Consider the following 276,100-nt stretch of genomic DNA (forward strand, 5'->3'; position numbering starts at 1 on the left):
AAGAGCTGATCCAGGTTTTACTTTGAGTGCAGCTAACGTAGTAGTCCTCCTTTTATGAGACAGCCTCCTGCACGGGAACCCAAAGGGATATATGGTTAAACTGTGTGTGTGTGTGTGTGTTTGCGTGTGGCTGACACCAATTTGACCTGAAAACAAAACAGTTGAAAGATGACTCGGTTATGAAATGTATCAGTCGTAAGCAAAGTTTACACGAGCAGATCAGTGGCTCCATTGTTCGCATGAACATGTTTGCATTCTGTGAATGCTCTGCTGCTTTGCATGTCAGCTGCCGGGTTCAGACAATGTGCCCTTTGTTTGTTGTTGAGCAACAGCTTTTTCACGCCACTTCAAAGGTGGATTCTGTCGGCTGTTCCTGAATGTAAGAGGAAAGCAAACACTGGAGTCCATCTTTATTCACACGCTTCATTTCTACATCGCTGTCACCTTTTTAAATGACCTTTTCTTGGGTGTTCTATTGAGCACATTTCACATGAAATGATTTGATTATAATGTGTCGTTAAGATCAAGCAAAGGATTTATACTATAATCAAGACCTTCAGGGACATATTTCCCTTAAGTATTGGGTTTCCCCTTTCATTTCGTTAAAGAAATATTGTTTGTGTGAATTATCCCTTTAATGTCACTGTATCCTTTACACCTAATTGTTTAGCGCTCTTTTTATACAGCACGCCAATGAAGTTTTTATGTGAGATGAATCACATAAGGAAGCTCTGCTTTTCTCTAATCTGATCAATGATCACAAAGTGAAGAGGAAAAAAAGCCAAATAGAGAAAGGGAGAGCTGTAGGAACGGGCATGGTAAATAAAACCATAATTGCTCTGTCTGGAGGCCTTTTTTTTCCTTTCGACTGTAGTCGCTCCAAAACCAGGCAGCTGTTAAAAGGCAATCAAAGACGCAGGAGGAAGAAAAGTCAAAAGCCTTATTGTTACAGGGTTTTATCACTGTTTCAAGCAGTTTGAAAATGTCAGAAAACTCCAAACAAAACAAACAGTCTGGTGTTTATCCTCCCAACCGTTGTTCAGGTACATGGCTGAAAGCAATGGAATAACGCTGCATGTGCCAATGGTGATTCACATGGGGAGGGAATTAACTTACACACATGCTTATAGGCATGTTGAGAAGAAGAAACTGAACCGAGCTCAACGCACAACCGTGGAAACTCGCTCACTTCTCTGAGTATAAAAAAATCACAGAATACATTTTAAAGAGGTTATGATTCACATTGATATGAGATGATTTTAAAGTGCATTGATTGATGTAGAAGCCTGCACGTCGGCCACGATAACGATCCACAACCTTTGTGCAAATAGCCCTTAAAACTTGAGCTCTGTCAAGGCTTCTCAATTCTTCATCTACAATGACAGCCTTTGATGAGGAACCAGGACTTTTATCCAAGTTTTATCTCCCTCTGTCTGTTCCCAGTCTAAACTATCCTGTCAGATTTTTTTTTTTTTCGCATCCCATATGTATGTCATTCGTTTAAGTGGGATGTTAGAGGGAGTGGGAGAAAGAGGATGAGGGAGAGATATACCTTGTAAAGAGGCTGAATCCTGAGAGCCAGGCTGCAGAAAAAAGAAATGGTGATAATTAGGCACGGCAAGTGGGATCAAAGAAAGCTGCCATCAATGAGCTATGCAAATGCCGGCTCATCCTGTCAGCCAGAGAAGTCTGTGAGGAGTCAAATGGCAGACAAATTGACAGGAAGAGCAATAAAGCCGCACTCCACATTCATCAAGGCATGGTAGTGAAACTGGGACACTATGATATAGTAGCATTTTCACACAAAAATAAGATGTTCTTCCAGCAGCACAGAGAATACATGTGTCTCATGTTCCTCCAGGCTGAGCTTCTTTGTTTAGGTAATAAAGGTTCAGTGATTTCTCGTATGACAGCAGCACTTTGGAGCAGTGAGTGAGTGAGTGACACCGAGCGTATAATAACAGTTTATGCCTTGATAACATGCAAAGATCAAAGCAACTCCTCATTTTGAATATAATCTGCACAGCACAGGAGTGGAATATTTACAAAACACTAACACAACATTCTTGTTTTCACACTGAGCTAAAAGGTGAATATTCATAACTCTTGGCATGTGTCCTGCGGGCCGGGCCCTGTTTTAACTCCCTGCCAAAGGAAACAAACTGTAAAACTGCTGAGGAGCTTTTGATGTCTGCTTGGGTTGGAGTACAGCATGTTCTTCCTGCTTTTTCTTTTATAAACTACAGTTTATCTTTAGCATCTGTTGTGCACACTGCTAAAACAAATAATGGCAATTATAATAGGCAGCTTATCAGTGTGTGGTAAGCACACAGACAAGTAGAATAATAATTTACTAAGTAATAAAAGGCTATTATTGCACCTTTTGTGTGTTTATCTCTACAAACCAGAAAAACCTCATTCTTTAACAAACCAAAATCTCATTTGGGTTGAAGCATAAATGATGTTACTGTACTTCTGGTTTGGATCACAGGCCTATGTGGAGACACATTTAATGAACTGCTTTTATATCTAATATCAGTACACATATACCTGGTTTGATTAAGAGGAACTTGTGATGTGGCTAATAAAATAATGAAATTAATGAACAAAATAAATACAAATCTACTTTGATACCCATGAATGGAGCAAATCACACCAACAGAGGACGCGGTTTCACATTCAACGACACACGAGCTGCCAAACAGTGCGTCAAGTTCAACAAAACCGGAAATCAATTAAGGTGCTTTTCAAAATAATAGTACATTGGGTAAAACTAGAAATTAAAAACACAATTTGGTGTACAGGAACAAATAATGATTAACATAGTCTACTCAAATGTTCCACTTCATTTAGTTAAAGTGAAATACATACTGTCTATAAAGAAATTAAACAATTAGTTGGTCAACACAAAATGTATTGATTACAAATCAAATGAACATTTAATAGCTAACCAGCATGCTGATTATAGCTTATCAAATGTGAGGATTTGCTTGTTTGTTTATTTATGTATTTATTTATTTATTTATATTACTGTTTTCAGACAAAGTTTTCCACACATCTTCCAGTAATGTGCAGCTGAATGAGGCACCTCTCAGATGAAGGACAACAAACTTTAGAGGGAACAAATGCTGGAGCAATCTGATTTTCAATCTTTAATTCATCATATTTAATCATATTTGTACTATAATTTAACAAAAAAAAACATGTGCACTATTAAAGGCTGCAAATCAATGAGTCCACTCCAGTCTTTCCCCCTCTGAAATGTGATATTAAGGCTTAACTTGCGCTTATCTGCAAAACTGATAGGTATTTGTTATGATTTTAGACAACGTTTAAAGACTATTTTTTTAAACATATATCGATTGATTTTATACATTTAACAAATTGTACATACAACACAGAACCATCCCCCAAATTGAACATATGGTTGTGTATAAAATAATAATTATATACCTATATATATAAATAAATAAAATAAAAAATATGGTCACAAACATAAAACAAAGCACAGCACACATTCCTCTCAATAGATTAGTCATTTTTACTCCAACTTCACACTTCTAATGCCTCTTCAATGTCATTAACAAATTCAAAAAACATTTCTCAGATATATACATGTATATACTTGTATGTATTTCATTGTTTTTATTGGATTGTTTTCCACTGTTTGGTTAGGTTTTTCTGCACATTTTGTGTACTTATTGTTGTTGTTTAACTTTTGTTGTATTTTTAAAATGATGTTAGTTTACATCTTTATTCCTTTTTTTGTTATTGTTTTTTCTCCTGGTGTTGGGGGGAGGTCCTTTGTATAAGCCTGTAAGTCTTCTTAACCTTTCCTGACACATTTCTTGTTTTGTTTTTTTCATTGACTGGATTTTGTGCAGTTTTATATATGTGCAAATTAAAAAAATCTTTAATTATGGTTAAATAGATTTATTTGTTGACTGCTTGTGTCAAGCTATTTCATTTGGAACCGCATGGTTTTTCTATCCCATAAATATTTGACACATTTCTCCCTATATTTTCATGTTGTATTACTTGATATTCACTGGCTGCACACATTTTTCATCAATGCTCATATTTTATTTTGTAAAAAGCACTAACCGGATGTGCATTACCTGCTCTGTGTGTCTTGACACTCTGCTGTGATCTCTGCTGTGTTCAAAGCGCTTCCACATTCAGTCGCACTGACCTGGAGCCTGCAGACAGACAGAGTCTCGTCTCCACACACACTGATCTCTGTTCCTGCTCACAGACAGCTGATGATGCTTCAATGAACCGGCGGCTCAGTCACCTGCCTCTGGATGAAGTTGGACTTTTCTTGTTGCAGAACAAACACAATGTGACCATGTTGAAGCAGTGACTGTGTTACCAGGAGTATACCTTTATTGATCCCAGGGAAGAGGGGACTTAAGGATGGGGAAACTTCAGTCAAAACATGGTAAGAAATGTTGACGTTTTTTTTTTTTATCACTGTATAACAAAATGTTTAAATATTTTTTTTATTATATTCTTACAAAAAACTAACAATTGTGTGTTTTTGCTGCCCTGTTTCTGATGATCTGAAGCGTGCAAACGCAGAGAAAACCCTGAAGGTGAGGATAAACAAACATTATTTTGCATAATGTTTTATAAATTATGATAATTATAATGCTAATAGGTGTATTTTTCCTCCATGTCTCAGGAGACAGTTTTGTTGTGAATGCCTTCCTCCGGAGAGGGATGGAGGAATGTGAGAGGTACAGCACGACAGACCACAAGCTGAAGAACATGCAGGTATCAGGCATTTATTTACTCTTTTTTCTAATTGAAATTAAATTAAAAGGCTATTAATGACTAGTAAGACTGTGTGGGAACACGTTTTAATACTGACTATACAGAGCATTTCCAAGAGTAAAACAAGAAGCATCCAATACAAATACAAAAAAGCTGTCATTCTTTAATCCTGTTCTGTCTAAATAGTCTTAGAAATAATCATTGCATACCCTCTTGTAAATGATGCATGTGCAATATTCATGTTTTGCTTGAACAAAATTCATTATGGGGAAAAAAAAGGTGTGCCAGGTGTGTGTGCGTGTGTGTGTGTGTGTGTGCTGATGGGATGGGCCTGTCAAACACTTCAAAGTTTGTCTGGTTGAAGCTGTTACATTCTCTCTTCTTGAAAGATGAGCTGAGGACTTTCTTGACTTGAGGGGGAAAGCAAACTGTATTCATGTGTGAAGACACGCCGATGTCTTTGCAGAGTTGTCGGTTGTTGTTCTTTCTGTCATGTCTGGCTCCGGCACCAACACTGCAGCGGTTATTCCCCTGCCAGCATCACTGGATGGGGTTATGACAGCCATGAGCCATGTGTGTGAAGCGGCTTGGCAAAGCAGCACACACACAGACTGGGTGGAAAGGTAGTCGTTTCTCAGACTGAGGGATATAAGGTTTGCTCTTGTGGCTGCTGGCATCATGACTCAGGGCTGTGTCTTTTTTCCTCAATGCCTCCCATTCTAGTGCGGCTCCCAGTGGGCAGCCCTCTGTGGCTTTACATGACATCACTTCAATTAGTGTGTCGTTTTCTTTTTTTTTGAGGGGTACAAGAGTCCCGAGCCCTCAGACAGAAAACTGCCAGGAGTTCACACAGAGGTACTGACAATCTGTGAGGTGGGTGGCTGTAATAGTGGAAGAGTTATGGATTATATCAGGGCTATAAACCGCCCACTCATGGCAAATTAAATGAGAACTTTACTCTGCTTTAGAGGAGGCTGAGTTCACACTCCCCTCAAGGAAAACCACCAAAGGCATAAGCTTGGCACTTATTAGTAGGTGGGTCCCACCCTCACTTCTATCAAAGTCAGGCCTCTGATTTATTTCGTGTCATTAGTTGGTTACATTAGAGGCTCGTTCAAAGACCAGAACTGGATAACATTTACAGCATTTAGCTAACCAGCCTATTACTTCTCCTGCTTTCTCTGAGACTAATTTAGGATTGGTTGAGAGGTGGACAAACCAAAACGCAGTCACATCTGTTACGGCTTACTGTATGTATACTGGTCCTGATATGGTGAAATATTGCTAAGTAAATAGACAGTAATGCTTTTTTTTTAGGCTGAAAATAATAGGTCTGTCCCACTCTTAATCAAATAGTCGACTGATCGGTCGTTTTGGTTTCAGATTTCTTTAGTCAATTAGTCGTTTTTTATGCTTTTTTCATGCTGAATGAGTTAGTTCTAAGAAACTTATGAGCACATCTCTGCTAAATACAAGATTTAAAGTGGTGATTTTGTGTGATTCTTTGTGGAGAAACTCACAAATGTTTCACAGATCTGTCAATTAAATCAACTAATTGATTAGTCGACAAAATCGTACATCGACTAAGAATCTCTTTGGTCGCTGACAGCTCTAGAAAGTCACATAAAATTTTACTTGCATTTCAATTTTCTCCTGTAACGCTCTTTTGCCATGTCATTCAGGCTATATATTCTCCTACAGAGATTCATTTTTCTATTTCTTTAAAGATGTGAGACATCACCAGTAAATGTATTATACAGTATTGCTTTTTGTATTAGAGGAACAAATGTAAGTGTAAGATGTTACTTTTAACTGAAGTAACCACTTTTTATCAAAGTTTTAAGCAGTGATGATGTGCTGAGTGGAACACAACTCAAAGCATGATGCAAAGTAGAGCTGAAACAATTAGTCGATTAATTGAATAGTACACTGACAGAAAACTAATCGACAAATACCTAGAGATGCAATGATCAATTGATTACTTGTCAACTATTGAATTAATTGCCAACTTTTCTGATAATTGATTTATTGGTTTGAGTAATTTTTTAAGAAAAAAAGTCCAAATTCTCTGATTCTGCTTCTTAAATGTGAATATTTTCTAGTTTGTTTACTCCTCTATGACAGTAAACTGAATATCTTTGAGTTGTGGACAAAACAAGACATTTGATGAGGTCATCTTGGGCTTTGGGAAACACTGATCGACATTTTTCCCCATTTTCTGACATCTTATAGACCAAACAACTGATCGATTAATCGACAATGAAAATAACAATTAGTTGCAGCCCTACTTTGCTAATTAATTGATACATCATTCAAGTCATTTTTCAAGCAAAAATGGCAAACATTCTGTACTTCAGCTTCTCAATTGTGAGGATTTGATGCTTTTCCTTGCCTAATGTGACATATCTTTGGGTTTTGGACTGTTGGTTTGACAAAACAAGCTATTTGAAGACGTCACTGGCCTTTGGGAAATTGTAATGGGCATTTTCCACTATTTTTTGACATTTTATAGAACAAACGATGATCGATTAATGTGAAATAATTTGCAGATTAATCGACAATGAAAATCTTTTTTAGTTGCAGCCAAATTACTCCACTATCATGAATGAAACTGATACTATGACGATACGTATCACAGAGGCATAATGTGTGACTGTCTGCTCGTATACAGAGACAGCTCTATTCCTGCTGTTAGAGATGAGCCTATAATGTAAAGATAAATTATGTCCCCGGGGATGTTTCTCATGCTGTATAGTTTCCCATCTCACAGACTGACTAGAATTTATCTCTGCTGTAAGACGGTAACTCCATTTCCTCTTTTGATCCCACACGCAGTTAATTAATTCTTATACCAAGATCGGATTACATTGTCACATTTCCAGATAATTATTGGATTATGAGTTGTTAGATGTCTGGCTTTAGACCATGATTAAACAAGTCCAAGCCAGATAGATAATAGCAATAATTATGTCATTTTAGATGGATTTCAGCCACATTTTCTCCCCCCTGAGTGTTTGACCATACAGCTCTCACCAGATAGTAGTTTCACCACTTAATGCTGGATGATGAGCAGCAGGGACCATTCAAATTGCTTATGATTTTGTACAGGAGGCGATTGGCCAAACGCACAGTTTAGCTCTGACCATCCCCCTCCTCATTGTCAAATGGGGGAGTAGGATTCCTGAGCTGTCTGGCTGCGACTTCAAAGCGCAGAGCTGGGAGTTATAAAAGGGCTCTGATATCAGTGGAGCCTCCAAACCCTCACCCCTCTATCCCCCTGCCCTGTCCTGGGGGATGGGCTGAGGGATGGAGTACAACCAGGGAGAAGAAAAAAAACAAGCGCTAACATAGCCCGTGCCTAACAACATCAGTTTGCGTAAACCTGTGAAACTCCTCAGTCATTTCTTTTCAACAAAATTGTGAATGCTTTGCCGCGCTTTAGCAAGAAATAACAAAAGATCAAAGGATGCAAAGACTTTGTTTAAATATTGATATTGTGGCAAACTATGATTCAAGATTGCAGCTGGCAGGTTGCCATCACTGTGAAACACTATAGGCTCCTAAAAGAGTGGTATTAGTGGACAAAGAGAGCGTGATTCAGCAGGATGACTTGGCTCATCCTGGCTACAGTCATCAAGGTTTTGACACCTCTTTGCAGGTGCAAGATAAGTCTTATTACCTGTTCAAGCACCTGGTGTAACGGAGGAATATTACAGGTGAGATCAAAGTGGCAGTAACAGGTATAATCGCCCACCACACCTTCCAAAAGAAACAAGCCTAGTCTGTAGTTATTGAATATGTAATATGCGGAAAAAAACACCTAACTCTGTACTCATCCAAACCTGCGTTCATTAGTGGAAGAGCTCTGTGAAGGTTCACTGTGTTTCACCTCTGGAAACATCAACACATCAACAGTCCAGACCCTCACACACACAACCACAGTGCTTCAAACAGACATGCTTGGATGCCCAAATAATGACAGGCTAATTCAGCCTTTCAGCACCATCTTTTGTCTCAAAACTTCCCACAGACTTGGCCCGTGAAGAGGGAGTGTGTCAACATTTTAAATTCCACAACAAAGACCTTTTATTATTCCACTTTGAAAGGTTAATAATATCACACTTGAAGTTAAAAAGGCTCGGTTATGGATTCAGTTGGATGTAATGGATGTGCCAAAAGCTCCGAGACGCAAATTTATTTTGACTTGCTGAGAGTTACATAGCACTCACCCCTCAATAATAAATTTGGTTTAAGACCAGAGTTCCCAAAGCAGCTCACTCGACTAATTGTAAGCTAATGTTTTTTTTAACATTCATTTGGAATCTGTGAATAAGACTTTCCCCTTATATAAAAATCCTCATTTGGCGATCCCGCTCGAAATGGATGTTATGTTTGGACAATTTTGCCGCTGGGCATTTGGGTATATCTTCTAGTCGCCACATTCATTTTGAGTGAGCTGTATTTGATTTGGATGTGAGGCCGGGATATCTGTGTAATCTTAAGGCTGTGGCCCCGAATGACATTAAGTTTAAAACTGAGGTCAGCTCTTTTTTTAGTTTTGAGTTGTGTGCGCTGGATGCAATCGTCTTTGAGTTGAAGAATGTTGTTCTTGTCAGCAACATCTCATGACTTTTCTCTTCCGCCTCTCTCTTACGAACACAAACGACCAAAAGAAAAAAAAAGCCTGTCCCTGATGCGCCATGCAGGCACTACCACGGAGCAGTACATGGTGGAGAGGAGACAAAAAGGTGTGCTCATATATGTACTGCTTTTGAAGGGACTTGAAGGCATTTGGAGAGTTTGTTTTTTTCCACCCCTTCTTTTTTTGGGGGAAATTGGCTTCACAAGAAGGCGAGCTGTGAGCCTTCATCTCTGAATGAAAAGCATGTGGCTGGCATCCAGAACAGCGGGGTCTTTCAGCACGGCCCCGGCAGACATCTGTTCCTGGTTTGTACAGCAAAATCCTGGAGCAGGGAGAGGGGCTGTGGTGGGAAGGGGGTGGAAGGGAGAGGGTGGCGGGGAAGAGGAAAAGAGGAGGGAGGAGGAGGAGGAGTTGGGGGGTTTAAGGGTGGCTTTTTTTCATGGGGGAGATATTTGAGGGGTTTTAAAGGTAGTGGGGGAAGGGGAGTAATGGAGAGCCTCATCCACCTCGTCCACTGCATTGTTTTGGGGGGGCTGAAGCTGACCTTTGATCTCACCTTACCTAATCACACCGCTCTCTTGGGCCTCTTTTTTCTACGTTGGTTGCCATTTGTCCAGAACAAACACTCACCTCTCTGTCAGCGTAAAAATCATCACCTGGTTGGCTCCGACACTCGTCACAAGTGCGAGATGCTTGTTTTAGCCATTCTTTCGTGTTGGAGTGTTTAAGTGCGTATCACCACATGGCTTCGCCTGTGAGTCAGAGGTCGAGTCTCTCTCTCTCTCTCTTTCTGTCTGTGTGTGTTTTGAGTGAATGACTGAGTGAGAGGCAAAGAGTGGTTTGTGTGGCCTGTGCCTAATGGAGAAAGACATTAGAAACACTGCAGGCAGATTAAATGTTTATTTTTCTAGGGATATTTATACGGTCTGAGGTACTTTGAAGCAGTTTGCTCACTTTCACCCTAATTCCCCTGTGACCTGCACTCATGAGGGGAGCGAGGCCTCTCTCTGGCCATCAGGAGGAATCAAAGAGTCATCACGTTTCTTCACAATCCTTCAGCACGAACCAGGGCCGGATTCTACCTGGGAGCATCTGGGAAAAAATGAGCCGTGGGTCCCTATTAACCCTGCCACCCATTTGATTTTTGCGTCCAAACTAATTTTTTACACATGGCCCAAGATGAGGTTAATCCTGGAGTCATCTTACCTTAGTAAGTACATTAATATTTTGGTTTAAATTGTGCAGTAGTGGTGCATTTTACTAAACAAATCTTTAATTACAATAATCAAATTAAAGTTACAAGCAGCAATGAATGCCCTTGCACCTTCCCATGCGTCGGGGGTACTAGCAGGACGCCGGTTGACGCGGCCGTGCACTTCCATGACCATCGAACGCTGCGCACATGAGTTAGATGTTATCTCCTGTGTGGAGTGCGTGGCGCTGGAGATGGTGTATTGCAAATTTTGCACCACTTCGTGTGTCCACTATGTGGCGTTAGAGAACACACACTAAACATGCATTATGTTGCACCATCTCAAGTGTTGACCACACAATGTAAATTTTATGTAAATTGGATGATATTTGTCACATAACGAGGACTTCCTGTTGCCAGTAGGCTAGTGGCGCTATGACTATGAGTCAATATTGTCATGTAGATGTCCTCACACCTGGACTGCTATGAAGTAGGTTAAGTTTGGGGCAGATTACAGACGGAGTACAGTCGAGTTACAACAGCTAGTTGTTTAACGGTGAATCATGTAAATTGTCCGCCACGCCGCTGCAACGCCGTTTCATGAAAGTACAAACTTTTAATAACTTTTTATCATAAAAGTCTTTAGATTGTACTGACCAAATTTGATGTCGATCGGGTAAAATCTGTAGGAGTTAGTTGAATTACAAAGCCTGGAAATGGCCAAAAATACACGAAAACTTCACACAAAATTGGAAAATTGGCTGACTTCCTGTTGGGTTTAGAGCATAGCCTTAAGAGCCTTTTTTAAGTCTATATAAAATACATGTGCCTACCAAATTCCATACATGTAGGTGATACACCTGGACTGGTAAATTGGACTTCCTGGATTGAATTTCATGTCTCACCAGTACCTGAAACAACAGGTACAGTAAGCTAACCATCTCCTGGCTGTAGCTTCATATTGACTGTATGAGAGCGGTATCAGTCAACAATATAAGCATGTAATGTAGCATACTTACTTAATGCCTATATTTTTGCCAATGTTATCATAAAAATAGCTACAGTATATCAAAATAGATATAACACAGCCGCATTTCATCAACATATTGATGGCACATATATGATGGCATAAAGAATCATTAAAATGTTCTCCTACAGCTCAAAGTGTAGAGTAGTATATATTTAGACAAGAGAAATGACAGTTGCTTCCTTCATTATTGGAGCTGTTATCTGCAGACATATGGAATGAAGCTCTGTCGCCTTTGGAGCTATCTCGGTCCCATCAGCGCCGCTTTGAAGTCACTTCTTGTCACTGCTTTTCATGATATTTATGAGATATCTGATTGAGTACTTCAGAGAGATCAGTGCGGCTTTACAGGACCGGATTGCGGGAATGCATCGAGCATGCGATTGTACGTGAATATCTCAACTTCCTGAATGGAGCCAATCCCCAGTTTTCAGTGGCACTACATGACCTAGACGTGCGTGGTCAGCGATGACAGCAGGGAGACCTCACTTCCCCTCCATGGTTAGAGTGCTGGTGGCTGTTTGGGGCAGCCCCGCCTAGGGTTAACACTGCTCTGTGTCTTTGCTCTCGATCGGTCGCTGCCAGGGGAAAGAAAATACCTGAAGCTGGAGCCCAGTGCTTAGCGCTGACATTTTTGGCAAAGGCTGCTGGATCCAAGTCTGTGTTTGATCTTGTGCTTCTCCCAGCCAAGTAAAACACCGGGAGACTCAAAGGTTATTACATTTTAGTGTGTAAGGTATGTTTCCACATAAACCCCTGTTCCCCCTTAGAAAGCTTTAGCTCTTTTCCAAGTGGACTTCATTTCGCAAGCCTTAGAGCAGCCAGGGGAATATCATATTTTTTCAGTTATGGTTGTTGGTGGTGTTATTGTATGCTGTCATTATAGCCGTTGGTAATTGATTACATTGTTTAAACTGCATCTTCAGTGAGCGTAGGGCATGTGCGGAGCTCAGGGAGGACATCAATAAACATAATCAGAGGCGTTGCAGATCTATGTTTGTTCAATATTTTGACGCTTTAAATATTTGCAGATTGAAAGGGAGACTGCTTGTTTGTTTAAAGAGGACAAGGGATTCCTCTTTTGGACGCAAGTTTGTTATCCTATGAAATTCAGACAGTGGAAACTTGAGATTGTCTCCACAAAGGTCAGATGCTGACCTGACATACAGTATATTCCACAATACAAGCAGAGGGGGGACTAAATAGCAGCGCACCACACAATACACTAATAGATATGAATGACTTAGAACATAAATCTTCGGCATGAATACCTCTACTTTTGTTTGTCCGCGTGAGAAATTAACAAACACATAAGGAAAGAACGTAACAAGGACTGCCAGATGAAATATAATCCCCAAAATGTATGTAAAATTTAGGTGGACCTTTGTGTTTTTGAGCTCCTCATCATGTTGTGACGCCCTGTGCATCCCTTTTTGGCCTTTTTGGTGGATATGCATTCACCTTCTGTGTTGTTCTTGTACAAAAAGCTTTCAGAGTCACCCCTGAATGCTTCGAAACCTCATTCTTGCTCCACATTCCTGAACCTGACGCCCTGCTAGGTTTGAGACTGGAGAGTGAGACACCACACACCACAAACCCTGGCTTCCTGTATGCTTTAAAAAAAAAAAAGAAAAAGCCCAGCGGAGGGCACTCGGAGCTGCTGGCATTGTTGCTCATTGTTGTGATGCTGTGCGGTTCTTTATAGATCAAGGATTCAGGAAGGGTGTTATGCTTATAGTAGACACTCTAGGTGTCCCTCGTGAGATTTAGGAGCATTGCCATGATTTTGAGTGTTTATTTCATACCGGGAGACATTTGATGTTCAAGGACCTTGAAAAAAAAAGTGGAATTTATAGCAGAACTGTGTTCGTAGGTGAACACACTTTACACAACATCCATCTTCCTGTCTCCCAATTTCATATACAGAATGCCACAGCACAAGATTTATCAAACACACCCAAACCCAGCCCCCCCCGAGGAGTTAGGCATCTTTCTCTCTGCTCAGAGCTCAGCCTCCCCCTCTCTGGGACCCCGAGCCTGCACATGTGTAGGTATCGCTATTACTCAGCTCATAAAACGCCACAGTCCCATCTGAAAGTGGTTAGCTGTTGAAACACACCAGCAGCTTCAAAGCTTTGGATCCAGGCTCTGCAGACAGCACAGGCCTGGCCTTCCCTTCTGCACATCACATTCCTCCCCGATGGGGAATGGCTGAAAAATTTGCTTTTGTTACACAAACCTGTTCCCGTCATCAAAACCCTCAATGGGTCTCCATTAAAGGGAAGTGGTTTATTTTTGTCACGGGTGGTAATTTTCAGGGGAATTTAATTCGGGAAACTGCAGAATGATTTGATTCTGGAGAAAATCAGCGGTTCTCACATTCAGCGCTGTTTTATTTATATACCGAAACACCTTTTGTGCTTTTTCTATATGTGACAAAAAGGGAGGGAGAGGATGAAACGGCGCTGAAAGAGGCCACTGTTCTCATTTCCTCTGAAGGCAGCCTTCTTTTCTTCCCCCACCCATTTCTTTCCTGAGCTGTGTCCACTTCAAAAGGCTGACCTGGCCCTGTGTGTGCCATGTAACTTGTTTACCTAAAGGCTCATTTCAAATAAACAGCAGTTCTCCTTGAGATGCCTGCCTGCCCCCCTCACTGAGAGCCTTTCAGAGACACCATCTGCTTGTAGGAGGTGCTTCACTGAGAAAACGCACTCTTCTAAATCTGGATTTTATTTCATGATATTGCTGCGAAGAGAATTTTGTAGCATGTGGCTTTACAAAAAAGCTTACAAAATGTGTTGAAACTAAGAAAAGAAACACCTTTAGCTCATAGAAAACCTGCTTTTGTGGTACAAACGGTTAACAGTGGAGACTTCAGGAAGTAGATTTGCGTATAAATGAATACAGGAAAGTTCTGCAAGATCTTTCTCAATAACCAGCACCCACTTCTTGGCGTTGATAGGGGCTGACTGATCCTATCACGTAAAGAATGCCAGTGTATCAGAATATCTGAACTTTTACCCCCAGTGTCATGTGCTCAGCTTCTCTATCCTGGCAGCACCTGATTATCTGGTAGCTTTTAAGGTGTTATTGCACATCAGCCCCGTCGGCTTTTTGAAGCATAAGTCGTCTTTCAAGAACTTTTATCTAACATCAAGTGTCACACTTAGTGCTTTCAAGTGGACTGCCTCCAGACGTGCTGCGTGATAGAGAGCAAGACTCCATCCGACTTGTAGCTTTATACCTGAGATTAGATAAGAATATACAAGCAGCGGAGCTAAGCTAACTCAGCTCGTGTTTAAGTGCTCTTTCATATTGCCTCACGGCCCCGGTTTCCAGTAATTATGGCTGTGAAAGCAGCAGCTCTCTGTGCGCTCTGCTGAGCTGCCCTCTGCACCATAGCCTTTTGATCTCTGCTTGTGCCATGGATGAATTACGTTCCAGAATTTCACACTGGGGAACAGTGTTTCAGACGCACACAGCTAGTCTGTCAGGTCACTAAAGTGCACACATGGCAGTCCAAAAAGGAAGAAGCACAGATGTTGCAGTCTCGCCGACTGCGGCCTCAAAATCTCCACTTGGCGTATTTCTGTGATGTGTCACAAATAAAAAAAAAATTATAATTCATGGTTTGCACCACGAGGCTTTAAAATTCTTGTCTTGTAGCTACGTTTTCAAAAGTAATTCATCATACCCTCTCATATCCTTTTTATTTTTTCGACCAGTAATTTTCTTTGAGAATAATTCAACAGAAATATGAATGAGCTTTTTGCATGATTTTGGTGCATCAGTAATTGGCCCATGTGCTACTTTATTTTTTTTTCTCATCTGTTCATCTTCAGCTTTCAACTTTGTCCCCTTTTTTATGGGAAGTTGCATCTCATATGCATTACAGCCAGTGGCCCTTTGGCAACGGTCCATTTTTACATGTCCAGGCTTCCTTCATCACATCGTCTGAATATCGTGGAGTCTCCTCTGCTTCCTGCGCCCAGCAGGTGTGTATTTTTAGGAATCCTCAGGAAAACACTTGGTGTTAACCCCGGGATGACCCCCTGTCCAGTTCCAGGACTGTGAGGAACTTCACAGCTTGGACTTAAGCCTGTTCTTGCAGTGTCAAGAATTCTCGTGGTCTTTGAGACTGGCAACCCCGACCGGCTGGAGGAGACAGTCAGAGAGAGTTACACAACAACACAGAGAGAGAGAGAGACGGGAGATAAAAGAGGAACTTTGAATATGCAGCAGCTCTTTTTTTCTTTATATGTCAGACTCAAGATATTTAGTGTAAAAAACTGTGCAGCAGTCTGCAATGCCGAGACATTTTTCACCCAAAGCCTTAAATATTTCATAGTAAGAATGAACAGTACCAATTATGCAAACAAGCGGCGTCTCCTGGGACTTGAGGTTTGGCAAGTGTCATTGAGAATAATTGGGCTATAGCAGATGACTTATTAGGGGCTGTGCCTGTCTACCTTGGTTATTTGTTGCATCCTACTGCACTGAAGTCTGTATTTTGGCAGTCTGTGACCGGCGAGCCTAACTCTCCCTGAGGGCTGAATGCAGTAATAGTACAGTACAACAGCCGCCCGTCTCTGTTTGCCCAGTATGCCTCACAGATGGATGTGTGGAGAGTTCATGCTACATTACCAGCTGATTGGTCACGGCTGCAAAAGCTCCTCTTATCGTGGTCAGTCATATGGATCGGTACTTCTCTGTGTTAGTCACCCATAGGGAGCAGTAACTAGTGGACGGTAGAGCTGTGGTCTTGACCCTGAACTTGTTCTCATCCTGCTGGAGGACATGTTCAGGAAACCAGCAGGCAGCTCATCCACCAGCCCTCAAGCCCTGAACAGCAGGAGCGCCTCAGATTTAAGTGAGCAGCCAAAAAGTCATTGTGGATGATATAGACATCATCATTCAAGTATGTACTCGAGTGATTCCCAACCATGGGTACTTGTACCCCAGAGCGTATTTCTAAGGGTTACATGGAAAGCAGATTGCAGCCAAACAGTGTTGGCCGCGGTCGGAAGACGCGGAGGAGACCATAGCTTTGGTCTCCAGGACCGAAGTCTCTGCTGTACTCTGCTCCTCTGCCTGCTTGTCTTCACTCACACACCACGTTCTCGCTCTTTCGCTCCACGCTCACGTGCATGCGCGCAAACTACACACTGCAGAAGAGTTAGTTTAGCTCTGAGAATATCTAGTGAACGTGTGGACATTTGTGCAGAAATAAATGCTGCAGCTCCTCCAGACTAACAGAGGTTTCCCGTGTCTTGTGAAGTGACGGGGCTCCGCAGCGAGAAACGTTACCGTCTCCGACCAAAACTCCGATGTCTCCTCTGTTCCCTCCGGCCGCGGTCTGGAGGCTGAAGCAGGAAAAGCTAACACTAGGATCAGCAGTGATTCATGGAGAGACCTTCGTCTGGACATTACTGCCAAGCAGCTGAAATATAGAGTGATATTGTGGTTTTAGCTGACGTGTGTCGCCTCACTGTTTTGAGCGATGCTCGTTCATGTCTATGTAGAGCAAGCGCGAGCGCGTGCTACAGGACACTGACTTTCGTTGACTTAACGGCTACAGGTGTCGCAGTTAACAAGCAATTTCTGATTCTTACAAACAGTCCCTTTAAGGAGGAAAACAAACAGCCAACTAGGATTATAAATGGGTGTGGCTCTGATCTTCAGTATATTTCATATTTAAGCTGCCCATCTGGACAAAATAAATAAAGAAATTAACTTAGACATAGTGTCGATTGTTTGCTAAATGTATGAATAAACTAAAATATTTTGCTAAAACTAATGGATACACAGTTGAGATAGTTTGCTAACTGTCTGGATAAACAGTTTTACGTAATGGATAAATAGTTGAACTGTCAAAGCCCTGCCACTAGCAGTACAAATGCAAACTTTACCAAAGCAACCTACACACCAGAGGTGGGACCAAGTCATTGTTTTGCAAGTCACAAATAAGTTCCAAGTCTTTGCACTCAAGTCTCAAGTCAAGACAGGCAATCCCAAGTCCTAAACTTTGAGTTTCAAGTCCTAAACAAGTCATAATGCCGTCTTCACCAAATGTAATGCCATTTTAACAACAGAGTAATATATTCAATTTACAAAAATCATGAATGCTTTTCAAAATAAGTATTTATTTGATAAAATACATTTGTTAAACAAGTATGACTGAACTTATAAAAAAATTAATTAGAGTAGATGTGGGGACTTGGATGTTATTGTCAATTTTATGAAGAAAAAATGGTAACAAAATAGACTTAACATCCCGTTTATAATCCATTCCTAAGAAAATATTTGGAAGATGATGGGTGGTGTTGATGAAGAGCTACTTGAGCTCATTTGATAGGGCTGAAGTGGTACATCAGACATAAAAGGTTGTGAACAACTCTCCATGTACAGCTTGGCCAATGTTGCTGCTCTTCCACGCTGGCGCGCAGCTGTCCTTCCCCAACATGGTTTGTTTACATTTCTCAGTCACCCACAGGAGCACTGTAACGCCTGTAGTTCCACCAGCCTCCAACCACAGAGCCTCGCCCCTATGAACTGCCGGGCCTGGTTTTCAAAGCTGCGACTCAAATCCCTTGTAGCTTAACAAAACGAGCAGTGAAAACAGTGGTGTTGGTGGTTATCTCACAGGTGAGAGCCATTATAACTGACATCTCAATTCTAGACAGACAGCTGGCAACCTGACACCGACTACACAAAAAGAGCCCTCTAAAGGTGAGAGTGATTGTGTTGAAATGGTTTTCACCCAGCAGAAGTAGACAAGGTGCTAACAAAGCCTTGTTGACTGTAACTGACAGTTTGAAGATCTATACGAAACCGCTGGCTACATGAGGTCATTGCAGCTGATCGGTTTCAAACGTTGCTCAGCTGGACACATGTGGAGAGTGCCTACAGTAGATGTGAGAGGTGGAGTTGCAGTAATGGGATTGGCGTTGCATGCACCTCACCCAACAACCTGGCGTTCTCCGATCCGCTGTGTTGTTTAAAGGGCCTGAGGAATGTGGAACAAATCCCCTCAGCTTTATCGGCCTGGGCGCGCTCCCCATTGGCCGGGCTTAAGAGCCAGGGGCCTGCGCGGGAGCTTACAGAATTTCACATGGAGGCCAGAAACAGAGGAACATCCTGTTTGAGTCAAACCGCCTGTCCCACACTGGCTTTGATATGCCGTCCTCCTGCGCACTCACTTCTTTCTTGTTTGTCAGGGTGTGTGTGTGTGTTGAAAATGTCCTGTCTAGTTTCTGCGTCCTGTCTTTTTTTTTTTTTTTTTACATCTGGTGCTGCAGTCTATACTTAATTTTAAAGCTGAAATGATTAATAATTTGATAAATAAGTTGTTTGGAATAATTAAATAATTATTAAATGATTTATTTAGCTTATTTGCCAAAACATTTGCTGGGTTTTGGACCGTTGGTTAGAAAGAAAAAGTTATTTAAACACATCACTTTGTCATTTTTATTGGTTTCCTGATTTTATAGACGTTTAATAGATCAATTGAAAAAAACATTGATAGATTTGATAATGAATATAATCTTTAGTGCCAGTTTATTTGCAATAATTTAAAATAGTGTGTTAAAATAGTTTTAATTCTTTATACATAACTAGTATGCCTCATCATAAGACATGTAGACTTGAGTAGAACTGCAACAATTAATCGATTAATCAATTAGTTTCAAATATTAAATGGATTGCCAACTATTTTGATAATCGTTTAATCGGTTTGAGCAACTTTTAAGAAAACAAAAGTCAAAATTCTCTGTGAATATTTGACGTTGTCTTTACTCCTCTATGACCATAAACTGAATATCTTTGAGTTGTGGACAAAACAAGACATTTGAGGACGTCATCTCGTCATTTTTCTTCATTTTCTGACATTTTATAGACCAAACAACTAATCGATTAATCGAGAAAATAATCAATAGATTAATCAACAATGAAAACAATCGTTAGTAGCAGCCCTGGACTTGAGACATGGACTTGACCACTGTAAGTCTGACTTGAAACTTTTAAGCAAAAACATTCAAGTCTCGAATTTTTACCTTTTAAAATCCCAGAACAAAATAAAGTATAAACTTCGGACTGTTAAAACAACCCATTTCACTGAACTTTTGTACGAGCAGATCGTTAAATGTTTGAGTGCATATAACACATGGCATTGGTCATATATAAGTCCACGCAGAGACTATTGCGTTACACCACCAAGCCCTGTTACCTCAGAATTAAAGCAACATGCTCTCTGTGGTGCAGTCGTAATGTGTGTGGCACCACATTTTAAACTTCAGATTTTTGTGTTTCGTAATATAGTGAACCACGACAGCCACTTTGTGTTTTTCTCTTTCCAGTAACTGCTCAAATAGTATTATGATCTGCTGCTTGTATAATTCAATACATTTGCCTAACCCAGATTCATGAGTGTGATTCCAGTCACTGGTATGAAGCACATGGTTTTGCAAGTCCCTACAGTAGCTGCCTGTGTGACAGCTGAGAGGGGGGCACTCCATTACATCAGACTCCTATCAAAGCCCACTTTAATGAAGGCAAGCTGATTACAGCACCGGTGACAGATGCAGGGTGGTCAGCCAGTGATGCTAATCTTTGTTTATGCCATCCAGCAGGTCATAATCAAAGTGAGCGAAAGATCAGTGAGAGGGTAAGGAGGGGCGTGCAGAGTTTAGGAGATAGTCTCCCCTGATTGAAGGGTGACTTTCAGTGGTTTACGTGCTGCTCTTACATAGACAGGCAAGCATGCTCATCTCCCCCCACAGCTGTTGTTATACTAGGACCGAAGAGGCTTCGCCCCGGTGATTCATGTCCTGCCAAGGGAGAGGTTTTGCCTCCTGTTTGACCTCAGAGAGAGTCCTGCTACCCTGAGAGGGCCATATCTGGGCCATCTTGGCCACATGGGTTCAGTCCAGATGACAGGATGGCATTCTGCTCTGATCTCATTTCCATTCATAGAAGGATAGTCATGTCAGGGTACATACATAGATAATTAGTTGACAAAGGCACATTTTAGCTGTCCAGTACTGGCAAGGATTAAAAAGGTAAAGTTGAGGCTGCTCCAAACCCTTATTGAGGGTCCTTGGCTCACTCATGATAACACCGAAACTGAATCATAAAAACATGCTTTCAGCTTGTGTTTATGTTGTGATCAACATTATTAGGCAGGCTAACTCAAACCCAGCAGTAACATGCAGAGCTGTAAGTTTTAATTTTGCTACTCAATACTAGCTGAGGCCAATGTGCTCTGTTGACTCTGAGCACCATAATTATCCTGACTTGGACTGAAAGCTGACGCCTGATGAACCACAGTGAGAAGGGGGCTCTCTGTTCAGCCGTTAAGACACCGACATATTGTTCTTTTACTATCTCGCAAGAGAAGAGATAGAAGTTGTGCAACTCGCCATATTTTCAGCCCCTTCCCCCTCTCTCTCTCTCTCTCTCTCTCTCCACCCCTCTCTTTTACTCTGCCTCTCCTCAGTGTAACCGCTCACATCTGGTTTTGAGTCAAGGCCAGGTTGGTTTCTACTGGAATGGAGGGCTTTTATTTCTCAATGGCCCCACTCCCTCTCCAGTTTCATTCTGCGGTGACGAGTATGCAGTTTGTTTACGAATTGGTGTTCCTTTCTTTATATTGATTCTACTCAATCCTCATCTTCATTACTGGGGAACCCCACAATCATCCCCAATTAATGGCGAGTGGAAGCGGGAATGCTGGTCGGCTGGTGGTCATCAAGGCCTTCCTGTGGCGCCCTCATAAGTGTCAGTTCCAGGTGACTTTGTATTTCTAGAAACTGTGTACATCCTGTTAGCCGCCAAGTATTTGTCTCCCAAGACGCTCTCTGGCATCAAATTAAGGAAATAACTGAGATTGTTGGTCTGGTTTGGACAAGGAACTGCACAGATACAAACACAGAATTAAATATACAGTTGTAGCACCCACTGTACTGTAAAAGTTGTTTTTAAACTAATTACACTTTTATAGAAAAGAGTAAACTATCTGAAGTATTTCCGAAAACCACATAGATTTAAATTCTGCGAGGAAGCATCCAGGCAGTATCCTGTGTTTGTATTTTCTCCAGCATATGTTTGTGCTTGGATACGCATCCAGACATCTGATCATGTTGCCATATTTCATACCCCGAGGCCAGAGGAACTGTGTAAACAATCTTCGTGTTAGCCCCCTCTGTTTTTGAAGTTGTGATTTTCAAAATCAGTTGTGCATCATATGGTTTGAAGAATGGACTAAAAGAAGTGTGTGTACTTATATTTAGGGGGTGAGCTGGAAGAGGGGGGATGTGAGAACAAAGATGTGCAGTGTTTTCCAGCGGGAGGATGGGTGGTAGGCAGGCAGAGAGAGAGAGAGAGAGACTCCTGGGGGATGTCTGATGTCACCTGGTAGGGAGCTATGAAAGCTTCCCCTGGTTACCCTATCCCACATAAAAGTCTGGCAGTAGGCTGAGGCTTTAGGGAAGCTTGGCAGAACTGCTGCATTAAACAGGAACAAACATCACACGCCTCTCTGTCTGTCTCTTATGTCAAGGCGTCTGGGACACAGAACCTGTTTACATGGAACACTGTCAGTGCATATTTTCAATGCACTTTTTTTTTAAGACAACGGAGATCTAATACCGTATCATCTTCTTGTCATTCTTCGTCCGTCCCACACATGCGGTTTTCCATCTGTCTCCCCCCCGCCCATACCTAATATCACACACCATGTAGATGCTTCAGGTGTATGCCACTGGTGGAAAACAAGGAACACTTTGCTCCAAAATGCGAACACATTTGCGTCGCCTACAGAGCCGTTTGTGATCTGATAGTGAAAGAATGAGAGCGGCTAGATGCCAGAAAGCAGTTAATTACACATGTGGTGGGCAGATTTGAGCCCGACACCGTGGGCGATGTGGATGGAGATGCCATGTGTTTAGACGTTAAACTGCAGACTGCGGTCAGACCCAGCCTGCTCTCTCATTAGCTCCCCCGATGGATGTAATGAGCATGGAGGTGGTGGAGGTGGTGGTGAGGGGGAGCCATGTGTTCAACACAAGCCCTGCTGGTCCCCTCCTTGTGCACGCAGCAAGACGTCTCCTGATATCACAATTCTAATTAGAGACAAGCTTCAAATTTGGCAGTCGGCGGATTGATTTGTTTCATTATATTTAATGCTGAATCCTGTCTTTCATTTAGAGGTGCTCATACCTTGCTCTGCACCCTCACGGGAAGAGGATGAGGAGAATCAATGGTTGTCTTTGATGTTCCTCTGAGCTGCAGAATAGTGCGTCTGTGTGAACTCCCTCTTCCTTACATACTGCCCTTCATTAGGGGACCGCGCGCTACAAAGAGAGGAGATAAAAGCATCCAGCGTAGAAAGGAAACAACAACTTGGCTGCAGAAACCACAAATGATGGAAACTGGGTGTTTTTCGTGTAGGGATGCACTCGTCTGGTTTCTAGCGTGTACATTTGGTGATTAAAGACTGCAGCTTGTTTGGGGCCCAGGGAAGCGGTACCAGTTGTCTCCACCTTTCCCAGAAGCCTTCCAGAGTCTGTAAAAATCCACCTCCACCTCTCCCACTGAGCTCATGGGGACTGGAGTAAGCAATAGATAGGCCATATCTCCCCTTCAACAAACCACATCCTCCTCTGCTTCTGCTCTTATCTGCTTCTCTCCTCTCCCATCTTTGTTCCTCTTATCTTTCCTTCCCTCCTTTTCCCCTTTGTGCCCTCTTTCCTTTATTCCTCCCACTTATTTCCTGCCTCTCTCCTGTTTCCCTCTCCTCCTCTCCCCAAAGGCTCGACTCCCTGTCTTTTCACTGTTTTCTCTCAATGTCTCCGGCGGCCAATTTGCAGGGGGTGTCCGAGCCTTGACCCCGAGACTCAAGCGGCTCCCCCCCTCAGCAGTGAAGGTCAGGGCCAGATTACAGGCTGGAGGTATCATCCTCTGAAGTGAGGAATAATCACGGGCTCTGAGATTGTTAAATAGAACCACAGGCCCTGGCGCTGTCATTACTCTGAGAAAGAGGGGAAGGGGAAGGGAAAAGGGGGGGCTCGTTCACCTAAACGTATGCAGATGTTCCGACTCTCGCTTGAGCCTCGGCTCTGTTGAAGGTACATGGAGTTCTTTTGTTTTCTAGCATCTATCTGTTTTTTATTTGTCTCGTTTCACTGGGCCCCCTTGATTCAATCTGGTGGGATTTTATTTCAAAGTGTGTGTGGAGCAGTTTAGAGGACCGGGATGACGTAAATAAGATGAATCATTTGTTGTTTAAATACTTGTGGTTTAGGGGCTGTGCTGCACTTAATTTTCATTGTTTCCACAATCCAGTTGTAATTAAAGAATGGCCGCGTGTGTGCGCGCGCATGAAAAAGACGCTGTTGCCTTTGCCTCAGTGTGCCTCTGCATCAGCACATGTGTGGGATGGTTGTGAATACACTGTGGTTCTGTTTTATGCAGGATATAGATTATGCACATATGACAGTAGAGCTTTTTTTTTCCATTCCACCCCTTTTGTGCTGCTTTTGTTTTATGGCTATGTGTATTTAATCAGTCCCATCCTATCTGTATGGAAATTTCCATCTGGCAATTATACTCCATTCAAAATAAATACACATGTTGCTGGGAGCTCATTGTGAGGTTTGTCTAACATAAACCAAACTTCTCAGAATCAAGTTCTAAATGAGAAACACAACAAAACTTTCCCCTAAACTTCTTCCATCAAACTCTCCTCGCCGGGTTTCCATGTCAAGCCGGATGAGAATAAACAGGTTGGCTGAGAGAGAGAGAGCTGAGACGATGAAATGCATTATGGGTTTTTTGATGGATGCGAGGGGTCCGTTTGAAGGGCTTGGAGGAATCTTGAAAGCTTGGTTTTGGCCGCACTCGCCGTGTCCCAGACAGTGAAACACAATAAGCGTGCAGATGTTCAAAGTGTTTGGCCGCGCTGGAGCCTCCAGCCCTCTGCTCTCATCTGAGTAGGAAATGCTTTAGCTGGAACTGTTTGTTTTCTCTGTGTCTGTGGTCTGAACTGTAGATTCACTTACATCTCTGACCCCCTCCTCCTCCCTCTCTCTCTCTCTCTCTCTCTCTCTCTTTCTCTCTCCTCATTTCTTTCCTTGTCCCAGGGGTTTCCAAATGGTGAACTGAAGCAAAGACAATTCACAGATCAACACTGTCCCCTAGAGGGTAGGTTGAGAAGGATGTCATCTCTTCACTGATATGCAGAAACAATGCTTGAATATTTTATGCTGCAGAAAACAGATCTCACGTTGCATGGTATACCAGCATGTATGTGCAACTAGTATGTATGGTTCCTTTTAATAAAACAATCCCACAGCTGACGTATACAGATCTGTATGATATCACGGTGTTATTTATTTATTTCTAATTGGCAAAAGTCCATTATCAAGATATTTTGATTTAATTTTTGTGGAGCCAGACAACAACAGTAATGCATGTTATTGGCACAAACGTACAAAATGGGATGTGTGCGTTTGGTGAGCAGTTTTCATTGGAATGAATGGGTTGTTGTGCTTCAATACCTCATTTCTAATCACAGGCAAAAATCAACATCTAATAAAGTGAAATGATCTTGTGAGGGTTTGAGATTTACTTTGGAAGTAGGGCTGGGCCATATGGAGAAACTCAAATATCACAATATTTTGGACCAAATACCTTGATATCGATATTCCGACGATATTGTAGGGTTGACCATTTGTGCTTTTCACAAAATATTTACACAATGATAGTTTTGATGAATAATCATCAGTAATGTGGATGTGTAGAACAGTTTGGTAAGTTCAGAAAATTACATCACTTTACTGTAATGCATTCTTTAAAACCAGGAAAAGACAAAGCCATATTACGATATCCAAAATCTAAGATGATATCTAGCCTCATATCACAATATCGATATAATAATGATATATTGCCCAGCCCTAGTAGCTACTGAACCACAACTAAATGTTGCCCTATTTCTGCGTGTTTTTATGTGTCTAACTTAAATGTGTTCTCCTGTGTTGACAGTGGTTCTTCCTCCAGAGAAGGCCGAGGGCTGTGAAAGCTACCTGCGGTACCTACACTCAGAGGACGGAGCGCGGGAGATACTGAGAGATTCGACCAAAGCTCCCGGGAAGAAACGCATCAGTCTGGATGTAAGCAGTTATATGGCAACATTGCAATGCTGTAATGTGGTTTAGTTAAGTCACACGTTTATAACATGAATATGCAACAAACGGGTGGCACAGGGACTCATCTTGTAGCAAATGTTAGCAAAGTTATTCCAAAAACATACAGCTCAGGTGGATTGGGACTCTAAACTGCTGCTAATTATTATTCAGAGTTGAGTGGTTGTCTAAATCTGTGTTAGCCCCGTGGTGGTCTGAGGGCCTGGGTCAGAAAAAGGTCAAGAGAGCTGAGTGTTGAAATTGTTTTGTGTTCCAGCGAGTGAAAATGATTTAGATTAGAAAATAAACACATGGTGGGTAACCTCTATCCTAGCCACAGCTGTATGCCTTCACCCCGTGCACAGCACATCTGTCTGTATGTTGACACTGCTCCAGACCATATCCTGATTGAATTTAGGGACCAATAAATAGAATAAATAGATTGTAATGTTTAGACTTGCATGTTTTAAAGAACGGCTCAGATCTGCCCTTTGGTGATCACTCCTGGTTATGTGAGCTGAGGAGATATTATAGAACCATAAAGGGCTGCTTCTCTCCCAGGGGTCTCCTCCCTTGTAAATGCACACCGCCTTTCACACAGTGTCAGCTCTCCACCATGCTTGCTGCAGGGCCTATATTCCAGATGTTTATTTTTCCAATTATGGCCATGTTACTAGATACATCGGAATCAAAGTTGCTGCCAAAAAGTTGTAACTGAGAATAGTGGTTGTGCTCATTTTTCCTGGATGAAAGTACAAAGACAAGGTCATAGTGGTAGGGCCCACCACGCGGACTTATTTCTCTGTGCTCCCCCACACAAAGACAACAGAGAAGTGATCTGCTTACATGTTGAAAACCAGAATTTCAGTTGGCTTCAGTCCTTTTTTTTTGCACGGGAAGTTAGTTTTTAAATGTACTTGCTGATAAAGTACTTGCTGATGCATGTAAGATTTGATTGTGATCAGTGTCATGAATCGGTCTTGTTAACAGTAAATTCCCATGCAGAATGAGACTTGAAATAATGTTTATGAATCACACTGAAGACAGCAGCTGTGGCGATTAAATTGGATGTACTTTGCCGCCCCCTGTTGTCATAAACGCTGTCTTTGACATAGTGTAGACGTACTAATGCTTTGTTCATTATTTACAGAAAGATGTAGATGGAAACCTTCCAGCTGTTTATGTGTATTAAATGTGATCATGTTTATAATCCACAGGACTTGGAATGTGACGTTTCCGTGGAGGATGACAATCGTCAGGAGTGGATCTTCACGCTTTATGACTTTGACAACAGCGGGAAAGTTACAAAAGATGTGCGTGTTTGTTCGCTTCCATGCCTTTTCTATCTGTGTTCCTTGATGTGCCATGTCTTCTTAATATTGATAGTCTGTGTTTCTTGGTCAAAGGTAGGACTACAAGCTGTTCTAACAGTGTTATATCTGCCACTATAGGACATGTCCAGTCTGATGCACACCATCTATGATGTGGTGGATGCCTCTGTGAATCACTCCTGCCATAATAAGAGCAAGACTCTGCGTGTCAAACTGACCGTCACTCCAGAGCCCAGGTGCCACAGAAGAGAAACAGGAACAGGTAAAGCATTTCCTGCATATTTGTAGATTGTACATGCTGTGATGTTTTTACAGAGCACAGAGTCAATCAACCAGTGTAGCCAGTACTTTTTTTCTTCTGTGAATTTTCAGATGTTTCCTCTTCACACTACCTGGTTCATAGTCTACCAATATGTCTTGATATGTTATTTAAATTATGAATGCCATAACTTTTTTGCACCTAAAAGGATATTTCCTCTGAAGGCATGCGTTGTAGAAAACAGCAAAAGTATAGCTAACCATAATGGTGCAAGTAGATTGAATGTAAAAACAAAATAAACAGCCTCCTAGAGTTTCAGTCTGTAAGTATGGATGTCGCTGAACACTTTTCCCTGGTCTTGATTTCTTATATTTTACCTCTTCAGATCGCTGTCACCAAGAAGAGGGGCGTACAGCTGACAAGCGGTTGTCCTCCTACGTTAGGTCAGTACTTTGCTTAGAGGCTGGACAGTGTGTGATGTAATTATTCATTGTGTAGACAATAGACAGTCCTCTAATCATGAGGGTTTTTTCTCATTTTTAGCAGCAAAGGGCAGAGCAATGAGGCCCCAGCCACCGATGGTCAGCATTACTGTGTGGATGAGAACACAGAGAGGAGGAATCACTACCTGGACCTGGCTGGTATAGAAAACTACACCTCCAGATTTGAAGGTAACAGCCTGCTTGTTGTTGTAGGCTCAAATTCTCATTATTATATGACAATGACAGGTTGAAAGTGGACTTTGTGGAAGCTGAGGGGAAACAGCAGTTTAAAGTACAGTGTCATAAATCATATTTTGTAGAAAGCACTGACCTTGTGTCTCTCGTCTCTCCTTCAGGAACCACCCCTCCCTACCCTCCCCAGGAGGCTCATGTTCGCAGCTCCCAGAGCCAGAGCCGCTCACGCTCCCAGGAACCAGAAACCCAAGTTATTCACCAGCGCCGCTCACAGGTCATCAGCGATAGCTACAACCCTACGGAGTCTCGAAGCAAGGGCACGCAGTTCGTCAAATCTCCCAAAGGAACCTACAAGGGAGGCGGAGGGAATAACGGAGGCAGCGGAGGTGGCAAATCCACTAAATGTCACGGCCACCACCCGCCTCCGCAGAGCATGCTGCACAGTGGCAGTGCAGCAGGACACGGGGGTCAGGATGTGTACCACTTGCCGCACCAAGCCCCATCCTCCGGCCACCACCAGCACCCTTTGCAATACAGCCACAGCAAACGCCTTAGGGCGAAAGCCCGGGAGGCCAATTCCCCATCCAAAACTCCACTGTCCCCTCAGTCCCACCCCCAGCAGCAGCCCTCTGTACTGGAAAGAGAGCAGGCGTCCGGTCAACCTGGGAGCCCCGGATTTGTGGTCCCTGTGGTCCAGCGTCACGAGCACCACCATCACCACGAACACCACCACCACCACCACTACCACCATTACCATCAGACATGACCGCGTTCAGGGTGCAGTGACTGAAACTGTACAGGACCAACCACAACCAACCACACCAGTCTGAAGGACTAAACGTCATCCCACGGGAGCGTCTCACGCTCTGTGCAGGATCTTTTTACTCTCCTCTCGCAAGCTATACAGATATATCCTGAGATTAGATGTACTGTCTGGGGGAATCTTGTAGTGTGATGGCTGATGATATTGGACCGGAAGGATGTTTTTCTGAAGTTATTGTGTAATAACAAAAGATGTGTGGCACAGTTTTGAAGTTTTTGTAGATTTTCTGCTGGGACTGCTGCGATCGTTACCCGTGTTCAGTAAAGGGTACAGAAGCCAGAAAGGAACAGATCAGAGGACTTTTGATGCGTCATCCTTTCCCTCCTGATGCTGTTTGGTTGAAGTCCCTGGAAGCTATATGTCAGAGTAGGTGTGTTGTTCTGTGTGAGACCTTTCCAAAACACGGATCTCAGGTGTAAAGGTGCTGCTGCTCTCGAGCTTTTCACAGAGGCTTGTTCCTCTGGGAAGCCTGATGTGGACTGAGGGGTTTCCTGTTGGGGTGGGTGGGGGGGGGAGTATGAAATCACCACTGCCAGTTTTAATGCAAAAATATCTTGCTATATGTATAAAAAATCTATATATGTAAACACATTTTACTGTATAATTATTATACTGTATATGCATATTTCATCGTGGATATAATTATGCATATATGTATTTTGTCTTTTATATATTTTAATAAACATTATATAGTTCATTTATATTATTGCGGTGACAGTTTGATTATTTCTGCTTATAACATACTTGATTATGGTGTCTGCTGTGGATAGAAATAGAAAAACACCACAAAAAACTCAGTATGATTTATTTTTATTTTTTTAGATTTAACATTAAATGATATTATTATAAATAAAACATAACTTTGGTTTTAGAGTAGATATGAAACAGGTAATTTCTGGTCATTTTAAATTACTGGGAACAATTTGGAATCATGGCTGATGTTTTTCAGATAATTGATTAAATTAGAACAATGTTTTTTTTATGTGATTTGTGGTTTTAAGTTATTTAATCAGGTTGATTAACCATCATGTGATGATAATTATCACAAGGAGATGAAGAACCAGCATTCAAGTGATTTTAAAGGTTAGAGACAGATGACCTAGTTCTAAATTACTATCAGCTATATAAATATACTGTCTACCAGTAATACAGATTTAGTGCCTTTACAGTTACCTGATGGTGTATGATAACAGAAAAGCCTTATTTTTGAAAGCAGAAGTGTGTCATAGTGTGTCTTTCTGTTTGCACTTCCCTCTCATTCTCTGAGAAAACAGAGCACTGGCTGTTTTGGTAGATCCTATCTGCTCCAACGTGTGAACAATCAGTCAGTGTAAGGTCATAACACAACCTCGGTTGACTTGAAGAGAGCTTTAATTACATGACTGTGCTTAATTTCCCTACAGGGTTCATACTGAAGCCTAATAACATCCCCCGTGGTGGTTCTGCATGCCAAGTACAGGGACACCTATGGGAATAGTCTTATGCCACATGGTAGTGCCGACAATCTGCAGCATCTGGCCCTTTGTGTGTCAATTAACTGTGGTAATTTCATTAAAGACAAATTAATTTAGCAATGCAAACTGAAATAAGAAAAATAGATTTTGACACAGCAGAGACTCAAGATGATGTAATAATGTAGGACCAGCCTCTGAATATTTCATTTGATATTGTGCTTCAATTGTACATATTACTGATAACATGACAGTGTGACAGTGAACCATCATGCACAATACCAGGATGCTGAAATGGAGTTCAAATATCTTTAAAAATCTTGTCTTTACCTCTGTGCTTGTTCTGGAAAAAGGCCCACAAACCACCATGAACCTGGGGCACTGATACTGGTCAGCCACTAGGTGGTATTAAATAGCCATCAATGGTACATACAATTATTTTTATTCAATTCAAAGGGGCTTTGTTGGCATGGGAAACATACGTTTACATTGCCAAAAATAGCGTGAAATAAAACAAAATATATACGTACAAGTAAAGAACTACTATAATATGCAAGCATTAGTATATATGTTACTGGGTCAGAGGAAATAAAGATGGAATACAGCATAACTGGAACTGGACTGTACCTATTATTAACTTTTAGTTTAAATATCCCCTTTATAACGATACCAGCAAAACATATCATAACATCTGAACATTACCTGTGCACAGATTGATGCTAATAAAGTGAAGCAGAGCAACTTTTGAGAGGTTTTAGTAGAGGCATGTTTAGGCCTAATCTTCAAATTGGCCATTTGGGTACATTTGGGTGCCGTCTGTGCCACTTGAAATTTTCTCCGGTAGCTGTAAAACTCATTTAGTTTAATTTACATATCATAATAGGTATTAGTTCCATCAAAATACAACTGTTTTTTGGCTTTGTTTTGAAAATCAATCAGGCCTCCATACATTAATGCACCAGGTTTGAGGACTAATGCCTTTAGTGAAGTACCATGACTCCCCACCAGATGGAGACACAGCAGTATTTATCATTAGCAGCGTTGACAATATGTCCTTGAAAACAACTTTTAATCACAACATGGCAAAATTAAGACATCATTTTTTTAATTATTTCTGTATAAAGTGTATTTTATGATTTGAAGTTTTTCTTTTCGGTTGCTGGTTCAGTTGGTTTTGTGCTCATTTAGTTGCTTGGTGTTGGACTTGAGTTTCAATTTTGGTAAAAAATAAATAAATATGGTTATCATGAGCTTTTAGCTTCTTTAACCCTTTGAGTGCCTCAAAGTTCCTGCAGCTATTTCCGGTATATACCTATCAGGTGGTCAAGTTGAGCTGTCACCTGCTTCTTCTTCTTCTTCTTCTTTGGTGTTTATTGGCGATTGGCAAATCAGTTTATAGGTGTATTACCACCACCTACTGGACAAGAATGTGGAGCAGTAGATTGGCAGGAACAAATACAAAATAATAAAATAAATAAAATAAATAAAATAAATAAAATAAATAAAATAAAATAAATAATAATAGTAATTAATAATAATAATAATAATAATAATAATAACTCACTAACTAAAATAAAATAATAATAATAATAATGATAATAATTAAATTCTCTCCATTATTCCTGTTGCTCTTAAGTAATTAATTAGAAGATTGTGTACTTTCTTAGATGTCTTTCCCAGCAGATTCCCCATTGTAATATTTCCATTCTCTACTCCAATTCCCTTCTTTCTTTGTCATATTTGTTGCACTCCATGAGAACATGCTTGCATGCATAGTCTAGTTGGGTGCTTACCTGAGCTGTCACCTTGCTGATGCTGAACATGCCTGTTTTACATGACCATAGATGCACCATAGCTGCTAACAGTCTGCACCTGTCATTCATGTAAAACATAGGAAAAAAGAAAAAAAGCACTAGGCCTACTGCAGCAAAGGGTGAACTAATTCTCATCTCTACGTGGCCAGATTATTTAATGTATTCTAATTTAAAAACTGTTGGCATAATAGTTTCTTTGTGTGGCTTCATATCAACGCGCTTTTGTTAATTGGCAGCCCAGCTCAGCTTCAGCTTCAGCTCAGCTCAGAGAGAGAGAGAGAGAGAGAGAGCAGCATTCCCTGCTCCGGTCGTCAGGGATTTAGAGAAGGACTGAATCCAGAGCCCACACTGAGACAAACAATGGCAGCTATGAAAGGCTGAGGCGAGGGGAGGGTCGGCCTAATGCAAATATCCAACACTTTGTGCGCCTTGGAGAACCTGCACTAAACACTGACAACTACCAACTTCCACTCCAAAGTGAGTTTCCTTTCCTATTACAGACGCTGACTGCAAAAACAGCTTAGTTTTTTTGTGGTATTTGTGGCTGTGTTTTGCACACATTTGCGGACCAAGTTCTTCTCACACGGAGGTTTTCTTTGCTTTCAGCAACAAGTGGGACAGTTTGGAGTGGAGACAAGGACGCTGCAGCATCTCTGAAATGTGCCAAAATGTGCACCTGCTGAAGGAAGAAACAGAGAGGTAGGAAATGCATGGTGTCCAAAATACAAGTGTTGCATGATGTAGTTTTACTGTCAAAGTACTTCCTAAACTCTCTCCTTCACGTCGTTGCAACATTAAAGAGTAACTTTCCTCCGTTTCCTCCACACTAGCTACTTTTCTGTTTTCAAAACTTTCAGTGGAAAACTTTTTTGGAACTTTTTTTCTCCCAATATATAACAGTTTTGTTCTTTTTTTTTTTTTTTTTCCTGTGCAGCTTATTTAGTGCAGATAAGCCTTGTCTCAGGAAAACGTGATTATCCTCAGACCATCGATACGCTGGCTTTCATTCAAGACATGCATGAGAAAGGCTTTGCAACATAATAGATCAGTGGGAGCCTGTCTGCTTGTATAGACGTGGTGGGGCGAATGGAGGGGACTTGAATGTTGATGGTTTTTTGGGTGTAAAACAGACATTTTTTGAGAAATATTGAATGCAATATGTGAAATTGACCCTCTGGTGTTTAAATGTGGGCTAGAAAACATTTGGTAAAAAAAAAAAAAAAGTCAAATCTGAGCTCCATTTTTGCATCATCTCTGCTGCCTGCACTTTTTTTTGCCAGCGGTGAGCAAAAAGAAATGCAGTGAAATGCTACTGTAAAATCCCAGCATATCCCCCAGGAGAAACATCAAAGTGGACTCAACATGAGGCCTTTATGTGAACAATTGCTCCATTCTCCCTTACACCCTGCACCCAGACCCCCCCACACTACCCCCTATTCCCAATTTCCACTTGATTAAGCCCTAAACTGAGCAGAGTTGAATCTGGAGGGAAAATGGTTCACTAATTCTGACTCTCAAGTTCTGACACAAAAGAAGGAAGATTTGTTCTCTCTGGTCTAATTTGAGTCTGATTCAAGAAGTTGACAAGACTTTTCTCTGCTGGGTTGAAAAACCATATTGTTAAACAAATATAGACAGACGAAGAAGAAGAAGAAGAAGTGACAGACGACTGAAAGCAAAACTGAATTTTTTCTTCTTCATATTTTCAGTTTAACTATTCAGCTCCTGCTTGAATATTCATAGCCCCAGGATGCACAAATTTATAGAGTGCTCCAGGGATGACGTATTTTTGTTGGGCAGCCTGGAAGTTATCATCGCCCTGGTTCCCTCGACAAAAAGCCAATGGGATTTTTCATTGGGTTTTGGATTATTGCTAAAAAATAAGCTCTGTGGTAAACACACATTTATGAAACTAACTTACACATTTTGTTCAGCAAGGTGAACCCCATAAATGAACACCACTTTTATGATTTTTGAAGCGTGATATGCAATCGCCAGAAGTAAAAAGCTAACATTAGGCTAAAAATTAACTACACCCGCCTTTTTTAAGACAGATAAAGGCTTCAAAATTTACCAGTGGGGTATTTACTGACATGTTTTATGTCGTAGAACAAAACATTCAAATCTCTTAAGCTTGTGTTAACCGCAGACCTTATTTCAGGCATCTAACTAAAAACCCATTCAAAAAAACCATTGACTTCCAGACGAGGGAACCGGAAGTGCTAAAATACTAACTAATTTCCGGGTTTTAGAACTCATTCCTGTAGCGCTCTATTGCTGCATACATTATTAATTATAACGTGAATACATCAGTTGTGCACTGAAACCAATGCACCTGATTGCAAGTTTTAAACTACTGAATAATGATGGCATCATCAGCATGAAAGTATAATGCTATTTTGGCTGTTTTACACCAAAATCAGAATATTAGCAACCAAACCAGATGTTTATTATCCAGCATACCATATCATGCATGTGTGTAAATCCGTGGACAATAGTTAAAAAAGCCTGTTTATTTACATGTAGACACTAGTTTTCAGGGATCGGTGTGAATGCCACCAATGCAGTTTATGACAACTCTTTACAATTCAGGAAAAAGCTCTGACAGCTCCTCCTTTGAGTGGCTCTTTATTGCTGTTTTAAAAAAAGTCTCCCTCTGCTACTGCACTGCAAGCTCAGATGTCTTTCAAATCTTAACAGCGCAGTTGAAATCCATTCTCGCCATTGATTTTTTCAGTATTTGCAAGCAATTATCTCTAATGGTGAGAGTACGCAGAAGCAGCCTGCAGACTACTGTACACATTCTCTGTCTGGTGGTGAGGTTGCCAGGCGATGAGAGCGGCTGCTCAGATGGGTCTTTTTCTCCCCCGGCTGCTCTCTCCATCTCTTTCTGTCTCACAACCCCCCCCCCCACCTCTCCTCTCAGCTTGCCTCTCCTCTTCAGCATACTAATAGATGGACAAAAAGCTGATTACAAACCAGGGCTGTCAAACTGATTATTAATATTCTTCGCTTTGTGGTCGGTTTACAGGGAAAGAAAGTTTATGGGAACTTCCTCCATTGTTATTTGCTGTATTTATGGTTGCTGTGAAATACAGTAGACAGAAAGTCTACCAGTCTGCAGTTACTGTCAGTAGCATGTGTTTTAGTCTTGTTGTACTCGGCAGGAAAGTTTGTATATCTTTATGTTGTCCACCAGAGGAGGGCAGTGTTTAAGTCCTGTTGAGAAGCAGTAAACCCTGTATTAGAGCTACTCTTAGCAGTTTTTGCTGTGATGTGCTCTGATAAATGTTAGTGAAATATCTTTGGGAGCTACAAACAGTTTGCCACAGACTCGCCAATCTTTCAAAAGAGACTATCTCCTCTGCATCTTTAAACAGGAAGTAATCATTACTCTGACAACAACTCACAAACAGATGGAGTGAGTGTTTAGTTTATATAAAAACAGGCGCTCTCAATTGCAAAGGGAGACCTATACACTAACAGTTGTGTATGTTAATACCACATCAGTGTAATGAGCATGGGAAGTTTCTGTTTGTTTTCAGTAGTTTATTATTTTGTCTTTTTTTTTTTAAATGAGGGTTAAAGCAGCTCGCTGGTATTTCACAGACCTGTTGGACTCAGAAACGGCTTAATTTTTTCACAAAGTAAATCATTTCCCAAAATGAATTTGCACAAAGTTTTAAATCGTAAAATAATTATATTTTTGCACATGTGAAGTTCACACTTTAAATGATATGTAAAGCTCAGTAGGGATTTCCCTATAGGCTCTTTGTGTTTTCCATGTTATGTTCATTTGTGTAATTCTTTATCTAAACCAGATATGTAAACATAGATATAGGAAAGTATAGAAACTCAGCATTTTGTCATTGAGGAGTTCCTCAATGACAAAATTCCTCTTCCTGATAGGCCCTATCCTCAAGAGACAGGTATAATTAGAGATATGAAAACAGGAAACACCTCGCCCTCCCTATCGTTTTCTCCCTCCTCTCTCTACCCCCTTTTTCTCTCTCTCTGTCTCTCTTCTCAGATGTGCATTTATTTGTACAAATTATCAGGTGCAGAGACGTAGAGTAAGGCCTATAATGAGTCCTGTGATGGTTATCGGTGTGTCTTACATCCTTGGGTTTACTGGAAATGAGGACATGGCGTGAGCCTGATTTTTTTTAATTTATTTTTTTACTTCCAGAAAGCAATTAACAAGCTGCATATTCAGTTTGGATAATTTAGCGAATTGGACCTTTTTGCTCTCATCTATATGCCTGTTAGAAAACTCACAGTTCATTTAATTATAGATTAAATAGTAGATTTCGTTTAGTTATTTATTTTTGTAAACAAATCCCATTTAAACTACCTACCACGAAGCACAGAGGCATTCAATTTACAGTGATATGAAACAGAAAAACAAACAAATGTCAAATTTTAGAAGCTTTTACTACCAGTTCATGTTATTGTGACTTGATAAAACACTTTAAATGTTGGTCAACCAATCGATTAATTGACTAGACCTTTGAGCATTAGTTGTCATGCTGTGACAAATATAAAAAATGCAAGAGAAGTTAACAGACATGTTTATTTTTATTAATTTTCAGAGTCTTCATGTTGTGTTGTTGTTGTGATGTCATTCATTAATGGTAGGATTTATAGTGATGCTCAAATACATTTTGTTGTTATATTTGTTGAAATTCTATTTACATCATGACACCAATCAATAAATCAATTGCTCTGACAAAAAAAAGAAAAATAAATCCCGTGGCTGTCGCAGGACTGTAATAAACTTGTCCAATCGTTTCATTCGGCCTGAATGAAATGATTGGATAGCCTGCCTGCCCGTGCACTCATTGCGCGTCACCGCGATCTTCCACAAGCTGCTAGCTCGACATCAGTGAGTACTAACAATAACCATGTTCGTTTTGTTACGTTCATTATGATATGTTTATGTTTGTAATGATATTGTTGGGGGAGTGGCTTTCGAGGGAGGCCTAAAGGGACGGACTGTCGGTGAGGCCGACTTAGTGACTTTCTCGCTTGATTTAGAGACTTTTGGAGCTAGTGCTGCTAACTACTGTCATTGGAAAAGAGTCGGAAAAACTGTGATCGGTTTTTCGGTTGGATCATTTTAAAATCTAGTGTACTCTTGCTAAAGTTTCTCAGCATTACCGACCCTACCTTTTAATATAACATTTACTACAATTTCACGCTATCTAAACCTTAATCCTCCCACACTCTTCAGCTTGACTTGCATCACAGTGCTTTGGCTTTGACTGCCAGTGATTCATTTGTGGTGGCTATTTACACGCCCTTAGTAGTTTCACCCGATGCGAGGGATGTACTCCAGAGGGCCCTCTAATTTCTGTTCCTTCCTCCGAAGATTAAAGACCTTGCGGAGACCAGGTGTACAGTTAACACTAGCCATCGCACTTCCCTTCATCTTAGACCACCTAAACGCCCCGCTCGCGCACCGTACTCTGCCTCTGTGAAGGTGCACAGAGGCCATTTTTTAGAGCAGGGAAGCCTCTCTTCACTGTCCATGTAAAGGGGAGCACCAGCTCTTAACCCAATTCCAAAAGTCTCTCCTTCTGCTCAGGCACGCAGAGTTCAAGAGAGAGAAAAGTCAGCGCTTTTTATTGATTCAGAGGCGCGGCTCCCACCTTTCCTTTTCCTGGTGTGGAATGCACACCTGGAGGTGTTTGCTGAGTGGCTCTAGTAATCCATATAACAATGCAGGCTGACATCTGGTGCCATCAGGAGGACTCGAGGCAGTTTGCTCTGACAGGCAACGTATTGTCTCTAGAGATCAGTGTGGCTGTGATGCTGTTGACCTCTTTATTGTGCCATTTATCTTTAATCCTGTATTTTTATCACTGACAGCACAATCCACACAAAGCACAGTCCACATTTAAGACGATAAGTCTTTTAAATTAGCAGAAAATGGGATGAAATTATGGAACTGTTTGTTAAAAATAATACAACCCTCAATCAAAACTTTTGTACACATTAAAGACGCAATTAATCGGACAGAAAGCACAGGTAGTTGTCTAGACTTTGTTGACATGGCAGGCCAGTTGAGTAGCACTGCTCTCGGTTCCCCTCGCAGTGTACACACAGGAGGGAGATGGGTGCAGATAAAACGACTGGGTTACGCCCCGCCGAGGAATTGGGATGCCTGGGGGGCTGGGAAACTTTCTGCCTGGCTAGCCTTAATATTGTGATTCTCCTCAGTCAACAAAGCAGCGCGTTTGATGGAACATGTCAGGTTCCTCCAGGATTTGGGGGCCGGTCTTCTCCTCTGGTTAGACAGCTGTCAGCCCGTCAGAGCCCAGAGAACCAGCGGCTCCTCCATGTGTTGTTGGAGACTTCAAAGTAGGAGAGCAGAGCGAGGTGAGGGCTGATTTTTCAAAAACAATTGAATAGCTTTAGCTGGGATTAATTTGGATTCTGTGTGGGGTTGTTGAGTCAAGTTGTGCTCAGTGATCTTTGGGGCATTGTTCTGTCTCGGGTTGTGTGTTATTTGTTCTCAGAATTAAACCTGCTTTCTTTAAAGGAGAAGTTGAGCAGCAGCCATTGTTAATTGCGCTTAATCTAAGCGCAAAGCCTTTGCAGTAGTTTACAGTAAGCACTATTACTGCTCCACGGTATTTCCTGTAGAGGATGGCATTCACTGTTGACAGTTTATAGTGTTGAAATTCAAAGGGAATTTTGAATCTATTAAATTAGAAGTTACGCTTAACTACAAAAGAGGGTATTACTGGCCTTTCTGGTTAGTTTGATAACCTGTCACATGACCAGATTAATTATTAGAAATGTAATAGTACAAACATCTAATGACCTGCTTATGCCGTTTACACTACTCTTTTGACTGGAAGAGTTTCTGTTGTCTTAATAAAGATAATACTTATAATTAAAAGAAAAATATAGTTGATGCAATACAGTAGAGCTGCAATGATAAATCGATTAGTTGTCCACTATTAAAGTAATCGTCAACTATTTAGATAGTCGACTTATCAGTTTGAGTAATTTTTTAAGAAAGAAAATTCAAAATTCTCTGATTCCAGCTTCTTAAAAGTGAATATTTTCTGATTTCTTTACTCCTCTATGACAGTAATTTGAATATCTTTGAGTTGTGAACAAAACAAGACATTTGAGGACGTCATCTTGGGCTTTGGGAAACACTGATCGACATTTTTCACCATTTTAAAAGCCAAACAACCACTTGATTAATCGAGAAAATAATCAACAGATTAATCGACAGTGAAAATAATTGTTAGTTGCATCTTTACAATACAGCCAAAATACATGATTTATATGACATAGTAAGCCAGTCTACAGTATTAAGTGGATATATGTTTTAAATGCTTGTTGAAACAGATTTACAGGTACGTGGGTGCTCATGCAAGTCTCTGCAAGGATAGTAAAATCAATGTGCTTAATACAGGAAAGACTTTTCGCATGACTTACCTGCCTTACAGCACAGATTAGATTTGATTCCATGCGATTAGACATTATAAAGGGGAGGAAAGCTTGATTATTATAGTTTTACAACTGGGATTACTTATGAAAACATATACAACTTGTGCTTTATATAATGAAGTTTAGTCTTACTTGGTTGTCCTGTATGTCCATAGTACATACTGCAGTGTATTGGTCAGCCTGAGCTTGTCCTCTCCTTGACTCCTTGATGATTTCAACCGGGGGAGCCGCTGCTGTAACTCGACCTTGCCTCCTCCAGCCACCTGTGCTCGCGCGCTCAGAGAAAACAGTGGCTTTTGTGTTGGAGTGAGACGTCCACACAGCAGGGGGGCTAAGGTACATTAGGCAGCTATGACAGGTGGCATACTCTTCCTGTGCTTCCCAACAGTAAAGAGCATGAATATGGTCGGGCTGTTGGTGGGACAGCTGCACCACACCGCCATGGAGGTGCGGGGGGGGGGGAATGTCGTTCCTGACAAAGACATCAGAGATTTAAAAAAAGACATTTAATTTAAGACACATTTCTTCTTAAACGCGTCAGTGCAATGTATTCATGTATCTAGACAGATCTGGGTCTCAGTCTTTGCATGGCAGTGGGAGGCCTGGGGGGTTGGGTTGCTATATGGGTGTTTGTGTAGCTGTGTGCATTTGTGTAGTGGAGGTAATCAATCTGAATCCTGGAGCCTAAAGTGTGCAACAGCACCACTGTGTCCGTCTGTGAGAGGAGGAACGGTTCAGTCGGAGCCTGCTGGGACTGCTTGAGAAGGGGGCAGAGGGGGCAGTAGCTTAGCCTGGGTGAACCTGGATAGTGATGGGATGTGAGTTCCCATGGCTGTGTGAGGCGGTCAGCGGGAGAGTGATGACTCGTTCACTCTGTCCTCTGTATGGACTCAGCTCTTTTTGCAGTCTGACCTGTAAGTATAAAACTTCTTACAAAATGCGGTTCATTTTGTTTGCGGGTGCACACAGTTCCTCTGTGTTCTTTACAGGTTAAACAGTGACTTTCTGCTTTATCCTTTTAGAAGATTTGGATATAGGAATTGTGTAATTTGCAACTTATTTGATGATCGATTAGTTAAGTCATTTTACGGGCAAAAATTACACAATTTGATGGTTTCAGGTTATCAAATGTGAGGATTTGCTGCTTTTCTTGATCTTGCATCATAGTAAATTGAATATAGTTGGGTATTAGACTGCTGGTCAGACAAAACAAAAGTCTTGCAGTCACTTTGTTTGGCATTTTTATTGTTTTTGAGAAACCGATTGATCAGCAATGAAAATAATTGTTAGCTGTAGGGCTGCAAATAACGATTATTTTTGTTGTTTATTAATCTGTTGATTATTTTCTTGATTAATCGATTGGTTGTTTGCTCTATAAAATGTCAGAAAATGGTGAAAAATGTCAGATGACGTCCTCAAATGTCTTGTTTTGTCAACAACTCAAATATATTCAGTTTACTGTCATAGAGGAGTAAAGAAACCAGAAATAATCTGCAATCACTGAATTTTGATTTTTTTTTTTAATTACTCAAACCGATTAATCAATTATCAAAATAGTTGGTGATAATTTAATAGTTGACAACTAATCAATTAATCGTTGCAGCTCTAGTTAGTTGCAACCCTATTTGTTGTGGATTTCCTGAGCTTTTGCAAAGGATGTTCAATTTAGATGGAGACAGACATTTTGCTGCTGTTAATTTAAATGACTCTACAATGCTGTGATTATTGACAACATATTGCCACAACTGCCACAGTTTAAAATATCATGCTTGAGTTTAAGAGGAAGAAAAGGGGTGAAGTTTTCATAACAACTGCTGTTGGGTGGCCTGTGTGGCACTGTGAGGTTGGTACGAAGTGAGGTAGGACCAAGGTGTCACATTCCACAGTTTGGTGTGTGTGTGTCATCACAAATGACCACCCATCTATTTACAACCGAGCATGTACTTGATCTAATCTTGCTTAAATTTAAAATGAATCCCTCCATATTCTGGGTAAAGTTTGGTTGAACGTGTGTGTGTGTGTGTGTGTGTGTGCATCTGAAATGGACTGCAAAAATCTTTCCATCTTAATCCAAACAACAACAGTGTCCATCCTCCCCCCTTAAATCTGTCTTGTATTTTTATCAGTAACATTACCGTCAGATATGACGATGAAAAATGATGAAACTGCAGCTCTCATGTCGTCTGACTAATTTGTTCCCCTGATTGCTTTATCAGATGGCGAATCACCCCTGGGACTGCCCTATCTGCTTTTTCAGATCACATAAATATTGTTTACCAGAAGTCTGCGTAAACAAGGCTATTTTAAAGCTTATGGAAAAACAGCAGGAAAGGTTTAATTCTTGTAGTTGTACAAACATATTAGTTTAAATGGAGCTGATGTTTTGCTGTCCAAAACTTTACTGCTGTCTTGATTTGAATCAGAACATACTGTAGATAAGAACGTATGAAGCCCTATTTTTGTCTTTAGCACAGGGACATCAGCACTGTGGACTCAAGCACCACAAATTTAAACACAAGTTACGGCTACAGGGTTACATGTCATTTAGTGTCTGTCCCAGTGCAGCAGGGTACATGTCATTTAGTGTCTGTCCCAGTGCAGCAGGGTACATGTCATTTAGTGTCTGTCCCAGTGCAGCAGGGTACATGTCATTTAGTGTCTGTCCCAGTGCAGCAGGGTACATGTCATTTAGTGTCTGTCCCAGTGCAGCAGGGTTACATGTCATTTAGTGTCTGTCCCAGTGCAGCAGGGTTACATGTCATTTAGTGTCTGTCCCAGTGCAGCAGGGTACATGTCATTTAGTGTCTGTCCCAGTGCAGCAGGGCTTGATCCCAGGAATAAAAACACACAGTGATGCTTCCTCTAGTGGCCACAGAGGAACCACATGTCTACATCCTGAAACAGGACATGTTATTATACTCAAAACGACTAATAATAAATATCTATCCATCTACTGTATATCTATCTACAGTATATAATGAGGGGAAATATAGATAAATAAATATATAGATGGAAGGAGTTGGTGGCAGTCACATAACCAAAAATCATTTGAGTGAGACGCTTTGAATTTGTATACCTCTGTTACAGGATGACCAAAATTTCAAGTTTCTTAGGAGCCTTAAATATTTTAATTTCTTTCAATCCTTCAGTTAATGTTACATCTTATATTAACTGATATTGAAGTTTACATTTAGATTGTGATATAATCAAAAAAAAATTGTTGGGAGCCTTTTCTGCCTTTTATCTGTAGCTTTTCTTAGTATAAAGTTTTATTCGCATATTGGAATGGCTGACTATGCCAATTTTCTTTAAATAAATTAAATTGTGTCAGTAGTGAAAAACTTCCTTTTAAGTAACAAACACATAGTGAACACTACAGCTACAATGATTAATCTATTAGTAGTCAACTATTAAATTAATCACCAATTATTTTGATAATCGATTAATCAGTTTGAGAAAAAAAAGTCCAAATTCTCTGATTCCAGCTTTTTAAATGTGAATATTTCTGGTTTCTTTACTCCTCTATGACAGTAAACTGAATATCTTTGAGTTGTGGACAAAACAAGACATTTGAAGACGTCATCTCGGGCTTTGTTTCCCAACTGATCAACATTTTTTCACCATTTTCTGACATTTTATAGACCAAACAACTAATTAATGAATCGAGAAAATAATCAACAGGTTAATCGACATGAAAACTATCATAAAATTTGAGATTACTTTGGAGCATAGTTTAGGTCAAAATCAGGGTGCGCTGGTGGCCTCGGGGTTAAGGCGCCGGCCTTGGAACACAACGTTCCCACGAGAAACCTCTGGGGACCTCTGCTACATGTCATTCCCCCTCACTTCCTGCCATCTCTCTTCTGTCAGCCTCATTTACTTCACTTCAAAATCTTGAAAACGTAACTACTCACCGTGCGACCATGGCAGACAGGGCCGCAGCCTCACTTCCTCGGCCAAAATTACACAGGGCTGACTAAAAAGCTGCCTCTGTGGGCATCCTGCTTGGCTGACGCGCCTGCATCTTGGACGTGTGCCGACCCGAGACGTTTGTTGACTTCAACTCGAACCGTTTTGTTGCTCATGCGCTGTAATTTCAACCCAATGAGATAAGTAAGAATTAAAAAGAAGGAAAAGGAGAAAAAAGGGGGGGGAATGGAGGAGACATAAAAGAAGAAAATCTGCCCTCACCGACAGTGAAACCAACCCAGTGGAAAAGGCCAGGGCAGCAGAAATTACAGGGTCAGACATGGCACCAACATTATATGACTTGGAGGAAGAGGAGTGTATATTTGCATAGTGCACATGCGAGGTATGTGAGTGTCTGTTTATCTAGCAGAATTATACAGTAGATATATACCTAAGACTAAATGTAGATCTACTGTGTATATACAACAATACATTCTGTTACTATGTTATGATCTTACCTCTTAGTTTACAGTAGCGTCTCTTCTTTCTTGTGACAAGTGTGACTGAGAGTAACTACAGTGTGTTTGTGTGAGCACACGTGTGCTGTGTGACTACAGCCAGCGACATTGGTCTTCTTGTCTCCGTCGGGTCATTGTGAATCAAGAATCTAGTGCCTCTCTCTAAATATAAACCAACCCAATTACCTATCATCACTACCGCCTCTGTTTACACGGACAGGCTTAATATGATCTTCACATTTTCACACAATGTGTGCATTCTCACCGAGCGTGTTTTCCCCCGAACAAGGATGTCCTGTGTTCAGGAGGAGATGGGAAGGAGCTAACTAAACTGTCACTTTTCCTGCATTCCAGCGGTAAAAACATGCTCACCTCTCTTGTGTCTTGTGAGGGTTTTCTTGTGATGCCTGTCAGATGTCATCATCGAGGAATGTTAGCTAATGATATAATTGAGTTTATTGTTCCATGTCTGAAACGCAAAGACACCCTGCCCTTGAATAGCTCTTTAAAGAAGAACAGTTCACATATTGTTTTAGAGTCAACCTGTTTTTGAAGATGTCATATCTGTCTTATATAACAGGAGGATGTCCCGCAAATGTCAGGGGTTTGTAAGGGCCGGTTAAGGATTGGGTATTCCCCCTGATAATATTTAAGGGGGATGTCATTGTAGTGAGTGACCTGAGCCACCAATCCTATGCTGATGTCTTCCTTTCTTTTTCCTTTTGAAAAGCAGCAGAATAAGCTGAAACCCTAGTCCATTTGTATTGTCGGGACAAAGAGAGACCATTGTGGCAGGAGGGGTGGAGGGGAGCTGCCGGTGGAGGTAGGGGTGCAAGGGGTCACGGGGGCCAGAGAGGAGTTAGTCAGAGTCCGACCCCTGCTGGGAGGAGTGTTGGGGGGGCCTCGGGGGCGGTGGGGGTGTGTAGGTCAGGTAGTGTGTTTTCTCTCGCTCTGAATGATGAGCCTGAAGTTGCAGCAGTGTGCATTTATCCAGCTGGAAGAGGCTTCAGTAGCAGAGCAGCAGGGCGGGGGAGGTTATGTTGAAGGGAGGGAGTGGAGGGAGGGAGGGCGGGTGAGTGACGGGGAAGCCAGCGCACTGCCTCTCTCACGCTCCAACAGGAGTTTATTCTGCTCCAGCTGGCTCCACCACGGCACACAGACAGACAGAGAGTAAACGGCTCGGGACCTGTTGATATCACAGCAATGACTTACAGCACTTACAGAGTGGATTGTACACTGGATTTTAGCGCTTGGAGTTGATGACACTTATTTATTTATTGAAGTCTGGTATATTGTCTGGTGCCTAAATGCTGTCACTGGGCAAAATGCACTCCAGAGCAAAGTCCCGGAGTGTTGACAACTACCTGAGTATTAAGGTACGAGCTTGAAATACGTCTTCATTACAGTTTTACTGAAACTTTTTGGAAGTTGCTGTTTCTTTCTGTGTTTTTGCATGTGTTCTGTATCACGAGAAAACCTGGCTTCTTGGGATCCTGCAGTTGTTGTTGTGTTTGTGTTATTGTGTACCTTCAGGGGATGGATATTTTTTAATGTCTCAACTTGTACATAGCTGATATTTTGACTTCTTGCTCTGTAGCCAAAACATAGCAGGCAACTTGTTAGACATGCAGTGAGGGAGAATGTTTGTGCTCATCCAGCATTATATTATTACCTGGTGTATATTCATATCTCTTTTAATTTGAATTTGCTTTCAGTTATTTCATGCCTGTATTTTCTCGTTTGATTCAGTAAGGGAACTTCATATGTCACAGTGTGAGGAAATATTTGCATTTTTAAGCAACATTGTCTGCTGCTCTCAGATTCTTGCCTGTTTGTTGTACTTTGTGTTCACTTTGAAGGGCATTGGGAGTGTAATTCCTCATTTCATCTATTGAATGTGGTGAATCTCTACGTGATTAAAGACAAATTAGGTGTGCAGTCTTGACAGAGAGCTAAACACTGGAATTGGAGACCAAAACTCATAAATACCATTTATGCAAATCTTTCATTTTTTTCTTGAGCAGATACAGACATCAATGTATTTCAGCTGCGTGCCATCATCATCAGTGATTGGCTTTTATCTGCAAAAAAAAGGAAAGAAAACAAGATTTGATGAATGTGTGTTATTCATCAATTCTAAAGTCAGTGAAGTACAAAAGTTTGTATCCTCTCTGATAAGTCAGTTTCCTTTATCATCCTCCCACTTGTTTTGGTATGCAACCCCATGCTATATTTACTCTGCAGAGGTATCAACAGACTTTTGTTAGTGTCCTTTGTCTCTCCTGTCACTGCTCATCACTGCTCTAATTGGTTGAAGGACCTCCGTTCACTTTTAGTCTTCTTGTTGTTGGGTTTTCTTTTATTGAAAGGTCTAATCAAATGTGTGAATGTGTGTTGTATGTATACAGTACAACATCTATCTATAGGGTCTGTCAGTGCTGCTCGGGGACAATATCCTGTCAGTGTTGTTTACATCCTGTAGGAAAAAGAAACGTAAGTTGACTACATAAATCAAGTTTTTCCGATAACCAACGTGGGAATCTGTAAAATCGTTCCCACTAGTCCGTTTGGGAACAGTTTCCTTTTTGTCTTATATAAAAAGTAACATTTCCAGCTGTCTCTCGGTCTCTTAACACGCGTCTTTTGTTTCGTGCAGTGCTTTTTAATGACCCAGCCTGAGAAGATGTCTGATAGTCTGATGATTAGCAGAAATGTTTCTCTTACATTACAGTCAAGCCCTAGGAAATGTAAATGTAAATTAAAGGAAAATTTAAAAATAGGAACTGCTGCTGAAGTGGGTGGGCCAGTTTATCACCTCCAGACTTCCATTATTGTTGATCTTCACTGTCACCTCACGGGCCCGGCTGTGTTTGGCACACAATCAGTGTGGGCCTCTCGGGGTTAAAGTTTATCTGCTGAGATAACATTATAACATTTACTAGAGTGTCTTTTTCCAATTGCCATTCTAATATTATGCTGCTCTCCACTGAAGAGCATGCTCTGTAGCGCTCATACACAGAGAGAGAGACGGAGTTTCTTTGTGTCTTATGTATCTGTATATGTGTATTTTCAAAAACGATGCAATTTTACTTTGATACTAAGATATGTAAGTATATGTCTTTAGCGAATACGCTTTTTAAGAGGCGATTGTTTGAAAGCAGAAGTCAGATAAAAGATCTTCAAACTGCACTGATAGCTCCCAATATATCCAATTTAATAGAACAATATTTTGATTTAAGATCTTTGTTTTAATTTTTAAGTAATGTTACATTTAATTAAATTTACCAGGAGTTATTAATGCAATGTTCAGATCTTTATCTGACTTTATATCCCAGCCTCTCCTCCTCTCATAAGCTAGGATTTCTATTGCAACGGATCAAAAGCTGAATCAAACTGTAGGTTCAATGGTAAGGTCTCACTAGGCTCTTTTGTTGGCGTCCTGGCACCTGGCGGCGGGGCAGGTCTGAGCAACCTGTGGCCTTTGTCAGCCCGCTGCCTTTGAGGCTGTTCGCAGGTTGGTTAGTGAGCAGTCTGTATGGGGGCTCCAGGGCTCTCCTGTTACACTCCCCTGGTGGCTTCATGCTCCACTGGAGGCCTGGTAGGCAGCGCCTTTTGTGTCCCTGACCCACTAAATGTGTCAGTGACCACCTCTCGCTCTCTCTCTCAGTCTCTGTAGGTCTCTCACTCTTTCTTTCTCTGGGATTCTCTCTCTCTCTCTCTCTCTCTCTCTCTATCCCTCTGACTTTGATTCCTTTGCACTTTACGGTCTGACACTTGCTTTAAAAGGTGCTGTACTTTTAGGCTTAACAACTAATGAAACATTTACCCATGAGGCAACGATATATTTAATCAGTCTCTCATATAATTTACTTGGAAGTGGCTCACAAACCTTTATTTACATTGCAATATTTGTTCCCACCACAACTAAATATTGGTGTGGATATCATTCATAGACCAAAAACTCCCTTCGTTTGGCTCACTTACCTCACCCTGCACCTTCTGAACAGCTGGTTTACAGACGGTGCAGACAAAAGTGTCCCACCTGGAGCTTGAAGCCATTAATTACCACCTCAGTCCTCCATCACACAGGCGGCCGCTTACAAAGACCTAGCATCAGAGAGGGGTGGGACTTCCCAATCTGTTCCTGTCCTGGCTGAGGGTCTGAGGCTAGACATACACAACCATACACACTGCATTCCTCTGTGGCTCAGAGCGGATGGGAAAGCTCAGCTCTGGTGGCTAAGCTCAGCCGTTCTGCTGAGACATGCAGATATGTCTCCCACTATAGCCAGGTGACACTTTTTGAAAAGCTTCAAATGCTTCCTGACAATGGAAAGCAATATAAATATGCACCTTATGTAAGATATTATCTACAGGGTGATGATGTAATGTAAACATTGCAGCTATTGTTCAGATAAGTGCAGTTTTTATGTCCCTATTGTAACATTAGATTACATGGACAGCCACTCCTGTGAAACAGGTTGAATAGCATTTGATTGATCATTGAGTCATAAGTCTCTGCTATGTTGAATAATCGTTCTTAAAAAAACACCACCTCTGTCACTACCACTGTTTTTTTTCTGCCTTGGGAACCTCAAGAGAAACTTGCTGCTGTGTCCTAACTATGTAGCGAGGGCTTTCCTCCCATTGTTAGCTTTCCTCCAATAAAACACCATGTTATTCTTCTCCTCCCGGGTGCAACAGTGACTAATGCCCAGAGACATTTTTTGTCTCACTAAAAAGCAGGCTGACTGCTAATGGAGGTGGGCGTTTTTGTTTCAGGGCACCAAACACTATACAGCACATACCACTTAGAGAGGCGGAGTGCACAATGAGCGCCTTGTAGTAGAGTCGTGGCATGTGTACCAATGCACTGAACTGTACTCGCTCTCCTCTAATTGATGGTGCTGAGCTGCTTAGATCAACAGGACAGGTCCTACAAAGGGTGAAACATGGGCTGTCTGACGGGCTAAATTCGCCAGAGCACAGGGGATCTCTTGATTCCTAGGCATCCTTTTTTTTACACACTTTTATTGTCATGTAAATACAGTGTAGACATTCAACTGAAAAGCTGCATCCACGTTCTTAAGTATGGCACACGGTTGTCATAGTGTGGGACTTTCCCTGGCATTGCTATCTATCTGTGTGGTTATCATTGGCAGCAGATGTCTCTATTCCACTGTTGTGTTCCATTCGGGAAGGACAGATAGCCGAGGGATGTTTGGCCTTGGCGCCAACTGCTGAGAGGAAGGTCGTAGTCTGAACCGTGAACTACAAGAGTAGGTCAACCTCATACAGGACTGCTGTAATCCCAAATGTCCCGTCTCATCCTCCAGACAAGTTGTAACTCACCGTGTCGGACATGTCATCTGTTCCGGTGGGGACAGGTGGTGGTGGACCAGGTCATGTAGGGGTCAGATAAAAGTCAGCGACGACCTGGTTGTTATTAGTGGGTAGCATTGCACCGTTCCGGGCCACAACTGGAGTCCAGTCTGTACTTTCCAGTTCTGCTGTTTGTGTCCGCTGACAGTGACGTCACTCCCACCAGGTGTTTCCCTTCTCTCTGATGGAAAGACCATCATGGCTGACATTTCCTGTCATGTTCAAACTTCCTGACTGTCTGGATAAGTGGGTTCATGCTCAGTAACTCGTGTGCATATGCAACTGTATGTTTATCTGGTTGAATTCATCAACCATAAATGCATCAACCAATCACGTTGCGCGGAACGGGTTGAATTGCACCTATATTTATGAAACAACAACATGGAGGCTTTGTAGTCCGAACCAAGACGGCAAACTTTATTACTCCTTTCAACCCTGATAAAGGCAGCGCAGAACAGATCCACTCCGTTCAGATCTGTTCGTACCTTTCACAATAAAAGCCCTAGCTAGACATAATAGTCGCAGACGAGTATTACGCATTTTTGTGTCGTTTATTCGTCACGCCCACGGTGTGCAACAGCCTTTAGTCTTGTTTAAATGTAACCTCTTTGCATTTCAAGCACTCTTGAGAATCGGTTGCCAACCTGGGGGCCGGGACCCCCCAAAAGGGTCCAAAGAAAAATCGGAGGGGTCACAGTATGCCTATTTTTTCTGACTTTTCTTTATTGATTTTTTTGTTGTTTTCTGGTGAAATGCTGAATAATTTCACTCCTCCACGCTCCTGAAAAGTCTTATAATGAAACACTGAGAGTGAAAATCATTCTTTGATCAGCCTGCTCACAGCCCATGTTCATACCAAGGCCACAACCTGTAATGAGGAAGACATTGCTTTATTTTAAGGGATCACAAGCCAAAAAAGGTTGGGAACCTTTGGTCTAGACTCCATGTCTATATAGCATATGTTTTAGCGTTTTGCTATATCTTAGGGAAAAACGGCCTTTGATGTGACTTTGAGCGTTCTTGTTACCATGACATATTTAGCACAAGCTTCACCTGATGAAGGATATCCAACCTAATCCAGCTCTTTTTGTCCCCCTTCAGGACACTGAATCTTTGGACAGCTGTATCCAGAGCACCTTGTCGGCCCTGTACCGCCCCTTCAGTGCCACCGCTGCCACCATCCTGTGGCAGCTCTTCAGCGTGGTGGAAAGGCAGTACCGAAGCGACGGCCTCCGCTGCCTCATTGACTTCTTGCTTCCTGCCAAGAGGATCCTGCAGGTCATCCAACAAGAAACCTGTGTGAGTTGTTGATAGATGTGGCACTTGAGGTTAAATCGATGTAACATTCTCTGATTTATTTCAGAATTCATTTTGAGTTACAACATAGTCCGATATTCACCTGGTACTAACCTTAATGATTTCCTGCAGGATTGCTGGAAATGATTTGTTGAGAGAGGGGAAGTGAGGACTCAACAAGGGAAAATAAAAGCAAAACTAAAACATGTAACTGTTTGTCAGGACATGTTAAGTCACGTTCTTCTCTCTAAACAATTCAACACAATAAACATCTTGAAAGATAAGCAGCTGAAGTGATAAGACAACATGTTTGTGACAAAAGAATGTGAGAACAGTGCTGCTGAGTGTGAATATCTCTGCTGAGTGGGAAGGGGGAGCATCAGACTGAGACAGAGTTGATTATTGTTCCGGAAAAACAAGCTGAAAAGCAGCCATCTTTCTCTGAATAGGGAAACTGTGGTCTGTTTGAGAGGCTGCCATGGACTCTTGGGCCCAAAGTGAAATTCAATATTCTCTCTCACAAGCTTTGATTGCTGCGGGTTAGGTCTCTACAACCAAAGCACTGAAACTTTATTCCTCTGTATTCATCTCGGCGGTGATTACACTGTGACGATAGCCATAGAGCAATAGTTTCACCTAAGCCTAGCCCCTGAGAACAGCCTGCCGTGCATGAGAGTCTTTGTATCGCAGGCAATATGAGAGCCTTCAGAGGGAAGATCACATCCTCCGTCTTTACCTTGACATTCATAAGAGATGAAAAAAGCCAACCCTTGAGCATAGTGTCTTTGCTCTTAAGGCCTGTTTTTTATTCTGTCACGGTGAAGATTTGTTTTGTGGTTGCTGTGAAACTAGGCCTGATCAGACAGGTTTTCTTCTTTAGTCGAGTGATCGCTGACTCATCCAGTGCGTCCCATGAAAACATTTTGCAACTCCATTAAAGTTAAACATGTGTTTGAACACAGCTTTGCAGATGTCGGTCGTACCACAGCCGAGCAATGACACACGGATGATGATCTTTTATAAGAGTGGGTATTGACTGATATCTCTGTTTTCTCTCAGGTGAGGTTCAGAGGATTGCTGTTCTATCATGAGGGGTGGCCTCTCTGCATCCACGAGAAAGTGGTCCTGCAGCTTGCCCCTCTGCACAAAGTGCGACTAAAGCAAGGAGACTTCTACCTACAGATTGTTCCTTTAGGCCGCAAGACTGCCAAGCTAGTGATAAAATGTCTGTCGGTCAGCGGGCAGGCCATTACAGAGGTCCCCATCGCAGAGAGCATGTATGGCGACGTCTTCACAGCTGAGTTCTTGCAGAATGTAACACGTGACCGAAACCTGCACCCACTACAGAACTGTCTGCTTACCACTGGTACGGCCGTGTACAGGACGCCGTGGAAGAACGTGGTCAACCCACTGTTTGTCAGCAGCACGGCGGACGCCATCATGCAAGCACGCTGCAGCAGAGGTGGCTTCCGCGGCCATCTCAGCACCTGCAGCACCAGCGGATCCACGGGGACTCTCGACAGCCACCGCAGCTCCAGGGAGTCCCTGCACTCTCAGGGAGCTGACTCCATCTTCTCTGAGCCCACCTCACCAAACAGACACCACACGGACCCCAGCGGTGAGAACCACAGTGCCGTTGCACCGGACACTTCCACGCCCATCATTAAAATCGATAGACCCACTGAAGAGTGTGGGGTAGGGAGTGAGGATAGTGGTGGGAGAGAGAGAGGGCCAGGGTCCAAGATGCTGTCTTTCAGTACGGACCTCAGTAACCCAGGCCCTCGACGCCGCCTCCCAAGGGACTCTGTTTCATTTGAGAGCAGGAGACTTTTCAGGAAATCTTACATGGAGGCCCTGCAGAACCCCATGAGCCTCGGGTCCAGCTCTGAATCCATTCTGGAGGAAAGCCCAGAGCACAGTGCTGGCCTAAGGGAGAGCACAGTGACACCAGGGAGCAGCCCCGACACTCGGACCTCCTCCAGAGAACTCTTATCTCGGAGGTTGGGTAGCCGGAGCTGGCTCATTGGGGATGACTCAAGGCCCAGCACACCTTTACTTTACTTACAGAGGGGGTTGAGGAGCGCAGAGAGACGGGCAGAAAGACGTTCAAAGTCACTGGAGAGGACTAACAAGGCAGGCCAAGTCAAAGGCCACCGGGAACGATCCTCCTCGGGAGGCTCAGTTAGCACCTCGCCCAAAAAGCTGATGAATGGCTACGCTCTTCGTTTTGGAAAGCTGGATCTGGAGGCGGCTTTTCCTGGTTCTGAGAGGAGAAGCAGCAAAGAGGAGTCAGGTATGTGATGCTGCACTGATGTTCAACTGACGTACTTTTTAATCCAAATTTATTTTACAGTTATAGTTATTTTACAGATTAAGATTCTACATTAAAAACATAAGACCAATTTATAAAATATGAGGCATCGTTATAGTTTTAACAACCAACTGAGTGTGAAGTAGATCAAATCAGTCTCCACCGCAACCAGCTATATTATAATGTTGCTTTCACATACGTTCATCCCTCATAATAATCCTAGATAACAATATGTATATTATTCAATACAGTATTAAAACGACCTGTAAGGTAACATTTTTTATAATAACTTTAAGTGTATTTTGCCGATAATGCTAAGTACATTTATCAAAGTAAGTTCTGAAGGCAGGATTGGGCTGCAACTAACAATTATTTTCCTTGTCGATTAATCTGTCAATTATTTTGGAGATTAATTGTTTGGTCAATAAAATGTCAGAAAATGGTGAAAAAAAATTACTGAAAAATTAATTAGTGTTTCCCAAAACCCAAAGATGACATCCAACTCAATGATATTCAGTTTATTGTCCTAGATGAGTAAAGAAACCAGAAAATATTCACATTTAAGAAGCTGGAATCAGAAAAGTTAGATGTTTTTTTCTTAAAAATGTAGTTAAATTGATTAATCGATTATTAAAATAGTTGGTGATTAATTTAATAGTAGACAACTAATCAATTAATTGTTGCAGCTCTATGCAGGACTTTTACTCATAATGTAATAGTACAATATGGTATTGCTACTTTTACTTAAAAGATAAGGCTGGCAATATCTTTATTTTTTTGTTATTGTGAGAATAACAACAAAAACCAACAATAACAAGTATTGCCTATATAACCAAAGCGTGACATAGCTTATTCCTCTGTGCCATAGACCTTCATTTTTGTCCAAAAAACTCTGAAAAACGCATCAATGAGCAACACTGATGTACGTGGTGACATGTTCCTTCATCACAATGAACATGGGCACTAGGGTTCATTTTGAGTCAATCCCACATACACCATGCTGCTGCCATAAATACTCACTAGGGCACCAAAATGTGTATTAATCCACATTCTCCTGTTTGAGCAATGTTTTCTAAAAACTATAGTTCAGCTATTTTTTGAGAAAAGAAAAAGAAACTATACATTCGTGACTTTTTTTTTTTTTTTTAAGATTTACATCCTCAGTCGAAATGAGTGTCAAATATATCAAAGCAATATAGATTTTGTTGTAGTAATATGCTCTTAGACTTGGGTTTTCTCCAACAGTGGTTGAATCATAATGACAGTCCATGACTCATCATTTCTCGCTTATCAAATAATATAACCGGAGGGTGTGAGAATCGTAATAGCCAGATACTGGTGGTTTCTCACCGGGGTGTGTAATCATACCCTGCAGCAAGTGATAACAGCAGTTCATCAGGTCGCTGCAGTTGGAGTCTGAGTTGAGACAGCTCATAACTCTGAAGCATTAATGCTGTCATTGGTGACAGATTGCTTTTCAAAGCCCACCCTGTGTATTCTTTGGCACGTTCAGATTGCAGGTGTGGCCCTACCCTGGAAACACAGCTTTACACACAACCCTGTGTTTTCCTTACCACTGTCAGTCTGTTTTTTGTGTTGGTTCATATACAGGGTAGCTCAGGAAAGCGGTGATGTGAGAGTACCACCTTGGGAATCATGCTGTTTTTAGAAAACACAGATTCTTCCGGGTATTGAAATGTGAGGTGAAAACCGACTACATTTATTTAAATCTCTGAATCCTAACCCTAACAATGCAATGCCAAAGCTAAGGCTGTTAGTACTGATATTATAGATACAAGTGATTATATACTGTATATGTTAATTTAAATGTGTTAAATACACACCATGCAGCAAAAATACGGTAGTTAAATCACATCACCGTTGCGTTCCTGAGATTACCTCAGTGGGGATTGTATTTCAGCTGTTGCAAAGCAGGTTTCCCACAACGACATTTCAAAGGCAACAAAGGATCCTGTAAACCCTGTAAACCAACCACAGGGACCCCAGCATCCCACAATGAGATGACCCTACAGTGTTATTGGGGCTGGGGGCTGCACTGATCCCAGATGGGTTGCCTCATTTACAAAAGTTTCCTTTGTGAATCAATCAGCCACTGGGGATCCACGAAAAAAAAAAAAAAGCCTTTCAAACTATGCCTGTGTCTTTGGAGAGTCCATTCAGTCCAGAAACACAAGACCTTACGTGCACTGACTCACACCACTCTGATCAAATACTCCAGAAGGGTTGGATTACTCATGAGCCAGCAAACTCTGCAATATCAAAACACACCCTCCGTCATTTATGTGATCAGTAACTCAAAGCTCCAGCAACCAGAGCAGATTTAGCCTCTTTGACGGCGTGCAAATGTGTCCCGCAGACTACACAAAAAACAGACTTTCACATAGGACAATACTCAGGAGGCTTTACTCTACATTTGTCACTTCCTCTGAAAACAAAGCAATTTAGGAAACATGCAGCAAACACAAGCCTGGCCACACAGTCGCACAGGAAATGCACTGACGGTTTGTAGACAATAGAGGCTGAGCTGGGAGGGTTTACTGTCACAGAACAGAGCGGGACAATACAAGAGGCCTCAAACTGTTTAAAAAGACAACACTCAACAGGTGTCCGTCAGACACAGATCCATAACAACACATCTATCGGCAGATCTATCAAGGTTTTACGTTTATTTTCAGGCCTATTAATTCTTGGATGCCTGCTGTTTTGAAAGGACCTATAGTTTATAACTGTGTGTGACTCCAGGAATGGGAATGTCGGTCTGCCGGTCAGCTGGTCAGTCCGCCGCTTTAATCTCAACAACTATTGGATGGATTGACATGCAACAGACGTCCATGGTCCATAAAGAATGAATCCTTATACCTTTTGATGATCCCACCACCATCAGGTCAAATTTTCACTTTGTCCAGTAATTGGTTTATGACCAAATACCTGCAAAGCTATTAATATTACCATCAGCCTCGGCTGTACTTTGTGTTAGTGCTAACATGCTGAACTAGGGTGGTGAACCCTGTAAACATTACACCAGCTCAACATCAGCATGTTAGCATGTTGGTATTTAGCTCAAAGCATCACTGTGCCTAATTATAGCCTAACATAGCCGAGAGCATGGCTGTAAACGGTCTCATTATATGGTATTTTAAATGTTCTCGTAAAATATGAGTATTACAGTCCTGTTCTTAGACTGTAACAAGGATGGAGTAAAGATAAGAGTACAGTATACCTGATAGAAAAATCTATGTATTTACTACAAATTAGTCAAAATGAATGTGTAGGTTGATTCTGTGATATCAGTAGAGTAGAAAGTAGATGAGCTGCATGGGGTTTTGTCCTGCCACAACAAGTAAGTAAGTAAAGTTTATTTAGTGTATCACCTTTCACAGAAAAAAGGTCACAAAGTGTTTCACAGGAATAAAAATGGTTAAAAATAAGAGCATAAAACAGTAAAAAGAAACAAACAAAAAAGGGAAACCCAACAAAAAAGCCACAGCTCAGGGCTGTGTGGGTTGTAGAGGAGACCTGGCTGTTATAATCCGGCTTTATAAACATGGGGCACCCCAGCTGTGTACCATGCCACTGTCGGAGCTGCCTTCAGGTCAAACCCCTGCAAACAGAAAAACAGCAAGCAGCAACTAAAAGAGACGCGCTGTCTCACTTTTTACTACAAATCAAATACCTGGAGCTGTCTTTTTCTGTCTTTTAACTAGGGCTGCAACTAATGTTTATCTTTTTTAAAATTATTTATCAAATAATCTGCCAATTATTTCCAGTTATTTTAATCGATTAATCCTTTTTTCTAAAACAGGGTTTTCAAAGTCTGAGACTGTGGCCCCCCCTCAGAGAAAGCTTGGGAAAAGGCGTCCCCTTACTTCTCCTTAGTTTACTTTCTTAGTTTCGCTCAATTCCTGGATACCGAAGGGATCATGATTATGTTATTTGATCCTACAGACACTCAACCAAATACATAAAAAATGTCTGTCCTAAGACATTAATTAGTTTCTGAAAAAACAGTAAGATTCCCCAAATTGCTGCATCTCTTTAACCAAATCACACACATTTAAGATTTTCTGTGATCTTCTTTTGATAATTAATGCAATATCTAATTTTCACTTCCATTCACTGAGCCTTCCCTGAAACTCTTTGGATCCCCATGGAGAGGCCAACCTCACACTTTGAAAACCTCTTTTCTAAAACATTTCAGAAAATAGTGGAAAATGCAATTTACAATTTAGTCTAGTCTAAAGTGACTAATTTAGATGTCTTGCTTTTGACACTAAAACCAGAGATTTATCGGCATTTTAGCTTGTTTAATGATTGAAATGATAAACTGATTATCAAATTTGTTGCCGATTTTAATGTTCTGTCAATCAACTAATTGATTCATTAGAAAGTTGTTGCAGCTCTACTGTGTACTATTCATACTGTGCTATCCATTTTGACATTCTTACAGTACTTAGCCAAAGCACAGTGAGGTATCCAGTTGGGTGTACAGAGAGTGGGTTTCGCTGCCTCAGGAATAGGATCAAGTCTATAAATTGTGTCAGGAGCAATCCGATAAACAGAGCCTCGAGGTTTGGAGGTCCAAAGAGGAGGATGTGAAGATATGACATGATATGTCTATTAGGGCCATGAGTTACGCATGACTCAGGCTGACTACACACCTGGTTTCCTTGATGAGTCAGGGTGAACTCACTACTAGAGCACACTTACCTCACCACTAGTAAACACCTGTTCCATGAGGTATTACGGTTAGTACCGAGGTGAAAGGAAGCTTCTAATTTCCGTTAATTGTTCTGTATTTTTGTACAGTTGTGGCTCAGTAAGTATCACTTAGACAATATGTGCTCACTATTTATACTTATTTCTACAGGACAGCGTGATGACACCATCAGCAGTGAGAGCAGGCGGCACAGGCATAGTGGAGAGGAGTCACACAGTCCTAAAGCTGCCAATGGGACGGCCATCAGACCGGCTTCAGCATCAGGCTCTTCCTATGAGACTGACTCATCCCTCCCCAAACTGGTGTCAGAGGTCAATCAAGAGCTGCTCACATCGGGTGCTGTGATGCTGCCAGGTAGGGGACGAGTGATTTGAACACAGCTGATTATAGCTGCGTAATGCATTTCAGTTCATTCACTTTACAATGAAATAATATGCATTGCTTATTAAACTTTGTAAAAGTTCCTTTTTAAATCATGATATACCACATAGGACGTGTCTTCTCTACTGCTGGAAATTTGCGACAGGCCACCACAGAGAATACAGTTTCATTATCCTCAAATTAATTCATGATCTTTTGTGTGAATTTTGAATTTTTATAATATGAGTTTGTTTATTTTTGGATAATATTGTACTGTGTTTGGTGTGTGACAAATGGCTGAAACGCAAAACTGGGTATTCCTTTATAAGGCCATTGTTTTTTTGCCCCCTCATTTTTAATTTAACAGATATTTTAGAAACTTTCAAGTACTTTTTTTGCTCTAAGTAACATTTGTATCTGATCCCACATAGAGGATAACATTGGTGTGATGATATTGCGCTGCTTAAACATTCCTGACCAAGAAAATGATAGTTGACATGTGAGTGGGAAGTGTTGACCCCCTGCTGGCATTCCTTCTTACAGGAAACAGAGATCGCAGTGGGAGGGCAGTGCTGCAGGTGTGCTCGAGAGCTCAGGTGTGGGCAGGTGAGAGTTGCACGGTCAGTGACCTCACCTGTTTACTGGGCTACTACTACTCCACACTGAGGTGAGTCACGCATACTTTGGGTTTATTTTGTCTGTGTTAAGAATAACTCCAGTAACTTTCACACCTGTCCCTTTACCCCTGAGGTGAATGCGACTGCTTTATTCACACATTTAGCATTTTTTCAATGTTCTTAACACTGCAGCTGTTATTTAGAGTTTATAGACGAAAGAAAAAAAACAGTATTCTTTAGGGCTGTCAATTGATTCAAATATTTAATCACAATCAATCGCATGATTGTCCATAGTTAATCGCGATAAATCTTGAATTAATTCCCTTTTTTATCTGTTCGAAATTTACCTTAAAGGGAGATTTGTCAAGTATTTAATATTTGTAAACAGTGACAAATGTTGTCCAGAAACCCTCACAGGTACTGCACTTTAGACCCATTTTCATTCACATATCTTGAGGTCAGAGGTCAAGCGACCCCTTTGAAAATAGCTATGCCAGTTTTTCCTCGCCCAAAATTTAGTTAAGTTTGGAGCGTTATTTAGCCTCCTTCGCAACAAGTAGTATTAGTATGACATGGTTGGTATTGTAAATGTATATAATAATGTTAATATATGTAATGTATTCATTGAGTTTTCTAGTTTCATATGATACCAGTATCTTCACTCTAGCTTTAAAACTCAGCCCGATACAACCTTAAATATCACAAGTTATGTTAATGCATTAAAGAAATTAGTGGCTTTAAAATGAATTTGCGTTAACACATTATTATTGTGTTAACTTTGACAGCCCTTGTATTTTTATATAGGGCATTTACAGTAAACTAGAGAATCTCACGGGGTCTCTGTAGAAGCTGTGTTAGATATTTCCGTGTCTTTCAAGTGTAATTGGAATTATTAGACTTAAAAATGTCTCAAACCCATCTACAAATGTCATATAATAATCATATACTTCTGTGTTTAGGTTTTCATCATTTATAAGACAGTATCAGTTTCTGAGCTGTCATAATATGGTATTGCATGCAGTCAGGTGTTTGACAAAGACAATTCAATAACTTTAATACTTTGTTTTCAGGAAAGAAAGGCGTGATCAAGGCCTAACTGTAGTAATAGACAGCAGGAGGCAACAGCCTGTTCCTGCTCTGTTGTCATCTCTGTCTGAATTGCAGGTGAGCCCGCAGTGGAAAATATGTAATTACCCTCCAAACACACGCCCCAAAGAGTCTTCAGGCCCAGCTACAGTAAATCTCAGTTGTCCTCTGAGCTGTAATGCTACGTCTCAGAGCTATCACATTATGGCATTCCTTACACATTTCTTATTGTTCTACTTCTCAGTCTTTGACGCAGTTTGGTGTTTTTAAAAAGAGGTGCACCTTTTTAAAGTTGTAGTTACTGCAGTGCCAAGACATTTTTCTGAAAAAAGGCTGTCCTCAGGGCTTTCGAGGAGAAGCCTGTGCTTACTTGTCTGTTTTTAACCGCACACTGGGAGCGGGCTGGCTGCAGCCAACTTACGAGAGACGTATCATCATGTTATGATGATGAGTTTTCTTACTGATGTCAGGAGGATCATTCTGTTAACCACAACACATGCAATATAAGTCAGTGTAGCTGTAAAAAAATGTATTATGATCTATTTTCTTCATTTTAAGTGATATAATTGCATGTTTTTCTCAGGCGTTGGCACCAAATGCACTTTACACTGTTCTCTTCCTGGTGGACAAGGAGACAGCAGCCAAACCTGAAAGAGACATGGATGTACAGGTAAATAAAGACTCTGATAAGGGATTTGTAATAGTTCAGGTTACTGGATTGAGATTTGATGAATTCCCGTCAAATGTCATCGCTGTAGGCCATGATGACGCAGAGTGTTTGTTTTTCTTGCCACAGACTGAAACGCTGTCGTCTCTGAAAGCCCTGCTGAAACACATCGACCAAACCCAGCTCACAAGAGACCTGGAGGGCACCTTCCACTACGACCACAACCACTGGATCCACTTCAGACAGGTGGGTGTGTGACGGAGGCGGCTTGGCATTATAAACACATTTGTAAACTTACTCAAGAACTTGGCGAGGGTGGAGATTTCTTGCGAAAAGAGTTTTTTTCAGTTTACATTGCTGGGTGTTTGTTGTTCTTCAGGAGAAAAAGAAAATTAGATTACTCATTGTTTTGCCGAAGTTACGTAGAGTTACCAGAAATGACTTCTCTGGGCCAGTTGAAACATGGCCTGTTTGTGATATGGAAATATTGCTACTCTTGAATCAATCCTCTGCATTTCAGGCAGGAACAGGGGCCAATTGTTTTTCACTTTTCTCCAGAACTGGGTGCAGATTTTTAAGAACGGTGCCAGGCTCCAGTAATTTGTGCTGTTTTGACACTGCTAGTGTTAATAATCTCCCTGCGTCTCTTTCTCTCCATCTCTCTCACAGAAAATTGACCCATTTGCCAGCAGTTGTAGCGCAGCCATCTCCTCCCTTCAGGACTCTATCAGCACACTGAGCAACAGCGGCAACCTGAAGACCTCTGAGGTCAGTCCCCACCCCCCTGCAGGCAGTCTGGCCTTCTAATTTATGTGTCTCCACTGACACAATAGCTCTCTGCTGGCCTCTTTCCTCGTAACTGGAGTAAACAGCTCAGGAGTTTGTTGTATGGTTACCATGATGTTTTTTGCTGTTGAGCTCCATAATAAGATCTTGTTTTGAGTTTGAAATGCAGATATTTCACTTCATATTTGTGTGCTTCCTTTCATCATTTGATTTTATTTACCGTTGTGCATGTTTGATTCAGGAGGTGTCTGAGGTGATGGCACAGCAGAGGCATCTCATGAAGCGTGTACTCGATGACACCCGTCTAAATAGGCTGCGTCTAGAAGGAGGAACTGTCCTCGCCCGCATCAGGAAGGAAGAGGCCTGTGAGAATGAAAACTACAGGTACTGAAGGAAGAACGGGTAAAACCTGTGGTGATATATAGTAGATAAAATATATGAATAAACTTTCCATAACCTGTTTTGCCCTGTTATTTTCTTTGTTCATGCAGAGATGCTGTAGACATGTTGAATGCACTGTACAACCAAGTAGATGAAGAAGTCCATAAGCTTGTGATCCTCTCCAACAAGTCTCAGAAACAGTTAGAGAGCCTGCTGGATGTGCGCAAGTTTGAGGAGCAAACACAACAGGTGAGCTTCAACTATTGCACTCTTGATGTTATCATCTGTGCTGCAGATTTACTGCTGCTTTTCTTCTCTCTCAATAAAATGGGATACTCGATCGACAAACAATTTTGTTGTCTTTCCAGATCAAACTGTGGTTCAGTGTAGAGGGAGAGAAGCAGCTCCCCCCTTTAGAGTCGCTGACTCTCTCTGGGTCCAAAGTTAAAGAGATGCGAGAGAACTTGGACCAGTTTATGGAAGAGTCGGTGGTAAATATGGCCAACATTTTTAAACACAATCCTTGTGGACCATGTCCTATTTTTGAGAAGACAATCGGTGCTAAATTGATCAGTTTTGTCCTCATCCTGACAGCAACAGCAGAGGCATGGCCTGCAGCTGGTGAAAGAGTCTCCGGAGTCCCTTCCAGGTTCGGCTCTCCTTGACTTTAAGCAACATCTGGGCTCCACCTTAAGCAGAGTGGAGAGGAGGAAGGCCCAGCTAGACATCCTAACCAACCTGTATGAGTTCTATGACTCAGTAAGTATTCAAAACTAATGTGTTACATTTTAGGATTAAGTTTAGTTTAACTGTTAATTGTCTTTTTTACTTTCATGGTACATAATCAGCAGCTCATTTGTGATTTTTGCAAATTTTTCTCTTCACTTTTTATTACTGAAACTATGTTGCTGTCAATGTTATACAAGTAATTGGTGTCGTCTTACAGCTGAAAACACAACAACTTTTTGATGAGTGAGGATATTGAATATAGGTGAAAAAAACTGTTTAAATCCCCCCCAAATGGAAGAAAATAAGGCAAGACACTACAGGCAAAAACATTGTTTTTCATGCACTGATCAATTTGTAAATTTTGAGCTATTTTGCTTCCATAATTTCTTCAGACTAGTCATTTTATTACACTTTTTTCTATTTGTTTAGATTAAGCATATACTTTCAACCAGAGTGCTTTACAATGGGTATCAAAATACCTACAGGACTCCTTTACAATTGAAACATATTGTCAGGATTAACCATACTGTGTCTCTAACTTTCAAATCTGTAGGCGAACCAGTGGATGGAGCACTGCCAGGATTATTTCCGTCACCTGAGTGTGGACAGCACAGGTGCCGAATTTTCGCCATCTGTGGTGCAGATCCTGCAGGATTACTACACCGAGGCATCCAAGTTCTCCATGGACAACTTCAGCACCCTGAACGACATGGTGCTCTCCCTGGAGAGTCCTCAGCAGCTGCAGCAGTGGAACACAGTGTGGGACAAATGTCAGCAGACCAAACAGCAGTTGGAAGAGACTTTGGCCCGTGCCATGACAGCAGCTCCGAACTCTACGGCTGTTGACACGACGGCTTCTTCTTCAGAAAGACAGGTTGCCACTACAGAACAGCATGCAGCGAAAGCATGTGTTCTTTTACCTGTTACACCATTAACTTTTGAGGACAACAAGCCTCACTCTGCCGGGCCGTTCTCTAAGAGCCCGACCAGTTCAGTCTCCTCCTCCTCTCACTTCACATTCTCCCCCGACTGTGACAGCAAACTGAGGCAGAGTCCGTCCATGTTTGACGACACGGACAGCGACTGCACCATCGACTCGACCATCTCCTGCCACTCGGAGCCCATCTACTCCGGGACCGCCCGCCTCCGCAAGCAGCCGATGAAGAAGATTATGAAGAAGACCATGAGCTTTGAGCTGACCCCGAGGGACAGCGGGCACTCCGACATCAGCCACATTCATGGCTACACGGGTGTGTATATCAAGGGTTTGGAGGTGGCTAACAACGTGTCTGCAGAGAAGAAGCTGCAGAGACCTGACGTGACGAGTCCTGCGTTAGGACGCAGCCGCAGCATGTCGACGCCCTCCAGGGTCCACAACAGACACAGTGACGGAGATGGCAAGAAGAGCAGGTGAGGAAGTGAACCACTGATACTAAACATAAACTGGGATATTACTTTACATGTATGTTGTATTAAAAAAAACTGTTATTTGTATAGAGCATGATCAAAATACCAGAAACACAAAACACTATGAATAGACTCTTTAGTAAAACTTCAGTTGTGTAACTGTTTTAAATCTGTCACATACTGTTTCGATATTATTTTTATTTTACTTCTCATCCCCTGTGAAGATTCCTTGACAAATATGGTTCGATTGTGGTTCAATAAATCCTAAAATATTCACTGTATAATAACATAATGTTAATAAAATAAGCAAATCCTTATGTGAGTTTCTGAAATTAGCAAGTATTTGCTATTTTTGCTTTATAAATGATGCAAAACAATTGCTCGCAAAACAATACAGTTGCTCTTATATAAAAGCATAAAGAAATATAAGAAAAATAGAAATAAAGGAGTATGTAACATGCTATATATGTTGTATGCTACACTATATAACACAACATGTAGATGAATTTAAATAAATAATAAGAAATATGTACAAATATGTGCATCAGACACATACAATATTCTGTATAACCACGATGTAAATAAGTAAATAAAAAATGATTCTATTGATTTATTACATGCAAGAATAGTATAAATAAGAATTAAATAAGAATATTTCTTGAAATGTAAAGTATAAAGGCAGTATTAATGACAAGAGTATTGCACAGTTGAATTATTGTACAGTTTAATTAAAGATTACATCAAAATTGTTAATTTGTTGTTGATTACCTAAAGTTGTTTGGTATTATATTAATAATTATACCAATGCACTGTAAATATCTCTCTTACACCTTATCATGTTTTTTTGTTCATCAGTAAAGTGCAGCACATCATGGATGAGATGATCTCCACAGAGAGGGAGTACGTTCGCTCTCTCAACTACATCATTGAGCACTATTTCCCCGAGATGGAGCGCCCGGACTTGCCCCAGGACCTGCGGGGGAAGCGCAGCATCATTTTCGGGAATGTGGAGAAACTGTGGGACTTCCACAGTCAGTACTTCCTGAAGGAGCTGGAGTCATGCGCCCACTCCCCGCTTTCCATCAGTAGCTGTTACCTCAGACACGTGAGTCCAGACAGTCAGAGTGCCCTGAGGCGGCACGCTGACAGCTTAAAAACAGCACTCAGGTCTAGTGGCTCCCAATGACAGCGACTGTAATGATGTGTTGACCTATTTTTACTGACGTTTTTCAAAACAACATAACACAATGTAGTGTCAGGTAGTGCTGTTAATGTATGTATACCCATGTAGTCCCTCGTCAGCAGCATAGTGAACCCATGAAGTTACATTTACAGTCTCTTGAGAGCTGAAGCATTCATACTGAAATGCATACCTCTTACTGTATTCAGTGTTGTAACTTGTTAATCTTTGTGTGCAGGAGGATCAGTTTGGAATGTATGCTCTGTACAGCAAGAATAAGCCCCAGTCCGATGCTCTGCTCAGCAGCCATGGGAACGAATTCTTTAAGGTGCGTCTAGAAACTCTGGTTGCATTCCTCACATAGTGGCAGGTCACATGATGTTTTGGTTGTATACTACATAAATGGATCACAAACAATATAAACATATTAGGTTCCGAGCAATACTTCGACATGGCCAATATTGATGGACGATTTTAGATAATCACAGATAGGTATCGGATTATGTTACTGCAATAAATGATAAGAAATGTACAGAAATGGGGCGCCCCGGTAGCTCACCTGGTACAGCGGGCCTTTACATACCGGGGGCGTGACAAATAAAAAACACGAAAATTGTGAAAGGTAAGAACAGAAGGAGTGGATCTGGTCTGCGCTGCCTTGGTAAACGTTGAAAGGAGTAATAAAGTTTGCCGTCTTGAATCGGACTAAGGAGCCTCCGTGTTGTTGTTTCATAAATGTAGGCAAAACTCAACCCGTTCCAGACAACATGATTTGTTGGTGCCTTTATTTGCGGTGCGAAAGCTCCGAAAAATCAACCATGTTAATATTGGTGTTCTGTGTGAAAGTATTCAGGACAAAAACTGTTTGAAAAAATATATTAATGTGCAAATTAATCACACGTATAAAAATCCCCTCGAAGGTTGAATCCTTACCGCAGCGGCCCGGATTCAAATTCGACCCTCGGCCCTTTGCTGCATATCTTCCTCTCTCTCTCCCCCCCCTTTCCTGTCTATCTTCAGCTGTCTCTAATAAAGGCAAAAAAGCCCGAACAATAATCTTAAGAAATGCCCAAAAATATGTTTGAGTTTGACAAAAAAAAGTCTCAACACATAGTCCAACTTACTTGTTGTTTTCAAATCTTTCATCCACATCTTGTGGTCTTCCTCAGCGGATGGAGCTGCTCAGTTGTCATGGAGATGGTAGAAGTGATCATAACCCCTGTTGTTGTTGTTATTTATTTTAACGGGGATGTTGGAGATCATTTAGAAACAGTTCACTATTGCGTACTGTAGTTCGTCCACCAGAGAGCACAAAGAAGTTAATTTTTCAAATGTAAAATGTGCCAAAGTTCATATCTTTGTCACAATTATTTAATAAGCATGTTTAAGAGATCTTTATACAAAATGTTTTTTGTTTTTTTTATGTGTTTGTGTTCAAAAATGAATATCGGCTGATATGATGTTGGATTTTTTAAAACTCTTTAATAGCAATATTGATATTGGCCTAAAAAATGTGTTATCGTTAGCTCACCTGGTAGAGAGGGCGTCTTATGAACTAAGGCTGAGTCTTTAGCAACACTGCATATCGTCCCCTCTCTCCCCCTTTCCTCCTTTCCTGTCTATCTTTGGCTGTACTATCTAATAAAGGCAAAAAATATCTTTTAAAAACAAAAAAAGTAGTTTAGGTCAGGCTTTAATGCACATCAACGCAGGTGCTAAACAGCATACCAGAAAACATAATTGACCCACAGTTTGCACGACCCATCACATCTTTGACTTTTGCATAAGTAGACCCATATTCAAAATTGATTTGTAGAAAAAACAATAATACCATGATAATAATCCTCTCTGTGTGTCTCTCCCCCAGAATAAGCAGCTGGAGCTCGGGGACAAGATGGACTTGGCGTCCTACTTGCTGAAGCCCATCCAGAGGATGAGTAAATATGCGCTGTTGCTGAAAGACCTGATCAAGGAGTGCAGTCATTCCCAGGAGCAGGAGCTGAGCGACCTCCGCACTGCAGAGGAGATGGTCAAGTTTCAGCTTCGCCATGGCAACGACCTGCTGGCTATGGATGCCATTCGGGGCTGTGATGTAAGTAGAAATACACAGAGCCATGTGGTCGCTATGATGAATGTTTTGAAGTCATCTTAAAAGCCAAATACTACTTAACATTATTTCAAGACAGTCTAGCATGACATTAAAACTATTTTTGAATTGGAGGTCATCTTGTTATGTACACAGCAGAGTGAGGTCAGAGTCCCGCCAGGAATTGTATTGTTCTCTCTGACGCATGTGAACGGCCGTGTTTCCTCTCCAGGTGAACCTAAAAGAACAGGGTCAACTCCGCTGCCAGGATGAGTTCATAGTCTGGTGTGGACGCAGGAAATACCTCCGCCACGTCTTCTTGTTTGAAGACCTCATCCTCTTCAGCAAGACCAAGAAGATAGAAGGAGGATATGACTTTTACATCTATAAACAGTCCTTCAAAGTAAGAGTTTATTGTTTGGAGGATTATTTTTGGGCAGTTTCTTCTGCGTTTATAATGATAATAAATGTTTTGGGGTTTTTTTCTGTTCTGTTTAGACAGCAGAGATAGGTATGACTGAAAATGTTGGCGACAGCGGCCTACGCTTTGAGATCTGGTTCCGTAGGAGGAAGTCACAGGACACGTTTATACTCCAAGCCAGCTCCGCAGAGGTCAAGGCTGTGTGGACCGCCATCATAGGGAAGATTCTGTGGAGGCAGGCGCTCAGAAACAGAGGTGTTTGTAATTGTAATTTGGATTTGAATATCTATGTGACATTCAGGCCCCTTTATTCCATTTACGACAAAGGTTTTGTAACTAAAGATTTTCATTTCTGGATTGCAGAGTTGCGCATGCAGGAGATGGTGTCCATGGGGATTGGTAGCAAGCCTTTTATGGACATCAAACCAAGTGATGCAGCTATCAGTGACCGAGCCATTGACTATATCATGAAGGGGTCAGGTGAGCTGTTCTTTTGCACTTTATGTATTGTAGACTCAGTATACTTTTATTATATTTCCCCCTCCTTCTCCTCCTCTCTACGGTTTGTTGCATCTTCATGACTCACCTTGTAATTATGCAGATACACAAGATATGTCTTTGCTGAAACCACAAAAACTTGGCTCTGGCTTACAGGTGTTTTAATGCAAATGCTAATATGAGAGTTTTGTCACCAGATGTAATCTAAGCCATACTGATTTGATGTCATTACAACCACCTCTCCTCTTTCATGGCTTACCAGAGATGCTGTAAAAAAAAGATTCATGCCTTAATTATCATCATTATCAACCACAGGAATTTTCATACGTTCTTCTCACTTTTCATCTCTCCCATGATCTCACTGCTCTCTGTGTTTGTCTCTACCGACAGAGTCCAGGACCAGGGCGTCCATCGCGGTGTCTTCGTTTGACCACGTCACTTCGTTCAAGAGACCCCACTCCACCATCTCCAACAGCAGCACCTCCTCCTCCAGCAGCCAGTCGTCCTCCTCCCTGCTGGGCTCGCTCAATCTTCATCTTTACTCCTCTCCCTCTCACCCGCACACACATCCATACCTAGTGACCAGCGTTCCCTCCTTTGCCCAGTGGCCCTACGACTGCATAGAGGAAGATGAGCTGGAGCAGGACACCTGCAGCCAGCCCTCCATGAGTGAGTGGCTATTGTTACTGCTGTAGAACCCATAAGGCCATTTATTAGTAAAGAAAAACGTCAGGGAATGAGTCTGTTGTTTGACTATTAAAAAACTTTAAATAAGATTTTAAAAATACCATTTTCAGCATAAACACTGTTGTTTAACTGTTGATTGTCTTTTTTAATTTCTTGGCACATAATCAGCAACTAATTTTTTGCTTTCTCCTTATTTTTCTCTTCACTTTTTATTACTGAAAGTATTTTCTGAGCTGTCAATCTTATACAAGAACCTAATTTGATTTAAACTGCTGTAATCTGTTTACTTACAGCCAAAAACACAACTTTTTGATGAGTGGGGACATAAAATATGTGAGAAAAACACCGTTTAAACAAATTTAAATATGAAAAAAAAAGAAACAATTATAATAATAATATGATGATAATAATAATAATAATAATAATAATAATAGCTTAGTTAATACTAATAATAAGCACAATAATAATATATTTTTTAGCACTTTTCAAAACACAGTGTTATAAAAAAGTATTCACCCCCCTTGGAAGTTTTTAGGCTTAATTTGGCTTTTTTGACACATATCAACAGAAAGAGACCCTCATTATGTCAAAATGAATACAGCTCTCTTCAAAGTGATCTAAATTAATTACAAATATGAAATACAAAATACTTGTTTCCATAAGTGTTCACCCACTCCAGCAAAGGTAAACACATTAAAATATTGAAGCGCTTCAAGATAAGAAAAACAAGCTATATACAATAAAATAATGAAACAAATAATATATAGGGTAAAATATAAATAGTTAGATCTATAATAAAATATATATAGTTAGCCTTAAAGCTTCTATGTGTAACATTTTTACAGGGGTAGATTACTATCTGCCACAGTGTCTTCTTTGCTGCTACCACTAGGGGCTGCCAAAGTCTGAACATTGTAAATAAGAACTCTTGTCTGAATAGGAAATTAATGGAGTTCTGTGTTTCTTTATCCAGTATTACAATATTAATGTATCTTTCTCTCTATGTTGTGTGACAGTCACTGAGAGCTCAGAGACATCCTCCCAGTGTAACTCCAGTGACAGTGTAACAGGGCTGAGCACCCTCACTACACCCGGGCACCCCAGCATCGTCATGGACTCCTCGTACAACAACAACGAGAACCCCTCTTTCCTGTGCTCCTCCACGCCGCCCTCCTCCATCGCGTCTCCTTCGATATTCCAGGAGGAGGAAGACCTGCAACCCCTTGGCACCAAGTTCATCACAGCAGTGAGTGTTAGATCATCTTCCTTGTTATCTTCTTATACTAAGATGACCTGATGTTGTACTACTGCTAACATCAAGTTGTTTCATGAGAGCATATTCTGAGAAGTATTAGATAAACTATAGCTGCAGTGACACCCATTTAAGTCGAGTCAATTTATACCTCCGCCAACTGTAGATTCAGTGTTTTTTTCACATTTAACTCGATGAAATTACAGTTGATTGTTGGAAAGAGTAACGACGACGGTTTAGGTGAGTTTTATTTTGTTTCTGTACAGTTTGAATGAAGTGTTTTACGCTGCTCTGCTACGTACAGCTGATCTCAGCATAAACAAAAATACACGTGGATGATGGTGCAAGCTGAACGGAGAGGGGGGGCAATCGTACTCGGGCACCTTGGCGGAGGTCTGCGCTCTCCGAGTGCCATTCTAGTTATTTATTTAAGTCCTGTGTTTTAGATTAAGTCTATCTTTATATAGAGGTATGAACACTTCACCCCAGAATATGTTCATGTATTTTTTAGGTGCAGTTAGGACAGTTAATCACATGAAGTACTTCAATGTTTTACCCTATTCATATCTTTTTTTTGTTTTTCTGATTCAATTATATCTTTTTATAATTATTATTGAAAGAGAAGTAATCTACTTGATTGTGCTTTTAAAGGAACAGTGTGAAGCATTTAGGAGGATCTATTGGCAGAAATGGAATATAATATTAATAAGTATGTTTTCTTTAGTGTATAATCACCTGAAATTAAGAATCGTTGAGTTTTTGTTACTTTAGAGTGAGTTGTTTATATCTACATAGGGAGCGGGTCCTCTTCACAGAGCCGGCCGCCATGTTTCTACAGAAGCTCAAAACAGACAAACCAAACACTAGCTCTAGAGAGGGCCATTCGCATTCTCACGTTGGTCACCGTAGTTCTCCTACGCGCTTAGCACACGGGAGAAGTTTCAGTTGGTTGCAATGCTGCCAAATCCTACACACTAGACCTTTAACTCTTTCTCGAATTTACTGCATAATATAATATACTATATTTCTTCCTATTGATCTTGTAAATATCCTTAAGCCCAACCTTCATCTACTAGTATGGTAAATTCAGCCCAAAATGTACTGTATTGCCACTGGTACAGGGTAAAAGGCATTCAAGTATGGGGCGTATGGAATATTTTGTTTTTGTTTACATACATACATTTTATGTACAGCATTGTTATTCATCGTACTTCTTTATTCTCTTTGGATAATTTTGTACATTTGAATGCCCTGGATGCAATAAAGCTATAGTGCTACTCTTTTACGCTCTGAAGAAGACACGTTGCCAAATCGTCAGTTTATGGAGTCAAGTCGACGCTGCATAGCCTCATGTCATTCTGAAGCGCTCCTGCTTTCTGATGTGGTTTTTACTTTTACTCAACAAAAGCAATAGAGGTTAGAAAGCGTAGTGATTAGAGACATTTTAGCACCATGTTGATTATTTGTCTAAAGAACACTAAAGCCAGCAACATATGTGATTTTAAAGCCTGATTATAACCCTGATTTTGGCTATGATGATTGATTTTAATAATCATGTAATTGGTCATATGAAGAGGTTTAGGATGAAAATGTCTTCTGCGTGATCTTTATACCACTCAAAGCTGTTGCAATTATATTGACAATGTTTGATTTTTCCACCTGTAAAATGTATAAATATTCTACTTCAAGTAGAGAAAACTGTCATCTGCAAAAGTCCTTAGATGACAACATTTTCTTCTGTTCATTCACACATTAATCTGAATGTGGAGCTTTTATTCTCATGTGTATACTGTCTTCTCATAACTACATACGTTACTTACAATAGCTACGTATAATAAAATCAAACAAACTACGCACATTGTAACCAGTGTGGTAAAACTAATTATTTAAATGATGGGGTATATTTTCATTTCGGACTCTTCAGAGTGGTAGAGAGTATTTGAAGCTTCCGTTTCACTCACCACCTTTTTGCTGTTTTGTTTTTACCAGAGCAAGAACTCTCATATGGCAGTAGGCCTCTCTACTGTGGTCTGACTCAGAGCTGAGGGGTTTTAGCTCAGTAAGTAACCAGTGTCACCTGAGCGGACATCTGTGTTGTTCCCTTCACAGCCTCACTAACAACTGTGAGGAACCCGACTGACTACTAATCCGTGTGAAAATGTGCTTTTGCTGCATGTGTTGTTGTCGTTGTGTCCTGCATGGCGGTGTGTCCTGGTGGGTTAGAGGGCTCTCCTCCTGACTCGTCGTTTGTTTTCGTTTTTAACTTCTGGCTCGGCTTCGTTCACGTTTTCCTCATCCTCTCATTTTCCTCTGTGCATCTGTTTGACACAAGGGTGAAATTTGTGTCATGAAATCTATGTTAAGAGTTTCATGTATGTTTGAACACACGCATGCTCTGTTACAACCTTTGTTTTTGGGGCTTTGGATGCATTTATGCTGGGTTTTTTTTGTTGATGCCTGAGTTTTGTGTTATTTAACAAACTGTTTAACTTGATGTTTTTATTTGTTTCTAATGTTCAAATGCTTTTATTGTTGAAAAAACTGAATTGCATAACCACAATACAATAAAAAAGATTAAATTCATAAAATATTACAATGCAAAATAGCAACTTTAAATTGGATGAGCTGGAGTTTGTAGTAGGAAATAGACTGAGCAGAATGAGAACAGTGTCACTGTAATTACATTCAAGTAAATTGAATTCATGTGGAATAAATAAGAAGTTCAGTGTTGCTCTTTGTTACAGGACCTAAATGACAATTAAACACTCACAGTCCATAGTTTTTTTATTATTCCCCATGTTTAGATGTTTAACCAGTAGGACCCCAAAAGTACTGAGAATACTTACGTATGTGTTTGTTAAAAATGTTGTCATCAAATAGAGTACAGAAACAAACGTATTTGGCTCCTTTTAAATATTTTGATAAAGGTTAAAGTATATTTTTTAATGCATTTAAATACGTTTCCCTAAAATCTCCCCCGTTGCTTATTTCAGTGTTACTTCCTTCTTTGTTCATTCTTCAAGCTCCAGTCAGTGTTAAAGTTATTTTCAGTGTCTTTTCATTTGTAAATTGCACAGTAATCTAGTCATTAACATTTAGTATTAAGTAATAGCAATGTTATGGACAATAACATTGCTTTAGCACTTCAAAAAATACATTGTGTGTTCCCCTTTAATTTGTTTGTGCAGCCAGAGTAAAGCATATAAAAACATCACCTGAAAACCACTGGTTTAAGATAGTAATGTTGAAAATCGCTTAAAAAAATACATGAAATTGGATAGGCTAGTTCTTGTTAAACCTTCCACAACTCATTTTATCTCAAAAAAACCAAACCGTTTGAGTTACATTTTGCTCAACCCCTTGGTGTTGTAAACAACACTGATGCCCAGTCGTTACTGAAAGTTTTACAAATTTAGGGTAACCGAATTATTGATCTGACAAAATCTATAGTTTTTAAAATATATTTTATAATGCCATTTTTAGAACTAAAAGGTGTTTAAATGCGCCCTTTAGTTGACTTCTTAATAATGCATGCTGACTCGAGTAAAATAATGTTGCATAATGTGGAGAAAAGATGTTTTTCTAAATCTCCTTTCTTGTGTTTTCCTTCTTTCTTCACAGCTGTGAAGTCCTCAAGCTGAATGATGACGGTAGTTTGAACATCAGGACAAGGAGATGAAAATAAGAGGAGTCCAGCTTCGCAGCACTAAGAACTTTAATGGATGAAGCTCAATTATTAAATGACATTTCATTATGATACTGTAAATTGAAAATTGACACATAATATACACTGCCATGATGGTACGTCAGTGGTCTGTACATTTGTTTTAATGAGCTAGGTATGAATCAGTGTTTATATTGTAGATGAGTTTTTTTAAGTATTTTACAAAACAAACAAAAAATAGCAGGCAGATCTATCAAGTCTTTTCTTTCGTTGGCAGTCCTCTGTTATGACAAGGTTGTACAGATGATTAAAATGTTTAAAACATGTTGTATTCATTTCTTTGCCACAATTAATTATTTCCGCCTATAACACAATTTCTTCACAGCTCAGTAAAGCTTTCAGTATGTGAGGTGTGAGTGCAGCTGAAAACACATTGCAGATATTTCCACAGATAACTAAGCACGAGTGTCAAACCACACCGACAGAGCAGCACTATGAGGCCCACTACTACCGTTTCACAGAGATGCAGAGGTTGAGGAGCATGAAGAGTGGTTTTTCCTTCACATGAGAGAAGCTGACATCTATTTACCACAAGTCTTGTGTTCTCAGTCCGAGTCAAACATTAGACGCAGACCACAAACGTGAACAGGGCTGTTCAGCAGGGTTTTAGCTCCAATATAGGCAATCGAGATAGAAAAGAAAGCCACATTAAATGTTTGCTAATACCGTCTAACTTCTAGCTACGCCTAACTTCTTTTAAGCATTAATATACAGCCTCAAATGTCTTCTTCCTCTTCAGCCTTTTCATATTGATTTGGCACGTTTCTCTCTAGAGAACCAGAAGCAGAGGATTGCAGAGAGAAAAACCTCGAGCCCCAACAAGCAAAGTTCCAGAAACTCCATCTGTTAGAAACACAAAGATCATCAAGTACACATTAGTTTTATGTTATTGGCAAATATATGAAAATATTTGTCATATCCTTCACATTGTCTTACCCTCCAAAGCTGATCATCGGCTGGAGGCCAGAAAGCCAGGCCAACGCCAGCCAGGTCAACGCCTATCAGACAAGCTGAAACTACGGCTACAATAATACAGCCACAGTTAACCGCGAGGGACACCTGGAACATAAGACATAACTTTGTTATTTATTTTATTAATAATTATCTAACTGTTGAAAGCTGTTTGATGGGCTTGTATTGAGTTGTACTTGCAGGTAGTAAAGCTGGATATTTGAACAAAAGGTTGGAAACAACTCCAGCAATGATGAACTGCAGAGGACAAGTTGTAATATTAACATTTGTTTTAACTTGTTTTAGCTCACAGTACAGTTTTATCTGCTTTATTTAGTGCATTATTTTTTATAATGTAGGCAATTTGTGCAGAGACTCACGAGTAGTCCAGTCATGTGGGAAACTCTGAACAGATTCAAAAGTGAATGATTAATCTCCTGAGTTGCTGCAAAGAGAATTCCCACTCCAACACTGAGGAGACCGCTCATCATCTGCAGAGACTGAGACAATGAATTCATGACAATGCATGTGTCCTTACTGGAAATCGTTACCAAATAAACACCCTAAAATAAAATTAATAACAAGAAGACATATAATATTCTGTAGGCTACATAAAATATCAGTATGTTGCGTGAATCATGTAATTAATTAATGTTTGCAACAGTTATACAGAAAAAATAAATGATGTTCCTAAAACGAGATATATTTTCATCCAAACGGTAATAATAAACTGTGTGAACTAGCAAATAACTCAACATCGTGCACATATTCACAGTATTATATGTGAGCTTTTACACTTCAGAGGTAGACGAATACCACAAAACCCTCAACCAAGCATTTCCTGTTGCTGCTGTCCAAATCTGCAAGATGGGTACAAGTTATTTTGGACATCCGCTTTTTCTGTGCATCTAATCTGTTTGTGACATCTTGCATAAACTGTGTTGTACATATTTTTAGACATAATAAATAGAATAAGTAAAAGATTGTGATCAGTAATGCGTCTAAAGTCTTTGCAAAGTAAAATATTGTATATAATACAAAGTGGTAATGTATGAGAAACTGCACTGTGTTAGTTCCTTTTTCTGACTTCACACAATATTGCTGCAACTTACAAACTATGAAGCAATACTTACACACATTAAAAGGCATCTGTAAAGACCTGATTACAATCATATTACACATGAGGCTTATACAGTTCAATTATGTTTGAATTATTTGAGAAAGCAGTGTGTAATGTTATCTTTTAATTGCATTTTTGTGAAGAAATGAATGCAGACTGACAGTAGCTCAGGTAGACCGTGTTGTCCGGTAATGGCAGGGTTAGTAATTCAATCCCTGTCTCTGTAGGGGTGAATGTGAGTTCTTGTAAAGTGCTTTGCATTTTTCTCAGGACAAAGGTACTATAGGAGTTTTTTATGACTGATGTTTGTTTAATGATACAGTCATTTGCAATGTATCATCATTTCTATTTAATGTTTTCGGAGTCCTCTCCATTCAAACGTAGAACATTTTACATTTTCTACTGGGGTCATATACATTTTGAGACTTAAAAAATGGGGGTAACAAACCCCAATTTAATGCAGTGATTAAAATACTCTGATTTTCTTATTATAAAATGGATTTTAGAGAATACAATTAGCGTACAACACCAGAAATACACCATGAAGTTGAGTCAACACCTCTGTAATAGTAATATGACCTTCTCAAAGGGTTTGTTTATTGGCATGATCTATCCTGAGCAGCAGTTTTGTCACTCACCCCCAACACGGCCGGTTGTTTCTGCAGCAGGTCATGCAGCGGCCCTATGTTGTCTGGCATGAGCTCTAAAGCCTGGTAATGTCGCATTATAGGCGGATGTCTCCGCCCGGGTAGTCGTGGCGCCTCATCACCTCCATGGATGTCCATGTCAACATCGGCACAGGCCATGGTGCTTCTCTGACCTGCAGGGATGATGGTTTCTTGTTTATAACATGTTTGTACTGTGAATCCTGACTCCTTTAGTCTTAACATTGGACAAACAGTGCAGTAGCTTTAAAAAGGTACTCAGAGTGAACAGAAAGGTTGAAACCCTTGTACATTATAATGCAATGCCATACAACAGTACTGTAACAAATTGTGAAAATTAAGATTTTGAATTGTTGCTGACACTGTGAGGTGACGATTCAGTAATATTTTTGCTGTTACTGACTGTAGTGTTGTTGGATTACATTATATTTGAAGGTATCGTATTTTTCTTCATTTATAAATGAAATAAGGCAGACAAGGTATTTCAGATTTCTTTCACTATAATGCAATCTATTACATGATCACCACAAAGTACAGCTTTGAAAAGAACCACAGAACAAAGTAAACACCCAAACAATTAAAGGAGTAGTATCATAAAAATCTAAACATATTAAATGTTGTATTTATTGCAGTGCTTTTGCAGCTCCCAATAGTCTAATTATCATATACTTAGCAGAATTATTGTTTCTTAGATGACACATTTAACATTCACAAGAACGTTCGATCCACTGAGATGCTCACAAATTCATATTCTCTATTGCAAAACAGCAAACAGCAAAGCTTTTTTTTCAATGCAATTCAATGAAGATCTTACCCGGTTTGGCTTGAGAAGTATCTATTTCACACTCTGTATCTGTCTCAAACAAGTGCCTCACTCTTTAGGCATGGTTTTCACTTCCCCGCAAATACTTTGAAAGATGAGGTCACCATCACACCTTAACTTCCTCACTCTGCCACCACTGGTCTCTACTGGTCTCTATATCATCATGTTCAACACAGTGATAAAAGGTGTATGTTATGGTACAGTATTTCTCATTCAATATATACACTTTTCTTTACATTTATGAACAAAAGTTCAAAAATTTGGGCAGTTTTCAATGTTTTCCAAATCAGTCTGCACGCAAACATTTTGTGGGTTTGTGTGTGTGTGTGTGTGTGTGCGTGTGTGTGTGTGTGTGTGTGTGTGTGTGTGTGTGTGTGTGTGTGTGTGTGTGTGCGTGTGTGTGGTTGTGTGTGTGTGTGTGTGTGTGTGTGAGAGAGAGAGAGAGAGGGGTGGGAGGGTGTGTGTGTGGCAAACAAAGACAATTGGCGTGCAGATCATTTCCTTGTCAAGTTCATTTGACAAAGCAGAGAATTTCAGGTCTGAATCAAGAGAAGAGAAGAAAAGAAGGTATGTAACTGAAAACCTTAACAGCAGATCACCACAATTATATTAAAAAAAAAATGCTTTAACGGTCTTTGATTCGATCGTGTTCACAGAGAGAGAATGAAGAAGAAGAAGACATTTGTATGTGATGAATCAATGATCATCACCATTCCCATTGGGAGTCTGAGGGACGCTGGAGATGGACAACTGATGCCGGAGAACTTTCAGTGTGTGTACAAAGATTCCTACAAAGTCTTTGCGATCAGAGGGAAACCTAAACCTCTCGGAGTAAGTTGAATTGTCTTTGTGTTCTGCATGATCACAGACTATTTCATGGCTTTATACTTATATTTTTAACTTACACACAAAACCTGCAGCAATATAATGCAATATGTTTCTGTTTTTGTTTATTAGGCAGCCCAAGCCATCGCTGGTGTGTTCATTCTCACGCTCAGTCTGATTTTTACTCAGACAGATGTCGTCATTAAGATCTACACTCTACCCAGTTTCCTGGTAAATAAAATTGCAAAACTACAAATTTAATTAACTCCCATAAGTAAGTAGATAACTATTTGTGAAAATACAATTAGAAACCAATTCTTTAGACATTTCCATTGCTATTTTCTTATTGTTAAATAGGGAACAATATATCTGTGCATCTGTTCTTGTACTTCCTTTTGCTTCTGTGACATTTCAATTTCCCCATTCCACAGTATTCACTGTTATATTTCTGTGTATAATAATTGACATGTTTTATCAATATCTTAGTTTGTGGTGTGTGGTGTGCTGTCCTATGCAGCTGGACAATATCCAAACATCCATGTGGTAAGTTAAAAATGAAGTCTTTGTTCACAAGTGAAAAATCATTTACAATAGGTGAATTAGAGGTGATTTAAATTTAAATAATGGCATGTACTGACTGAATACTATTATTCTGGATAGTGTAATATTTGTATTGTTTTTAATAGTTGTTTTATTTTAGGATGTTATTTTTCTGACCAGATTTCTTCTTTAAACTTATTTACTCTTTTGAACCTAACAGGATTCATTTCAGTTTGATTGAGATTTAGATAATCCAAACCCACATTTTTATTTCCTACTGTAAATATGAAATATGGCGTGGGAGAATTCCTTCAAAAACATGGATTGTATGTAGTAAAAATGATGGGATTTGCAGAATAACTAAAACATAGTGACATAGTATAACATGTTATTTAAAGTTAACGTGTTACTTAACATCAGCAGTAGAAGTGGATGAGAAATTAAAAGGACTTGAAGTGAGTAGTGAAGTTTCAATTATGTTTGCCATCCAGTTAGACTTTGAACTGTTGTTTTTTAAGTTATTGTTCTTTGTTAAATTGCACCAATAAATGAATGATTGTAATTAACAAATTAGAATTCTAAGAACTTTCTACTTTTTTTTTTTTTCTTCTTTGGTTCCTAATTATTATTCATGTCTGTTTCACCTTCTAGACAAAGCTGTCATTCTCTCTGAACATCATCAGCCTCTTCTGGTCAATTGCGGCAGTTTGTCTCTGCGTGCTCGATATTCATTTTTCACCAGAATATCACAGGTCACAGGTCCATGAAGGAATCAAGGGACTGATTATGACTCTGCTGATTGTTGAAAAGTTAATCGCCCTTTCCTTGATCTACTGGTTGAGTAAAGCTGTATGCAGGCAACATTTCAACACTTTGGTATGTGAATTTCTTTTCACACGGGAACTGCATATAAGAGGAAGTACTGTAGATTATGTGTAACTATAGTGGTTCTTTTTCTCCGCAGCCCATCATACTGCTGAAACAGGGAGACTGAGACTTGATGGAGCTCAACAAGCCAATGACCCACCGGCTATTTACATGGTACCTATAATTTCCTTATTGTATGCAGAGTGTATAACACCCTATCAGTGTCATATACCCCTCAATATACAACTATTCATTTCAGAAGTAGTACAGTATTTTGTTTGTGTACATCTACCTGTTTATTGCTGTTTAATCATTTTATAACAGTATAGACCATTAATAAAAAAAGAAGTATTGGTGTTACCTTTGGTTTCTAAGTCCCGGAGAACATTGTATTGTCTCAACTCCTGGAAGTTTAGATCATATTTGAAAACTTCTCGTATTGTGATCATTGTTTGCTTTTATTCTGTTCTCTGTGAATCACTTTGTATCTTTGTTTTGGGCAAATAAATATGATTATTTTATTTGTTAATGCTTCATTTGTCTTCTTGTGGACCTACAACACATTTCCCTACTTTGGACAATACCAGATAACAGTTAAAAAATATAATTAACTGGTTTTAAGATCAGCAACATATGCAAATCATCCCCAAGATAGTAAATCTACATTTGGTATCAGTTAGAAAAATAATGTAACACATTTTTTTATCATAAATTTGCTTCAAATTAAATAATCATAAGATACAATAATCAAGTGGAAGTATTTCCAGAGAGACAAATCACTTTCTACGTGGTGGGCTACTACAATGAAAAAATCAATAATTGCCATACAAACTTAAAGTTATTAGGCAATTTTGTAAATACTTTTCCAAAACGGTTCTGCAGCTAATTTAAAGAAGTGGATCCTCTAGTACAAAAAATGCTTTATGCAACCTTATTATAATTATCTTTGTGTAAATTCCCCTGTATAGCTAGACAAAGCCGGATGAAAGGAATGCCGTCCCGTTAATCATTCACGTCCACTCCAGGTTTCTCAAATGCTTTGCTTGATGTATTAGATAGCCTTTACTCATCTGAATTTACATGTCTTATGTATTCTGACGCCTTGTGAAGTCTCACTTTTATAACATAGATAAAAGTTTTCAATGTGAATTAAATACAGTAAAGTTATCTTTCATTGAGCTCACAATAAAATAAATCTTGAATTTACATAATAAAGCATAAAGGCCAAGAAAACGTGTGATTTCCTCCTTTAAGGATATATTTTACATTTCAGTTTAAAATAAAGTGCTATTGTATTACTGCCAGTAGTGGAATGTAACTAACTACATTTACTCAAGTACTGTATTTTAGTACAATTTTGAGGTACTTTGAGTATTTCCATTCTCTGTTACTTTATACTTCTACTCCATTACATCCCAGAGGTAAATATTGCACTTTTTACTGCACTACATTTATCTGACAGCTTTGGTTATAGGCTACTTTACAGATTTATATTTTGTATCAATAATCTGAATCAACTAATACAATTTATATTTATATTTTTGTAGATTAAATTGCCCAGCAGTTATGAATTACAATTTGCCACACCATAACGAGCTGCAATATTAATGTGATGTATTGTAATGTCAATAATTATAATCCAATTATATATATATATATATATATATATATATATATATATATATATATATAATTCTGACATGGGCCTTTTTACATAATAATAATTACTTTTGATAATAATTACTTTTGATACTTTAAGTATATTTTGATTGTAATACTTTTGTACTTGTACTAAAGTAAGATTTTGAATGCAGGACTTGTAACAGAGTATTTTGACACTGTAGTATTATTATATGTGTCAAAAATATATATATATATATATATTAATAATAATATAATAATAATAATAATAATATAAAATAAAAAATAACTTTTCAAATCTCTTTGCACTTCTTTCCTAAAATACCAGCAATAACATTAACAGTAAATCTTTAGAAAATTGGTGCCCATGTTAGTTCTTGCTGCTCTGAATGAAACATGATGGGGACCCCTGCTGGGAGCTCAGGATGTTTTCTGGTTTCAGTGACATGTGAAGCCATGAGAGGCCGCATGGGGGAGATAAACACACACACAATCAAGTGAAGTAAATTCACCTTTCAGTGAAGGATGTACTCACAGGAAACACATTCATTTGACATTCAAATAACTGCACTGTGTTTAGCCTGATATGTTCAAGTTCTCCAAACCTGTAGGGCTTACATATATATATTTAGAATATTAATTCAGGGGTTGTTTTTACACAGTGTCCCTGTAAAACGTCAACACTCAGTACTTCCCCACTACATGAGACATGCAGACAGAGTAGATAGTAACTTTCTACTGATGCACAGAGAGACATCACTACATGCAATGTAATTTTCCGTTACAGTACTTAAAGAAGTCATGCTTTTATGTCCTTGCATGGAGGTCACGCTAAAAACAATCATAGCAGCATGGAGCACATGATGTGAACTCTTCCGCTTTGGGACACTCCCTACTAGTGTCAACACCAATCACAATCAAAAGAGAACAGTTTTATGTTATGTTATGTTATGTTATGTTATGTTATGTTATGTTATGTTATCTTATGTTATGTTATGTTATGTTATCTTATGTTATGTTATGTTATGTTATGTTATGTTATCTTATGTTATGTTATGTTATGTTATCTTATGTTATGTTATGTTATGTTATGTTATGTTATCTTATCTTATGTTATGTGATGTGATGTTATGTTATGTTATCTTATCTTATGTTATGTTATGTTATGTTATGTTATGTTATGTTATCTTATGTTATGTTATGTTATGTTATGTTATGTTATGTTATGTTATGTTATCTTATGTTATGTTATGTTATGTTATGTTATCTTATGTTATGTTATGTTATGTTATCTTATGTTATGTTATGTTATGTTATGTTATCTTATGTTATGTTATGTTATGTTATCTTATCTTATCTTATGTTATGTTATGTTATGTTATGTTATGTTATCTTATGTTATGTTATGTTATGTTATGTTATGTTATGTTATGTTATCTTATGTTATGTTATGTTATGTTATGTTATGTTATGTTATGTTATCTTATCTTATCTCGTATTGTTGCGATATTCCACAGTATTCATTATTATATCACTAATATACTATTATTCTGGATAGTATAATATTTGTATTGTTTCTAATATTTTTTTTTTTTTTAGGATGTTATGTTTCTGACCAGATTTCTACTTTAAACTTATTTACTCTTTTTAACCTAAGTAACAGAATTAATTTCAGTTTCATTGAGATTTAGATAATCCAAACCCAAATTTTGATCTCCTACTGTAAATATGAAATATGGCGTGGGAGAAATCCTTCAAAAACATGGATTGTATGTAGTAAAAATGATGGGATTTGCAGAATAACTAAAACATAGTGTGACATAGTATAAGATTTTATTTAAAGTTTACGTGTTACTTAACATCAGCAGTAGAAGTGGATGAGAAATTAAAAGGTGTGTGTAGCCTGATATATGTTCAAGTTCTCCAAACCGGTTGGCTTACATATTTTTAGAATATTAAGATAAGATAAGAGATAAGATATTCCTTTATTAGTCCCGCAGTGGGGAAATGTGCAGTGTACAGCAGCAAAGGGGATAGTGCAAAAAACAAGATGCATCAGCTAACACAGTAAAAAAAGAGCTAAACAAAGTGTAACAAAATATGAACCATTTAAATAGAATAAAGTATATAAAAAAGGAGCAGTATATACAGTATTGACAATAAACAGACTATTAAAGGGACTGTTTGTAACTTTTTACAGGTACAAATCTGCCGGCTCGGGATCCCATGCACGCTCGCTCCCATGCTTGCCTTTACTCACACACACCGCGCGCATTCTCGCTGTCTCGCTCCACCTCTACACGTGCATGCGCGCTCACTACACACTGCAGAAGAGTTAGTAGCTCTGAGAATATCTAGTGAACGTTTGCGCAGAAATAACTGCTGCAGCTCCTCCAGACCAACAGAGGTTTCCCGTGTCTTGTGAAGTGACGGGGCTCCGCAGCGATAAAACGTTATCATCTCCGACCGGGTCGGGAGGCAATAACGTTTCGTTTCCTGCTTCAGCCCCGCAGGCTGAAGCAGGAAAAGCCAACACTAGGATCAGCAGTGATTCATGGAGAGACCTTCGTCTGGTCAGCTAACATTACTGCCAAGCAGGTGAAATATAGAGTGATATTGTACTTTTAGCTGACGTGTATCGCCTCACTGTTTTCAGCGATGCTCGTTCATGTCCATTTAGAGCGAGCACAAGCGCGAGCCCGACGGTGACTTTCGTTGACTACAGGTGTCGCTGTTAACAAGCATTTCTGAAAGTTACAAATAGTCCCTTTAACAAAATTGCACAAGTGGAAAAAATGATATTGCACAGTGAGAATGAAAGAAATATCAGGTTATTGTCAATTCACAGTTTAAGATTGTTAATTGATTTAGTAGTTAAAGAAGTGTCATGCTTTTTAAGTCCTCGCGTGGAGGTCATGCTATAAACACTCACAGCAGCAGGAGCGCATGATGAGGGCGGGAGGGCATCATGAGGATGGTGAACTCTTCCTGCTTTGGGGACACTCCCTACTAACATGAACACCAATCACAATCAAAAGTGAACAAGTTATCTCTAAAACTGTCTTTCTTTTTAACCCTCTGTTGCTCAATCTGCTCAGCTGTTACATCTACTATCTTGCTATGTAACCCTATATATATTAATTTTATAGTGTGTAGTAGCAGTAAGTAGTGGTTGCTTGCTGCTGGTGGAGGAGGAGGAGGAGGAGGAGGAGGATCACTTTCTCCTGCTGCTGTGAGGACCTGCTGCTGCTGCGCTGCTGGTCTCTTCATGCTATGGCGTCCGTGTACAGCGGATCCCACACCTTAGACAAGGATGATGTGAACTACAGGATGCATTTCCGAATGATAAACGAGCAGCAGGTTGAAGATATCACCATCGAGTTCTTCTACCGGCCGCACACCATCACGCTGCTGACATGCACGGTGCTCAGTCTGATGTATTTCGCCTTCACAAGGTAAGACGACCGCAGCTAGCTGGGTTAGCTTAGCATAACTAGCTAACGGTGATGCTCTTGACTGCAGCAGCTAGCCTTTAGCTACTCCTCTTTTAATGACTGAAATAAACATTTACATCCACATGAATGCACTGGAATAACTTCCTCAGTGACTATATGTTGCTATCATTAATAAAGAGATAATAATAATAAAGAAATGTGTTACATAATAGTGCAGTGATGCATGTTTCCTGATATTAGCTACAACAATGTTACATTTACTGTGATTATCTGCTTTAATAACCACATTTTACCTTTTAAATCTATTATATATCACACCTTAATGTGTTGTGTGAATATATGTGATGCACATACAGTTGTTGAAGGGCATATAAAGCTTATTCTACTTATAATAGGGGTTGTTTATTAACATTATACCACAGTATATATCACTGGTGGTGGTATTAACCTGACATGTGTGTGTTTACTCTAACCCTGCAGAGATGATGGGAACCCAGACAGTAATCTCTGGGTGGGGCTCATCCTGGTCATTTCCTTCTTCCTTGTCATCAGTGTTTTGGCATTTCCTAACGGTGAGCACAAAAAAATGATTATTATCTTCATTTAGCTAAAGTGTGTCTGCATATATAGACATTAATTACCTGAAAGAGCTCCATAAACATTATTATTTAACATTAGACTGACTGCTTTTACAGGAAGAACCTCATTGTGATACTGTGAAAACGAAACCAGGAAGCAAAAGTGTCTATGCTTATGGGCAGTATACTGTATGTGGAACTAGGGCTGCACGATTATTAGGGGTGTAAGAAAATATAGAAAATAAAAGGATTTTTATTTATTTATTTTATTTATTTTATTTATTTTATTTATTTTATTTTAATTTATTTTATTTATTTATTTATTTTATTTTTATTTATTTATTTATTTGCACATATATAAAACTGCACAAAATCCAGTCAATTAAAAAAAACAAGAAATGTGTCAGGAGAGGTCAAGAAGCCACTTATACAAAGGATCTCCCCCCAACCCCAGGAGAAAAAAAAACAATAACAAAAAAGGAAGAAAGATCTAAACTAACATCATTTTAATACAACAAAGGTTAAACAACAACAAAAAGTACACAAAATGTGCAGAAAAATCTAACCAAACAGTTGAAAATAATCCAATACAAACAAATGAAATACATAAAAAAAACAGCACAGAAGAAAAGAAAAAATATCTAAACATATCAAAAGATAATTAAACATCATGAATTAAATGTGATGATAATTTCCTTTTAAAATGCTCTAAGGATAACGAGCTCTTGATAACATGTATTTTGGTGTTCCATATTTGCACACCACGATATCTGAGGGAGTACTGGCCATGTTTTGTTTTGTAAAATGTCAGGTGAAGATGATTAACCTGTCTAGTATTATGTGAATGAATTAGATTTAAAGAAGTTCTTAAACGATGATGGTAAAGAAGAAGGCAAGAACATATATTTATATATAAACACACATATCTGGTGAATATTTATGTCATAAACTGAAAGCTCGCAGCAGCTCCCCAAAAGTGAAGGTGCTGGCTGGCTGTTAGTTTAGGAGGTGCTTGATTTGATAGTTTTCTATGAGCGGAGCACACATTTTAAACGTCAAGATCACAGTCGATCATGTTCATTTAAGTGTGGGAAGTCAAAGTTGTGATCACGATTAATATTCGATTAACTGTGCAGCCTTAAGTGAAACAACAACACAAAGAAAAACGGATTTAATTGTTTCGGTGTCACTTGTTGTAGATGATGTATTTGACATAGTATCTTTATGTGCCTCACTTTAGGTCCTTTCACCAGACCACATCCTGCAATATGGCGAATAGTTTTTGGTGAGTATTGCTCTCAGATGGTGAAAACTGTTTTTGTTTGGAGCTTAGATTTCCCTTCCTAATGTCCCGTCTCTCTCTGCTGTAAAGGTCTGAGTGTCCTCTACTTCCTGTTCCTGGTTTTAATCATCTTCCTCAACTGGCGGCAGGTGAAGCAGCTAATGTATTGGTTGGACTCAAACCTGCGTTATGCCAAAAGAGAGGCGGACGTAATGGTGAGTGATGCAGGCTTGCACGGAAAATAATTTTCATATCGATTCACATGCACCAGTTGCGTTCACTAGCAGGGGATTATCAATCACTTTAATGAGACAATCTGTGCTGCTCTCTGCAGGACTATGCAGTGAACTGCCATGTCATCACCTGGGAGAGGATCGTGAGCCATTTTGACATCTTTGCATTCAGCCATTTCTGGGGATGGGGTATGAAGGCACTGCTCATTCGAAGCTACAGCCTCTGCTGGACCATCAGTATTACCTGGGAGCTTACTGAGGTAAGGAAGCACAAACCAGATGAGGTTATCACACACTAAACATCCCGTAGCATCCTGTGGCCTATCACTTCCTCTCTGGCGGCCTGTCTCTCACTCCGTCTTTATTATGGAGAAATTGTAAATTGTAAAATTGTAAAGTGTTTTATCTGGTGTGAAGTTGATGGGTTTTGGCCATTCTCAATAAGTTTATATAACCCATATTAGATATTACTGTAGGCTGAAAAACAGTGTTTTCAGATATGATGTAGACTCACAGCCTCCTAATCTCCTCTTCAGCTATTCTTCATGCATCTGCTGCCTAACTTTGCTGAGTGCTGGTGGGACCAGGTGATTCTGGACATTCTGCTGTGTAACGGAGGAGGCATCTGGCTCGGCATGACTGTCTGCCGCTTTTTGGAGATGAGGACCTACCACTGGGCCAGTATTAAGTATGAACTTGCAATCTGGAAATTAACTACAAGTAACGGTATCCAGTTTTGTGTTCATCTTTAGTCTGCTGGATTTGTTAAGTTAGTTATAGGTTGTGCTAAGGGAAGTGGGGTTTATATGGTAAGCCTGGTGCATGCATTTCATGTTATCAGCCCTGATTGAATAATAATACATCTAATATATTAGCAGTAACCAGAGGTGGAAGAAGTACTCAGATCCTTTACTTAAGTAAAAGTACTAATACCACACTGTGAAAATACTTGCATGTAAAAGTCCTGCACTAAAGTTATTAGTAAAAGTATGTAAGTATAATCAAGAAAATGTCCCCGGTGACTGTTATACTATCATATATTATATCATCAGATTATTATTATTATTACACATTTGTGGAGCTAATTGTATTTTACATAGGGCAGCAACTAATGATTATTGTCATTATGATTAATCTGCTGATCCTGCTTCAGAAAATGGTGACAATTCAAAATTAATAAAAAGTAAATAAGAATAATTCAAAGGCAAAAAACAGAAAATCCTCATATTTGTAAAGCTGGAACCATGAAATGTTTTTGCATTATAAAGGATTTAAATGATTATCAAAATAGATACCAATTAGTTTTCTATCAGTTAATTAATCAACTAATCATTTAAGCTGTACTCATCAATGTCTTAAAATCTTACTAATAATAAGTACTTATTAATTAGTAACTTAAGCTGTCAGATAAATGTAGTGAAGTAAAAAGTACAATATTTTCCTCTGATATGTAATGGACTAGAAGTATAAAGTAGCATGAAAAGACTAAAGTAAAAGTACTTCAAATTTGAACTTAAATACAGTACTTGAGTAAATGTAGTTAGTTACATTCCACTACTGACAGTAATACATTATCACTTTAATTTAAACTGAAATGTAAAATATATCCTTAAAGGATGAAATCACAAGCAAAAGAATGTTTATATAGTTATGTAGTTAGCCCAATGAAAGATAGTTTTACCGTATTTAATTGACATTGATAATGATGTAATATTTAAGAAAATCTGAATACGTAAGATATGTAAATTCAGATGAGTAAGGGCTATCTAGTACATCAAGTAATGCATTTGAGAAACCACCTTAAGATGCATTAATAGTTGTTTTGAAATATGATCCCCCAAGTTCATCAAGGCGGAGTGGACGTGAATTATTAATGTGATGGCATTACTTTCATCCGGCTTTGTCTACTGTACTAACATAAGATTTATTGTAAATCTATCTGCATGTCTTTGTAATCCTTCTCCTGCGCTTCCCTTCAAGAGACATCCACTCCACCACAGGGAAGATCAAGCGAGCCGCGTTACAGTTCACCCCTGCGAGCTGGACCTACGTACGCTGGCTCGACCCGAAGTCCTCCCTGCAGCGAGTGATGGGCGTCTATCTGTTCATGATCATCTGGCAGGTGGGTCACTGAGAAATCCTCTCTCGCCATCTCCCCGTGACTAAGTGCTGACTAGTCGGAGATCATCCGGTGTGCTCTGCGTGCAAAGTCCAGGCTAATCTAATTATCTCCACTCTTGTTGAAATCTAAAACCCGTCTCACACAGATCCATATAATGCACGAGTGTCCTGCTGTCTACACGTTAACAGCTAATCCCATACGGATGAAAGACACACTAGATTACCTGGGAGCAATTTATAGTAATGAGTAAACCGCGGATGGAGAACTTGAGTAAGCTCCATTGCGTTCCACTGGAGAGTCAACTGTGGCTGCCAAATTTCTACCCACTGGAAACCATGGCGATGAAAGCTGCTGTTTCTCTCATTTTTTTTGTGTGGTGATGAAACAACATTGTTCTCCCCTCTCTGTCACTCAGGCAACTCTCTTGAGGCTTTAAATAGCAATTACCAGTCTTTGAGAATTAGTTGAAGAGATGGGGGACGTCTCCGCTCTACTCAGCGCGGTGACAGTTTAGCTGCTCTTCACTGGATTCAACCAAACAAGCTCCAGGCCAAATGAGTGAATAACACGGCAGCAGGCCTCCCTCATTATCTTCCAGTGCGGATGAGAGGGACATGGACAGAGTGTCCCCCTAAATGAACTGCTAGTATTGTTACCAACTTCTTTATCCAAGTGTGAGTTGTAGGAGAATCTTTGTTTGTCAGTGTCCTGGCTGAACTGGTTGACCTTTCTGGTGCACCTGCCTATCATAAAGCACAAATTGAGTTCCATTGTGCCAATAGATCTTAACTCACAGCACACATTTTGACTTGTTGAACAAAGGTGTAACTAGAGATGCGATGTTTAAGTCAAGCCTGATGTGTACACATAAAAGAGTGATCCCAGCCACTTAATCACTGTGAAGCATACAGCTTATTAATTAAACACTGGTATAGGATCAGTATTCGGTATAGGCTGATAGCCAAAGCTCAGGTATCGGTATCGGGACTGAAAAAATTTAATTGGTGCATCCCCAGGTGTGACTAAAACATTAATAATTGCTTAATTTCTTATAGTCGGGACAGTTCCAGGGCCTTGTTTTTGTGCATGCAGTCTCACTGGCATGGCTTATTGGCACCTGTTAATGGAGCAGAGCTGTCATTACATGGCATTTGCTACACTTGTGCTACAACTATATCAAAACATCTGATGTGACAGAACACAGAAACTGGGAAAATAGGATCTGGGTTGAAAAATACCCTTTAATGTTATAAGTAACACATGCTTTTCCTAATATGACTAAGTCAAAATGTCTGCTGTGAAATTTTTTGTATTGAAATTAAAAGTATAACGCAGTCCATAAGTAGTAGAACAGTGACACCGTTTGTATTGTGTTGGCTCTGTACTCTAGCACACTGGATTTGATGCTGACTTACAGCTGTAAGAGTGGTGAAGGGCTTTCACATCCATACTGTGTGAACATAGTAGGAACTGTTGCCCTTTTCATACATACAGTCGTTTTACAACAGTACAGCAGGACACAGCCAAAGCAACCAGTAGGTTTTTTAGGGTCAAACAGTGCAACGTTCTTGACTGGCTAAGTCGGTCACCTGACCATAATCCAACTTGTGCTACGTGTTACTGTGCTAAAAAACACTGAAGACGAAACCCCCCCCTGAAACAAACAACGTCACCATGGATATTAATACTTGCACAATATTTGGAATCAAACATTAAATATGAATACTTTACTTCTCCTTAAATACTTTATGTAAGATTATTTATATTGCGGTCTATGTATAAAAAGTGCCAACGTTCCTACACTAATCATTTCAAACTCGATGAGAGCTAGAACAGAAATGTGTCTCTGTCCAACTTCTCTGTCATATACAACATGAAAATCTTATTCTCTTTTACCCGTTTCCCTCTTTGTCCATAGCTAACAGAGTTGAACACATTCTTCCTCAAGCACATTTTCATCTTTCCTGCAAGCCATGCTCTTAGCTGGTGTCGGATCCTGTTCGTTGGTATCATCACGGCTCCAACAGTGAGGTAAAAACACATAAGACAGTTTTATTAGTAGGCAAATGATCCCTAGAAACTGACTTTGACGAGCAGATTAACGGTAGGGCAAATAACTGACTGTTTGCATTGCATTTGTTCTTTGCTTTAGGCAGTATTATGCGTACCTTACAGACACACAGTGCAAGAGAGTTGGGACCCAGTGCTGGGTGTTTGGGTAAGTGAAACCTAAATTAAACTACTACTAAAGTTGATCTTTTTTTCTCTCGGGTAAAAGCCACATAAGGGGCTTACTTGTTTTGAGCTTTCTTCAGTTAAAAGTTGAATGCAGGTCAGAGGCTTTAGTTGTTAATGTTTGTTTTTCTCCCATCATTCACAGGGCAATCGCCTTCCTGGAGGCCTTGGCGTGTATTAAGTTTGGACAGGACCTGTTCTCAAAAACACAGATCCTCTATGTGATCCTCTGGCTGCTGTGTTTGGTAAGATCAGGATCACAGTAACGTTGCATTTCTGTGTCAAGATGAATTACTACGGTCTTCTGCAGTTAGTTGTAGGCTCGTCATGCTTTGAAATGCATGAAATCTTGTGACTTAACTTTGCCGCCAACACACCATAAATTTTCACACACATCTTTCTGTTTAAACATTTAAAAAAAAAATTGAACATCACAAACGTCCAGTGCTGTAAGTTATTGATTATGTATTTTCCATAAATCTTTATACAGTTTCTGTTTTTGTTTGATCTGTTTTTAGGCCTTCACTACATTCCTGTGCCTGTTTGGAATGGTGTGGTACGCTGAAAATTATGGTCCAAGACAAAAGGTATGTCTATTGCTTTAAATTGTAGAAGTGTTGTTAAGTTTGTCATATAGTTCATAACAAAAACTAAGTAATGTTGGTCTCCGTTTAAAGCTCTCTTTAATCTTATCAGGGATGCATGGAAACTCCCATTTGTTTGGGTAACCGGTTAGTTTATTATGCGTTTGTTAAAAGGCAATGATGGCTTATGCACCTGCACAAGTGTTAAAACAAAAGCCCCTTTTGGACCTTTGTTGTTATGTAAATCTGGTATCAGTTTGTCATGTTGTCAGAATAAGCACCACTTTTACATAAAACTCCAGCGGTCTTAGTAGGTTGACCTAGTATCACGCTCATGATGGTCATTACCTACGGCAAAATAAGTTTTGAACTTTGGTATTTTTCAACCTGGACCCTATTTTCCCATGTTTTTGTGTCTAACTGACTAATGGCGACAACAATTTCTCAAATTGGTCCAGTATTGAGGCAGAGCGTTGTAGACGGCAGCTGCTCACGGCAGCTGCTCACGGGAGCCGCAATATAAACCTATTGGGGCAACCTGGCACCGTCATTTACGTCCACTAAAAGTGCTTGTTTTTGCCATGACAGGCTCCGGTTGTTATTATAAGTGTCTTGACAACATTATGGAAAGAGTCTCGCTCAAGGAGAAGTCTCGTTCTCAAATTTTGCGAGGTGACGCGTTGCCGAAGACAACGGTGGAAATGTGAGTGCCAGCCGGGCCGAGTTCGTTGTGTTGGAGTACAGAAAGCGTAGTTTAGTGCTATCTAAAAGATTTTCAATGTCATGGCTGAATATTTAGATGATTTCGACAATGTGGACGAGGTCTTTGAATTCGATGGCCGCCCGTATTTACTTGAGCCATAGTATATGGATATTCAGGTTTCACAACAAGACTTCTACTTGAGCGGGACTTGGACACAATAACAAACAGACCAGATCAAGCGAAAGGTAATAAAAACGTTTTATTTCTCTGTTGGGTCTTTTCCATAATGTTGTCAGACACTTATTATAATAACAATCTGAGCCTGTCAGTGACAAAAACAAAACCTTTCAACTCCTTGCTGTTCTCAGAAGCCAGGTGTTAAATATTGCACAAGGTTAGTGAGCTGCAACAATCCTTGACACCTATGTCTCAGTGACGACAAGCCATTGCTTCAACAGATAGGCGAAGCCAGCAGTGTTGCGTTTTCCATATCTAAAGAATCAGCTGACACAGGGTCAGTTAGCTGCTATATGTTCCGTGTCCAGTTAATGGTATGTGTGTCATGCGTCTGAACTTCTTCTCCTCTCACAGAGCCTCTCAGAGTGCGAAGACAGTTATTACGCTGAATATGCCGACAATGAAGAAGTATTTAAAGGTACAGTGACTTTACTGTAAATCATCAACCACATAAAAAAAGGCTCATAAAAGTAATCAGCTGTAATCTAGAGAAGGGCCGACCTCTAGTGGTTGGAATGGTGTTTTACTCATACTGCAAAGTTCAGTTGCATCTTTTTATAAACTCATTCCCAAGTGTTTGACCCTCATGTTCCAGAGGAGACAGACGAAGACGACGACGACAGCCCTACGCCCAGACATAGAGGGAAGGGCTCCGGAAACACCAAAACCATCAACGGCCTGGACAGCCAGTAGGAGTTGGAGCCAGAAGCTGGTGTGCGACTCCTGAACTCACTCCAAGGGAGCCAGGTGTGAAGGATCACAGGTTGAGAAGGGGGGTAAAGATGCAACCACTTCCCGGTGTAATTAAAGTCTAGAAAGCCCCCACCTACAGTAGAGGGAGTGGAGACAGGAGAGGCTAAGTGGATCAACAGGCCCATGCAGTGTTATTAGGAGTGCACAGAGGCTTGGACTACAGAGGTGCACACTTAACTGTGCTGTAGTCATAAAAAAACACTCCTAAACCACTGATCACAGGTTTCTGTGAAAGAAAGACAGCTTAGTATTTTGTGTGTGAGAGAAAGAAAGAAGTGGCGATAAAAACTGCCGATTGTAGATGTGACTGCATGATCATTGTAGCTGATAAACTATAATTTACAAACATTTATTCTACGATACAGTATATCATTGATGGTCAATGTGCATTTGACTGGTTTTACACCAGCCTTAACTCCAGTATGTTGGTTCAAACACATTTAAATGTTAAAAAGCCATTATGTAGAATTTATCACAGCCTCTATGTTTATAGCACAGAAAGGCTAATGTCCTTTTATTAGTCATCTATTGTCTATTTACATCCTAGATGTTCACACCTGTTTCGTGTTTATAACTTGAATGTGGGCAGGATTTCAATGCAAGACGGCTTTAGCTTGGTTAGGATCATTGACTGAGGATTGTGTTTGACCCTGGAACAAAGCAAAGCACACAGTTTAAGCACTTTTCAGAATGTTTTTCTTGCAACTACTGTACATTTTGTAATGCTTGAGTATTTTTGTGAATCTTCGTGACCTTGAGTGATTTTACTCTCCCTATCCATCTGTGGCTGCTATCATTTTTTTTTTTTTTACTTTACTGATATCGGAGGGCATTCCTGCATGTATTGTCAGGCTCTACCTGTCTGAGTGCAGGCGTGGCTTTGTTTCACTGTCGACCTTCTTGTTATGGCATATATTGCATCTGCATGGCTGTGTCAAATCAAGTGTTTCAGTAGGAAAATGTTACAAGAGTAGTCAACGGATCTTTGTATAACACCACACGCCAGAGCGCCAGTATTGTTATTTTTATGTCTTTCACTGTCATCGTATTATTTGAATTCACCCCTTGTGCCTGTTTGCATGCTCTCTTTTTTTTTATTCCCAACTTTTCTCAGTTTGTATTACGACAAAATTTGGGCTTTTCGTGTTTTTGATTCTTCTGCTCTCGAGTGCTTTCTTGAATGTTTATTTTCATTCGCTCTATCGGCATCATCTCAGTACAGATATATCCCCTCATAATCCTCGACAATCCAGACGTCTACCTCTGTGGAATGGACCAGGCTCCTGTGCTGCAGTAGACACTATAAATGGTACATTGTCTCTGGATTTAGATGTGATTTGCCAAAAACAATTCCGATGAAAATGGCTGTTCTTTTTCACTGTGAAGTAATGAAACATAATAAAATGTTTTGCATTTCCTCTTAAACTCCTTGTAAGTTATTATTGGAGGTATTTGCCCTTTTTATGCCTCTGTGCCGGCGACAGCTGTGGGCAGAGGCATTATGTTTTCGGGTTGTCCGTATGTACGTCCTCGTCTGTCTTGTGTGTGTGTGTGTGCGATATCTCAGGAATGCCGGGAGGGAATTTCTTTCTTTCAAATTTGGGAAAAATGTCCATCTGGATTCAAGGACGAACTGATTCAATTTTGGTGGTAAAAGGTCACTGTGACCTTGAGGCCGTTCCATTCTGGTGAACGTTATATCTCAGGAACACCCTGAGCTAATTATTTTCAAATTTGGCACAAACTTCAATTGGATTCAAAGATGAGCTGATTAGAATTTGGTGGTTAATGGTCAAGGTCACTGATACGTTTTTGTCCATAACTCAAGAATTCATATGCTAACTATGACAACTTCACACAAATGTCTAATAGGATAAAATGATGAAGAGATGACATTTTGGACAGACATGGATGTAAACTGCAACTTCACTGGTTGGTGGAGGCATACAACCACAAGACAGCATATGTAGTTTGTTTTTGCAGCAGCACTACTTTCAACAATGAATGCCTTTATTACTCATTAAAAAAAATATTTGTTTTACTCTATTATATTCATAGAAGTACGACGCCGTCTGAGTACTTAATAGGAAACCATTAATGACCTTGCTCGACCCCTGGAGAGCGTCCTGCTGCAGCAAAGGAGTGCCGGATTGGCTGACTCAAGCGCTGCCCGTCTCGGATCAGATTTCACTCTGTCTGCAAACCATGAAACTCAGAGACTGAAATAGCTGCCTCGTGCTGACCTATAACAACATGTTTTTGAAGGTACGGTTGATGTTCCCTTTGAAATGAACAGCAAAGAATGTTGTATAGTCCAACAGTAGTAAGCGTCTTGAGATATCTTCTCGTGATTTGATGCCATACAAAAATAAATTGAATTGAATTGAATAGAATAGTAAAGGAAGTATATCTAGAAATTGCAATTGCTGAAAGAAAAAGCCTCAAGTTATCAGAAGCTGTCACCCCACAGTGAGTATTCAGGCACACTGTAAACCCATGTAACATCTTTTGGAGATCCTTGCTTTTTAATATACATATGGAAAATAAGGAGTTTTTTCTGCTTGCTGTGCTCAAAACAACAGGGGCTGTAAACACTTTACCATCTCCAACCTGTGTGTAAGCTGGTTTCCAAAGGAGGGCAGCAGAGAGCCTCAGTGTTGTGCTAAATGTCACGTGATCCGTTGGGCCTAAAGCACAGGACATGAGTGTGTTGACAAAAATGTGGCAGTGCTCTCTGCCTTCATATCCCTCTCTTCATCATTCTCTCCATCTCATTTAGTCTTTCTTTTTCAGAATCCTGAAACTGCTGCAGCCTGCATCAGCTGACTGTTCTGTCTCAGCGGGTTTAAAGAGAACATCAGGATATTTCAGTCATGGCCTCCCCGTGGTGTGGCAGCCTGAGTCCAGAGGGGATTCTGAGAGAGATCCAGATCAACTTGCTGGAGTGTAAAGTCTGCTTCGAGAAGTTCAGCACTCAGCAGAGACCACAAAACCTTTCCTGTGGACATGTACTCTGTCTGGAATGCATCAGGGCTCTGTCCCACCCTCTCCTGAGGAAGCTGGAGTGCCCGTTCTGTCGACAGCTGTGCAGCGTTGACAGCACCTCCCACTGCCAGGCTCTTAGTGACCTGCAGGAGCTGCTGTTGTCTTGGAGTCCCACATCCACTGCTCCTCCTCAGAGGGCCAAGGCGGGCCTTGGCTTGGCCGCAAATGCTCTGCACCTCTGCACAGCTTTTGGAGGATGGGGGACTCTCATCAATCCCACTGGGATAGCGGTTTTGGGGTCTTCAGGGACAATAGTGGTGGTGCATGATGGAGAGAAGAGGGTGGTGGTGTTCAATCCGCAGGGCAGGAAGCTGCACAGTTTCGGGCAAAGAGGACGAGGCAGTCGGAAGATCTGTTACCCAGTGGATGTGGCGGTGACTCCCTGTGGTCATGTGGTGGTGACGGATGCAGGGGATAAAGCTGTGAAGGTTTTCACCTCCAGGGGGAACCACGTGTTGACGGTCAAAGATCCCCTCCAGATGCCCTGGGGTGTGGACACAGACAGCTGCGGGCACATCCTGGTCTCAGACGTCCAAGCCGGCACGCTGTCCCAGGTCAAAGTGGACTATACTCACGGTCTCACTCTAGAGCATCTAACAGCAATTTCAGACCTGCAGCATCCAAAAGCGGTGGCCTGCTGCCGGGTGACTGGGAACACTGCAGTGATGGAGCATTTACCTGATGACACATGTCCACCAGGGAGGCAACAACGCTCGAGGCTGAGAGTGTTTACAAAAGACTTCCACCTCCTTTATCAGACTGACAGTTTCAGCCTGACCCTGCAGTCCACAGTGAGGCTGAACATGTCAGGTGTGGCCTTTGACAGAGATGGAGGTGTGATTGTGATTGACTCCGATCAGGGGATGATTTGGAGTTTGGGGAAGCTCCCGAATAGCCCAGTCCTGACCCCACTTATAGGAGACCTCATCCGCCCAGTTGGACTGGTGTCACTGAACAACGCGCTCGTCATTCTGGACAGTGGAGACCACACAGTGAAGATCTATTCTGCTAAATCTGATGCTGGGCCCATCATATAGCTCACTTATGAACAGGCCAGTTAGAGGATGTGAAATGTAGCTTATTATATTATGAAATTATGATGTGACCTGGTAATGCTATTTAAGTAAATATTAAGTCAGGTTTTACATCGAAAATGATAAATGTGATATAATAAAAATTAATGCTATTAACTACTGTATGATTTGTTTTGCTGTTTCCTTGTGAGATACCGCATATACGTTCACTTGGATACTTGTAGCCACAAAAATCCTTCAGATGAAACCATCTCAAGTAAAAGAAAGAGGCCATAAACCTGTGATGAGGGGTTGAACAAATAGATATTACTTCATTTTAATTGGGTCACAAGTCAAAAGATAGGAAACTACTGCTATACAGAGCTGTAGCTACACAATGGATAGTGAGGTCATGTCTTCCGGTCGTGTCTAGAAGGTAACCCATAAGTGGCAAGACTCTCATGTGATGGTTGAGGTTAGGTATTGACCTTGAATAGTTAAGGTTAGGTATTGACCTTGAATGGTCAAGGTTAGGATTGGTCGTCGGGCAGCAAGTCTCATGAGAGTTTTTCACATTTTCGCAACTTGTGGGTAACCATCTCAACAGGACCTGGTCTTCCATATTATTATTTTTTTTCCCACTTTTTTAAAGATCCTCAAAGATCTTTAATTAGGTTTTTTTGTTTTTTTTGGGGGGGGGGGGGGGGGGGGGGGGTTGGTGGGGGGAGGGGGTATGTGTGATAAACAGATAAACATAAAGGCTACAGTAGATAGAAGATATACAAAAAAATTGGAAATTATCTGATACATTTTTGGTAAAAAATAGGAACACTACATGACTATTAATTATTTTATTTTTTTTGCTTTTGTGATTTTACACTTTCACTTGGACACCCTTGCCCTCAGTGTTTTCTAAAAACCTGGTTACGGCCCTACTGCTATAAAAGCTTAAACGTAAAAAAAAGTGTTTTATATGACTTTTTATTTATATAAAATAATTAATAATAATAATCCCGTAGGCTATTTATTTAAAATTTAAAATTTTAAATTGATTTAGAATCTAAGTTCTCGTCCACTTGTTTCCCCCCCTGATCAACGGCGCGGTACGTAAATTATCTATCTGATACATTTTTGGTCAAAGAAAAAAAATAGGAACCCTACATGACTATTAATTATATGTTTTTTTGCTTTTGTGATATTACTTTCACACTTTCACTTTAGGACTCCTGCCCTCAGTGTTTCTAAAAAACCCAGTTACGGCCCTGCTGCTATAATAGCCTACATAAAAAAAGTGTTAAAAAAAATAAATTAATAAGAATAATCTCGTAGGCTATTTTTTATTTAAATAATAAAAAAAAAATTATAATAATAATAAATAAATAAATTTAATATAATGATAAAATAATTAAATTAGTGTGTGTGTCAGAGAGGGCGAGAAAGACATGTTTAATGTGATATTTATTCCCTTTATAATAAACCTTCTGCTCTTCCTTCTTACATGTCTCGTCCACTTGTTTCTTGAATCTTGGTGCGTAAATCCGTTCCCCCTGTTTGGCACAGCCTGTCCAGTCTGCCAGAGGAGAGCAGTCGTGCTCCCAGTGGAAGATGGCGGTGGGAATGCTGTCTGGAGCTGGAGCAGAGTGCTGGATTTGCACAAAAAGCCAACCCGGATGGATATAAAGGACAAAATGAACATATTGCCATCTCATCTCCTCGAGGTCCGGACTCTTTTGAGGGTTGTTTAACAACTAGAATCTGCTGCCTTTTCTTTTTCTCTGGCAGAAACCATCCGGCTTCTTCTTGTCGGAGGATTCACAGACTGCATACATTGTGATAGCTCGGCGCATAAAACAGGGTGGGAGTGAAAAGTGGACATAAAAATGTCGGATTCAAAGGTAAAAGTTGCAGTGAGAGTCCGGCCCATGAACCGCAGGGGTAAGTGTTAAAAACGACCATTTCTCTTTTGCAAACTCTGCATGTCTTGTCTGCTCGGATTCATGCCACATTATCATGAAGTTTTCTTCGCCATTGCTGCTTCCAGCTCGAGTTATGAGCCTGAAGAAGTCAGACCTGAAAACACGGTCAAAGTAGAGCTCTGATTTTGTACCTTTTCACACCCACACATTTACTTTCCCCTCAACAAACCTTCTCTCTCCACAGAAATTGAACTGAATACAAAATGTGTGGTGGAAATGGAGGACAACCAGACAGTCCTGCACCCACCACCCTCAAATGGAAAAGGAGACAGCAGGTAAACAAAGCTGACAAACACTGACAAATGTTTTGTATTTGTAAATAAATATAGGTATAATGTATTATAGTGGAGTGAGCTATTTGTAGATGAGGCATCTTTTGCATTAGTTTGAGTGCAATAGAGTATAAAAAGTGTTTGTGCAGCACACATCTGGGTGTTTGTAAGTGAAAGAGCAGAAACATGCACTCTCACTGTAATAACCTCATCCCACCTTGGTTGTAATACAGTAACAATATCATCCAAGGTTAGCATATATAACTATCCAAGTGAGCTACTGGACCACAAGTCTATAGCTTCAGATGTCTGAAAATATACATCAGAACATTAGACAACAGATAAACAAAGCTGAAACACTGACAAATGTTTGTATTTGCAAATAAATATAGGGTATAATGCATTGTGGCAAGCAATATATAGTGCTGTGAGCTTGTTGTAGATAAGGCATCTTTTGCATTAGTTTGAGTGCAATAGAGTATAAAAAGTGTTTGCAGCACACATATGGGGCTCTGGGTGTTTGTATGTGAAAGAGCAGAAACATGCACTCTCACTGTAATAACCTCATCCCACCCTGGTTGTAATACAGTAACAATATCATCCAAGGTTAGCATATATAACTATCTATCCAAGTGAGCTACTGGACCACAAGTCTAGCTTCAGATGTCTGAAAATATACATCAGAACATTAGACAACACTCACATGATTCTGATGCACAGTCATGAGGATTAAACTTGCAAACTTTTGATCTTCAATTCATTTCTTTCCATAAATGCCAGTAAATAAATGCAGTAGACAAACAGGAATGCTGCACTCCCTTTTTTTGAGGACATGATGTTTGTCACCCACTTGCTCGCAACATGATATATTAGTCTGTGTTATGCAATCAATGTGAACTTTCCAATACTAATCAACCCAGTGTTATATTATTACCCTCATACTGTTTGCCGATGTTGTGTTTCAAGCCCAGGGGAGGTGGTTGAGCCTGTTTGACACATGAAGATGTTCTGTTAGACTGAAAAGATTAATGTGTATGAGCCTCAGGGTGTCACCAGAGTCAGAACTAATTTAACTTATGTAGCGTTCAAAGTGGTGTTAGACCACACTGTGCCTTTTTAGAAATGGCATGATGCTGCATGTTTTTGTCAGCTGTTTTTATGGTAAAAAAAAGTGGAGAAAAGCATCAAAAGGAAAAGCTAGAATCATCTAATGTTTCACACTCTGCGCAGTGAAGGTCAGTAATAAAAAAAAGCTGCAGTTTCTAATGGCTTGTGGTCGGACATGCTGTCAGATTGTAACGAGGAGATCGCACAACTTGTAGGCTAATGATGGCTGTATGCTTGGGGAGTCATTGAAATGTCACGACCGTTAACTGTCAGATGTGTATATATATATATATTTTACCCATTGTAGTTGTTTTCTATAATTTTTTGCGCTTGGTTCGTTTGCTCTTCTCTGCTGTTGTTGTCACACATGATTAAACAGCTGACCTGATTATCCACAGGCGTATATAAGTCTAATAGGACGCTCAATTAGAGAAAAAAGACTATTTGTTTTTTCCTTTGCTTTATCAGTAGTGGCTACAGGGAAAGTCCACAGCGTGGATAAATGAAGTCATAGGAGGTGAATACACGCCACAGTCAAGACTTTTCCCATGGCCCACATCCAGTCTTGTTAAAGTGTAACTCTTTATCTGCTGTTCCATGTAACCAGCAGTCAGCATTAAATGGTAATGAGCTCGCTCCCCCAGCAGCTCGGGTCCACACATTAACCTGTATTTAAGGCAATTATCAGAACAGAAATTGCCACACAATGGCGGCGTTCCAGGCAATTAAACAAATCACGCTCAAAGCTAACATATGTTGGAACGGGATGCACAACAACAGAACACAAAGCTGTTGTGGGTGAGAGGTCGGAGGAATGACAATGAGCGTACAGAGATTTAGAGCGACAACATCTGCAATAGTTTCTCAGTTAAGTGATTAGTATTTTGGATCTGATGCCGGATCTTTCCATGGCGGTTCTGGTTGTGATTGTGTTCAAGCTTTGGAAACTACTTGCATAGCACCGATTTCTAAATAGTGTATTTCACAATGCTAAGAGGATTTGTATATCTGTTAATGATATTATAAGTAATGCGGTACTTGGTTGCAAGCATAGACTGTATAAGAAGTGGACGTAGTCACCGTGACGTCACCCATTGGTTTGTTGACTGCTGTTTTGAAGACTCAAGTTCGGCATTTTTGCCATCTGGGTGTTTGGTCCCAGACTGGACAATGCCGTGGTCGCGACCCGTCAATCACAAGGTAGCCACGCCCTATAGCATACCCTGCTTTATGGTCTATCTGACTCTAAATGGGACCATCATTTACTAAATGAACATCATGCTGTATTGAAGAAGACTTCAAACTAGCTATTAAGACCATAAACTCATGTTTACAATGTTTACTGAGGTAATAAATCAAGATAGAAGTAGGCTCATTTTCTCGTAGACTTCTATACAATCAGACTTCCTTTTGCAACCAGAGGAGTCGCCCCCTGCTGGCTGTTAGAAAGAATGCAAGTTTAAGGCACTTCAGCATTGGCTTCACGTCTCAGACCCGGAGGTTGCAAGCTGGCGTCGCCACGGTTTTGCATCGGCGGCTTCTACTAACCAGTCAAGCCAGTAACTGATCCAGTGGGTTGCTGGCCTCGGTGTGCTAGTTTCTAGCCTCGGATGCTAATGACCAGCTAGGCCATTAATTGATCCAGTGGGTTGCTTGGTTAGACGCACGAGTTACCACCTTGGGTCGAATGGTTAGTCAGCTTCTCATTTCCCACCGCCGGCCTCTCATTTACCAGTGTCGACTCATCATCGGCCAGATCGGTAAGCTGGCTTTGGCAAGGATATCCTCCAGCGACTTCTCCGTAGTCTTAACTTTGTCCGTGTGCCCATATTCTACTGCTACCTGTTGCTATGTTTTTGTGTGAGACACAAACACATTTCCCATTCAGGGGAAGTTTCCATATCTGATTTAGATGTCGTATCAGTCTGAATTGTTTTCAACTGCTGCTGGATTCAGTTTCACTCCAACTGGTTTTTAACCAAGGTCATTTTTTAATCTGCCAAAGCTATTTTTCAAAATTAAGCAATTTTATCAATTTGTAATTCTTAAGGTAGTACAGTACATTCTGTAGCTGTAGAGGGACTTCAGTTCAGTTTGGTCTTATTATGTCTCATTTCTTTTCTATAGTGTAGTCCAGGCATATAATTACTTGTTAACATTGCAGTGCTATGTGTGTGTGTGTGTGTGTGTTTTGGGTCTCTGTGTTTAGGCTGCCATGGTTTTCTTAAACCATATAATTTTCCTCTCGGCTTGTGGAGCCGCAGAAGGGGATACCCTGATCACGAAGTTTGCCTTGTTTAAGACACCTGTTCCTGTGTGTCAGATTTAGTGGGTATTAACACACCAAATATGGCTGCAGGGCCAAGATCATGGGAACTTTTTCTCTCTCATGGGAATGCGCAGGCACAGCCTCAAAGAGGAGACGGCAGTAATAGATGTTTTTATGTTATTTCTTAGGCTGTAGATTTTGAAAGACAAGATTGAACAATGGAAAAAAATACATGACATTGTTAGGATTTCTTTAGTTTTTGTCCCAATAGTTTTGCTCAATACCTAAAAACACTAACCTCAGTCTAATGAGATGCAGAAATTAAGTCTCTCGTGGATGAACGTGGATCCACTTTCATGTTGGATAATCAGTTAGACATTGAAAACGTTCCAAATTGTGTCTGAATTTTAATCAGGTTTTTGCAGAGACCACACAGCGCCACGAAAATATGCAAGTCGCCTAAAGAATTTGAAGAAATATAAGGGATTTCCTTTGATGGTTAAGCCTCATTCTTTGCACCGCCCGAGCATTATAGCAACACTCGTGACCCGCAGCCCCCTCTCCTATTTCCCTGAGAAATGAACAATAATCCCAGTGGTGGGCGAATGAAACATGGATTGTGACTCCAGGGCGACAGGTTAAGTTTCCCTAGTTTAATCTTTCATCTGCCTGTTGAGTTGGCACGAATGTCATATTTGAAATGGGAGTCTGGGAGAGTAGTTTTGTTTTCACGCGCCAGTCTGCTCTCTTTGGGCTTTAGACACAATGAAGGTGGGGGTGGAGAGGCAGAGAAATACCTGAGGCTGCTGTCTGCAGAGGGATTGAGTGGTGGAGCATCATGACAAGAAAATACCCTTCGCCTCACACAATGGGGCCGTATTACATCTATCATGCCCCAGCATGTCCATCAACATGCAACAATTGAATAGAAGGCCATCAAGTCTTGGAAAGGCCTCTTTATGTAAACCCACCCTTTTTCCACATATTTCAGTCTAAATACACAGAGTTGTGTTAAAAGCCAAAAGCTAACCACAACTAACTTTTTAGAGAGACAGACGGGAGTCTGGTTTACGTCAGAGAGAGGTCTTTCATTTTCCTTTCATTGTAGCTAACTAAAACATTTTAAAACTATGTGGATGTCTCTTTGTTGGGATCAAAATGTGTTTTCTTGTCTGCCATGCTACTGTAGCTCTGCATTCCAGCATTTCAAGATGATCAGTGGAAGTATGTCTTTATCTGATAATGTCCGTAACCAAGCTTGTAATTTCTGCTCTAATCTCTTCCTTATCACTAATATTTACAAGAGCGCAATTGGGTTGGTTTCCACTTGACTGAGCTGTCTCGCTTACTAGGATAGTGTAATCTGAATAGGATGTTGCTACTTGTACTGTGCTTCCTGAACTTTAAATTATCTTGTGCTAATATTTTTTGTATGTTCAGTGTGGTTAGATCCTCAATTTCTTTTTTTTATCACAGGCTTAAAGGTAAAACAAAAAGTTAGTTAAAATGCTGCTGTTTAAAGGGACAGTGTGTAGGATTTAGTGGTGTCTAGTGGTGTGGTTGCAGATTGCAAACACACCAGTAGAGTACACCTACGCTCATTCCTCCGTTTCCAAAGCTGTAGTAACGTGAGCCGCCAAGTCCAAAACGGTGGTAACGCAGTGGTATCTTTCAGGACCTTCACCTCGCCGCAATGGAAGTCAGACGGCGGCTGACGGTACAACGGTTTTACACTCTGCGGCTCACGTTAGTGCAGTTTCACAAGCGTGTAGCCCTTTAAAAGCAACCTTTTAAATGACATAGTTTGACATTTTGGGAAATGCGCTCATTTGCTTTTTTTCCAGACAATTAGATGAGAAGATACATATCGTTCTCATGCTTAGGATCCATTTCAATCTTCTCTTGTAACTTGCCAGAAACAAAATAAGCCTATTTGCCAAAATGTTATTACTCTTCCTATAAATTTGCTTGTTCTCTGCTCTACAGTCTGTCAATGGTTACTGCCAGAGACCAACTCAATGTGGTCAACATGTGTTTTGTTAAGGCCTTTACAGATAGCCTCTAATGCTGTCCGCCTGTTTGCTAACCCTGATGATACACAGATGTCACATCTGTTAAATAAAGGTGTTGAGTAGACATGACAAGTTTTGGAGGTTGGTCACATTTCCTATCAGGTCACATTTGACCAAGTGTCATCATGCTTTCCAAAACAAGCCTTTACTGAGTGACAATGCTGCCTTGTCTAATGGCTTGCCCTCGGGAATGTTCCCTTTTGTCTTTCCATTTTGCTCCGTATGTGCCAATAATCAACCTTTCCATTCAGTAAGAGGATGTCCTCAGAGTTAGTTGGCCTAAAATCATCCCAACTCTTCTATGTAAGGCTTTATTCATGCGTGCTATTAGGAGAAAGTGTTGTGTGGCGCAGATAAAACGATCGTATTCCTCCGAGGACCTTCCCCTGTTTGTTTAGAGGGTGGAACATTGTTTACATCTTGATCAGGGATTGAGAAAAGATGGCGCCCTCCCTCTTTGTCAAGTCTGTGTCTCATTAATCTCAGATGTGGCCGCTCGTTCTGAGGGCATGCCTATGTGAAAATTCACTCTCCGACATTTCTTCCATAACAATTCTGGTTTTCCGGCTTCTTGCATGATTGTCTCAGATGAGGCCTTTTTGAAGTTTCGTAGCCGGCTTGTTGCGTGTTTACATGGTGGGATAGGTTTATTGTGGACTCACTTTCAGTCTCAGTCAGGGGAAGTGGAGCCAGACAACATTAACAAAAGAGTTTTTAACTCTCTCGCTTTGTCTGGACAGAAATACTCAACTCATTAAACTTCATTATGTTCAAGCACTCTAAACATCTATTTGGCATATTTCTCTTTGTAATTTTGTGATATGTTTTCCACTTCATGAGCATGCGTACTCTCGCTTTTGTTGTCTGTTGTCCTCATGGCACATGCATTCAGATAAGTGACATCTATAGCAAGCAGACCGCGTCAAAGGAGGTGTGTCCTGGTAGTAAATATGTCACTTTATTTCCTCCGAGGAGGAAGCCTTTCCATATTGAACAAATTGATGAACTTCACTTCTTTCTGGCTTGTTTGTTGCCTTTGAAACTAACCAGATTTAAGGCTTTAGAGCAAAATGTGCTCAGTATCCCTCTCTGTGTTTTAGCATACAGCCGCGTGCTGCTGACCCAGCTTGTCACAGTGGTGTCAGAAATGCCGGAGGAGACTAAATTAGATCCTGCCTCTGCATCATTTGTCGTGTTGTTAACATTTGTTATGGAAACTTCGAAAGTCCCACACAGAAGTATGAGCATCATGTGCGCCGCTGATGACGGCGCTGTTCATTAAGGCTGTTTTTGAGATCCTGAGCTTGGCTTTCATGTTGGAACTTTGACTCATGAGGCTGGTAGGCTGTCTCGCCTCCATGTTTACCACTGTTGCTCAGCGACAGCAGTTGCCAAGTTACAGAAACGTTGTGGAGTTATGCTGATGACCTAATGAGTGATATCCCCCAGCCACCCCAAATATTTTCATAGGAAGCTAATTTTAGCATTTAGAACAATGAACCATGGACACGTTTGTTTCATAAATGCTCAACTAGCCAGGAACAGTGGTGGAATGTAACAAAGTACGTTTACTCAGGTACTCTACTGATGTATCATTTTGAGGTACTTGTATTTTATGTGGGTATTTCCATTTTTTTCTACCGTATACTTCTACTCCACTGCATTTGTCTGACAGGTGTAGTTATTTAAGCTTTTAGAATACAACACATGCTTTGAAGCCTCTCAAGCTGGGACCCCTTACGGTACAAAAAGCTGTGTCTACTTTGTTGTCACATTTCGGGTGTTAACTGAGTTGTTATCTGTTCCAGCGAAGAGACTTTTCCCCTCTAAACTTCTCACATGGTTTCATTTAAATACCTCTTCAAATGATCCATTAATTCTCCGAAAAGCAAAATGAAAAGTTCAAAAAACGAAAACAGATTTGTGAGATTTGTTTTTTTCTTCTTTCATCTCCAATAATCATCTCACAACCCATCAGATGTATCTTGTGAGCCTTTGCATGAAACTATCAAACTGTATATAAAGTAGTTAAAACTAGCTCCAGCTACAAAATAAAATAAAATAAAATAAAATCATGCTTCAGTATTAATATGTAATTCATTATGACATAAAAGTCACAAAGGCCTATTTTCTGCAAAACACTTTTATTTTAAATTAGATTAGATTGATTTATTTCGAACTTGTAAGAAAACTCAACAAGAATAACCAATAAAATGAACAGTAAACATATACAGAAAATTCTAAATGTTATGTTATAGCAAACCTATCGAGGAGTCAGAGGTCTTTAGTGGCAGAGTTAAGAACAGGAATCCTTCCTCTGGCCCTTAAAGTCGGTATATTTAAAAACATCCAGGAGGACAACAGGTTGTTTTAATGCTTATAAGTTGGCTACTTTTGTTTCTTAAGCTTAGAAAAAACTGTTTCTGCCTTTGTCTTTTCTTTATTTTCTAAATAATGGTGTCTTGGAAGCCCGTTTGGGCCGGGCACATTATTTATGCATTACATAATAATAATCAAATCAATTGAAATCTAAATAATCTAAATAAATTTGTTCGCAAAGGAGTAGGCAGAAGTAAACAATTATAAGGTCCTACCCCTTTCTATAACTTAGATAACTTAAATAATGAACTGAATGTTTATCACATAAGTATGCACCTAAATAGTCATCAAAATGAAATGATAATAATAAAAAACAACATCAACAACGAGCGTCACAGTCCTGAGAGAGACAAGGCCTCTTCTTCAAAAATACCTCTTAAAAACATTTTTCTTTTAAATATATTTTCTTAAATTGATTCATATTTGTACTTTGATTAATTTCTTCATCTAAACCATTCCATAAATTTACCTCACACATTGATATACACTTGCTCTTCCTAGTAGTATAAACACAATGTTTGATTTTAAATGCAGGACTTTTACTTGTAATGGAGTATTTTTACATTGTGGTATTGTTACTTTTACTTAAGTAAAGGATTTGAATACTTCTTTCGGCACTGGCCAACACGTTGCATACTAACAGTGAATGGATTATGTTACATGATAAATCTGAAGAAGCTCCAGAAAATGTTTTATGTGGCGGAAGTCAGAGTTAGCTGTCTCAGTAGCTTGGATCAATCCTGCAGGTCTGTTTCTGTCATCAACCATCCAACTTCCTTTAGTGCTGTTTTTTTAATACTGCTGAATGTCCTGTATGCAAACCTCTGACTTCAACCACTTGTCATGTTTGCTTTTGGATCACTCATGATAATAAAATTGATCTTACATTAGGCCGTATGCTTCCTTGGAATCAACTCGAGTGTAATTGGTCAGACAAGAGACCCACCCTCTCTTACTGTAACTAACTGCTTGGCATTTTCCTGTCTGTCTGTGCAGGAGGGTGACCTCTGCTTTGAGTGGGTGGGAACCGGCGTGTTCAGTTCTAAACATACCGGAGGACCATCTGAAATGTTAGACTGACGCCTGTGAGAGCACAGTGCGCTGTAACCCAACACTTTCACACACACACACACACACACACACACACACACACACACACACACACACACACACACACACACACACACACACACACACACACACACACACACACACACAGAGAGAGCTCTGAACGTTGTGTTTGGCTCTGGAGATTGTGTGTGGAAAGCCAAACAGGGGAAACTCATATGTGCGGTTAAATGGAGGTTAAAAGGGCTGGGGGAGCCATAGCTTCAGCAACAGACAGATCGAGAAGAGGAATTTGAATCTGTGGGGGGGTATGCCAGCAAAAAGCTATGTTTGTGTGTGTGCGTGCACAGGGCAGATGAGTGTTGTGAATGTCATCTCAATGGGGGGTGAACCTCATCCATGTGACTTACATATTCCATTTGTGCAGACGGATTATATCATCAGAAACTCTTGCAAAGCCTGCTCAATCACGCTGATGAATCTGACAGTAATATCCTAATGGGGGGGCTACAACATGTGCGTTTCTAGATTTTGATTTTGATTTTTTCTATATGATTTGAGACTCATTTTCTTGGCAGTCAAACCCGGATTTCAGAAGATAACATCACTTACATTTATTTATTTATTTGACAGTGCAACCGATGCAAGGTATAGAGGACTTCTAGTCGTAGCTAATTTGCAGACCTTGTCCCTGGTTAGGCTTGAGAAAAAAATAAAAAATACATACAATCGCATTATACAACATCATACATTACAATCAATTCACATATGTATGTTCCCAATCAATAATCAGTGATCACAAGTTTAGTTTAGTTTCACCTTTTCACGTTTTTATTTTAAAAAATGACTGACCGAAGGTTGTTTTGCGCTGTGCCACTCTGCAGTTACCATTTGTTGATCCCCTTGTGGCTATTCTATTGGTATTCATTTTTGTGACATACGGACAAAGTGCAGCTGGAGCGAGATTGTTCGCACATTTAAAAATCAATTTGATAAAAGAAAACGTAACTATCAAAACTGAGCATCTTTTCTGGTGGCTCATTTGAACCAGTCTGCTCTAGATCTGTCAGTTGGAGGGGTATTAAGGGATGTCAGATTAAATTTAATGATACATTAAAAATGTGAAATATCTATTTGTCTGATACCTCTGTGAGCGTGGGCATGTCATTAGTTTTTAAGGGTAGCTGCTTCAGTAGGTGGATGATACAGTAGAGTAATCTGGTGTGTTGCCTACTGGGCTAGAAGAGCGCAGTTTTCGGTGGCATAATAACCCAGTGGCCTTAATCCTGCTCCATAACCATGGGGGGGATTTCCACTGCTGCTCTCCTACTCTCCAAAATGTCCTTTTGGGTACCAGCATACATGTGTCTGAGCTGCAAGGCACAGAAAGATGCCATGTTTTCACCAGTCATGTGTGATCTGAGTGAATCTGACCCCCAGCAGTGAATTTAAAAGCAATCACAGTCTGAGTCTGAGGAGGTATCTCTTACTAAAAGTGATAAGACATAAGGATTTTGTAAAGAAGATTCAATTCAATTCAATTCAATTTATTTTATTATTATTCATTTTATATAGCGTCAAATCATAACAGACGTTATCTCGAGACGCTTTTTATATAGAGCAGGTCTAGACCGTACCCCAGTAATAGCACAGCAGCTGTAATAACTAATACAAATAGGACTAATAACAAAAATCAACTGCAGTGGATGTAAAAGAGTGATAATATACTATCGGAATTAATATCATTGGGTTGTCCTCAGATGGGCTTTCCAGCGGCAAAATCAAAATGTGCTCCTTTAATCTGTCTGTAGGAGGATCAGTGCAGAGTGTTGAGAATCATAGTAGCGTAAGAGGCCAATGCCCACCCTCCGCCAAGTTAAAATCATTCATGGGTGCCTTGGCATCAGGTAGCTGGAGGCGTGGGAGCCTGAGCGTGCTCTTGATGACACACATGCAGAACCAGCCCCGAATGGGACTTTTAGACTTCGGCCATACCCCGCTGGGTCTGCAGTGTCTGCCTGCATCTGCCTCTGAGGGGGGACGAATCTGATGTTATCTGGCACTTCTGTGCCATACAGCACACACAGTGTGTGTGTCACACACTTGGCCAACCACAATACAGCCTTTAATAAGCCCTCGAGTCATGACTTGGCATGCATGCTGATTATTAAGCAAATGGCCCGCGGGCTTCATGCATGAATCACTCGGAGCTGCGCTGTACAGCATTTGTGACCGAGGTGCTGCTGGTAGCATTTCTAAACTGGTGTATTAAGATATTGTAATTAGGAATCAATTAATCATGTGTAATCATTGTGTATTGCATTGCAAATTTGTTCTCAATCAATTTGTTTCAGTCATTTGTCTGTGGTTCCAGTGTTTTAACTGCGCAGATTTGTGGCTTTTCTTTGTCATATATCATAATAACTGAATATCTCTGGGTTTTAGAGAGCTGCTTGGACAAAATCAAGCACTTTGAATACATCACCTTCGGCTCTGGGAAATTATGGCAGCAGTTTTTCCACTATTTTTGTGATTTTTTTATAGAAAACAGTTATTAATTGAGAAGTTAATTGACAGATTAATCGATTATGAAAATAATTGTTAGTTGCAGTGCTAAATGATTTCAATCCAAATTAATATTAGAGTATTGCCACATTGCCGGTATTGAATCATTTTATTTCACATGCAACACCCACTGCATTCAACATAGTTATGGTATTGATAGAAAGGCAGTTTTCAAATGAGCACACAGTCTCAATTAATAATCTCGACCATAATACCTACCTTTTTTCGACCAAATGTAGGACATAGCTTTCATGTTTTTTACAAGCAAGGTACAAAATATCTAAAAAGGACACGGATTTCTGAGATTAAAGAGATTATGTCCAGAGCAGAGTGGGAGAACTGGAGCCTCGTGTACTTTAACTTATTGAGGGGGAGGTCTTAATGTCGTGATAGGTGGGGGGGGGGGAGGTAAAGACAGGCACTATAACATGAAAACAAGAATGACATGAAGTCAATTTTTGGAATTAAATGCATTTCCTATGAGACTTTGTGAGGAAATAGTAGCTCTATGAAATCCTAAATATAGCCAGATCGAAACAGTCCCCCCCATTGTGTTGTTCAGCATACCCGGCATACCATAATACTACACATACAGTATATGACACAATGAGCAAGAGCAGGCAAACCACTGCAGCAGCTCTGCTTCAGTAGAGATAGTTTCCTCTGCTAAAGAGTCTAGACTGAACACATTCCATAACTGCATGTCTTTTGTCTCCATATTTAATGTGTGTGTGTCTCTCTTTCCGGTCTTGTGTCTGTTGTCCTTTTGTCCTCCGTAGGGATTCATCTGTTCTCTGTCTTTGTCCATTTGCTGCTGTCTCTTTATTTGTTGTCATAACTCTCTCACGTGTTTCTTTCATCTTTGACGTCTTCACTTTGTAGCACTGCCATGTGAAGATTTTTGTTTTTACCTTCTAAGTTAGCGTGCATGTGGACCTGGTCAGTGGTCCTTGATCACACCTCCTAGTCTGCCCATAGGAAGTCTTAGATGTGTGCTCCCTGCTGTCTCATGCTGACGTCCCCTCTCTGCTCTGCAGTGTGGAGGGCCCGACTAGAGGACGGGGCCCTGCTGCAGTCGTCTGCTCTGATTGAAACCCAGTCACAGTGGTTGTCAGTGGCCCAGATTCAGATTGAGGTTATGAACCCAAACGAGGCCCTCTTCCTTTCACTCCTCTTCCCACTCTCTCTCTTTCTGTCCCTCATCACAATAACCACATTTAACGGCTTGGGTATAGTATTTTCTAGGGCTGGGGCGATACACCTATCTCCTGATTGGATACTATCACGATACTTGGGTGACGATTCGATATGTGTTGCGATTTTTAAGTATTGCGATTCGATATTACGATTTCTTGCGATTTTTGTTAACTGTACTAGACCATGGGGAAGACAATAAAGACATTCCCCTCAAAAAATTAGTGGTATTTTCTATTTAATTTACAAAGGACATGTAACATTTTATGCTGAATATAATCCAATCAATCTTATTTCCATATTTTGTCTATACATTTCTCTTTGTTAACACCTTATTTTGAAAACTGGACGTAGTCACACGTGTATACTTCCGCTAACCTTGCCGTCAGCTCCGTTCTCTTTATACATCCATTGTCAGCTCCATCGGGGCGGTAACTTCCCTCTGCCTCCACATAGACTCAAATGAAGCAAATATATCGATTCTGGCATTAAAAAATTGATTTCAAAATCGTAAAAAAAAAAAAAAATCACGATACATTGGTGAATCAATTTTTTTTCCTACCCCTAGTATTTTCTATTTGTTCACAATTCATACCTTTTTAATACTTAACATGGAAATAAAAGTGCAGAACAGTATTTTCCGTGGGCCTTCGTTGTGCAGCTCTCCAGGCCTGCTATTGTTAGTGACTCAGCTCTGTTTGTGTGGTGCAGTGTTTCAGTCTTGCTCTGTATTAGTTGCTGTGTGAAGGTGATGCCCACCTCTGTCTCTGTGCCAGGAGACGCCTGCAGGAGGGATCTGCTGACTCCTGAAGGACAGGACTGTGGCAGATGTAGAAGCACTGGGGTGGTGTATATGTTGCACTGCATTATACTGCAACATGCATGTGCAAAACATAACAATTTCCCAGCCATATATTATAATGGCTGTAACATTTGTTTGGAGCTGTTATAGTTTTCCAGCTTTGGGGAATTCCCTCTCCAGTTAAGAGAATAATCCTACATAACTGAGTGCCATATATATTACTCTTTTGTCCTTGGTTCCGGCAGCTGCTTATGCTGAGTGCAGCTTCCCCAACCTGGCCTCTCTGTTAAGTCCACAGGCATAAGAGCTATTTACTCAACAGAGTCAGTGGGACATTGAATCCTAAATCTCTTCCCTTCCTCACGCTCCACTGGCCCAATTATGAGCCCAATCACAGCAGCACCTACCACCAGGAAACTGCCACTGTGTGCAAGTGAATGAATGAGTAAATAAATGAGGGAAAGAGTGAATGAAGAAGTCACACCAGGAATTTGAGAAATGTATAAAGTTAGAAAGGAGTCTGAGGTTTCATAAAAAAAAGTTGTTTTGGTTTCAATGCGCATATTTCAGTTCAGAAAAAGCTGTTTGTGTCAACACAATTGGAGGTTTCCTACTGTGAGAAGAGCAGCTGCATCTTTCTGAGCGTGAACATGTTCTGACTGTTAAATTTGATCAATGCTAACATATTATTTCTTCTCTCTGTGTCTTTTCTTTTCTGGTTCACCCGTGGGTTTCTACTCTTTATGCTGGATGGCCCCTCTCATTCAACAGGAAACAATCTAAGGTATGTAAGTTTCATCTGTTTATGTTGCTACAAAAAGAAAAACTGGCCAGCATGAACAGAGCTGACGTGCAGTGTCAGCAGGAACAGTCATCTGTAGTGACTTCTCACTGACTGAAATCATCCAGAAGCAGGATGCTGCGCAGGCAACACTTTTCCCCTGAGGGGATGAGAAGCATCCTGCACAGGTCGATCTACAGTTGTAGCGTTGGTTTCTCTGGACGTGATTGGGAGTGTTTTAGTAGTTTGGTAGGTCAGCAGGAGCCGGATAGATGTCCGTGTGAATGTGTCAGCGCTCTAAGATCTCGTGAACACCCACAAAGGCTCTACAATGAGAGAGGGATGAGCGCGGACACTGGGGCAGTGTGTGTGCGCATTCAAAGCTGCATTGTTGGAGTGCACCCCCACTTCCCCCCTTGACAACACGCTGGTGACTAGCTCAGAGATGTTTCACACACCAGGGACGGGCTTTGTGCTCAGTGCACTCGGCCGCTGACTGGACCGGGGGAGCGTTAGCGCGGGCCAGAGGCGTGCACGGTCTCTGGGGCCCGTGAACCTGAGTTACCCTGTAATACCCTTCAGCTAGACGAGCACGTGGCTGTCTGCTTAGTTATAGCGGCACTCAAATTAGTCTCTCTGCATTCTAAAAGGGTGAACCGAGGTTGCAGTCCAATCACGTTCGACCAGTTTTCATCCCAGAAATGACAAACGGGGCATTGTGCTTCTCAGCTTCATCATTATTTGTGCTGCTGATTAATAGTAATTGTCCAGTCATGAACAATTTGTTGCACAGACACACCCTCAGGCCGAACGGAGACAGACCAGAGCAGATTGAAGCCCTATTTACCAAACCAGCCCTAATTGAGAATGATGGCACTTTTGTTCCTTTGAATGGCACCCACTCACTTGTCTGAAGTCACAAGAGGAGGTCTTGCTTTCAAAGCATTCAGTGATCTCAGTGCTTCCCATGCTGACTGTGCAACCAGTGGTTCCCTGGCCAATAGTCCTTATTATGATTAGAAGGGAGTTCAATTATTTGGGGTATTTGTGTAGGGGAAAGCGCTTTGGCAGAGCCGCAGCAGTGCACTGAAAGCCAGGAGTAGTATCAGGCAGCAGTGTTGTGCTGGTACTGCAGGATGATGACAGTGTTTCTGCATCTCGGAAAGGAATCTTTATAAAACGAAGTGGCTGAGCTGGGATCAAATTAGAGCTGTCAATCAATTCAAATATTCAATCGTGATCAATTGCAAATTAATCTCACATTTTTTATCTGTTCAAAATGTATCTTAAAGGGAGATTTGTCAAGTATTTAATACTCTTATCAACATGGGAGTGGGCAAATATGGTGCTTTACGCAAATGTATGTATATATTTATTATTGGAAATCACTTAATAACACACAACAATGACAAATATTGTCCAGAAACCCTCACAGGTACTGCATTTAACATAAAAAATATGCTCAAATCATAACATGGCAAACTGCAGCCCAACAGGCAACAACAGCTGTCAGTGTGTCAGTGTGCTGACTTGACTATGACTTGCCCCAAACTGCATGTGATTATCATAAAGTGGGCATGTCTGTAAAGGGGATACTCGTGGGTACCCATAGAACCCATTTACATTCACATATCTTGAGGTCAGAGGTCAAGGGACCCCTTTGAAAATGGCCATGCCAGTTTTTCCTCGCCAAAATTTTGCGCAAGTTTGGAGGTTTATTTAGCCTCCGTCTCGACAAGCTAATATGACATGAATGGTACCAATGGATTCATTAGGTTTTCTAGTTTCATATGATGCCATACCTTCACTCTAGCTTTAAAACTGAGCCACCTACAACCTAAAAATCGCAAGTTGCTTTAAAGAAATTAGTGGCGTTAAAACGAATTTGCGTTAACACATTATTATCACGTTAACTTTGACAGCCTTGATAAAAATATTAGTTCTATTTTTCATTTGGCTTTAATTTAACCGGTGAGAGTGAGAAATATCTTTATCAAGAGTGTCCTGGCCAAGTTAGGCAGCAATAACAGTGAATTGCAGAAAAGCAACATGAGAAAGATAACACAAAATGTGCCACAAAATCAGAATTGAATAGAAGTGTGATTATAAAATCATCAATAAACCTTCTACAATCTACAATCATGTAAAAGATTTCATCCTAGAAACAACCTAAATGGCACCTTAAAACAGCCCAAGAGTGGCCTAAAACCATAAATCAAAAAAGAGAAAGCACACAGCAATAATTTTAAATCACAAAGAGACACCACAGACACGTAATTTTAGATTTAATTGCAGAAGGTTCAAGGCAAAGGGAGGGAGCAGAAAACATTAAAGCTCTATTACCTAGTGTGGACTTTGGGAAAGTTATATATCTTCTATCAACAAGAGCTGAGTGTTTTGAACAAAATATATATGAGACATTTCTATACTAACATTGAAACTACTCAGTGGAGAAGTTTAGGATGCGTGGGGGATTTGCAGCATATACAGTAACAGGAGCTGTTCTGTGTGTGAGGAGTTAGTAGGGGTCCTTGGCAAATGAGGCCACTGCTCTTTCCCAGAGAGCATCCTCTCTGTGTGTTCTCCACCCAGAGCTCATGCAGGTGCCTGGGGGACACAACGGGGGTCTCTGCTGCTGAAGCCTGTGTTGTGAGACCCAGCGCTGAGGGCTGAGAGCCAGCCTGCACCACCGGGAACCGCTACGGCCCCGTTTCCTTGGAGACGGGGGTCACCGGGTGCTGGAATTTCTTCTGGGGAGCGCTGACCCTGATTTATGAATTCATTTAACTCCAGCCACTATGACAAAACTCGGTTCAGCTCACAGTGGATTTGTGCAGACAGTCATGGCACGGTCTTAACGAGCATTACCTCGAACAATGCTCGGTTAGACTTCACCTTACTCACTCAGACAAGCTCAGTTGTGCTGATTTACTGCAGGGTGGCATGGTACAGCACAATAAGGCTGTTTTTCTGGTACCACAGAAGACCACTACTTAAGAAAGCTCAGGTTGTGTTGTACTGTACATGCTCGGACAAGTGTGAGAAGTGTGTGTTTACGCTCTTCTGTGCTGACTCTTCTGCAGGTGTTCGCTTTTGACCACTGTTTCTGGTCCATGGATGAGTCCAACGTTCCCAAATATGCCGGTGAGTCATAAATGCTGAAACTGATCCTTCACTCATCCCCAAAGAACTCAAATCACGCCCCATGTAAAGACCTGCTGAGCTTTGTGCAGCAATAGCGCAGGGAAACTCCCTACTTGATGGAAAGCTGCTTTTGCATCATGCAAAGCAAAGCACGGTGTGGGTATATACGGTAATTTGCATTTAGGGAGAACAAGTTTGAGTCTCTGTATTGTCTCAAAACTATCATGGGGTTTTATACAATACATACTAATATACTGGACACTTTGTATTTGAAACATGTGCATTAAATTAACATTTCCTATTGTGCTTATGTAATCATCTACCATTCATTTCTCTAATGAGCACTGCACAGAAAAGGTTACAGCCACAGTTTTTGTAACATCTATATAAAAGAGGTTATTAATGCCAGTCCGAGGCAAATTTACATAATCATTGTACATATTTTCATTGTCATATCACTCCCATTTTGTGATGGAAATGTAATTCTTACATCTGCTTTGTGCTAAACCGACAAGGCAATCTGTTCGGTGAAGGGCTGCCTCAAGGGCCCGAGCCAAGGCTTTATTTAGCTTGTTAAACAGCTGTCCCATTCAGCAGGAGCACGACAGCGAGCAACACAAGAGATTTCTCTACACGGCATGGCACTTTCCACACCACCAGACAGGAATCTGCCATCTTTCATGAATTCTTCTTCTTCTTTGTTCCTTGTTGATATATTTCTCTGTGTTAATGTTACTGCACTAATTTAAGGATGCGAGCCAGACAACCAGTAGTACTTATTTATCTGAATGGTTTATCTGTTTACCTAAATCTCCATGGTGATTCTTTGTCTGAAAGGTCAAGAGGTGGTGTTCAAGTGCCTTGGAGAGGGAATACTTGAAAATGCATTCCAGGGATATAATGCCTGCATATTTGCCTATGGACAAACAGGTAACTGAAAATCCAGATGAAATCTACATTTTGTAACATTTATAAATAATGAATTGCCTCTATCAAGTTTTTAAGTATATTTGCAGATTGAGTTGTCTCCAGATGTGCATAGAAAGTTTAAAGAACAGGAAGACTTGTATTTCTAATCACACTGGTGAATCACTTAACTCATATCCTTCCTTCACCCTGGATCAAATTAGCTCCTTCATCCTACTTCCTGTCTTAGAGTAAAGAGACACAGCTACTAAAAAGTTTGGAGAGAAGAGCACAAATATTTCAGTGGCCCTCCAATCACCTGATGTATGAGAAAAAAAAGTTTTCTGCATGCTGAGAGCAGCACATTAGTCATGATGGGAACTAGAGAGGCACATGGCGTTTGATATGCCCTTTCATAGCAGTCTTAGTCTAAACAAGAACCCTTACCCGGTGTAGCTCTAGGGATGGCAATGCTGGTTGCTCAGTCTGCCATTTTGGTCCAAATATCTCAACATCTACTGCATGGATTGCCTAAAAATTATAATTTTTCATTTGTCATTCATGGTTCTCAGAGGATGGATCTCTAATGACTTTGGTCATCATCTGACTCTTACTTTGGCGCCACCATGAAGTTGACATTTTTGCTTCTAAATGAATGTCTCAACAACTATTGGACGGATTGCCATGAATTTGTGTACAGGCATTCATGGTCCCCTGAGGATGAATTATAATAACTTTGGTGATCCTTTAACTTTTTATCTAGCACCATCATCAGGTCAAAACTTTTAATTGTCCAATACTTTGCTTTGTGTCCAGATACCTGCAAAACTAATGACATTCCCATCAGCCTCAGATGAACTTTGTGTTTAGGGAAAATTAGTAAATGTTAACATGCTAAACTAAGACTGTGACCATGATAAGCATTATACCTGCTTCACATCTGCATACAGGGTTCATTTTTACTTTCCCAGTCGGGCAAGTGGGTCAGAAATCTACTTCCCCTAAGTCAAATTTTTACTTGCCCCTATGCATATTGTTTTGTTTATTAGCCGTAACAACAATGTCAAAAGTTAATTGTCATGTTTAATCTTTAAGTAAATTAATCTGGAGTTTTGCCCACATCGTCTAACGGTACTCAACTAAACTAAACTGTTTCCAGGATAGTTGAAATGCGCTTCAGCTCATAAACTTTGTCTTTACCCGCCATCATTTTCTCGTGATTGCCTGATCGGTACAGCACATATACAACTCTCAACAGAGATGAGGAGGAAGAGAGATGGCTCACTCCTTAGCTACTTCCATCATCAGCCCCGGGGGGAAAAAAACATGTTTAATTATTTTTAACCTCTTGCCCAATCAGGCAAGTGAGTTGCTAGATTTGCTAGCGTGGCATTTTATTTGCCCCGGGCAAGCGGGCAACCCTTATTATTGAGCTCTGTCATTTTAGTATTGTCATTGTGAGTTCATTAGCATGCTGAATTTAGTATTTAGCTCAAAGCGCTGCTGTATAAGTACAGCTTCACAGAACGGCTAGCATGGCAATAGACTTTTTGTATTGTTTACAACATGTAGAGAAGATCCAAACCAAATCCAATCCAAATGTATTTATAAAACACATTTAAAAACAACACAAGTTGACCAATGTGCTGTACAATTAAACATAAAAACAACACAATAAAACAGTAAGACCAGTTTAAAACCAACAGGACATTGAAATAATAAAAGTGTTAAGACCAATAGGAAAGGAAAAAGGATTTAAAAAGGCAACTCTTATGCCGAGCCAAAAGAGAGAGAGTTATGATATGATCAGGATGCCCATTTTTCTGCGGATGGGCTCAAAAATGAATTAAAAACATTTTGGAAATCGAACAGTTTGTGTGGTCATAGTAGAGTACAAATTAAGTTTCTTTAATTGAAGAGCTCTCTCTGTAGGGATACAATCATATGTGACTCTGCAATGTCCATCCAGGTTCAGGCAAGTCCTTTTCCATGATGGGGAACGGGGAGCTGCCGGGTTTAATCCCTCGACTCTGCTGCACGCTGTTTGAGAGGGTCCACAGAGAGGAGAACGAGGCCCACACTTTTAAGGTGGAGGTGTCCTACATGGAGATCTACAATGAGAAGGTCCGTGACCTGCTCGATCCCAAAGGGTGAGTCACTGATGTGTGGACTATTTCTTCAGAAAAAGCTCATGTGACCTGCATAACCTCGCTGAATTTAATGAGCTAATGCTTTGGTAATGCGTTTGACCTGTGGGTGACACAGATACCGCTGGTTAAACAGACTGTGGTGAAAGTTTCTCATAATCCTGATTCACTCCAACTCCAGCACGAGCAGTGACTTCTCCGTCAGCTCCCGCTTTGTGTTGGTTTGCATCTCTGTTTATAGCCCTGTTGTGTCTAGTAGCCTGAATGTGGGACGGCGACAGAATGATGTGAGTAGGAAGCTCAACCCAGTCATTTCCTGCAGAACAGTGGCCAGCATCGTCCTCTGACACTGCTGCATTCTTCTCCTGCGCGGTCTGATGTGGGTTGGCAGACAGACTGCAGGGGAGAGCGAGCTGTGAAAGAGTGGGTTATAGGGACATCTGTTAGTGAAGCTGGGAGCAGGAGAGCGGTCAGAGCAGCCTGTGAGCCGAGCCCCAGAGAGGGACGACAGTGGAGCGCTCTGTGTGCTGCAGATGTCTGAAGATGCAGCCAGAGCCATTTCGATGGCAACTTCCTCTCGCTTATATAACAAGCCTCACACTCTCTTGATCTTCCCGTCAATCCCGTGGTTGCATCCTCTTGTTTGTTGCAGTGGGTGGTAGATTACTAGAGTGGAAGAAGGAAACCTGGCTTCTGCTAAACTCAGTGCATCTGTAGCCACGGAGAGGGATTCAGTGACTCTTACTGATCTATAGGATTTCTCCTGAACACCTGGCAGGCAGCCAGGTGAAGATGAGTTTCAGTTTACCCACCTGCACCATCTAGTATAACACCTACCTGCCCTCAGCTTAAGTTTGTGACATTGCACAATATTTTATTCGGATCGGAAAAGTCTGTCCTAACAGAAATCGTGCATTGTCTTAAAACAGTGATTCTCAAAGACTGGGTTGGGACCCACAGATGGGCTGCAGGAGTTTATTAGGGTCACCAAATAAATTTGCGGAATTTCTTCCCTAGTCTTTTAACATTTATATTTGCATCACACCTTTGAGCCATATGAGGAAGCCTGAATGTTCGTATTGTGCTGATAATTGTAGCCTATTTATAACATTGAATCTAATATGAAAGGCTAGCGTTCATTCTGTGTTTTACTGATGAGAGGAAAAAAACGAGAGCCTGTCAACTCCATCTGAATTCATTTATTTGGTCTCATTTATAAAGTATTTAACATGTGTTTATGTTTTCAATAACATGCTTAAAAGGAAGTTGTGATTTATCAAACGTTTAAAATGGCAGTAAAAATGGTCAGGAATGTTCATTTACGCACACATTCGCTCTTCTCGTGATTTATAGAAAAGGCCTGTTATGAATTGGGTTGTGATGGTTTGTCATTTTTAAAAAGTGGGTCCCCAGAAAAATAGTTTGGGAAACATTGTCTTAAAAGATAAGTCAGGTAATATTATATATATTTTTAATGTCAACAAATACCACACCAAGACCAAACCAACAAAAAAGTACTTATAAGTATTGTCTGTGTAGTCAAAGCCTGATTTAGCTTATCCCTCCGTCCCATAGGCCTCCAACAGTGAGCCACACTGGTGTACTGGGTGACTTGTTCCTTCATTACAATGACCATGGGCACTGTAGATTATTTTTAGGGCTGCAACTAACAACTGTTTTCATTGTCGATTAATCTATTATTTTATCGATTAATCGATTAGTTGTTTGGTCTATAAAATGTCAGAAAATGGTGAAAAATGTTGATCAGCTCAAGATGACGTCCTCAAATGTCTTGTTTTGTCCACAACTCAAAGATATTCAGTTTACTGTCATAGAGGAGTAAAGAAACCAGAAAATATTCACATTTAAGAAACTGGAATCAGAGAATTTAGTCTTTTTTTTTCTTAATCGATTAATCAATTATCAAAATAGTTGGCATTTAATTTCATATTTGACAACTAATCGATTAATCGTTGCAGCTCTAATTATTTAGGGTTAGGGTTGGACTTAATCCCACACACACTGTCCTATTGCCCTGAATATACATTAGAGTGACCAAATCCACAGCTGCAAATAGTTTCCAACAAATACACTATTTACTCCTCTAACCATTTTTTAAATGAAATGTTGTGAATGAAGCATTTGTGAATGTTTTTAAAATATGTAGATCTTCTGTAGGAATCAGTGATTTTGGGACAGAGAGCGGCAGGAAGGCTGGGGAAGTGGGAGAGTATTTAGAAATGGAGTAACAGATTATTATTGTTGGTCTTTAATACGATTTGTTGACAATTAAGAATAGCCAGCCTCCTCCTTTAAGAAATTCAGAAACTTTTTACATGAATGATTTTTTTCCTGTGTCAACTTGGCATCAAATGTCTGTTAACATTTTATTGCTGTTGTAGTGCATGTTGTATAGTTAATTATTTCCATATTGCAGTAAAATGCAAACCATTCCATTTCCACAAGTAGAAAGTAACAACAAATGCAACTTTTTATAAATCCTGCCAGAGATATTTATGCTATTGAAGTTATTCTGAAATGCCATTGTTACGAATCGGAGGCTGTTTCTTATTTCCCAGAAATGAATTTTAAATGACTCTTCCAAGGGGAGGGTCAATAGGTCATGTGAGCTTCTCAAAACCCTGAAACATTAATTAAATTTTCATTAATTCTGATCAAGGACAGAAGGTCAGAGGAGAGGCTTTTAGCTTCTCTAAAGAAATAAATTGTTGAACTGCCTTAAGTGCTGAGAAGTGTTACATGAAAAGGACGTCATGAAGAGAGGAATGTCAAATCAGATGTGTATTAGAAAACCCCGTTGAAATGTTTCTTCATTCTTTATTTTCGCACATATGTCTCTAATTGGAAATAGTAATTATTCCTCCCCATTTTTCTTCTCTTTCTTTTACTCATTGTGTTGCTTTCTTTATTTTTGAAGGAGCCGACAGTCTCTGAAAGTTCGGGAACACAAAGTCCTGGGTCCTTACGTGGACGGTCTGTCTCAGCTGGCTGTGACCAACTTTGAGGTGCGTGTTTCACCTTTCTGTCATCTCGCTGCGACCAAAGGCGAAGCTGAATCCTCCCTGCATCACCAACCACAGGCCTCATATTTCACATACGCACAGACATGATTTATATCATATCCGTAGTTGTGAAGCCGCTGATTTACGTTCGGAATAACCGTTTAGTTTCACATCCTCCCAAGTGCAGAAACTATAATGATACATATTCTTGATGTGGGATGTAGTCATGGGGTTTTCTGTAGTTTATATGCCAAGCCTTGGCAGGGCCTTCCTTAATTAAGTTTAAACATCTCCACCCTGTTCCTCTGTGCTCTGCTCTGCCTGATATTAGTGAAGTGGTTTTCCCACAGCATTGACCCACTGTCTGCTGTGACCCAGCTAAATCACACACAGCCATGGGTGAATACGTCTGACTTTACTGTCATCGTAATGATCCATGTGCAAGCTTTACCTAAATCCAGTGAAATCCATTCGAAATTGTGTGCTTCTTTCAAACTTTCTTCAAATGTGTTTTCTTTTATGACCTCACTCTGTATCTTTTTAGGACATTGAGGTGTTAATGTCAGAGGGGAACAAATCTCGCACAGTTGCAGCCACCAACATGAACGAGGAGAGCAGTCGGTCACACGGCGTCTTCAGTATCATCGTCACACAAACGCTTTACGATCTACAGTCTGGGGTCAGTGTTTTCTCGCTTTTCACCCACATTCACAATGAATTGTTCCTTGACTTTTCTGAAACTAATTTGTGTTTATCCTATTTTGTCTTATCATGGGTCTGTTTGTTCATGTTGTGATGGTGAACAGAATTCAGGGGAGAAAGTGAGCAAGATGAGTCTGGTTGACCTGGCAGGAAGTGAGCGAGTGTCCAAGACTGGAGCTGCTGGAGAGAGACTCAAAGAGGGCAGCAATATTAACAAGTCGGTATATTTCTTCATATGAAAGGCCAATTAATCATTTGACAGGTTAACACTGATTGATTGATTGACTTTCTGTGTGGTTGTAGGTCTCTCACCACGTTAGGCTGTGTGATTTCTGCTCTGGCTGACCAGTCTGCAGGGAAGGGGAAGGCCAAGTTTGTGCCATACAGAGACTCAGTCCTCACCTGGCTGCTGAAGGTTCGACCCACAAATTACACATATTTATAACTGCCTTCTGTTTTAGTTGTAATAATGATATTTGGTTGTTCTAGGTGTGCTGAAATGTGACTGAAAGGTAGTCGAGGAAGATTATTCAAAGCATTTACTTAAGTAAAAGTAGTAATAACATACTATAAAAATATTAAAAATCCTGCATTCAAAATAGTAAAAACATATTATCAGCTAAATGTACTTAAAGTACCAAAAGTAAAAGTAGTCATTGTGCAAAAAAAAGGCCTATTTGATGGTGTTTTATTTGATATATTATATATGATTGAGTCCTGCTAGTGAAAAAAATCTTTTGTTACAGTGATGATATTTTTTTGTTTTCAATTTAAATCAACTTGTTTAAAAAAAAACTCTAGAAAGGAATTTGTATAGCTTGAAACAAGAAATAGGGCAGTTTGCTATACTAGAACTATGAAAGATTAAATTTTAGAAAATACTTGATTTTTACACTTTTTTAAGACAACAATGACTGAAAGGACGAAAATTACTCAATAAGCAGATTAAGTGAACTGAAATATGTGTCATATTTTACAAACTGTTCATACGGTTTGAATGTAAAGTCTTAATAAACAATAAAACAAACAAACAAACTAATACATTTGATTCACAAGAAAATTAATTAAAAGCAGTGGTAAACAGTAAAGTATAAGTAAAGTACAAGTACCTTAAATTGTAGCCGACTTAAATACTTGACTAAATGCACTTAGTTCCTTTCCGCCACTGCTGAAAGGTGACCAAATATTAGCACTTTGTTGCACATTTGTCCTTTGTCGTTGCACTCTTGGCATTTCTGCTTCCTCGCAACATGTTTTCTTGTCTTCAGGACAACCTTGGTGGCAACAGCAAGACATGCATGATAGCCACAGTGAGTCCATCGGCTGATAACTACGAGGAGACTCTGTCCACGCTGCGCTACGCCGACAGAGCCAAGAGAATCGTCAACCACGCCGTGGTGAACGAAGACCCCAACGCTCGGATCATCAGAGAGCTCAGGGAAGAGGTGGAGAAGCTCAAAGTTCAACTCTCTCAGGCCGAGGTGAGTGAGGCTCACAAATTATATGAATGAATTCATGCCGGATTGAACTGATTGATTTTTTTCCCCATTATTCCCATCAGTCATTGAAGGCTCCTGAGCTGAAGGACAAACTGCAGGAGTCTGAGAAACTCATTCAGGAGATGACTGTCACCTGGGAGGAGAAACTAAGAAAGACAGAGGAGATCGCCACTGTATGCACATCGGCCTTAAAAAGACTCCAAAACCTCACTTCTAACTCATATTTAGACGCACAGTAACTCTGTTATTATCTACTGCATGTTTACAGGAACGTCAGAAACAGCTGGAGAGCATGGGCATCTCTCTGGAAACATCAGGGATTAAAGTGGGTGACGACAAGTGTTTCCTGGTCAACCTCAATGCTGATCCTGCCCTGAACGAGCTACTGGTCTACTACCTGAAGGTAATTCAGTTTTTACTATGTGATAATGCAATACTGGCAAGATAACTACCATCGTCACGCTGCTGCCTGAAGTTTTGCCATTAGTACGTCAGGGTTTATACTTATTCATAGGATTACAAAGTCCTAGGTGGAAAAATGTTCTGTTCCCCTTTAGTTTCTACTTAAAGAGCTCTAAAAGAAGATTAATATACAACCCAAAGATGCAGACCCATTTCTTTAATGGCACCATTACTGGCACTATGCACTACTGTGTAGATTTGTAGACAATTGCATAGGTGAAGGCCATGAATCTTGTGACATGTCACCATGTTGTTCATGGCAAATGCTGTAGCTTTTTGTCTATAATAGCTGGAAGAATCACAAACACCTCGTAATGGCTGAAGTTTGTACAGAAGCCAGAAAGTTCTCTTAATACCGTCACAATTTTGGGATTAGTCGCTGCCAAAAAGCCGGTTAGTCACTTACTCATTCACTCACTGGTATTACAGCATATTGTTAACAACACAGACCAATTACCTTGGCAATATGTACCGTAGACTGAGGCCCTGGATCGCAGCACACATGGTGCAGCGATCCAGATGACGCTGTGAGAGCGGAGATGAGTCCAGGCAGAGCAGGTCTGGACTTTGCAAAAAGCACTGAAGTGGAACAAACCATCCAGCTAGTTGGACCTGTAAGAGCAGAGGCATGTGAGGAAGCAGCAGCCTGTGCGGCGTACAGAACAACAGGCCTTTGTCTGGGTTCTGCAGGCCAGCCTGGCATATCAGTGTGGAATGACTATGGTAATGTGAAATGGGTTAGTTCACCACGGGGTAGGACATCCTCTAGAAGACGGGATGTTTGTTTAACAACGCCCTCTCTGCAACGAGAGAGACACAAGTTTTTTCACACAGGCCTGATTTTACTTCGGTTTTATTCTTGAACTTGATGTTTGAAATTATTTGTTGCAAATGACTTACTGCTTGTGCAAATCAGTTCATGACCTGAAAGTTGGAACAAGATGTTGGAGTAATTATTTTCAGATCTGTCATTATAGTTTCCTTAATCTGTCCTCCACCTGTGTGTAGGAACACACGCGTGTGGGCGCAGACACGTCTCAGGACATCCAGCTCTTTGGGATCGGTATCCAGCCGGAGCACTGCGTCCTGGAGCTCTGCCCAGATGGTGATGTCACCCTGATGCCCATAGTGAACTCCAGGTGAGCTACTAAACAACTACCTCTAACATACTATACTATCTGTCTCTGTGTATCTCTCTGCTGTCTCTCTCTCCTTCATGGATGACTGGACCTCAGTGTTTCACATGACCTCACTGTACAGGAATCTATGATCTGAGCTGCTCGCTTTGATATCAGAGCCACGTCTCCCTCCCACTATAAAAGGATTGTTCCTTCTCAATTAGTTCTCCCTGTTTAAAGATGAAGATTATAATGCCATCTGACGTCTCCATTATATGAATTTCATTTCTCTACAGGACCTGTGTGAACGGAACAATGATTGATTCCTTGGTGCACCTGTGGCACGGAGATCGTATCTTATGGGGCAACAATCACTTCTTCAGGTATGAGACGTGTCGTAGTGTGGCCACATTCAAATGCTTGATGAAATTGAAGCGGTACCATTATGCTTTGTGCTTTTTCCCTTTCCTTTAGTGTGTTATGTAGTTTTTTGTGCATGTAAAAGGTTTGCAAAGTTACAAAGCCCAAAGTCCACACCAAAGGGAGTTACTCAGTGATGTCACCAAGTAACACATTTCCATAATACCTGCCTAGCGGCTAGTTTGGCACGCCCTCAAGTTAGTTAGAGTGGAGCTGGAGCGGAGTCCAAAGAGTTTGGTTCAGTTAATCAATCACAACAGAGTGGGCCAGCCGACCGATCAGAGCAGACTGGGCTTTTTGGGAGGGTGGGAGGGTGCAGGTGCTCAAACAGAGTGTTTCAGACAGAGGGTAGAAAGAGGTGCTGCAGCACTGCCGGTATGAGGAAAATACAGCATTTTTTTTAACATTAAAGCATGTAAACATGTTCTAATAGAAACCCAAAATACAAGTATGCACCTGAAAATAAGCATTAAAGGTGTTCTTTAAAACGTCACTGATTGGAAGTCCTGTCGCTCTGCAGGATTAATCTACCTAATCGAAAGCGGCGGGACCGTTTAAAGGAGCTGGAGAGAGCTTCCCCCAGAGAGAGCTTCATCGAGGCAGATGTGGAGACCGCCAGCGAGGCCTCTTCTGAGCAGGACTACAGCTATGAGTTTGCCCAGATGGAGGTCATAATGAAGACTCTGGGGAACAATGGTATGATTAGGATGATCTGCCTCCTGCAATCTACATGATCCTATCAGGCCACAGCTATATACAGTATATATTAGGTTTCTGAACCATCAGCTTGTTCCAGTACTCTGACCAAATAATAACATCTTTACTGTAAAATAATACTCTGCTCTGTTTATCTCCTTATTTTGAATATAAAAAAGCACAATTCTAGCACTAATCAGCTATATTTTCTAAGTTGATTGTTGCTACAAAATCCAAATTTTTGTACTCAGATGTAACCTTGGTGGAGCTGAACGGAGACGAACAAAAGAAAACTACCACAGCTGAGAAAAAAGTGGACATAACAATTTCCTGGTGCCCAAGTTGAAATCTTTATATTACTTTTTTTTTGTAATCAGGAGTCAAAAACTCACAGATATTAGATTTACAATGATGATCTGCAACAATACAAAACAGAGAGAAGCAGCAAACTTCAATATTTGAGGAGATGGAGTCACCAAATATTTGGCATTTGTGCTGAATTGAAATAATATTACAACAATATATATTTTTTTATTTAATATATTTTTTATTTTCTGTTATAGATTGTAGTCAATGATTGGTAATTGTTGTGGGTTAATTATTTAATTTAATAAATTCCTTATTTTTGGCTTATACTTCAGTTTTCCCTTGATTCTTTTTCCCTGGTTTCATTTTATTGTTACTCTCATCCCCTGCTCTAATTGGGGAATGTAACACACACAACAACACACATAAGGAAATAATTTATTATCCACACACTAACTTCATGTGGAACAAGATTATTCATCTGGGGTTTTTTAGAGAGAATTTGTGGATTATCCAGTTAACCTTAACAAAGCTAGAGTCCATGAGATAAACTGCATATTAAGGCACTTATCAATGATCATTTTATTTAATAACTTTATTTGTCATCAGCTGTGGTGGTTGCTGTTTGGTTAGTTTTCTGAAGAAGCTTTGTCCAGTGCTGCTCCTGTTATAATCACGACGTGTGTATTGGATTGTGAAACGTGTTGTTTCTCATGTGTGTAGACCCCATGCAGAATGTGGTCCAGGTGCTGGAGAAGCAGTACCTGGAGGAGAAGCGGACGGCTCTGGAGGAGCAGAGGGAGATGTATGAACGAGAGCTGGAGTCGCTACGGCAACAGCTTTCTCCCGAGAAAACGCCGCAACACCACCGCAGCAGCAGCGAGCGCCTTACGTTCCCGACGCACACACCGCACGGCAAGCTGCGACTGTGGACAGAGGAGCGGTTAGTGGAATGCACTCACACACCCTCTCTGAACACCGCGGGGAGGCCGAGATATGCAGTCGTTTCCCTTGTTTTGTTTTTCTTCACTTTATGCAGTTGCATGAAATGTTCACAGTATTCACCTCTTAGATATACCTGCTTATATGAACATGTAGGAGTGTTGGAGACATTTAAAGCTGCAGTCGGTAACTTTGAGCACTTATGAGCCTCAAATGTTTTCAGAAACATCTTGAAGTGTACTCTTTTGCTGTAAAATGAGGGGAAAGTTTGCTCCGGACGGCTCGCCTGTTTTCAGTGGGGTCACAAACTTTCTCATTTTACAGCTAAACCGTACACTAAAATATGTTTCTGAAAACATTTGAGGAGACATCTCAGCTCTGATTGGTTGTTTTCATACGGGCGTGGTGAAATCTTTAGGAGCACCAGAGGACACAGGAACAAGATTTTTTAGAGATTATCTGTCTCTTGCATTACTGTCAGGATATAGTGACAGTTTTATAGAAATAACTTTTTATCATATTTGCTCAAAATTACCGACTGCATCTTTAATTGTTGGAATGTTTGACGTTGACTCAGTCTGAGTCAGACAGTTGCTGCAGCTTTATCAGTGAGTCATGATGCTACAAAGTTCCTCCTCACCTTATTAAAGATGTTATCTGAAATGAAAAAAGTTACTAGTCATCTTTCTGTAAAATCCTGAAATGTATTCCACTCATTCCTGATGAAAATTTTATTTGAAAAATGGCACAGTGAGGGAATGCAGAATTGTGTCCTAAGGGACTTAAAATTTGCCAAGAGATCTTACAACACCACTACAACACTGACATATTGACAGCATATGAGCATGCACTATGTGTACTGTGTCCTTTACTGAGAGGAACCAAGCCCTTCTGCACATCAGTGCAGCAGTGAGCTGATATTTTATGATTGATAGCTAGTTAGCTTTAGTCTTTATCCTCTGACCTGACTGAGATTTTACTAGTGGGCTAACGTCGGGTCTGAAAAGTGAAGCTAATGCGAAAGTGCCTTAAACTTTCATTCTTTCTAACAGCCAGCAGGGGGCGACTCCTCTGGTTGCAAAAAGAAGTCTGATTGTATAGAAGTCTATGAGAAAATGAGCCTACTTCTCACTTGATTTATTACCTCAGTAAACATTGTAAACATGAGTTTATGGTCTCAATCGCTAGTTTCAAGTCTTCTTCAATACAGCATGATGTTCATTTAGTAAATTAGGGTCCCATTTAGAGTCATATATACCATATAGCAGGGCATGCTTTAGGGCGTGGCTACCTTGGGATTGACAGGTCGCTACCACGACGTTGTCCGGTCTGGGAGTTGTCCGTGTTTTCATCTTACAACTTTAACCCTTTCGCAGTTTGTTTTCAGTTCATGAAAGTTAATCTTCATCTTCATCTTCATGAATGATCTCTGTGTTCTGTTGTCTCTGTCTGTGTCAGGGATGAGCTTTTTCGTCAGAGTCTTTCTCGACTCAGGGAGCAGGTCGTGAAAGCCAACACCTTGGTGCGAGAATCCAACTTCTTGGCAGAGGAGATGAACAAACTGACTGACTATCAGGTCACCCTTCAGATTCCTGCGGCCAACCTCAGCGCCAACCGCAAGGTCAGACCTCTGAACCCCCTGCAATCACACACACCATCACACCACCTCACTAGAGGATATGGTATCTCATTGGTACAGAATTTATTAATTCAAGGTGTGAATATCTGCTGAAATATGAGAAGTCTATTGTTTTTATGCAGCGTGGAGCAATAGTGAGCGAGCCGGCCATTCAGGTGCGGAGAAAAGGGAAGGGGACCCAGGTGTGGACCATTGAGAAGCTGGAAAACAAACTGGTGGACATGAGAGACCACTACAGGGACTGGAAGGAAGGCACAGAGGAGGTGGTGAGAAACAGAGGATCAGAAACAGGAAACGATAAGCAGAAAAGTTAAAAATATATATATGAACTGGATGTTTTTTTTGTTTTTTTCAGTATAACAAAGCAAACAGTAAGCACTGTGACCCGTTCTATGAGGCGCAAGAGAACCACAACCTGATAGGAGTGGCCAACATTTTTCTGGAGTGCCTTTTCCATGATGTCAAACTGCAGTATGCGGTCCCCATCATCAGCCAACAGGGAGAGGTAAGGCTGCACCAACATAAACAGATTAATACACACATAAATTATTCATGGTGCAGCTTTCCAATATTCTTATTACGTCATGTCCATATAAAAGGATAATGCATATGTTTAAAGGTTAGACATTTGGGGGAAATATTTTTGAATCGGGGATATGATTTGGGCTTTTCCATTTGCACTTTTGGCCACGCTGAGTCACACCATGCTGCGCTGATTTACGTTTCCATTACCAGTTTTAGCACGCAGGGTAGTGCCGTGCCGCACCCGAGAAGGACCATCTCTGGAAACGGGCCAAAGTGCCCCCGACCTGCCTTTAAGTAGGTTGCGGTGACGTCAGGAGACCAGAGATGTTTTTAAAAGTCTCTGTGTGTTCAGCGCTCAGTACTGTTGTAGCTTCTAACTGAATCTCTGTGGTTTGAAGTTTAGTTTCTCTGCGTTCCTGTTTGTACTTTCAGATATCTGCTTTTACTGTTACAGGTACTGCTGAAAACCCAACATTTCCTGATTTTGCTGTTTCATAATAAAAGCTTTTAAATAACAAAATAACGGGGACGTTTTATTTTGAAGAATTTATAGGGAACAAAGTGTTTATCTCCAAATTAATAAGTCTACTGTAGAGATGAAGAGAACAAGCAGCAAAAATAACGGGGGACTTTTATTGTAAAAAATATAGGAAATGAAATGTGTGTTTACAGCCGCTCCTTTGACCACTACACACACACACACACCTTAAAGCGGGTAGCCCTGTTGTAATGCAGAAGCAAATCCCTGCCGTGCTTGGCTGACGTCCCGAGTCAAACCGAGTTGCTAAGCCAGCACATGTGTGTGGAAAAACCTTAGATGTCTCCCTCTCTGTGTGTACAGGTAGCAGGCAGGTTGCACATTGAGCTGATGCGAGTGAGTGGAGTCGTACCAGAGCGCCTGTCTGGGGGAGATGACTCGTCGGAGAACTCCAGTGAGAGCAGCTGCTATGAGGTGATGGACACCAACGGAGAGATCGTCCACATGGCCAAGAGGCTCACCTGCAGAGTAAGAGCCACTTGTCACTGGATTTTAACAAGGATGGATATTTTGCAATTGTACGTGGATTGTTTAGTACAACAGTACAATGCTTCATTCTGTCTACTTTTCTCTTTGCTGCAGGTGCGGATCAAGGAGGCCACAGGTCTGCCGCTCAACCTGTCCAACTTTGTCTTCTGTCAGTACACCTTCTGGGAGCACGGCGAGCCCACTGTGGCTCCTCCCATGGTCAGCCCAGACAGGCCTTCACCTCGAAGCCCAGATGCCCAGTTTACTGTCCAGTTTGATCAATGCAAGGTAGGTGAAAAGGAGCTGCTGGTTGTCTCAACTTAAGGCCTTACCTTGAAGCATTAGAATTTAAAATTGCTGCCTCTCAGCATACTGTGATTTTATAAAACAAGGTCAGACAAGGACAAATTCAGTTTACAGAATCAAGACCATTCATATACTTACAGATTAGAGATTGTATTGGCAAACATTTCAAATAAATTTGATGGTAGAAAATGAACTACTTTAAATATTTGTATATTAATATTTGCAACTTCAAAAATTATATATGAGCCTTCAGCAACTTAAGGAGAGGATGAGAGAAGGGTGCATTTATTGAGAACTGGACAAAATGGAAAGTGTACATCTCAAACTTTAGACCTGATTTAATTTCATCCTCATTAGTTATTTTTATAATAATAATAATAATACATTTTATTTATATAGCGCTTTTCTAAAACCTCAAACACACTTTTCATAGATAAAAAGATCATAAAACGTTTTCTTATTATTATTATTTTTTATCATTATTATTACTATTATTTTATTTTTATTATTTTTATTTTTATTAATACTAGTATTATTATCATTTTCATGCTCAAAAGGTCTTTGTGTTCATGTGGTGTAAATTTTGTTCATGTAGTTTCTGTTAATTTTGCATCTCTAAAAATCAATAAAAAGAGAATTACAAAAAAAGAATTTAAGATTACTACTAACTAACTATTTTTATTTTCAAATCAACTCCACTACAAACCTCTTGTCTTTGTGCAGGACTACGTTGTGCATGTGACCGATGAGTTTCTGGAGTTTATATCCGATGGAGCGTTGGCCATAGAAGTGTGGGGTCACCGCTGTGCTGGTAACGGACGTTCGCTCTGGGAGTTAGACGCTCTGGAGGCCCAGACCCAGACGCTCCGAGACAGGTACATGTATCGCATGCTGCTCTCTATTTTTTTGCGCACACACACTGACATTTCACACCTAACTAATCTTGTCTCTCCGTGTTCTAGGTGGAGTGAGGTGTCTCGCAGGATCGAGCTGGTGATCTTCATCCAAGAGCTGAACGAGCAGGGAGAGTACTCACCGGTGGAGCTGCAACCTGGAAAAGACATCAGCACGGGAGGAGTCTTCCAACTCCGACAGGTCAGAGAAAAACTATAGATTGGCTGCCCTACATCAAACACACACTTAGGAGGATCATAACTAGCGCTGGCAGCAGCATACTGATGTTGAATTATGGGTATTTGTCTGAGCAGGGTCACTCCAGGAGGCTGCAGGTGTGCGTGAAGCCGATCCAGAACTCGGGCACTCTGCCTCTGCTGGTGGAGGCTGTGCTGTCCGTCTCTATCGGCTGTGTGTCAGCTCGCTGCACCAAACTACAGAGACCACTGGACAGCTACCAGGTCTGTGAAACACAAATACACATTTCTGAATATTCTCACACGCAACTTAGACTACGAACCTATTGTGTTAACAAAAATATGATGATTGATTCATCGTTTTGGGAGCAGCGTGTTTGTTTCATGCCAGCGATATACAATATTATGCTGATTTAGCCAAATTAGTCAATCTCTGGTTTTGTGCCATCACTGGTTCATCTGGGTAGCTGGCAGTGAGTCTAAAGAAGGCCAAGGAATGTGCAAACTCATTAGTGCCCTGATTGCTCTGTTAACATGCACTGATGTGCCCTGATGTAGAAAGGAAGCAAGAATTTGACAACTCCTTTCTTTTATTTTCCACATTCAGAATCATTAAATTCTAGTTATACTTTTTAAAGGCATTTATTACTCAAAAGTATGCAAACATGGACGTAATTAGTTTTTTTCACATCACTGAGATTTCAGAAAGTTACATGAGCTATGAGCTGTCATGTCAGGGCCTTTTTTCTAGTTCCCCACATTTGACTGAGTGTGTTCTCTCCTGCCAGAGAGAGGAGGAAGACGATATGGATAGTTATCAGGTACCCTCTCAGTCTCCCCCTGCTGCTGCTACTCCCCCTGTAGCTCACTCTGCAGCATGAAGGAAACCAACCTCATCGTGTGTTTGCGACTAGGCCTGTTGCTGAGGGCATGTGAGGCAGGAGGCAGAGGGCCGTGCCAGCTAAATGAGAGCTTTATTAAAAAGCAGCTGCACATGTGGATAATTCCTGATGCTGTAATTATCAATCACACCAACCAACCATTCTTTGGCAGCCCTCTATGCAAAATACAGTTCCACCCATGGCTGAGCTGCCAGCCAGCAGTCTGTCTGCCAGGGATCCTGTCCCGCTCTCTCTTGCCTTCCCCCCTCAGGTTGCTGCACACTAATGCTGCTGTTTGCTTGTCACACTACCGAAGAGCTGCAGGAATAATAAACCTCACTGAGTCACATGGGCATTGCATGGCTGCATGATTTACAGTACTTTGCATGATGGAAGTGTGCTGACGTCAGAGGCGTAATAAGGTTGGCTTTGAGGTCTGTTGGTTACTGTGTGGACATTGTGGTTCCCTCTCAGAGTGATCTGCTGTAAATCCAGGTAGGACTTTGGGTGGCTGTGGCTGCATGTGAGGAAGGACATGTTGGTGTGTGCACGTGTGAGTTTGAATGCATGTGTGTGAGTTGCAAAGGGGTTAAAAGGAGGTTTCATGCGTGTGTGTTTTGAGAATTTGACCATAATCGTTTTTCAGCAAAAAAATGCCCATTGGGAACTTGGAACTTGAATTAGCTTTCACTTGGCTAGGCTAGTCGGTATATTAAGGAGCAGTTGATACTCAAATCAGCCCTGTGCACCCTCAGGCCCTGATCAGATAAAACCATGGATGTATAAAGAGAACAGAGCATTTTTTTGCAGTTTGCTGCGTCTTTTTTTTAATTGTTGCTAGGCAGCCACAAAATGAATCCTAATGGTACCCCTGTTTTTTTTCTGTAGGCCTATCGTTTAATAATATAATCATATGGCGCTAGCTTGGCAAATTCTATGATGCAATTCCTACCTGTGACCACTGGAGGGCATTAACACTCCTAGTTTTAAATAAACAGGTCAGGTTAGCAACATGCCATTTCTATAAACAATATGGGAAATACAAAAGATAACACTATTGCGATGTTGTGCTTCTTTTCCTTTACGTGTACAAAATAATCCCTAAAAAATACTCTGTATAACATTCAATAATGACACTAAATATCATATATTTGTCATGTTATTATTGCTTATGGCCAATCATTGACATGACTATACACTGTCCTCCCGCGGTGACCACAAGCAACTACGCCTCTGTATGTTGTGTGAGTGTGAGTATGCTATAATGTCTGCATTGACGCCACTTTTACTGATTTATCAGTTCCTTGCTGTCACCACTGGAGGGCAGCAAACACTTGTGATTTTAAATACACAGATAAACATCTCCGAGCATCAACATAGAGGTAGACTCAGGAACTGATAATGCTTTCATTTCAAAATAAAACTTTCAGCATACACAGAGGTGTAGTAACTCGTGGTCACCGCAGGAGGACAATGTATAGTCATGACAATGATTTGCCAAAAACAATAATAACATGACAAATACACATTATTTAGTGTAATTATTAAATGTTATACAGAGTATTTTTTATGGATTATTTTGTACACATAAAGGAAAAGAAGCACAACATCCCAATAGTGTTTTCCTTTGTATTACCGTATTGTGTTGACAAGAAGATGCAAGAATTAACAATAAGTCACTGCTGTTAAATCAAAGGTTAAAGGCAAAACAAAATGTTCGCCGGTTGTACAAAGCAAAGAGATGACGTGTGCGTTTAAAATCACGAGTGTTCACTGCCCCCTAGTGGTCACTGTGAAGAACTGCAATATTAAATTTGTCAAGTTAGCATTGAGGCAGCTATGTTACAGTCGGGGAAGTACTTGAAAATTACCTGTAGAAAATTAGCTGATTATTATTAGTAGAAAATTAGTAATAGTACTAAAGTAATGAAAACAATTTCACCAAAATCTCAAGTACCACACTAATTTGCCTCCTGCTGATTTCTATGATAACTACGGTTGGTAAACTCATATAGCTCTGTTTATCCAGCAAAAGTCACCACAATGACAAAAAACGCTAATGACATCTGCAATGCAAAAGTTGTGCGCAAAACGCTTCACTCTCATTTAAAAACTAGCACAAAAAGCCTCCCCAGGCTGCTAAAACAAGCTCTGTCTGACTCTGATCATGGCCTGACCTTGCCCTGTTAACGATACACTGAGCCCTGCAGCAGATCCTCTGCCTCACTGAGCCAGCTGGCACTGATTCTGGTCTCTGCCTGTTTGCAGGAGGAAGATCTCAACTGTGTTCGAGAGCGCTGGTCAGAGGCTCTGATCAAACGTCGGGAGTACCTTGATGAACAAATCAAGAAAATCATCAACAAACAGGGTGAGTGTTACAGCTACCACATGCTAAAGAACCTGAAGCGTGGCTGCTGTGTGTTGTCTGTATTTTTAGTGTTTTTATACCCTGATGAAACCACTCTCCTCATTTCTGCATCCAGAGAAGTCAGAGGAGGATATTGAGCGTGAGGCTCGGCTGGTGGAGCAGTGGGTCGGCCTGACTGAAGAGAGAAACGCAGTGCTGGTACCTGCACCTGGTAGTGGCATCCCTGGAGCTCCTGCAGACTGGTAAAAACACACTTCCATGCTCATGTCAGACTCACTTCATTTGCAGCCCTTTTGTTTTTTTCACCATTAATCAGATTCAATTCCTTGTAGGTCCCCACCTGCAGGAGTGGAAGCTCACATCCCTGTACTCTTCCTGGATTTAAATGGTAAAAGCAGACACATCCTTTATATCAACTGATATTTCACAGGTTCCTATCCGGCTGTACAAACACTAACTGTCTTTCATGCCACCAGCGGATAATCTGACGGTAAATGAGCAGCTGACCGGCCCACACGCTGCCGGTGTCAACTCTATCCTGCCCAAGGAGCATGGAAGCCAGTTCTTCTATCTGCCCATCATCAGGCACAGTGATGAGGAGGTAAGGGTTTCATTTTACTGCCCTCCTGTGGCCGCAAAGGGAACTCTGGGAAGCATACTCAAGTACAAATGCAGCTGTAGTCCCAGAGGTTTGCCTTATAAAGCTGAGTAAAGCTAAAGTATTAGCGTTTCCATTGCTTCTTCATCTACTAGTTATATGTTGCGTATTTTTATAAAAAATGCTTGTCATGTTTTGGCATAATTCACAAAGGCTCTTTGTAGAATTTCGCTGATTTTACTACTTAAATTGTTGCTAGAGGTTATTTTTTCTTTGATAATCACACACAGACAAGAGGGCAACACATTTTTTTCCTACAATTATGTGCATAATTGAGCAATTACACAGTCATGTAATTGCACAGCATCATGCAGTCATCTTAATTTCTTATTTTTGTCTTTGATGTTGAGCAGCAGTGCTAACCATATAGTAATCACCACCCTCTTTGCTGTGCTTAAGTGTCATGAGATGGTGATTTTTTCTGCTCATTAGCCAACTACTAAAAACCCACAGCCCACCTACATGGCTGTAATCCATGTATCTGTGTGTGCAGTCACAGCTGACTGGCACAGATTCTCTCTCTGTTGACGATTGTGGAGCTACATTAATAAAACACAACTCCTCCAATTCACCAGGTGTCGGCAGTGTGCTCCTGGGACTCATCCATCCACGATTCTGTGCACCTCAACCGCATCACGTCTCCTAACGAACGCATTTACCTGATCATCAAAGCCACGGTGCAGCTCAGCCACCCGGCCTCCATGGAGCTGGTGCTCCGCAAGAGGGTCGCTGTCAACATCTACAACAAGCAGGTTACTACAAGAGGGATCAGATTTAATCAGAAGGGGGTCAGCCCCCACTAGAGGTGGGCGTTTGTAGCAATGGATTGTGTTTTGATGATCGACATAGTTTTGTTTCCTACAGAGTTTCACTCAGAGTCTCAAGAGAAGAATGTCCTTAAAGAACGCGCTTTATTCCTGTGGTGTGACTTATGAGATCGTTTCCAACGTACCAAAGGTACAACTTGTTCATTCTACCTCTGCGCCTAACAATGGCTGCTTTCCGGATGTGTGACAAATAACCAGCTCGGTGTTCGGTTCTTCTCTTTCCGTTCCAGGCCTCAGAGGAGCCGGAGGAAAGGGAAACCTTGGCCCTCATGGCTGCTCGCGGGGACAGCGAGGAGACTCAGGATGGAGAAACTTACATAGAGAAGTACACAAGGGGAGTTCTGGAAGTGGAGAACATCCTCAGTCTGGAGAGGCTACGACAGGTATTTTACACGGTGGTATGCTGACACACTGAAACACAAACAATCTGATTGGGAGACATCTAAAGATGCACTTGTCTGCTTGTTTCTTTCCCCTGAAGGCTGTGACAGTGAAGGAAGCACTCACTACCAAGGGGAGACACCTAAGAAGGAGTATCAGCACACCAAATGTACAGCATGTAATGGATTCATCACTCGCTGCACTGCTCACAGAAACTATATGGAAATAATTGTTATCAGATAATATGACACTATTAACATGTTGTTTTTCTCTCTCCAGTCTTCATGTAGTAAAACAGACCTGACTGGGTGTGAGGATGAAGACTGTAAGGTAAATCAGGTGTGCCTTAAAAACATGTTAATCACGAAACTCTGATGTTAGACTACAATTAACTTGACTCGGCTGCACACTTTTTAAGTAATTTTCTCCCTCCCTTACACTAGGGGTCCTGAGCTTGTAGACGCTTAAAAGTCTTTCAGCTGAAACTTCATTTTAACCTCTCAATATATTCCAATAAAATGTGTTTATTATTGTCTAGGACCACTGTGATCACGTGGACAGCACCATCTGCAATCCCCTGGAGGGCTCGGGTTGTACCACACCCATCAAATGCAAGGAGAATCCAGGTAAACTGCAGTTAAAGTGTAGCAGCTGCATGTGTGTCCTGACTTCTTTTTCTGTGGAAATCATTGTTTTGTGTTGCTACATTATAACTGGGTTACCACTGAATGTTGTTGCCACACAGGTGTGGTTCCAGAGAGCCCTACGTTCTTCAACTCCAGCCCCTTCAAAGTCCTCTCCCCTCAGCCACCCAAGTTCCTCAAGTCCCTTCTGCCTGTCAAAGAGGAGAACAAGGCGAAGAAAGTCCTGGAGGCCCGGCCGCTGCTGGGACAAGAGGTGAGGAGGATTAATTCACTCTTTCTCTAGAGGGGAGTATTCATGTCTTTGTTTCTCCCACATATTCTTGTTATTTCAAACCCCATTTTTACATTTTATCATGTCACTTATCATATCAAATTACATTTCCACAACATGGTAGACTTATTGACTACTAATTGTCCAAAAGCTGCCTGAAGATTTTTGTGAAAATGGCTTTGCTGTTGCTGTGACTGCTCGATGTTAATGGCACCATCCTCTGTTGTTGATGTCACTGTGTTGAAATGAAAGAGCATGACTCACAGGAGCGTGACTTCAGCTCGGGAGAGCCACAACGCTAAATTAGACAGAGCTATGCTTTAAAGTCTCATGTCTGACTTTGTTTGTGATGATTGGATTCTGATACGTTTGTGGCTGTTCCAACCATTTAAACTAACTTTGCGTATGTGTTCTCATCCGTGCTTGAAGTGGACTAAAAGAGGCGTAAAGGTACAAATCAGGCCATGTCAGGGATGCTGTGGTTGGGAGGTAGAGGTCTCTAGCTGGCGGTAAAATGGTTCAGTAAGCAGCAGGATTAGAGTTTACATAAATAGCTGCAGTCTGGATAAAAGGGTCTTTTATATGACATTAAAAGATAGCAAGAGCTTAGATGTTTGCTACGGGCTATAATAGTGTGTGGATATGAGACAACGAGGGTCAAGAGACTACAAACATATCACAAGATGTGGTGGTGCAGTAAAAAGTACAGTCACTCACACTTAGAACACTTCAAGCACTGTGTTTTTGTGAATATCAAACTGCATGGCACTAACTGTGTAACTGGCCTGCCCAGCTCCATGCATGCTGTGTGTGTGTGTATGTGAAGTGTTGTTCTGACCATCCGCAGAGCATGCGCTCATGTGTGGACAGCCCTGCACTGCTCCCCCCTCCCTGCCCCTGGCGCCGGCCCAGGGCAGGCAGCGAGGGCCACTGCAAGCCTTCCACCTCCACCTCCACCTCCACCCACACCTCCACCACCACCACTCCCACCAGCAGACAGCTCAGCCACACACTGCCACACACTGCTGTAAGTGCTACACACCCAAGCACACACAGCTCTGAGGGTTACTGTAAGAGTTTCACACACATACAGTACACCCCCCCTGACGTACTGACGTGACACACAGTCACACTCCTGTAAGTATAGCACTTAGACACGTACATACTGCCACACTTTGCTTTAAGGCAGTGGTTCCCAACCTTTTTTCTTAAGGGGACCCCTTTTCTATCATTGAGTAAACTGACGACCCCTGACTAAGTGACATATTTTATGGATATTTCATATTATATTCAACAATAGCGGTAAAGAAAAACTGATAAACTGCACAATTAACCCAAATAGTGAACAAAATAACTGCAGGAAGTTTGTAAAAAACGAGCGATTTGGATGAATTTTGAGCAGATGATTTCCAGTGAATATTGCATCAGAAATTAGTTTTTCTGTTATTTTTAGGAGCTTTTAATACAATTCTTTGTCTGTATTATGTTTTTTTTATATATTTTTAACAATCATACTTACTTAATAGGCTTCTGTTTTGACAAATTCAGTTTTTTCTTCTCCCTGACGCTTGGCCATTGCTCTTTTAGCTCTTCGGTTGTTTTAACTGCGTACACATTTTTAGGATTATATCTTAAATAATAATCCAAACTCATGTAGTGTTACTTTTTGATTGTAGTTTTGTGTAGTCCTGAACACAAGATGAATTCCCTCCTGCTCCATACGCTGGACTCGCCACATTGTGTACATATACATGTATCATAGCGGAGAGAAGGGAAAACAATGTTTTTTTGCAAAATAGAAAAAGAGACAACTGAACTTTTGTTCTTCACCAATGACGACATTGTCCTAAGTATGTTAATATTTAGGTTTCAAAAAAGTGTTATCAAGATAATATTGTACAAATCAGTACGATCTGAGATAGCCCTAATAATCATTATATTTAATATGCCTAATTTACTCTGTAATTTTGGAGCACCCATATTTTGTACTTCCCTCACATTACGATTACTTCTCTCAACTCTAACATCACCAGTGCCTTGAGACTAGTAAGTTTATGTTTTGAATTTGTTGCAGTGGCTCCTGCCATGTTTCACTGTTAACAGTGGCTCAACAATCATGTGTGAACTGACACACAACTATACAGCAGCAAACACCTTAAAGCAAAGTTAAGAAAACTAAGATGTGCTACATTAATCATACACTATGTTCATGTTCCATTATCACATTTTACTCCATTTTTCATTGTCCTCATTCACTTTAAAAATGAAGTCTATATAGGTTAATACTTCATACATGCTATATCTGACATCATGTCTGGTGGGGTGTGTCTTTTGTCCTGCTACTGTTGTTTTGAATAGCAGGACTCTGAGGACGAGGAGACGGATGTGGACATGACCCTGAATCTGGATCGGGGCCCTCAGGACCACAGCAGCTTCCAGCCTTACATCCCAGAGGACTTTGCAAACTTTGAGATCTACAACGCAACTCTGGAGAACCAGGAGGGGTTTCTATCCTCCCGGTCTGACTTGAAGGGAAGCCGGTGTGGAGGTGGGAGCGGAGACAAAGGGGTGCCTCGAAGCCCCACAGCCAGCAGCTGCACTAGTGGCTACTTTTCACACAGTGCCTCCAACGCTACGCTGTCTGACATGCCTTTCAGCAGCAGTGAGAGCTCTGACCACCTTAGCTGCACCTCCAGAGAACCCCATGACCCTCTTGGAAGCCCTGCTGGAAGAGGCTGCACCCAAACCAAAAGTGTCCCTGCAGGGAGTGACACCCAGCAGCCTCCGCTCTCAGCGGGTGGGGTTCAGGACCCTGCCCCCTCGCCTGTCAGTATCCCTAATTGCAGAGACAAGCACAACTGTGTTATCAATGCCAGCCAGGAGTTCAGTGACTTTAAAGGAGCTGATGACAGTATTGGAGACAGTGATTTGGCACATTTTACAGAAGGATGGGAGCAGGAGAGTTTGGAAAAAGAAACATGTGACACTGGCAATCAACACGCCTCTGATGTCTCTGGTATTATCAACACATGTGTTCCTGGAGACTCCTCAACGGCAACATGCAAATGTCCAAATAATACAGACTCTGTTAGTGTAGCTGTGTCCTGCCCTAACACAACTGTAGTTTGCACTTCAGCCAGAGCCCCAGTATCTGTACCTGACAAAGTCCCAGCTCCATCTCCAGCATCACCATCCCCAGTCACACCTTTATCTACAGCCCCATCCCCTGCCCAGACTCCGCGAGCAGGAGGGGAACCTCCAATGGAGGAGCCGGCCCAAGGAGATCTGCCCCACGGGAGTCCATGTCCCAGCCCGAACCCCAGCAGCGCAGAGCCCTCAGGAGATTCCAGCGGAGACGAGAGCACACCTGCAGCACAGCTTCCTGACTGGATGGCTCCAGGAGAGCAAGTGTGGGTGGGGAAGAGGAGAGGAACGGTCCACTATGTCGGAGGGGTGGAGTTTGCTAAGGGGATCTGGATTGGTGTGAAGCTTGACATGGCAGTGGGTGAGTCCCTTTAAAACATTTTGCAAAACAACCCCTTTCTGTTACAAATACATATATATATATATTATGGGTAGGGCTGTCAAAGTTAATGTGATAATAACGCATTAACACAACTTGTGATTTTTAGGTGTCATGTCATACTAGCTAAATTCTGGCGAGGAAAAGCTGTCATGTCCATTTTCAAAGGAGTCCCTTGACCTCTGACCTCAAGATATGTAAATGTAAATGGGTTCTATGGGTACCCACGAGTCTCCTCTTTACAAACAGGCCCACTTTATGATATTCACATGCAGTTTGATCAAGCCATACTCAAGTCAGCACACTGTTGTTGCCTGTTGGGCTTGAGTTTGTCGTGTTATGATTTGAGCATATTTTTATTCTAAATGCAGTACCTGTGAGGGTTTCGGGACAATATGTGTCATTGTTTTGTGTTGTTAATTGATTTCCAATAATATTGGAACAATTTTAGCTTTACATATGTTGAGGTCATTTAGAAATAGTGTTGTCATCACATAGTTTGTCCACCAGAGAGCGCTTTTTAATGTTCCACTTAGAAAATATCTTGGTCAAAGTTATCTAATAACTACATTTTAGGGATCCTCGTTAAAAAGAACCCATCTCTGTGTTATGTGTCTATGTGAAAAAAGAATGGTCCAAATGTGACATAGTATGAAGGCTTGTGGCTACAAATGATCCACAATTATTCTACATATCTGTTATGATTGATCTTCCTGTAGGTAAGCACAACGGGACTGTCCAGGGCAGGGTGTACTTCCGCTGCCCCCCAGGTCACGGTGTATTTGTGAAGCCATCTCGTCTCACTAGAGGACCGCCCTCCATGGACACAGAACCCCAGACTCTGATCAGATAGGACCCAAAGAAGGACCAGCTTTTCTGAGGAAAGACAGGGACCCGAGGGTGGTCCTCAGATCCAGTGCCTATTGGTGAACCGCAGACTCTCCTTGTGATGGAGATGCTGATGTATTCTGTGGGCGTGTGTCTGCTTTTCTAAAGCATATCTGACCTGTGCATTTAATGAAGGTATATCCTAATTACTGTTCACTGAAAATTCACTATGCACATATCTGAGTTTTCTATACGGGGATATTTTTGATAGGGAACTTCACTTTTAACTGGGGAGTCCATATGGAAATATTACCCACATACATTTTCTTACATTGGTTCCCGAACATTATATATGATATTTTTGTAAGACAATGAATCCTCCCTGAGGCTCAGAGTGGAGTAATCTGGGATTTGAAGATTAAGAATGTACTACTGTTAGTAAACATTGATATTTACATCAATAAGATCTGTCAGGGGTAACCAAAGAACTACGGTTCCATATCTGCTGTTATGAGTAATATGTTATTTTTCTAATGTGCGTATGTGGATTCAAACACTATATATATATATGTATATATATATACATATATATCAATGTGTCCAAGTAAAGCTTAGTGCCATATCTCTAGGAGTAATGCCACATACCCTGAACAGAGGACAAATCTGCTAAACCTGAGTTGCTCTCAGTGTTTGACTGCAGTTATATCATGTTAAATTATCCTGTTGAAGTACTGTAACACTGTGGAGGAAATAATCCCCATCCAGCATGAGACTGTTGCTGTTTGAACGCTTGCACTGGAAAGGATTCTTGGAGAGTTCGCCGACCGTCTTCCATATTGGACTGATGAGATATTTTCTAACTGAAGTGACGTAGAAACCGTGTGTCATCACTTTAATCCGGGGAACAAAGCAGCTGGGCCTGGATGTACTGATGCCTTAAACGCCCTGTTTCCATAAAGGCAGGCACATAAACCCCCGACTACTCAATGAACTCCATACCAAGTTCACTGAGTTTTAAACTAACTGTATGGACCTGAAACCTGTGTATGTATATCATGACGCCCAGAGGCATTCAAAATGCCACGCAGCCTCGCTGACTGACCGAATACCTTTTTAACTGATTGTCCATCTGCATTTTATATGTTAACTGACTGATATATAACACTACACGTTAAAAGGTACTCAATAACGCTTTTTTTTCACATTGGATGAATGGGTGTTGGACGGTTACAGAAGATGACGCAAAAGTAGTTTAGTTATGAAGAAGAGCTGTCCTATGAACTTATATTTTTATGGAAGTGGTGAACTGTGGAACTGAACTAGAAATGGTTGTATAATCCAAGCTGTAATTTGAAGTAAATGAAACAAACCCAAGACCTTACTTTAAAGAAGAGAACAAAGCTGCTCTCCCTCATAAGGAGTTGTAAATAGAAATGTATTTGAACATAGTATTTACACTATTATAATGTACAGAATTGTATTTATAATGTATCGCAAACTGTTTTAATTGGTACAAAATGTTCTAGAATAGAACATTTACAATCAGCGCGCTGTGTTGACTCTTCATTTGGTTCATTCAAGCTCACCGTGTTTACATATTTTACTAAGTTTTTGTAGTTTGTTGTTTCCAGTACACATCTAATTACTCTTAATCGAAATGCAATAACATTTTAATAATTTTTTTACATGCTATTTATATTCAAATCTACTCTATTCTTACATTTCTTGTTCTGAGGTTGTATTCTTAGGTCCTTTCAAAGTTTGGTGTGATAGCGCAAGAGCACAGCATGCAGTTGTTTTATGCTTTTAGCTCTTGTCCTTTCTTGTGATGCAATGTATCCAAGAAAATCCAGAAAATACCCTGTGCCCTAATGGGACCTTAATAATTTGTCCATATCTAAAGTGTCCTGAAAGAGAGAATAGATCTGCAGTGGATTTTGCGGTTACGGAAATTCGATCATTTGCTTGGACATTCTCAAAAAAATTATTTTGTATATGTAGCCAAAAATATCCTTCCTTAAATTATGTTATTATAACAGCTTGCGTTTATAACCAAATGTGCAAAAGTCAGCACTGTACACAACATACACCTTCCTTGTGGATACCTCTTAGATTAGACGTCATCAGTGATGTGTGCTCCACTTTCTGGCTTCTCAATGTGGGGCAAAAATGTAACTGGCAGATTTATGGTCACTTGAAACGAACCCCATCTGTGACTGAGGTAAAGGTAAACAACACCAACATGTAAACATGTTGTCTGCTATGAATGATGCAGGCACCTGTGGACCAATCATAGACCTGCACCTAAATTGAAAGCCTGTTATTGTTTCTATAAGTAGTGCCGATCAAACACTGCCAAAATTCATGGTCCTTCCAAGCTGTCTCATAATTAGGCCAGTGGTGTCAAAGTCGTCACATTTGAGTTAACTTAATTATAGCACCCCCAAGGGGTCAACTGGTGTATTTTTTCAAAACTTGTGCTATATAACAAAAATGAATATTCATGAGTCAGCGCTGGGTGGACACAACTTGATCCATCAACATCTAGGCTACAGATACTGCTGTAAATATGCAATGTGTTGATTAATTAATGGGCAGCTGGGAGTTTGTTATGATTGTTTCTATGAGGTTTGTAAATCAACCCTGAAATCAAACAGTTTTAAGAAAAAATAGACTATAAAACAATATTATACTATAGCTACTGGCTAATATATTTAGGACAATGAGGTTCTGTCCTTGGTATTATTTTCTTATTTCTTATTTGTAGCTTTTATTAACCTGGAGAGAGTTACATAGAAAACTAACAAATGATGAGTATTTTATTGGCTGAATCAAGTATTTTTAGATTATATTTGACCACATTTAGACCAAAAACATAAATAAGGATTCAGTATTTCCCACTAGAATCTTATTCCTGGCAGTGTGGGGGCTTTGAAACAGTATTAGACCTTTAAAGAGTTGAGGAGTAAAATTGAATAATTAAAAGTTAAAGGGACTGTTTGTAATTTTTTACACATATAAATCTACCGGGTAGGGATCCCATGTGCGCTCGCTTGTGGCTACGCTGTTCAGACTGCTCCTCTGCCTGCCTTCACTCATACAGCGCGCACGTTCTCGCTGTCTCGCTCCACCTCTAGACGTGTATGCGCGCACACTCCACACTGTAGAAGAGTTAGTTTAGCTCTGAGAATATCTAGTGAATGTACGGTGGACGTTTGTGCAGAAATAAATGCTGCAGCTCCTCCAGACCAACAGAGGTTTCCAGTGTCTTGTGAAGTGACGGGGCTCCACAGCGAGTTACGTTATCGTCTCCCTGCGGGCGCAGTCGGGAGACAATAACGTTTCTCCGGGGCTGAAGCAGGAAAAGCCAACACTAGGATCAGCAGTGATTCATGGAGAGACCTTCGTCTGGTCAGCTAACATTACTGCTAAGCAGGTGAAATATAGAGTGATATTGTGGTTTTAGCTGACGTGTGTCGCTTCACTGTTTTGAGCGATGCTCGTTCATGTCTACGTAGAGCGAGCACAAGCACGAACCTAACGCTGACTTTTGTTGACTTAACGGCCACAGGTGTTGCTGTTAACAAGCATTTCTGAAAGTTACAAACAGTCCCTTTAAAGGTTGAAAAACTTTATTTTTGGCACCTGGTCAAAAATGTCAAGGGGGTCAGGAGGCTTGCACTGTGGGGGCTTATTATTTTATGTTGACTGCATGAGTTTCCACTGTGGGGAAGACACTGAATATACAAAAAAAAAAAAGTGCACACTATATCTGACAAAATGCCTTCACAATCCACCTAGTCTCAAGGCCTAACAGTCTTTCTCAACTTGCCTTGACCAACACATCTCTTTCTCTATGATTGTGACCAACTTTATTAGGAGCATTGTGGAATTTGTTCTATACTTATTTTGCAGTGTGTGTCCTTGCTCCTGTTTTAGCAGCTGTGCAGCCAGTAGGCAGCCAGAGCACAGAGGGGTGGTGGTGGTGGTGGTCTGGATCTGGGTGGAGTTAAGTATCTGTGTCACACACACTGACAACTGGGAACCTCCAGCACTAACAGGTGTCCTCCTCCTCCGCCTCCTCCTGCTGCAGACCCACAGTCACATCTCCTCGTCGCAGACTCTCTCCCTCAACTCATCTGAACGCTGCTCTTCTTTTACTTTATCTTGACATCACTATACTTCTTCCAGGAAAATCGCATTTTACGCACAGCTTCCAAATGATGCACTCGGCACAGAAAGACACCACGTTCACCAAGATCTTTGTGGGAGGTCTTCCTTATCACACTACCGACTCAAGTCTCAGGAAATACTTCGAAGTGTTTGGAGACATCGAGGAGGCTGTTGTCATCACCGATCGGCAGACGGGCAAATCCAGAGGCTATGGATTTGTAAGTATAACAACCTGTTGCTTGCTCTGAGTTGCCATTTTTCCTTTTAAAGTTGCTTGCACACGTGTGTCAATTGATCCAGTATGGACACCTGTAGGCTGAAACTGTTTCCTGTTGTTTGTGTGTGTGACAGCCTGTTAGAAATAGGTCAGCTCTTGAGTCATTCTATAATTAGGGGTATATTTCATGTCAATCAAAAAGTGAAGAAATCTGTTTTCTATTTTGGTAAATAATTTAGTTGTTACCATAATATACCCCCTAAATGTGCTAAATTCATAAATTGCCAAGCTTAGAAGCTCTAATGACTTTTTAAAATATTTTAATGAAAATATTATTTCATTATTTCGTCAACTGTGTTACAGACAAAAGTTGTGTCATATAAAACATGAACAAGGTACTACACATTTGATAACACATTTGTTTGAAAATTTGAATCTATTCACCAGAGGGTTTTAAGGTTGTCTGTGTAACTGATTTGAAAATATGAATTTTGAGCTTCATAATGGACATTGTATGGGATGCTATCAGGAAGGATGAATATTTTTTCAACATAAATCCACATTACACTGAATTTAGAGTTATTCACCACCCTCTCTAAAGATATCCCCCATCTTTTTTGTGACAGTTTAGCCAACATTTAAAAGATTTATGACACAAAAACCACACGTAACACAGTTGACAGACAAAGTAACACAGTTGATGGGATTAACACAGTAAGATTACTGTAGCAGAACCCTTTTAGTCAAATATGACCTGATTTACTATAAGATGGACCTTTAAAAACAAATAATCCAGTGGGTGCCACACTGTGATCATGAACTGTACAGTAAGAAATCTCCATAAGGTTAAATGGAAAATGTGCTGTTGTCCTCCAGGTGACCATGGCAGACCGGACCTCTGCTGACCGAGCCTGCAAGGACCCCAACCCCATAATAGATGGCAGGAAAGCCAATGTGAACCTGGCCTACCTGGGGGCCAAGCCCAGGGTCATACAGCCAGGTGAGGGACTGGACTACAGCTTTCTTTCCCAACTCCAAGATAATCAAGGTGGCAACACAAAGACAGCAGCCCAATTGCCTTTTACACACACACACATACAGGAACTGTGAAGTAATCTATGTGGATGATGCAAATTTACTGTAGATTGACCTGCACTTTATTTTTTTCTCTTGGAAATGTTAAGCAATCAACACTATTTTCACAATCATAATAATAGAAAAGTGTCAGTGCTTGAAACATATAACTTTAACAGGTGTCTGTTTTCATTCTAGGATTTGCATTTGGCATGCCTCAGATCCATCCAGCGTTCATCCAAAGACCTTACGGGTACGTTAAGCTGCAGAAATTACATTTCTTTCACAAAATCTGTCTGTTTTAAATGAAGGAAAATCTTGCTATTTTCTTTTATGATCTTATATAATGTGTTTTTTTTATTGTTGTAAAAGTGACATTTATCATTGCCTCCACCTGTTAAATCCTTGAATGAGGACATGTGAGTGTGAGTCTGCTTGGTGTTGACTGTAAAGGAAGTGAACATTTGTCCCCAGCCACTGCAGGACTTGACTTCATGTTGTCTATCTCTCTCTGATCTGACAGGGTCGGTAACGGTTAAAATAGCTGATGAAGGGACATGATGATTTGAGGAATAGCTGAGTCTGCATTGGGCAGAGCGCTAAAGTGTTACCTGTATACTCTGACATACACAAACGAACTGAAATGGTGACTAGATGCATGGAAGTCTTCTGTTTTTTTTTTTCTTCCCAGTTTTCCATAGTACATAGATTGGTGTGTGCCTTGTTTTCAGTATGATGTGGTGTTCAGCTTAACTGTGTGCTTATTTCCACTTGCAGTGGGGGAGGTGGGGGGTGCAGGAGGTTTTTTTGTGCACACTTTGTGAGTTTTGTTAGGGAGTTGTAACTCTGCAACGGGGTGTTGATTATTTTCCCTTTTTAATAATTGATTTGTGCTTTAGCCTGTGGTTTATCAGTTTCTCGTTAACATTACGTTGATCGTGTTTTGTTGTCAAAAGGGGGCTGATGATCACTCACAGTGTGTTCATTTCAAAATCGATCCCCCCGCAACAAAACAAACACTGGCTTGCATGTGGGAGTTCTTTTTCTGTTTCCTTACCCATGATGCTGTGGTTTTATTTTTTCATTAACCCATTGCTTTCATCTGTAGCTTACATCTACAGGTACTTAAAAAGTATACTTTTTCTTTTGTATTTTTCTCATCACTCCAGCAGTTGTCATTTAACAATCAAAATTAAAATGTGCAGGGGGGAATGAAAACAAATTGTGTTATCACCACAGGAAAGCACAGAAGAATATGTTTAATTGCCCCCATATTGTTATTTTATTAGCAAAGTTCATGAAGTAAGTTGATTGAAAATGTCAAAACTTCAAGTTAAAGCTGGATCACTGTCTGTACATAACAAATTGTAGATGTTAACTACCTATAGATGTGATTATGGATTCATTATTTAGCTTTGAAATAAACTCAAATGTTCACTGCACTATCGGTTGGAGACAGAGATCTTAGTCGGCCTCTTAGGCAGCAGCTGTTGGCTACAGTGATCTCCACAGCCTCTCAAATTCAGATGGAAAATAGGAGCCACTCAGCAGCGCTGTTAATAATGTATGGCACAGACAGGGCCGCTCGGCCGCGGACAACAGGTGGGCCGAGCCATGTGCCCGTGAAGCCTTTTGGTTATGTGCTGGGGATTACCCATGTGTCCTGGTCGTTTACAAAGCACCTTTATTTAGCTCTAGACGTGCACGACCACAAAATGTTCCTCCCATCTCGTTCAATAGAGATGGCTTAAGTCAGCTGTGCCCTTTTAGCGCCTGAGCTGTTGATATTAAAACAAGGTCATATCACAACGAAAGGACACCAGTATGTTTTAATTCCTGTCTTGCCAAGTTGGAAATCATACATGTAATTAAATTTCTCACGTTTAATACGAATTATTATGATTTAATAAGAATTGTAATATTTTCAGTGCAACCATAGAACAACACAGTTTGTTTACAGCAGTGAATTTAGCACCACATTTTGTAAAAAGGGCACTGCTTTTTTGATCAGCCAGAACACCTCCAGTCTGATAATGATAAAGAAGTAAATTCAGGCAAGTCACTGACAGACAGTAAGCGGCGTAGGCGGCCATGACAGTTGACGAGTGCCCTGCCATGTGTTACTGAAGGAGAAGATCAGCTTGTCCTTTGGAGATGACAAGGGGAGCAAAAATAGCATGCTTCCAGCCTCCCTTGTCAGTCAAGTTGGCGTGTGTGTGTGTGTTTGTGTGGGGGTGTATGTCTGTAAGAGGGGGATGGTACGTTTTCACACCTGCTCCTCAATATATTTACAGAGGGTGACTTTAACACAAGTTTAAATGGGGGCCATATTTACCCAGATACCCAGGCTTGTATTTATCTGTTTATATCCTGCCTGGTCTATATACAGAATATTGCTCATCTATCAGAGAGCTCTTGTCTAATCTACTCTGACACCATTTTCCCCTTTAAAATAGTCTAATTCATTTATTTTTCAAGCAAATAAACACAACAGGGCCTCTGCAGAATATAGCACAATCAGGTTCCCACTACTATATGGTTAATTCAGCAGCTAAATTGCAATTTATTACATTTTAAAGAAACCAAAAGCCTCTTTTTTGCCCTATTTGTTTGTGTTTAAGGGCCTATTAACATGTGTGGGCATGCCTGTATGTGTGGTGTTGGTGTGACCGTTTGTGGACAGAATCATGTCCACTTCTCTTCCTGATATGTTGTGGTGTTGTGCGATACGCTCGCATTTTGTCACATACCGTTTTCAGTGAAACACTGGGTGCAGAGCTGGGCTGTGTCTTCTTTTAATGCCTTACTGTGTTTCAGATTCAAGTGCTTTTTGAAATTAAAAGCTGCGCTTGTGTTTCTTTGTGGTTTTGCTGCTTTCTTAACTTTTCATTTCTAGGTAGGGGTTTTTCAGTTGTTAATGAATGGATTTGCTGTGTTCTGAGGACTGGATTGACGTTTTTGAGGCGCCTGCTTTTCAGTTTTCCAGAATTTAGTTTCAGCATTGGAAGACTGGCTGTGGCTCTGTTTGACCCTGTGTGTCTTTGTGTCCTACAGAGTCCCTGCACACTACGTCTACCCTCAGGCCTTTGTCCAACCCAGCATGATGATCCCTCATGTACAACCTTCTGCTGCTACAGCAACAGCTGCTGCTGCTGCCACTTCCCCATACCTTGACTATACTGGTGCAGCGTATGCACAGTACTCTGCGGCTGCCACCGCTGCCGCCGCCGCTGCTGCATATGAGCAGTATCCGTACGCGGCCTCACCAGCACCAACAAGCTACATGACTGCAGCAGGGTATGGATACGCTGTCCAGCAGCCACTCGCCACTGCTGCCACCCCAGGAGCTGCCGCTGCTGCTGCCGCCTTCAGCCAGTATCAACCTCAGCAGCTCCAGACAGATCGCATGCAGTAAAACCATGAAAACTACCTTTGAGGAGGAAAGCAGGGGAGGTCACCTCCTCCCATGAAGAGAGCGAAGTAATGAGGGAGAAAACCATAGGGGCTGAATGATGGTTGTCACACCCAGGTTTTAACTTAGCAGTCTACCAAAGAGCCTGAAGAAAATCACCAAAAATGTGGAGAGAAATGAGGAATTACTGTATGTTTTACAAGTGAGATCAGTATTTTGTCGCCATTGAATATATATGAATATTTAATATTTATTCAGCAGGAAAATATTTAATGTTAATTGAAGTAGACTCACTGAACCTCATGTCAACCATTGCTGAATTTTGTAAATATATTGCAGTGGAATTTGTATAAAATTTCCAAGTGCATTAACGTCTTATGATCAGGTTTCTTCCCCATTTCTCTGAAAACAAACCAAAACACTTGCATGCATATGAGAACAGTATGTTACGTCATCATGCAGTTTTCAGTATTTCATAGTTTTGGACCAGTGTTTTGTTTGGTAAAACTATGCAGACTATTGATCTAGAAGTTAGGATTGTTCTTTTTTTTTTTTTTCATAACTGTTTGCAGTGAGGTAGATTAGTCACCGTCAACTAGTTCCCTTTAAAATGTATTTTTTCTTGATGAAGACAAAATGCTGAAGTGAAAGCTGAAGCTGGTAAAAGCACTCACTTTTCTTCCCTTTAAATTGCACCTCAAGTAAACTCAGCATAAGGGAAGAAACATTGTTGAATGTGAATCTTTCATTTTGAAAAAATGTTTCATAATGTGCCTTTTTAAATTATGCTATTTATGTATTTATTATGGAGCCTTAAAGTAATAAACCCTTTATTTTGTGTTCATGCGTTAGTATGAAGCCTATTATAGAACATGTCCACATGTGCTGCTACGTAATGATCAAGAGCATGTGATGGATGTTTAAACTTGGCTTAACAAAGCAATAACACTGTGTATAAAGAACAAAAGATGAGTGGAAAGGTAGCAATAAGTCCAACGCTTTTTCTGTTTTCTGTAGATTTAATGTTGTTGTCTCAAATAGATTCTTAATTAATGTCGCTTTTTATACTTGACCACTTTGATAAAGGACAGCGTGAGAACTGTTAACTTTTTCAAGTTTTTACATTTGATGTCATTAGACATTAAATGTTTTCTAATGCAAGGACATCACTGTTTCACCTTGCATTTTGTAATGCATGACTCAAAATAATGCAAATATGTGAAATAAAAGGAAATTTACCTTCAACTTTTTCATTCTTCTGTGTTTTGTGTAATGTTGGTTTTGCTATAGCCCTTTTGATGAAATCATGTCACGGGATGGTCTCAGTTGTGGATAAAGAATACAAAACAGATAACAGGCCAATTTAATGTTCAGTTAGTGTGCTCTGCATGCAATGGGACGGCATAAGAGTTGTCATGAGTCCCACTACAATATGAACCATAGCTATTATTTAATCTGTTTGACTTTTATTAACATCTCTCAGCAAGAAATAATCTGTAACTAATTTCAAGATAGAAACCACGCTTGAAACCCAAGTGGCAACATATGCAACTCGGACACCTGTGCCATTAATAATGGATTACACTTTTTTAGGTAATTGATCTACACTTGAAACACTGCTGCAGAGTTTGAGGCTTGCCTCTGTTTACATTTTAAATCAACTTAAATTTTGCATAACATGAATCTGGCCTGCTGTGACTCCAAAATAGTAAGTAGGTGAAGTCCCTCTTCCCACATTACACAACATTTAGTTGAGAGAAGCTGTTTGCCAGATTCCCTCATGCTGAAATGAAATAAATCGATATCTTGGCTCTTCTGTGGCTGAACAGCTGAAATGCACACTACTCCGGGACCGTTTGAGATCACACAGTCCATTCCCTGTTTTGTTCACCTGTCTACAATCCTTCACTAGTCCAACTGCTTATGTTTCAATACAGCTGTTAAGGAACTTGTGATGTGACCTGCCTGTGGTACGACAGAGGAGCAGGCAGGCAGCTGCAGGGTCTGGTGTCTATATCCAGACGGTTTAGTCCAATGAAATAAATGCTGTTATCTGATGCTCCATGGCTGCCCTCTCAGGTTATTTCACCAGAGCTGTGGCCTCCTGACATCTGCTGGTTTATGCCGGGCGCTCCTTATTGCCAAGCACTATAGGCCTACGCAGCTAAGCAGTGGGGGAAGAAGTTTTCACAACTGTTACTTACATAAAAGTAGTAGGGATTTTTTCAGTCCCGATAGCGATACCTGGGCTTTGGGTATCGGCCGATACTGATCCGATACCGATCTGATACCGATCCGATACCAGTGTTTAATTAATAAGTTGTATCCCTCAATGTGTGGAAGTGACTGGGATCATTCTTTTATGTGTAAGGCAACACCAGGCTTGACTTAAACATTGCTTTCCTAACTTTGTAAAACAAAATGTAACAAATAAATACATAGATACAAATTTATTGAATTGTTATTTATTATTAAAATAATAAATTGTACACCCGCAACTTGGCTCAATTAAAATTACAGTATGTAATGTATATTGTATATGAACATAGAATTGAATTTAATAGATCGGCCCAATTGTCACCAAAATCCGATCCAGCTATTTGAGTCAGTATCAGCCCGATATCCGATCCAGTATCGGTATCGGTGCATCTCTAAAAAGTAGCAATACCACTGTGTAGAAATACTCTGTCAAGTAAAAGCCCTGCATTTAGCAAGCATTTTAGTTCAGTAAAAGTACAAAAGTATTTGCAAAATATACTTTTAGTACCAACAAATTTAAATAATCATTATGCAGAATGACTCATTTTCATATAATACAGTATATGTTATGGGATTATAATTATTGCTACATTCATGTGTAAGTAACACTTTAGTACAGTACAGTACAGTAATTTATCTAGGCCTGCTGCAGCTATAGCTACTGTTGAGTAGCTTAAACATCAGGAATTATTATTGATTATATTTTGTATATATTTGTAAATCATATGAATCTGCAAAATAATCAGTAACTAAGCTGTCATATAAATGTACTGGAGTATTTTGTTTATTTGTTTATTTATTTTGCAAAATTTAAGACTATACAACATAACAAAAAAATAAATGAATAATATACAGTGCAGGAAGAGGCAGAAAATCCACTGGGCTTATCTAAAGCCTCCACCTAGAGACAACATTAATATAAAGAAATAATATGACTACATATTAGTGATAACAAACAATTAGGACAAGATATATATATATATAATAACAACAATAACAATACAGTAAATATATAAAAAAGACAATTGTGTGTGTGTGTGTGTGTGTGTGTGTGTGTGTCGCGTGGAAGTGTATGGTTAGTGTTTGTGAGGAGGATATTGATTTAAATATCTATGAAGACTTAGGGGGCAATCGTAACCAAACAACATTGTGAGTGGGAAAAAATAAAAAACATAAAAACAGATACATGGACAACATGGGGAAAAGCAATTACAAAACAATTAAATGACCCTTTAAGCGACTTTTGAAACCTTTGACAGATGAACAGTTTATTGATAGATGTGAAAAGCTGCTCCATAACTTGGACCCCTAAATCTTATCGAAAATTGACCTCTACCAGTGAGGAATTTAGGAGGATGAAGATCTATAGACTGACGGGTTGAGTAAGAATGGACCTGAGAATTTGTTTTAAAATAGGTCTTGAACTGCTCAGGAATATTCCCACCAGAAAGTATCTTATAAATAAAAACACATATTTGAGAAATATTGATATCATAAATAGTAAGAATCTGGAGTTTCTGAAATAGAGGAGCAGAGGAGGCAAGGCAAGGCAAGGCAGCTTTATTTGTATAGCACATTTCAGCAACAGGGCAATTCAAAGTGCTTTACATAAACATTTAAGAACATTGTGACAAAGTGCAAAAGAATATTAAGACATAAACAGTTATAAAAACATTAAAGATTAGAAAATAAAAACAAGCTAAAAATAAAAGCAAGGATAGAAGCTAAAATAGAATATAACACACAAGATGTGTGACTCTGATTTATTTTCCTCTCAAATGTATAGAGCATCATAAATTTGCATAATATGGAAATACTCATAGCACCTCAAAATTGTACTCAAGTACAGTAATTTAGAAAAGTGTACTTCTTTATTTTCCATCACTGTATATAAAAATCATTATCCTCCCACAACTCTTCACTTATGTTTACAAATAATGGATTTTTCCGCTCTTCACTCAGTTTTAATGACGCATTTAGATCAGACTTTATCTAAACATCCATCAGGTCACAGACAATAGTTTCATGCTGCGTTCATTCATAACAGAATCATCGTAATTTAAAGATCCCAACTTGTAAAAAGCGTTCGCGTCAACATCCAAATCGTAAAAACGACTGGGAAAAGAAAGAAAATTGAAAGAGAAATTGTTGTATTAATACGGAAAATGAAAACCATTTATTACGTCAACTAAAAAGTAAGAGACTCTCCTTGCTGTTGAGTATGTCCCCATCTCTCCCAGTCATCCAGAACGCACCATTGCGCATCCTGGGGGCGGAGAGGAAGCAGCGGTTTACTGGCAGTCAGGAGGACAGAAAACACGTCCGAGTGGGACAGAAACCTGCAGAAAATACACCAATATCTCCTGGAGTAGGCCCAGCTGGGATTGAAACGTCAATGTGAGTAGCTTTTACAGACGTTTACTATCCTAACTTTGTTGATCTTTGTTGTTTTTCAACCGTATTTTGTCTAATGGTTATTGTTTGGTGAAAAAGAAACATGGCCATCTTTGTGTTGCACATGTTTAACAGAAACATATGAACTCCTTCTTTTATCATTAATGATCTCTGTGTCTTTTATCTCAAATAGCCCGTTTGATGTAGGTTATGTAGGCTATTTAATGGCTGTTTCTTTGCCTGAAAGTGACATTTGTGGCCTACATTTAAGAAACCTCCGGAGTCTCCCGAGGTGGAAACCAAGGCCTATAGAAGTAGGATAGGACACTGGTTTTGGGTGTTTTGGGTATGACGCATGCGCAGTGTAACTGAAGCTGCGGTCTTGCTGGCCAGACTCTACTGCGCATGTCCCAACCTCCTTCTATAGGCCTTGGTGGAAACTGGAAGTTGAATTCATTTGGTATCAAACTCAGAGCCCCAAGCCTTCGTTTAACTCTCTAATTATTAAAATGCTAGTGGTAGAAACCCATACAATATGTACAACTAATAATTGTTTTTAATTAAGTTTGTCGATAAACGGTTATCAATCATGAGATATATATATACATATACATACACACACCGGAAGTGAGCAGTATCATGTGACAATGGTAACGTCATAGCGCATCACTGCGGTGGACTCCTCTCAGGACGTCTGTCATCAACTATTATCATCTCATTATAAACAGTGCTGTGTCATGTGACTTATCCTTTTGTATACTATCCAACTCTCCAGCGGGTCTGTGCTCCCGATTGAAGCCAGAGATGATGACCACCGAGAAGACTGCATACGCTCCTGTGGAGGGGGGTCCCTCTCCTCCCTCGCTACCCGGCCAGATAGCGTTTCCTGTTACATTTGACATGAATATGCCAGGACCCAACATGTTCGGCCCTGCACCTGGTGGTGGTTACCCTGCTGCTGCCGGTTACCCTGCTGCTGCTGGTGGGTTCCCTGCTCCTGGAGGTCTCCCTTTCCCCCCATCGACTGCTTTTGGACCGGGTGTCCCTGATGCTGCTGGTGGTGGTTACCCTGCTGCTACTGGTTTCCTTGCTCCTGGAGGTCTCCCTTTCCCCCCACCGACTGCTTTTGGGCCAGGTGTCCCTGATGCTGCTGGTGGTGATGGTTTCCCTGCTGCTACTGGTTTCCTTGGTCCTGGAGGTCTCCCTTTCCCCCCACCGACTACTTTTGGACCAGGTGTCCCTGATGCTGCTGGAGGTTTCCCTGCTCCTGGTGGTCTCCCTTTCCCCCCACCGACTGCTTTTGGACCGGGTGTTCCTGGAGCTTTCGGAATGGGAAAGAACCCTCAAGGTGGCTCAGGATTTGGAGCCAACCCCTCTTCCTCACCATATTCTCCACCAGGCCAGGGCTTTAATGACAACTTCAATGGTTTGTATTTCTAACATTGTTTAATTTTATTTATATATATATATATATATATAAAAATATATATATATATATAAAAATATATATATATAGACACACAAATAAGACTATATTTGCTGATAAACAGTATTTGCTACAGCTTCTTTAATGTTGATGTGCTCCGTTTTGGATTTTGGGGTTGGTGAGGTTCGTCCGATATTATATATAATATATATATATATATATATGTATGTATATTATATATATTTATGTATATATAATATACATACATATATATATATATATATATATTATATATAATATCGGACGAACCTCACCAACCTCAAAATCCAAGACGGAGCGCATGTATATATGTATATATGTATATATGTATATATATATATATGGAATTACATTTGTAGTGTAATTTAATCAATTTGATGATTCTGGTTTGTGCCACTGCAGATGATGTTTACCATAGCGAGGAGGATCCACCACCCTTTCATGAGAATCAAGACTTTGATTTTGGATTAGACAACAAGAGCATAAGAAGAGCCTTTATCCGAAAGGTAAGGAGACAGTGTGGTTGAAGAAAAGGTCAAATTAATATGGCTGAGTGTATGATTGCATCATAGGCAGTGTTGAAAATCATTGAGCAGGACTGCTTTTCGGCAATGAAGTAGCTTTATGTAAATATTTGCTCGATTTATCAACAGCTTCACTTGTCGTAAGAATACAAAATGTTTCTATTTATTTCTGTTCATCTAGATATGGATTTATTAAAAAAACAAAACACGTATTGATAATCAATCATTAGATACATGTAGGCAAGGTAGAGCACAATCTTTTAATGAAAAAAAGAAACAAAACCGTAGAAATTCCTGGAATTTGCACCAAAATAATTCTTGCCGTCTCGCCATACTTTCCACCAAATTTGATTGAAATCTAGTTTTAGACACATCCTGCTGACTAACAAACAAATACGATCAACAACATAACCTCTGTTCTGGAGTTAATCATGTACTTAATACAATTTGAGATCCATCTAAACATCCTTTGTTAGAAATGTTATCTGTGTCTGCTATCTAATAATCCACTCATCCCTCCAGGTGTTCTTGGTGCTGACTGCTCAGCTGATGGTGACATTCGCCTTTGTGGCTGTTTTCACCTTCGTGAAAGAAGTCAAGATGTTCGTCATGATGCACACCTGGACCTACTTGGTGTCCTATGTCATCTTCTTTGTGTCGGTTTGTGTGATCAGCTGCTGTGGAAGCGTCCGCCGAAGACATCCTTGGAACCTGGTTGCATTGGTAAGCCTGCTCAGACTTAGTTTTTTCAAAATAGAAGATAGAGAGGGGAGGAGGTACAGCTCAGGAAGTACTGTGTTATCTAAGGCCTTCTGGTTTATGAGTCATACAACTGTATTGGACTTTTTTTTTTCTATTATCCTTTGTTTAAAAAAATTGAATTGGATGAACAACAATTTATTCTGACGGGGTACAGCTTCCTTTCTGAATAGCTGACATTTAGTATAAAGGAAGTTTTCATCCTACGGTTATGATGTAAAAAAAATTTTTTTCTTAAAAGTTTACACAGATTGAATTCAGATTGAGCCTCACAAATCACTGTTTGGTAACTACATTTCCTGTTTATGCCACAAAAGTGCACTCCACTCAAACATGTGCAGCATTTCTGATATACTTGTGTTTCTTGTTTGCAGTCCGTCCTGACTCTCAGTATGTCCTACATGGTGGGAATGATCGCCAGCTTCCATGACACGGACACAGTGGTCATGGCAGTGGGCATCACAGCAATTGTGTGCTTCACAGTGGTCATCTTCTCTCTGCAGGTTTGTATCCGCCAGTCCCTGCCTCTTTGTATGCATGGCATGTGCATTGATTATACTCTGATGTGATCCTAATGTCTTTCTTGGCCTCCTCCCACAGACCAAGTACGACTTCACCTCCTGTTACGGTGTGCTTTTCGTCTGTTTGATTGTCCTGATCATCTTCGGCCTCCTGTGCATCTTCATCCGTAACAGGATTCTGCACATTGTGTATGCCGGACTGGGAGCTTTGCTCTTCACCTGTGTAAGTACTTCGACCAACAATTGTCTTCCAGATTTACTGTATATGATAATGATGCTGTATGAGTTGCATGAAATCTCAGTCACCCCTGGTCTGGTTTAACAAGACTGGGATGATGCAGATGTATACTAAATAGCCTAATAGGATTTCTATAGATTAAAGGCAAGGTATCTGATTGGCCATAACGGATTTTTGACAAAAAATCTTGAACGTATGATACCTCTTTGCACTGTTTTGTGGCATTTGCTAAAACGTTTCAAACTAAAAAGCCTAAAATCTGTACTCCAGTAAAACCTGCTACATAAATAGTACTCATTGTAATTTTGATGAAGGATTATGATGCTCAAGTGGTTTGTATTTTAAACCATGACATGTCGTAAAGGTAGCCTCCCGACTGGAGTGTTTTTAAACTGTTGCCAGTTTGACCATAGCACAGCATTGAAACATTACATTTAAAAAGGTTCAGCAGCAATGTGTCTCGTCAACAAGACATGCTGTCAACAACTACTTTCTACCAAAGAGATAACCCCCCCATGAAAACTGTTTACTAGGGCTGCACAATTTATCAACATTTTTATCAAAATCGCAATATGGCCTACTGCAATTTAAAATGGCAGGAGGATCAATATTTGTTAAAGGTGAAATGTGTGTCAAAATACCATTTTTAAATTAAATATCGTCATGCCGCAGAGATATCCTGGCCTACACATCATATTCTACAGACTTAAGAAAACATCTTTGTTTGGTACAGATCCCCGCAAAACTCACACGATAATCATTCTAATATGTTTTTTAATGAAAATGAGAATAATGATGTAAAAATTATCATTCCGTCCAATATTGCAAATCATATTGCATTGCAGTATCAGTCAAAAATAATTGCAATTAGATATTTTTTCAAAATTGTTCAGCCCTAATGTTGACTTTTGGGCGCCCTGGACCACATTCCTGTTTGATTCCTGGCTGGGGGACCTTTGTAGCATGTCATACCCCTCTCTTCCCCGCCATGTTTCCTAGCTCTGCCCTGGCTGTCAAAATGCCGCCACCATAAAGATAGAAAAACAAACTTTTCACTGTTTCTGCAAAACACCTATCTCTCTCCCAAAGAGAGAGTTATTCATGCCTTTATTACATCTTGGTTAGACTACTGTAATTCTTTGTATGTGGGTGTAGAACAGTCGTGTCTTCGTCATCTGAAGTTAGTACAAAATGCAGCTACTCGTCTTCTCACTGGAAAAAGAAAATGAAATCACCAATATTGGCATCCCTCCACTGGCTTTCTGTCCGTTTCAGCATTAATTTAACGATTTTATTGATTGCCACCTTATCCAGCAGGATTATTGCATCTTCATACTCCAGTTAGAACACTGATGTCGACAAATCATATTCTCCTGGATGTCCCCAGAATTAAACACAAAACTAGTGGCGCCCCTTATCTTTGAGCAGCTTACCTATTCATACAAAAACTGCTAAGACTACAGAAACCTTTAAGTCACTGCTGAAGACTCGCCTCTTCTCGTTGGGGTGTGAGGAGTTAAGCTTGACACCTTGACTTTATCTTCTGTTGTGCTGCTATTCTTTTACTATTATTATGTGTACATGATGTTTATTGTTTTCTTCTGTTCTTATTGTTTGCTGTGTATTCATTTGTGCCTGTTCAACACTTGAATCAACTGCGGTTGTTAAGTTTGACATGACTTGGAAAGACGATTTTTGAAGACATGTTTCGCTAATTTGAGAAAAAGACAAATATTTGACCCAATGTGAATGTCTCCTATGTTACAGTTCTTGGCGGTGGACACGCAGCTGCTGCTTGGCAACAAGGAGCTGTCTCTGAGTCCCGAAGAATATATCTTTGCGGCTCTCAACCTGTACACAGACATCATCAACATCTTTCTCTATCTTCTTGCTATCATTGGAAGAGCAAGGGGGAGCTGAGCTGGAGGTACAACAAAGGGAAATTCTGACATAAAAATTGCTTTCAGTTTATGCCTAGAAGTGAGTTACCATAATCTTGATTTTCATTTTGTCTTGTAGTGTGCATTGATCACGTAGCTTGAGAAAATTTTGCTTCATCCAGTGTAAATGTTAATTTTTGATAATATATATAGATCGTCTATGTTGTAGTTTGTGGGTTTATTAAAGTTTTATGAGGTATATGACGTGCTGTACGAAACCTTTTGATTTAGCAATTGATATCTTATGCCGTACGAAATCATTAAACACTATAAAGATTTGACACTAGCTTTTTCCAGAGCTGTCAACTGTGTCATACAGTCTTCATCAGCAGAGGGGGTTTGATCAGTTGTCATGGAGACATGGATATTGTGATTTCATCCATTGCACTTTTAAAATTAAATCATGAACAGCTGCTTAACTTGCATGTCAACAGATCCATCACCTTGGCAACTTAGCAAACTACATTGGTGAAGGCTGTGATGTGGTTGAAAGCCCTAGACAAAGTTAGTAAGCAGACCCTGGGTTTTTGTCAAACTACTATGTCCAAGATAAAAAATAACCTTTAATGCTATGTATAAAGTTTTTTTCTAAACCTGATGATCTCTGTCGTTGTATGAAGTGAAAGAATCCTGGCAGAATTGCATCAGAAAACTCTGTTTTGTTGTGATTTGAAATACGAATCTGTCAGCCTCAAGAAAGTTTTGAGTTTTTTCCTGGCGCAGCTGTGAAACTAGGGGCCCCAAAATGCACCTGGAGCACACCGTTGCTGACTTGCTGTCAGAAAATGAACAGCTCCACCAGGACAGGGCTCTGTTGAAGTTGATGTTAAGTGTAGTCCAGGAGAACGTGGACCTGAGAGCCAGGATACAGAGCTCCAGCAGTGACACTCGAGAGGAATTACCAGGTATTGTACTTGTTTTTCTGTGCCACTAGATGGCAGCTAGGGTACAATTCTGAGTTATCAGGGCAGTGGCAATATTATTAGAATATAATTGAACTTAAAAGCACAATTGTTAAGATTGGTGTTGCAGCGCTGGTTGCTTTTGTTTTTAAAGCAGTAATAGTGGCACTGATCATGTAGTGGTTAGCTGTCACTGTGACACAGTAAAGTGTATGCATGTACAAGTACTATAGCAGGTTACAAACATAAACGTGATTGGATAAAACTGCTTGTAGTTGCAACATTTCATAATAACATTTGACAATGAAAAACAAATGCCTGAAGTTATGCAATTCCAAAGAAATGGTCTTCACAGTGTATACTTTATTTTTTACTGGTAATTGATTTCAATGTCACTTTGTAATGAGGTAATTCAAACCAAAAACCTGAAATTCTTGCTAGATTTGTTTTAAATCTAAGTATGTATGTTTCTAAGAATATAATAAAATCAATCATATTTTTGAAAGGAGGGATTACAATCAACGTAAGCAACCCCTTTCTATATTCCTCAGCTGTATACTGTTACCTATATAACCTAAATATTCCTCTGAATCTTTCCAAGATATCAGTAAATTCACAATTATAGAATAAATGTATTCAAGTTTGTACTTTTTTCTAGCAAAATGTCAATGTCAGTTAATCATCCAGTCGTACTGTTACATGGATATATTTTGAGAAGGATTTTAAAATTAATTAATTTAACTTGGTTGGTTATGCAGACTCATTCAAATGGTGAAACCCATGCTGTTTTCCATACAATGCCCCTCAATGTGAGAATTGGTAACCCTTCTGATATATATATATTCTAATCATAAATAGGATATCTTATTTGGTTAGTTGCATTTAGGATCTTATGTAGGATATTACCACTCACTTTGCCATGTATCTTTACATATCAGAAATGATATAATTATAATTGTTAGAGAGCTCTTTTCACACAAGGCAGCAAATTAAAATCAACAAATTATAAAATCAAGTATAATCATATGCTTGTAATGAGACTAAAAGATCAGGAATATAGCGAGGGCCCAGGCGACATAGAGCCTTCAAATTAATGAAGAAGATCTTGAAATCAATCCTATATTATATTGGGAGCAAGTGTAAAGAATCTAAACCAGGTGTGTAAAGTCAGGAGCTGGTCAATACATTTTAGATTTAGACAACTGAGAAGACTGCTGTAATAATCAAAGTGTGAGGAGGTAGAAGCTTGTAAGGTTTCTGGGTCTTTAAAGTATCAACTCTTGTCATAATTATTCACTTTGTTTTCATCAGTTTGCTCAACCTCAAGAATACCCCCTTCCAGTGTGTTGAATAGCACCAGTGAGAGAAAATTCAGAGAAGACATGCAACAAACCAGATTTCAACAAGAAAAGCGAACCTCATCCCCTGTCGACTTCAAGTCTTTCATGGAAAACTCGACGCACACAAGTACAAGTGAGGGAGCAGAGTTTCAAAGCTGCAATGCTGAATTTCCAGTTGAGGTCAAAGGTGAGTGATGCCTGACAGTAACAGAACCTGTTGCCAAAAAGTAACTTTAAAATAACCCAAACAATCCTTTATTTTAATTATTTCATCGCAGGTCAGAACAGGCTGCTGGGAGAGGTTGCCTACCAACTGGATATGAGGATTCTGTCCTATGTCTTCCCGGGACTCAAAAGGCATTATGGCTTCACACTGCTCAATATCCCACAAAAGATTATAGAGGTCAGAAAGGAAGACTTCTATTTATTTATCAATCAAAAAACTGGTTGTGTGATTTTGTAGTGCACAGATAAGAGATCAAATCTGAGCAACCGTAACTTGTCCAATTATCAGTTAATTTAGAACAAAAAAACAATACTGACCATGACATTCCACTTATGACTCCTCTCTTGCAGGTATCCACTCACCCTCTGACAGGGAAGCTAGATGAGGGCTATCAGCTTCATCTCAATCAGAGGTATGCTGACCTCACTCGGAGGTTGAACCAGTTCGGGTATAAAACAGCACTTCACCCTCAATTCACTGAATTCGTCGTCAACAACTATGGGATCCTGAAGGACAAGCCTCGCGAAAACTGCATCCAGGAAATGAACTTCAATAATCCAGACTTTCTGAGGAAGCTGATAATAACCACTGCACCGAGAAAGCTTCAGAAGGACCTGCTGCTTGTGCTCAGCTGCCTCTGCAACTTTGCAGAGGAGGATAGAAAGCCTCTCTTTCTCTGGTAGACATGTATCCAATGACCGGCAAAGCTTGAACTGTCCACAAAATGGAAATAAACACGGATAAATGCAACGTGATAAATGTTGTGTGGGTCAATTTTGTGCACACAGAAAAACCTGCATAAGTGGTAAAACCAAAATAAGTTCACAGTAATGTATTTGCTTATTATACACTTTGCAAGTACGCATGGTGAAACTGAACAGCCAACAGCTTTTCTATGAAAGAAATAATCAATTAAACATACTCCCTGTTAAGTATAAAGGATGTACTGTATGCCCCACATCATGGATCATGAGATGAGTGAGTCTGTCATGGACCTAGCCTGATAATTAAATTGAATTGCCTTTTTCTTTATGTTAATTCAGAGGTTTGGAACTAGGCTATTGCCATTTGGCAAAAATGCTGTTTAGTTGATAAGTGATAATGAGTCTAGGGTTGGAGTAATATCACCATGGACTAAAAGCTACTCATCAGGAGTTTGTTGGACCTCCCTGCACTCTCACTACAATATTGAGTTGTTCCAGCAGATGAAATACTCCTCACTACTCATTTATGTATTCTGCAGGAACATCGGTGAAGGCTATAAGATTAGATAAAATAAGATATTCCTTTATTGGTCCCACAGTGGGGAAATTTGCAGTGTACAGCAGCAAAGGGGATAGTGAAAAAAACAAGATGCATCAGCTAACACAGTAAAAAAGAGCTAAACAAAGTGTAACAAAATATGAACCATTTAAATAGAAGGAAGAATACAAATATGAGCATTATATACAATATTGACAATAAACAGACTATTAACAAAATTGCACAAGTGGAAAATGATATTGCACAGTGAGAATGAATGAAAATATCAGGTTATTGTCAGAATGTTTTGGTGTGTGGGAGCAGTGCTGGTTGTGGAGTCTGACAGCTGGACTTCTTGCACAAACTGCCTGTAGGTTAATACTTAAGATAAGATAAGATAAGATAAGATAAGATAGAACTTTATTAATCCTAAAGGAAATTCTTGTGCAAGAGATTGCTCAAAAATACAACAAGTTCAAGTGTATAAAATACAAGTGTATAAAATAAAAAAGTACTATTTCTAGCACCAATGCCTAATAGAATAAAAATTTAGTAAGATACGATTAGTAAAATGAGTAAATAAGATAAGATAAGTAAAATAAAAAATGTAAAGTAAGCCAACAAACAGAAAAATAAGTAATATTGCACATGCTGGACATTAAAATTGCACATAATGAACAGTGATATTGCACATGAGAATGTAAAAAGTAGTCTTGCACATGATATTGATATTATATTTGTACTCAGTGTCCGGTGTTTTCAGCTGTTCTTCCTGCAGAAGGGGGAGGAGTTATAAAGTATGTTGGCCACTGGTAGGAAAAGTTATAGTTATTATTATTAAGTTATAGGTTATTTGTTGTTGAAATTCTTTTTTTTTATTGTTCATCTTCTTTGAGGTATTTATTTATTTTGTCTTATCTTTTATTTTCTTTGTTTTCTTTGTTAGATAAGTGAAATACATGAAATGTCATGTCTCTCTTTCTTTTAAATTCTGACTAAACATTTCATTGTATAATTTAATTATTAATATTGTTAGTCTGTCTGTATGTGTTTATATGTCTATATGTAAAATTCAATAAAAATATTGTTTTATAAAAAAAAAAAAATTATAGGTTATTGGCAAGAAACATTTTGCCAAAACAAACCAAAAAAAGTAAACATGTATTTTGCTTGCAGCACAGTAAATTGTGCAGAACTCACTGCATATTTAGCCTGGGAATATTATGAATCAAAACAGTTCTTACTAGCCTGTACTGGCCTCAGGTGTAGTAAGGTCACGTGACAGACGAGCCCGACACCATGACAACGCCATTAGGGCGTGTCTTAATAACACCAGTGTGATGATGATGATGATGATGAGCTGCTGAGAGCTGAGGGCTGAGGGTGAGTTTATACTCAATGAAACAACTTTACACAACCGGTTATCTGTTTATTAAGTTAGAAACTGATCGTTCCCTTTGAACATGTGACAACTTAATACATAAATGTAATAAAATAGATGAATTAGTGGGTTGTTTAGCTGTGTGGGTTCACCCGACGGAGTGCTAAGGTAAGATCATCTGGGCTGCCACGTTAGCCGAGTGTTTTAAGCTAGCTACGCAACAGGACAGGTGACAGCTTTCATGTGTGATAACTAAACAAATACTATATAAAGCATGTATTCAGTGGGAGGTTTCAATAGCTATCTGCTTTAACGATACAGCACCGTTACGAGGTTGTACACACACCAATGTGTGTGTAGATTTCAAAGTCTTTATTAAGTGAAACTGTTAGCATAGCATACCTGAACACAGGCACATCAGAGAGACACACCTAACGTTACCTGTATGAGTGTTGACCTACACTATAAGATATGATAGCCTTTGAATGGGGGTCTCTGTGTGTGTAATTGGGGTGTTGGGGTTCGCAACTTCCTGGTTGTAATGTGTCCTATTTTCGCTTTCGGTGTCAGAGCTCAAAGTGCAATGGGAGTGAGCTCTTGAATGCAACATACTGTGGTTAATCCACTCTAAAACAGTGTTAACATTATGGTCTGATTATGGTCTTTTCACAGTAAAATATAGAGCATCCAGACTCCTTGAATTGATGTAATTGTATCACACTTTGTAAATATTATATATATATATATATCTTATATATTATATATATAAACATTACCTCTTCCGCAGGTTTGGAGAAATCCTGCACAGTGCAAATAATAAATGCCCCCAATATTGATTACAAGTTAAGAGGAAAGTATTCTTTTTATGGTACGAGTTGCACAACAGTATCAAGTTGCACAACAGTATCATATGATACTGTTGCACAACAAATGCATATGCATCAGATCACTTAACGTTAGACAACACAGGGAGGCAGCGGGGTCTGCAACTGGACTCCAAAAACTCGGTCCTAGAATATGCATATTGTCAGATGCTTCCTGAAGATGTCTGTTCAACACTTCACCGTTGAAGTGAAGTGTTATATATATATATTTGATATATTTTAAAATAAAAATGTATCCAATTAGAATTTAAAAAAAATATTTGTCTACGCCTTTCGTTGACGCACCCATGTATTATTAACCTGTAAATACACACAAAGGTGTGGTGTTCAGACAGGCTCATAACACCAGTGGTTAGCAACACTGCAGAATGTAACAGCTGGATTATAGGCTGTTTACACCATTTTTTTTCTTTGCCTCCTTAAAAGTGATTATGATGCATTGCGTAAGCGTCCAGTAAGCCGGTCTGGTCTTTCCTCGGAATCTGTGCAGCTGTCTATTGCTTCATGTTTTCCACAACTGCATGTGCGGGCATGAATTCAGTGTGAGAATGAAACGCAGTTATTCCTGAGTACCAGCAATGTAAATGTTTATATGGGTTGTAAGAATAGAGCAAATACATGTCATAACATTTTAATTTCTTTCTCCTGTCTTAGTGTCCAGTGGAGCCCATGAGAGAGACTTTGCACCGGAATGAGGCTAGAACGGGGAGTCCTGATGTTGCTCATCCTGATTGTTGCTTAGAAAAGGGGAAGAGGCATGGCCCTGCAGGCGTCTCCATTTCCTAATGGGTTTGTTGCAGGCATCCATGCTGTGGGATGGGCATTCATCCTGCCTTGCTTCTGGTTTCTTGATCGCATCATTGTTGTGTGCAAGTCCATCACCCCGGAGCAAAGCCAGCGAGCGGAGCAGAGATGCCACCTACATCCCCTCAAGGTCTTCTTCGGCTTCGTTATCTTCTTCATTCTTTTTCTCGTTACAGCCCCCTTGGCCTTCCTGGGATTTATGCTCTGGGCACCTCTTCAGGCTTGCCGCAGGCCCTTTTACTACCATAGAGAGACACCATCCTCACCAGAGAAGGAGACGCACAGGGGCTTTGAGCTGGTAGGAAAGGCATCATTTGGATTTGCCACAGCCAACCTATGTCTGTTGCCTGACAGCCTGGCTCGTTTCAACAACCTGGGGCACACCCAGCGCAGGGCGACTGCCATTGGTCAGCACATTGTGCAGGGTGTGTGTCGACCCGATATCCGCATCTTTGTTGACTCCCCCAGCAGCTGCGGGACTCTCAGCCCCTCCAACAGCGTACTCCCCACAGTTAACTCTACATATGGGGCTACTGATAGAAAAGCACAGCCCCCAGTGAGTCATCATTCCGATTCAGCTGAAGTAAATGTTTCATCCATAAAGTCCAATAGTCATGTGGTCTGTGTGCCCTGTGATGATACAGAAGAGTCCTCGACTGGCTCACCGTCTCCCCTCTTAAATTCCAATCACAACTCCAACCAGCAGGGCCGAGCAAGTCATCGGACTGCTCCCCGAGCTTTGCTCTCCCAGGGTCTCCGCCAGCAGGACGATGTACCCTGGGAAGTGTCTACATTGTTTCCAGCCAATGTGGACATACTGTGCCTAGAAGAGGTGTTTGATAAGAGGGCGGCACAGAAGCTCACCCAAGAACTAAAACCTGTGTTTGGACACATACTGTATGACATTGGTGTGTATGCCTGCCAGCCACCATGCAGATGTTCCTCTTTCAAGTTCTTCAACAGTGGCATGTTCTTAGCCAGCCGGTTCCCTGTTCTCGAAGCCCAGTACCACTGCTTTCCCAACAGCCGTGGGGAAGATGCACTGGCTGCCAAGGGCCTCCTTTCTGCTAAGGTACCTGCATTAATCCCATGTATTAAGCCACTATCGGTTAATGCCGTTATCTTTTTTGTGTTGCAGAGTTCATATGAATTACTCATGCTTTTGTCACAGAAGGAACACAGTGAAAATAGACGTAATGCTTGTTTTTAAAATGTACAGGTTCTAATCGGGCAGAATCAGAAACAGAAGAACGTGGTTGGCTATTTTAACTGCACACATCTTCATGCACCAGAGGGCAAGTGACATTTTCTGATTTGATCTCAGGTTAACTCAAAATGTGGTATTTTGTTATAAGAAAACAAAGATAAGATAGGTCTGATGGCTGGTCTGTGTTTTCCTTACTCAGGTGAAGGGGAAATTCGGTGTGAGCAGCTGAACATGATTACCAAGTGGATTGGCGATTTTCAAGCTGCCAACAAACTGCCCGACGAGGACGTTGCTTTTGATGTGCTCTGTGGAGATTTGAACTTTGATAACTGCTCACCTGGTGTGTCTCTGACAATTTTCGATTCTTTTGTTATATTATTTTTTTTCTGAAAGCATCCTTACAATAATGTAATTATATATGTTTTTTTCTGTTTGTATAGATGACACCCTGGAACAGAATCACTGTCTGTTTGAGGAATACAGAGATCCTTGCAGGGCAGGGCCTGGAAAAGAGAAGACCTGGGTCATTGGTGCGTACCATTTTAAACCATTAGACTACAGCAAATATGGCATACATACAAGATAAATAATGACAATGCATTTGGTATTTCATTGGTTTGTATCTAAAGGTACTCTGCTGGAGCAGCCCACATTGTATGAAGATGACATAAGCACCCCAGAAAATCTACAAAGGTACACCATTTTCTTAAGACTCTGCACAGCGCAACTCCACAAATGTCAATCACTGAAGCTGATCTGAAGATCCACTCTCTCCTCTCTGTGTAGAACCCTGGAGACAGAGGATCTAAGAAAGCGCTATATCAGCCCTCCTGTTCCTGCAGATGACCGCCCGTTGGTTTATCCTGAGACTGACCAGCCGTGGATTGGACGTCGGATCGACTACATCTTATACCGCGAAAACTCCATTTCAAAGCACTGCCGAACAGTATGTGCACCTGTGTGTTTTTACTCTTTCTTCTACTCAGTCTTCTCATTCTTCTCCATTGCTTCTGTCTCCTTGAAGTTGCAAGTTACTTTGAGATGCCACAAATAATTGATGAAATATTTGCATATGGCAAAACTACTGACATTCAGTACTGTCTTAAAACGACATTTTATCCCCATTAAAAAGCATAAAGAATCTCAAAAAAATGCACTCTCTTTGTCTCCTTCCAGGAAATTGAAGAGGTTACCTTTATAACCCAGCTGGCTGGCCTTACGGACCACATTCCTGTGGGCTTGAGACTGAATGTAATTATGGACTCTACTGATTAATGACAACTATGGTGAACACAGCGTCACCTACAAACAAAGGGAACAAAATATACAAAAATGGACATTGCTCTGATCTGTTCAGGCACAACAATGTACATACTTGAATTTGTGGTTTCTATGACAATGTGCTGACCAATTAGATTATACCTCAGGTGGAATTGAAATGGATTTATTAAAATTTTATAATGTTTACAATTTTTATACATTAAGAAGCCTAGTCAAGGGCTGAGGTATTGATTTTGAAAAACAATATATTTTTAGGATTTTTCACTGAGAAGTTTTTCCTAAAGAAATAAATGTAAAGAATAAATTTTATACCGTTTATCTTGTTTTTATTTGCCATCAATTATGAGTTGCATTATTTGACTATGCCAGGGGTCTGCAACCTCCGGAGCCACATGCGGCTCTTTAGCTCCTCTCCAGTGGCTCCCTGTGGATTTTTAAAAATGGAAATGAATAGCTATTTAGTGTTTATATTTTCATTTTTATTTATCATTGTTGTAGGCCTATGGTACGACAGTACGACGGAGTATTAGGGCCACATTGAGGGAAAAAAAATAATCTGAGATTTAGAGAGTAAAGTCATAATATTATGAGAATAAAGTCATAGGTTTACTAGAAAAAAGTCAGAATATTATAAAGTAGTAATTTTACGTGTTATTTTCTTTTTTTCTCGTAAAGTTATGACTTTATTCTCGTAATATTACGACTTTTTTTTCTCGTAAAGTTATGATTTTATTCTTGTAATATTACGACTATTTTTCTCATTAAGTTATGACTTTATTCTTGTAATATTATGACTTTTTTTCTTGTAAAGTTATGACTTTATTCTCGTAATAGTACAACTTTTTTTTTCTCATTAAGTTATGGCTTTATTCTCATAATATTGCGACTTATTTTCACGTAAAGTTATGACTTTATTCTGGAAATCTCAAATTTGTTTTCCCTCAATGTGGCCCTAATACTCCGTAGTACATTTGCTCGTTGGCCCTCACTGCATTAGACTGATATACTATATACTTAGACTATAAACTGTGTTACCTTCATCACAATGCTCAAATGTTTTGAGGCTCCAGACATATATATATATATATTTTTTTTTTTTTTTTTCTTGCCTAAAATGGCTCTTTTGATAGTAAAGGTTGCTGACCCCTGGACTATGCCGATCTGATGTTCTGAGGTCGATACACGTTGTGGTCGATGGAGGGTGCCACAACGTGTATCGAAGGAGGCTTGCTCTTGCAAGTTTACCAACGAAGAAGTCGTGCGAACCAATCACAAGCCAAGAACGAGAACCTCTTCCTGTTTTTAGCTCTTGCTCTTGATCATAGGCTCGTGTGGATGGCATTGACAGACTGCATGGATGTATAAAGAGTATATTTGACCGTGATATTGTGATGTTGTACAAGTTAAAATCATGAATATTATCAATCGCTCCAAGAAACTGGTATCTTCGGTATTTAAGAGTAATGTTTTACTGGAGCAAAGTGTTTATAGAAGCGTCTGTTCGCTCCCCAAAGCTCGTTGTCACAGTCAGTGTTTAACACGACGTTTAACAGCAAAGCTTTCCTCATGTCAGCACTGGCATCATGTCTCCACCTGTCACTTAGACACAACAAGATCCTATTCAGAAATGCGTTGTGAAAGCAGTGATTCAAAGATGAGCAGTGGCGTGTTTCAGGAGGAATCACAGGAGAAGGACAGTGACAGCAGTGCCCTGAGTCAAAGTAAGTCACTTTAGTCGAGTAATAGATGAACTGATATATATAATATATATATATATATATATTATATATAATATATATATATATATATTATATATAATATATATTATATATATAATTTAATATATATAATATATATATATATTATATATATATATTATATATAATATAATATATAAATAATAATATATATATATATATTATATTATATTATATATATATATATATTATTTTGTCCAACCAATATTAACCAAAATATTTAGTTAACTGTCTTTAAAGGAAAAGCAGCAAATCCTCACTTTTGAGAAGCCGGAATTAGCAATTGTGTGGCTTTGTTTTGCTTGAAAATAAAAAAAATACTTAGTTGCTGAGTAGTTTTCTGCCAATTGACTAATTGATTAATCGTTTCAGATTTAGATTTAGGACTGGCTTCTTCAGTGATGAACTATAAACTGAACGATATAGTGATTAACCAGGAAGATTAGTTGTTAGTTGCAGCCTTAGCTACTGTAATGGGTGAGGTCCCTCAGTCACCCTGCATTACTTTAATTGTACACCAATCAACCATAACATTATGACCACCTGCCTAATAATGAGTAGGTCCCCATTTTGCCGCCAAAACAGCCTTGACCCGTTGAGGCATGGACTCCACTAGACCTCTGAAGGTCTGCTGTGGTATCTGTCACCAAGCCGTGAGTAGCAGAGTAAGTTGCGAGGTGGTGCTTCCATGGATCGGACTTGTTAGTCCAGCACATTCCACAAACGCTCGATTGGATTGAGATCTGGAGAACTTGGAGGCCAAGTCAACACCTGGAACTACATCCATCCACTTGATGTAAAAGAAAACGTGATTCATCAGACCGGGCCACCTTCTTCCATTGCTCTGCGGTCCAGTTTCGATGCTCACGTGCCCATTGTAGGCGCTTTTGGCGATGTACACGGGTTAGCATGGGAACCCTGACCGGTCTGCGGCTACGCAGCCCCATACGTAACAAACTGCGATGCTCTGTGTGTTCTGACACCTTTCTATCGGAACCAGCATTAACTTTTTGTTTCGTATTGGATCGGACAACATGGGCCAGCCTTCGCCCACGTGCATCAATGAGCCTTGGCCGTGAACCTTTTCCTTCCTTAAACTACTTTTGGTAGGTCCTGACCACTGCAGACCGGGAACATCCCACAAGAGCTGCAGTTCTGGAGATGCTCAGACCCAGTCCTCTAGCCGTCACAATTTGGTCCTTGTCAAAGTCGCTCACATCCTTACGCTTGCCCATTTTCTCTGCTTCCAACACATCAACTTCAAGGACAAAATGTTCACTTGTTGCCTAATATATCCCACCCACTGCCAGGTGCCACTGTAACGAGATAATCCATGTTATTCACTTCCCCTGTCAGTGGTCATAATGTTACGGCTGATCAGTGTATGTGATGGCATTTCTCTGTTTCTGAACAAATGGCATTTCACTAGCTGCCATGCAAGATTAATAAATAAGATAAGATACTGTAGCATTCACATACTGTAGCCACATTTATTGCTTGAATATTTATTGCTTGAATAATGTGTTGATTAATGTGTAATAAAATGTTTCACCCTTGTTTTCCCCAGGATCTCCTGAGACGTTCACTCTGGATGTGTTGGTGTCTCTATTGCGTCAGGAAAATGCAGTGGACATCTGTGTGATTAAAGTACCAGAGCACATCAAATATACAGAGTACTTCATTGTTGTCGGTGGTGTATCGTCGAGACACCTCCGCGCAATGGCACTTTATGCCATCAAAGTGGTAACTAACATTCGTTTGCTCTTTTTGTCAAATGTTGATATGTGTCACCCGTTTGTTTTGAAACTTACACAAAGGATGATTTTCCTCCAGTACAAGTTTCTGAAGAAAGAAGGAAATCCGAATGTCAAGATCGAAGGAAAGGATGCAGAGGATTGGATGTGTATTGACTTTGGTATGTAGAACGTACAGTAGAAATCCTGTCCAATTTAGACAGTTCATATTAACTGATGTTTGGTGATAGAGTTACCAGTGGTGTTCACTTTCCTGCTACTCTCTCTGTCTCAGGGAATATGGTTGTTCACTTCATGCTACCAGAGACCAGAGAAGTGTATGAACTGGAGAAGCTCTGGACTCTGCGCACGTATGATGAGCAGTTGAAGAGCATGCCTGCTGAGATGCTACCCGAAGACTTCATATATGATGTTGAAGTCACAAAGTGACAAATCATCCAAGCTGTGCAGAGACTCTACTACTTCTTTGTGACTCAGGATGCATCCTCTCCTACCCCTGTGAGTAGAAATAAAAACAGTTTTGTTTGAAATTGAGAAATCTAAATGGATTGAACAACAATACTGTAGGATTCACTGCCCCCCCACTATATTGATTGTTTGTATACAATGTTCTTTTTTATATTATTTGACTATTAGAGGGCTTTGGGCGGTATTTGTAAAATAACATTGTTTATGTTTGAATGATTTTTGAGTCTGCTTGAGAAAATATCTATGTTTTAATATATGAAATAGATTATTTTAATACCATTCTAGATATCGGCAAATTATTCTCTAAATATTACCATGTTGTGGCAGAGTTTTTCCTCAGCCACATTTAAGTAGTGAATTTTACATAACTATTAAAACTAAAATTACTCTTGGCAAAGAATGGTCCCTTCCTCTTTTGTTAAAATGACTGACCTAAAAATGTAGTGGAGATAAAGAATAAAGCCTCATGAAAAGGAAATATTCAAGAAAGTACTTCAAAGTTGTGCTGAAGCACATTACTACAGGAAGTGCACCGTCTCACCTTCCACCTGTGGTTCCCATTCACTGAGCAGTTTGTTGTCTGCAGGAAATAGCAAGTTTTAGGAACAGGTTTTCCAAGGAAATTGTTTTGTGGGGTCACCAAAACAAGCCATTCCAGTTGATGCTTTCAATCAAATCAAACCGGCTGATAGCTCCCTACGGGAAAAGAGAGGTTGTTGGCCAAAGTGTTAGTCGTGATATGCATTCACTCAGTGCTTACATGTGCGAAGAGATTGCTCAGTGAATTGGTAACATACATGTAGGTCAGTGTGCAACACAAAGACCTTCATCAGTCTGCAACTGTGCAGTCTTCAGCAAATAACCAGCATGTAGGATACCATAAAAATTGTACTGTATGTTTTGATTACATTCTGAAACTGGTGGGTGAACATAAGATTTTTTCCATCACTGTGATTTCTATAAACATTTTTGAGTTTCTGTCATGGCATCAGATTGAATACACTGATTAAATGACCATCTGAAGATTAAAAAGTGCAGTTTTTTATTAAGCAGACAAGAGCATTTTTGTGGAGAATCAGATCCAAACAGTCACAGAAGCACAGATACTACATGAGTGTACACACACACACACACACACACACACACTATACCCTCATTAGCAAGTGACCATTCTGTTTCATTGACTTGTTTTAAGTCATGCTGGATCAGAACATTAGCTAAATGTAAAAATGTAATGAAGCGGGAGATGCCTACAAAGAGCCTGACGGGAACCTGATGTTTGAATGTTTTTGTGCCTTGCGGTCGTGTTGTTTGTACCTACATGGTCTGAAAATAATAGTGAATCTAAAACCCACTAAAAAATTGTGTGTCACAAACTATTAAAACAACTGCCTTCTAGTGAATTAGCAGAATGAATCTAGAGGGAAAATTAAAACAAGTGAAAGAAAAAGATTAGTTCTGTGTTTGACTCAAAAGTTGCTGCTGTTGTTAATGTTCTCATTAGCTGCACAGCCATTTTACCCGCTGTTATATAGCCATTAACATGGTGTTGATATACTCTATGATGGAGGAGATTGGGGTAGATTAGTTGGCTTTTGGAAACAGCAGTGGCAGAGTATCTGTCTTGCATAGTAGAGTTATTGCTGTTTAAGGTGGCACCTAATAAAGTGCAAGCATACCATATAAAGCTTATCCTTTTATTTGCTGATATAATTCCATATGTACATGGCAAACATATGTTGCATAGAGAAAAGAGCAAAGCAAAGCTCTTCATTGCTCTCTGGTATGCAATTTGCTGCAAATAAATCATTTATCTCCACAACCCCCAACCAAGACTTTCACCTTCAACCCTATGCTAAAAAACCCATCTACCCTCTCTACAGTTAAAGTTCTAGTAATGTATTTGCGGTATAAATCAAATATAAACTGAATATTTAGGTTCTTTGATAAGAGTCTGTGTCCTGCAGGTGGGTTGGCACTTGGCTGCAGTGTCGGGTGTTTTTGAGGAGTATTACCAGAGAGCACATCAACCGTATCAGACTTGGCACGTAATGGGCTCTCTGTGCTTTATCCACCTGGTCCTCATTTGTCAACAGGGTACTGTGCACGCTGATGTGACTAAGTATAAATCAGGCATTTATTATTGGCCTTTCTCCGTACAGCACATCCATTATTTCAGAAATAAAGGTGATGAATGGTTCTTCATCAAGAAAAACACCCGTCACCAGTATGTTTGCATTGTATTATTCATTTTTCTACTTAATTCAATTCAATATGCTTTATTGGCACGAATGTAACAAGGACAATAGTGCCAATGTGTCAAGTAATAATGAGATCATAAATAAGTTATACTCCCTAAACTCTGTCACTGCTGTGGAGGAATAAGAGAAATGATGTTCTCCATGTATTTCGGTTTCGACAATGTTTTTATTACTTTGCTCTCTAGAAATTTGGAGATCTGATTTGTATCGACTGTCAACAGGACACTTTGATTAGTGCTGTCTATTTAAATCATTGTATTAAAATGTGAACACATTTTGTTGAATGAAATAAGCCCTTATGTTCTGTATAATATAGTGAGGCTGAAAGTTTTTAGTTCGTATATCTACTTTTCCTACAAAGACTGTGCTATCGCTCTGGAATCGAGTTATATGACAGCACCAATCCACTGTCAAATTTCAAGAGAGTGCTCTTCAAAGAAAATAGTTACCATTAAAGTAATCTTACCATTTAGGGCCTGAAAGCTTTTTGTGCCCTCTATCAACCTGGAATTGAAAATGTATGTGTTTGAGCGATTTACTGCCCTTTCTTGTATGATTTGGTCTAATTTGGAGTTAGGCTTCCTGGTTTGGCCAAAATGGTTTAGTTATTGTCTTAATACAACTGTGTCTCAGTCAGTAGTGTTTAAACTGTCTTGCATTCATGTGGATTACATACATGAGAGGCAATCTTAAGAGAATGCAAAATCAATTAATTTATATTTACAACATTTATTAATGAGTTTGAGACTTTTGAAAAAAAAAAATCCCATATAGCTAACAACTGCTAACCCTTAAAAACATTTGACTGCATCACTCATAACCAAAACCCCGCAGAAAAAGCCACTTATGTAATAACAAGAACTACAATGCCACTTTCTTCAATTTGTTTTCTAACAGGATCATATATTTCAGATCCCAGCTGACATTGGGCGAAGGCGTTGTACACCCTGGACAGGTCGCCAGACCATCACAGGGCTATCATTTATGCATAATTAAATTAATTAATGTTTTTGTTTCTTGGTGCAGACCACCCTCTGCATTTCTCTTTAAACTGAAACATCATCTTTCCGAACATATTTCAACTTAGTGTGAAAACAACAGACCGTCATCGGCCATTTGAAGTTACACATCATCGGTTTTATTGAGACTTGTCATGCTGGCTGAGACTCTTAAGTGGACACTCTAAATGAATAGAGATTTGTCTCGGCTTTCCTCTCTGCTGCTACTTTGCCATTAAAATGGCTTTTTTAACAGAAGTGAAATTTACTGTAATCAAGGATACTCTTGTCTACCCTTCAAACATGTAAGACCTTCCAAGTGTATTTAAAGGGACTGTTTCTAACTTTTACACGTATAAATCTACCGGGTCGGTTTCCCATGCGCACTCGCATATGCGCGTTCGCGTGTGGCTACGCTGTTCAGACTCTCTGTGTACCCGTACCATCAGGCTCCAACACAAACTACACGGAAGCACCAAAACCTCAAAGTTATATCTAGTGAAGCCCGTCTTGCAAAACAGTGTTGGCCGCGGTCGGAGGATGCGGGGGAGACCGTAGCTTTGGTCTTCAGGGCCGAATCTCTGCTGTACTCTGCTCCTCTGCCTGCTTGCCTTCACTCACACACCGTGCGCGTTCTCGCTCCGCTCTCACGTGCATGCGCGCACACTACACACTGCAGAAGACTTCGTAGCTCTGACGATATCTAGTAAATGTACAGTGGACGTTTGTGCAGAAATAACTGTAGACACTCCTCCAGACCTACAGAGGTTTTCCGTGTATTGTGAAGTGACGGGGCTCCGCAGCGAGAAACGTTATCATCTCCGACCCGGTGCCGGTGTCTCCCTGCGGCTACGGTCGGAGACAATAACGTTTCTCTTCCTGCTTTAACCTCGAAGGCTGAAGCAGGAAAAGCCAACACTAGGATCAGCATTTATTCATGGTGAGACCTTCGTCTGGTCAGCTAACATTACTGCCAAGCAGCTGAAATATAGAGTGATATTGTGGTTTTAGCTGACGTGTGTCGCCTCACCGGGCTGCACGGTGGTGCAGTGGTTAGCACTGGCGCCTCACAGCTAGAGGGTTGCAAGTTCGAATCCGGCTTGGGACCCTTCTGTGTGGAGTTTGCATGTTCTCCCCGTGTTAGCGTGGGTTTTCTCCGGGTACTCCGGTTTCCTCCCACAGTCCAAAGACATGCAGGTTAGGTTAATTGTGGACTCTAAATTGCCCGTAGGTGTGAGTGTGAGCGTGAATGGTTGTCTGTCTCTATGTGTCAGCCCTGCGATGGACTGGCGACCTGTCCAGGGTGTACCCTGCCTTCGCCCAATGTCGGCTGGGATCGGCTCCAGCCCCCCCCGCGACCCCTAACGGGATAAGCGGTTGCAGATGGATGGATGGATGGTGTCGCCTCACTGTTTTCAGCGATGCTCGTTCATGTCTATGTAGAGCAGGGGTGCCCAATACGTCGATCGCGATCTACCGGTCGATCGCGAAGGTAGTGTGGGTAGATCGCATGGCATTTAAAAAAATAAAAATAAAAATAAAAAAAAAATAAAGAAAATAAAAAAATTTTAAATAGACGTCAGCCAACAAATTGCAACACTGTTTCACCTGAACTCATCTGGAATGGAGGATGAGATTTTGACACTACAAGCTGACATTCAGCTTAAGTCCAGAGCTCATGGACAGTTCTGGAACTTACTCACAGAGGAAAAGTACCTCAACATGAGGAAATGTGCTACCTCCTTGACTGCATTATTCGGCTCCACTTATTTATGCGAGTCAGCCTTTTCCCACATGAAGATTATTAAGTCCAAATACCATTCCACCTTGACTGATGATCATTTGGAAGTGTGCTTGAGGCTGGCTATCAGCAGCTACTGTCCGGACTATGCATCCCTGGCTGATTCCATTCAGTGCAAGTCATCAGAGTAAGGTAATGACAAAAAATGTACAGAGTTATATTGTACAATATGGGTTCATGCAGTTATGCAAGGTACACCAACATATATTGTACATATAAAGAATACTCAATATATTTATAAATAAATATATGTTTTGCATTTTTATAGTAGGTAGATCATTTTGACTTGGTCATTTTATAAGTAGCTCGCATGCTGAAAAAGTGTGTGCACCCCTGATGTAGAGCGAGCAAGTGTGAGCCCGACGGTGACTTTCATTGACTTAACAGCCACAGGTGTCGCTGTTAACAAGCATTTCTGATTCTTACAAACAGTCCCTTTAATGCAGAAACAAAAATTATTAAGGATAAAATAACATTTCAAATTGATATGAATCAATTTGTGTGCTTCTGTGATCATGCATAAGAATCATTGTTTGCTGCAAAGGAGCTGATCGTGTTGTAATTCAGGAATAATTAAAGCATCAAAGCCCAGATCTTCTGCAGTAAATCTGTATTGCAGTTAATTACGATATATTGTAAAAAGCACAATACATGTACATCTTCAAGTCAAATAATTAACATTTTAATGAATCTAATGCTGTGACACCTTACATGTTTTGGTCTTTTCACAATAATGTAACTGAGTATCTCCCAATTTGTTTCACTGCCTTGACACTCAGGGTTTACTAAACTAATGAGGCGGTAGATATCTCTCAGGAGTACCCTAAAAGTGAATGAAATGACCCTCCCTCCCCTTCCGACACACACTGTATAAAACACAGGCAATGTTGGGAATCTGGCAGAGGTGCCTTGAACAGCGAAAACTCCGACTACAGCAGGATTTTCAAGTGTTGCACTATAAAGTAAGCATTTTTTGTTATTTCTAACAATTGAAAGGCACAATTTTTTATTGAATATTAGTAGGTAATGTTGGATCTGGCAGCTTTTATGGTGGAGTGTCAATCCAATATGGAGATTCTACTTCTTATTTTTTGCATTGTGACATTGTTGAATAATTTCTTTATTTTTATTATGCATTTTGACTATTATTTTTCCCTGTGATCCAGGATTCTCTCCAGCGCTGTGATGTCGCTGAGTATTCTGACTCTCTGCCTGCTGGCTTGTATTCACTCCGGCATAGACGCATATCCAGCCAAGCCTCCCAGTCCTCGGGACGGTGCAGCACCCGAGGAGCTCGCCAAATATTATTCTGCACTAAGACACTACATCAATCTCATCACAAGACAAAGGTTAGTTCTTCTATTTCTATCACATACTCTCTGTTCCGATAATTTTGAAAGTACATGCAAAGAGGTACTGACAGGTTGCTTGACTCTTTTTTTTATGCATAGGTATGGGAAAAGAGACAACCCAGATACTCTATTTTCAGATGTGTTGGTGAGGGAGAGCACAGAGAGTATTCCAGGATCAAACTATATCAGGTACGTTTATTTCAAAAAGTTGTTTTTTATACATTCTGTAAAGCTTTTTTTTACTAATTTGTGTTGTCTGTCACTTCTATGCAATATATATGTGAGATGAAATACCAGAAAAGTACAAACTTCCATACAATATAGTGTAATTCAATACTACAGCCATGTAATAAATGTATTCTTCTGAAGCTGATAATGTTCAGTTTACACATTTTGTCAAAGAATTGTTGATTTTGAGGTCGTAGAGTGTGGTCAGGGAGTGAAATTAGCACCTGCCAAATACAGGGTAAATGTTGCCTGTGGCATGTAAAAATGTCAGATCACCTGCCACCATGGCAGATATGTTTTCCTTATATTAAGAAATATATTTAATAATCAATTCCGAAATGTAGAATAGTCAGGGATTAAAGTTACATTATATATTACATATTTCTACTGTTTTGTACTGATTCAGTTTACAATTCTAAAGCGTTCTACACATGTTCAGTGACCTGTCACGGTGGCAGATGAGGAAAAAAAGAAATATAGATATTTTCAGACCCTGATGGTGTTATTGGATTTAATATTATTAATGTTCTAATACACTGTCATCCTCTTGTATGTGAATAGGGACAGGAAAACATTGTACATAGGTTTTAATGTTTGTCAAAAACACACCTTTTTACTCAAGTTCCTTGTGTTGTAGGTATGATGGGCTGCCACTGTGGTGATGATGCTGAAGCTGTCATATCCAGGCTGACTTTACCACAAAGCTGCTGACATGTCTGTTATTGACGTGAAATGTACTCGTGCTGCATGGAATAAACATTGTGTAATGCACCTACTTTTGGTCTGTAATGTTGTGAGTGCACCCATTGTCTCATTCTGGCACACTGGATTTGACAAATAACCAGTAGTAATAACTTGTCTGTTGATAATCTACAGTGAAGGTACTATGTTGAACAATATATGTGTCATTCCCTGATGGAGTAACAGTGCTCTCTACTGGTGAACAGGCATCTAAACATTTTGAGAATTTTTTCCAGTGGGGCAAATAGTTTGTAATTCATGTCTGCTGCTAATGTTCTATTTTGGGGAGAGTAAAATAAAAATTAACTGTAAATTGAATACAGCACAGTGTTGCATTTATTTCACTTGTTATATCATGTGAGATGTACCTCCACCTTGCCTGAAAACAGATTAACAGTTTAATCCAATCAAGTGACCTGGATACATCAAAAGCGAATCACGCAACACCGAGAATTTGGTTAACTGTGTTATGACACATGGTCCAAGCTATAACTATGCAAGCTCTGTCTAAAGAAGCTTCGGTGCAGCTGAATTACCAGATTTGGTAATTAGATATTGCTTGGTGCTTCATGCTGATGGGCGGTATAAATGAGATTATGTGTAGCCAGATGTGGGGATGGTACATCACAGGTGCCATTAATGGTAGCAAGATCAGATAGCTTCCTCATGGGGGTAAGTGTTTCCTCTCAGTTTAATTCTTAAATGTTTCTGGCTATGTAATAATAGACACTGATATGGTGCATGATGTTAAAGCCAGAGCGAGAAGAGAAATGTTATTTTTTATTTATTTATTTATTTATTAGTTTATTTGACAGGGACAATACATAGGCATTGCTACACTTAATTGAAGTGCAACTGATGCAAGGTATATAGGACTTCTAGCCATAGCTAATTTGCAGACCTTGTCCCAGGTTAGGATTTTAAGAAAAATAAAATAATAAAAAAAATAAATAAATACAGAATAGCCCATCTTACATAAAATCACATAATACAACATTGTACATTACCATCAATTTACATATGTACTGTATGTTCCCAATCAATAATATAATCAACGATCACAGGTTTGGTTTATTTTCAGCCATTACTGGTACACTTCTCCACTGACAATGAATAGATTCAGTAAAGCTCTAATTTCCCATCTATTTTGGCACATTTTTTAAATTCAGAACTATAGATTTAAAGTCCTGGTATAGCTGGACACACTGAGCAAAGATCATGGGGCTTCTTGAATTAAGGATGACCAAATAATAATAGTTGTATTGAGCTGTCAACTCATTATATTGCAGTGAATGTGACCCGATATCGATGTAGCTCTAATCTAAATATTCCTTCAAATATGACAAGAACAACAGACCTAAGTCTAATTTGTTGCAAAAAAATATATAATAAATAAATAATTAAATAATAAATAAATAAAACAAATAATGTGTTTTAATGGAAAATATGTGTCCGTGCTGCTCAGTTTTTTCAATTTAGTCAAATTAATGGCTTAATGTGCTGTTAATGTAATTTAACACACTCCGCGGTAATGCATGGATAAAATTAGTTTAGGATCTATAAACTTATAATTTAGAGGTTTCATGGTGAAAATTTTAGCCTACTCCAAAACGTTTTATGGTTGTAAACAAGACTGATTTAAAAGTTTTTAGAAAGTGTCAGGAACACTGATTGCTTTTATTGTGAATGTGAACTAGTCCACAATGAAAAGCAGCCAGAGGGTATTTCACATTTATGTTATTAGTGGTCATTGCATGTGATTAGGGGAAATCAATATTTTAAGAAACACATTTTCTTTATGTATTGTAAGGTAAAGTTTACAGTAATTAATATGCATGGTTTGTGCAGGATTTCAATGCGCTAGATATAATAATCAGTGATCACAGGTTTGGTTTAGTTTCAGCCATTACTGGTACACTTCTCCACTGACAATGAATAGATTCAGTAAAGCTCTAATTTTCCATCTACTTTGGCCCATTTTTTAAATTCAGAACTATTTAGATTTAAAGTCCTGGTATAGCTGGACACACTGAGCAAAGGTCAAGGGGCTACTTGAATTAAGGGTGACCAAATAATACTTGTATTGAGCTGCCAACTCATATTGCACTGAATGTGAACAGTCCACAATCAGATAGATATAGATAGATAGATAGTAACTTTAATGATCCCGAGGGAGATTGAAGTTTCCATAATCACAGTTCCATAGTGCAAAACATGTTAGTAAAAAGGCAGTAAAAAAGTTAGTAGTACAAAGTACAAAGTACAAAAATACAAGGAGATGAAGAAAACTGTTAAAACTGAAAGCAGCCAGAGGGTATTTCACATTTATGTTATTAGTGGTCACTGCATTTGATTGATGGAAATCAATATTTGAAGAAACACATTTTCTTTATTTATTATAAGGTAAAGTTTACAGCAATTTATATGACAGGGTTTGAGCAGGATTTCAATACACTAGATATATAACTTGCAGGGCATTGGATGTGATTATCACATCACACTGTGTGTGTGGACGAGCTGCTGAGAGAACAGAGGCAGGCTCACTGGAGACACACTAACAAGTTTCTATTGCGCAAGTAGTCCGCGATTTATAGGAAACTCTGACATGGAGGGAAGCATGAACGTGTGACTGGATGCTACTGATTAAACTAGGTAACGTATCATTCATTCATAATACCAGAGAACGCAGAATACTCATGTTGGAACGCTCTAGTTGCTTAGTTACCAGCGAACGACCAGCTAACTGCTAGCTAGCCGGAGCCACATGATGCTACTGTTAGCTACTAGCAAGCTAATAACTTGACTCGCAGCCAACTGTTTCCATGACTACTACTACACATTACAAACCATTGACTGGTGAAGGTAGATGGGTTCATTTAATTGGCTTATCTGTTGTAACATAGTGGTATATGTGTCAGATAGATACTCAACTAGCAATCATTAGCATTGCTAGCATGCTAACATGCCTGCATGAGCTATACGAGCTAGCCTAGCAGTGGCTAGCAGCACCAAACTTGATACGGGACTAGTGGAGTGAACAGCCAAAAGAGGAGCTGACAGCGTGTAGTTTAGCTGCAGTTCAATATGTTTCAGGTAATATGGGATTGTTGTGCGTTAATGCTTCATAAACATTCGTGTTTACCACCTTTAATTAGCTACCAATGGCTGGTAATCATTGTTATACCTGGTTACACACGTGTTCGATGTGCTGGTAGCTTGACAGCAAAGTGAAATCACTAGTTTGTTGAAGGCTCCACTGTGAGTTACTTTAGTGTCCTTCCATGACATTAGAGCTAACTTGCTATTTATGAACTTATCTGGCACTCAGCTGCTCCTCATGTGACTGTTGTCTCAAACAACTGTGCTTTCTTCCCAGCCCCCTTAAGCAACTCCTAACTTATAGAAATTGTGAATGAGCTCATAATGGGTGACTGTTAAGTAGTACAGCAGCAAGCAATGATGCTTCACTGAGGTATCTGACCTCTCAGTCCTCACAAATGACCACTGTGTGGTACCACAGTGTTGCTATTATACTGTAGGTCTTATTTCCTTTCATTCATTTTAACATAATGTATTCCCTGCTGTGGTAAACCTTTTCTACCCAGTATCACATGAGACAGGGATCTTATCTAAGTTATAGTTCGACCGGTATTGGATATTTGAGGCTGAGATATTGATATTTTTTTAAATCTGATAAAAATATATTGACTGATAGTGTATTATTATTATTACTTTTTAAAGGAACTGTTTGTAAGAATCAGAAATTGATTGTAACAGCGACACCTGTGGCCGTTAAGTCAGCGTCCTGTTGCTTGCGCTCACCCGAATAACTGAATGTGAGCGAGCATCCGTCAAAACAGTGAGGTGACACACGTTAGCTAAAACCCACAATATCACTCTATATTTCACCTGCATGGCAGTAATGTTAGCTGACCAGACGAAGGTCTCTCCATGAATCAATGCTGATCCTAGTGTGACGCGGTCGGAGGGAACAGGGGAGACACCGGAACTTTGGTCGGAGATGATAATGTTTCTCGCTGCGGAGCCCCGTCACTTCACAAGACACGGGAAACCTCTGTTGGTCTGGAGGAGCTGCAGCAGTTATTTCTGCACAAATGTCCACTCTACATTCACTAGATATTCTCAGAGCTAAACTAACTATTCTGCAGTGTTTAGTGTGCGCGCATGCACGTGAGGTGGAGCGAGCTGTGAGTGAAGGCAGGCAGGCAGGCAGAGTACAGCAGAGACTCCGGCCCTGGAGACCAAAGCTACGGTCTCCCCCGCGTCCTCCAACCGCGGTCAACACTGATTTGCAAGACGGGCTTCACTAGATATAACTTTGCGGTTTTGGTGCTTCTGTGTAGTTTGTGTTGGAGTCTTGTCTGAACAGCGTAGCCACACGCGAGCGCGCCTATGCGAGCGCGCATGGGACACCGACCCGGGTGATTTTTTACATGTAAGAAGTTACAAACAGTCCTTTTTAACATAAACTCATAACATAAACAAACACTTTTGACACAGATCCCTTAGATTTTAGAGTAGTCCCCAAGATAAATACTGAGGTATAGGGATACACCGATCCGATACCAGTGTTTAATTAATAAGCTGCATGCCTCGCTGTGTAGAAGTGACTAGGATCATTCTTTTATGTGTAAGTGCTTGACTTAAACAGTGCTTTCTTAACTTTGTAAAACAAAATGTAACAAATAAATAGATATATATTTAGTTTTTAGAAGGTGCCAGGCACAGTGATTGCTTTTATTTCCAACCTATGTGGTTAACTGCAGAACAGTAACAACTGCTGATGACAACAACGACTAGAACGATCTTCATAGTAATTCAGTGAAATCGGCCACAACAATGTGTCCCATAAAATGAAAGGCTTCTTTTAGTTGCATTTATTTGATCTTTTTAAATCCACAGAACACAATTAATACTCCCAGTCTCATTCGTTCTGAGCTGAGCTTCATCTGACTTGTTGGTAGTAATGAGTCTTTTAAACAGACATTGGTCATGTGATTGATTTGGCCAATCACAATGGCTGCATTTACAATACAGCTAACTGAACAAGAGAAGTCTGGGCAATGAATGAAACCCTGGGTACCACCTAGGAGGGTTTTTAGATTGCCTTGGACAATTTCACCAAATTAGAAGAATAATGTGATTTTTTTTTTTTTTTTTTTTTTTCTGTTCTCTCTTTAGTCCAGAGGCACCAGATGAGTGTTTTGTAGAAAACGTGGGGCTCCATGTTGGAGTGCTGCACTGATGATTTGAACACAGTTTGTAGGTGAGTTTGTGCCTTTCCTGTTTCTTTTTGGCTCTGGATGATTATCTGCCGTTATGCTGTCTTTGTTGACATTGTGTGGATGGAGTATAGTTTTGCATTTATGATGTTTATACAGTTCACAGTGTACAGTTAAACGAACCCATAATTCTGTTTGTCCACCTACCGTCTAGGCATTGCTAGGGCTGTTTTTGCCTCTCTGTTTGGAGATCATGTTTGTACTGAGTCCCCAGGGGCCTCTCTGTGTGTGGCTGGCACAACCTTTAGCCAGAAGGACGAGAGACTCAGCCTTTGTCATTCAATGGCCCTCTTTGTCATACCCTTGATTCATAAGAGCCCTCTGTGCTAACATGTGCATGAAACACAAAGACAAACAAATGTTTTTTATTTTGTGTCTCATGCATCTGTACTGTATCTGCATTTGTTCAACAGCAACATAATAGTAAATATCAGCTTGATTGATTTCATGACATGGCTTGAACAGTATGATGATCTTAGCGTATGTACAGTAACTGACTTGAGCAAGTGTCCTACCTTCTCCAGCCCTCCAGGTGCTCTGGTTTCTGTAAGCGGGCAGTTGGGCGGCTTTTGACCAAGAGTTTCACCGTCCTGTGCTGAGGAATATTAAACATGACTGTGACCAATGCAAAGTCTGGCAAAGGTAAGCTGTCAAAAACAAAATCCTGACTCATCTTGCACAGAACTGTTATAATGTTGTGTGCAAAATTTGACATTTCATTACCATGTGAATGGTACTGTGCCCACTGCCCAGAGATAGTTGTGTGGGTGTGTTTTGTTGCTGCCTCTGAACTTTCACATTTGTCCCTCTGTGACCTACAATAACGACACAGAAAAAAACGGAAAAAAAACTTTAAAACATGATGTACTTGCAAAACAGACAAATGTTTTGGCTCCCATAGTGACTGCATTTTTGTCTACTTTTATTTGAAAACTATCTGAAACAAATGCAAATGGGTTGCTTATTCTTCTAAAAAAACAAAAACAAAAACCCTATTTTAATATTAGATCCAATGAAAAAAAGATAATTACTGGGAAGCGCAGAAAGCTATTATTCATTAATTTTATTGAAATTATGATATTGATAATTGAAATCATTGAATATGTAATTACCAGCTGTATTTGTCAGGATCTTGGGCTCCAGTCTCTTGCTGCGTGCTCTCAGCCTGTACAAAGCAGATCTGTTAGTAGAACAATTCCTTTGTGCCTCTGCGTGCTTGTTGCTGCTGCCGTGGAAATAAGGGATGTTCTCTGTGAATTGGCCCATTGATAGACTGTCCACTCGTATTATTGGCACATTGTTTTGTTGCTTTCATTGGCTCAGAATTTTAATCATTTTCATTATAACTGGCTATGAGCTTTGTTTGTCACTAACGTATCTGCCTGCATTCACAAAGCTGTAACTCTCAAGCTCAAAAGAAGTAAACAGTGTGGTTGGCATCGTTTTAGCCCGATCTTTGACGTGTGTTTTTTCCCCTTCAGCCATGCAGCAGGTACTGGACAACCTGAAGGACATGCCATCAGGCTCAGGAGCCAAAGATATTGACCTCATCTTCCTCAGAGGCATCATGGAGAGCCCCATCGTCCGCTCCCTCGCAAAGGTAAAAGAAACACACACACACATAGAGTTGCAATCTCATTAGCTGACCATCAAGCTCTAGTTATAGTTTAGAAGAGGAGCAAATGTCACTGTGAGGAAATGAAGGTTTAATAAGTGTCACATGTCGCCACATGTCCAGAATGACGACAGCTTCCTGGCAGTGTACTCTATGAGGCTCAATAACATTTATTAACTAGAAAGGCACTGGGCAAATTCTTATTTTTGGTGTGGTGGGCAGGAAGGAAATAGTTCAAGCTGATCTCTCTCTCTCTAAAACATGCATGTTTTTTTTTAACAATCGTACGTACAGCATCCTGTAATGTGCTACCCTGTGACGTTAACTAATCTTTCAGTGTGCCCACTGTTCCGGTGTCAAGGTTTAAATTACATGCAGGAAATGTCTCCTGGCCAGTGTGAGCTATAAGTGTGCTTGTCATTAGGAGAGAGAAACAAGCCTCAGATTTGCTATGTGATGGGTGGTGCAGCACACCAACAGTAGTTCTTACATATCCACTTAAAAGGAATGTAAAGCATTTTCTTAAGCTTGACTTGACAGAAAATGTTCCTTTTTAACACCAGTTAAATCAAATTTTCACATAGCTAAAAGAGGCATGAAGAATAAATGGCCTACATAACAGACAAATGAGGTCACTAGGTTCATCTTCTATATCTATAAATAGAATGATTTCTATAGAAAACCTGTCACAAAGGCCAGCTCTTGTCCTCATTTCTAACAAACGGAGCACTGCTTTCCTTGGGTATTATTTTTTTTTTTCCTGCGACATGGGCCTGTATGTAGTTTGGTGTAATGTCATATCAAATAGAACCGTTGTATGCATTGTATATTGAACCGTTCATTTCCCCTTGTCTTCTATGTATCACAGGGATTGTCTGATTTAAGAGCCATTAATGTTTTGCATAATAGTCACAAGAACATGGCATTTTTATGGTGTCTCACTTCTGTAATTTCAGATACAGTGTGTGGTCACAGCAACAGTTGAAACAATATAGTGTTATATCAGTTGAGGATTAACTATACAATCTCATTTCCCCCTGTGATAACGCTAAGCCTACAGCAGGCTGTTAAACTCCTCTCTGTAGCACCAACATAGCACAATGGACTCTCAACTGAGTTCCCAGAAGTTGCTATGTACATCAATATTGAGATACAAAATTGTATCCTTTTTGTGCATCGCTCTGTCGGGTGTCCATCCTGTCTATCGACCTCTTTTCTCATCGGTCTGTCTAGACAGAACCAAAGCCCAATGTGTGCTCACTCAGTGTAGCTGGTAAAAGAATTCACAGAGGAATGCTTTTCATATTATCTTGCGTTGTCAATCAATATCCGGATCACCAAACCAACAGGCGGCTTAAGACGAGGAAGAAAGGTTTACATGAAAGGAATAGGTAGGGTGGACAAAAATGTTGTCATGAAGTAGCCAATTATTATTAAAATAGTTTTCCAGAAAGTCAAAAAATAAGGAATTTGGTATAGGAAAAAAAACTCATGGTTGTGATATGACACCTGCTCGATAAAGTTGGTGAATGTTATTTCAGCCCCACACTTCAGCTTTAAACATAGTAAAGGGTTATATGCTCAAAAATACCAACCAAAAACAGAGAGTTTTGGGGCAACTCTAACCACATTTTCCCATCCCTAGTACTTGAGTTTCATTGTATTTACTGTGTGGCGCTCCAAGCTCTCAGCAAACAGCCTGATGAAGTGGTCATCGTTTTGTTGTGTGTGTGTGTGTAGGCCCATGAGCGTCTTGAAGAAGTTAAGTTAAAAGCTGTGCGGGATGATAACGTTCAGCTGGTCACAGAGATCCTGGATTCCCTCAACAACCTGCCAGAAAAAGATGCTTCCGCTGATGAGCTCGTCAAAATCCTTCAGGGGCCACACTTTAAGGTATCTGGCTTTTGTTCTACTTGTGTGGGAATGGTTGTTAGAGCTTGTTATACCAACCATTGGCTAATATTCTCTGAAGTGGTGGCAGCTCTGCTTCCTTGTCGCCCTTTTATATTTTCAACCACTTACAAGCTGCGGCATGGGTGGGTGGGGGTGTATTTCCTTGGGCCAATAGCAGGCTGAGTTATGTGGGTAAAGTCAGGGGGAGAAGACTGTCACTCACTGTTTCAGTAAATCTTCACATTTGCTGATGCAGTTTGTAGTTCCTGACCAATGCTAACTCTTATGTTGTGGCTGCTAGGGTAAGAACAAGACTGACTTATCTTCTCTATATATCAATTAGTCATGTTGATGCAGTCATAAAAGCGTCTTTTATAAAGGAATGTGCACAGTAAAGTGATATGTATACCAAATGCATGTGGCAGTCACTGTTAGTTTTTTGTATTTTGGTGGATGAACCACAGAGTAGCGACGATTGTTGTCTCTGAGAAAAAGTGTTGGAAATGTACTTTGAGATATCTCAAAGTACGGAGATTGTGAACCACATTTTCTCTTATTTCTGTCTGAACTTCTCTCCTGTTTTTTTTTTTTTCTTCTGCCTCAGTCCTTGATAGAGGCTCATGACAAAGTGGCTGCAAAGAGCTATGAAATGCCCCACGCTGAGGTGAACAGCAATGCCGTGTTGACAAGTTCACTCATGCCAGCTGATGCTGTCAGGATGATTGGCATCCAGAAGAAAGCCGGGGAACCACTGGTAAGTTAGCCAGGCATTTATACTAACCACAGCTCTGCAGAGGAAACATGTGCCAAGTGTTTTACTCATGTCCTCTTTTACCATCTGTAGAATAGAGTAACTCGGTTTTAGACAGAAACTCAACAAGAGTTGCTTCTTTAACAGCAATCAGACAGACCATGCCATGAAATAGACCTCCTGTGTGATTAATGAAGTGCGGATGTATCATACTAAATGACTAAATGTCTTTCAGGGGGTGACGTTCCGCGTGGAGCGGGGAGAGATGGTGATCGCACGGATCCTGCACGGCAGCTCGATTGACAGGCAGGGCATGCTGCACACGGGGGACATACTCCGCGAGGTGAACGGTCGTGAGGTCGGCCGGAACCCCCTTGAACTCCAGGAGCTGTTGGGGGACTGCGTTGGTAGCATCACACTCAAGGTCCTGCCCAGCTACAGAGACACACCGGCACCACCACAGGTGGGTTAGGAAAAAAGGAGGCTGCATTTTATGTTTTCCTGTCCAGTGTTTCACCAGCGGGAAATCTGAATTGAATACTATTTTTTTTTTTTATGAGCTCTTTGAAATCATTGAGTTAAGTGCATCAGAATAAAGGATGCGGTTGATGTATAAGTCCCGGTTTGCCAGGTGTTCAAGGCTGTTAGGAGTCATACTGTACCTTACAGGGTTTGGGGGAGAGCTGCCTGACCTGGGTGATCTCAGAATGCCAGGCTTCTGAAAATTGAGCCCAGTGAGCGTCTATTAATAACACTCCTCACACCATGTGGGACACACATGGTGTGAGGAGTACCCCCTCACTGGAGTACCCCCTACCCTTCCTACAGTAACAGGCACATGCAGCAGCTGACACCAGGGAGCAGTGCGTAGGGTTATGTCAGACACTGACCTTTGTGCTGGGCAGGATTGAATTATCTAATTCTACTGTTTGGTTATATGCTTGTTAGGTTTTAGATATGGCAAGAGTTGTGAATTAGAAGACTTCAGAATGAGAATATGATGTGTAGGGAAAAAAGGAAGTGGACATGCACTTTATTGTTGATATTTTACAAGCTGTCAGACGCTGGTAATAAATTATTTTTGAACCAAGATAAACATATTGTTTTATTAACATTATCAAGCTAAATATGACTCTTTTAATAGGGATTTACGGTATTGCGGCATCCTGTTGTGTATGCTCTCTGTATGATTTTAATTGTCTGTTATCTTTTTCACACCCTAAATTGTAGGTTTATCTGAAGCCCCACTTCAACTATAATCCGGCCACAGACAACTTGATCCCCTGTAAAGAGGCAGGACTGGCCTTTTCCAAGGGAGACATCCTTCATGTAGTTAACAAGGAGGACCCCAACTGGTGGCAGGTGAGTAAACGCATTTTGCTCGGCGATGGCGGTGAAGCACAGCGCTGCTTCGACCCAGAGCTGCACAGCTAATTAGAAGTGGGGTGAAATTGACTGTTGAAAGCTACAAGAGGCAGCGAAAGATGAGGAGGAAGATGTTTGTGGCCTTGGCATGGTTATTCATTTACTATGTGAAATATCAATCGTCTCTCAACTACTCTGATTTCCATGTAGGCACGCAAAGTTGTCGGTGGAGCCACTGGTCTCATCCCCAGTCAGTTCCTGGAGGAGAAGAGGAAAGCTTTTGTGAGAAGAGACTGGGATACTACTAGTACAGGTCAGTTCAAATCATGTTCACACAAGCCAACTCATTCACACCATGCGAACCTGATTCTCTTTCTTGTTTAGTTATCATGATAATGAGGAAACTCTTGCCTTTAGCACCACCACGTGGTGATCTGACACTTTCTTTTAAATTTGTCTCAGGGATGCTCTGTGGAACTGCGAAGAAAAAGAAGAAAAAAATGATGTACCTCACTTCGAAGAATGCAGGTGTGCATCACCACTGGATCTAATTTTCCTACATATAAGAGATTTTGTTAAAAGTTTGCAGTGTTAAATTGCAAGTGTCTAGATGACATGATGGTACTCATCCAGCCTATGAATTGCCTTGAACAGAATTTGACCGTTATGAGCTGCAGATTTATGAGGAAGTAGCCAAGATGCCACCTTTTCAGAGGAAAACGCTGGTTCTGATTGGAGCCCAGGGAGTTGGGAGGCGGAGCCTGAAGAACAGACTTATTGTCCTGAACCCTCTGCGATATGGAACCACTGTACCCTGTGAGTGAGTGAGAAAAGGCAGCTGATGTAGTTGCGTTGTCTGCAACTAGATTCCCTGACAAGGTACATGTAACACCTTTCCTCACCTTTTTTATCTCCAGTCACATCACGACATCCGAGGGAAGAGGAGATGGACGGCCAGAACTACTGCTTTGTGACGCGAGAACAGATGGAGAAGGACATCAAGGAGAACCGTTACCTGGAGCACGGCGAGTACGACGCCAACCTTTATGGCACCAAGATCGACTCTATCCATGAAGTGGTGAATGCAGGCCGTACCTGCATCCTGGACGTCAACCCTCAGGTTAGTGGAAAGGCACACGCTTTCAATGTGTCTACCTTTTTTTTTCGCCTAAAGCTTTGGTTGTGACATTATATTTTCTGCCCAGGCTCTGAAATTGTTGAAGACTGCTGAGTTTATGCCCTTTGTGGTGTTCATTGCTGCTCCTGAACTGGACACACTAAGAGCTATGCACAAAGCTGTGATAGATGCTGGACTTACTACCAAACTACTCACGGTACGTTTTGAGAGGATTTAAGGTTCTTAAATATTTATTTATGATGATGAACATTTCAGGGGTTATAACTTATGAAATGGTTGTTGCTTCCATCATCCTAATGGGCTGAATCTCTTTCTGCAACAGGAGAATGATTTGAAGAAGACTGTGGACGAGAGTGCCAGGATCCGTCGGGCATACAGCCACTACTTTGACCTGACTATTGTCAATGACAATCTAGACAAGGCTTTTGACAAACTGCAGGAGGTGGTAGAGCGGTTATTCGTAGAGCCGCAGTGGGTTCCAGTCAGCTGGGTCTACTGATGTTTTACCCCCTACTGGACAGACACGGCTGTCCGAGCTGCTAGGCTTGGGATGAAAGGGGACACCTGAAGGGACGAAGGATTCAACACTGTACTGCACACACACGGACAACGTGTTGGACATCAGACCTGTGTGAAAATGGGTCTCGCACAAAAGCTGCATCAGAGTCACCTTGATCTGATTTGCCAGATTCCTTTCTAGCACACTATGCAACTCACAACACACAGAAAGTGTACTTATTTATTGGCAAAATATTTTTCTAAAGAATCCTTTCTATTCATGTGGATTGGAAGAAAAAATACTGGCCCTTGTGTCAGGATGTTTTAAACGCAAATGTGATTTTTGTCATGTCCTGTTTTAATTCTACATCTGTATGTAAGATAGGTAAAGTGTATTTATTCTGCAAAAATGAGGAGAGCTTGCTCATTGAAAAAGAACGATACCTCAGTGTTACAGTTTACAGTGCATATGCCTCCAGTACTTAATCTAATTTTGTCACTACAATCTTGTAGGGCTGCAGCTATCGTTTATTTTAGTAATTGAGTATTCTACCGATTATTCCATCGATTAATCGGATAAAAAAATACTTTTGCTTTAAGGAGCAAAAGAGAAAATAAGACGGGTCTCTTAAAATGAAGAACTAATTGGTTTCCTTTTTAGAAAAATCTACATTTATAAGAAATCATTTCAAATTGCTTTAAAAAGGTACGCATACAGTATATGCATATAATACACATATAGAACTATCCAAACCAATAATTGTTTTGGGATTAACAGCGGGGGGATTAAAAGAAGCTTTGATGCAAAGAAACATTGATTTTTGGTAATTGAATTACCCGAAGAATCGTTTTAGCCCTACAAACCATCACCGTCATTCATGTTGAATAGTGTCATATTTTGTGATCTTTTTCCTCTACTAGGCCAGGCTACATTTATGATATGCTGTCTTTGCATTTCAAACTCATACATGGAAAATGTCATGCCAATCACTGTTGTACAGAAGAAAAAGTAATTATATATGTTTACCCATAATTTCTCTTTCACTCAAGCACAACAGATTACGTTACAATTATGTTGATTGTCAGTCAAAAATACTTACATGACCCAAAAGTCTGTTAGACCCGTCGATATGGTGCTGTCTTTGTTTGAAAGAAAAACTTTCCACAGGACCTTGAACAGGGTACTGCATCTCAGTGAACCATCCCTTTTGATGTGATATTACTAAAACTTAACTGTTTTAAATGAAGCTAATATTTACTTATAAAAGGTATATTTTACAAGAATTAAAAAAATATGTATTTTCCAGATTTCAAATAAATAACTGGTGTTTTCCAATGATCTGCTTTGGTTTTGCCTTGCTCTTTTTTTTCTATTCTTTTTTTGACTGTTTTTTTGTTACATAAAGTCATGATAAAAAAATTGTAGTATGCCATAAAAAATATAAAAAGTCATAGGTTGTGTCTGAAATGGTAAACTATGCACTGCATACCGAATATTATACTATGACTTATTTTTTCCGACATACTATACTATGACTTTTGACATAATAAAACTATTTTTGACTTTTTATGACATACCATAATATGAGTATTTTATGATTTTTTTTTTACATACTATACTATGACTTTTTTTTATGGCTTACAGTACAATTACTTTTTTCCACATACTATACTATCACTTTTTTTTACATTACTATACTGTGACTTTCTTTTTTCGACATACTATACTCTCTTTTTTTACATGAACGTTTTTGACAAACTGCTATGCTTTTGTGAAATCTTTCGACTATACTAGAACTTTTTCGACATACTTTACTGGGACTTTTTTTTCCGACATGCTATACAATGAAATTTTTTCATTAAATTTTATTACATATTATACTATGACTTTTTTCATGAAATTTTTCGACATACTATACTATGACTTTTTTTTATTAAAGACATTTTTGGAATACTATACTATGATTTTTCATGAAATGTTACGACATATTATACTATGACTTTTTTATCATGGAAGTTTTCGACAAACTATACTATGACCTTTTTCATGAAATTTTTCGATATTCTATACTATGACTTTTTTACATGAACATTTTTGACATACTGTACTATGACTTGTTTTGGTGAAATTTTTCGACATACTATACTATGATTTTTTTCATTGTTACAACCCGGCTTTTCATGAAACTTTTAGACATGCTATACTATGACTTTTTTTTTTAAAGACATTTTTGGGAATACTATACTATGATTTTTCATGACATTTTTCAACATACTATACTAAGACTTTTTTCATGAAATCTTTCGACATGCTATACTATGACGTTTTTTTTAAAGAAATTTTTGGATATACTCAACTATGATTTTTCATGAAAGTTTTCAACATAATATACTATGACTTTTTTCATGAAATCTTTCGACATACTATATTATGACTTTTTTTCTAATGACATTTTTCGACATACTATATTATGGACTTTTTTTCATGAAATTTTCGACATCCTACACTGTGATGTTTTTTCATTCGATTTTTCGACATACTATACCATGACTCTTTTTAATGAAATTTTTCGACATACTGTTTTCGGTAAAATTTTTCGACATTCTATACTGTGACTTTTTTTCATAAAATCTTTCGACATTCTATGCTATGACTATTTTTCAGAACTTTTTCGACTTACTATACTATGACTTTTTTTGTAAGAAATGTTTCGACATACTATATATATAACTCTATGACGCCTGGTCCAAATGGTATGGATTCCAGAAGACGAGTTATTGTCCGGTAAGATGGGAAGGTGTCCTCTTTATTGCTTTCACCCATTTCCTACTTCTGCTGAGGTTTATTGGAAAATGGAAAAAACACTTTTTGTACAGCCCAGACTCTCTGCTCTGACAAAAACAAAGTGTTAACAATGCTGCCACTGAGGCTTATACTTATCATGTTTGTCCCTTTTCAGATTTACCAGAAGAAACCCTAGTGTTATACTATTAATGTCCATAACAAGGTAAACAAATGCGTACATAGATAAAAAAAAAAAACATCAGTCAACATCACGTAATGTGCTTTTATTTTTGTAGAAATATTTAGCAAAGGTGAAACAACAGAGGTATGGTGGTGGGTTATAGTGGGACTTGCCATGCCCCATTCACTTCAATAGAACTGGCACCAAGACGTAAGGACCCATCCTTCTTTTATATATTCCTTTTCTTTTATCAGGAATAAATGGACACCTTGCAGCCAATCAGAATAAAGTATTCACCCAGACCATGGAACAAGACAATTATTTACAAATCTTACGGTAGATAAAATGTAATTATATGAGATCAAAATAAAAAAAGAGATGCTTCTTTCAGATACTATGACCCAAAATATGATGGCAAGAACCAGGTGTCAGTCATTGAATACTTTTTTTTCATTTTCATTCAGATACTAAAATCTGAATATTATATTCAAGTTAATGTGTATATTGATGCTGATACCATCAGCAGGTGTGTAGTTAAAAATTTAAAATCTAGTCAAAGTTTCTGGATTCAGTTGTGACCATATAATAGAATATTACAGAGGCTGCAGCTAATGGTTATTTTTCATTTTACCATCGCCACTGAGAACACTCAATTTTGATAGGCTTTAGTAAAGCACAATTTGTAAGTAGGGTTGTAACGGTATGAGATTTTCACGGTACGATAACCTTATCAGAAAATATCATGGTATCACACTTATATTATTATCATCATCCTCATCATCATTATTATTAGTATTGCTATTATTGTCAGCTATAATGATCATGATGAGGATTGAGAACAGGTCATGTTATATAAGTGAAGCATGTTTGTTAGCAGCACTATAGCATGTTAAATTAACTACTAAATGGATAATAACAACAGCTTTGAGCTTTTAAAATGATGTCCCATGATTATTAACAAAGAACATATACTGTAGGTGCACAACAGCACAGCCAGACTGCTCCTGTCTGTACCTTTCACTCACACACACACACACACACACACACACACACACTTATGTCAGTTTTTTTTCAATACCATTGATAAGCAAATATACACAGTATGATAACCATCAATTTTAATACCACGGTATACCGTTACGACCCTACTTGTAGGCTACTATCCCTTACTTAATAATAAGTAATAATCGCAAAAGTGGATCATTTTAAGATTGTAATCAATTGGTTTTTTTTTAAGATAAAACCAGAAATCTGTGACAAATGCCCCTCAGACATTCCCAGAGGAGCCTAAGGTGATGTCTTCAAAATGCTTGTTTTGTCCAACAAAGAGTCCAAAATCCATGATCTAAACTAATTGATTGTCAAATTTTTTTACACTTATATAATTACCCTACAGTAGAATGCATCACTGTTTTAGAGGAAATTCTACTGCTCCAAAAAAAGAAAAAAACACTGATAAATAACACTCGATCTATGTGATCCCCGTTACCTCATTCCGGTGTACGGTTTCAAGTTTCTGGTGGATAAAAAAGGTGTCTTCAGTTCAATCACAGTGGGCCAACGAGGCGAGTCCTCTGACAGCGATACACAGGACCAGAGGGAGGTTTCCCGCCAGGTGGCTTATTTCTGTCGTCACTGTGTCCCCGTCTCTCTTCAGGGACACATTAGAGGAGGCAAACAGATGTTCAGTCTTTTCATAGACATCTTCTGTCAGTGCTGCTAGGCCTGCGCTGCTCAGAGGCAACTCCCCCTTCTCCGAGACACACTGCACCTGGAACAGGTGTGACAGGAAGATAAAAAGGCATCTAAATCAATGTGTCACCATGAAAAAAAAAAAACTCACATAACATGTTGTTGTATTCTTATTTATAATAACTGACTTTACTAACCAATAGCTCCAGAGCCTGTAACACTGTGAGGCTGCAGCACATTCCCAGGACAGAAAGACAATCATTTGTCATCTCTGAAATAACAAAAGACACAGATACAGGATGAAAACAGAGCTTGAGGAAATTTGATTTTCAGGACATTCTGCATGCATGCACACACTTCCCTCCCTGACTTTAACTTGATCTTTTTAACAGATTGAGATTGAAGCAACATTTCAATGAAAGTACAACTTTCTCACCATCCATGGCGCTGATAATGAGGTGAAGGGCTGTGAGGACTGGTGTGGACTTCACTTGACCAGACTGCTCCAAAAGGTCCAGAATTGCTTGGATGTTCTGTTTTTGGGAATCTGTCGCTGTGACATCATCCAAGGCAGGTCTCTTATCCAAGCACATCTGGTCCAGCTGAGACAGAGGAAGACACTCAGATTTAAAAGTCAATGTTACAGAAGGGCTAACTCCACAATATAACTCTGTGTTGACATCACCTCTCTGGACCTGCTTACCACATTCTGAAGTGTACTGATGGCCTCCCGGTCCTCCATAACGTTTGTGATTTGCTGGAGCAGAGAGGACCTCGTGGTGGCAGGAAGAGCTGAAAGTTGCTGGAAATGATCGCTCAGTCGCTCCAATTCTAAAATACAAAATGAATTCACTTTATCATTCACCTTCATAGACTAAATGTGTGCATGCAGCAGGTCACAAAAAACTAAGATTGAACCAGGCACTTATTCAAATAGATGTATAGAAAACAAAAAAGTAAACGGCACAAGTTGACACAAGAGCTCTTATAATCTAGGTCAAAGCACATGTTAACAAGTTTGACATGTTTTATGGCTGCGGAGAAGAAAACAGTAATTTACCTTGTTTAAGGGGGCTGTTTTCAGGGGCAGAGGCAGAGGCTCCAAAGACATGCAATAGTCCTTTCTTAACAGGGCCATCTACTTCAAAACTTCCAGTGGTGTCTGACATCAGACACAGCTCTGTGAAAAAAAATACAACAAGTTACCTTTCAAATACCCCGATGTGAAATGTAACTGCAGTAAGAGTTTAATCAGTTGTGCGTGAATGACTTCTCACCATAGTGCCCATCCTGTTTGATCTCTAGCTCTATAAGGGCATAGGCAAGGGTAGTATGGACGGGAATCTCCATGCTAACGTTACTGTCTTTACTCAAACTCCCGTTCTCCTTCAATGAAACCTGCAGATTTGCAAAAAATACCAGAGGTGTGTGAGACCAAACACACAAATTCTAACACAACTCAGTCTGTTTCAAAGGAAATGTCCACTTTTAAACAATGTATTCCTGCTGAATAACAGTTGTTGGTGATACACGGGACATTTTCAGACCCATTTGTTGTTGTGTCTGACTCCAAAGAATGCAAAAAATGTTGGATGTGGCTACAATGTTATGTAATATCAGAAACCATTTCAGCTATCTAGGACATGAACAGTGAATGTTTTCATGTCAGTCTCTCTGAATCAAAGAGCAAAGGCTTTTTCTTCTTCTTCTTTTTCTTCTTTGCGAGGAACCAAATTATCAACGGATTTCACACTAGAAAAAGATAGCGCTCTGCTCTCTCCTCCTACACTTGTAGCTCACAGTTGCATGCAGAACTGAAACTCATTCTGGGAAAAGTAGGAAGTCACGAACTGAGGGGGAAATACCAAAACATATTCAGGGTTGGCAGGCACAACCATAAATATTTATAAAATGATGTCATCACTAATGACTCCTGAAAGATCATGTTGATGATATACTGTAACACTGAAAGATATAAAATTATAAACATTACACTACCATATGACTTTAATACTGTACTGTACCTTTGGGCTCTTGGGACCGCAGAGGCTCAGTCCTGCTCCACACTGTCCTCCCTGCTGCACCTCCTCTATGACCGAACAGGGCTGAGTAGTCACAATACGCTCCTTCACAATCCCAAACACCTGTCTGTGCTTCTCCTTCGTCTGCTGGACCAAACCATGGGACATATCCAGAAACCTGACACATTGAATTCACAAAAAACATCAGTGTAAATGTTTCACAGGGAACGAGCTTGGGAGTATTATGAAATTAATACAGACTTGGAATTCTGTTAAGTATTGTCTTAAACTTAAATTTGAATTTTATTCCTCCTAAACCAAAACAAGCAATTTTCTTGTGAGTGTTAATATTCAACTGAGCCTCCCGTTTTGCGTGCAACTTTATGGTCGGACAAAGATCATTCCTGATGTTTGCAGATCTTTAACACACTGCATGTCAGGTGATGTTTCTTCCATTTCAACCCTATTTAACTTGGTGAGACAGGACAGAGGAACAACAGGTAAGGGGGAACTAACCTGTCTTTGGAGTCTCGTAGCAACTTCTGCACATCCACTTCCTCCTTCTTCAAACTGCCAAAAAATGAATGGAGTTTGGAGGAGTCTTTACCCCCCATGCTCACACTGGTGTGGGGAAAGTTTGCATTCACGTTTCCCTGAATGTTGTCACCAAATGAGCCATTGTATTTGATGAAGTCTGTCTCGATGACACCTGTGGACAGTGAAACATTTAGGTTATCTAACAAGAATAAATCAATACAACACAGTATATACTAGTATAGAGGGGTTTTGATGTTTACCTGGCTTTATAGGTGTGTCTCCTGTTAGTATATCATTGAAGTTAAAATCAGTGGGGATGTACTTGGGCCTTTGCCAAACCCAGAAACGCTTGCGCTTCACCACCACTGTCAGAAGAGCAATAGTGTCATTTAGGCTTGACACTGGAATCAGCAAACCTCCATGATCCACCTCCTCCACAAAGTTCCTGGTGGCTGTGGCAAACATCTCCCAGCTGGATAAAACCTGTGAAGGTGATAATCAGTCAAAATCAAACAACATTTATTTGTATAGCCCTTTACAATAACCAAAAAGTACCCAAAGTGTTTTACATTAACATCCAGAAATAACAGGAATAAAAACACAACATATCATAAACTCATAAAAAGCACAGGGAAAATGTCACCGGGCTACTAGGTATTAAAAGCCAACCTAAATAAAAAAGTCTTGAGTTTAGATTTAAAATGTATCATGAAGCTGCAGGTTTGAAAAAAGCAAGCAATCCTTCCATCATCCCTTTCTTTCTTTCTTTTTCTTTATAAGAAGTCCTCATAACTCTACTACAATTCACGACACTTACTGTACTTTTACAGCATGTCAAGCGAAACAAAAGCAATATTGTTGTGTTCGTAATAATTCGCCTGCTTGTAGAACAAAACAGCATCGAAACAAAATGCAAATGTTAGCCTACAAGTGTTACCTGAGGGCTTTGTTTTAGTGAGGAACCACCGGACAGGAATCTTTGTTTTGCAGTCAGACTTTTACAGCAGACAATCCGTCCTCATATCAGCCGGTTTGTGCAGAGAAGGTTTCTCTTGTTTTGGACAAAAGACGCGCAGACGCTCCGCCTTCTCTCTCCACAGGAAGCTGTGGGTGTGGTAACAGAGGCTACTGTCAAAACACATGTAACGTTATAATAATACTACTACTACTACTACTACTACTACTACTAATAATAATAATAATAATAATAATAATAATAATAATAATAATAATAATAATAATAATAATAGTAATAATAATAATGTTATCATTATTAAATAATTAAATAATAATAATAATAATAATAATAATGTATTTATTAATAGGTGATAATAATAATAATGATGATGATGATGATGATGATGATGATGATGATGATGATAATAATGATGATAATAATGTTATTATTAAATCATTAAATAATAATTATAAGTATTATTTATTTATTTATTAATCGATGATGATAATAAAATAATAATAATAATAATAATGATGATGATAACAATAATAATAATAATTTTTATTATTAAATCATTAAATAATAATTATGAGTATTATTTATTTATTTATTAATTGATGACGATAATAATAATGATGATAATAATAATAATAATAATAACAGTAATGTTATCATTATTAAATAATTAAATAATAATTATATGTATTATTTATGTATTAATCGATGATAATAATAATAATAATAATAACAGTAATGTTATCATTATTAAATAATTAAATAATAATTATATGTATTATTTATGTATTAATCGATGATAATAATAATAATAATAATAATAATAGTTTTCTCTATATTTTCGATTTGTATTTTCTTTGTCCCCAGCACTATCATCTTTTATGTTTTAATGTCATTCTTTTTGTAAAGGACACACATAAATAAATACCTAGCTGAAGTGTAAATGGCCAATGAATGTCTGGTGCACATTTCTCATTCACTTTGGCTCAATTCTTGAATGTTTTTTTTTTTTTCATAACAATGAGCTCAAATCTTTGAACAATTAGTTTGTTGTTCACAACTGATTTGAATTTCTCATTCATTCAAGCAAATTGCGCGTGTTTTGGCACATGTGTGCAAAAGAGTCTGTACAATAGTCTACAATTTGCACAATAACCACTTTCTGCATATCATGCTGATCAAAACTGATGATTTGATTCTCAGTGACATTCATTCAATTATCAAAATCTGTCAGACTACATGTATATTCCATAAATATCTATGAGGAGGAGGTACAATTTGTTTGAACTGAACTACCACAGGGGTTTTCATTGTTGCAGGGTTGTTATTGTTGTTGTTTTGACATAGATGTCATTTTGTGTCAAATCTTCTGTTCACTGTATATGACTACATGAACGCTCAAAGGAGAATTTTCTATCTAGAAAACATGCAACACATTGCTACACAAATACATTGACTGTGAAAACACAAATGTACATATCCTGTTTCTGTGTACTATTGTACAGTACAGACTTTGACCTGCTGTTGAAAAGGGAATCAGCTCAGTGCAATACACAACAGCATTCAGCTATAGACAGAACTGATATTCTGGTACAGGACAGTAAGCAGTCAGTGTCGACAAACAGTAGAACAAAACTTCTATAGACTTGCATATAAGAAACATGTAAACATTTTGACCGGTATGGCTCACACGATGACAAAACAACTTCTCATTTTGGTGGCGCTGGGCAGTTTACTGACACAATAACTAGGTTTTGAAGCAAAATTAAGACTGTTTCAAAAAAACATAGTTCAAAGACTTTGTTCAATACAGGTCAGATGATCTACAACAGCACTACCAAGTTCACTGAGCTCTGTGTATTGTCTGTGCACCATTGATGGCTATTTGTTGCCACCTAGTGGAAATAAACTATTTACCAGCTTCCCTGTACATGTTAAACTGTGTACACATATTCTCTAATTTAGATCAGAGTCATTGTACTTCATTCTAAGTTAGTATTTAATTCTGTACAGATATTTTAGCTTTTAATTACCCTGTATGCTAAATGTTCTTACCCCATAACTGGTAAAGCCCTGGGGATGGAAAAATCATCAGCATCTTGTCCCTTCTATTATCTTTGTACTGTGGGATGTAATAAGCATTGCAGGCTCCAGGGGTCACTAATGTTATCTCACTCTTTCAGTGTTCTTTCCTCAATGTAACATGGTTTATCATATTACTTCATTCATAATTATGTATTGATTTGTGACTTATATTTTTGACATGTCTGATAACCTTCACTTGTTTCAGGGCTCCATAATTGGTTTATTGGATTTTGGTTTCAGTACAGCAAAACATACAGTAGTACAGTAGTAAGAAGTCAACCACAACACAGTGAAGTGGTTAAATCACAGAGCTGTGAATTGAATGAGTCAGCTGTGTGCCAGCATTTAATCAATTTTCCAAGTGTCTTGAGGCAGTTCACAGTTCACCCTGCATCTGTGTCACACAGCCACAATGAAAACGGCACATTGTGAACTACACAAGCTATTTATGTCTCTTTGGAGAGCACTGTCAGAGGTCAACCCATGATATCACCACGATGGGAGGAGCCCAAAAACCTCATTTAATGAGTGATCTTTCACCCTTGTCCCACCCGTAAGGTAAACACAGCGGTGAAACTGGTTATGGAGACTCATTTTAAATAATTAAGATGTATAATTGTGTAACAAGCAAAGCATTGGTAAGGGCTTTTTCAAGATGATAATGCTCCCATACACACTGAACAAGTGTTTTTACCAGGATGCATTTCTTGGCCTCCCAAGGTACCAGAGCTAACATAACTTCACTTTCATGGGGTATTTCTGTTGCTCTCATATACTGAGAAGAATAATGGAGCTGCTCTGAAGGCACGCATTTGACTTCCTCCTCTGTGGGCATGTGCAGTTTAAAACTGATGATTCAGTGTTTTTTGTTTTTCCTTGTTGGCACATTTAACCGATATTTACAACAGAGTTGTGTGTCTGACAAGTCAGCATCTCAGTAAAGTGGAAGTTATGACAACGGTCGGGATCATAGCTTTCAGTGTTTCAGGAACAAACGGTCACAAATGACTCCACAAAAAGAAAGCATCAGAGATTTTATTTGAGCTCATGGAGCATAGTTTTTAAACAATTTTGGTCCCAAAGCCCAGGGTCCAGGTAGACAATGGTGCAATGGATAGAGTGAAAAATGGTTGCTACTGCTGCTCATAGTTGCACAAGCATTCACACAGTCATAGCAAAAAGCAAGAATTACTCTTATGAGACAGAAAGAAAAAAGTTGGGTAAGGATTTAAAGATCACTTGAACAATTCTAGTTTGGTCCTTACAAAACATCATTTAAAAAAAAAAAAAAAAAAGATCTCAGAATGCAACAAAAATAAATTAAACAATATGAGTACAACGAGTAAGGCATCAGGCAGGTGCAGAATAAATATCAGATGTGTGCACTTCATCAATGGCATATCAAGGCTAGTTTATCTCAGAGGTAGAGAATGTCCGTGATAAGACGACAGCTAAAATGACCCGATGTCCAATACATTTTAAGCTAGTGTAGATCAGTTATGAAAAGGATTTGTCATCCTTTATACCAAGTAGTTCTCCATTTCTCAGTTTAAGTGGTACAGTGTAACATATCAGGTGAAAATATGGGCAAAAAGTTGCCTAAATGTATCAACATTCTCATAATATGATTGCATAAACATGTTTACACAACTTACAGAAGCACTTGCTATTAAGGCAATAACTTTGATGAACTGCAATAAAGAAGACCAGTGCTGAATGTGGATGGTAAGACTGTGGGTACAGACATCACCAGAACCCAGCCTGGATCACAGTAGAGGATGTGCAGGTCGAAATGTGTGTGATGTGCACTTCAGGGGTCACCACAGCATAGGAGAATCTATCTGGGTGAAGCCAGGCTCCTTCCTCTGCTCCCAGTATGTGTTGTTGCTCACCCAGGTATCGTCCTTTGACTTCCTTTGGAGGCAGAAGAAAAGCAAGGCAGTGATAAATGCTGTGAAAGATATAGTTGAGCATGTTGAAACTGAAATTCTGACACAGGCTGCTGTTATAGCGACAAGATGCATACTGTATAACGCTATTAAGAGCACTCACTTTCCCATACATTACTTTCTTAGTGGGAAACTAATAAATCTTGATATTTAGGCTACCTGAAGAATTTAGGTTGATGTGTTATGTTGTTCTCCTCCAGGACTCTCCGTCTCTCTCTCTGCAGCTGTTCAATCCTCTGCTTCTGCTCCTCTGCAGCCTCCAAGTTCCCCTCCTCCAGCAGTCTACCAGCGAGACAGAGACACATTCTTTTACCATTATGCAAACATGGTAAAACATTCATCTGTGTTATTCATGCTCATGTTCCTTGGTTTTGCAGTAAGATAACTTGATTATGGATAAACAGGAATATACATAACTCACAATATTGAAGGACTAGAAGTAGTGTAATTGTTTTTATTTTGATGGCAAAGTGCTTCTTCTTTCTGTGGCACCTTGTGAAAGCAGTGTCTACTTTGCAGGCTTTTAAACCTTAAAAATGTGAGCTAAAATTAGTTCCATGAATCTGAAAGCCTCTGGAGTTACTTACTATTTTTAACATGAGTATCGATGTGCCTATTTTTGTGCTGTTTTGATAACAGACAAGACAGCAGGTCAAGAGGATATGATTGAGATCCATGACGTCATATGATAAAAGCTACTCAGATATTTACTGACATAGTGCTGTTTCTTATATCAGATGACATGATGATTCTCTGGCAGAAATCGGTTTTAACCAGGTTTCTGGAAATATTTTTCTCATTTACATGACGTTTAAGAAATCAGGTTATTAAAAGCCATCAATAACCACATTACTTAAAGGGACAGTGTGTAACATTTCACGGGATCTATTAGCAGAAATGGAATATAATATTCATAACTATGTTTTCATTAGTGTATAAACACCTGAAAATAAGAATCGTGTTTTCGTAAGCTTAGAATGAGCCCTTCATATCTACATAGGGAGCAGGTCCTCTTCATGGAGTCCGCCATGTTGCACTGCCATGTTTCTACAGTAGCCCAGAATGGACATACCAAACACTGGCTCTAGAGAGCGCTCTTCACGATTTTACGTTACTTGAAGGCTACCGTTCTCCAACACGCTTGTGAAACTATAATGTGAGCCGCAGAGTGCAAAACCGTGGTATCGCCAGTCACCGTCTGACTTCCGTTGCTCCTAAAGTAGTATTATTATGGTAAGGATGGCCTCTGAGCGAGACAAATGGCGTTACCACAGTTTTGCACTTTGTGGCTCATGCCGCCATGTCCTACACACTGTAGCTTTAAGTGCATAAAAATAAAAATAAATTCTCGTACCTTTGGTCCACACGTAGTCTGGTGTCTGTGGATGGTAGCAGCAGTTTCAGGGATGGGTCCAGCTCGTTCAGTTCAATAGCAAACTTGGTGAAACCGTAGTACTGTTCAAGGTCCACTGGCATTGCATCTACATCGTACATAAATAACATCCACTGTATCAGATGCTGTCATAGGGATATATGCATTGTAAAAAGGGCATTCAGTGCATTCTTATGAAAGAAGCTTGTCATACTTGCTCTCCAGATGCATGTGGCTGAGGGTGGGTTTCCACAGAAAACTGATTCCTGCCACTTTCCAAACAGTCTGTGGATGACCTTCCCTTTATTATCTGTAATAGCTCCCTCCACCTCATTCACACTTGAATTCCAGTATTTGGCCTGTGAAAAGAATTGACAGTTGGAGAAGAACATAGTATTATCCCCCCCTGCCAGTGCAGAACTATGTATCATTAATATTTAGCCTCGCCGCGCCCCCCTTTTATAACTCTACTCTAGCTCTTAAGGGTCCTGCCCCTCAGTTTGGGAACCACTGTATTATGCTATTAGTGAGCATAAATAGGCAATTCAGGGATCATGATCATGTCCTCTTGCAGTCAGCAGATGTTGCTAGCGTAAACCATCCCAAGCCCCAGCGTGTGTTGGGCTGGTGTGTTTAATGGGAGCTGAGGGCGCATAATGAGTTCTGACATGTCTGGACTTGCTACCCTGCACAGCTTCAGGAGGTCTTTCAAATGGGAACACTAAAGCAATTAACCTTCTCCTCTGAGTGAAGGCTTCCATACATCAAATACTGGAAACATCCAGGGGTTCTTGGTGGCGTGCAGGTGAAGAGCACCATCTGTGTAAGGTTTAGGGACTAATAAAAGGACCACAGCATTTACTATGCCTGTGGGTGACTTATATGGAAAAATGCCTTTTTACTGCTTGTAGGTTATTTTGATCAAACCCCCTGGGGTTCACAGAGGGACGTCTACCAACACAAGCATATGGTGAATGAGAGAGAAAAGAAAGAGAGCACTGCAGTATGAAGGACCTGGAATATACTTAAATATTGTGGCTTATTTATCACATATTTTACAGTATTGGATATACTTGACTGAAAGTGGTATGTAGGTGCAATATCAAACCTTAAGGTCTTTAAAGGAACAGTGTGTAACATTTCGGGAGATCTACAGCAGAAATTGAATATAATATTCCTAACTATATTTTCATTAGTGTATAATCACCTGAAACTAAGAATCATTGTGTTTTTATCAGCTTAGAATGAGCCCTTCATATCTACAAAGGGAGCGAGTCCTCTTCACAGAGTCCGCCATGTTACTCTGCCATGTTTCTACTGTCACAGAAAGGACAAACCACACGGCTCACGTTACCGCAATCCTACACACTGTACCTTTCATAGCCTTTGTGTTTGAAAGACAATATACAAATAAACATGTCTTGCCTTGCAGCACCTTGCAGAGAAGCATAATTCAGCTATTTCTTAATAAGGCCTTCAAAGAGTGAACGTTAAATCAGAAAATGTTGTATGTAGTAGTAATGGGGGTCATAAGGGTGGGTGCAGCCGTGCATACTTAATATTTTTTTTTGCCTCACCTTAACAAAAGTGATCTTGCACTGACAAATATCACTGCTGGAGTTTCTGATGGAGATCTCCCCATAGTGCTCAATCCAGCGCTGTCCACTGAGAATGTTGTGGATGCAGGACGTCACCTTGTTCCACTCATAGTGGTCTCCAAATCTAGGAAAAAAGAGGATCAAAAAACAACATTCCTTTTAACTCGACACCTGTACACATTGCTTCTTAACTGACATGGCCATCGGTTTGTACTGTCTGTGTGTATGTGTGTGTCCGTCCAGTCCTAGAGTAAATGATGCAGAAGAGACTCACCCCGGCAGAGTTACATGAGTAGTACCAACAGGAAGAATCTCCATTGACTTCCCCCAGAACTTGTTCTTACACCTCACATCTACAAAAATCATCAATCAGAAAGAAAGCAATTGTACACATTAACATTCATCTTGGACAACCAGCCACTACTGTAATCTTCGCAGACATTGACATTGGATCCAACTAAATTCTATATTCCACTACCTTGCCAGAAGATGAAGTTTTTAGACTCTGCGTGGCAAGCTGAGATTGGTGGGTGATGGCTGACCTGATGATGTAAAACAACTGGGTTAGTAAATCAATTCAATGAATGCTTTCAGTGCATTATTATTAGAATAATGGGATTGTTGATAGCACAGGAACTGGGATTCATGCATACCTGCTCTGCAACAAATCGCAAGCCTTTATCTGGCCGGTCACATTCGTATGTCTCCCCCAGGAGAGGGTTGAAAGGCTTTCCTCCAGTTCTGTAGTAGCTGGATGCATAACCTGATACAACGAATGTAGCTATGTATACCTGCACAAAGAGACACCAACACAGGTAGTAGGGCTTTATTCAGCATTTTTACTATGGAATCACCTCAACAGAGGTGGTGCAAAAAGCTAAACTTAACTTGTGAAAAAAGAGATCCCCAGAACATTGAAGTAAGTGAGCCTTGTCATCATTTTAAAGTACCACATATATTAATGGGTCATTCATCTCCATTTTCACTGTGATGAGCAGAGTGCCTGAATACTCCTCCAGTGGTTGCACTGAGCCAAGAGAGAACTGATAATTACTTCCACATCATAATGGGAGGCCAAAGATTGGAGCTGACACCGACTTCAGCATCTATTCATTTCACATTTATATACTGTATACGGCACTTTTGTCCTTCATAACTAGGCGACTCAACAGGCTGTATCTCTACACCTCCCACGCAAAAGTTTACAGAATTCAACCAACAAACTCCATCACTTCGAAGTCAGTCAATGCAAATGTGAGCAAAAGTGAAACACTGAAAGAAGCAAAATCGTGCCATCTTCCTGCTTGAAATCTACAGACAGAGATTAGGGTTTCTTCCACATGATGTGTAATAAGCATGGCTGGCACACGCTCTAGCAGCTGGAGTCCCTGCTCTAGAGGAATAACAGTCAGCAACAAGTAATGGGTCATTCCTGGCTCCTACAATTGTGGTCGATAGTCACTTAAAGGAAAGATTTGCCACCTTTTATGTGGATGTCCTATCAGTGTTGATGGTAATTGTAGTCGATTAAAGAAATAAATTCCTCATTGCGTGCTATATTGGCCGAGAAAGCTGAGTTCACAGATGCTAAATCGGTTGTTCTTCCTGCATCCAGCGCCGTCATTTATGTGACAGTGACATAGTTGGTGGTAAGGAAGAACTGAGGGCTATTTCATCTTGGATTTCTAGTCTCGGCCTCTGTAGGCAGGAAGCGTGCTCTAGATGCCCGCTCAAGAGCAGAACTTCCTTGTTGAGTGCAGAGGATGTTATGGGCGAGGAGACATTTAGTGTTTTGGCTGACTCAGATATTCAGCCAAATTTATCCGAGCAAGAATATACGGTCGAAGAAATGCAGAGAGAGGCCGAGGCTGCAGCTGAAACTGGAGGATATGGCCGACGGGGACCCTCCGTAACCTGAGCTGTCGAGAGAGAACACCGACTTGTGGAGCCTTTGCTCAAATTGTCCTCCGATGCAAACAGAAACGGAATCAATCTGCTGCAATGACTTTTATCGCGGGCAGTTTTTGTTGGATGCTGTTGCCGATGACAACCCTTCGGACTACGGAGCCTCCGTGTTTTTATTTTATTACCTGCATAAGTATATAGACGCAATTTATAACCTGTGGCTACACTATGTTTTGGCTGGGCATCAGTAGTTTGCACGCAATGCATCCTGATACAAATGACCACCAACACTGATTGGACATCCACATAAAAGGTGGAGAGAATTTTCCCTTTAAATATGCCACTACCTGCTGGAAGCTAATTGTCAGGTTATCCTTTAAATATACTGTACACTTTTTTTGTACTGATGGACTTTTCTGGCTTCTGACATTGCAGTTAAAGCTAGGGTTGGTAATCTTCGTTGATATTCTCATTACATTCCGTTTGCTCTGACAAAAAAAAATAAAAAATCTGGTATCTGTGGCTGTCGCAGGACTGTAATGAGCCTGTCTATCTATGTGCCCACACTTTGGCCGTGCATTTACAATAAAGCTCCCACAAGCTGCTAGCTTGACAGATGTGAGTAATGACAATAGCCACGTTCGTTGTTTACGTTCATAAAAATATTTTTGAAGGAGTGGCTTTGGAGGGAAGCCTGACGGGATGGCAACCCCTAAAATACCATTTTCTCATCTGACATAGACACATCACATGCACAAGCAGCATGAACTCTCCAGTTAAAACTACTTGGCTCTCTCTGGCCTGAGATGAGATGAAGAGTTTTCCCTCAATTCTAGCAACAAAAAATCCATTTCAATCTTTGAAAAATGCTTTCTTTTTTGACAAATCTTAAGGGAACAGTGTGTAGGATCTGACAGTATCTAGCAGTGAGGTTGCAGATTACAACTCCTCCCGTGTGCCAAGCATTTAGGATTGCTGCGGTGGCAGACTCGAATGGCCTTCGCTAGAGCCAGTTGTTGTAAAAGGAGAATGTTACACACTGTTCCTTTAAAACTTATGCAGAGATTGCTACACTAGCTTCACCAAGGGCAACTGCTTCTGTCAAAGGAGGCCCATTAAGTGCTGAAAGTGAACATGTGATCTGAGCAAAAAAGACTCTGCCCACACACTCAAACAGTATCTCACCATGCGTTCAAAAGGGTCCTGTGTATTAGCAGCCCTGTCTAGCAGCTCGCTGTACTCCAGCTCCTCACACAGTCTCTGCAGGGTGTTGAGAGGCTCATTAAGTTGTACAGGCATTGCCACTTTTGACAGGTCTTTGCCAATGTTATTCCTGAGGATGTTCCACAGGCTAATGGTGCTGTTGTTGGGGCTGGGCGAGGGCAGGCAGGATCTACGCTGACAGAGGACAGTGCCTTCTTCCACAGAGCCTGGGAACAGATGGTGTAAAAGGTCAAGACACAGACAGCTCTTTGTGTGGTGAATGCAGAAAATATGGAGATTATGTAATTGTACAAAAATGACATAACTGAATCCATAAAATTGCCATAGCTCTTTGTCCCATAGTTTACCTGAGTTTGGTCTCTCACTTTCTGTCTCGTTGCTGAAGTTGTCCATGGAAATGTTGTCACTAATGTCACTAATGTATGAATCATCCTCTGATGCCTACAAAAAATATCAAACCTTTAGCCAATAGATACATTTGAATATCATCTGCAGAAAAAGACTGGGCAGGTCTCTTTCAACATCCTGTCACATCAGCAGGAAATCTACTTCTTTAGAGATGACTGGTCCCCTCGGACCTGGTGACTAATTTGCACCTTGACTTGCTGTATTTTTAGATAAAGGTAATTAACTTCCATTTTCACATTGCTTCCGCTCCAGCTGCGAGCTGATCTGGCATGCTGCATGAACACTGGAAGACAAATCGACTGAAGTGAGCGCCGACTTGTTTTGTGACACACATCATAAAATGTTTGCTTTGCTTTATGTTTTTCTCTTTGCAATAGAACAGCACTGAATTGTCACAATGTGCTTAAAGTCTTAACACATTTTGTAGACAGAATAAATGTTGGGTGATAGGCAATAAGTCAATTAAGAACCTCTGGTGGTAATTTTGTTTTAGTACCAACTGTCTGGATTAATTTTTGTCTCGCAGCTTCTCTCAAAGACACATTACAATACATTACATTAACAATAATTATAATTCCATTATGCCGCCTTAAAATGTCAGTTTATGCAACTGGCTGATTCTGAACTGCTAATAGTAACAGTTCAGCTCTCACATTACCTCATTTTCAGAGGAACTAGCAGACAGCAAAACTTCTTGTGCATCGAAGAACTCGGACAAAGACTCTGTGATTGAAGCTCTGCTCTCATTGGATACTTGGTGTACAAGGGGACGGGATTCATCAACCGAGTCCTGTTTCTAGGAGACACAGTGTTCACAGCTATAATTAAAAACAAGGAAAGGGCAACATCATCATAGCCAGAAGGGGCGGCAATCACAGGGTAATTCAGAACATAATACAATCACAATGTGTGGATAATGAGAGTATCACAACACACAAAAATCTTAAATGTAATATATTGAAAGACAGTCACCTATAATACGTTTTATGAGGAGGAGGAGATAGCCCTTAAAATTCAGTCCTACAGCACACTATATTTATTCATGGCATTTATGAAATGCAATTCAGTTTTATAGATATTTATAGACAACTGAATTGAAACATTATGCAACAAAGTGCATACAGGCTCTTTCTTTTGACTACATAGCAACATGTTCATGTGTTTAACAGTGTTTAACAGCCATAAAGCTGCCAAAATGATGAACTACTACAAATCGGTACACTTCAGAATTCAAATTTGAATAAAAGAAGGATCAGTTTCACAATATATTGAGAATATATTGCATTAATGAAGCCTATTTCTTGAGACTGTATCACAATATATTACTGAATTAATTGTTATGAGCCAGCCAGAAGTGCAAGTGTGCAACAAGTGTGCACACCCACTCTTCTGTCTGACAAGGTGTTGACGTAAAACAAGATGCACATTCAAAATGGACTTGTAGCATTCATATAATTCTTTTAAAACAACTTAAAACATGTACAAACAAAAAGTATTTTCCACAGAGCCACACATGGAATTGAGCATGCCCCTCCATCCTTTGTTATTGCTGATTAATTAAACATTAAAGAGGAAGCGCATTAGTTTTGCACTGTGTGTTCAAACACAAATTTCCAGGGACACGATTAAGTAGATAGGCTCACACTCTCTGGTCAGCAAATCTGATTATGAGAGCAAAGAGCTTCCTTTAGGAGACAATAATGTGATAGGTAGTCTTTCCCTGAGCCGTGTGTTACAGAGACACAACCACAGCACAGGGAGAAAGCACTTTCTCTTAGCAAATAATAACTCATTTGAGGGGGCTGTGTTCCCTGAAAAGTTTGTATTGAAGAAAATTATGTTCACTCTTTTTATAGTCACTGTCATTATAAAAGAAAGTGAGTCGAGTGAGGCGGTGAGGAGGAGAGCAACATTTGTTGAATCTGGATGAGAAGGAAAGGACAGCTCATTCATTCTGTGGCAAAGTCAAGACTGTGTGGGATGAAAAATAAAGACAGAGATAATAATAATCATCGGGAAGGTGGGGGGAAAGGGAGTAGAGTCACTGCATTCCCGCACCCACCTGCACAGGGGCAGTAAGATTTATTAGTGTAGGCTCTACGATGTTGGACTCGTCATGAATCTTGCACAGGCGCTCCCTCAGCTCAGAGTTGTGGGCTAAAGCCTGGAAAAATAACCAGTGTAAATATTGTTTATAGCACACACCCAACCAAAAATGCTTTGAATACTGAAAGCTAAAATTGATTCCTTACTTAAAGGATAACTTTGGTATTTTTCAACCTGGACCCTATTTTTCCAAGTGACTAATGGGGTCAACACTTTTGAAATTGGTCCAGTATTGAGGGAGATGTAATAATTTGGGGCAATCTGGCACCGACATTTTTACGTCTACTAAAAGTGCTTGTTTTTGCCACTGACAGACTCTGATTGTTATTATAAGTGTCTGACAACATTATGGAAAGAACCCTACAGAGAAATGAAACCTTTTTCTTACCTTTCGCTTCCCGTTTGTCACTGTGTCATGTGACTTGTTGCCGGAAGACACAACGGTGGTAACGTGAGTGAGAGTAGAGAGAGGAGTGCCACTTCATTTCTCTGTAGGGGGCTTTCGATAATGTTGTCAGACACTTATAACAATCTGAGCATGTCAGTGGCATAAAGAAGTACTTTTAGTGGACGTAAAATGACGGTGCCAGGTTGCCAAATGGTTACATTGCAGCTCAATTAGCGGCTGCCGGTTACAGCGCTCTCCCTCAATACCGGAACAATTTCAAAAAGGGTTGAAAAATGCCAAAGTTTTCCTTTAATCTGCTCAGCACACTTGTTTTTTTTTACAAAATCCGGCTTTGAACAGGCCATCTACCGTTACTATAGAGATGTGTTTGTGTTATCACTGCAGACATCAGACAGGAGGCCACGGGAGTCCAAATTGTATTACTCACCCATTACTGACTCTATGTGAGGTGGAGTAGGTAGAACATAACACCCAGCAGGGTATTTAAAGTCAAAGAAATGTGTTGGGCGTAGAGAGCACAAAAGTTCTAATGTGGCAATAGAAGTCAGCATGACAATGAGTGTGTAACCATAAGACAGAAAATAGAAAAAGCCTCTAGGTGGGAGGCAGCAGCCACAGGAAACATGACTGTTGAACATGGTCCTGCTCAGGTGGGCAGACATCACACCAGCAGCTAGTAATCCCTCTAAGAGGCTCAACAATGTGTCACACCGAACAAGTGGTGTGGGAGGACACAGCTTCCGAGAGGAGTGTAACTGTCTAAAAGAAACTTACAGTATTTCTACTGACTGATAACATTTCTGTGCATGTGCATGTGAGTGTGTGTTATTTCACGTACCGTTGCCAGTGCGTTCTTCAAACCGACAGCCTGCGGTGAGGTAGGGGGAATGGTTTCGTGGTCCACACACTGTTTTAATCTCTCTCTCTCAGATGTTAGTGAACTCAGGACCGTCTTCATGGTCGCATGCACTGCAGCAACAGGAGAAAAAGAGGGGAGCTTTAACGGCAAACCAATTTACATTCATTTCAGAGCAATGCAGATGCGGTCACAGTTCCAGTGACAGTCTTATCACACCACACTTGTCATAAAATGGAACAAGTGTGAAATTTTGATTATCTCCTATCTCTCGGCAAGCCACAATCTCTGTTTTACAACGTTGATTTTACCACACACTTCACAATAGGTGCTTGGGAAGCTACATTAGTGGAAAGCGCTGGCGATATTAATGCATCGCTGTATTAGATTAAGACCATCACAAATGGATAAATCCTTAGCTTCATAATTTTTAATGTGCATAACTGAGATGCCAGTAGAATCGACAGCTGTTCCCTGGGGCAAACTTTAAACCCATTTTATAGAAAAAGAGGGATGCCATTATGTAAAACATAAATCATTCTCATTATGCCAAGTCAAGCATCAGGTATCTGAATATAAATTTCAATGAGGAGTGGCAGAAAACTAATTAAGACCCCTATTTGACATGCTTTGTGGTTTAGAAAATGTAAACTTCTCACTAAGCAACAGCTAGGGGTTATGCTGACAGGGCACAACATCAGAATCCCAAAGAATGAAAACTGAGACAAACAGCTTATCAGTAAATAACAGCTGCCATGGTTGCACCATTGTCACATCTGTGTTAAATAACAACAGCATGCCAGTCATATCTTACATGGAAATAAGACAGTAGGCAGACAGATTTATGTGCATTTGTGGAGGCTTTCTCAGTTTGTAAAAATATCTTTAAAACCCACAATTTGTCAGACGCCCTCATCAAAATCTAAATGCTAAATTAAAATGACCAGATCATATAATATTTGACTCACAGTTGTTGGCAACGCGGCAGAAGTCCTCCTGCAGCCTGGCCACGTCAAAAGTGGAATCCAGGGATTCAGTGTCGGCCTTGTCATTGGTGAGTGCAGCGGAGTAGAGGTTGGGGTTAGATGCGTGGAGGCGGACCGAGCCAGAGGAGATGCAGCTGGGTACCTACAGTAGAGCAGGAGGGAGTAGAGCTTAGAGGGACTCATACAAAAAAAATATGATCACATTTCATTGTCACGATGTTTACCTGCAGAGTTGTTTTGACATCTTTGTTGTAGTTTTTACTGCGCCATTTCTTTGGTAGTCTCTTTTCCTTCTTGGGGCTGTCAAATGTTGATGCCTAGTGAACAAAAGGATGAGATACTGATGGTCGAGACAGAGATGAGTTTTTTCTTTTTTCATAATAAAAGATGATTTCATTGCTGGCAGCGAGGTTGCAACATACTCTATATTTAGTAGCAAATGACTCGAGGGCAACACTAAATATTGGTTGAGAGAAATGATAAAAGACAAAATAAGACAAGTTACTTTGCATAAGATTCTGAGTCATCTTGTATTTTGGATGTGATTCATTTCCTACACAGTTTCTCAGACTAAATCTTGAGTTGAAATTATGATGAACAAACCTGCTATGCACGTAAAGGTGAAAGGAATCAGGAATAAAGTGCTGACCTGCAGTGCTTGGATAGATGGAGCAGAATAGGTACGGTGCAGGACTTCCATACTCTGAAGCAGGTGGCTGAGCTCCAGCAGGTAGACTTCGCAGACTGACAAGTCTGTTGAGAGTAGGAAAAAGATCCACATTGAATAGGAAGGTTAAGAAGTGGGAAGAGAGTAAAAGAAAGAGAAAAGGAATCAGGATAAAAAGGAGCAGCGCAGCAACACTTATATTGGTTTGGCCAATAAGAAGAGACTCATCAACAACTCCCTGTTAAGACTGTACAAATGGCTGACCTACCCTAACCTACTGTACCATCCATGAAGAACAGCGACATCCAAGACTTTGATATTAGTAGGGATAAAGGACAGGTGACCAAGCAGCAACACAAGTTACTCACTTAAAGGGAACTACGCCCATTTTCAAAATTCATACATATTATTTTTTATGGTCTATGACAGTCCAAAACATATTAGTAAACATAAACAACTCTCTCCCAAATCCAACAACTACAGTGCTAAAACTCAAACGTGTGATGTCATAGGCCCTAGGGAGAGATGTTATAAAATGACAGTGAGCACCCAGGGGAATGTTCTGAGTACATGGGTACATTTTCTGTTTCACAACTGACAACACTACATTATAATAAAGCTCCTTTGGGTATAAAAAAGAAAACAAAATCAGTCTCCCATTCATTGTCTATGGAGCAGCTCCAGACTTCATACCCTATGACATCACAAGTTTGAGACTTAGCGAATAGCTCATATTCACAGTATTGATTGAACTTTCCTAAGCCATGGAAATAACATATTTGAATTATTAATTTAGATGGTGTTTCCCTTTAACAAAGCAAGTTGGAGGAAGCTTCCTTGATGAGCTTATATAGTTCATGTACTGTAGGTCACTTTCCCTCCTAAACCCTGGCGTGGATAGTGTTTCATAGGAGGAAGTGGCGTGAACAGATAAATGTGAATAATACGTTTTAATGATGAGTGATAAACAACTAAATAAGTGTCAATCCTAAGATTTCTAGTTTAGAAAATCACAACTTCTCACTTAATAACTGGGGTGAAATGTTGACAGGACACATCATAAGAATCCTAATGAATGAAAACTGAGACAAACAGTTTTTAGTAATCAACAGCGTCCTATCTTTATAAGACAACAACACAATGCCAGTCCTATCTTACTCGCAAATAACACAGCAGGCAGGCAGATTTATTGGTATTAAGTGAAGCATTTGACAAATGAAAAAGCTGAACTCACCAAGGTTAGACCGCCTGCCTCTCTCACTGTCAATGGCAACTCTACTGTCACTATAGGAGGCTCTGAATAGATCACAAACCTTCACGCACACTGAATAATTGGATAGAAAATCCCAGATCTAACCAAAATTTGACCAATTGTTCTTCACTCTCAGCCAAACCAGATCTTTACATTGTATCATCTTGCTTAGAAACCAAAGGAAGGGAGGGAAGTCACATATTGAGAAGTGCATCAGAATACGTGTGAGTGTTGAGAAACTCCACCACCCACGAGGGACAGCTGTCTCTACTGTCTCACCTTTGGAGCACTTGTCCATGTCGTCAGATGACTGGAGCCAGGCAGCTACTTTGGCTTGGCTGGTGCAGTTTAAAGGGAAGGCTCCTGCAGAAGGCACTGTGGACTGCCTTCGTATAGTCATGCACTGCAAGAGCAAGCAGACCCAAAGGTCAGTCCAATAACAATTTGCTTCCTTCATACAATTCTTCAATAGCGGGACATCGACTTCAGTAAATATTGTAAATGAAATAATGATATTCATGAGCAGAAGCAGAGTGGAATGCATTAGTACATTTCTAATAGACCACATAGTTTTCAGTAACAGTGTGCTGCGTTGTGCGCAGGTATACCTTTCTAATAGAGGCACTCTCCGCAATGTTTGGGGAGTTGGGGGAAGGGTAGTGGGGATAGTAGAAGGACTTCTCGGCAGGGTACATGGCAATCTCATTTTGCCGATAGAGCCGATGGTGACGCAGCTTGGACACCCATTCATCAAACAGGTCCTGTGACTTAATCTGCACAGCAGATACGACAATCAGAAATCAAGACAAGGTCAAGTAGGAGGCGTGAAGGTGGAAAAACACACACCGGTGCTGTAATTCTCCCTCACCCACATTAACAACACATAAGGTCATTTTAAGGTCTTTTCAATGTTAGCATCTGTTCCAGGAATCAAAAGGGAATAATTTGAAAAATCCATGTTTTACACCACTTCCTGTTAATCTGTAGGGAATGCTTTACATTCATTAGCCTCGCGGTTTACCTTCAAGTGATAGATGTTTTCCTCAGCATCAAGATCGATGCACTTGGCTTTCTTCTTAATGGCCATGACAGAGAGACCCACGTCAATGCAGCCATGCAGTTTCCCCTTCTCAATCTGTAAGGCAACGTCAACGTTAACGCAATGTTATGAGTATTTTGGACTGGAGTTCATAAAAAATGCAACGGGATGCTGTTCAGTTTTAAAATGCACAATTATCCTTATTGTCCTTTTATCGGCAAGCAGAGCCTCTGCATGGCTGATATATAATTATGTGAAATTGGCAAGTAGAATGCATCGTGTGATTCCTATCAATGACAATGAGATTGTGAGGGAATGAGGGCCTTTTTCTATCTATACGGGCACAGATAGATATTCTGGCAAAGACAGCCAGCAGTACAACAAAACCCAAAGTGTCCTTTGTAATGTTCTGTAACTGACAACCACATAGTATGCAGCCAGCAGGCTTTTGTACTCACATCAGCACTGCACTTGCCATACTTCAGGATGCCCTTGTCCAGGAAGAAGTATCTCTGTAGGGAGAAGGGAGGACAAAGAGTGAACGAGATGCAGCCGGGATGATATGCAACACCCCTGACAGCAAGTCTGAAAACACTGTTATGACTCTGTGATCCTGACAGAGTCCGCCTCTTGTTAATGTATGTTGTTAATGGCTCTCGTTTTGCATCGTGTCTGCCTTTATTACTCTTCCCCTCACTCTGTTGCAATCTTCCTCCTCTAGTCTCTTTGTAAATGTGACTCTTGGTGCTCCGTTGAAAGCACAAAGACCTGGAAATCTCTGACTGTAAGTCAATACTAAATGTATACAGCTCTGTTAACCAACAGGCCATCAGCTAATGCAGCTAGGTGGTATCATCCCAGTGAAAGCTTTTAGACAGAGCGTAAACAGTCACCGACCCTCGTCACATGTGACTCCTCTGGGGGTGAAATCATCTACTGCATCTATACAAGCTCATTCAATTAGCTTAAAGCACAAATGAGTCACGTCAGCACATTTTTTGGTAAAGGAATCTGGGAAGCGTAAGGTAACGACTGGGAAATGATGTTCAGTTATCAAGTACGTCTACAAATACGTCATTAAGTCGATCACTCTGAGAGATGAGTAAGTAGGAGGTAACGTGCGTCATTTAAGGACCTCGCAAGTGGTTGATTATACCTTATGCCAGCCCTTCATAGGCCACTTTCTCCTCTTAAGCATGTAGCCCTCCTGCTTCTGGGGCTCCAGGACACTGCTGAAGCCTCCACGCAGGCCCTCCACTATTTCCCAGCTGTCCTGTGGGCACAGATGGTTTATGAGAACTCTGAGATGATAGATGGACGTTAGCAAACACTCAGCTCGTGCACACACATGAAGATCAAAGTTGCAGTACGGTTCGGTAACTAATGAATCATCCACACAACAGAGTCAAGGTCTCAAAAGCTATATAGCATTTTGTGGCTGTTTAGATTTTCAGTCTCTCCTTCAATGTAGTGTCAGTCAGTCAGTGGGAGGCTGTGGGAGATGAGAGTTTCATTGCTGAGGGAAAATTCAGCCCTATGAGGTTTGAATCAGAATCACCTTCATTGGCCAAGTACGTGAGCACATACAAGGAATTTGACTCCGTTCTTTTGCATCTCTCTTGATGTACTTACACAGAAATAGAAATAACAGCTAGGGACAAGGATAGCAAAGCTGGACAAATAAAGGCAAAGAAAAGACGGGACTGTTATGTACACAAGTAGGGAAAAAATAGGTGTTATATAAATATTAAATAAATATATATATAATGACCAACAATGAAATAAGAAAATCTATATACAAGTCAGGTGTTCTGCCAGTTGTAAACAATACAAATAGTGCAAAGAAATAAATACTGAATGGATTCTTATGTACATTAATATGTATTATGTATTAGTATGTACAGCGCGTAGGATTTTTATTGACCAGTACCAGTACGTAGGATTTGGCGGCATCTAGCGGTGAGGTTGCAGACTGCGTAGGAGAACTACGGTGGCCGACGCGAAAACGTGAATGGCCTAGAGCCAGTGTTTGGTTTGTCCGTTCTGGGCTACTATAGAATGATGGCGGTGGCTCCGTGAAGAGGACCCGCTCCGTATGTACATATAAACGCCTCATTTGGCGTACAGTGTGCTGTAGCTCTTCCCAGTGGGGAGAAGCTGGAAGAGGTTGTGTCCGGGGTGTGAAGGGTCTGCAGTGATGTTTCCTGCCCGTTTCTTGACTCTGGAGGCGTATAAATCCTGAATGGAGGGCAGGCTAGCACCAATGATTTTCTCTGCAGTCCTGACTGCCCATTGTAGTCTGTTCCCATCCTGTTTGGTGGCTGATCCAAACCACACGGTGATGGACGTGCAAAGAACAGACTTGATTATTGCAGTATAGGACTGGATCAGCAGTAGTACATCCTCTGCTGGGCCTTTTTCCTGTTGGTGTCTTTGTCAGAAGTCCACATGAAGTCCTGGGAGATGGTGGTTCCCAGGAACTTGAAGGCTTCCACAGCAGACACAGTGTTATTCAGAATGGTGATGGGGGGTGGTGTACTGTAGGGGGGCTCCTCATGAACTCCACTGTCATCTCCAATAGATTTCCAGTGTGAGGCTTTACGCACTACTTTCACCTCATGGTCCCATTTACAAAATTAGCTTACATGTCTAATCTCAACTCTTCACAATAATTATTTCCTGACTGAGATTAGAACACTCAAATCCAAATCCCCCCTGCAAATAAAGAGATTAAGGTGATATTTCATTATAGACTAATCCAGATAGCTCTGTCATGTGCTTCAGCGGCGAGGATTCCAGGAAGGCAGCGTAAACAGAGGGTTTTGGAACATCTTGTGGTTTATATCGCTTTTAGTTTATATTAGTGTAGCCCTGTATTACTTAGCTTGTAAAACAGGTGTATAATGTCTTTTTTGGGTCAAAAGGGAGCGTTAAAAAAATCTGAAAAATGATGATGATATGATGTGAGCATCATATACTGTAAATTGAATATAAACAGTAAATGGGTGCTGTTGAATGGACAATAAAAGCAAATAAAAGACGTCACCTCGGGCTTGGGTGGATATTATGATGGGCATTTTTCCACAATTCTCTGACACATCATAGACTAAAGAATTAATTAAAAAAAATAATCAGATTAACTGATAATGACAGTAATCATAAAGCTGCAGCCCCCTTATGCTGATAATGCAGTATTTTAGGATTATACCATAAACTTTATAAATGTGTCCAAGTGGGACAAATGATGTTCACATCACAGCTGGGACTTTGGGTTCTTGGCAGAGTTTTGAGGTGACTCTGTGTTTGTTATCTCAGTGTGTCCCTGGATGTTCCAGTGTATAACAGCTCTGGCTATACAAACTGGATCAGTCAGAGAGGCTGCCTGCTGGAGGTGAGGCCGGCTAAAATAAACCCTCATTTCTGCAGGGGGTAGGGGGGAGGGATGGAGAGGGCGTAGCTCGTCACTGCTCCCACTGACACACTCATACCGTGAGTCACTGTCACACACTGCCTGGGTATTCCTCTTCAAGGTCGAGAGATACTTTCAGATTAGCTGACGAGACGACAAGTCTGGCCACACAGGGATAGCTCTCAGCATAAGAACAATAAAAAACTAGAATGTTTCCAAAATTGTCCAACATAGTGTAACGTCCTGCTGCAGCTTTAAGATGCGTGTGTGTGGAGAATGAGCCATATCCTTCCAAAACCACTACATGAACCAGCGGACTATAACTATAACCCAGGTTTAAATGTGTATTAAAAAATAGCTCAACATTTTGGGAAATTTGCTCTCTTGCCAAGATTTAGTTGAGAAGATTGATACCACTCCAATCTGTAATTGTGAATCTACTGCCAGAAGATGGTTAGCTTAGATTATCACAAAGACTGGAAAACATGGGGAAATAGCTGCTAGTACATCTCTGTCCTATGATAAAACATCTGCCTATCAGCACCTCTAAAGCTCACAAATTAACATGTTATATCTTGTTTGTTTAATCCATACAAAAAAAAAACAACTGTGTATAAATGGCAATTTTTGGAAGTTATGGGTTCCAAGGAGGGTTAAAAGAAGAGATATCAAGGCGTTATATCGCATAATTTCATTGGGGTACAACACAAAAATCTGGTCTGCAGTTGCAAAAAGGCTCACTAGCTGGCGAGCGATCATAGAACATGAGGATGATTGATTTGTTTCACCATGGCGTCAGCAGGGGGGATGTCAATAAAATAGAATTACAATTCTGCAATTATTGAAAAGATCTTTAATAAAAGACAATAAATAAATGCATTTATTTGAAAACATAGTATATTGTATAGTATAACTATAGTATATTGGCCGCCATCCATTCAAGCGTAACCAAACAGTTCTGTCAGGATGAGCGCACCCAAAGAACACCTCAGTGGGCACCGTCCCTTTATTTCTAGGGCCGCCTGCTGTAACCCTCCAACATCGTTACACTACGCATGTATCATACTCCATAGCTCAAGACAGTGTCCCAGCCTTCATTCAATAGCCTTGATGGGTTCCAGGAAGTTACTGCCCCCAGCCAAGGAATAGTCCAGCAAATAACCCCCCGTGAAACCATACCGTAACGTTTTAACACTTAGTTTTTTGTATGAATCAAACAAACTGTGTATAATGGATTAATTATAGTGAGCTTTAGCTTTATGCTGTTTCCAGTCTTTATGCTAAGCTTTGCTAATCATTTCCTGGCTCCAGAAAGTGAATAAGCATATTTCCCAAAATGTTAAACTACTCTTCTAATGCACTGACCAACCCTTTTGAAGAAATGTTAATTCATTTTAATGAACGTCCTGAAACTTACATCCAAGCACATCCCAGGCGTATGAGGTTTGAAACATCCATTTGAGTAAATATTTATTTTTTGTTTGTTTGTCCAGAGGTACTTTGGGAATTAAAACACTTTTTCAGTCCTTGTATTTGTTGTTCCTCTAAAGTGATGGACCACTAGTGTCTGTGTGTCCTGCGGGCAGGACTGGAGTGAAACTTTATTACTTTCATTTCCAGACCGAAAAGCTGTTGCAGGTAATGAAACATTAATGAGTCTGCTGCCTGCAGATAAACGCTTAAGGCAAATGCAACAACAGTTTGTTCATGGTGCTAATATCTTCACTAATTTGTGTGTGTGAGAGAAAATGCCTTTGAGGGAAGTGCAAATTTGCATTTTAGTCATTCAGAGGACTCTAAATTGTCCACATTTGGAGAAAAAGCTGTGGTCTGAGAGTGATGCAGGGAAAAGGTCTCTCTCAAATTGGCAGCATTTAGAAGCCGTCTCCTCTGGCGTGCATTTATAAAGAGCCAAATAGAGCCTTGCGATAACATCTGAGAAAACTGCAAGGCCTATTAGCACAAGTATGTGTGGTTAAGGCATTTACTGTCAGGTCATTCTCCTCCCATGACACAGAGATCCCTAAGGACTGGCAGTTGCCTTTTTTTTGCAATGCACAAACTGTACAGTCAGAAAAAACATGATTTGGAGAAGTTAAAGCTTCAGTAGGCAACACTTTTTTGGCATCATTGGGCAAAAAATCTATAATAACCTTTTAGCATATTGTAATTCAAGTGTTCTGAGAGAAAACTAGACTTCTGCACCTCCTCATGGCTCTGTTTTCAGGCTTTAAAAAATCTAGCCTGTGACAGGAGACTTTGTCCAATCACAAGTCATCTCAGAGAGAGAGCGTTCCTATTGGCTGTGCTCCGGCGGGTGGGCGGTGCTTGGTATTTCCTCAAGAGAACTCAACATGGCTGCCAGGTCACAAACTTTTTCATTTTACAGCTAAACAGTACACTACAAGATGTTTCTGAAAACATTTGAGGCAAGAAATAAGCATTATTTATTATAACAGAATATTGATTCATATTTGATCAGCACTGCCTAGTTTGACCGTTTGATCGGAGTTCGCAAGTGATTGACTCAGATGGAAGCTGGACGGCAGACTCCCGATCAGCTCTGACTGGTTGTTTTCCTCCAGTCTGTGAAATCTTGCAGATGCCATTAGGACCACCGTTTTATAAAAATAACTTTTTAAAATCATATTTTCTCCATTTCTACCGACTGCAGCTTTAAGAGTTCAAACTTTTCAAGTGTCATCGCTGTTGTGTGTTACCTGTCGGCTGTCCAGTTTGGACGAGGAGCTGCTGTTGCTGCGTGACACGGAGGATATCTTCTGCGACATGGCTGAACTGCGCTCTTCTGAGCCCATCTCGCTGCAGACTGGCCGGTGAAGGCTACTGCTGGAGTACCAGGAACATTCCTCCACTAAGAGCAGACGGGGTGGAGGTGGGGTCAGGAGGAGAGAGGGTGGGGAGAGAAAGATGGCTTTAAGAGGCGAGCCCTTTAAAAGCCTTTTAGCTCTGTCTCACTGAAAAATGCATAAGGATATTTAGAGCAATTAGTTTTTCCATTTTCACATAACAGAATATGGGATGTAATGAGAAAAGCTGCACAGAGGAGTTCTCAACGTAAGCAAACGGAATTGAAAGACGAGACTGGAAGACATAAATTGGTCTGCAAAGAGATGAGACCGCAGGTTTGAATAATTCATATCCTACCCTTAAAGAGAGAGATGGATTGTCAGCATTTAAGGATCATATGAATCTAAAACACCCACTAGAAGTACGTGCATAAAAATACCGCAATACCACAATGTAAAAGTACTGCAATACATGTTAATTTCCTTCAGGTGTTTACTTACGGAAAATACAGAACAGTAAAATGTACTTGAGTGTTGGTTGGGATAAACAAGTAAGATGTTCTGGGAAACTGTAATGGACTTTTTTCCCCACTATTCTGACTAAACAATTATTCGATTGATATAAAAAAGAGACAGTTTCAGCTGCACGATTTTCTATACTGTATTATATTGTTATTGAGACAATAATGTGTAAGCATCTGATTTTAACTATAACACACGGTTCAGATCAGAAGATTATCTAAAAGCTTAATCTGCAAAGTACAGCCGTCAGATAAACGTAGTGGAGTAAAAAAACAACATTTCCCTGTGAAATGTAGTGGAGTAGAAGTATGAAATATCATACAGTACTACTGAAAATACTCACTGAAGCATAAGCTCCTCAAAGTTGTACTAACAGTGCTTGAATAAAAGCACTTTCCACCCCAGATAAATATTATTCTACTAAGTATCAGCTCTTTCTTAGGTGGGATTTCAACCCATGGTTCAGTATTTCAGTATTGGATCTATCACAGTATTGGGACAGGGGAATAAAAGGGAAAGTCCCATGTAAAGATGCAGTGAGATGTAATATCGTCACTTCAACAGAGTGTGAAAACAACTGGGCCTCTTTAGGAAATGGCAACCCTCAGTCAACTGCCACACTTCACACAGACTAATTAACATTATGTGCCAGTCTACCACGTCAGCACATACAGCCACATTTCGCTAATGCACTGTGAGTGGCAGTTTGTCACAGTAAGGAAAGCTGATAAACAAGCAGGCTGAGGTGTAAATCGTGTTGGTCCACGTGGTAACAAGCAGTAGGTCATCAGTTTAGCTTCACTGACAGCACAGAAGTATTGTGTTTGTGGACCATTAGGTCTGAGATTATCGCTGCGTTAAAAGACCATCTGTGAGATTCTGTCTAAGAGACAACGCCATGATTATATTTAGGTCACACATTTATTTCTTTAGTGTTTTTTTTCATAGTTTTGGTTAGGGCTAAATAAGAATATACATTCTCAAATATTCCAGATTGTCAACCAGATGATCATACAAACCGTGTCTCCCGCCGGCTCGCACTGAATCAGCCACGTCACGTGTTGACAACCACTTTGAAGCAGCAGCAAGGTTAATCACATTACCTGCTCTGCATCCACAAGCTTTGTGCTGCATAATGACCACAGCCTCTCGTGTTGGACAGACAAAACCGTAGTCATGTGAAACCTCTATCCATCGACCAAGCATATACTGTTCACCACCACTGCTCTCTCTGTGGACCATAGGCTGTGGTTTACACTGACAGAGCTCATCACCCAAAATGCAGCCACAACAATGGATCAAAGTGGCAGGACACACAAAAAGAGGCCCCCAACCGCAGAACAGCACATCTTGTGCATTTTGTCAGCTCAACCAAACCAGGACAGGACATCTATCTACCTATCTATTTATTTCCATTACACTATCCATCCATCCATCCATCCATCCAATGCTTCCTCTCCATCTCCTATGATTTATTCATCCACTTTCCAGTGATCACACCAGCTATAGCGCAGGTCTGTCACACGGTCACCCTTCAGGGCACCCTTTCATCTGACTTAACAACACCACTTCTCAGGCTTTCATCAAGGCGACGGCGGTATTAGACGTCACCACTCCAGTAATTACCCTTTCTCACTGAAGAGCACACGCTCTTTGATGGCAATGAAGAAATGCAGTAAGTGATTGCAATAAAACTGTATTAGATTAGAGAGGAGCAGTGCTGCAGGAGCTGGGGTTACTGTTAGTAAGGATATTTACTTCATTTGACAGTTGTTCCTGTCGTTTACAGACTGAGAAAAACACAAGGAAACAGTTATGAGAATATGAGAAACTAGAATTACCACCTCATGGTTGTAGCCTATGCCTCCGCCAACCAGTCAAGTTGCAGTTTACATCCATGTCTGTCTGTCCATGTTAGCATATATGAATTCTTGAGTTGTGGCCAAAAATGTGTTTTATGAGGTCAGATCTTGACCTTTGACCTTTGACCATCAAATTCTAAGTTCATTGAGTCCAAGGGGACGTTTGTGCCAAATTTAAATACATTCCCTCAAGGCATTGCTAAGAGGAAAAACATAATGCTTCCGGACAGGCTGTCGCCGGCGAGGAGGCATAAAAACAGCCTAGTAGTAAACATGAAGACAGTGGAAGTAGTCTCACATAAGTGGTTGTGGCTCATGCTAATGAGCAGAACAGTCATGCCTGAAGACCACAGCTTGGTGAAAAGAGGGACGCTGACTGGCAGCGAGTGCTGAGTGTGTCCAGTGGCCAAAGAAAACAGAGGGGATCACATGAACACTGACAGCTACTGAGGACAAAAGTTAAACACGAGGAAAGTTCTACTGTCAACAAGACGGCCTCCCTTTCATGTATGAATGCATGAACACAAAAAGACACATGGACATATACATGAACACAAATATGTGCAAAGAAATGCAAGGTCTGGTGATGATAAAATCAAAAAAGCAATAAAATCTATAGATCTTATCGGTCTTATGCTGCACTGCTGACTGTTGTATCTGAATAAAGGAGTCTTTTTGTAATAAAGATGGTACTGACCTTTACAAAGAATGATTGTGATTCATGTATCCCATTAAATCTATATCTACCAGGCAGTATGCACAAAATCCATACCATGAAATGACATATAGGAAAAAGTCACATTCATATTCATTACATTGAGTAAATTGGTATGCCAGGTTTTACTGGACAACAACTAAATCATTTTCAATACACTGATCTGCATCGATACGTCAATTCAATGATCAACGATCCAATATTATTCGTGAAAATATCCATACATAGCGTCATCTTTAAAACACTCCTTTATTTTGAAATTCAAACTTATCATATTCATTCTTTCTGTTAAAACAAATAGATTGTGTTTTTTCATTTCAATGTCTGGAAGAGCTCAATAAAATTGTCAAATCATATTTTAGTTGCTTATTGCAAGTTGATATATATGAATCTGATTGTGTTAAATGGGTATATGATATCGTTTCATATTGATTGAAGGTCCCTGAATCTTATTATGGCAGACTATGTGATATCAGCAAATATTGTATTGTTAGTAAGATGTAACTTTCATTAACCATTCAGACATTTCACTGTGCCCATGATATCTTCAGATGCACATTTTTGTCATAATACAAATGGAGAGATGATCAACGCTGGATAAAGTTACAGAAAATACAGAGAAATATCAGTGGCCTCATTCTACATCTCTTCAGACTCCCTGTGTATTACAGTAAAGCTGTAATTTCTCTGAGTGACAAGCTACATGAAGTTCAGTCTATTTGTAGTATAATATATAAGCCCTCATGAAAATCATTATTGGCAAGATCACAGGCCATGCTTCACCCTGCAATCTCTTTGTTAAAGAAACAGATATACACGCAGATGTTCTTTTCAAAGTGTCTCTTACACAAAAGGCTAAACGAGCTACGTGGAGAGGTGACAGACCTCTCTTGAATATTCCAGTAAAGTGTGGGTGAGTGGAACCTGTGACATAATGAGAAACCAGCGTGACACTTGGAGGAGACAGATGTGTAACTAGCAGGAGCTTCAAACTCTAGCTGTCGTGCTTTTCTCACTTAACAGAATCAGCATCTTATTGGACAGCCTCCGACTGACCCCTCCGAAAAAACAAAAAGGATGCACCCAAAAAGTTTCAACTTCTCTGGGGAAGTAGTGTCAAAGTATCACAGCAAATGTTCATTTTTAAGGCTCTGGGGATGCCGGTTTCGGTCTCTTGGTCGCTTGCTCCAGACTGAAATATCTTAACAACTATGGATCACGACATTTCATATAAACATTTATGGTTTTAGAATTTAGACTTTAGATTTAGACGTTAAACTTTATAGTCCCCAGGGGGAAATTCATCTCCACAGCACTGCACACATGAGACAGTATGTATAGTAACAGTACAACAACAGTAACAATATGAAATACATCATTACACACTGAGGTCTACTCAACGAGGCCTTTTGTAGGGTGAGGTGGTGGTTGAGTGGGTGTGTGATGTCTTGTTCTATTGAGGATGCAATGCGTGCAATGGCCTCATTGTTTAGCTCTGCGAGGTTGGGTGTGAGAAGACCAATTATCCTGGCAGCGGAGTTAGTTATGCGCATGAGTTTGACCCGGCTAGTGACGGATAACATGTTGAAGAAGGAGGTGCAGTATATGGGCTGAATAATACTCTGATACAACAACAGGAGGAGATCAGGGCAACAAAGAGTCCTTTAAGCTTGCAGTTCACAGAGGATGAATCACGATGATTTTGGTGATCACCTGACTTTTCCTCAGCCCCGCCATGAGGTTGACATTTGTGGTTATAAGCGTAATATCCTGGCAACTCTTGGATAGATGCCATGAAAGTGGATACAGACAATCATGTTTCACTCAGGATGAATTGTAATCAATTTGGTGATCCCCTAACTTTTAATTTAGCGCCGCCAGCAGGTCAACCTTTTTAATTGTCCAATACTTTGGTTTACGACCAAATACCCTCAAAACTAATGACATTCCCAGCAGCATCAAACTGCATTTTCTGTTAAGTGCTAGTTTAACATACTAAGATGCTGACCATGGTAAACATTTTAAACGCACTACATCAGCATGTTAGCATTGTCATTGTGAGCATGTTGCCATAATGTCAGCATTAAGCTCAAAGCCACACAGAGTATGACTGTAGACTAGTTTTGTTAATCCTCCACATCCGTCTGAACGTCCGTCCGTCCGTCAGTCCACTTGGACTCAAGGATGAACTGATTAGATTTTGGTGATCAAAGGTCAAGATCAAGATCACTGTGACTTCACGTCTGTCCCATTCTTGTGTTATCTCAGGAACACCTTGAGCGAATTTCTTCAAATTTGGCACTATCGTCAAAACTTGGACACAAGGATAAACTGATTATATTTTGGTGGTCAAAGGTCGACATTTGACACACATTTTTGTCCAGAACTACCCCTCATTCCCTGTCTGCTCGGAGAGAAATGGAGGATGACATGCAACTGCAACCAACGATTACCATTTTTGGTCTATAAAATGTCAGAAAATAGAGAAAAATACCTGTCAAATACCTAAAATTACTTAAACTATTGTCAAAATTGATGCCAATGATTTTTCTGTCAATCGACTTATTGTTTCAGTTGTACATGTGTAAAGGTGTCCGGTCACGGAACCTTCCAGGATGCTCAACAGCAGGCATTTTCCTATCACAATAAATGTAAATAATTGTATGTAATTACAATATATAATGAGTAAAACTCATATTGTCCAGTTGCAGAAAATAACTATAAATGTCTGCAGGCGCTTGACAAAACATGTCAAGCTGAGATTTCTGCCTTTCAAAACTTATGCTTGGTTATGTTGCTTTAAGGCATTCCAGACTATTGTCAACAAATTCTTGGTCAGCAATGGATCTCAGTTGAAGTTATAGATGGCTTAATGTCCTTTTAAGCTGCACTAACTAGATTGACAGAAGCTGAAAGCCCTCTATTACATTCTGCAGTTCATGTTGCAGATGTTCCTCTGTCCTTCCACCGTCTCCACAGTCAGTCTGCCAAACGGCTGACGAGCCTAACAGGCTTTCAGGCATCATTAGGATCTGACTCACCAGAATAAACGTCTCATGGTTGGATCCCCCCCATTGTACAGCTTTCTTTAGGAAATTGGGGTGATGTTTGCAAAAATGACAGGACACGCCGATTCACCGCAGTATATCAAAGAAGTCGGGTTGGAACAGACTCTAAAACACACTGCTCTGAAATATGAAGTGAAGGTAGAGAAACTCATTTTAGGAGAGACACAATAGAGTTCACTTCAGTAATGTCAAGAGAGAGAAAGTGTGCCTAAAGCTATTCTAGAGGTAGGCATGGTAATATAGATAGACTATTGACTTTTACCAAGCCGATAAGATGATATTTAGATAACCTTTAAATACATAAAGGTTTATATAATCTTTTAAATCACATTTCATATGCAAAACTCAGCTGCGAGAGTTGATTTATATTCCAATCCCAAGCCATGAAAAGCGGTAGCTCCACATAAACATTATGAGGCCCATGTTTATAAAGTAACCAATGTTTATGTATAAAGCAAACAAAGCCACGGGAAAGACTTTAAAAAATGCTTTTATTTCGTTAGATTAAAAGATTGGCTTTTCAGCTTGAACAAAATCAAATTTAATTTCATGTGATGTGTGACAGTTGGTTTGATGAAAAAGAAGAAAATCAATGTTGATTTAAAATTGCTCCAAAAGGCAAAAAACGCTCAAAGCTTTTCTGGTCTGTTCGGCTCTGGAACAATCAGCATAAACTTGACAAAACAAATGGCATCTGCATTCACCAAACGCCTAACACGGTGTGGTAACCACCTTATCTCCGCAGTTCCACCAGCCGTTCTTTGACAGATCATTCCTCTCAATACAAAGCTCTTTAGCGACAGAGCAAACTCTGGTGACTCTGATGAGGTGAGTTATTTACCTTCCCTCTAATCCTGCCATCCATCCATCTGGATAAACCCAAATCAGAACTGAACCCCTTGCTTAATTTTAACTGCCTTTAATCTTCCTCTGCAGGATAAACTCATCAGAAGCTGGTTTGTCATGAGCACACAGATCATTCTTCCTGTTTACTTTGGAAACAACATAGTCATTAAGGACATGTTCTGATAGCTGCTACCCACCAAAGGAGACACACTGGCCTCTCATTTGCTGCATCTAAAAGTTACCACTTTAATATCAGTAATGTTATTACATCTGTGCATTACCCTGCTGGGATGACACCACTTAGTCTTTGTTATTTCATTATGTGAAATGCAGAACAACTCTTTCTTGGAAGGGGAAGAGAAACCCTGACATAATATGAGCGAAGGAAAGGGCGAGATCAGAAATCAGCAGAAAACAATATTCTCTGGCTAGTGGCCACTACTTTGACCTCAATAAAATAATTTGTGACACAGAGAGTGCTGTGATTTAAACCTGCTTCTGATTACTCCAGATTTTTTTTTACTTTGACCGCAGCGACACATTGATATAATGTCTCTGAGGGGTAAAGAAAATCACCGTCATAAAATGCAGAAGATTTAGTGTAATATTGAAAGTACGGTAAGAGTTCGACATTTTGGGAAATACCCGTATTTGCTTTCTTCAGAGTCAGTAAGACTCGAGAATCGTCGCATTTCAAACTTATAAGCATTCAACTGCACGTATACATTTTTCACAAAATCAGCTAGAGCACTTGAAAAATGAATTATTATGCACAGTCTACTTCACTGAATTAATATGTAAATGTAAATCTAATTTCTTCTACTGATGATTGAGCACTCTCTTCACTCTCGTATCAATGGTGACTCATACTTTTCAGTATGCAAACTTCATGAAATGATAACACCATCAACAACAGGAGCTGGGCTCTGATTGGGGACCACATAAGAGAGGAAGATGGGCGATTCAAATCCGAATGCATTGTAGTGTCATTCAAAACTGAGGCCCTTCAGCAGGCTGCAATCAGTCGGAGAGCAGAAGTCACACTGCTGTTTGAACCAGCTTCCTATCCAAGTCTGAAGAGTTATCATGGTGAGTAGAAGATGGGTAACTGCACAGAAACGTCCCTGAAAGTCTCTTGTCTTTTTCCCCTGTGAAAGTAATTAATTGCCGTCTCCAGCCATTACTTCTTCCCTGTATCCTTCCCCAAAAAGACCTGAGCAGTGTAACTGGGACTACGACAAAACAATCTGCAGAATCAGGGCACCACAGAGTCTAGAAGTATTTCTTTCTTTCAAAACATATTCATCCATCAATATCACAGGTCAGCACCCAGCAAGTCATTAGCCCAGAGAACTGACACGGAGACAAAACTGGCTTCATCCCAACACGAGATCTATTATTCATTAGTACATGACCGACCAAGCGGGGTGACGTTTGCCAGCCCACGTCTGCGTGTATGGCCACACCCTCTCTGAAAGTGAAATACAGATGGCAACGCATGCTCCTGATCTGCTTAAGGCAATCGTGGTGAAAGGTTGCCAAGGCCAGCAGGAGCCACTCCAAAAAACAGGCTCACGCGTGCACGTCTGTCTTCCCTATCTGCAATCTCATATTTCTAGGGGGATGAAATGGAGTTTGAAGCCTTTGCTTCTCATCATATTCAGAGAAAATGCTTGCAGATTTATGGTTGTAATAACGAGAGAGAGAGGGAGCGAGAGAGTCCCTACGACGTCTTTTCATTCATGTCTACTACTCTCTGACTATGACAGGCTTTGTATCACACACTCTCACAAACGCATCCGTTAATCAACCACATCCTCGACGCGCTCCCTCCCCTCACACACCCCCGTCCTCCCCCTCTCTCTATCTCTATTTCTTTCTCTTGTCTGCTCTGAGTGTGGCAGAGCAGAGGTCCTCGCCTTTGTTATATTCACAGTGTGGGGGAGCCTGACAGACTCATAACTCAACACCGGCTCATTAGAGCGTAGTGTATAGTCACAGCTTAGCTCAACAATCTGACAAAAGAGTGGGGAAAAAAAACATAAATGTGCAAAACTGCTCTTCTCGATGTGCCGCATGCAGCAACTTGCGTGTCAGCACGATCCAGCTGTTGCTTTCCCAAATTAGAGATTACAGTGCTTCCCACTCAACCTCTGCTCTGATTAGGATGCAACAGCAGTATCTCTACTTCTATTCTAATATTAATATCAGAGGTGTTGACCCAGAATAGAGGCTGATGACATTGAGGTGGTCCTGCTGATCCTGTCTCATCACAATGGAGAAAAACATAGGCCTAAAAAGAAGGTATCACAAAAACTGGAAAGAACATCTGCACTGCCACAAGCAATCTCTAAGTCCTTCAAGAGCAGATATATTTAGACATGACATCGTCTTCCATTACCTTCCATTTATGGACAGACAGAGATAAACTGTCCGACTGAGAAGAGTTACCGCATCTTGAGAGATTTACTTCATTTCTGCACTCTGGACTGCAGTACGGATGAGCCTACAGCATTACTCCCTCTTTGCTGTAGTATATCATAAAAGATGGACTGTCACAGCACCAGAAACTGACTCAAACTGTAGCTGACAAGCTTGTGTTTTGTGGTTTGACTGCAGTTGGGTTTTTGAGGACGATATTTGCAACGTGTGTTTTTGAAAATTTGGGTGTGACATCTCACCCACAGGTCTTTGAATGTGGTCTGCCTTTTCTATTTGAGTTACATTGACCTAATTTACTGCAAAGTAAGAGACATGTATAATCCCACATGACATTTTCACTATATGATCATAACGAGAATCGAAACCATTTATTTCTGGTTTGATTTAACTGACTGAATCGTTATTAAAAACTAGAATTACCGCCTTGCGGTCGTATGCCTCCGCCAACCAGGTTGCAGTTAACATCCATGTCTGTCCAAAATGTCATCACTTCATGATTTTATCCTGTTAGACATTTGTGTGAAATTGTCATAATTAGCATATGAATTCTTGGGTTATGTCCAAAAACTCATTGACCTTTGATCACTAAAATCTAACCAGTTTATCCTTGAGTCCAAGCGGACGGTTGTGCCAAATTTGAAGCAATTTGCTCAAGCTGTTCCTGAGATATCACGCGAATGGACGGACGAACCGACAGCCCCGAAAACATTATGCATCCGACCTCGGCTGTCACCGGCGTGAAGGAATAAAAACACACTGGATCAACATTATGACTGAAGCTAATCATTTTAGAATGTTTTTTTTCTTTTTATTAATGCAGATGCAATGAAATCATTAAAGTTGTCACTGGAGACCAACATGACTAAAGCTCTGTGAGGCTGTACTTAGGCACAGTGGTGAGCTACAAGCTGCTTAAATGAGCATGTTAACATGCTCACAGTGACAATGCTAACATGCTGATGTTGCATGGCAGGTTGCATTTACCAGGTTCACCATTTTAGTTTAGCTTGTTAGCATGCTAACATATACTAATTAGCACTAAACACAAAGTACAGGTGAGGTTGATGGCAATCCTCCCAATAGCTGTTGAGATATCTGGATCAAAGTGGTGGACTGACTGACTGACAGACATTGCCATCCCAAGAGCCATGCCTCTAGCATGGCTAAAAAAGCTAGAAAACCCCCCAGAAAAGCAGCACTGAAAACTATCCATCACAAACACATGAAATGTACACAGTTTCTAGAATCCAAATCCTAAATACATGTGCTTTTTGTTGCACGACATTAAATCTAAATGTTTAAGTCTCACACAGCTCTGGTTTTTAATCAGTTAGGATGAAAATTTCCGTCTCTCTCAGTGAAATATGATACTGCTACTGTTGTGAAAACAAGCAGGGGTGGAATTTGGCTGACCTTGTGCAGACTGATAAGGATCAGGAACATACATCATTTTGAAAATGGATATATCATATAATAGTTTTTCATACGAAATCCTTACAAAAATGAATTATTTAAAATATAGACAGACATCACAGTTGTTATTACTGTATATAGGTATTAGTTCAAAAGAAGTCATAATTTAAATGACATTAACAAGAAAATACTGACATTTGTCCAAATGTAATAATGAGTAAAGATAAGTATAAATATTATTTTCAGACTCAGCGCTGCCATCCTGTAAGATGGTGAACATTTTGAATAATTCAGCCCCACAACCCAAGAGAGTGACCAAGGCTGTATCAGGCGTGTGCTATAGTTTTAACTTTAAGAGTATCTAGTGTAGTGCTGCCCTCGTTAAAATTGCATGCTGATATCTGGCAGCGTCTAAGAGAGCTCTGAAACCATCCTTCCAGCTTTCCTCAGCCTCTCTGATGCCCGGAGGAGGCTGAAGACAACCTGCCATTAAAAAAACATGTCACTAATGAGATCCAGTCCAAGTCACTCTGACTGGAAAACAATAAGACAGACAAAAGTGAAACTTTAACGTTGTTATTCTATGTATTTTGTCCTTGCTACTATATAGTACAAACACATTTTGTCATTTTCTAACAAACTAAAAATGTCTTTAATGTGAGAAAAGGTATGGTTCATGACTTTAGTTCCACTACTGATTATAAACGCATCCACCTGCTTACATGTGAAACCACATGAATTATTTATGGAGGCCTACTGCCTACGCAAAAAGAGGCAACACGTGCCACATGCATGAGATGCTATTTATCCACTTCCTGCATTATTCACTTGTTGTTTAGTGGAGCAACTTTCAGTTCCTGTATAACTTGTAAGACTGTGTTTAGTTTAATTGAATAGATTACTGGTTGTGTGCATGTTTATTCAAAAATGCAGCTCGATGCCAGGGTAAAACTGAAAGTACCTCATGCAATGCAATGCCCCACTGCTGTTTTTAGTACATGTCTTGCACAGACAAAGTTGTTTTTTTGATTTTCCTGCTGCTGCATTCCTCAAATTCTATTGATTCCTCTCCCTCAACGTCTCTCTGTGTTTGACTGCAGTCACTGATTTGGGTGTGTTAGGAACGAAAAAACCTCAGGAGTTGCAAGAATTTCATATTTTGCCAACAAACAATCCTCGGAGCTGAGTGAACACAGCCGTGACAGTGGAAAAAGAGAAGTAGTTGAGCATTTTCAAAAAGCAAAAGAGTCCAGTCTGCGAGACTTTCCCACTGTTTGTGATTTTTCCCTTCACCTGTAAACCAATCTGAGGCAGGATGTGCGCGCAATCCAGCTTCTTTACTTCATTTCATGTCAAACGTTTTTACAGAAAACTCTCAATGGCCCCTATTGAGCCTCACACATGCTCCAACACACACAAACAGCCTCTGAAAAGCCTCCTCTGTTGCACTGTTGACACAACACCCAATGGAGCTGAGATAACCCCGTGTAAATCCTGAAATTATAGCTGCTCTGTAAGTGAGACACAAAAACAGCTTTGACTCAACCAAATGTTTTAGGATTAGCACACAGACATTTGACTGGAAACTTTTAGGCACAAACCCCATATTCAGCATGGGAATCACTATTATTATGGTGGATTCACACAGAATTGTAATTATCTGGGAGAGCGCTGATAACTGGCATAGCCTACATATTCTCTTATGTCTGCCATATAGAAATATTGTAAATCCTCCATATTTTTGCTCCAAACACTGTGTAGGGAGGAGATGATGAGCTCAAGCCCTGATTACATGTGAAAATGGATCCTATCACACACACCTACATCCACTCAGCATGAGAGATACAGCCACTCATAACTGTATACAGGCACATTATTCATATATTTGGCTTGTGACTGATAGCTTGCTGCTGTTATACTGTGTATTGATTCATATGGGAACAGTAAATCCTCCACAACTTGTCTTTACTTGAAAAAGAGGAAGGGGGCTATAGTTACCATGGAGACTAAAAGGATATATTGGTGTTTATTGTATGAATCATGTGTTATGATCATAATAGGGTTATTGCAAAAGATCGACTGCTTGGAAAACCCAGCAGGAGAGTTTAACCCAATGTTTAAAGTAATGTGGTAGTAAATTTACATTTGGTTTGTTTCACTTTTACAAGCTTTTTTACAAGTGAGCACTTTAACTGCTGTGAAATGCTTACCACAAAGAGCAAGAAAACAGGCACTCTGATGAACTTTTAAATGCAATTTTCTTATCCAACTGACATGATTTCTAAGAAAGAATCAAACTATCTAATAAAACACATCTGCATTTGACTTAAAACAAGACAAAAACGCACTCACCTTGACAAAGTTGTGAAGTCAAGGTGATGGGGACAGAGATGTTGATGATGAAGCAGTCGGTTTATCTAGTTAACCCACACCAGACAACACAGCCGATGAAGAGATACAGCCTCAAACAGACAGCCTGCCTTCTTCCAGTCTGACATGCACACACATGCACCGTCCAGCCCAGCTATGAAGCTGAGGAGCATCAATTTCTCCACCTCTGTATGGAGGAGTGACTGACTACAGCCTGCTCCAATCAGAATGCAGGACAGAGCTCGGCGTCACCATTAAAGGGGGCGGGGCTTGTGTCATTGACAGCATTTTTTTCCGTGACGTCATGAAGAGGACTCCCATAAGCAAAGCAAGGGCACACAGTGCGGACACATGTCAAACTCATCACTTTGCAAGGTGACTCATTTAATTGTGGTCTTTTAGTTATTGTTTAAATGCAGATGTATTATTTCCATTTTAAGTGGAATTAATTTTTTTTACTAACTGAATGAGATATAAAAAAAAATGATTAGTCACCAAAAGGACAAGATAACATCAGAAAAAACGAAATGAAGTCAGAATGATAAATGACAGAGCATGGGGGGCCAAAAACTATGATATGCTGCCACCTGCTGGACATAGTGTTGAATCACAGCTTTTCAGTCGTGCTCATGGCATAATTAGAAATATGTAGCATGAAAAATAGCTTTTGCAAACAACTTCTGAGATGAAAGATATTTGCATATGCATAGTGAGTGACTAAGCAGGTTTGAAAATATATGTGACCTTGAATGCAACACAAGTGCATGTTTTATATATAGAAATGCAGGTTGTGTTGCACATGCATAGTAAGCAAAAAAAGAAACAAACAAAAACAATTACAACACCATTAATCTTATTTTAGTTATAGCCTCACAGCTTGCCACAATATTCAGGAAGAGAAATTGTACCGGTCTATTTTGCTGTATTATCTTTTTTCTTTTCTGAACGTCTGAATGAGAGGCTGTTATATCACACAAGGCTGCAGGCTTGCTGCTCAAGGACTCTGTCACACAAAAAAAAAACTTTCACAGAGAGTCAGCCTGACTGCAACAAGATTACGTGCGAAAAGGCATTTTTTCCTTTTCACACTGGCGAGCTAGAAGGTTACTGCAGCACCTACGACACAGAGAGGTGGATTCCATAACTCAGCCAGCACAATGCTCTGTGCTGATCTCTGTGTGACATATTGAGGGGGGAAAAAATCATTTTCATAGAAGTTTTCTTCCTGTAAAATTAAAAAGGTTACAGTAAAAACCAAAGTATTCATCTGTGCAGCATTATGAATTTACAGTCGCTGAATATTCCTTCTGTGTGGACGGTGCAGGCAGTGCTGAACCCACAGTGAGCTTTGAAGGCTGTTCCTTTTATTTCACCCTTACAATCAACTGTGGCTTATGGGAGTCTTATATAAGACCATTCTTCTAATACATCCTGAGCTCTAATGAATATTGCAAATGAAATGCCTAGAAGCAAAGAGTAAATTAATATTATTCTACAAATTGGCTGTTTACTAAGTACTGAGGTTAAAAAAACAGTCTGGAAAAATTAATCACAAACTATTTTATTATGAGTATATACAAGAAATATTTCAGCCTCAACGTAAATGATTTTCAAAATAAAATATTCCAATGCTATAAACTCAACATTAAAGGTCCAGTGTGTAGGATTTAGGGGGATTTTAGAAATGGAATATAATAATCCATAACTATATTTTCATTAGTGTATAATCACCAAGAATCGTTGTGTTTTCGTTTTTGCAGATTGCAACCTCACAGCTACACCACTAAATTCTACACTGGTCCTTTAAGTATTCAGTAGTTACATTTTAGGTATTCGCTCGCTTCTGAGATTCAAATCATCACGACTATTAATTGCTGCCAGGATGTAAGAATTCATGTCCATTACAGTAGGTTATCCATGCAGGTAGTAACAGTTGATCCCATAGAAGTCGTGTTTCTTCCCCGTGACTACGTTGTCCCTCAGGTTCACAGCAGCACGTGTGATGGAGTTGTTAAAATCACGATGGGCCTTCGTCTTACTGAATGAATTTTGCAGGTCCAGGAGGCAGAGAGCTGCTCCTTCTCTACCCGAAGTCTCAACTCTGTCCTCTGGGCGAATGCCAGGCAGGACAGGAGGCCTCGGCAGGATACAGGGTGTACAGATACTGTGAGGCGGCGTCTCATGCCATGGAGCTGCCCTCGATGATAACTTAGCATGTGATTCAATACCTGCCAGGTCTTTGGCCATAGATGACTGACTAATGCTAGATACATTTCTTTCATCTTTAAAATACTCATTTTTGCTACTTGGTTCATCCTTCACACACGGCTCCATCAGGCTTTTCTCCCTGTTGACCTCCATCTCTTCCTGGGAAAGTGGGCAGTTGCACAGGTCCAGAGGTCGCTCTTTATCTGCGTTCCGGGCAGCGTTAGCCTCCCGGCTGCTCTGTGACACGGATACTTCTATTGGACTTCCATCAAGCTGGAATTTGCAGTTTTCTCTCATCCTGCCCTCATACGCAGAGCTCTCAGTTTGTTGTTTGTGTAAGACCTCCTGGGACGGCTCAGCGCTCCGTGCTTCTGTGGAGCCAGAACTGTACTTTGATTGACTATGATGACCCCTTTGGTTTGGATCTGGTGCCTCATTATACTTAGCTGTGATCTCTTGTGGCCTATGCTGGTTTATAGCAGCAGTGCCTTGGTTTGGAGCTGGAGATAGATTTGTGAGTTCAGCAGCAGCAGGGCTGCAGGTGCTCCCCTGTCTTCTTCTCCATCCTCCTCTGGGCTTAGAGGGAACAAACACAGGAAAGGACCTTTCTCTCTGTAGGGAATATTCAATAGGATTAGTGTTGCACACTGTGAATGTTGCTGTAAAAAAGGTACAATGTTTTCAAGGTCTTTACCAGTGGTGCAGTGTGTGAATTCATCCCAGTAATGGCACACATTTTTTCCTTGAAGTCATCCATCTGAAGAGGATTTGCTGGCCCCGATCCTTTTGAAAAATCAAATATCAAATACTTATATAAAGTATTATTGATGTTAAAATCATGCATATCCTACTATAAGATTATTACTTCACAAAGCGGTTGAACACACAGGCTTTCATCATTTCTAATAGCAAAATGTACTCCGTGTTCTTATACATGCTTTTTCAGCTTCTTGCTAAGGGACTGAATGAAAATGATTGGGGAGGAGAGGGCATCAGAAAAAAAAGGAGAGGATTGTCATTTTTCTTTTGGCTGAAGGCATGGTAGTCACAGTTTTTTGGGAGAGCAGGTGACGGAGTATATTTAATTTCAGCCTGCCCTTCCAATAGGGACAGCTTTCATGTGTACCATAGTTCATAACAGTGTGCTTTGCCATATGCGGAGAATAATATTCCTGTCTCTAAAGGAAGTTAAACATTCAGGCCCTCTCCCCAACCCCAATACCTTCTGTACAGTTCTTAACATATTAACATACATTTAGGCTTCTTTACCTGTGTGGTGCATTTGGTATGAGGTGACCCAGTGTGACCTCTCCAGATTTTTCAGCATGTTGCTTGTCCGCTCAGATAGTGACAAATCCCAGTCACGTAGTTTACCGTTGGGCAGCACTGTCTTTGGAGGAATGGGGTAGAAAACCTGGTTCTCTCCCTTCAATGGCTTTGCGTGCTGGACGGAAGAACATTGGTACATTTAGAAAATGATCAGATCAATTATGATTTAATGTATTGGATAACCCCAAATGTGAAGCCATAAACCATATTTCATTACTCACATCCAAGAAACCGTGTTCGCCGCTCCACGTTACAGCTTTCTTCCTGGTTTTCATGGATGTATCCAAGACCTCATGTCTGTATGCACTACCTGCACATGGACATGAAGACATCTTAAACGTCTCTAGAAACATCTATTCTAGTATCCCCTTTTACCACAACATGTTGCCCTCTTACCTATAGTTTTGCTCAGCAGAGTGACGTCTGGCGCACTGTTTGGGATGAGGTGGTTGAGGAAAGGTTGGGAGGCGGCTCTGACTCCTGTCTCAGGGTCATCTGGAGAGCGGAAGGATGGGAACATTGCAAACTGGGAGATGTGGGATGAAAAGGGATGCTGTTTTGGAGTTGCTATCTTTATCATTTTCTCCCTGTTAGAGGCAACAGGAAATTAAATAAAGATGAAGTGCATAAAAGTTTGAGGCAGACACAAGAAACCTTAAATGAAATCAGTCTATCAATCTCAAACTATACTCACGCCATATTTATATCAGTTGGTTTTGGTATGCTGAGAAAAGAAACAAAGTGAATGTTATCATTCGTGTTAATGATGACAATATTCATGATAAATGGTTCACTCACAGCTGGTCGTTGAGACGAACTTTACTTTTCCTTCTGCCAGTATTGTTATAACGTTGTTGACCGGTAATGTGCCTGTGAAGACATAATAACAATCTATAATCAGGCTACATTTTACACTTTTAATTTCTATGCAGAATGTTTTTACACTCACTCAGATCTGATGGCTCCACCATAACCAAAGGGATAATGGCCATTTAAATCAGGCGGGATGCCGTGATTTAGGGAGGACTCGGGCTCCATCTGGCTGCTGGAGCTCTGACTCAGAATAGAGGAGGGTGAAGGCAGGATGAAACACTAAGGAGGGAGAATGAGAGCAGAACAATTTAGAGAATTAAGTCAAATCGGTGTTGAAACCTTGTCTGCTAATCAATGTTGTTGTTTTGTCTAATTTTTTAACCATAAGTGTTAATTCACAGCAATTTATCATATGTTTTCCAATTCCAATTCCAATTGTTACAGTTCCACCAGTTTGTCCCTAAATGTCACACAACCAACTTGACTCATAAAATGAATGGTAGCCTATGTTTACATAGGAGTAAATAGCATATTAACATACGTTATAGCATAGCTAAAACTGCAAACATGCATTTTTCTTAGAATGAAACTTAAACTCTTCTATTTTACATTATTTTTGCCAAAAGACTATATTCAGTATGATAAGGAAAAATGCCACAACATTTGTTCTGATTGGTCAAAAGTCTTGAGATTGGTACAGACACACTTTCGGCAAGTATCTAATATTACAACAATACACTTTTATTCATAGTCAAAGTAAGGATTTTTGACAAAAGTAGGACAAACGCTAACATTGTGTTTATTAAATGTTTTCCAAATTAAACAGATTTTTTGACACTGCATATGTGTGCATTTCTTTGATATTCAATTTGTTATGAGTTCATACATACCAAATACTTGAGTATGCTCTTGGTAGTTTCTGAGATACAGTCATTTTCTTATCATACTATAGTATTTGAGCTCATGGGACTTCTGTTTTTTCCTAAAATATAATGGAATCGATTGTAAAAACAGTTATCCCATTTGCCCAAAGACTATATATAAATTAGTATAAGAAAAACTCACTTTTCAGCCAAATGGTTTGACAAATTTTGAAAATGTCTTCACATTTGTGCATAGACAAGCCCCAAGCACATTTCCACCAAAGGAAATTAAAAAATGTCAGTTTTACAAATTGGTTAACTATTGATAATTATGAAATACAGCAACTACACAGTAATTAATCAAAGAAAATCCCCAAAACACACTGTCACGTTGACTTACCTGAGAAGTGGTTTAGAAAAAACTGATCTAGAGAAGTCTCTTTTATTCTCCTGATGCAGTTATGGGAAGCAGTTTCTTGGTCCAAATGAAACAGAGTGGAAACGTTGAAGCTTTCTTTGACAGAGCAGGACTCTCTCGTCTTCACTTGTGACCAGTGAGGTGAGTTTGGATTCCTGGGACAGCCAGAGTGATGGTGTTACAATAAACAATAGGATCGGAGTGAGTGACACCCAATCCAGCCCACAGCACACATAGTGGGTGAGCAGAGGTGTGGTTTAAATAGCTTTTTGTCAGACTGAAACAACACATTTGGTTTGCTGAGAACAGAAAAATATCAACTGTAAGCTTTTGAAAATATGTTTTGTCCTTGTCATGTACAGTTGTAATAACTGGGGGGGTGGGGGGAGGGTCAAGATGTGCTGGTATTTTCATATCGCGTCAATATTTTCATATCCAGTGGGCAATCACTGCTCCGGATGCCCATCATCCAGTCATCAAGTGTGGATCTGATAATATTACATGTTCACAGTTTGGTGAACTCATACAACTAAGCATGGGGTGGAATGATAATCAAGCTGGGTCCGCCTAGGCACACGCTGACACCAGATACAAGCTGTGTGCGGTTGGTGTGTGGTGTTTGGTTACAGGAGTCCTGTTTCATTGTCTCCATTCCTATGCAATGTAGAAATAGTTATACATTCAGACTGCGTGCCTTACAGACAAAGCCACAGAACTTGTTCAAAGAAAGTCTTAGGAACAATCTAGAAGATGATTTCAGACAGAGGAACAGGGATCATCCTGTTCTTATGTCGATTTAGAGATTTACGTGCTCATTTTGTAGAACACCTTCTTCTAGGATTTAGTGGACAGCTACAGCTAGACGGGCATGCGCTGTCCGTGGTGCTGTTACTCTGTCATGACTGAGCATGCATGAATAGGGCTAATTTATCACTCTAAATGACACCCAGGACTCTGATGAAAGTAAAAAAATAACAAAAAAGTATCTATGATGCAAATTGATATCCCCATTTTTGGGAGGAAAAACGTTGGTATGTCAGGAGAGTTCCTAAAACTTTTCATATTAAAGGATTTGTATTAATCCTCAGACCCCATTTGATGAGATTTGGTCCCAGTTCAGGAACCTCATTGTGTCAACCCCTCGTGAGTGAAATAATAGTGAAACAAATTAATCCCTGATTTTACTAAGAGATCTCAGAAAGCTTGTCCACATTTTGGCATTGACTCAATTATATGCCTGCTTTACATATGAAAACAACATTGTAGACATTAAAGCCCTTGAAAACTTGACTTCTTAAGTATTTGACTATACTTATAACTAAATAAGCAGCAATCAAAGTAAAAAAAACAAAAAAAAAAAAAAAAAACTCTTTAGGTGTTATTTATTCAATCAATAGTTTACCTTCAAAAACTTAAAGAAGATCTATTGTGCTAAAATTCAGGTGCACATTTGTATTTAAGGTTTCTACTAAAACATGTTTACATGCTTTAATGTTTAAAAAACGCTTTATTTTTCTCATAGCGGCTGTGCTGCAGCGCCTCTTTTCACCCTCTGTTCGAAAGGCTCTGTTTGAGAAAGAGTCCAATGTGCTCTGATTGGTCAACTGGCCCACTCTGTTGTGATTGGTCAACAGAACAAAACTCTTCGGACTCCGCCTCAGCTCTGCTCTAACTAGCTATGTTTGAGGGCATGACATCACCAAGTTACAGAAGAAAAGGCAGGACTTCAAGCGAGGCGTTTCATGCAGTTCAAGAGCAATGTTTCTGTGGGGGAAAGTAACTCCCTTTGGCATTGACTTTGGGTGGGTGTGATTCTGATTTAAATGTACCTAAATCCTGACGCGTGCATGGAGTTATGTGACATCACCATTTCCTAACAACGCCAGTGAGAAAGGCACTGGAAGAGATACCGAAATCTTTGTATGAATGATCTCGTGAATATCCAAAAACCATCAGAAAATAGTGTATTCATGTGGGATCCCATTACTCACAGTGAGAAGAATAAAATAAATTTTTAGGGCCTCTAAAACAGGACAGCACACCTGATCTACTCCCTATTCCTTAAAACATCAGAGGCCTGAAAACTGCATCTAAATGACAGTTTTCAATCAGCACCCAGGCACTATACTTACAGTATAATCAATGCAGCTGGCTCTCCTTGGACATGACTGCTTTCCAAGCTGCAAGGCTTGCCTTGTTTGTTGGCCCATATTCGGCATTCTGCTTTTTAATTGGGATCCCCCAGAGACTTTGTCCAAAGTCTCAGCAAAACACCCAAGTCCTATCAAGCAGCCTAAGCTAAGTCCAGTAACCAATTATCCTGCTCTGCCCCAGCGGAGCCGCCGCTCTCTGGATTACATTCCCTGCTGCTGCTGCATTATGAATGTGGCACAGCCTGCAGTGATTTCCCTATAATATTAGCTTATTGTGCACATGCAGGTCGATGCTAAACCCCTACAGGGTCGTGCACACCAACTGTAGTTCTTATAGTTACCAAAAGCCTCTGAAACACTCTGATAAATAAATTCACCTCTCTATAAAGGAAAAACATGTGACATTGGTTATTTTCTCCATTCATGTTGCAAATTACCAGTTAAACTCGGTACGTCCAAAAACTGCTGGAGACACAAAAATTGGCTTTGGGCCCCTAGTGACCCCTGAAAATAACTAGTACTGACCACTAACTGAGCCCAGCCCCAGGTTTACAATTCGTTTTTGGTCGAATGATTTCTCCTTTCTAATCCATCACAACATCAAAAACGTATCTTACTAGCCGGCCTTACAGCCACAAAAAAAGATGCTGGCATTGTGGTGGAGTCGTCCACATACTCTCACAAAATCAGTGGTTATCTATTTATCTTGTTGTAAGTATTTCAGTACCTAGGATGCATGATGCTAAAGACAAAACATATCATTATTAGTAATAATTGTATTATATTCAATTATTTATTTATTCAATGAATGTTTTGTTTTGAATGTGTTATTTTATTTGTTAATAATTTCCAATGCATATCCTTAAAAACAATACAATTTGACCACAAAAAATAGATATTTATGGGAAATTGGATTTAGGAAAGTTCGCCATGTAAAAATGTAAACTGAAAGAATAACAATATAAACTGAAATGTCTTCAAATTAGATTATGACACAGTGCAGCAAGTCCTAATACTGAACAATGAATCACTGTAGTTCATTGATTTCTCAGTGCTTTACACCACATGACCACAAAACTATTTATGTGAGTGTTTTCTGATCTGCCACCGGCATGGTTGAGGTTTGGTGACATTTGGGTGACAAAAGCCACTTGGTCAGAGTCTGCCGTCACGGGCTAGATTTTCTAAAGCCTGTAAACAGAGCCATGATAAGGTGTAGAGGTGTAGGTTTCTCTCAGACCACTTGAATTACAATATGTTGAAAGGTTATTATAGAATATTGCCAAATTATGCCAAAAAATTGTTGCCTACTGCCACTTTAAGGTTAGGGAAAATGTCCATGGTTAAAAGACACCAGCACTGACTGTTGCAGGGGTCTTCTATGGTGTCAAGGTCAGACTGTTTGTATGCAACCATCCACCCACATCCTACCTATAAGGGTCAGAGGGTCAGGGGCCCTTGGGCGGTTGCCTGCATTGCCCAGTTGGTAAAAAGAAAAACAACACATTTCACAACCACAGAGGTACTGTGTGGGTGTTTCATAGTTTAAATGTACATATTTTTCTGTGTTGGCTTGTGCTGTCCCTTTAAAACTAGCACATTACTCATATTACACACTGTACTGTACATTTAAAACAACTGTGTCCTGCCTGCACGTTTTAAATGTAGCCTTAAAGGTCCCATATTATAAAAAAGTGAGATTTTCATGTTTTTTATTATAAAGCAGGCTGAAGTCTTATATAAATACTGTGAAAGCATCGAAACACTCAATCCACAGGGAAATACACACAGCCCGTATTCAGAAACTCTGCATTTGAAACAAGCTGTCAGGATTTCTGCCCATTCGTGATGTCACGAATATACAATATTTAGACCGTGGACACAATTTTAAACGTAAAACATTCTAAATGTCTCCCAGTTTATTCCTCGTTGCAGTGTATGTGAATGACATCAGCTGACAGGAGGTACACATGGACCCAAGCTGTTGCCTAGCAACGCAATTTTGTTGCAATTCCGTCAAAATGCGCTAAAACGGAGCGTTTCAGACAGAGGGTAAATACAGGTATATTCAGGCTGACAGTATGAGGAAAATAAAGTTGTTTTTTTAACATTACAGCATGTAAACATGTTCTAGTAGAAACACAAAATACAAGTATGAACCTGAAAATGAGCATGATATGGGACCTTTAATGAAACATCAAATTCGTACTGGGTTTTGATTGGAGCTCTGCACAGTGTGAGTGTCTCTGGTGGTTTACTGTCGAATAAAGAGAGCGAGTGAACAGCCTGCCCTGCAGTTCTTTTTTTCCTCAGTTTCTAAGGTAGAATATATAGGCGCTGTGTTGTTTTTTCTACACCTCTTGCACAGTAGAAATCCCCCAGAGAAACAGCTCAATCTCGACTTGACTGACAGCTGTAACATCTCTCAGGGCTTCATCGATCCGGTCTCAAATAAAACTGAATGTGTTTGACCACTTTTGCTCCCAGTGTGTTTTCAGTGGAGAGAGAACACAACCAAGGACTGTGCTCATCATGAAGGTTGGATGAATGAATATTTTTCGAGGACATCACTTCTGTGAGAGGCTGCAGAAGCTGCATCATCCACTCGTCTTAATAACTCTTGTTGCGTTTGAGTGCCATCACTTGCAGCAGCTTTTCAACCATGACAACATTTGACTTCTCGGATATAGAGGCGTTTTTGGACTGCCACCCGGATCTCTTCGAGGAGTATCTGGTTCGGAAGGCGAAATGTGAGCAGGTGAGCAGATGGTTGAAGGAGCATCAGCCGTCCAAAGTGTCCACCACCACAGCAGAGGAGGAGAAGCGCACTGGTGCTGCTGCAGCCTGCAGAAGAGATCCTCTATGGCCGAGCAACACAGACGGACTCCGGCGCAGATCGTCCCACATGGAGCTGCGACGCAACTTCGCCCGGTCCAAAGCAACCACCGCACACAGGACCTACGATGAGCACGTCAGCCTGAGCGAACACGAAGAGTCCCAGTCCAGCATGAGGCGCCGTGCGCTCCTGCGTAAAGCCAGCTCCTTACCTCCGACCACCGCGCGCATCCTGAGCGCACTGCTGGAGTCCAGAGTCAACGTGCCCATATACGCGTCTAGTGCCATCGATTACAAATACAGGCTCAAGGAGACCAACGAGAGAGAGTTCTTCTTGGAGTTAGTGAAAGATATCTCCAATGATTTGGACCTGACGAACCTGAGTTACAAGATCCTGATCAACGTGTGCATTCTGGTGGATGCAGACAGGTGTTCGCTGTTCCTCGTGGAGGGACCCGCGCACAAGAGGACGCTCGTGTCCAAATTCTTTGATGTGCACTCTGGCACCACTGTCAGACCTTCATCTAGCACCTTAAACTCCAATGAAGTGCAGGTGCCATGGGGGAAAGGTATCATTGGATATGTGGCAGAGCATGGGGAGACTGTGAACACCCCAAACGCCTATGAGGTAAATGTGAGCCTACACTGTTAAGAATGTCCCAGTAAAATAACAGTGAAGAACTGATGGCAGCAGGGTTGCCTTTATGTTACTGTAAAATTAACATTATTGTCTATAGCTGGCTACAAGCACAGAATGCAAACCATAACAACATGTGAGTGAAGAACAGAGCTAATTCACTGATTTTACAATCATGTACAATGTACAAGCCTCACATGTGCAGATCAGGTCCCAGAATTACAAAAATACTGCATGAAACTGTTACTGATGATACTTTAGACAGTTGATCAGCAGTAAAGTGCTGTTTTTAATAATGCATTATAGTTCACTTATGGCCTATGAGCGTAATTAAACAGGTTTTCTTTTGTATTAACAGTAAAGCACTGTTTTTAGCAATAACAGGTTAATACTGTTGAAATCCTGCTGTAAATTAACAGCAATTGTTCACAGTGTACATGTATAAGACAAATACATATTATAGACTAAAGTTATAATTGATTATGGTAATGATGTATGACTGCTGTGGGGATACGTGTTTTTTCACCATTGGGAGTAAACATGGACACAAACAGGGGTGCCCCTTTGGCCATATTTCCTACACAAAAAAGTATCCACAAAAGTTCAAAAATAATATAAATGTGCACTCTGGCACCACTGTCAGACCATCATCCAGCACACTGAACTCCAATGAAGTGCAGGTGCCATGGGGGAAGGGTATCATTGGATATGTGGCAGAGCATGGTGAGACTGTGAACATCCCAAACGCCTATGAGGTAAATGTGAGCCTATAGATTTCTGTTGAAAAAATATTCATCCTTCCTGATAGCATCCCATAAAAATGTCCATTATGAAGCTCAAAATTCATATTTTCAAATCAGTTACACAGACAACCTTAAAACCTCTGGTTAATAGACTCAAAAACTTGCAAACAAATGTGTTATCAAATGTGTAGTATGCCTTGTTCATGTTTTATATGACACAACATTTGTCTGTAACAAAGTATTTAAAAAAGTCATTAGAGCTTAAGCTTGGCAATTTATGAATTTAGCACATTTAGGGGGTATATTATGGTAAGAACTAAATTATTTATCAAAAAAGAAATCTGATTTCTTCACTTTTTGGTTGACATGAAATGTACCCCTAATTATAGAATGACTCCTATACATGTATAGGACAAATACATATTATAGAATAATTGATTACGGTGATGATGTATGACTGCTGTGGGGATACAACGTTTTTCCCCATTTGCAGTAAACATGGACACAAACAGGGGTGCCCCTTTGGCCTGACATTTCCTACATAAAAAAGTATCCACAAATGTTCAAAAATAACTTAAATCTGTTGTTTTTTAACTCTGTTAGTTGAGCAAAGGGGTCGCTCAACTCAAAAAAAGGAGGAGAAAGACTATCTAATTACCTCAATTATGTCAGAATAAACAAATATATCTCTATAATAGTCAATGAAAAAGGGTAATCAAGCATTATAATTCTTCCCACAAGCCAGATCTGGTCTTATACACCACATCATTATATCATGGCCCTGGGCTGCATGGGAGGCTAAGTCAACATGATGATGCGGATGATCCTTGAGGTCTATTACTGCAATAGTGTAGATATGTGTCAGGGGTAGTATGAATTTCTGTTTATAGTAAACACAATAGGCCTCCTGCAGTGCTGTGAATTTCAGAAGTCAAACAATTGTGACTGGGCTGCTTTATGACATGACACCAGCGTGTATAAACATGAAATATTTCAAGCAATGTGCTGGCATTTACTGAAGTGTATGTGTGTTGATATCTGTGTAACATGTGATTATGTGACTTTCTATTCCAGGACCACCGCTTCAGTGATGAGATCGACAAGTTAACAGGCTACAAGACTCAGTCCATCCTCTGCATGGCCATCTGTAACAGTGATGGAGAAGTCATAGGTGTTGTACAAGCGATCAACAAAAATCCTATGGGCACACCCTTTACCGAGGATGATGAGAAGGTGAGCCTCTATTATGTCTCAGATCCGTGTGTTACCAGGGGATTTTCACATTCACGGGCATTTTATGGGTTGTTTAACATCTTCAGTATTATTGTGGTTGGTTTGACCATTAAGGGCATTTTAGAGATGGAGTTAAAATTGGATTCTTGTGGAATACACACACACACACATACACGCACAGCAACACTTATTGTACAGAAGCTCTTGAGCCATGCAGCCGAATACGCTGTTTGCACTGTGAATCTTCTTAATGGCCGTGGAGAGGGGCAAAGTGTTCCCTCGGAAGCAAAACCCCAGAAAAATGGAGGGAAGAGGTCAACCTGTTACTCGAGCGTGGAGCATTAAATATGTCTGGCTGTGCAATATATAGGCACACTTAGGAAACACATCTTGAGTGGATACACGTTCAATTGCCCCCTGAGCAATCCACTTGGGATGGGTTTGCTAGAATCTGCATGTTTTAGCTTTTATCTTCAGTTTCACAGCTCATAAATACATTTTCATTCTCAGTTTGTTGATGAGCAAATAATATATTGTGTATCTCCTATATGTGAAAAGTTTTGGTGTTTTGTTTAAGTGTGTAGCCAGGCAATAAAAAAGTAGATATGCACTTGACACACACTTTTGTAAACAACATCAAACAGTTTATGTTTCTTCACCTTTGCAAGAGTTCAGCTACACTGATATGCAATGGTTTGTCCACAAGGTGGCAGAATAAAGTTGTGCAAAATAATTTATTCTCATACATATGTTCTCTGGTGTCTACTTCAAAGAAATCACCTTTTAAACAAAGTGTGCAGTAATTTCAGCAATTTTTTTTAATGATTTTGCTGTATGTGAATCTAAACAAAACTCTGAATATCGTCAAACTGCTTTTGAGCAACAAAGACACTGAAATCTTGATCTGCCCGCTTATCTTGACATTTTTAGGGCCCCTGATGTCTCACTAAATGCCTTCTTTCTCTGAATCAATACTTCATTAACAGGGAATCTATTTGAGAGAAGTTTGTGCAGAGAAGCAGCTAACTCCATCATGACTTTACCCCCATCCCCGCTCAACTCTCCTTTTCTATTACCCAGTTTTATGCCCTTTTGTTTAGCATACAAATAGCTAACATTATTATTGATTATGCCATTCAACACTTTTTTTTGGTACTTTCACTCAGGTACTGCAGATGTATCTACCATTCTGTGGAATATCGATTTGCAATGCCAAGTTGTTTTCGGAGTCTCGCAAGGAGTATGAAAGGAGTAGGGTAAGAGAATGTAAACTGTGCAATTACAAACAAGATGTTTCGTTGTTTTGTAGCCACTAGATCAACAGTAACATTACATTTTTATACTCAAAGCTGCAGTGGGTAGACATGGAGTAAATATGATTAAAAAAAGTTATTTTTATGAAACAGTCACTATATCCTGACAGTAGAGCATGAGACAGATAATCTGAAAAAAATCATGTGCCTCTGGTGTCCTTTTTTCCGGAGGAAAATAACCAATCAGAGCCGAGCTGGAGCCTGCCATCTCTGAGCAGCTGTCAATCACTCGCGAACTCCGATCAAACGGTCAAACTAAGCAGCGCTGATGAAATATGAATTAATATTCTGTTACTATAATGCCTATTTCTCGCCTCAGATGTTTTAGAAACATCTTGTAGTGTAGATCAGTTGAGGAAATACCAAGCACCGCCCACCAGCCGGAGCAAACTTTCTCATTATACAGCTAAACAGTACACTACAAGATGTTTCTGAAAAGGCGAGAAATAAGCATTACAGTCACAGAATATTGATTCATATTTGATCAGCGCTGCCTAGTTTGACCGTTTAATCGGAGCTCGCGAGTGATTGACAGCTGCTCAGAGAACGGCAGGCTCCAGCTCAGCTCTGATTGGTTGTTTTCCTCCGGTCTGTGAAATCTTGTAGATGCCATTAGGAGCACCGGAGGACTAGTTTGATAGTTTGATCGTTTGATCGGAGTTCGCGAGTGATTGAGAGCTGCCTCTGATGAATGAACAGCCAATAGGAACGCTCTCTCTCTGAAATGACCTGTAATAGGCGAAGTCTCCCCTCACAGGCTCGATTTTTTAAAGCCTGAAAACAGAGCCATGAGGAGGTGCAGACGTCTAGTTTTCTCTCAGAAGGCTTGATTTACAATATGCTGAAAGGTTATTATGGAATCTTTGCCCAATGACGCCAAAAACATTCTGCCTACTGCAGGTTTAATTAAAAAATACAGATGTCAACATACATATGTCAACATTTTGCAATGCACACAAGTCATTAGTGTCCTTTTTTGTTGCCACAGGCTCTACTAGAGGTGGTCAACGACCTGTTTGAGGAGCAGACCGACCTGGAGAAGATTGTTAGGAAGATCATGCAGCGAGCGCTGACCCTGCTGCAGTGTGAACGCTGCTCTGTGCTTCTCCTTGAAGATATCGACTCACCTGTGAGGCTCTTTTTATGTTTTGTTTATTTGGCCTCACAGATTCATTTACTTTAACTTTTCCATTAGACCATGTAGCTTTTCTTGTGCAAAACTCTGCTATCTTTGTTGCTAAATGTCATTATCCCTGGTGGTGATGATACATGTCTTCTGCAGGTTGTGAAGTTTTCCAAGACGTTTGAGCTCATGTCCCCCCTGTGCAACATGGACCGTGACATCAGGTAAAAGAGACATCATGAAAAAGACTTCTAGGGGGATACTAGGGGATGCCAAAACAGCAACACACACCATGAATAGATACATATGGATGTGATGTGCATTCATACAAATCCATAACCAGTAAATTAGAGTGTTACCAGGCTGTTAAATGTGCGTTATCAGTGGTTACAAGGCTCATAGATGTGGGTCAGTAGGGCCCTGCTACGCCCAGTAGTAGTTTTTGTCATCTATTCAGATCCTCAATCATCGAAAGAAGGAATAAAAGAAGGCGACAGCGACATCTAGCGACCGTAGTAATAGTGATAGGAGCAAAAGTGGAAGTGATGCGCTGTAGTGTAGACAGCATGAAAAACACAGGGCTTTCACCCAAGAGACCGGGGGTTTGCTACCAACAACATGTAGTTGCCTTTTCACTTGAAACCTTTAATTGTAGTTATTTCAAGTCAAAACACTATGTTTTTCTATAAACTTAAGTGGTTTTGTTGCCTAAACCTAAAGACGCTGTTTTGTTTGTGTTCAAAACATAATATTTCATGCAGTTTTACAATATGTTAGAATGTGTTGCTTTTAAGTTTCACTTTCCCTTTTACAATGGGTGTAGCAGGCCCCTACTGACCCACATCTACAAGGCTTATAGCGACTGATAACGCACATTTCATTAAAAGTGCTTTATCAGTAGGTTAATGATAACAGTCAAATCGGGTGCCATAACACACAACTAGTAAGAAAAATCAACTCACTCAATATTTTCTGCTGTTGTGTTGCATGTTCAAGTGCCCCTGACCTGACTATTGTTTCCTGTCTGTGTTATTGGCCAGCCTGGAGAAGCTATCATGTTCCGATTGGCTGATCAATAACAGCATTGCAGAGCTGGTGGCCTCCACAGGACTGCCTGTTAACATCAGCGACGTGTGTCAGGACCCACGCTTTGATGCTGAGGTGTGTACACAATAGTCTCCCTATAAGGCCTGTTAGAGCTCATGGACACATACATGCTTGGACTGCAGCAAGTAGGCTCAGACACACTACACAAACATCATTAATTAAATTAATAATTAATTCAATTTTAATTAATGTTCCAGTCAAAGAAAATGTGCGCCCGGGCAGGTCTTTAAAATATAAATTTCTCAAACAAACATAAACTCCAACGGTCTCCTCTATTTACAGGCGGATCAGGCTTCGGGGTTTCACATCAGATCAGTGTTATGTGTCCCTATCTGGAATCGAACTCATCAGATTATTGGTAAATTGACCAGAAATAATAAATTTTTTTCCTCACTTGGAAAACAGTTTTCATGTTAAAGACAACAATGTGTGTGTGTGTTTTCTGCAGGGGTTGCACAGATTCTGAATCGCTTGGACAGGAAGACGTTCAATGATGCAGATCAGAGACTGTTTGAGGTTTGTTTATGAAATTTCTAAATACAGCTGTTCCATCAAAACTTTAAGTGTTCATTGTTGCATTGACTACACATTATGCCAACTTTTTGAGGTTCTTTTTATGTGTTTTTTTTCTCTGGATTTTGCTTGTATACAGGCATTTGTGATATTCTGTGGACTTGGAATCAACAACACGATGATGTACAATCAGGTTAAGAAGACGTGGGCCAAGCAGTCTGTAGCACTGGATGTAAGCTCCGCAACACACTGATTACAACATTTTTTATTTTTTTACCAACACTGCACCACTTTAGAAGACATGAGATATTTATATACATTTGTTTGTATTAGGGCTGTCAAATTTAATGTGATAGTAATGTGTTAACGCAAAATCATTTTAACGCCACTAATTTAAAAAAAAAGAACAACACATTAATGCAACTTGAGAGTTTTAGGTTGTAACAGGCTCAGTTTTAAAGCTAGAGAAGATACTGCTATCAAATGAAAGTAGAAAACCTATGGAATCCAATGGTACCAACCATGTCATACTAGCTTGTCCCAAAGGAGGTTAATAACTCCAAACTTATGCTACATTTTGGCGAGGAAAAACTGTCATGGCCATTTTCAAAGTCCCTTGACCTCTGACCTCAAGATATGTGAATGAAAATGGGTTTTATGATAGTCACATGCAGTTTTGGGGCAAGTCATAGTCAGGTCAGCACACTGACACACTGACAGCTGTTGTTGCCTGTTGGGCTTCAGTTTGCCATATTATGATTTGAGCATATTGTTTTATGCTAAATGCAGTACCTGTGAGGGTTTCTGGACAATATTTGTCATTGTTTTGTGTTGTTAATTGATTTCCAATAATAAATATATACACATTTAGTTTGCATGAAGCAAGCACATATGCCTACTCCCATGTTGATAAGAGTATTAAATACTTGAGAAACATTTTAAACAGATAGAAATGTTCGATTGATTTGCGATTAATCACAATTAACTGTGGACAATCACGCGATTAATCGCGATTAAATATTTGAATCGATTGACAGCCCTAAGTATGCATGACTTTTTCTTGTCGTCTTATTGTTTTTTTTTCTTCTTTTTTCCCATCATTCCAGTCTCTTTAAAAATGTGACATATCCAAATTACAAAAATAATACAGAGGTAAAACTACAGAGATATTACATAAATACATCATCCACTAGCAACCAGTCCTTTCAGAGCACTTGACAGGTATGTGGATGTATTGTACAACAATATTCAAACGATATTGCATTAAAACATGCTCTAAATAAGCTGTACATGAAGTAAACATCAGTACATATACATTTAACCCTTATATACATTAAAACATGCTTAATGAAGTTTAACAATCACTACTGATGAACTGTGTACAAGTTGTGCTTTGAAATGGACTAGCAATCTTGATATGCAACAAGATGTATTTTCATAGACTGCTCTATGCAAAATACTATCCATTCTGTTAAACCAAAGATTAATTAAAACAATCTAAATTACTCTGAATAAAATACTCTAAAATATAAACAGATTTGTGTTACACCCCTTAACATCTATTCAGAATAAGTGTATGAGAAAAGAGTAATTGAGGAAAGTGGTGTCACTGATTAATCTTAACACATTCTCTCCACATTCATTAGCGACTCCATCTGTGTTCTGCTCCGTTGCCCGGTATCTAACCTGAGCGGTGACATTATCCACAGCAAACATGGCTCTGCTTCTCTACCATAAATATTTCAGTTGCTTTCAATAATTCATGATAAATACATGTACCAGCCTGCTCACCTCTCATCAAAGGCAACACACAATCCTGTATTTCTGTCACATAATCTTTGCTGTTTCTTTAAACACCTAATGGATTTTCTTTTCTATCAGGAGACCTAAGTATAGCAACAAATTGGTTTTAAAGCAGAGATGTACTTTGTTTGATCCTGATTATGTAACAAGAAGATAGATGGCATTGAAATTCTTGGAATATATTGATTACCTTCTGTGTCTCTTTAAGGGTTGGTCTTATTTAATGTAGGGTTTTCACCTCATTAACATTACATCAGCATCGGAATCAGTTTTCTATATCTCACTGTTTTGCATGATTTCTTTTTTTTCAGATGTTGTCCTACCATGCTACCTGTTCCAAGGTAGAAGTTGACAGACTAAAGGTAATCTCAGAGAAAAACAACATTCATATTTGCACATTATCACTATGCTAACTTCATGAAATGTATGAAATCTGATGAGTGTGAATGGTTGAAGGTGATTTGTTATTTAAAAACTGTCTGCAAATGTGTTTTAGTGTTTTTGTTTCCCCACTTGCTGCCACTGTGTGATTGACAGCTCTGTCCTCTGCCCCCCTAAGGCAGCTAAGATCCCCCTGAGCAGTGAGTTAGGCATCGACGAGTTTCACTTCAACGACTTCTCTTTGGACAATGACGCCATGATCACCGCGTCACTACGGATGTTTCTTGAACTCGGTGTCGTCCAAAAGTTTAAAATTGACTATGAGGTGAGGCCCTGGAATATGTCTTATGATATGTTAGTCAGGTGCAAGAGTCCACAGGGTATGTATGTATATTCAGCCCGTTCTCATTCTCAGGGCGTCAAATACCGATGTGTTGTCATACCCCTTGGCGTGTGATACCGACGCGAAAGGCAACTTTAACCGGGATTTCAAGTAACTACAATATAAACCCATCTGCGTCAATATTACGCGCTCAGAGAAAGTGGTCGGCGAGTGTGCTGATGTAGTTTAAAGAGCGAAAAAACACATGTATGGAGGGCAGGAGGGGTGATCGATGGGTCCAACAAACAACTGGCTTTCCCCCCGGATACCGCCGTCAGTGTCCCGTTTGAAAACACCAACGTGTTGTTTGTCTTTGTGTTCGAGGTAATGTTAAGTTTCACTTTCACTTTACAAATGCAGTAATTTTAAGCCAAACCATAATGTTCTTTCCTAAACCTAAGTAAGTGGTTTTGTTGCCTAAAATTAATTCACAGCGTTAACCACATGTTTACTGCAACCGTAGTGGAGCATCATAGTTTGACGCGCTGGGCTACCCAGTGCGTTAGAAGTGACGCCAAGGGGTCCTGACAAAGCATTAGATTGTGATTAGAACGTGTTGGTGTATCACCTGTATGTCTGTCTTCTCGTAGGTTTTGTGCCGCTGGCTTTTGACTGTGAGAAAAAACTATCGAACTGTGGCGTATCACAACTGGAGGCATGCCTTCAACGTGTCGCAGTGCATGTTCGCAATGATCACAGTAAGTGTCAAGACCTCCAACTTCTTCCATGCCAGATTCTTGTGTCACATGTTGCTCCCTTCAATCCCTCTTGGTGTTTTATTTCACTCCAAACTGTCTAATACAGTAAAGACAAATTTCCACCAAAATAAAACAGTCCAAACGTACTCTTGATGAGGATAGCAAGTTTTCGAGATTATTTTTAAAGCCTGTCATGAGAAAAATAAGTCTCAGTGAATGTAGTAAACTAATCAATCAGTCGCTGAACAAAAAAATCACAGGAGAAACATCAGTAAGAGAAAATTCAGAACATTTGGGTTTGTATCTTATCACATCTCATCTCATCTTATCTCATCCCATCTTCTCTCCTCTCCTCTTCTCTCCTCTCCTCTCATCTCCTCCTATCATATAGCAATAGCTACAGCATAATTCAAATTAAACAGAATAGATAGAGAATGGATGGATAAGAGCGAGCCGATATGCTTTACTTTCGGCAGACAGCCAATTTCCAGGATGTCCTGTCAGAGGCTGAGATACTGGCTCTGATGGTCGGCTGCCTGTGTCACGACTTGGACCACCGAGGCACCAACAACGCATTTCAAGCCAAGTAAGTGACGCATGCCTAAAGAATGATGACGAACAGAAGGTGTCTTATGGGTGTCTTGAAAGTGTCACTGCTCTGTTTTGCCCTGCAGGACAGGATCTGCTCTGGCTACGCTCTACGGGACGTCAGCCACGCTGGAGCATCATCACTTCAACCATGCAGTCATGATCCTACAAAGTGAGGTCAGACCAGTATTTCTCATATGATTATAATGCTCATGTCATTCAGAGATTTACTGCATTAGCTGAGTTTTCCAAAGTTTGCTGCTTTCCTTGATCAAGGAGATGCAAGTGTTAAACTTGAAGTGATATAACATTTTGAGCCAATTTGGATTAGCCACTGAATTGGATCCTTTTTGCTGTAAGAGAAGCATCATACCAATAGCTTCAATATCACATGGCGTCATGGTGTTATTTAATGTTTGTTTTCTAGTCTGTACAATTATGGCTCAATGCCACATACCACAGCCTTGAGCTAGTCTGCAACATACTGCCCTAGGTGTTACAGATGACAGCCAACTCAACAAGAAAAAACACATACAAAACAACAGCTAGAATTACCACCTTGCAGTTGTATGCCTCCGCCAACCAGTCAAGTTTCAGTTTACATCCATGTCTGTCCAAAATATCATCACTTTATTGATTAGATATTTGTGTGAAATTGTCATAATTAGCATATAAATTATGGAGTTATGGCCAAAAAAATTGTTTTGTGGGGTCACAGTAACCTTTGACTACCAAAATCTATCAGTTCATCCCTGAGTCCAAGTGGAAGTCTGTGCCAAATTTGAAGGCATTTCAGAGATATCGCATTCACACGAATATAGGACGTATGTACAGATGGATGGACAACCCGAAAACACAAATGTACATTATAAAAATAGCATAAAAACTTATAAGAAGCACCTGACCATCAATGATGTTTGATCCTTCTTTGGAAATTTGATGTGTCTTAGAGTTCTGGGCTACCATAAAGCCACCGGTGAGCAGCTTGAGCTTTGGGACAGCGCTGGCAGGCTGCAGCAGTGACTACCAGTGGTGTTATGAGACTGCTTTGATCAGTTTGACCATCAGGAACTGTGTTCTCTATTGATTTCCTTTAACAGAGGACAGAGAAAGTCTATACACATTGCTAATTAACATTCATAATGGGAGCTGCATTGACAGTGAGCGATGACTTTACCAATGCATTGGCTGTAAGGAGATATTTTAGCCACTATAACTCACCCTTGCTTGCTTTTGTGTATGTGCCTACTCTATGCTATTGCTTTTTTTCTTCTTCTCACAGGGTCACAATATCTTTGCAAACCTCTGCTCTAAAGAGTATAGCAACATGATGCAACTATTGAAGCAAGCTATTCTCGCCACAGACCTTACTTTGCACTTTGAGTAAGTGTCTTTTTTAATAGATTCAGAGTTGAAGTACTTCATTACTGGTAAAAAGTAAAACAGAAATAGATTATTACAGATTATTGGATAAATTCATACATGTAATTAGAAGATTTAACATTCAGATTTCTGTTTGGTGAAAACAGTCTTTGAGTGTATTATTTTCCCTTTTAATATTTCCTGTATCCTTGGCTGTCTCATTGCATTGTAAGGCGCAGAAACAAGTTCTTTGAGTGTGTTCTCTCAGGAGAATTCAGCTGGACAGATGAAGGACACAGAGAAGTTCTCAGGTTTCTACCTTTGTGCTGAAAAACAACTTTCCTGTTTCAAAATCACTTTGAAGAGTAAAACAAGCAGCTAGAAATTATTTTTTGATGTCATCAACAGGTCCATGCTGATGACTGGATGCGATCTGGGCGCTGTCACTCGTCCTTGGAAGATATCAAAACAGGTTTGATGTTTCTCGCATCTGTGCTTTTATGTTTGAGGGGTTGGAGATGTAAATATATAGGTGGAATTTGGTTAAAAAAGGACGTTTGCATGTTCTACCCTTTTCATTTAGGCTCCAGAAATGTGCATGTTCTCCCTGAAAAACAACAGAAGTGTCCTTGCTAAATCACTACATGTATATTGAACTCAAAATATGGCAAAATGCAGCTTTGAGCCCATGCTTTTACATCAAAACGTTACATCATGTTTGAGTAAATTAATGAAATAATGATGGATGGCATTTATGTCCCAAGGTTGCAGAGCTGGTGACGAGTGAATTCTTTGAACAAGGTGACAGAGAGAGGTCTGAGCTTAAGTTGACCCCAGCAGTAAGTAAGCTTTCAAAGTCTTATCTTTCACTAGGATTTTTTTTTACTTTAACTCATACAGTTTCGAGCATACACTCAAACCATGTTCTTAATGTGACCTTTTTTTCGTCAAATGATTATGATGAATGTTTTTGGTCGTGGATGACAGAAGATTATCACCTCTCTGTAGGCCATATTTGATCGCAATCGCAAAGATGAACTACCGGCCTTACAGCTGGAGTGGATAGATGGGATATGTAAACCCCTTTACGAGGTAGGTAACCCTTGATGTCTTAAGTTCAACTTGTACTGCGGGTCTCATTTTAAAAATCACAAAAATAGAAGCATTATTTGGGAGTTTGAATAACAACTGTTCTCTCCTGTGTCGCTCCCAGGCAATGCTGAAGCTCAACAGGAAGTTGCAGCCGATGGTCGATGGGATGGACGCCAATCGAAACAAATGGCTGGAGCTCAGCTCCTCCAATCAGGAGACCCGCAGAGCCTCAGTGTCCAATCAGAGTGAGGAATCAGATCAGAGTCCTGAGCCCCATGAAGCAGCAGTAACAAATGAACACCCAGACTCCACAGAGACTCTGAAGCCAGTTGAAAACACCATGTTTGGGTCAAAGTCTAAGAGCAGTCAGGACCTGAGGTTCAGAGTAAACCAAGGTTCATGTGATGATCAACCAGAATCAGCTGGCAACATCATATCAGCAGGAAAGAAGTAAAGCAAGCTGTGTTCAAGGGTAACTTTGGTATTTTTCAACCCTGGACCTTATTTTCCCATGTTTTTTTGTTTAAGTGACTAATGGGGACAACACTTTTTGAAATTGGCTCAGTATTGAGGGATAACTCTGTAACCGTCAGCTGCTAAAACGAGCTACAAGGGCGCCGCATCAATTCTTTCACACACATGTACAGGCATTTTGGGTTGCGCCATTGTTGTTGGAGGTGCAAACACTGGAGGCAAAGGTATGCAGCGCACAATGCAGCTGCGAGGGTAGAGCGTGACGTCACTGTGTGTAAAAGAATGTAACGTTACATCCACTAAAAGTTCTTTACTACTCTTTACAGCATTCTTCCCCTATGGGTATAGATAGGGTCACAGCACCCACAGGAACACAACCAGTCTCTGGAGCTTCGTGGCCTTGCAGCAGCTGGTTCACCGGTAGGCCATTGAATTAAAAGACCTCATCCACATTGTCAGAATCATTTAAATATTCAGCCATGACATTTTTTGTCCTCCGACGCAACAAACTCTGCCTGGCTGGCACCTGCGTTTCCACCATGGATGTATTCCACCATTCCACCGTTGTCTTCCGGCAACGCGTCACCTCGCGAGATTTCAGAACAAGACTTCTCCTTGGGCGAGACTCTTTCCATAATGTCAGACATTTATAATAACAATCAGAGCATGTCCAGTTTGAAAAATACCGAAGTTAACGTTAAGTAGGCTATGGGTTTATCCATTAAATGGCTCACATGGGACACTTCCCATACCCTGTGACTGTCTAACACATGCACTACCCAAAATGATTTTAAAAAGTCTGGGTAAATTTGCAGTTTTCATCTGCTGAGCACATTGCTTCTCCCAAGTGTCACTGTGTTAAACTCAGGAGCGTGAATAATTCCTGTTGGTTAAACAATATTTAAAGGGCAGTTTCCGAATTCCCATTTCTACCTACCTACCTACCTACTTACCTAGCTATCTGAATGCTTTTCATGCCTGAGATGTATAAGAATGAGAGACTACTGTTGAAACCAAAGAGGGCCACTTATTACTGTAATGGGAACTGCCTCAAAACCACAAGCCCACTGGAACACCTTTACAAAACAAAAACAAAAAAGGAATCACTGTGATTTCTCTCACATAAAAACACAAATTGCCATTATGAATGTCGACCGGAGCATGATCTTGTTCCTGAATGTTTCTCACTGTCTTACCTCAGTTGCAAATCTTTGGCTGCATGGCATTATTTTCAATGTGTGTAGGTTAACCGAGCCTGCGGCCGTCAACTTGTTCTGTGAATTGCATGTGTTTATCATGAAGACGTCGTATCTCTAGGTAAGGAATAAGGCCAAGATGTTAGTGTATTGATTTTGTAAGGAAGGTCACTGATAAAATCCAAACCCTTCAGGGCTGATTGTGTGCGTCTGTGTGTGTGAGACCTCCTAATTCCTTAAAAATGTTGACACAAATGAATACAAATGGTTTTATCTTATGGGTCTGAACGTAACTTACTGTAAAGGTATAGTTTCTGTAATATTTGTACAACATTGATTCTTTATTTCCCACCTGAGTGAGAAAAATCTGTGTGTCTGCAATGCCTAAATCGAATTTCCGTTTACAAGTGCCCACATGTGACTGTGATTATTATTGATAGGTGAATGAGTACAATGCGTTACAGTAAACCCTCAGGATGTCAGGGATGACTCCACACATACAGAATGCATTAGCTGAGCAACGTTTGGCTAATCTTATTGTTCCATATATCTATAAGCTGCAAACATCAGCATGAAAAACATCAATGAGTTTAAGAAGGAAAAATTCTCCAAAATCTGAACTATGACTTTAGAAGACTTCAGTTTTTTACATACAGTATGTAAAGAAATGCCTAAATAGAAGTTGTAAGGTTCTTATAAAGCAGAATATGTATATACAGTAGCTATGTATCCATTGTTTGAGATCCATTACAGTATTTGTAGTTCTGGGCAGCATGCCGATTATGTTGAAACTGCATGTATCATGTTTGATATTGACACTGGACATTATCTTGATGCCTTTGACTGCCCTATGAGATTTGCTTTGCATGACGTTTCTGTAAGGGAAATACTAAGTGTTGTTATGTAAGAATTTTGTCGCTGCACTATTGTTGTTGAGAACAGATAAAGATTTCTATTTTCGATCACAGACTGTACCAAAATTATACACCCATTATTTTTCATACATCGGACTCTATATTTATGCAAGATGTAGAATTGGCATTTTCTCCTGCTATTTATAAACCGTCCACTAAAAAGACATTATTAGAGAAGACAAGAAAGTGCTACATTTCAGATAAAAGGGAGTACATCAACCTCCAACTGGTTTTGTGAATAAAATGCTGTGGCATGAAAACTGATTATTTGATGTAATTTGTGATTTATGTAGATTTCCAACATTGCAACCAACTGAGTACCCCTCCGCTCACTCCTCCCTTTCCAAGACTGCGTTAACGTGAGCTGCCGACTGCAAAACCGTGGTAACGGCGTTCGCCTCGCTCAGAGGCCATCCTTACCATAATAACACTATTTTAGGAGCAACGGAAGTCAGACGGCGGCTGGCGGTACCATGGTTTTGCACGCTATGGCTCACGTTACCGCAGTTTCACAAGAGTGTTGGAGAACTACGGTGGCCTTCAGGTAATGTAAAAACATGAAAGGCTCTCTCTAGAGCCAGTGTTTGGTTTGTCCGTTCAGGGCTACTGTAAAAACATGGCGGACTCCGTGAAGAGGACCTGCTCCCTATGTTGATATGAAGGGCTCATTCTAAAATGGTAAATGGACTTGGACTTATATAGCGCTTTTCTAGTCTTCCGACCACTCAAAGCGCTTTACACTACATGTCAGCATTCACCCATTCATACACTGGTGGCAGAGGCTGCCATGCAAGGTGCCAACTTTGCCCATCAGGATCTAATCTAAATACTCATTCACACACCGATGACTATGCCTTCGTGAGCAAATTTGGGGTTAAGTGTCTTGCTCAAGGACACATCGACATGTGACCTGGAGCAGCCGGGGATCGAACCACCGACCTTCCGATTGGTGAACGACCTGCTCTGCCCTCTGAGCCACAGCATTCTACACAGCACATTCTAAACTAACGAAAACACAACAATTCTTAGTTTCAGGTATTTATACACTAATGAAAACATAGTTATGAATATTACATTGCATTTCTGCTAATAGTTACACACTGCTCCTTTAATTGCTGACAGTAGATTATTAGAAAGCTTACTGACATGCAACAGACTGTGAACTGGACTCTGATCCATGAATGCACTGTAATAGTCACAAAGTGATTGACAAAACAAACTAAATACATGAATGAATATGGCTAAAGAAAAAAGAAATATGATGATGTTATATGATAGACCTACTAAAGTAAAGAACACTATCTACAAAATATAAAGTGCATTGTGTTAAGGAGAGGGCCAAGGCCAAGGGTGCATTCAGCCAGTGCTCCAACAGGGGGAGCTACGCCCGAGAACCTATCAACGTTGCAGAGACAACCGTCATGAATCCACAGTACCAAAAAGATGATTCAATTCGATGCACTGAGAGATGTATGAAGGAGGTATGTGAGAGACTGCCCACATAGTTTATCAGATGTCAACATTTGGCTGTTTGTCATTGCTGATTATCACAAGTTGAAGTTGGAAATATTTCTTGTTATTGTTTGTGTCACGCTTGAGTCTCCGTGGATATTAATAGCTTTTAGTGACTGAAATACAACATTTGCATTTCTGATGCTCTGCACCATCTGCTTGGAATACCTTAAGAACAACAGAGTTCAATATCCATAAAAAAAAGTTAACTAGCGCTCTCCAAATCATCTCATCATGGAGCTGAAAGAACAAAAGTTCATCTGTGAATCACCAGTGAGATAAAAAACCCACTTGTGACCTGAAAAGTGATGCTAAAGGTTAACTCATCCACAAAGCCAACAACACACAGCCCCAGCCTCGCAGTGAGCACTTTGTCGAGAGAATCTTTACATATTCATACAGTCTCTTTTAAATTCTAACATTCATCTGCGGAGAGTGTTTGATGTTGATTTTAATAAGGCAGCGAGGTGAGGCAACAGCAGCAGCAGCAGCAGCAGCAGAAGTGTGCAAAACTCAGTGCAGCTCGACGCGCATGCCGCCGCCAGCTGCCAAGCCATAGCCAGAGCCGGGCCTTAATCTATAATTTAACATGGATTGAGTTTATTCTCCTCAGGGCCGATGATCAGGGGAGAGCCGGATGGAGAGAGGAGGGAGAGCCTTCCAAGCTCATTTTGGATACAGGGCCACAGACTTTGATCTCTCTCCCCCTCTCTCTTTTTCTCTTCTCCTGTTTTTTCTGTTTTATCTCCCTCACACACAGAGACGCAATGTCCTTTTCTCCCATTGAATCTGACTTTCTGTACTATGTGTACACACTGACAAACAAAGCACTAAATGACTGGGTGAAAAACACCCCTGAGAGACTTGTGTAATAAACTCTAAGATATTCATACACCTAGATTGTATCCGGAGTCGTTTCTTATGAGACGGAGGCTGAGAATAGAAACCAAACGATCAGGCGATAAACTTCTGAAAATGAGTTACAGCGAAGGTATTAAACATTGTGCGTGTAAACATAATCACGGTAATGAGATCACTCTTTACTGCCGCTTTGTAAATCTAGAGGAAATGGCCTATATCCATTTTTAGAAGCCAGAATGTGGCGAGCAAAGCCATGCAAATGTAATGGAGTGAAGTAGACTATAAATATTAATACATACTCTCAATACTAATGGTAATGTGCCAGGAATAGCTTTGTTTGCCTAGTGATTATTTATTCTGTTTTGTGCATATATCTTTTATGCGACAACACTGAAACTCTATTATGAGTTTTAAAAAAAAGATAGCAGTGGCAGGCATCAGTGTGATGGTTTCAATAATCCTATATTCACCAGCACATCATGAAGGTTAGAGCGTGAACACAGTCAACAGAAAACTATTGGGCAGATAAATAAATGCAAACACTTGAATGGTTGTAAAAAAAACAAAAAAAACACTATATGAGTGGCTTTTCTATGTTTATTTCTATAAAAGTAAGCTGATAATTTAGCATTCACTGTAAAAATCAAAGCTTGTATTAATCATGCAAACAACTGTGAAAGCAGGAATATTAGCAAAATTGAGATTCAGAGTTTATTGTTGACCTTGGAAACAGTTGACAAAACAATCTCACCTTAAAGGTGCTAAATACGAATTTAGAGCTTTTCATATTGCCTCTCAAAGGCTCTCAACGTGGCGACGGCGAGCAGCCAATGGTGCTAAACAGTGCAAACAACGGTGAAAGTGCTTCCACGATACCGACGTCAGTTGGGACGGCATTATCAGCAGTAACTTCCATCACAGGATCAGTTTGCGTTGGTTCAGGGGACTCACTGAACCCCCTAAATGCATCTATTTTTTATAATAACGCAGAACTAATAATTTATTGTAATGATGAATAATATCAACCTCATTATGTCTTCTTATCAACCAAATAAGAAACCAACAAGATAGGAAGATAGATTTGTGGTCTTTTCATTTACTAGCCTAATAACATTGGACCCTCTCTGTCCACGAAATAAAAATGTTCTGGTACACCATGTAAACAAACCACGTCAGACTGGAGACGTAACCACTTAAAAGACGGGTGAGTACTTGCTATTTTCCGACAGAAAACACAGGTTTTATATTGCAATAGCCTATTTACTGAAAATGACATACAATACAGACAACAGTAGCCTATGTAAACTTTGAGGCGATCTCCTGGGTGATCTCCCTCCAGCCAGCTGTCACCTAATAGGTGTTTGGAGTGAAATGAGAAAGTATTCTACAGGCCTAGATAACTCCTCATTTCAACTTCATGAATCAGCCATTCCTCGTCAGTTTCAGCGTTTTCAAAGCGAGCGACAGGAATAAATAGAAACAGGACATCCGGCAAAAGTTCAGCTCAAAACGGCACGCTGCGCAGCGCTTCGTCGCTCGCGGCAAGGTAGTTCATTCCAATAGAAAACAATGCAATTAAACTGATTTTGTCACTGACGCTCGCTTACGTCGCATTCTGTTTGGAGGCTGAAATAATGTAGGCTACACGAATCCCAATACATTAGACCTCTCTGCGATATACACATTACATTCCCAACCTAAAAGGTCAAACTTCACTTATGTCTAACATGCACTAGAAGCATATGTGGCCGGCCCGGGAAGACATTACTCCTCTATATCTTTACATAGCAACTAGTTGTTTGCTGTTATATTAATGCTTTGGATATCGAATTAAGCACCTTTAACATCCATTTAGTAGCTTTTGATCATCTTACATTTGATCATCATATTAGCAAAATTGTTCTTGCTGTGAGTAAATTGCTTATAGTTATACATGTGAAGATCTTCTGCCCAATCAAACTTTCACCAGTGAACAAATTCAGTTTTTTTTATTTTGTTCGTGCCGACTGCCACCAGACTCTGTATATGGGTGGTTGAACGGATGATCTCCTACTGACCAAGTGGGGATTCATCATATATCAAACTGTCTGTTTTATGAACATGTACATTAAGAGACTACAGTGTGCAGGCTGTATCAGTACCAGCAGGGGGCTTTGATCATAGCTCCAGTGACAGGGGCATTAACCACTGTACCATCACTGGGTCCCAGATGGTGTTTTGCAGAGCCAAGACTTAACAGACAAAAAGTACAAAAGAAGTGAAGGACAGGCTGTCATTATGAAGTATGGTGGGTTTTAACCTCGCGATTTACTGTGGACATGAATAGAGCTGTTCTTCATCCCTGTGTGCAGAGCGTCAGTCACTGCCACCTTAAAAACAAGCCTTTGAACATTTACAGCTTGTCATAATTTCACTTTTTCTCAGATAAGTTGTCCAGAACAGATGCTCGTGGTTGATTATCCTGACAGATAAATCAAGATGTGCTGTACTGCCTAACCTTTGAACCAACCACTGTAGTCAGTCAACACCTCCTCCCTTGATGAGGCTTATAAGAAATGAAGAAAATACTGTATATCTGCCCTCCTCTGTCTGCCCTGGACTGACCACAGCTTGCTGTGAATCCCCCGTGGAACGACTTTCTGACATTTACTTGAGTGGAATAGGCTCCTGTTAAATCCCCAACTGCTGAGGGCTGTTTTTTTTTTTTTTAAATCAAGCATTCATGCAGTCTTTAAGTGCAGCTCGTCTTATTTGGAAGTGCTGTCCCCCAGTAGTCACATGATGGCTCAGTGGAGATTGGTGCGTGTTTGCTCTTTGCCTTGTCGGGCTGTCTGTCATAATCAAAGCATCCTCACTGTTATGACATGGAGATGAATAATTGATTCACGCAGGCGGCTCACTGGTTATGTAACAGCAGACCCAGTGAAGCATCAGACAGGGCTCGAGTCTGACGCTGTGCTGCAAGTGAAGACAGAAATGTTACAGCAACTTGTTGATTTTTGCTGTGTGTGTGTGTGTGTGTGTTTAAATGAACACAAGTCATCAGATTGGTGTGATTATAATAATGCACACTTCATGAATGTAGAGATGTTAAAGCAGCAACATCACATCACGGTGCATGACGCTCTCCTCAAAAGGTGCAGATTCAGGGACCAGAGCTCACATTGGAAGCATTTTAAGCAAACAGTTGCAAGATTCTTGAGCAGTGATCTCTCACTTGGCAAGCTGGCCAGATCCTAACCCCTGTAACGCTGGCCTAAACTGTACACATATACATACATGTATGTTATTCCATTCTGATGAGGATGCATTACTCTTACTGCACACTATTATGAATGACTCCTGATGAGTTCTATGATGTGCAGGCTGCAATTTGATGGTTAGTGGCAGTCTAGGTACTGTGTCTATGTGCATGTAGAATGGCAACAGCCTGTGTTTATGTACTGTATGTATGCACTATGTTATGACAAATTTCCTTTATTAAATAACGTCTATCTTATCTTATCTTATGAATATTTTACTCAGACATCTGATTAGAACTGAAATAATAACCAAAAAGTGTTTTTTGAAGTCACATTTACAGATCTGATGTATTGGGGATTTCTTAAAAAATGATTCTCTACTATATTAGGGTTAAAATGATTAGTTGATTAATCAATTGGCAGAAAATTAATCAACAACAAGTAAGTCAAGTTAGCCCCTCAAATGTGAGGATTTGCTGCTTTTCTACTTTATGCTGTATCATTGGGACTTTTTGAGCTCTAGGAAACTGTTATGGGCATTTTCACTATATTATGATGTTTAAAAAAGCAAACAATTAATCGATTAATCAATAAAATAATCATCAGAATAATGGACAATGACGATAATTACAGGTTTTTTTTTAACTTTAGGAAAGACCAAAGCAAGATTAAAAAGTTTGAAAGTTTCATGTTTGGTGGCAAAGATTTCCATCTGGACACAAAAGCATGTTATACATTAACATACTTGATGCATTAAAGCAGCAGTATTTAGAATTGGAGCAAATATGATTAAAAAAAGTTATGTTTATGAAACGGTGAAACTACGCAGCCATGTTGAGATCAGTTGAGGAAATACCAAGCACCGCCCACCAGCCAGAGCACAAACTTTCTCATTTTACAGCTAAACAGTACACTACAAGATGTTTCTGAAAACATTTGAGGCGAGAAATAGGCATTACAGTAACAGAATATGGATTCATATTTCATCGCGCACTGCCTAATTTGACAGTTTGATCGGAGTTTGTGAGTGATTGACAGCTGCCTCCATTGAATGAACAGCCAATAGGAACGCTCTCTCTCTCAAATGACCTGTGATTGGCCAAAGTCTCCCGTCACAGGCTACATTTTTTAAATCCTGAAAACAGAGCCATGAGGAGGAGCAGAAGTCTAGTTTTCTCTCAGAGCACTTGATTTACAATATGCTGAAAGGTTATTATGGAATTTTTGCCCAATGATGCCAAAAACATTCTGCCTACTGCAGGTTTAATATAGTCAGGGGTAGTATGTGTTAACTTGTATGTAGATATTTCTGAAGAGGTTGTACAGCCATGCTGCTACTTGACATTTTGTTTAGTTTTGCTTCCCTCAAGTGGTGAATAAGAGCACTGACAACATTATTATTTCCAATGAAAATTAATGTAGAAATCAAGCTGAATGGGGTATTGAGAATAACAAAGCATTATATGTAAGTAAGAAAAGTATCACCAGCTATGTAACGCCCCACACCACAACTGAATTGCACTGAAGCGGAATTAGATGACAAGGGAATAAAGAGAGAAAGAGAGAGAGATAGAGAGATAGAGAGAGAGGGCGGAGCATGTGCTCTTGACCAATGCAATGGATTTGACCAGAGACTTTGAAAAGAAAAAGGGAGGGAGGAAACCCAGAGTATCCCCCTGTCCTGCTGACAGCTGGAACGCCCCCTCCCCGATGACAGACCAGAGCTGGATTCCTTCAATGAAAAGCCCTTTGATTGTTGGCAGGAACTCCTCTGGTTTGGCTTAATGGCTGTCAGCTCTGTCAGGTGATGGACGGGCGGGTGTTTCACCCCTAATAGAAACAAGCCCCTCCAGCGAGCTGCAGACTTTCAGAGAGCAGGACCTCTGCCAGTCAACTTCTAACCTCCTCCCAAACAGATGGAAACAACCACGAGTGAGACGAAGGAGTGTAAAAGTGATGCAAATTTGGCCAATAACTCCTAGTCACAGAAGCAAAGAATGAATATACTGCTATATCAAGACGGGTGATGTTTTCTTGGCCATGTTTACAACTTTTAAATGTCCTTGTGAACATCACTGTGTGACAAGGATCAATATCTTAATATCAAATAAAGCTACAGAGATAAATGTCTTTGAATTTAATTTGCAAACACTTCACTTGTGTTGACTCTCCTAAAGGCAGTCACTCCGTTATTCAACAAGGCCAGAGAGACTTTTGTTTGCCTCTCTATCTTTAACAAAAAATGGTTCTTTTTATTTATAGGCTTGATTTTGTAGATCTGTACATTTTTACTTAAGGGGAGACGCCCCAAGCAAAAACATTGTTTATCATGCTTTGGTCAATTTGGAGATTTTGGGCTATTTTGCTTCCATAACATATCTTCTTCACTAGTGGGAAGAAAACATCCAAAATACACATTTAGGTGTTTATTTTACTACACTTTATTTGTTGGGGTCTGTAGATCTCTCCTAAATTCACCAGAAGTTAGCATTAGATAA

At 40.2% G+C, this 276,100-nt stretch overlaps 17 protein-coding genes and 1 long non-coding RNA gene across 41 annotated transcripts; 14 read left to right on the forward strand and 4 right to left on the reverse strand.

Moving 5' to 3' along the window:
• The first annotated feature begins 4,162 nt into the window (after positions 1 to 4,162).
• nkd2b (NKD inhibitor of WNT signaling pathway 2b) lies at positions 4,163 to 29,607 on the forward strand. 2 transcript variants are annotated; one of them, XM_074653835.1, is made up of 10 exons: positions 4,163 to 4,441; positions 4,569 to 4,595; positions 4,685 to 4,776; positions 24,774 to 24,834; positions 25,675 to 25,802; positions 27,032 to 27,127; positions 27,266 to 27,407; positions 27,790 to 27,847; positions 27,948 to 28,075; positions 28,243 to 29,607. In XM_074653835.1, exons 1-10 carry the CDS (start codon positions 4,417 to 4,419, stop codon positions 28,845 to 28,847), a joined length of 1,362 nt encoding a protein of 453 aa, XP_074509936.1. In that variant the 5' UTR covers positions 4,163 to 4,416; the 3' UTR covers positions 28,848 to 29,607. The 2 variants fall into 2 exon arrangements, with proteins under 2 accessions (XP_074509936.1, XP_074509937.1); XM_074653836.1 differs by having other exon boundaries at positions 27,951 to 28,075.
• A 2,560-nt stretch (positions 29,608 to 32,167) lies between these two features.
• On the forward strand, positions 32,168 to 73,938 carry plekhg4b (pleckstrin homology domain containing, family G (with RhoGef domain) member 4B). Of its 5 annotated transcripts, XM_074653841.1 has the most exons (26): positions 32,168 to 32,288; positions 32,406 to 32,646; positions 32,776 to 32,868; positions 50,550 to 50,747; positions 51,804 to 53,037; positions 57,944 to 58,147; positions 58,697 to 58,820; positions 59,841 to 59,934; positions 60,440 to 60,526; positions 60,653 to 60,769; positions 61,193 to 61,291; positions 61,551 to 61,693; positions 61,801 to 61,939; positions 62,059 to 62,181; positions 62,285 to 62,449; positions 62,973 to 63,829; positions 64,682 to 64,931; positions 65,245 to 65,334; positions 66,874 to 67,098; positions 67,325 to 67,495; positions 67,591 to 67,768; positions 67,877 to 67,993; positions 68,402 to 68,680; positions 69,715 to 69,944; positions 71,940 to 72,009; positions 73,572 to 73,938. In XM_074653841.1, exons 5-25 carry the CDS (start codon positions 52,020 to 52,022, stop codon positions 71,982 to 71,984), a joined length of 4,755 nt encoding a protein of 1,584 aa, XP_074509942.1. In that variant the 5' UTR covers positions 32,168 to 32,288; positions 32,406 to 32,646; positions 32,776 to 32,868; positions 50,550 to 50,747; positions 51,804 to 52,019; the 3' UTR covers positions 71,985 to 72,009; positions 73,572 to 73,938. The 5 variants fall into 5 exon arrangements, with proteins under 5 accessions (XP_074509942.1, XP_074509941.1, XP_074509938.1 ...); XM_074653840.1 differs by having other exon boundaries at positions 32,180 to 32,646; XM_074653837.1 differs by lacking the exons at positions 32,168 to 32,288; positions 32,406 to 32,646; positions 32,776 to 32,868 and adding an exon at positions 45,191 to 45,442.
• An 887-nt stretch (positions 73,939 to 74,825) lies between these two features.
• Positions 74,826 to 77,531, reverse strand: LOC141779160 (uncharacterized). The gene is made up of 4 exons (XR_012596213.1): positions 77,225 to 77,531; positions 76,384 to 76,565; positions 75,006 to 75,125; positions 74,826 to 74,883 (listed from the first exon to the last, which is right to left on the reverse strand). It is a non-coding gene; the product is annotated as an uncharacterized LOC141779160 (long non-coding RNA).
• A 154-nt stretch (positions 77,532 to 77,685) lies between these two features.
• Positions 77,686 to 79,994, forward strand: LOC141779161 (uncharacterized). Its single transcript, XM_074653842.1, has 6 exons — positions 77,686 to 77,800; positions 77,890 to 78,064; positions 78,191 to 78,289; positions 78,545 to 78,601; positions 79,250 to 79,474; positions 79,563 to 79,994. Exons 2-6 carry the CDS (start codon positions 77,897 to 77,899, stop codon positions 79,590 to 79,592), a joined length of 579 nt encoding a protein of 192 aa, XP_074509943.1. The 5' UTR covers positions 77,686 to 77,800; positions 77,890 to 77,896; the 3' UTR covers positions 79,593 to 79,994.
• Positions 79,995 to 84,260: 4,266 nt separating this feature from the next.
• Positions 84,261 to 94,713, forward strand: ptdss1a (phosphatidylserine synthase 1a). The gene is made up of 13 exons (XM_074653843.1): positions 84,261 to 84,561; positions 85,042 to 85,133; positions 86,380 to 86,424; positions 86,512 to 86,636; positions 86,756 to 86,914; positions 87,191 to 87,342; positions 88,635 to 88,776; positions 90,695 to 90,807; positions 90,929 to 90,994; positions 91,157 to 91,256; positions 91,530 to 91,598; positions 92,890 to 92,953; positions 93,131 to 94,713. The coding sequence occupies exons 1-13, from the start codon at positions 84,380 to 84,382 to the stop codon at positions 93,226 to 93,228; spliced, it is 1,407 nt and encodes a 468-aa protein (XP_074509944.1). The 5' UTR covers positions 84,261 to 84,379; the 3' UTR covers positions 93,229 to 94,713.
• A 798-nt stretch (positions 94,714 to 95,511) lies between these two features.
• LOC141779163 (E3 ubiquitin-protein ligase NHLRC1-like) lies at positions 95,512 to 97,523 on the forward strand. Its single transcript, XM_074653844.1, has one exon. The coding sequence runs from the start codon at positions 96,162 to 96,164 to the stop codon at positions 97,368 to 97,370; it is 1,209 nt and encodes a 402-aa protein (XP_074509945.1). The 5' UTR covers positions 95,512 to 96,161; the 3' UTR covers positions 97,371 to 97,523.
• A 1,380-nt stretch (positions 97,524 to 98,903) lies between these two features.
• kif13a (kinesin family member 13A) lies at positions 98,904 to 145,690 on the forward strand. 13 transcript variants are annotated; one of them, XM_074653845.1, is made up of 40 exons: positions 98,904 to 99,281; positions 99,507 to 99,597; positions 113,822 to 113,834; positions 116,915 to 116,975; positions 117,813 to 117,905; positions 119,851 to 120,031; positions 122,967 to 123,054; positions 123,596 to 123,730; positions 123,858 to 123,970; positions 124,057 to 124,168; positions 125,022 to 125,234; positions 125,315 to 125,425; positions 125,521 to 125,655; positions 126,723 to 126,853; positions 127,129 to 127,215; positions 127,773 to 127,948; positions 128,978 to 129,197; positions 130,655 to 130,817; positions 130,958 to 131,101; positions 131,191 to 131,340; positions 132,202 to 132,366; positions 132,481 to 132,654; positions 133,396 to 133,547; positions 133,635 to 133,767; positions 133,881 to 134,027; positions 134,552 to 134,584; positions 136,913 to 137,012; positions 137,128 to 137,254; positions 137,345 to 137,400; positions 137,489 to 137,613; positions 138,246 to 138,422; positions 138,535 to 138,627; positions 138,728 to 138,880; positions 138,979 to 139,056; positions 139,158 to 139,217; positions 139,417 to 139,504; positions 139,624 to 139,775; positions 140,641 to 140,820; positions 142,152 to 143,298; positions 144,036 to 145,690. In XM_074653845.1, the coding sequence occupies exons 1-40, from the start codon at positions 99,227 to 99,229 to the stop codon at positions 144,167 to 144,169; spliced, it is 5,946 nt and encodes a 1,981-aa protein (XP_074509946.1). In that variant the 5' UTR covers positions 98,904 to 99,226; the 3' UTR covers positions 144,170 to 145,690. The 13 variants fall into 13 exon arrangements, with proteins under 13 accessions (XP_074509946.1, XP_074509947.1, XP_074509949.1 ...); XM_074653846.1 differs by having other exon boundaries at positions 142,155 to 143,298; XM_074653848.1 differs by having other exon boundaries at positions 139,158 to 139,208.
• A 2,461-nt stretch (positions 145,691 to 148,151) lies between these two features.
• On the forward strand, positions 148,152 to 154,265 carry rbm24b (RNA binding motif protein 24b). 2 transcript variants are annotated; one of them, XM_074653858.1, is made up of 4 exons: positions 148,152 to 148,535; positions 149,411 to 149,582; positions 149,807 to 149,861; positions 152,663 to 154,265. In XM_074653858.1, the coding sequence occupies exons 1-4, from the start codon at positions 148,365 to 148,367 to the stop codon at positions 153,021 to 153,023; spliced, it is 759 nt and encodes a 252-aa protein (XP_074509959.1). In that variant the 5' UTR covers positions 148,152 to 148,364; the 3' UTR covers positions 153,024 to 154,265. The 2 variants fall into 2 exon arrangements, with proteins under 2 accessions (XP_074509959.1, XP_074509961.1); XM_074653860.1 differs by having other exon boundaries at positions 148,158 to 148,535; positions 149,411 to 149,534.
• A 3,269-nt stretch (positions 154,266 to 157,534) lies between these two features.
• On the forward strand, positions 157,535 to 163,718 carry grinab (glutamate receptor, ionotropic, N-methyl D-aspartate-associated protein 1b (glutamate binding)). Of its 2 annotated transcripts, XM_074653868.1 has the most exons (7): positions 157,535 to 157,676; positions 158,449 to 159,099; positions 159,541 to 159,644; positions 160,185 to 160,385; positions 160,796 to 160,924; positions 161,022 to 161,165; positions 162,948 to 163,718. In XM_074653868.1, the coding sequence occupies exons 2-7, from the start codon at positions 158,478 to 158,480 to the stop codon at positions 163,098 to 163,100; spliced, it is 1,353 nt and encodes a 450-aa protein (XP_074509969.1). In that variant the 5' UTR covers positions 157,535 to 157,676; positions 158,449 to 158,477; the 3' UTR covers positions 163,101 to 163,718. The 2 variants fall into 2 exon arrangements, with proteins under 2 accessions (XP_074509969.1, XP_074509968.1); XM_074653867.1 differs by lacking the exon at positions 157,535 to 157,676 and having other exon boundaries at positions 158,407 to 159,099.
• A 7-nt stretch (positions 163,719 to 163,725) lies between these two features.
• Positions 163,726 to 166,347, forward strand: LOC141779174 (speriolin-like protein). Its single transcript, XM_074653869.1, has 4 exons — positions 163,726 to 164,025; positions 165,334 to 165,549; positions 165,641 to 165,765; positions 165,939 to 166,347. Exons 1-4 carry the CDS (start codon positions 163,866 to 163,868, stop codon positions 166,269 to 166,271), a joined length of 834 nt encoding a protein of 277 aa, XP_074509970.1. The 5' UTR covers positions 163,726 to 163,865; the 3' UTR covers positions 166,272 to 166,347.
• A 1,736-nt stretch (positions 166,348 to 168,083) lies between these two features.
• Positions 168,084 to 172,696, forward strand: smpd5 (sphingomyelin phosphodiesterase 5). Of its 2 annotated transcripts, none has more exons than XM_074653861.1 (8): positions 168,084 to 168,213; positions 169,750 to 170,971; positions 171,119 to 171,194; positions 171,306 to 171,446; positions 171,547 to 171,636; positions 171,736 to 171,799; positions 171,893 to 172,052; positions 172,283 to 172,696. In XM_074653861.1, the coding sequence occupies exons 2-8, from the start codon at positions 169,853 to 169,855 to the stop codon at positions 172,379 to 172,381; spliced, it is 1,749 nt and encodes a 582-aa protein (XP_074509962.1). In that variant the 5' UTR covers positions 168,084 to 168,213; positions 169,750 to 169,852; the 3' UTR covers positions 172,382 to 172,696. The 2 variants fall into 2 exon arrangements, with proteins under 2 accessions (XP_074509962.1, XP_074509963.1); XM_074653862.1 differs by lacking the exon at positions 168,084 to 168,213 and adding an exon at positions 168,238 to 168,379.
• A 972-nt stretch (positions 172,697 to 173,668) lies between these two features.
• On the forward strand, positions 173,669 to 177,398 carry malsu1 (mitochondrial assembly of ribosomal large subunit 1). The gene is made up of 4 exons (XM_074653863.1): positions 173,669 to 174,108; positions 175,712 to 175,887; positions 175,978 to 176,059; positions 176,173 to 177,398. The coding sequence occupies exons 1-4, from the start codon at positions 173,799 to 173,801 to the stop codon at positions 176,325 to 176,327; spliced, it is 723 nt and encodes a 240-aa protein (XP_074509964.1). The 5' UTR covers positions 173,669 to 173,798; the 3' UTR covers positions 176,328 to 177,398.
• A 4,454-nt stretch (positions 177,399 to 181,852) lies between these two features.
• LOC141779170 (peptide YY-like) lies at positions 181,853 to 183,781 on the forward strand. Its single transcript, XM_074653864.1, has 4 exons — positions 181,853 to 182,388; positions 182,593 to 182,775; positions 182,878 to 182,967; positions 183,644 to 183,781. The coding sequence occupies exons 2-4, from the start codon at positions 182,612 to 182,614 to the stop codon at positions 183,666 to 183,668; spliced, it is 279 nt and encodes a 92-aa protein (XP_074509965.1). The 5' UTR covers positions 181,853 to 182,388; positions 182,593 to 182,611; the 3' UTR covers positions 183,669 to 183,781.
• A 2,460-nt stretch (positions 183,782 to 186,241) lies between these two features.
• On the forward strand, positions 186,242 to 197,646 carry pals2a (protein associated with LIN7 2, MAGUK p55 family member a). 2 transcript variants are annotated; one of them, XM_074653865.1, is made up of 14 exons: positions 186,242 to 186,399; positions 188,950 to 189,034; positions 189,575 to 189,692; positions 190,532 to 190,650; positions 192,406 to 192,558; positions 193,163 to 193,312; positions 193,545 to 193,772; positions 194,540 to 194,671; positions 194,885 to 194,987; positions 195,137 to 195,202; positions 195,329 to 195,490; positions 195,592 to 195,794; positions 195,880 to 196,008; positions 196,135 to 197,646. In XM_074653865.1, exons 3-14 carry the CDS (start codon positions 189,662 to 189,664, stop codon positions 196,309 to 196,311), a joined length of 1,653 nt encoding a protein of 550 aa, XP_074509966.1. In that variant the 5' UTR covers positions 186,242 to 186,399; positions 188,950 to 189,034; positions 189,575 to 189,661; the 3' UTR covers positions 196,312 to 197,646. The 2 variants fall into 2 exon arrangements, with proteins under 2 accessions (XP_074509966.1, XP_074509967.1); XM_074653866.1 differs by lacking the exon at positions 186,242 to 186,399 and adding an exon at positions 186,555 to 186,609 and having other exon boundaries at positions 196,135 to 196,457.
• Positions 197,647 to 200,650: 3,004 nt separating this feature from the next.
• On the reverse strand, positions 200,651 to 204,600 carry gsdmeb (gasdermin Eb). The gene is made up of 10 exons (XM_074653870.1): positions 204,464 to 204,600; positions 203,787 to 204,009; positions 203,506 to 203,698; positions 202,993 to 203,167; positions 202,246 to 202,366; positions 202,029 to 202,148; positions 201,672 to 201,799; positions 201,405 to 201,570; positions 201,166 to 201,239; positions 200,651 to 201,047 (listed from the first exon to the last, which is right to left on the reverse strand). Exons 2-10 carry the CDS (start codon positions 203,989 to 203,991, stop codon positions 200,820 to 200,822), a joined length of 1,410 nt encoding a protein of 469 aa, XP_074509971.1. The 5' UTR covers positions 203,992 to 204,009; positions 204,464 to 204,600; the 3' UTR covers positions 200,651 to 200,819.
• A 3,001-nt stretch (positions 204,601 to 207,601) lies between these two features.
• Positions 207,602 to 241,967, reverse strand: osbpl3b (oxysterol binding protein-like 3b). Of its 2 annotated transcripts, XM_074653871.1 has the most exons (23): positions 241,792 to 241,967; positions 228,485 to 228,636; positions 223,512 to 223,628; positions 222,814 to 222,867; positions 222,338 to 222,451; positions 221,925 to 222,089; positions 221,596 to 221,719; positions 220,047 to 220,150; positions 219,622 to 219,714; positions 219,380 to 219,539; positions 218,394 to 218,524; positions 217,103 to 217,204; positions 215,699 to 215,836; positions 214,980 to 215,073; positions 214,594 to 214,838; positions 212,157 to 212,294; positions 211,982 to 212,045; positions 211,778 to 211,856; positions 211,483 to 211,627; positions 210,120 to 210,264; positions 209,888 to 210,014; positions 208,693 to 208,815; positions 207,602 to 208,498 (listed from the first exon to the last, which is right to left on the reverse strand). In XM_074653871.1, the coding sequence occupies exons 2-23, from the start codon at positions 228,578 to 228,580 to the stop codon at positions 208,402 to 208,404; spliced, it is 2,655 nt and encodes an 884-aa protein (XP_074509972.1). In that variant the 5' UTR covers positions 228,581 to 228,636; positions 241,792 to 241,967; the 3' UTR covers positions 207,602 to 208,401. The 2 variants fall into 2 exon arrangements, with proteins under 2 accessions (XP_074509972.1, XP_074509973.1); XM_074653872.1 differs by lacking the exon at positions 217,103 to 217,204.
• Positions 241,968 to 242,152: 185 nt separating this feature from the next.
• spmip4 (sperm microtubule inner protein 4) lies at positions 242,153 to 247,665 on the reverse strand. 2 transcript variants are annotated; one of them, XM_074652445.1, is made up of 9 exons: positions 247,423 to 247,665; positions 246,296 to 246,438; positions 246,145 to 246,216; positions 246,041 to 246,070; positions 245,743 to 245,933; positions 245,568 to 245,656; positions 245,287 to 245,461; positions 244,712 to 244,800; positions 242,153 to 244,629 (listed from the first exon to the last, which is right to left on the reverse strand). In XM_074652445.1, the coding sequence occupies exons 2-9, from the start codon at positions 246,382 to 246,384 to the stop codon at positions 243,721 to 243,723; spliced, it is 1,644 nt and encodes a 547-aa protein (XP_074508546.1). In that variant the 5' UTR covers positions 246,385 to 246,438; positions 247,423 to 247,665; the 3' UTR covers positions 242,153 to 243,720. The 2 variants fall into 2 exon arrangements, with proteins under 2 accessions (XP_074508546.1, XP_074508547.1); XM_074652446.1 differs by lacking the exon at positions 247,423 to 247,665 and having other exon boundaries at positions 246,296 to 246,684.
• Positions 247,666 to 251,265: 3,600 nt separating this feature from the next.
• On the forward strand, positions 251,266 to 268,212 carry pde11al (phosphodiesterase 11a, like). The gene is made up of 20 exons (XM_074653873.1): positions 251,266 to 253,056; positions 254,883 to 255,041; positions 256,208 to 256,297; positions 257,343 to 257,483; positions 257,637 to 257,701; positions 258,518 to 258,638; positions 258,867 to 258,942; positions 259,033 to 259,100; positions 259,237 to 259,329; positions 261,212 to 261,262; positions 261,460 to 261,606; positions 262,254 to 262,361; positions 262,838 to 262,947; positions 263,036 to 263,126; positions 264,232 to 264,332; positions 264,545 to 264,622; positions 264,720 to 264,783; positions 265,076 to 265,150; positions 265,320 to 265,403; positions 265,525 to 268,212. The coding sequence occupies exons 1-20, from the start codon at positions 252,256 to 252,258 to the stop codon at positions 265,855 to 265,857; spliced, it is 2,856 nt and encodes a 951-aa protein (XP_074509974.1). The 5' UTR covers positions 251,266 to 252,255; the 3' UTR covers positions 265,858 to 268,212.
• Positions 268,213 to 276,100: the final 7,888 nt, after the last annotated feature.

Source organism: Sebastes fasciatus, chromosome 12 (genome assembly GCF_043250625.1).
Source record: "Sebastes fasciatus isolate fSebFas1 chromosome 12, fSebFas1.pri, whole genome shotgun sequence".
In the NCBI taxonomy this organism is placed as follows: Eukaryota; Metazoa; Chordata; class Actinopteri; order Perciformes; family Sebastidae; genus Sebastes; species Sebastes fasciatus.

Coding starts and splice junctions, on each gene's coding strand:
- nkd2b (XM_074653835.1), top strand. CDS start 4,417: ATGGGGAAACTTCAGTCAAAACATG. Junction 27,408..27,789: donor CAGAAGAGAAACAGGAACAG/GTAAAGCATTTC, acceptor TTACCTCTTCAG/ATCGCTGTCACCAAGAAGAG. Junction 28,076..28,242: donor CTACACCTCCAGATTTGAAG/GTAACAGCCTGC, acceptor TCTCTCCTTCAG/GAACCACCCCTCCCTACCCT.
- plekhg4b (XM_074653837.1), top strand. CDS start 45,374: ATGCTGTCACTGGGCAAAATGCACTCCAGAGCAAAGTCCCGGAGTGTT. Junction 53,038..57,943: donor AAGCAGCAAAGAGGAGTCAG/GTATGTGATGCT, acceptor TTATTTCTACAG/GACAGCGTGATGACACCATC. Junction 62,450..62,972: donor TGTATGAGTTCTATGACTCA/GTAAGTATTCAA, acceptor TCAAATCTGTAG/GCGAACCAGTGGATGGAGCA.
- LOC141779161 (XM_074653842.1), top strand. CDS start 77,897: ATGAAGAAGAAGAAGACATTTGTATGTGATGAATCAATGATCATCACC. Junction 78,065..78,190: donor GGAAACCTAAACCTCTCGGA/GTAAGTTGAATT, acceptor TTTGTTTATTAG/GCAGCCCAAGCCATCGCTGG. Junction 78,602..79,249: donor AATATCCAAACATCCATGTG/GTAAGTTAAAAA, acceptor TTCACCTTCTAG/ACAAAGCTGTCATTCTCTCT.
- ptdss1a (XM_074653843.1), top strand. CDS start 84,380: ATGGCGTCCGTGTACAGCGGATCCCACACCTTAGACAAGGATGATGTG. Junction 84,562..85,041: donor ATGTATTTCGCCTTCACAAG/GTAAGACGACCG, acceptor CTAACCCTGCAG/AGATGATGGGAACCCAGACA. Junction 85,134..86,379: donor TGTTTTGGCATTTCCTAACG/GTGAGCACAAAA, acceptor GCCTCACTTTAG/GTCCTTTCACCAGACCACAT.
- LOC141779163 (XM_074653844.1), top strand. CDS start 96,162: ATGGCCTCCCCGTGGTGTGGCAGCCTGAGTCCAGAGGGGATTCTGAGA.
- kif13a (XM_074653845.1), top strand. CDS start 99,227: ATGTCGGATTCAAAGGTAAAAGTTGCAGTGAGAGTCCGGCCCATGAAC. Junction 132,367..132,480: donor CCAAGAGGCTCACCTGCAGA/GTAAGAGCCACT, acceptor TCTTTGCTGCAG/GTGCGGATCAAGGAGGCCAC. Junction 138,628..138,727: donor TCGTTTCCAACGTACCAAAG/GTACAACTTGTT, acceptor TTTCCGTTCCAG/GCCTCAGAGGAGCCGGAGGA.
- rbm24b (XM_074653858.1), top strand. CDS start 148,365: ATGATGCACTCGGCACAGAAAGACACCACGTTCACCAAGATCTTTGTG. Junction 148,536..149,410: donor AATCCAGAGGCTATGGATTT/GTAAGTATAACA, acceptor GTTGTCCTCCAG/GTGACCATGGCAGACCGGAC. Junction 149,583..149,806: donor CCAACTCCAAGATAATCAAG/GTGGCAACACAA, acceptor TTTTCATTCTAG/GATTTGCATTTGGCATGCCT.
- grinab (XM_074653868.1), top strand. CDS start 158,478: ATGATGACCACCGAGAAGACTGCATACGCTCCTGTGGAGGGGGGTCCC. Junction 160,925..161,021: donor TGGTCATCTTCTCTCTGCAG/GTTTGTATCCGC, acceptor CTCCTCCCACAG/ACCAAGTACGACTTCACCTC. Junction 161,166..162,947: donor GAGCTTTGCTCTTCACCTGT/GTAAGTACTTCG, acceptor CCTATGTTACAG/TTCTTGGCGGTGGACACGCA.
- LOC141779174 (XM_074653869.1), top strand. CDS start 163,866: ATGCACCTGGAGCACACCGTTGCTGACTTGCTGTCAGAAAATGAACAG. Junction 164,026..165,333: donor CACTCGAGAGGAATTACCAG/GTATTGTACTTG, acceptor TGTTTTCATCAG/TTTGCTCAACCTCAAGAATA. Junction 165,766..165,938: donor TCCCACAAAAGATTATAGAG/GTCAGAAAGGAA, acceptor CCTCTCTTGCAG/GTATCCACTCACCCTCTGAC.
- smpd5 (XM_074653861.1), top strand. CDS start 169,853: ATGGCCCTGCAGGCGTCTCCATTTCCTAATGGGTTTGTTGCAGGCATC. Junction 171,447..171,546: donor CTTTGATAACTGCTCACCTG/GTGTGTCTCTGA, acceptor CTGTTTGTATAG/ATGACACCCTGGAACAGAAT. Junction 172,053..172,282: donor TTTCAAAGCACTGCCGAACA/GTATGTGCACCT, acceptor GTCTCCTTCCAG/GAAATTGAAGAGGTTACCTT.
- malsu1 (XM_074653863.1), top strand. CDS start 173,799: ATGAATATTATCAATCGCTCCAAGAAACTGGTATCTTCGGTATTTAAG. Junction 174,109..175,711: donor CAGCAGTGCCCTGAGTCAAA/GTAAGTCACTTT, acceptor TGTTTTCCCCAG/GATCTCCTGAGACGTTCACT. Junction 175,888..175,977: donor CACTTTATGCCATCAAAGTG/GTAACTAACATT, acceptor ATTTTCCTCCAG/TACAAGTTTCTGAAGAAAGA.
- LOC141779170 (XM_074653864.1), top strand. CDS start 182,612: ATGTCGCTGAGTATTCTGACTCTCTGCCTGCTGGCTTGTATTCACTCC. Junction 182,776..182,877: donor AATCTCATCACAAGACAAAG/GTTAGTTCTTCT, acceptor TTTTATGCATAG/GTATGGGAAAAGAGACAACC. Junction 182,968..183,643: donor CCAGGATCAAACTATATCAG/GTACGTTTATTT, acceptor CTTGTGTTGTAG/GTATGATGGGCTGCCACTGT.
- pals2a (XM_074653865.1), top strand. CDS start 189,662: ATGACTGTGACCAATGCAAAGTCTGGCAAAG. Junction 190,651..192,405: donor TCGTCCGCTCCCTCGCAAAG/GTAAAAGAAACA, acceptor GTGTGTGTGTAG/GCCCATGAGCGTCTTGAAGA. Junction 195,795..195,879: donor TCCTGGACGTCAACCCTCAG/GTTAGTGGAAAG, acceptor TTTTCTGCCCAG/GCTCTGAAATTGTTGAAGAC.
- gsdmeb (XM_074653870.1), bottom strand. CDS start 203,991: ATGTTTGCCACAGCCACCAGGAACTTTGTGGAGGAGGTGGATCATGGA. Junction 201,800..202,028: donor AAACAGCCCCCTTAAACAAG/GTAAATTACTGT, acceptor TTTGTATTTTAG/AATTGGAGCGACTGAGCGAT. Junction 201,571..201,671: donor TCAGTACACTTCAGAATGTG/GTAAGCAGGTCC, acceptor CCTCTGTCTCAG/CTGGACCAGATGTGCTTGGA.
- osbpl3b (XM_074653871.1), bottom strand. CDS start 228,580: ATGGGCTCAGAAGAGCGCAGTTCAGCCATGTCGCAGAAGATATCCTCC. Junction 221,720..221,924: donor AGAGTGCCTCTATTAGAAAG/GTATACCTGCGC, acceptor TTGCTCTTGCAG/TGCATGACTATACGAAGGCA. Junction 215,074..215,698: donor CTAGTTCCTCTGAAAATGAG/GTAATGTGAGAG, acceptor TATTTTTTGTAG/GCATCAGAGGATGATTCATA.
- spmip4 (XM_074652445.1), bottom strand. CDS start 246,384: ATGGAGCCCGAGTCCTCCCTAAATCACGGCATCCCGCCTGATTTAAAT. Junction 246,071..246,144: donor GTTCGTCTCAACGACCAGCT/GTGAGTGAACCA, acceptor TTCTTTTCTCAG/CATACCAAAACCAACTGATA. Junction 244,630..244,711: donor ATTCACACACTGCACCACTG/GTAAAGACCTTG, acceptor TATTCCCTACAG/AGAGAAAGGTCCTTTCCTGT.
- pde11al (XM_074653873.1), top strand. CDS start 252,256: ATGACAACATTTGACTTCTCGGATATAGAGGCGTTTTTGGACTGCCAC. Junction 258,639..258,866: donor ACCCACGCTTTGATGCTGAG/GTGTGTACACAA, acceptor CTCTATTTACAG/GCGGATCAGGCTTCGGGGTT. Junction 261,263..261,459: donor TAGAAGTTGACAGACTAAAG/GTAATCTCAGAG, acceptor TGCCCCCCTAAG/GCAGCTAAGATCCCCCTGAG.